Genomic DNA, 286,254 nt, shown 5'->3' with positions numbered 1-286,254 from the left:
GGACCTACAGACTTTTTATGATGACGTTTTGTTAAAAACCTTCCCTGGGGTGCCTCTGGCCCTGTCCTTCCCACTCAGCACAAGGCCTCCTGGGTGAGCTCATTCCCTCGTGTTTTCAAACACCATGCGAACGTGCCACCTCTTCCATGGATCTCTCCAGCCCGCACCCGTCCCCAAGGTCGCAGATCTGAACAGCCAGCTCCCAGCTAGGCAACTCCATTTTGGCCCATCTGGCCCCAAATTGGACTCACTGTCTCTCCCCAAACTCTTCACCCCCTCCTTTACCTCTAGCTCAGTGCATGACACCAGCTCCCCCCCATCTGTTTGAATCAGAGCCTCAGGACCATACCTTCCTCTTCCTTGTTCCCCCACATCCCGTTATTCATGAGGTTCGGCCACCTTCTCCTTTAGACATGTCTCAAGCAAATCCCACATCCGCTGATAACACGCTGAATGATGGCGGAATGAATGAATTCTAACCCGACCCATCAGGTGTTCAGCCTCTCTTTCGGGTACCACTTAAAAGGTCTCCAACGAAGTCTCCCAGCCTCCTCCCCGGCTTTTGCAATCTAGCCCCTACGCTGGGATCACAGCCATCCTGTAAAAGCGTAGATTCGACCATGTCCCTTCTGAGCTCAAATAATGCCAATGGCTCCTCACTACTTCCAGGCTAAGGTCCAGGCTGCTAGAGGTGGCCGTCGGGACTCCACGCTCTGCCCTCTGTCCGTTCTCCGACCTCAGCATGCCCTCCTCCCTGCCTGGAGCTTGAGTTCCAAGAGCACTGAATTACTTGCCCTTTTCCACTCACCTCTCTCTTTTGCTGATGTCATCCAACCTGGCTGGAATATCTTTCCTTCTTCCCTTTGTCCAGTTAATTCCAACACATTCCTAAGAATTTCCTGGAGTACCTATAATTCATCTTCTCTTACATGACAAATAGAGCTCATTCTCTTCCCCTTTCCTGTGGATGTCACACAGCCTAATACCCATCAGTGTTCGTGCTGGCATTTAAGCAGAGAAGCCACCATTGAACGAACCCTTTTGCTGTTATTATTTTGGCAGGTTGTTTTCCTTTTTGCTCTGTGATCAACGGTGCTGAATGTTTCCAGGTGTAAATATGCATGGCTTCACCCTTAGAGTTATTTCCTTGGGCTCGATCCTTGAGAGCAGGACTGTTGCGAATAAGCATGTCTCCGATCAGATATTTTGCCAAATTACTTTTCCAAACAGGCAGGCCCACCTGCGCTGTAAGCGAGTCTATGGTCGGTTCTAGCCTTCCACCTGGGTCTCCCTGGGGCGGAGAGAGAAGAGTGAAATGTGATGTTGGCGGCAGAACGGAATTGCTATTTGGAAATAACAAACCCGTTGGAAGGAGGAATTGGATCTCCAGTCGAAATGGTTTAAAAATGGAACCCGAGGAACACTGAGGCATTAAATGAGAAGGAAGATGTCTAAAGACCTCAGTGAGTGACTGCTTGAATCCATAATTATTGGGAAAATAAGATCGATTTCATTGCATGAAATGGATGCTTTAGGTGACAGCAGGAGACCTGATTTGTTGAGTGTCGAATTTCCTTCAGGTTCCTGGTTTGGGGTTACCAGCAGTCCCCGCCCCGCCACAGCTTCATATCATTTGAATTCACTTACCCAGAGCGCGATCCAGCTGAAAGTAAAAAGAGACTTTAAAAAGCTTATTTTTAAAATCCTCATAAGGTGTTTTGGACATCAAATACCTCTTAAAAACCACGGCAGTCCTTTCATGATTTAAGTGTAAATGATTCTGAAACATATGGATTACATTTCCCTCAAATTCCTCCTGGTTTTAAAAGTGAAAGGCAGAGGAAGGGGAGAAGTTGTAGATTACTTGGCCCCATTTGGAGATTTGATTCGTAGGCAAACACTGTGAACCGTGGGGCGGCTGGGAAGCAAACGTTGCCGGGTTTCTGAAGAGGGTAATGTTAGGAAGTGCTCAAAAAAAGGACTGTTCTGTTTAAATCCTCAAGTCAGCTTTGGTTTTGGGTTCCTGTCCAGGTATAACAAAGACCTAAAGAAGCCATTTCCAGGCTCTGATTAGTGGGTCAAAATTTCCTAAATAGCTAGTTGGAAATACAGATTCCAAGGCGACAACCCAGCCCTGCTGAATCAAGATTTCTACCCTGGGGACAACGGAATCTGTATTTTTAACAGCTTGCCCGCTCCCCGACCCCCACCCAACCATCAGGTTGTTGGGTTAATTGCTATTTTACAAGAGGGTTTCTCACCCTTGGCTCTCTTGGTATTTGGGGAGCACCTAACTTTTCATTGAAGGGGGCTGCCCTGTGCATAGGAGGATGCTGGTAGCATCCCTGGCCTCTACCCACTAGATGCCAGTAGCACTCCCCACCCAAGTCATCAGCCAAAAATATCTCCAGACATTGCCAAATGTCCCCTGGAGGGGTGGGGGGGGGGCGGGAGGGGAGGCAAAGTATCCCCGGTGCAGATGACTTTCAAGTGGCCAACCAATCAGAGGGAGTACAACCATTTGCTGGGGCGCGTGCCTGTGTGTGTGTGTTTCCATCGGGTGTGAGGTGTGGGGACTTCCCAGAGCCTGCGGAGTTAGGAAGGCAGGGGTAATGCCACGTGTTTTGTGTGTTTGCACCTCCCACCTCACCTAACAATTTCTTACTTGTTCTCCTATGGTACGTGTGCAGATTGGCTAATCCCCATTCTTCACTCCCTCAATACTATAGAATTGTACTTCCCCACCGTCCCCCTGGTGTCATGACGGTGGGATGAATGTCTTGACCATGTGACTTGCTTTGGCCAATGGGATGCTAGGGGATGTGGGCAGAGCAAAGGCTTCAGATGGGTCCTTTGGTTGGGTTCCTTTCCCTAGGCTCCACCATGAGAAGCCATGTGCCAAGTCACCGCTGCCCCTTCAGCGTGAGCCCGGGTAGAAAAACCCTGACCCCAACAAGAAGCCTTGAGCCCAGCCTGACCCAGCCAAGCCACAGCCAACCTACGGACCCACAAGTATGATGCTAAATGTTTGCTGTTGTGCACCCCTGGGATTTTGAGGTTGTTTACTACAAAGAAAAATACAACAACCCCGACTGATGCAATACGTGTAAACACTCCAGAGTTTACATTAGAAAGTTTGGTACAGCAACTAAGAGCTCAAGAACGGAAGCCGGAAAGACCACGTTTCAATTCAAGCCCCCGCCCTGCCCTGTTACTTGACCGCTATGTTACTGCCCTGTTACTTAACTGCTCAGAGCTCCATTCCCTCATCCTTTAAAAGAGCATACAAAATAACCCGCCAGTCTCAGCTTCCTCGTCTGTTAAATGGGCTGCTCTAATAGTCCGTGCTTGGTAGATTGGTGAGGATTAAATGTGATCTGTGGAAACTGTATAGCCGTCAGTGTCTGGCCCATGGGAAGCACATGATAAAAGTGAAATTTTATTTTGCTCAGGACATAGAATGTATGTGCATCGTTTTTCCTCCTTCCCTTCCTTCCTTTCTTCTCTCTTCCTTCTTGTCCTCCTTTTCTCCCTTCCCCTCCTTTCCTCCTTCTCTACCACAAATATTTACTGGATACCGGCTCCATACCAAACGCTGTGCTTGGTTGAGCCGGATCTAGAGTCCAGTGTGTGTGGAAACCAGGCACCTCTGCGCTGGGGCACGAGATCCTACAAAGAGTTAATCCCCAGGTAACCAGGAGCCAAATAAATTCTGCCCCGCCAAACATGCCCCAATCATCATTAGTCACGGCTTGTTGGACGCGAGGCTCCTCCCTGGCGCTTATCTCCCCGGCTTCTGTCCTCGGCCAGGCGGCCATATTTCACCTTCTGAAAACAGATGACCTCAGGGTCAGGGGAATGAAAGCCCCATTCAACAGGTCTGCCTGGGGCTCGGCGGGGAAGGAGGGCGAGGGCCAGTGCGGCAGCTCCATCCTTGCCAGGACAGGCCCAGAGCACGCGCTATAGGGGCCCGGGGCGTGAGTCTTGCTGTCCAGCGCCCTGGGGTCAGATCTGAGGGACAGGATCAGGGTGACAATGAGCCCAAGGCTTTGCCCCCCGCATAAAGCCGTCAGGCTGGGGGCGGGGCCTGGAGGCCATATTTGCATAGAGTCTCCCAGGATGCTTCACTGCAATCCTGTCCAAGGAGGGATTCCCATGGAGTCCAGTTCTGGTTCTGGGGGTGGGTGCTTGCCGCCGGGAGAGCAGCAGATGTGATTCCTGTCCTCATGAGGCTTACATCCCAGGGAGGGCAAACTTACCTACTAGGCATAATGTTTTAAATTCTTTACACTCAGAAGGAAAAAAAATAGGGTTATAGAAATGTTTTAATTTTTCTCCCCATATCAGAAAAAAATTTAAAAAAATAATTTTTTATTGAAGTATAGTTGACTTACAATGTTGTGTTAATTTCTGCTGTACAGCAAAATGATTCAGTTATACATACATATGCATTCTTTTTTAATATTCTTTTCCACTATGGTTTATCACAGGATAGTGAATATAGTTCCCTGTGCTGTACAGTAGGACCTTGTTGTTTATATGTAGAATCTAAAATAGGACACAAATGAACCTATCTATGAAACAGAAACAGACTCACACACATAGAGAACAGACTTGTGGTTGCCAAGGGGGAGGGTGGGTAGGAGAGGGACAGACTGGGAGTTTGGAGTTAGCAGATGTAGAAAAAAAAAATTTTTTTTTAGGCCAAGAAAATTGATTAAGTTTTGTCTACACAGAAAGAAAAATAAATTGTTTAGGTATCTAAAGTTACATCAAAGACAAATTTCAATGTTGATATTATTATGGTGGAAGGGAGAGGCCCACAAAGGCAAAAATGCATCAGGCCCAGGAAAGTGATGTTTCAGAAGCCCTGAGAGAGGGAGATAAGCCATCCACATGGGAACAAATGAATGGATGAGATACATTCAGATCCATAGGTGCTATGAAGGTGATCGAGAAGGGTGATACAGAATACAACAAAGGAGAGAAAAATAACTTGAGGGAAAAATTACTTTTGTGGGGGGCTGGGGAGATTAGAGGTAAATGATAATAATGATAAGACAATAGCAGCTACATTTATTGAATGCATAGTAAATGAGTTAAAATGTGTAGAAGGCCTGGGATTTAAGAAATACTCTCTAACTGTGAGCTATTACTGCTACTACTGCTACTGCTATTACTACTATTATTAGACATGCCAGGCATTGTGCTAAATAGTTTATACATGTCATTTATCTTAGTGTGTGTTTCCCCCAAGGCAAATCTTGACACAGGGACATAGGTGTAGATGGTTTACATGGGAGGTGATTCTGGGAAGCAGAAATGTAGGAGAGAAAAAAGCAGGGAGGAAGACAATTAGAGGTGTGTGGTGGACTGAATGTTTGTGCCCTCCCCAAGAATTCATAGGTTGAAACCCTAACCCCCGATATGATGGCATAGGAGGTGGGCCTTTGGGAGGTAGGCAGGTTTTGATGAGGTCATGAAGGGGGAGCTCTGCATGGTGGGATTATATGTGCAGACACTTCAAGAAGGCGGCCTCCTGCAAGTCAGGAAGAGAGCCCTCACCAGACACTGAATCTGCTGGCACCTTGATCTTGGACTTCCAGCCTCCAGAACTGTGAGAAATAAAAGTGTCTTATTTAAGCCACCCCATCTCTGGTATTCTGTTACAACAGGCTGAACAGACCAGACAGTATGTTAATGAGCAGGTCTCCTTGGAGTCCCTCTGAGGAGCCATGTAGAATGAAACTCCAAACTGCCCCAAAGAGGGCCAGGAACACAAACTGCCCCAAAGAGGGCCAGGGGTGCAACAACAACTGGGCGCACTGCAGTGGGGTGGGAGAATGCCCTTAGGCAGAAAAGAGGGATACCACCAGCAAGCCCAGGAATCCTGCACTGCAGCTGGGGGTGAACTGAGGGGTGGCTGAGGGCTTGTGGAGCAAGGAATCTGACTCTGCCTCATTCATGAAATCATGGTTACGAAACTATGTGGTAGATACTGTTAGGATTCCCCTTTTGCAGAGTGGAAACCATGGTACAGATAGGTCAAGTGCCTTGCCCAGGATCACACAGCTAGAATGAGAGCCAGAATCCAAGTCTCTCCATTTCCTACAGCCCGGACTTTGAGACACACTGCAGTGCAATGGCTAGAAGCACAGGTTTTGGAGCCGGACCCTCTGGATTCAAATCATGAATCTGCAGGTATAAGTAGTGTGACTTGACCTTTTTTTAAAGTTATTCATTTTAAATTATTTATTTAGTTATTTTTTTGGCCACACTGTGGGGCTTGCAGGATCTTAATTCCCTGACCAGGGATTGAACCTGCGCCCTATGCCGTGAAAGCGCAGAGTCCTAACCAGTGGACCGCCAGGGAATTCCCTTGAAGTCCTTTTCTTAGCCTCTCTGTACCTCAGTTTCCATGTTTAGTTGTTGTGATGTTTAAAAGATTTGATATTTGCAAACAGCTTAAAACAGTTTGGGGTATATAATAAATTCTCAATAAGTGCATGTTATTATTTCAACCCAGTGGTTTTCAGACTGTGGTCCCCAGACCAGCAGTATCAGCATCACTTGAAATTCACGTTCTCAAGGCCCTCCCCAGACCTGCGAGTCAGAAACACTGTGGGTGGGGCCCAGCAATCTGTGTTTTAATAACCCACTACCTGGGTGATTCTGCTGCACATCCAACTTTGTGAGACCCTCTTTTCACCACTCCACCAGCTCTTACTCCCCAGAATGTAGTCTGACGTTTTCTTGCAAGTGGCTTCAGCAACTCCTGCCCCTGAAGCATATTCTAAAGGTACCAGAAAAAGCTTCTGCCTATGGCTGTCTCTCCTGTAAAGCTTCACTTCTTTGTGTTAAGAGTTGGCTTCTGGTTCAAATGCAGAGATTCCCGAAAGGGGTAAAGAGGAAAGTCTTTTGTGGCTCACACTTTGGTAAAAATTAGCTAATGGGGTGACGTTTAGCTGAGAACAGGTTACATTTCAGGAGAAACTGGAAGAGCTTCAGAATTTAGGCACTATTGGAGAAGATGAGGCATTCAGGGGAGTGGAAGATGATGGTGGAAAAGAAGGTAGAAAAATGATAAACTTTATCTACATCATACTTTCCCCCCAGTTTTAATGAGATATAATGACATGTAACATTGTATTAGTTTAAGGTGTATAACATGATGATACAATGTATGTATATATTTACATTATAATTTTTAAAAATTGGGTTAATGAGACCATCCACACCAGTCAGGATCTGGCCAAGAAAAGAAAACGAAACAAAGCAAGACACCCTAGGATTTCCAAGAAAAGGGAATTTAATACAGGGACTTGGTTACGCCATAGATAGAGGAGTTGATAGAAGCCAAACAAGGAATGGTGACGTTACCTAGAGACTAGCAACACCAAGAAGCTGCGGCTGGTCCTAGGGCTGGAGAAACAGAAGGAGGAGGTGGTATTATCAGAACTCAGAACCATCTAGAATGAGCTGGAACCGCAGCCAGGGCTGCTTGGAAGGAGCTGGGACCGTGGAGGAGGAGATCTGATGCGAACTGGAGTCACAGAGGAGACCCAGTCACAGACCCTGGATTCTCCTTTCCTCCCGCCCTCTAATTTCCTGTTATGGCCTCCCATTGGCCATACCTACCCAGAAGAGCAAAGGAGCTTGGGAAATGTAGTTTTCTGAGACACAGAGCCAGCTAAGGAGGGTGAATGAAATCCTTCTTTCCTTCCTTTTCTTTTCTACATTCCTTCCTTTCTCCCTTCTTTCATTTTTCTCCCTCCCTCCCTCCTTCTTTTTCCTTCCATGTTGCCATCCACCATGGTAAACAAGAGAATACTGGTAAACAAAACGGCAAACCAGGAGGTTCATACACTATAGTCTGGATCTAAGGGGACAGCCTCTTTGAGCCATCAGAGAAACAGGACGTTTGAAAGGATGCCAATTGTCTGTGCTTCAGGCCCCAAAGATGAAGGGCTGGTTAAAAGGGCAGCCTGATTCTCGAGATGAGAGCTTCCCTCTGAGGTCCTGCAGAGCCCCCTTGCTCAGGCCAGCCTGGCTTTTCTCAAAGGACACAGGTTTCTCTGATCTCTAAAGACGAATGAAGCCAGTTGGGGATTGGCAAGATTTGTCCCACTTCAGACAGATTATTCCACGTGGGAGAAAGAGGCGGTTCAGGGTTCATCTCTAACAAGTTTCCCCACAAGCATCTCTTCTACTGTGTGAGTGTTTAGAATATGAAGTAATCATTAAAACCAGGACCTACTCTATAGCACAGGGAACTATACTCAATATCTGTAATAACCTATAATGGAAAAGAATCTGTAAAAGTATGTGTGTGTGTGTGTGTGTGTGTGTGTGTGTGTATAACTGAATCACTTTGCTGTACACTTGAAACTAATACAACATTGTAAGTTAACTATACTTCAATAAAAAAATAAATACATAAAAATAAAAAAGAATACAAAAGTAATCAATAAACTAGAAAACACAATTTCTGATACTTGGTTATTTATATTATTATTATTAGTATTACAGTCATAATAATTAGCATTGCATACAGTGAAAAAAAATCTGTGTGTACAGCATAGTAACACACAGTTGTGTGCCTGCGTGTGTGTGTTTTAATTGAGGACGCCTGACCTTTTTTGTTCGCGAGCTGCAGTTGCAAACAGCTGCTATAAATTATTTTGATTGTCCAGCAACTTGCTGACTTGAGTCTGGCTTACACGCTAAAACAGTGCTTCCCAGTGATGGCTAGCTCAGCTTTTGTGAGTTTGGACCAACCATTTATTCATTCTCTCAAACAAATATTTATTGAGCACCTACGTGGGGCACGGTCCGAAGCGCTGGACATAACAGCTGTGAACCAGGGAGCCCTGAACGCCTGCCCTCGTGTGCCACTGGGAGTTAAGGGCAGTTCTTTTCTTTCTGGTTTGCGGTGACAAAACACACTCGGAGCTGTGGGGAGAGATCTTGACTTCAGAAATCTCCACAGGACGAGTAACTCTATAACCGGGAGTCTGCAGCTCTGGAATCACTAGCGCGAGGAGATTTGTAATCTATTTTTGAAAACGCACTTGAAAACACGAAGAGCTAATGGCAGCAGAAGGGACTCAGTTCCTTCTTCGTGGTTCGTTAGACTATGTACGGCCCGTTGTCATCTGCTGTCTTCCTCCTGTGTGGAAGGATCTTGCCCCAGCACAGGATTTGTTCCCCTGCCCATCCTCCCGGGATCTCGCGCTGCTGTGCACGGACTCTCTGCTTTGTGCTTCCCCTCCTGAGTCTCTGTAAGTAGGCTGCCCTCACCTGCCAAAACCTTACTTTGCCTGAATTCAATTACTTTGGCTGAAGCGCTTGGGAACTTCCATCTCCAAGGGGGTGGGGGAGAGCAGTCCGGGGTGGGACCTGAGAGTCTGCATTTCAGCCCCCAGGGGATGCCGATGCTGTTGGTTTGGGGACCACGTTTTGAGTAGCAAGACTTTAAGCTTAGCCCAGGGTCCGCCCTCTAGCAGGTGCTCAATAATTATAGCCCCTGTTGTGATGGTTGTTATTGCTTTCTAACAAATTTTTAGCTGTAATTGCCCCTAAGTGACCGTTAGAGGCATGTCCCTGGCAGGGCGCAGGAAATAAGAATCACAAGGTGAGAATCAGGAAGGCAAGAGTGGACGACACCCACGCTGACCCGCATCTCCCGGTGGATGATACCAATAACCGATATTTGCTGAACACAATCTATGCTAGGCCTTCTGCTTTGTTTTATCTCTGTGAATCCTCCTATTAACCCTAGGAGGTAGGCAGTATCATTGATCTCATTTTACAGAGGTGGAGACAGAGGCCGAGAGGGGAGGCCATTTGACCGTCGTCCTCCAATAAGAAAAAGCAGAGTTGGGGTTTTGAACTCAGGCAGTCTGATGCATGAGTGCAGACACAGCCATTTCTTCGTGCTGCCAGGAAAGAGGTGCGACAAGGAGCAACGATTTAGAGCAGAGTCAGTGTGCTTGTGGTGCCCTAGGCAAGCCTGGCGCAGGCTCAGTAAGTATCTGAGGAACAAGTGAGTGAGTAATGCAGTAACCCTGCCGCAGGAATTCCTGGCGGCGCACTGTGGTCAGCCCCCCTTCTGCTGGTGCTCTGGGCTTCCCCGCTCATACCTTGGGCTGCAGGAGAAGAAATTCTGCTCGTCCATCCAGTTGCCTCTGGAGCATCCATGTCCCCCTCTCCCTAAGCCTGGATCTTACCTCTTTCCATCCAAGGGGAATGCTGCCTGCAGAGGAACCTCCAAGCTTAGGCAGAAAAGTTTCACCCTAGGCTAGGGCCGATCAGAGCCTCCTCCGGGTCCCAGCACCCAATGTACGTCTGAACTTCATTCCAGTCGCACACGTGCAGCGTGGACACTGGGCATTCGCGTTGGCTGCTCAGCCCCCAAATCTCCTTCCCGCGTCTAGGGAGCCCCCGACTTGATAAATCCCAGGGGAGGCAGAGACAACCCCCCCACCCCCCGCCGCCACCGCCTCTACAGAAGCAGAATGTCAGGTTCTTCCTTTCCACGATTCTCTCACCAGCAGGATGCTGACAGGTGACCCAGGTGTTACAATTCATGTTCCATGAGGCAAGAGGTCTTGTCCGTTGTGTTGGCTGACATAACCAGAGTTGCCAGAACAGTGTTTAACACACAGGATGCACTCAATCAATACCTGTGGAACCAACACACTCATTTCATCTCTCTTCACCTCAGTTTCTTTGCCAAGAATCCGTGATTTTAATCCTGACCTGCCAAAGTTGGTGTGAAAGTGAAGTCAAAGCCATGAAGAGTGTGAGCTTGGGCAAGCTACTTACTGTTGTTATTCCCATCTGTAAAATGGGGATAGTAGTGTCTGGCTCTTAGGGTTGTTGCAAGAAAATCAAGTGATTCAACACATGTTAAGAGGACATGGTACATGATCAGTGTTGGCCCTTTCTTCTCTCTCTCCCCCTTATTCATCATCACCATTACCACCACCACCGCCGATATCACGCCTATTCTGGTTTTGGGCAGTTCTTGGATATTCAGCCGGCATATTAAACCACCAGCTGACTCTGAATCTTATCAACAAAGAAATTGCCTCTTCCATCTTTCCCTCAAGAGAAACTGGGACCAATTGTCCAGGTGCATCCTGCAAGCTTTCCCTTAAGAACTGTCAAAAGTGTGCCCCAGTGACCCCAATATCTGGCTGGGTCCCTCAGGGCCAGGATTGAGGATTATGCTGTCGAACTCTGCCAGCTCTGACAGGTGGATGTGGGTTTGGATGGTGGGGAGCTGGAGAAAGAGAAAACTGGGGGGGGGGTGTCAAGAGACCCTCTCCCGGGCCCCCAACAGCTCTGTAAGCAGAGATGGAGTCTAGAAGGGAACTGGTAAGTGGCGAATCCTAAATACTGTTCTGCAAAGAACATGATGTAGCTGGGCTCAGCCCAGTAAATGTAGGTCTTGGGAGCCAGACTTTTTACAATGAGATACTTTGAGAGGTGGGACATAACCGGGCTGGTTCCAAATGTTCCCTCTGGGAGAATTCCGCTAGAAAACCGTCTTGCCCGGGGCTTGTTCGGCAAACCCTTATTTACGGTAACATGCATTACAGGAAATTTTTATATAAGGCATTAACGTTCAGGCAATTTAGGACATTTGATCGTCTTACCTCTCCCGCTTCCTAACACGCCCCCCCCCCCCCCCCCCGCCACCACGCAGCGTCCTCCATCATTCTTTCGTCTTTGAATTTCAGCTGGATGCGAAGGCTGATAATAGCTAAATAACATTGCAAACAGGTGCGGGCCTCTTCCGCTCTGGACAGCTGCCACGGTTATGTGATTCCTCAGCTGGGGGCGTGCTGTTTGCCTGGCCTGTAAGGTTGGGGGTGGAGCAGAGGGTACTTGTCTCCTCTATCTCTCAACCCCCTCGGCCCCCCTCACTCAAGCCTTGCTGGGCCCTCGGGAGGTGTATACGGATCTCTCCCCAGGCAGGCAGAATTCCCTCTGCTTTCTTTGTTCTGTGCTCCAATATGGGTATCTGTTTCACCCGTCCTGTTAGGGGGGCATCGGTTACTTGGGGTTGTTGGGCATGATACTAAGAATAACAGTAATAATGACATAAACAACCACCATCAACGCAGTCCCTGCTACTATTGGCTGAGTGTTTGCCAAGCTCCCCCTTCATCCATTTGCATCATCTCTGTAGTCATAGCTGTTAAAACCACCCCAGGGCTTGACAGTTCAAGTTCTGACTCGACCACTTAGCAGCTGTGAGACCTTGGGCAAATGCCGAGAGCGCTCTGTGCCTCAGTTTCATTGTCTGTAGAATGGAGATGATAAGATGTCCCTCTTCATGGGGTTGTGGGCATTTAGAATGGTACATATCACTATATTTATTTATTTTTAAAAATATTTATTTACTTATTTATTTGGCTGCGCCGGGTCTTAGTTGTGGCACGGGGGGGGTGTGTGTTTTTCTTTTTGTTTTTTGTTTTGTTTTTAGTTGCGGCATTCGGGATTTAGTTCCCTGACCGGGGATGGAACCCGGTCCCCCTGCACTGGGAGCAAGGAGTCTTAACCACTGTGCCTGCCACCAGGGAAGTCCCCCTATTGCTTTATTTTTATGTTTCTTTTATTCTTACAAAAACATGAAGGCTATTACAATGATCCCCATTTTACAGGTAAGGGAATCGCAGAGAGGGTTTGAGTCACAGGATAGAGAGTGGCTTTTATTCACTGGTTGATCTTGTGTACATCAAGGCTGTTCATTCACACATGCGACGATTTTCTTTTTCTTTTCTGAGTGCCATGTGTCAGGCACTGTGCTAGGGCTGGCCTGGAGTGGAGCAAGGGAAGTAGATGTGGGGCAGGTATGAGAGGGAAATGAAAGCAGGGAGTTCCATGGGAGGAACTCAGAGCCAGAGATGACTGTGAGAATGTCTCTTCCAAGTCTGCAGAGAAAGTCTGATCATGGCTTCCAAGTCCTCACTGCATCTGGGAACTCAGCTCCCATCGCTCTCCCCATCACTCATGGCCACAGCTGTCTCTTTGCTATACCTAGAACGCTAGCAAGACCTTTGCACTTGTAGTCTCCTCTATCTGCTGGAATTCCCTCCCTCCAGATAGCCTCTCTCTCTCTCTCTCTCTCTCTCTCTCTCTCTCTCTCCCTCCCTCCCTCATAAGCCTGCTTTTTCCTCCTCTCTTCTTTGTAGCATCAGTAAACACCTGACATATTTCTGTTTTGTTTTCTGTCTCCTACTTCTAGAATGCAAGCTCCACAAAAACAGAGACTTTGTCTCTACTGTTCCTTGCCATATGCCAATGCCCTGAGGAGTCCCTGGCATGTAGAAGGTACTCGATAGGTATCTATTGAATGGAGGAACATAGGAAAATCATTGTTTGAAATTTGGATTTCTCATAGACAAAGTTTGGGCTATGAAGGAAAATGAATAGGCAGGTTGGATTAGTTTAATCTCTTCCAAAGCATTCTCTGTGCAGGAGAACAGAGCCCTGCATGTGTTGGAAGGATGGACCCTGGGATTATCTATCAGGTAAGAATACTTACAGTGAGAGGTAGTGGCTTAAACCAAAAGAATATTTATTGTTAACTCAAATAAGACTCAAGGTATGGAGTCTAAGGTGGTTACAGCAGCTTATCAATAGCATTAAAGTCCTAGTCTCAGCCATTCTTATCCTATTGGCTTTCATTCACTGTGCTTTTCCTCTCACAGTCTCAAGGTGGCTGCTGCAGCTCCAGATATCACACAAGTATCCCAAAAGAGTAAGGATACAAAATGTTCCTTGAAAAGCTCTGTTTTCTTATCCTTCTCAGAAAGGGGTTACATAGTAATTCCCAGTTGCAAGGGAGGCCATGAAAGACAGTATCAGGCACACCAGAATGGGCTAGCAGTGATTTGCCTAGAGTGAGGACGTTTTGTCAACTGAGACTGGGATTATTGGTGCCCCAGGCCAAATCGCCATATTGTTAACAAGGATGATGGGACCATGGGTGTTGAGTAAACAATGCTTGCTACAGATGCATTTACAAGGGTGTTTGAAAGAGCTCCGACTTCATCTTCTACACATCAGACTCCCAGGACCTTAGTTAAAAAAAAAAAAAAAAAAAAGTTTGGCTCAGTTAACTGGTCAACCTGCTCTATACCAGCCTTGCCCCTTTTCACTTAAAAAGGAACTGGCTAAAAGCACAGGCTTGGAATTCAGACTAAGTTGAATCCCATTTGAGGCAAGTGACTTCATTCAAATACAGCCAGGATTGGAGGAGAGTGAATGTTACTACCAGGAAGTTCTGAGAGCATAATGGCCACTTGCCCTTTAAGTATTACAGTTTGTGATAAAAATTACTCTGATATGGTCAATATGACAAAACAGACCCCCGCCAATTTACTTATATGGCTGTGTCAGAACATCTTCTCCCTTTCCCAGCTCCTTCAGTAACGTTGAACCTCTAGGAAAATTCATTCTATTTAACACATGGTTCTAATTAAGTACCTGCTGTCAGACCCAAGGACCCCAGGGGTAAGAAAATTCACGTTGAAAATGAAAGACTTTCCATGTCTTTGCCAACTTCACTAAAAACAGGGATAATAAAACATATGTCACTGGGTTGGGTGGGGATGGATTGGAAGAGACCGTATGTATGACGTGCCAAGCATAGACTTTAAGGGGCAAAGAAAGGGAAGACACCCTTTTATTAGATACTTAGGTTAGTACCTCTCGAAGGACAAAGCCCCACTCTTCTTAGTTCTCTTTTAAATAAAGTTTAATGCCATTCTTAGCATATTTAATTCATACCTGATGGAATTTTTTGTTGTTTTTGTTTTTGTTTTTGTGGTACGCGGGCTTCTCACTGTTGTGGCCTCTCCCGTTGCGGAGCACAGGCTCCGGACATGCAGGCTCAGCGGCCATGGCTCATGGGCCCAGCCGCTCCGCGGCATGTGGGATCTTCCCGGACCGGGGCACAAACCCGTGTCCCCTGCATCGGCAGGCGGATTCTCAGCCACCGTGCCACCAGGGAAGCCCCCTGATGGAATTTTTTAAAGCAAATGTGTCAACTGCCTATTATGGGCTAAGAGTCTAGAAATTTTAAGGGAGCAAAGATCTCTGACCTTGAGGAACTCCTAGATGAGGTCAGGGGGATCTCTGACAAGCAACATCAACATCACCTGGAATCTTGTTAGAAAAACAAATTCTTGTCCTCATCCTGAGCAGTTGAATCAGAAATATGTGAAGGAAGGGCCCAGCACTCTGTGTTGAACAAGCCCTCCAGGGAAATCCGATGCAGGCTCAAGTTTGAGAACACTGGCCTAATGGGAGAGAGGCGAGTCAAAAGACAAGTACAGGGGGCTTTGTAGAGGTGTTAGAACATGAACTGAATCATAAAGGATAAATAATGAAAAGGTCCCCTTCCTGGAACCAGGAGGACGAATTTAATGATCTCCCAGTTTAATGATCTCTTAAGTTTAAGACAAGAAGAGTTATAGTGATTGGTGGGGAGAATGGGCATGAACATCTGGTCTACCCTAGGTTGAGTCATTATGAGGGTGTTTCATAGGGTCACCCCTATTGAGAGCCTTAGAAAAGTCCAGCTTAAAGGAGCAGGGCCTCATCCTCATAGACCATTTGGAGTCTTGGGTTTTGTAGGGAGGCCGTCTCAAGTGCCTGAGTTTTATTAAAGTTGTGACAGACTAGGGCTTCTCAGAGGGTTGAAGGTTTGGAAGCATCTAGAAGATAGTGTCCTAAGAGTGAGAATGTTGATGGTGTAAATGAACAGCTTTGCCTGTGCGTGTGGAGAGAGAAAATAAGGATTCAGGTCAGAGCAAGTTTTTTTAAAAAGGCTGTTGATTTCACATATTGAGAGAACACTTTCCAGTGGGAAAATGGGCTGGTAGACGGTCGGTTCTTATTTACAAGGGTTAGACACAGCCTGAAACATTCCTGGAGCAGCACGGTACTCTCTAGTTTCCAATGCACTATAAATCCAGGAGGGGGAGAAGAGTACCACATGCTGTCGAATCTAAGAGAAAGTGCAGTTCCTTTGTTAGCCTAAGACAAAAAGAAATAAGACCTCTGCCAATTAAACTATCATGCACCATTGATTGTAAGATACATCCTGATTTCAGAAATAAAAAGAAGTGAAAAATGTACACCTATGAGTAGATGAACTACAGTAATTGTGCTCCTAAAAGAGAGATCAGGCAAATATACCTTTTGGGTCTGACTTTGATCCCATTTTAGAATGATAGACTTTTGGAGTTGAAAAGAGGTTCAAGTGGTGTTTCTCAGTCTCGGGACAGTTGACACATGGGGCTGGATGGTTCTTCATGGTGGGCTCTGTCCTGTGCCTTGCAGGGTGGTTAGCGACATCCCTGGCCTCCACCCACTTGATGCCAACAGCACACCCCCCTCTCCCACTTGTAACAACCAAAAACACGTCTCTAAACGTTGACAAATATACTCTGGGGGGAAAAATCTGCCCCCTGGTGACAGCTACTTGATTAATGTTCTCCTAGATCAGCTCTCCCCAAACGCCCAGCTTCAACCTTGGTGATTTTATAGGTGGAGAAACTGAGGTCCAGATAGGCGTAGTAGATTGCCCTGAGGGACTTCTGGGAGCCCAACCAGACACCAAGGAGTTGTGTCCAGGTGAGGTTTTCTTTACATGCATGCATTCATGTATTCATTCATTCACTCCAGCAATATTTTTGTGGAGTGGCTTACTAGGCATTGGCATCGTGTTAGGTCCTAAGGAAAGGATGCTGTTTTAGTTTGAGTTTCCCCAGAAACCCAAGGGTTTGTGTACAAGTCAAGTACAAGCACCGGGGTTTGAGAGACATGCTTGAGGGCAAGTGGGCTGTACAGGAAGTGACGGAAGTATGCACAGGGAAAAGGGGAAGTGAGCTGAAGAAGGGAAGGCAGATGATCAAGAGTGGATTATTCAGGCGAGCTACCGCCATGGAAAAGTGGAGCTTAGTCCCACTGGGGCAATTCAGGGAACCAGCATCGGGCACGTACCCCGAAGTTACCCACCCCAAGGGGTCAGGAGGCTGGGTGTGCCTGTGTATGCCACCTCCCACCATTCACTGGTTGAGGCTGCTCCTGGTTAATTACCCAATACTCTGGCCTTCTGCATGGACAGATATAGACTTTAGGACCAGAGTAAACCCTGAGATACCTAAACCTAAGCCCTAAGAACCCTAAGCTAAAAACAATTCAGTGCCTGGCGGTAGGAAGTAGGTCTCCCTTGACTGGAGTGGTAAGGGGATTCGAGTGGGCACCAACGTCAAATCAGATATGGTCCCTGTTATGAAGCTCATCCTTCAGAGGGGTGACAGGTGTCAATCGCTCCATTAAATGTAAAGCCACGCGAATTTCAGCACGAAGAACAGCTGCGTGGTTCTACGTGTGTAAGTAACTGGGGAACTTGAATGAGTCCGTGTTGCCATAGGAGGTTGCCTTGGGGAAGTAACAGTTGAGCAGGAATTAAAGTCCAAGGGGAGAGGGCAGAGGGACGGCATGTGCAAAGTCCCTGTGGCAGTAGAGAGCACAGCATATTAGAGGAAATTTACAGAAGCCAGGTGGGGAGGGAGGAGAACAGGGGCTGTAAAGCCGGGGCAAGCGTGGCTGCAGCTGTGGTCGTGGCTGGAGAGGTCTGCAGTGGCCACACCTTGCATGCTGTGTTAAGAAGTCAAGAGCCATAGGGAGCCATTGAGGGTTTCAGGAAGGGGGGCGGGGATATGTTAGGATCTGCACTTTGAGATGAATACTTTGGCTATTATAAACAATGGATGGAGGCAGGGGCAATCAGGGATACCACCCAGGTGCCCCACATCCCAGGTGGGACCTGACAAAGGCAGCCAGCAGGTATTAAAAACGATCCTGGGCACTGAGAGCTTTACCCGGGATAATTCACGTCATTCTCACAAACTAAGAGGTTGGTGCTTTTTTTACTAACTAACCATTTCAAGGGGGGGGAATTGCAGTCTCAAAGTCACCTAGGAAGTGGTGGAGCCAAGACACAGCTGGCTCTGAATCCTGCACTCTGAAACCCTGGGCTGCTCTGTCTCTCTGGCTTGGATTAGGGCGGTGGTAAAGGGGATGGGAGGGAGGGAGTGCTTTGAGGATGACTTTCGTACAGCGCTTATTAGCTCATCTATTCCTTCACTCATTCAGCCTAAGCTTGTTCAATGCCAACCCCATGCCAGGCATTGGTCCCAAGGCTCGTGCTCACTGAAACACAGCTTACCCAATCTTCTGGACAATACTGTGAGGTGGGTCTTATTGTTGGCCCATTTTACAGAGGAGAAAACTGAGGCTCAGAGAGATGAAATCACCTGACCCCAGACACTTAACTAACAAGAGGGTAGAGTTGGGACTTGGACTCGGGTTGGTCTGATTTCAAAACTCTTATTCGTTCTTTGACCAAATCCATAGCCCCTGGAGACCCAGACCAGCCTCGGGAGTAACAGACTGTAGACCGAGGTAGGGACTGGGGAGGCTGGGGAGGCCTGGGAGCTCTCAAGCACTGACACAGAGCCTCTGACAGGTATGGTATATAGTTTTAATTAAGGCCATAGGGGTGAAATCAGAGAACTCGGGTATGGGTGGCGAGGGGCTTCCCCTCAGTGTGGGTCTTTTGGGTCGTGTCAGCCTTCCTGATGCATGTCCAAGGGACAAGTACCTGGCCAGGTCATAGAATGTTCCAGAATCAGGACTCCAAGCTAGGATCTGGCTTTTAAGAGTAGGTGAGTATGGATTCCATGAAACCAAGAGGGGAGACAGGGAGAGAGGAAAGGGGCCAATAGCTCATCCCACTGCTTCCTTCATTAAATATATTCTTTTGGGGTTGCATGTGAGTTTTCCAGGTGCAGGGTCATTAGTTCCCAGAGTGACGGCAAGACCTGGTTCTTAGGAACTGCCCTCGGATATCTGGACACCATCTGGGGACTCATTGAAAGAGCCCTGGGCTGAGGAACAGAGGCTGGACAGAAGCCCAACTTTGCCCCCAAGTGTCTTGGGGTGTCTTTGCCTAGTTCTTTCCCCTTTGCTCCTTCCGGGGCTTTCCACGCTGTTGTTTGGAAGGCACCTTGCCTCACCATTTGGGGCACCTGATTACTGAGTTTCCAGCACACCCCATCCCAGCCGCTGTCCTGGGATTCCCTACCCCCGATCCCTCCTACCTGTGCTCACGATTACCCCTGGGATTTGGGGGCGCAAGACTAGCACGGGGTAGAGGGGCTGGTCTGATGAGGGAGGGAGGAAGTGGGGAGGGGGTCCCAGAAGCCCTGGGAAGGGATGGCCACCGTTCCTGAAAGTGAAATACAGAGCCCCCAGCCACAGCCCACCCTTGCGTTTCCTGGGGACGTGAGTTAGATTGAGCGACTGCCCATTTTCCATCTGGGGTCTGTTTGTCAGACCTGACAGTCTGGACAAAGAAAAAGGAGATAGCGGTCAGAGATAGGAGCAAAACAGAAGAACAAGTGAAACACTGATGGGGCGCCGGACAACAGCATTTTAACAAAAATGTAGAGCTGAATTTGAAACTCGAAGAAACCCCCAGGTTCGGGGCCAGAGGTATAATTAGTGTAGCCCATTGAAAAATGAAATTGCAGCGTCCTTGTCTAAAAAGGAGGAGGAAAGTCCCAGTAAAGGTACTAGATTATAAAGCTTTTTCCTTTCTCCTGTGGTTTCTTTCTTAACCTGTCGTGGTGGTTTTTATTTGCCATTTAATGTGGTTCAAAGTTAAACATAAAATAGATAAAGATTTAAACCATGAGTATGAATTGTACCCTCCTTCATGTTGTGCAAGGCCAAATTTACATGCACATGTAAGAGCCTTTATCTCATATGTGGAACCCCTGAAACTGCACAATTTGTATCTTACAGCTTTCAGCATGGTGGCTGGCTTGGTGTTGGATTTCCCAGCCGCCAGAACTGTGAGAAATAAATTTTCTGTTACTTATTTAAAAAAAAAAAATAGTATGAGTAGCAAAAGATATAATAGGATTTCTTGATTGGCCTCATTTTAAATTGATGACCTCTGTAAAGCCCCTGTCTCTACACAAGGGCTCATATTCATAGAGACCAAAAGATAGGACTTCAACATAGGAATTGTGGAGTCGGGACACAATTCAGCCTATAACAAATAACATGATGCAATTTCTGAATACAAACAATGTTGTTTGTTGTTTTCTTTAGATATACATGCGTGTTCAAAGACCAATAAAACCTGGAAAGAGGCATAACTGTGAATAGTGTTTATTCCTGTGGTGAGATGGAGGAAACAGGGCTTGTTATTTTATTTTATTTTTTAAGCATATAGTTTTTTTATTTTTATTTGTTTTTACCTTTTTTTTTTTTTTTTTTGCCGCACTGCGTGGCATGCAGGATCTTAGTCTCCTGACCAGAGATTGAACCCAGGCCCCCTGCAGTGGAAGCACAGAGTCTTAACCACTGGACCGCCAGGGAAGTCCCCGGGCTTGTTATTAACATCATCTGTGACTTGAGTCTTGTCGGGAATGTTGCTGTGTTTCATGAGGATGATTTATTTGTATGTGGGTGTAGATGCCGTTGGTACCTGGTGTAGATTCTTCTACTGGGCTGGTGCACCCACCTCCCAGCTGCTGGGAGTGTTGCCTGCTAACAGCTCATAGCTACCCCGTTCCCTGAAGAATTGCCCTCCTGCTAATTACCCCCCGCCCTTGGGGCAGGCCACTTGAATGACTGACTAATACAGGGTACAAAAGGCCAGCATCCTGGCTTTGAGGGGGCAGGGAAACAGCTCTGTGATGCCGTCCGCGTCCCTGAGCTCCCCTCGGGATCAGGCTAAGGCCAGACTTCAGCTGAGCCACAAAATCCCGCGGCTTCTGAACCCGCCCTCCCCTGCTTCCCTCACCTCCTTCCTGGCTTTTCTCTGGAGAGTTCTTCCTCAATAACTCACTTGAACAAAAGTCTCCAGCCCAGTCTCCACCCCTAGGCAGCCTGCTTCAGTCTGAATGTTTGTGTCCCCTCCAAATTCGTACGATGAAATCCTAATGCCCAATGTGATGGTATCACAAGGTGGGGCTTTTGGGAGGTGAATGCGTATTTCCATGCACTAATCAAGAATGGGATTAGTGCTCTTATAAAAGAGACCCCAGAGAGATCCCTAGTCCCTTCTGACATGTGAGGACACAAGGAAAAGTCTGTGACCCCAGAAAGGGCCCTCACCTTACCATGGCGGCACCCTGAACTTGGACTTCCAGGATCCAGAATGATGAGAAATAAAATCTGTTGATTATAAGTCACCCAGTCTGTGGTATTTTGTTGTAGCAGCGCAAGGGGACTAAGCCAGAGCCCGATCAAAGATATATTACATGTAGAATTTTTCAAAACATTGATATGGCTAACGTGTATGAAATTTCTCATTCGATAAGGCTTAATTTGAATGTATTGTCATTTTAGGTGCCTTGGGCCACTGGCACCTGCAGGATATGGGGTCAGGGACAGTCTATTTGCCACTGCCAGACATAGGAGGCCAAGTTCCCTGGCTCCAAAGGCATCCTAGGACAGTCCTTAATGTCCAGAAGGGTCAGCGATGGCTGCACAGAGAGGGTAGCTCATTGGACAATTGAATTCCAATTGCCTTCAGAGGGAAGAGGGCAAACTTGTTTTGACGTTCCCTGGGGCAGATCAAAGGGGTTATTAGTGACCATTGTTAGGCTATGCTCCTAACCAAATCTTTTCCAATTAGGGAAAGTGAAATCTCTGCTCATTTGGTGAACCAAAGCAGAACGAGGGTCCCTAATGACTCCTTTGAAAGGCCACAGTGAGGCAATTAAATTGGTATAAACTACCTGAAATTTGGAATTTGCCCGTTCCAACAAGAGCCATAAAACTGTTGTATTGGATGAAAAAATTTGACAGCCATGAACTTATCCTAAGAAAATCATCAAGGATGTATGCACAGTTAGCATGTGAAAGATGTTCACGGTAGCATTATTTATAACGGTGTGAAGGAAAATAACTAATGTCTAATGTAAGGCATTGACTAACTCACGATACTTTATAAGATGAAGATAAAGCAGTTATTTAAAGATGTTGTAGAATGATAATGAATAGCCAACACATTTTAATGACGTTATTAAATCAAAAACAGGTTTCAAAATAGATTGGATTGTAATTTTTCTTAAAAGTATGATCACTTAGGAACATTATGGAGTTCTATACACCATGATGTTAAAACTTGTCCGCATTAAAGAGTTGATTATGTTTAATTTTGGCTTTCTGCCTTCCTTTATGCTTTTCTGCACTCGTAAAGAGTCTATGTGTTTCAAAGGAATAAGCCATCTGATTGCTTTCGTTGTAGTATGAAAATGACTAGATCTATCATCACAGCACTGCAAAAAATCCTTGTCTAGCATGAAGCACTTTTTTTGGAAAAATGTCTTCCTGTTTCATGAATGGGGGGACTTTTAAAACCAGAGGTATAATCTATTTTCCCCAAATCACACATCAAACCTACAAAAGGGAGGGGGAATTGGAAAATCCAGTCCATGCTCATAAAGTAGCAACTGCTACTATGATGTGGTGTATCATTCAGAATTGGTTTTTTCCAGTTAAAAACAAAATGAAGTTTAGATTTCTGTGACTCTAAGATTCTAATTTCATGGAAAACCATTCAGAAGATTTTTGCTTTTCTTCTCTTGCTCTCCATGTCTCCCCTTCTCTCTTTCCACCCTCACTTTGTTCCAAAAATATTTTAGGAAGCTTACCTTTTCTTTCTTGCAGTCCTTGGTGAAAAAAAAAAAGCACCTTGTCCAAGGTTAGCCGGCTAGAGAGAATCAAGGTTCATATTCTCTCTCTCTCTTCCCATCCTGTCCTTTTCTTTCCCACTGTCTCTTTCATTTTTATTTAGTTTTTTTGACAAATTATATTGTTCATATTCCAGAAAATAGAGAGTAAAAAGTTACCTCCTATTCTTGCCTTTTGTCTGCCCAATTCCCACCTCCACCCTCATAAGTCACCTCTGTTCTTAGTTAATTTCATATTCTTCTAAAGTTTCCTTATGCGTGTACAAGTAAATATGCATATAAACTCTGATTCCCCTCCTTTTACACAAAGGTAGTCAATTTTACATTCTTCTGCACACTGTTTTTTCCACTTAAATTATCTTGCATATCTTCCCACATCAGGACATAAAGAACTTCCCAGTTCTTTTTCGCAGCAGTACAGTATTCCATTTATGGCTATACCAGTGACCCATTGATGGACATTTGGGTTATTTCTAATCCCTGACACATACCACTTCATGTGTGTGCAAGTAAATCTTCAGGATAAATTTCTGATGGTGCAGTCACTGAGTCCACGGGTATATGCATTTGTAATATTGAGAAGTCATTCCAAATGGCCAGTGGGTGTATACACTGGTTCAAGCACTATGGAAGGACACATGAGTCTTTGGATTCTAGAATTCCACACACGATATAGTAAGATAACATGCAACAAAAAAGGGAAGAAAAGGTGGTACATTGGAAATAAGAGTGGGCAAAGGGCAAAAGTGAGGTTGAACAAGTGGAATACCTTTTTTTTTGTTTTTTTGTTTTTCTTTTTGCGGTACGTGGGCCTCTCACTGTTGTGGCCTCTCCCATTGCAGAGCACAGGCTCCAGACGCGCAGACTCAGCGGCCCAGCTGCTCCACGGCATGTGGGATCTTCCCGGACCAGGGCGCGAACCCATGTCCCCTGCATTGGCAGGCGGACTCTCAACCACTGCGCCACCAGGGAAGCCCCTGGAATACCTTTTGAGATCCACACATTTGGGACTGAGCATCTCTCCTGCAGCCCACAAAGAAGATATAATTAGAGGTGCAGTCTTAGAATTGTTTCTCAAGGGCGTAGTTCTGCTTTCCACGCCAGAGCAAAATGCCTCCCGTGGAAAGAGTGACCTCTTGCTGCGCTGAGCCGCAGCAGCAGTAGAATGGGGCTGGAGATGCCTTCTCTTCTATCTTGAGCCTTGAGGACATGGGACCCCGGGCCCCAGGTACGTACCTCCCTCTGCCATCTCAAGGCAGAAGCCTCAGGCTGCCCCCCCTGACAGCGCACAGGAGATTGGCTTTTGCTCAAATCAGGAGGAAATTCAAGTCCCCAACGTGGGTAGACTGCTGCGTCTCTGCTCCCTGAAGTGTGACAAATGAATGAATTCCGTTTCCGTGGAGACTGATATTTCCCTGGCATCTTTTAATTGGACCTTAAATCAATAACATATTAAATTAATTATAATTTTTGCATTTATGAGGGGCACCCTTACCTCCCTGCCCCTTCTCACTGTTGCTCCTATAAATGTATGGCTGTGAAAAGCACTCAGTGCTTCTGAGGATACCAGCAGAATCCCTCCGAAAACATTTTTTTAAACCAAATTTTAATTTGGGGATAGTATTAGATTTATAGAAAAGTTGCAAAGACAGCGAGGAGAGTCGCCATAGACCCCTCACCTGGTTTCAGTTTCCCCTAATGTTATCATCTTACATCTGACACTTGTCACAGCTAAGAATCCCGCATTGGTCTGTTACTATTAACCAAACTCCACACTTGATTCATCTTTCACCTGTTTCTCCACTAATGTCCCTCTTCTGTTCCAGCATCAAACCCAGAATCCCACAATGCACTTGGACATCATATCTCCTTCATCTCCTCCAACCTTCAACTATTCCTCAGTCCTTTCTCGTTTGTTGTTTCATGGCCTTGACTGGTTTGAGGAGTACTGATCCGCATTTTATCGAAATGCCCTTGAACTGGGGTTTGTCTGATGATTCTTATATTAGGCTGTATTATGGGTTTGGTGAAATGTCTTTGGTCACATCCTATCAGGGGATGCCTGCCATGGAAAGATTCTGAGCTGTCATCAAGCAGAATGTTTTTCTCAGCCTTCCTGCCAGACAGACCTGGATCCAAATCCCAAACCCAAGTAGATACGATTATAAAATAGTTAACATTCATCCACGTGTTGGACAACATGCCAAGTGCTTCCTGGATTATCTCATTTAAAACGGGGGCTCCTCTGAGGTAGGTGCTATTCTTGTTTCCATTTTACATATGAGAAAACGGAGGCTCAGAGAGGTCAGGTCACACAGCTGATTAGGTAGCAAAGCCGAGATTTAGATTCTGGGAAGTGTGACCCCCAGATCCACCGCACTGTGCCGCCTCTGCTTATAGGTATGTGAGGTGTTTGCACAGTGGCTGACACAGACTGAGAACTTAAAAAATAGTGGTGACAACGTCATTTCAGAATCTGACGTTTACCGTGTTATCGTAGGCGATATTGATCATTCTCTGGGCCAAAAGCAAACAATAGCCTACAATAGCCTGCCAAACCTGAAATATTTACTACACGGGCCTTTGCAGAGAACAAGCTGCAGATCCCTGGACTGCTTCGCTGAAGGTACAGAGTGAGGGTTATTTATGCTCTCTCTTCTTACTGCTGCGTTTGGTTTTGAACTTTTATTTATGTTTTCTTTTCTTACTGCTGTGTTCGGTTTCTAACTTTTCTTCCATCCTCCTCAAATACAGTGGATAGCAATGATATTTCCACACAGGAATAATCTGTATGGTTGCTGTACAGTGTGAATTCTGTATGGATTAAATTTCCCCCAAGTGAATTTCAGAGGACTGAAGAGCTTATGGTCAGGAGAAAGACCACTGATGACAGGTCAATTCCTACCAAATGAGAAATCTCTATGCAACAGATTCTTTGAATTTTCTGTGTTGCTCTGATTACATGATGAAAAACCCAGCCCTATTCTTTTATTAAGCTAAATAGATTTTCTTTAAGTATATTACAACAAAATAGGTGAAATTGTGTCCCTGGTATCTTAACAACCAGAAATTTTGAACAGCCAGAATTTGGATGTACTATACTTTAGCAGAGTGGTTAAAATTAGGTTTTGGAGTCAGTTCTCTTCAGGTTCAAATCCTGCCTTGGCCACTGGCTGGCTGTGTGGCCTTAGTCAGGTGACTTAACTTCTCTGGGCCTTGAGAGAAGTTAGAGATGAAAGCATCTCTAGATGAAAGCATCTACCTCATGAGGTAATCGTGAGAGTTGAGCAGATAATGTACATGGAACATTTAGCCCAGCGCCCCAGCCTTGGTAAGAACTCAGAAATCTTTGCTATTTATTATTATTGGCAGAAATTACGTATTCTGAGAAATAGCGTCCTGCCTCTTGCTGTGAGTTGATGCAAATATCAAACAGTCCAAGCCGGAGGGTGAGGGTGAGGGCTCTCTGTCCATGAGCTGTTTGTTGTAATGCACTCAGAGCAGTCTTTCTCTTAACTTTATGTGCCCGTGCCTGCCCCCAGGGCTGGGCCGGCACTTAGGAAACCCTCAGGAAGGCTTCTTGACCTGACCGAACCGGGGCACTGAGATCATTCAGACGAACGAGACATGACCAGACAGGGGCTAGAAACATCTCCCCGTCCCCGGCTTCTCCCCGATCATCCAGAAGGTCCGAGTGTGTGTAAATGGTTGCTCCCTGCTGAGCCCCGGCTGCATGACACCAGGGCCCTCCTGCCTGGACCCCGATACCTCCTGCTCGGGGAACACCTGCGTCAGGTCCCCCGGGAGCTGGCTTCTTGCCGGAGAGTCAGTGAATCTGCGTGTTTGTAGCCTGAAAATATTGATTTCAGGCCTCTGTTGAGCCACCCTTCCTTCCCACTCTCCTCCCTCTGTCATCCCCCCCTCATCATGGTACACTGAGCATTCTCTAGAAGGTTCAGACTTTTAATTTGGGCAGGAGCTGGGGCCCTCGGCGGTGGTGGGCGTGGGTGGCTGAATGGGGCGAAGAGGTGATGGAAGAAAATAAATTCCCCTTCACGGGACAATCAGAGGAAGACAGTCCAAAACAATGCCCAGACCATCGTCGCGGGTCATGATGACAGCCATTTCGGACTTATCACACCCCGCCACTATATTAAGGCCTGAGATTCCAGTGTGCTTCATTAGAGGAACATCTGTTGGAAATCAGCACGGAGCAGCCAGATATGATTGCTAAAAAAGCAGCCTCGGGGGAGGCGGGAGGGGGGGGAGACGACTTCCCTGCAGAGGGAAACAGCCAAGAGGCACCAGCTTTTTGGTTTTTAGGTGGTTCGCCTTCCTCCTCTGCCGTAAAACCAAGGATTCCAATCTAAGCAGGGTCAGGAGCGTGTGTCAGGAAGCAGGATGCATTTTCAAGATCCAGTAGTCGATCGCAGTAAGGCGAATAGGAAGAGTGCCCACCCATTAGTACCTCCTGCGCGCTAAGCACTGTGGTACATATTCCACGCGTGATATCCCATTTAATCCCCATGGCAACCCCATGAGGTACACAATATCGTTGGTTGTCCCATTTACAGCTCAGGGCACTCAGGCTCGGAGAAGTCGGGGGACTTGCACAATGAATGGATACGGTGAGCAACAGCCTGTTTTATCCAGAGGGCTTTCCTGGGATACAGGATTTTCAAAGCCAAACCTGGGATAGTCTCAGGCCAAGCAGGATGGAGCTAGAGTTTCAGTTCACATACGTCTGATGTCAAATCTTATGTTCTTCCCCATTCTGTTACACTGTTTCCTTCACTGTCTGCTCATTCGTTCAGTCACACATTCATCATCATGACAGAAGTGTTTCCTGAGCACCTATTATGTGCCAGGCATTGTTGTTGGCACCAGGGACACAGAGGTGAAGGAAATAGACAAAACCCCCTGCTGTCACGGAGCTGACATTGAAGTGGTTCCCTTGTTATAATTGTGTATCCTAATAGGCTTTATATTTTCCCAAGCCTGGTGGAATTTGTTTGATTATTATTAATAACAGCAATCGAATGATCCCTCTTTATGATTTTCTGTCCCACATCCTTCTTAAAAGGATCTGGAATACCCTCAAGTAAGGGTGCCTATGCAGAAGCCTCATTAACTGTGTCTCGTCACCTCTTCAGTCTAGAAATAGGATGGCTAAAGGGGCCTGATCAAAGTCCGCACAATCAGGAGGTTATAAATAGGGGAAAGCTGGACTTCAGCAAATTCCTGTGTGCCCAAACTAGGAGATGCCCTTGCAATGTGAGAGTTTTAATTCGAGCATAAATAAAACACACGCTCAGTGGTGTAGTTAGAGTGTGGGATTTGGAACCGGCTAGACCCAGATTCAAATCCAAACCTGCTGCTTTGGTTTTTTTTAATTGAAATATTTTTATATTTTACAATGTTTACAATGTTGTGTTAGTTTCAGGTGTACAGCAAAGTGATTCAGTTACACATATATATCTATTCTTTTTCAGATTCTTTTCCCTTACAGGTTATTACAAAATATTGAGTACAGTTCCCTGTGCTATACATTAGGTCATTGTTGGTTATCTATTTTATATATAGTAGTGTGTATCTGTCCGTCCCAAACTCCTAATTTACCCCTCTCCCGACCCCCACTATACACTTTGGTAACCATAAGTTTGTTTCCTAAGTCTGTGGGTCTATTTCTGTTTTGTGTATAAGTCCATTGTCTTTAGATTACACATATAAGCGATACCTTATGACATTTGTCTTTCTCTGTGTGGCTTACTTAGTATGATAATCTCTAGGTCCATCCATGTTTCTGCAGATGGCATTATTTCATTTTTTTTAATCACACCTGCCACTTTCTTATTAGGTAATCTTTTATTTTTGGCTGTGTTGGCTCTTCGTTGCTGCACGCCGCTTTCTCTAGTTGTGGCGAGCAGGGGTTACTCTTTGTTGCGGTGCGTGGGCTTCTCACTGCGGTGGCTTCTTTTGTTGCGGAGCACGGGCTCTAGGCACGCGGGCTTTAGTAGTTGTGGCTTGCGGGCTCTAGAGCGCAGACTCAGTAGTTGTGGCGCCCAGGCTTAGTTGCTCCGTGGCATGTGGGATCTTCCCGGACCAGGGCTCGAACCCGTGTCCCCTGCATTGGCAGGCGGATTCTTAACCGCTGCGCCACCAGGGAAGTTCCCTTATTAAGTAATCTTGAGAACATCTTTTAACCTCTCTATTTTTTTTTCTGCAAAGTGGGGCTGTGGCAACAGTAATTTCTCCAAGGTGTAGCGCTGGAAGTGAATTAAAGCACACCGTCAGTCAGCTCATAGAGAAACTTAAAAATCAGTTCTGTTTCTTTTCTCCTTCCTCTTATTCTTAATTAATAGACACTTTTATAGCACTTATTGTATCCCATGCTCTGTTCTGAAGACTTACAGATATTAACCCATTTCATCCTCATGACATCCCTAGGTTGTGAGGATCTAGCCCATTTTCAGAGGGGGAAATGGAGGCAAAGGAAGGAAAATGGACTCACCCAGGCTCCACAGCGAGTCGGTTGGCAGAGCCGGAATTTGGACTCAGGGTGGTATAGATTCAAGTATCAATACAAACAGTTTAAAGAGGACTTAAAGCCACAGATGAAGATCTCTCACCCAGCTCTCAAGAGAACATCTTAAATTCAAGGGACTGTCTAGCTAAGATGGGGGCTGGTTATGTTAGGCATCATCTGGCCAAGCTTTGGGAAGCTGAGTTCACAGCCACAGCTTATTCACAGGAGCTGGAGAAACCGCCATGATGCTTTCCTAACACCTCCTTCTCCCCTTGCCAATGGTTTTGTCCTTGACCATCACCTCCTGGTGGGAGAGACTTTCCGCAGGCTCAGGTTGGGACTAGAAGGACACACATCTTCCTTTAGAAAGAGAGTCCCTGGTTGTCAAAACAGGGAACACATTTGACAGTGGAAGGCAACACTGTTAATAATTACCCCAAGACGGTGGGCATAAACTGGGAGCTTCTGGTCACTCTCCTAATAAGCAGCACCTGGAATTAACTACGTCCAGGAGCTGCTCGTGGGCCCAGGTGAAAGGCATTTGGGAGGATAGCAACCAGCCAATGGGCAGTGAGGACGGCACCCCAGGAAGGGTTAAAAGGACCACCTCGGGCCCCTGTTCAAGGCTTTTCTCTGGGGTCTGCCATCTTGCTTTCCTTTTCGGGGGAGGGGCGGCGGTCAAAGGAGGGTCGGTCAGAAGGTGCTTTCTTTCATTCTAAGCTAAGGAAGCCTTTTTCGCCAGGGTGGGGTGCTGGTGAGTGCTAGCTAGGCTTTCTGTTTCTTAACGTGTTCTAGGTTTTAGGAAAATTCAGGAGTGGCCTCAAAGTTTTTTGACGTAGAGGAGGAGGAAAGAGCAGCGGTGCAGTTGCTTAGAGACGAGAAGAATGCTGGAACTGGGGCCTCCAGAGCTGTGGAGAGACCTGTCTTTCTGCCTCGAAGCTTTCTGCAGCTCTGGCTCCGCTGCGAGCCTTGCCTCTCCTCCAGGGGCTGCCAAGGGAGGCTGAAGAGGGAATTGAGGGAGGTAAGTCGAGCTGTCTGTCCGGGAGCCCCTTCAGCTATAGCCTTGTTCGTCTTCCTGGAAGCTTTCAAAAGTGAACTACTTTTCTGCCTCTTGGAGCTCTCTCTGAGGTCCTACCCACAGGCAGGACCCCAATCTCTGAGCTGTCTGTGGGTTCCACTTGGGGTGTGTCAACTATAACGGGGAGGGAAACGGGATGACAAAAACGGGGTTCCCATTAGCTGGGCTGTCTGGCCAAAAAGGTGGCGTGCTCTGTGACCCTGCAGGCACCCCAGCTCCCCCAGTGTGGTGCTCCAAGCTGGCTGCCATGTAACCTTGCAAGGACGCTGGGCTCTGAAAGCCTACCTTCCAAAGCGTGGAAGGAGCTAGGCAAGAATGCTAATGGCAGCTCAACTTTTGGGAGCAGCTCCTGGCATGGGCTAGAAGCTGTCTGGGTTTTTCCGTTGATGGGGGCGGGGGCCGGGGAAAGGCTTTGGTTACTATAGCCTCACAATGTTCGACTTCGTTAGGAATTTCTCAATTCCTTCTCCCAAATTCCTTTTACAACTGAGCGAGGAAGTGGCAGGAGGGTTGCACGGAGTAGGGCTGAAACCCACTGAGTTTTCTCACAGAGTCTGTGCAATGTGTGGGTGTTGGGAAGCCAGGCTGCCCCAGCTGGCATCTTAGCCCAGCTAGCTCCTGTGGACCTTGGGCAAGTCACTTAGCCTTTGTACTTCTGTTTCCTCACTGTTAAATTGGGGGGTATATTGTACGTCTTCATGGGGTGATACCAATTAAATGGGTACATCGTTCAAACGATCAGCTCTGTATTAGTACAAGGCACAGGTTAGAAAAAGCTGACAGTTAATCTGGGGAAAACAATTAGAGTTGAGCTTCCAATCAAAAAGTGGACTTCCCTGGTGGTGCAGTGGTTAGGAATCCGTCTGCTAATGCAGGGATACACAGGTTCGAGCCCTAGTTCGGGAAGATCCCACATGCCCGCCATAAGTACTGAGCCTGCACTCTAGAGAGAGCCCATGAGCTACAACTACTCAGCCTGCGTGCTGCGACTACTGAAGCAGGAGTGCCTAGAAGCCCGTGCAATAAGAGGAAACACCGCAATAAGAAGTCTGTGCACTGCCAGGAAGAGTAGCCCCCCGCACGCAGCAACAAAGACCCAGTGCGCCCAAAACTAAACTGCAAAAAAAAAAGTGGTTATTTCATCCCCTTCCAAACTTCTGCAAGCAGGAAGAGCTCCCTGGTAAGGCAGCCTCAGCTAGCTCAGGCGAGTGTCCCAAGCATCCCCACGGTCATATTTCCGCTGCCTCTTTTCTGAATTCAGCTCCTTACGTACCGGGAAGGGAGGAAGGGCGGGTTGCCTGGTGGCTCAGACCTCCTCAGAACCTGCTCTTCCCGAGGTTCCCTGCAGACCACGTGGACACCAAGAGAGCTTGTGCCATGTGGCGGGAGCCTCTTTACTGCTAAGGAAAAGGGCGAGTTTGAGAACACCCCTGAAAGGGACCAGCGTTCCCATCCCCTGGGCCCGCCTTTCTGCATAGCTGTGACTCGCTAAGTCCAGGCACCTGGGAGTAGAGCCGTGCCCCGTGGGTCCTCCTGCTTGATAACCTCAAGTGTGAGGCTCACCCTGTGCTCTTAAGGTCTCGGCTGCTTTGGGGGCGTTACATTCGCACCAGGGTGAGATCTTCATCAAGCCTCAACTAACTCCACCTGAAGTCGAGTTCTCAGTCCTACCCGAGCATTACTGGGCCCCCTCTCAGCTTATTCTCTCCTGTCCTCCTGTCTCACTCCCTGTCTGCACCCATTCCCCAAAGCCAAACACTCGGTAATACAGTATGAATTGGGTCCTTACCATTTGCCACTGCGTGTTATTAACACGTGGAGGCGGTGTGGTGCCCCGGCAACCTCCTGGCTTTCATCTGGGGCTCGTCCACGTTGCCGGGTGTGGGCATCCAGCTCATTGCGTCTATCTGCTGCGTGGGATTCCTAGTGGCGCCCGCCACACCTTACCTGTTCATCCCCCATTGACAGACAGTCTTCCTGCAACTGTGCTGCCAGGATGTGAAATGGAGGAAGAAGAGGGGCGTGGTCGCTGTAGACAAGCCCTTAGCTCAAGCTTTGAAGGGCGTGTGGGGCTGAGCTGGCCCCGGAAGGCTCAGTCGGGTTTGGGGTGATGGGAGGGGAGGCATGCCTTCCCCCCGGAGTTGCAGCGAAGGTCGGGTGGCTGAAAGGTACCCGTGAGCGGTGGGCACGGAGCATGGGTTTCTGCGGTCGTTCTCTCAACTTCATTCTCTTCAAAAATGAGTGAGTTGTCTTGAAGCTCTAGCCCTTATTTAACAAAAGACGAAGCTGAGGCAAAGGGAGGTGACTACGGTCCGGGGACTTGCTCGTGTTTTTATAAAAGGAGGCTGATTCTGAGTGAGGAATTCTTTGAGAGTGAGAGCTGGCTGGGATCCTCTAGAGACACTGTTTACAATGTAACCCCGTGATTATTGGAGGACGGTTTATTCCAATGGGTGCGTTGAGTCTCTTCTAATGTGCCCCCAGAATTGTGTCTGACACAGCATGGGTGCGACTTCTGACTGTCCTGATCTTAGATTTCTCTCCCCAATGCCAATGCTCTGAGCTCAGCAAGGTTGATCTCCTCCCTATGGGAGAATTTAGCCTATTAATCTTAATTAACAGGGTGCTACTTCCTAAGAGGAGATGCCCTAGCTTGCTAGTTAGAAAGTCTGTTCACACAGGAGGTCACCTGTGACCTCCCAAGCCGTGAGAAGTGTTCCTACAATGCAAAATCATGCTTGCCCTTGACTGGGGTTAAGGCTCTTTTTTTTTTTTTTTTTTTTTTTGCAGTACGCGGGCCTCCCACTGCCGTGGCCTCTCCCGTTGCAGAGCACAGGCTCCGGACGCGCAGGCTCAGCGGCCGTGGCTCACGGGCCCAGCCGCTCCGCGGCATGTGGGATCCTCCCAGACCGGGGCACGAACCCGCGTCCCCTGCATCGGCAGGCGGACTCTCAACCACTGCGCCACCAGGGAAGCCCATGGCTCTTTCTAAGGCTTTTCCTCTTTGCTTTGCAGGTACCCCGCTGATTTTTTCCCCCTGTTGATTCATTTTAATTTGGATTCCTTTGAAAGTAGTCTGAGCCCCCGAGGTGCTGAGGGACAGGAGAGGCTAGGATAGAAGGAAACAAGGCTTGAGAGCCACTGGGGCCACCTGAGAAGTGTACAAATGCCTTGGAGAATTTTCCAAGGTACGGGAGGCGGTCCCCATCTTCCAGTTAGGGGAGGATTGAATTTGGGCTCAGACTTGGCTACGCTTGTAAATTGCACGTGTGCATCCGTGGTGAGATGCACCCTTGAGCGGAAAGCAGGCTGTGCTTTTGAGGCAAGATGCTGTCCCTGCCGAGATGGGCAGTCCTAGGCCATAACTGAACGTGGAGGAAGCTAAGTGTAAGCACGGCGATCCCACGTGTCTGCTGTAGATGCTGACTTGGCCTCTCACGGTCCTTCTCCCGCACTAGACTGCGAGTTTCTTAAGAGTGGGGGCAGCCCTGCTAGTCGGGGTAAACTGTGCACGTGGCTGGCACTTGGAAGAAGTCATACCAGCCAAATGGCAGCCCTGAGGATGTTAAGTTTCAGGCCCCAAATCAGTGGTCAGTGACCATAAATGGGGAGTCAAAGCAAGGGTTTCAGTGCCTTTGCCCCTCTTCCTATGACAAAGCAGATCCAAACCTTTGTCCTGTCCTCTCTGGCCCTCAGGAGGGTCTCTACTCCTCTGCTTGTGATCCGTCAAGTGGTAACTCACCTAAGTACTCCCTAGACTCGGGGTTTGGCGCTCTAAGCCCTGGTGTATCTTGGCCCTGGTGGTGGTTTTAGATGTGCAATCGTTACCCAGCCCTGGCTTAAGGGCTGAGCTGGGGACCGTGGCGTGTCACATGCCCCTGGCCACAACCGACTGGACTGGTTTGGACTCGTGACCCGGAGACAGCTGAGGCCACGCTAACAGACGGCGTGGCTTGGTGTGGATAGAGTAACTTGGCTAAGTGGTTCCTTGTCTTTCCGCTCTGAACTGCAGATCACCTAGCATGAGTTCCACAACACATAAAGTTGAAAGATAACACTTAGAGCTGAAAGATCACGTAGACAGTAAAGCTGTGGTGGGCGCACTGGGCTGTACTTATGGGGGAACTCACTCCTTCTTGGAGAGGGAACAAATGCACACGCAGGAAACCAGATGGTACCCAGGAATGTGTGGCCCCTAAAACTGCATCAATCCCTGGACTCAACTCTAGACCACGTCGTCCTTAAAGGGGCTCTAACCTTGGAAATGAAAACTGACTCGTTCTGGGTTAAAATGGGCATAAAGCAGAGATGTGAGGACAGACGGGTGGCCTGGGCTCCCTTTGCCAGCCATCTCCTGAATCCTCTCTGATCGGACCCACCTGGATATAAGCTAGAGGGTGCACAGTTCATAGGACCCCGGTGGGTGTCAGCCCCAGTACATGAACTTTTCGGTGGTAACATAACAAGTACTTCGCGGCCCTGGGGTTTTTCCTCTCCCGGCTAGATTGCCAACAACAGCTACCACGTGTTGGGCACTTAGCACGTGCTAAGTACCGATCTGCCTCTGAACCGGCAGATTTACCCTAACGCGGACGCTTAAACTGGGCTCCGTACTCCAAATCCATAATCCTGTATCTTAGAGACTTCAAAACTAGCTCAGGCTCTACAAAGCCTAGATCTGCCCCATTAGGGGTACATTCTCAATGGATCCGCAAAACCCAACCAACTAGGTACTATCATCACCTTTGTCAAATGAGAAAGTTTGGGGATGAAACCACATGCACTGGGTCCCATGACTCGCAGAGTCTGAACTTAGTTCTGACGAATCCAACCAGCTGAGCTGAACCATCTCCTGGGCATCCTTTCAAATTCTGCATGTCCATCAATCTCTAGGCAAATGGTAGCGACCAACAGTTTGGCGTCCATCATGCCTCCACGATTCTGTATGTGGCGTAAGCACTGGTTCCTCTTGTGGACTCCTGACTGTGTCCCTAGAGATCCTGATGTGGGGATCGGCTGCCTCTATGTTCTTACCTACTCGGTTACCCGCTTCTCTCCCTACTTCCAATGCCCCGTTTCTCCCCCAGATAACGTCTCGGACTGAAGTCACCAGACCTTGTTCCACCCACTTCTCATGGGTGTGACCTTGTGCCCAGCGCCTTGTAACCAGGACAACTCCATGTTGTTGGGTTCCCAGCAGTTAATGGCTTTGATCGCCCTCCGAGACCCTACAGGAATAGGAGAGGTGGGCCAGTTTTGTGATGCTGTCACAGCCCTGAAGGCCGTTGCCCATCACTTCGTGCAGCAGATGGGGGCTCTGGGGAGAAAGTCAAGCAGTCATGGATGAGGGAACGTTGTGGGAAGTTGATGTGCCAGTGGTTTAGGAATGGTCGACTTTCACCGGCATCCTAGTGGGTGTCTAGGAAAGACTGGACACTTAACCTCTAAGTCTCTTCTAGAGCAAGGACTGGGCTGGAGGGACAGTAGACCTGATTTCTAAAGGCAATCGTTCTTGCCCTTAGATCTTAAGTGCTTTGCTTCTAAGCACGTCTCACCTGAGATCCAAGCCAAAAAAACCATTGGCATCTAGGGTCGAATAAAGGGACAGAAAGAAACTCTGAGCACTTGCTTACATGTCAGACACCAAACCAAGAGCGAGAATAAGGAATGATCTAGCTTTTCTGTAAACCTGGACTTAGATTCTGAGATCTATCTAGCCTCTGACATTTACATTTGACGTATGAAGACATTACCTTGTGAGGTGTGAAGACCAGAACTCATTTGGGGGGCCAACTCCATTTGATCTAATTTCAGTAATAAGACTAAATATCTAAGAGTGCTTCTATTAGGAAAAGCATCTAACTGTTCCTGAAATGTGCTCTCTGCCTAGGTTTGTTTCTTTTGAAAGATTCCGCAAAGGATCCCTCCCTAACTCAAGGCTGTCACCTGCCTGAGGCTTTCTTAATCCTTCTGGGATAAAGCACTTAAAATAAATTCAGAGAATTCCATACCCCAGGGCAGTCATACTTCAACTATCCGGTATAACTCAGGCCTCCTGTGCCGAATCCAGTACGGGGTTCACTGGCTAGTTTAGATTCAGTAACTAATTCAGAGTCCTCAGCTGAGAATTAATGGATGCGTGAGCTATTGAAGTCTGTGCAAAAACCTCAAACATCCAAAGTGGAACCGGCAGTGCAAAGGTCCTGAGGTAGGAATGAGTTTGGGATGAAGAACAAAAGGACAGTGACTGGAGCACGTTGAGCATATGGGGGTGGTGGCAGCAGCTAAAGAGGAGGGAACAGATGGGCAGGAGCCCTGTTGTGTGGGATCTCTTCGAACTTTATTCCAGAGATGATGTGAAGACATCCATCAAAACTTGAGCGTGTGGTCTGTCGATCACTGGCAGCTATCTAATTATAGGCAGCAAGAAATAGGGAGATACTCCAGTTATCCACGTGAGGTATGGGACTGGGACCCAAGCTGTGGCAATGTGAGTGGCAAGATGAAAATGGATTGGGGATTGAAGTGGTAATAGGACTTGACTTAAAAAAACACAAAACAAAACTGGCTTTTGGGTATGAAGGGGAGAGAACCATCAAGGTTAGAACTCCCAGTTGTGTGGGCTGAGTAGATAGTAGCAGCATTCCCTGAGACAGGGAAGCCCAGGGTGGGACATAAGCGATGTGAAGGGCAAGCTATGGGACGTCCAAGATGCTATGAGGCCTGAGCCCCTCACTGTACTCTAACTAGTTCTGATACAAGTTGGGGACCTCAAGAAATACACTCCTGCAGGGGGACCCTACACACCCAGTGTCTCCCTAGGTAGCATGAGGTTTCAATAGCACAGTGGTCCCTGGGAATAAGCAAGGGCCTCACCAGGGAAAAGCTGGAAAAAAGCGATGGCCGACAACCAGAGCCTCATCCCTTGAGTACAGACATTTCAGGCACAAAGACTTGTAACGGCAAAACTAAACCCAAATGTCTATTAGGCGTACAGTCATGGCTAGAGTCCAACTCATGGAAGCAAATCACCAGACCCATTAAACAGTTCTAAGAAGGTACAAAACCAAGCCCTTAAAACTTGGGGGAAATGTATTGCTAAATCCTCCCCATTCTCTACTTTCCAAACTGTCTTTATGAGCCAGGATTAGTTATAACATACTAAAAATGCGATCAACCCTTACCCTAGGCAGAAACATCTAAGAGGCCATGCCCATCATGGAAAGCATGAGCCAGACTCAGCTGCCCCTGGGTATGTGAGTCATCGTTTATGTTGTAAAAATAATGGCTTTTCCAAAACTCAACTTCTGAAGGCGCCTGGGCTAGTTAAACTAGTTTCAACTGCTTTGAACGTTTCTAGCTGGGCCTGGGAACAGTCCCGGGAAACTTCAAGTCTCTTCATTAAAAAGATGAGTGCTGGAAGTGTCCTAAGACGATTTAGCCTCGCTGCCCCTTTATACAGATGAGGAAAACTGAGGCCCATCTGGAGAAAGACTTGTTTAGGGTCTGAGCTAAGGCTGCAGCTTAGGGTTAACACTGGTTGCCCTGAATCTTCAGGCCCTTCCCTTCTCATCCTCCCTCCCCCGTTGAATCTGCCCCCTACCTATTGATTGAGGAAGGTCCTGATGACACATCTGCATGCATTGATTCATTGATGCCTTGAGTAACTCTACTCCCATTAGAGATAAATAATGTATGCCCCCGGCGCGGAGTTCTGGCTTGGCATTGATTGAGAACTGGGGGAGGATGGGGGCAGCTGTCAGTACAATGTGAAGTGAAGTCTAGGAATTGAGATGATGCTTCAATAGACAAGCCTAAAAGCACATGCACCTGGGTTGCGGCAAAGGCAATCTGCAGCAGCAGCAGGGTCCAACCCAACTTTGGGAGCCTCCACTCCCGGCCCTTCATCTGAGCCTTGCTCTAGAATCACTGTGGACTTCTGTAAAGTAGCACGTGTTCTCATATCCCTCAGAACTTCCCAAGCACATGCCACATGCCAGCTTCTGGGGTAGAGTCCAGCCTGATCTAATTGGGGGTAGGGGGTGGTTAGAGGGACAAACCTTTCAGGCCTCGGTGGATCCCTCTGGTGTGTGTGTGACCTCCTAGGCAGTCTCCTGCGGGCTCCCGCGTTGCACTAGCCCAATCCCTAAGAGTCCAGTGAGTTTGGAAGCCTGAGCTGAGGGAAGGGCCTTTGCACAGACCTGGGGGCCAGACGGAGCAGAGCCTGAGGTGAGGAAAAGCAGATGATGTGAGCTGGAGAAGACAGCAGGGAGCGGATTCCACAGGGTCTCGCAAAAGTGTTTAGGATGCTGTAGCTTACGTAGGATGACATCTCCCCTGCCTGCCTCACCAGGGACTAGACGTTGAGGTAGATCACACGCTGGCTTCGTGCACGTGGACTGAACGCTGAAAGCTGGTCTTGAATTCTCAGAATTGAGCACGGAGGAGGAACATGTGAATTGGAAGCAAGCACCAGGTCCTGAAGCGTTTCTCGAATAGAAAGGAGATGCTCAGAAGTACTGAGCCTTCAGGCAAGCCGAGACCATACCTCAGCTTCCCTGTAGAGATGGAAGGAATGCTCTCCGCTGGCATGGACCTTAAGGTCACATGCATCCGTGGTATTAGTTTTGGAGTCACTTTTGTATTAGTCCAAATCCAGTCTCAGCAGTGTCAGAGGAAGAAATTTTCCTCTGCCCGTCTAGGCTCTTCTGGCTGGTCTAAGAACTAAATTGACACGGGACAGATGACCAGGAGAAAAACAAAAGGTTAAGATGTATACATGGGAGCAGCCCAAGAAAACTAGGGGTAGCTCACCAAAATGGTCAAAGCCCTCACCTTTTTTACAGATCGCCCCCAGGTAGACGAAAGATGGTGTTGGACAGTTTGGGACTTCAAAGAGGAGGGAGGCGATTCACATGGAAATGGACATTCAAATGTCTGGTCACTGGGCCACGCAGAGACAATGGGGTCAGAGAGCGGACTCGGGTCTCTAGACCCTGCTGAGTCCCTGCAGCTGCACCTAGCCCATCTTCTCTGTAGACACCTCTGGTTGCTTTTTTGAGGGAAAAAAGTTCTTTCAGGCAGTTAAGGGAGAGGTAACAAAGCTTCCTGTGTCTTCTGCTTCCTAAAAATCAGCATGAATTAATCCTCATGGCAAACTTTGCTCCCATAGAGCAGGCTCAGCTGGTCTTAGAGTTTAGGCTCAAGATAGCCCTAGAAACATCAAACCAGGTTCGATACCGACTTGCCGATGACCTGTTCCATGCAGATGGTGTTGGTTTCTTTCCCAAAGGTACTTCCTGCCTCCGTGCTCAGCTTGGGAGGTCCATCTGCTTGTGTCCCACCCCCGACAAGAGGCCCTTCCAAGATTTAAGGGACCAAAGATGAGATGCGATGTGAAGCTTAACAGACCAAATTCCTTCCTTGGAATCTTTCCCCATCTTCGGAAAGAGCATACCCTTTCCAAGAAGTAGACGGACTCGAAGCTCCTGGCCTAGAGTAGGCACTCAAACGCAGATCCTCAGGGACTAGATTCTCTTCCCACGTTACCCTAGGAGACAGTCCCTTTTGGGGGGACCAGTTTTAAAGATGGAGGCTCGAGTTCACATTTAATGGGAGCAGCTGGCATCAGTGGGGTGAGCGGAGATATCAACTATTAATGTCTCCTAAGAAGCCCTCTACACGGTCCGAGCGGCTTAGGTCTTCATGAACAGATAACAGCAGAACAAAGTGGGTATTCCGGTTGGAGGCTGGTTGACGGAGGCCTTCTTAACAGAGGTCTGACCATTTCTGACGTCAGTTGAATGGACTCAACTCAACCCTGGTCTCGTGAGCGTCGTTAAGCATTTTAAGCCTCTGGTGATGGCCTGACCATCTTAATAGAGAACTGCGGAGACGGAGTCTGTGTATCATCCCTGGAGTACTACTTGAAAGGGGATGCCCCGAATCCCCACAGCTAAGCTGTTGTTCCCCTGGAATGCGCGTGTATCTATGCTTTTCCTTCAGAGCGCACGTGACAGTCGTGGCCACACAGGGAGTCTGTGTCAGCCTTCTATCGCTGCAGAGCAAAACCTCGGCAGCTTTAAAAATAAGTCCAGGGGCTTCCCTGGTGGCGCAGTGGTTGGGAGTCCGCCTGCCGATGCAGGGGACACGGGTTCGTGCCCTGGTCCGGGAAGATCCCACATGCCGCGGAGCGGCTGGGCCCGTGAGCCATGGCCGCTGAGCCTGCGCGTCCGGAGCCTGCGCTCCGCTCAGGGTGGCTGGGTTCTCTGCTCAGGTGTCCCAAGGCTAAAATCATGGTGTCAGCTGGGTTGAAGCCTCATCTGGAGACTAGGAGTTAAATCGGCTTCAAGCTCATTCTTGTTGGTCTGATTCAGCCTTGGCGTAAGGCTGCGGTCACTTGCTGGCCGGCAGCTGGAGGCCACTCAGCTCCTATAGGCCCTCCTCCCTCCCTTGCCGTGTGCCCGCCTCCATCTGCGAGCTGCCAACCACGTATTATGATTCTTTCTTGCGCTTTAATTTGCTGGCTTTCCAGGTCTGACTTCTAGACACACATTTAAAGGGCTCATGTCATTAGGCTCATCCAGAATATTGAGAATAACTCGACTTAAATGTCCCTTATAAGGGAACGCGCCAAGGGTTTTCCTCTCGCAACCGCCTTAGTACTTTCTCTCCCTAAGTTGGGTGAGTGCTGCCCCCTTTGGGTCACGGGGAGTAGTTCTTTTGCCGGCCTTGTGTTCACATCCGTGTAAAGTGTCAGGAAAGCCAAGTGCCAATACATCTCTCCCTTCGTTCCTCCCTCCTCAGGGGAGTCACTCAGAGGTTGTTGCTGCCTTAAAAGAAAAAAAAAAAAAAAAATTTGCTAGGCGCTACCTACTTTCCCGTTTATGTTCTTAGGGGATTAGTCTGAAGGCCCGGGGCAGTGCTGCATGAAAGGCAGGGGATTGGGCTCTAACTTTAGTCCTGAACCCTACTCTCCCTGTGTAAACGAGTTGCCAAGTGATGCACAACAACAGACCTGCCGCCCTTCCCCCCTGGGTCGCTGCTAATCCGTGACAGTGCTTGGTCCACAGTGAGCGACTGTATGGCTGTGAAATCCTCCTCGACACAGCATCCTACGGCAGTGCTGCAGGCTAGTGTCTGGTATTCCCTAAGCAGGCAAGAGTATGGCCTGTGATAAGCGTCAGTCCTCAATTCCCTGTCCAGGCATCATGGCTCTGCTGGGTCGGCCTGGGGGCCTCGTGTGCAATCTCCCTCTTGAAACCTCCGGTGGGAGTAAAAGGGGGCCAGGTTGTAACTTCCTATCCTCTTACCCAAGTCCAACGTGCATAAGAGCCTGGAGTGATCTCGGGACAAAGGCAGGGTTGTCTCAAGGTCATGGGTCAAGGTTTTGGGAAAGTCTAAGCTGTGCATCTGGCCTGAGGTTGAGGTCTTCCTAGTCCTCCAGAGCAATTGTGCTTTTGGGAGGAGACCTAGCCTGACCCTCAGACACGAGTTCCAGTCTGAGTTGTAACAGCTGTGTGTCTTGGCCTGAGTCACTTAACCTCCTAGGGCTTGCTTTCCAATAAAAAGGAGTGTCTACCTGCAGGCCTCTGGAGATCATTGTGGGTGGCAGTGGTTCTCTGCCAGGTAAATGGGCTGACCTAACTTTCTCCCCTTAAGGCCGAAGAGAGCCTTAATTTCTCCCATGAGGGCTCAGTCCTCTCCCTTGCAGTGTTGCCTATGCACGTGGGTCCTCCACTGCTCTTCTGATGCTCTGAAGGCCACCACGTCCCACTGGGAGGTGGTGACTCTGGGTGACCATGTAGATGCTTATGAGATGAGGGCGTCGAGGCACATGATCCCATGCTCCTTCAAGGCCTCCAGAGATCGTGAAAGCTGCCGCCAAGAACGATGACTCAGCCCAGTCCTTTGGGCACTGCGTGCTCAGGTCTTTGCTTCCAAAGTGTCTGTGCAGGATGCTCTGGGCCTTGCTCTTAGATCTAAGTTTGCATCTCAATCTGGGATTACATAGTCCCGGAAGTGGAAAATGACCAAACCAAGGTTGGCATCAAATCAACATCAGATGTACTGAAGCCTCACTTTTCTCTAAGCCTTTGAGATGTGAAATGCTATTTTGCTAAAGACAACGTTGTTACACAGCAGACTACAAAAGTGTGGTCCCAGATCTCCTTGAATGGAAGTCTGGGCGTGTTACAGTGGAGTCATCCCAGTAAAAAACGGAATGCCCGTTATACTCTGGGCACTACCATAGGTGCTGAATATTCAGTGGAGGAGAGAGTGCCTGCCTGCGTGGTATATTCTAGAATATTCTAGATGGATGTGCAGAATAAATTGAGTAGTGATAGGGTCTATGAAGAAACACTGACGCAGGAAAAAGAATAAGGAGCGTAGGTCTGTCCTGGGTCTGAGGCCACCAGGATCTTGGGTAAACAACTTACTCATGCCTATTCTCAACTTCTTGATCTGCAAAACAATCCCCAGTTTTGTCTTTCAGAGTAGAATCCTAGAACTGACCTCTTCCTGCAGCGTGATAACGGGTTCAGACCCCAAATGAGTTTGAGGGAATGCTGCACCTCAAGCTTCTCAGAGGTTCACATCCATGTGGGCATATTCAAAGCTCTGATAAGTTCTGCGAAGGAATGTTTAATGCTGCATAAACCCGCGTCTCCGACTTAGGAACCACAAACTTCTGGGGTAATGGTGGACCCAGGGTCCTGTGGACTAACTTGGGAGATGCTCACCTAACCTATGAAAGGAGAAAAGGTTAAGCACCCGGGATGAGGGAGGAATGCAAAGTTAACTCAGGTTCTGTATGGGTCCCTTGCCAACAGCAGTCTTCTTCCAGTCAAATGACTACGTTTAAAGATGTGCCCGACTCAGGACCACATGTGAAGATGAAGGAGCATCGTGTGTTCCAGTGACTTTTTTTATCCCTAAGCTGTTTCAGCTGACCACTTCCGAACAAGAAAGCACAATTCCCTTTAAAAGAAACTCAGGTGGTAGAACTGGCCAACTAATCCTACATGGAAGAATCATGGTACATGAAAGCCCAACTTAATAGGAAGTTCTTGCAAGACTGAACTAGAAGGTCATCCTCAGATCTCGGCAAAATGTGTTTCCTCCCTTGAGTAGGCTTCCTAGCAAGTCTCATTAAGAGAATGGAGAAATATTAAACGTGTCAAATGCAGATGGTGAATAAAGATTTAGGGAAAGCGGGATCTCTAGTGCTGGTTTCCCCCCCAGAAAAGTTTGGGGGAGCTGCCTCAGTAGGAGGACGAAACGTGGAGTTTAACTGACGCTTTGGAGGATTTTTTGCTTTGGGTTGAAGGAGGCTGTCCTACCGGGCTTCTAGTCTGAAATAAGCATGGTTGTCTGTCAGGCTGCACCTCACTAGGCCTGCAAACCTTGGAATTGCCCAGCCGCCAGACCAAAGAAAGAGCCTGGAGACAGCACCAGACATCGGTGACTTATTGGATAGGGAATCTTAGACGTCCGAAACCAAGTCCTGGAGCAGCAACCCATCGTGTACAACAGACAACAGGCAGGACACAGTAGCGGTCCTTTGTACTTGGAAGAGGTTACCAGTTAAAAGGAGGAATTGACTTTGGGTTGGCTCATCAGTTACTAAGGAAACCAGCAGGAACACATCCTATATTGTCTCTGGGGTTAAGGACCATCATAAGGGCAGATGTTTCCCTTTGATAAACTAGCAGGAAGGGCCATCCGGGTCTAAGGACTAGAACAGTTACTGGCTGGGGCAGGGAGCAAAGAACATAGGCAGCTACTGATGAAGAGGAAAGCTCGGTCCTGTGAGTTGGGTGTAGGTGAGGCAGGGACTGGTCGAGCAGGGGACGCAGAGAGCGAGAGAACGGCCATCTTGAGGGGGCTGACCGTACCTTGACTCTGGTTTTGTGGAAATGTTTCTGGACACAGGTTCACAGATCTGGAAGCAGAGGTTCCATCTGGCCTCAGCAATGCTTGTTGGGTTAATGCTTGATTTAGCTCCTGACACCGCTTGGTGTTTGGGGGCCATAACTCATGTCTGCTTGTTCATGGAATTTCCAGTCCTCAAGCAAGTCCTGCACGATGGATCCTGGGTCATAACTCGGAGACAAACAATCAGAACGTGAGAGTACGCAGACTATTTAAAAAATAAAAATGAAAGCAACGTGGAGTGCTCATAGAGTGTCTACGTGGAAAAGCTTAAAAAAACGTAAACCTGTGCAGGTTAACGAGGACAGATGGCCGGCACAGTGGATAGGAGAATAAGTCCGGTCCTTCCCTGAACTGCCTGGGACTCCGGGCTAACCTGAGTCTCCTGGCTGCTCTCCCCGCCCCCTCCCCGTTCTTTTCACCTCTGAGATGAGCTGGAGAGGAAATGGAACAGTTCTCAAACTGACAAGGAAGCTCACCTTGGCGGCCCAGCCCTGGGGTGGAGGGATGAGGTGCACAGGAGCGTCTTGGATAAAGGGAATTAGCAAATTACCAAAATAACTTTGCTGTGAGTCACTCTTGCTTTACAAAACCCAAACTTGCGGCTTCACAGGTCAAAATAGGTGGCTCCTGAAAGCACACCTTGATTTGCAGGTGCAATTGGCTTTAGGTGGAAGCATTGGATTTTGCTAGCAAGCTGTTTGCTTTTGGAGAAGCAGAAAGAGGAGGGGAATTGCCACACTTCAGCCTCAGTGTGCCCTTCCTTTGGAGCACCTGGTAGCAGAGCTGTCTAGACTGTTAACCCGGATCAGGAACAATAAGTAGCCTTTCAGCTGTAACGTGGTTCTCACACCTGGGAGATCCTAGCACCTCTTGCCTCTGGCCCTTGGACCACGTGGCACCGTGAAGCAGGTGTTTCTTTCAGAACCTTCTCTCCACCCATCCCCGGAGCAGAGAGTCTTTTCCTTCCAGTTAGGGCCTCGGTGCTCTGCGTGGAATCACTTCTCAACCTCTCCTTCCTTCCCGTGGGGAAATAGAGGCCAGCAAACAAGCCCACCGTAATCCCAGGTCTCAGTCCCCCTTTGAGATGGGATGCAGAGGGCTCCTGGAGTCGGGTGGGGCATCCTCCGTGCAGGGCTGAAGGCTTCATGGAGTAGAACTCTCACTTTCAAGTAGGCTAGGTTGATGGATTCAGGTTCAATAGCACGTGAACTTTGACCTGGGGGGTACTTGCACTTCCGTAACACCCTTCGTCTAAAAAAAAAAAAAAAAAGAAAAAGCTGTGCTTATCTTACGGGCGTGAGGTATAGAGACTAAATGCTGCCAATCACTGAGATAGAGGAGACTGGAGAGGGGAGTGGGGGAGGAACCAGCGTCCATTTGTGATGCTCTGAACCTCATTTGAAACTTACCTTTCAGTTGCAAAGGCACTAAGGGATGTTACGCACCATGAAAACGCTCCTCCGTGAACGTGGATGCTACAAACTGTAATCATTGCAGCCAGACGTGAAGACTGAGCTTGGTGTTACAGGGCCACTACGTAGGTGACGCTAGTTCCTTACCTAGGAAAGCCTCGTGTGTCCCAATGACTTAACAGTTGAATCTGTATGCGTGACTGCCTCTAACTAGACTGAGTTCTGCAAGGGTAGGGACTCCCGGCTGCTCCCCTGACCCCACGTGGACCAGCGGTTGGCACAGAGCAGGTGTTAGACATCGTTTGAAGTGACTAGATGGTGCATTCCTCCCCAGTTCTCCCTCCAAGGGGGAAATCTTAGGTTTGAGCCTTAAAGTTGTGCGAGGTCTTCTCAATCTTGAAAGCTCTGTTCTGGGGAACCCTCAGCTGAAATAACCTCGATTAATGCTCATAGAGGAAACAAACCTAACTCAGACCTCATAATTACTCCTGGAGCATGGGGCTCGCATTCACAAGTGTTGGAGGTCACTGTCAAAGTGTATCGGTGGCTTGGGATACAATCTCTAGCTACAGCATTGCTTAAAAAAAAAAAAAAAGACATCTTGCTCTTTAGATGGAAGTAAAGATGGACCCTGGATAACCAAGTGACTGAGAGGCTCTAGTTACAATAACCACCTTTTGAAGAAAGATTTATAAAAGTTCTCTAACCTAGTGTATAGAGGAAGAGGGTTTCCTAAACATACGAAGACTTCAAGTGTGGGGGACTTCCCTGGCGGTCCAGTGGTTAAGACTCTGCGCTTCCGCTCGCAGGGGGTGGGTTCGATCCCTGGTCAGGGGGCACTAGGATCCTGCATGCCATGCAGTGCGGCCCCAAAAAAAAAAAAAAAGCTTCACATATGGCTTAACGTTATAGGTGGGTATTCTATCAATACATACCTCAAATCTTAACATCTTTATTGGAGTATAATTGCTTTACAGTGTTGTGAGTTTCTGCTGTATAACAAAGTGAATCAGCTATATGTATACATATATCCCCATATCCCCTCCCTCTTGCGTCTCCTTCCCACCCTCCCTATCCCACCCCTCTAAGTGGTCGCAAAACACAGAGCTGATCTCCCTGTGCCGTGCAGCTGCTTCCCACTAGCTATTTTACATTTGGTAGTCATACCTCAAATCTTGATCATCCTGTTTTGCCCCAATGAGATGGAGTCTTTAGTCATCTGATTGTCTCTGAAGGGTCAAATCTGCAAATAACACTGACTCAGCAGAATATCCTGCTGCCCATACAAAGGTCATTCTTTGAGGCTTTTGTCCATCAAAGTCCCACTTTAAAAAGGGAGCTGCATAGTTTATCAGGTCACATTCCTGATACCCTATAGCTTCCTGGAACGTAACGCATGCTATAAATACCAACATTTATTACAGATTTCTCAAACCCAAGTGCACTCATAGGGACCAGACAGGTAAGGGACATGAAACTGGGAGAGCTGGGGCTTGGCCAGGAGTAAATCCGCCTTAGACCAGAGCTGGGCTCTCTAGAGAACTCTGAGGTCATGTGAGAATGCAGACCCAGTGAGGCCAGTTCATCCCTCATTTTCAAAGGGAGCTGGAAATCGATTTTGTGCACTCCAACTTTAAATGTCAAGTTAATTCCGGTCTCTGAAACCTTACAGATGCGTCTTCTGCAGGTTGGATGTGTTCCATTGGGCTTAGCTACCAGCACTCGCAGGACTATTGGGTGGTGTCCCTTATTTCTCCACAAGCAGGAGAAACAGGACGAGTTGTACAACTTAAATATAATTATGTGTGTGAATGGCCCATAGGATGGACACGCAGCGGGGCAACTAAAAGTACATACTTCCTTTGGGCCTAGGATTTGAGGGACCATCTTAAAGGTCAGTTTGTCTTAATTCATTGTGTGCTGCCCCATTTACTTTACAACTTCATTGGTTCATTGGCTTGACTTTCTGCCAATACATCCTTAAATGGGTGATCTCTAGACTGAAGTGGGTTGAAGACCCATCCATGCCCTGTAGAAGCAGACACTCGATTAGTATACATTTGAGCCCCTACATGCAGAGCGCCTTAGTGGTCATCGGTGGGGCACGCTGAGACAGGATGCTGCTTACACATAAGGAGCTGCTATGGCCTGTAGGGGAGCAGAAGAAGATAATGTGATAGCCTATAAACGGCCCAAGGTTTTATGGAAGTTCACATCATGAACTCTCAGATGTCTTGCGCTGTTAGGTACTTCATATGAATTCCCCATCTCCATAGCCCTAAGGTCTTAACTACATGCCCATTTTAAAGATGAAGAACTAAGGCTCAGAAGTTATGTAAGTGGAGTCACAAGTTACCCCATGCTTGTCTTAAAGCCAGTAAATGGCAGTGTCAGCACGAGGGAGGTGCTTAGTCTGGGGAGGTACTTAAGTTCTGTCCCAGTGTGGACTTCCAAATCACTGCAGAAACCCAACTTGTTTGCCCATTAATCACATGTGAGAGTCCTTCTCCATCCTCTTTGCCCTTACAACGTACAACACGCTTTGCTATGTCTTGGTCCACAGGGTAGAAGGCAGCTATATATTCTGTGCTTCCAACACGGTGGCATTCTAGGAGCCACCAGACCCTGGTCCTCAGTGGCTTACATGTAAGGGAAATAAATGCCTACTGACTTCAAAATGGCTACAGGGTGATTGAATCCAGCTGTCAACCCTGGATGTATGAACCCAGGAGTGTGTAGCGTTCCCTCCCCTTCTGTGGGCCTCCCTCAGGGAATCCCAGGCAGAAGGGGTTATGTGTTGCAAAGGCACAGGTGGGCATTTGGATTACAAAATACAGCGGCTTGAAGACCTGGCTTCCTGGAGCCTTCCAGGCTTCAAGTCTCACCTTGATTCTGTACCTAAACAACCTTTTGGCATCTGTCCCTCTTGCCGGCTGGCTTATTTCATCTTCGTTTCAAATGTGCCTACGGTTTAACCCAGCCCCTCCCTTTATACCTCGGTCCCAGGTCAGTAGCCAGCCAATAGGCAACCTGCTCCAGGGTCAGGTGGCTGCCTCAGGCCAATCAGCTGAGCCCCCCGGGAAAGCAAAGTCATGTGGTACAAAAAACATGGCCTCCTGGTTGGTGGGGGCTGGGATCTGAGCAGTTTCAGTTCTCAGGGGCTGTGGGTAGGCAGGGTGACTAATACCTGGTACCCCGTAAAAGGACGGTGTTGGGGGGAGGGTCTGGAAAAAGCTACTGTCTTTCTAGTACCTAACGAAAGAGTGAGTGACTCCAGAGCAGATCTCCAGCCTCCTAACGGGGAAAATCTGCCTGCCCCACTCCTCAAACTCAGGAGGCAATGGCTTGACCTTCTCATCTCTGACCCCTGACTTAGGTCTTTACATATGGAGAACCCAAAAGTGGAACACTTACAGATGCTCTACATGGACGTGCAATCCTGGGCCGGTGTGTCCTCTCTGATGGCTTATAGTGGAAGGTAGGCACCCACTTATTTTCATGTTCGTTATACATACAACCAAAAGAGCACATGCCCTACCATCGATGCGGGGGGATCTGTCTCTTCTCTGGGCCTGGCTTTCCCATAGCCTAGAATGTGGTCTATTTTGGTGAATTGTTCCATGTGAACTTGGAGGAAAGTATTAGTACTGTTGAACATTTATTTATAGAATACTTTTTCCTTTAGATGTGGTGGACTGGTGCTGGTTAGTTCAACTAGCTTTACTGACTTTCCTGCCCTGCTGGGCCTGTCAATCGCTGATAGAGGGCCGTTGAAGTCACCAACTAGAAAGAACTGCAAAAAGAAAATGGCTAAGTCGCTGTGCTTCACGTGTTGACATTATATGAATACACAGGTCGTTAGAGTCGACCCCTTAACTTTGTTGCGTTCTTCTTTATCCTTTAACTTGCTGAGAATCTTTCTCTTTGAAAGAGCTGCTCCACCTTTCTTAGTGTCAGCATGGTATAGCTTCATCCCATTACTTTTCATCTTAATCTGAAAAGTGAGTTTCTCGTAGACAACATGGTTGAGTGGCTTTCCTAATACATGTTTGAAAAATCTAAGTCCATGGACTGTGGCTCAGTCCCTTCAGCAGTGCCTAATAGGCCATAACTAACTCACCCATTCACCAAACTAGGGAGCTCCTTTCCTGCTCTGGAGGTCCCTAAATAATGCTGAATAAACATTGTCGCACGTCTGTCTTTGTGAACTGGTGCTTCACTTATTACGACGGGTTGGAATCCCAAAAGTGGGACTGCTAGAATGTGTTGTACATAAGTTAAGTCTTACTAGCTGTTGCCAAATTGCCTTCCAAAAAGGACAATATACACCCCACTGCAAATATACTCTCTTCATTGGAGCCAAGGGCAGACCAACCGGGCGGTTGTCCAGGAAGTTGGAATCCTTTTGATAATAAGGTATCTGGAACATTCAAACCAATACTGTCATCTTATGGCAAGCTCTTAAAATTTCACTTAATTGTTCCAGCACAATCCCTTCCGCCCTTCCCACTGATGCAGCCTAAGTCAGTGACTAAATTCTCCCTAAGTCACATACATGCGAATATGCCAAGTCTATTTCTAAGCAGAATTCCTTGCAAGATAATGTTTGGATGAGGCGTACTTTACGTTAGGAGAAAAAGTTGAATTTGGTTTACTATTTAGACTCCTTTTACCTGAGTAAGTTGGTTCAGGTGATGGTTAAAGGTTCTGTGAGTTCCACAAATGGTTAATCCTTGTTCCCTCTAGCTCATCCTATACCCTCTAAATAGATGGGCATCTAGAAACTGTAACCTAATAGGGAAGCTCTTTGGATGGGCTATAACCAGGGCGTTAAACCAAATTGCCTGTGGCTTTGGAATGTGGGGCAGGGTTTGCACAACGGCTTTATCTCTATCCCCTGCTCACCACTAATAGGTCATTAACTTATCTGTGCTATGAATGCATCCGCATCGCATATGTCTATCAAACCATAAACCCACAGCCAACCTGGCAGACTGCACACGCGGTGCTGCAGAGGCCTCTGTCTTGGGGCCAAGTGCTTTATATAACTCCACTGTGCTGGCCCCAACCAACTTGCTTTTCAACAGCTCTCTGTGTGGCACCGTTGCCTGTCTCTCAGTGACAAGCCAGGACCTTCTTCAGGCATTTTCTCAGCAGGTTAATCAAATGGCATCAGTGGGAATGTTTACAGCTTGCTGACACTTAGGGAACTTTATCAGAGCCCTTTTAATATCAGCCCCCAACTCAAGGCTGATAACAGAACAGGAGGGGGGCAGGGGATGGACAGCTTCAGGAGAGCCGGTGAAACCAAAAAACAAGATGTCAATCTAATCTGAAAGACCTCCCCTGGGGTCCTTGCTGTGGGGTAGCAGTTCGGTCTGGAAATTCTTTTCAGGGGGTGACATATCTCTAGTCCCAGACAGACACTTGGCATCTAGCACTGTTCTGTTCAACACGAGAACACCAACCACGTACCAGGCCGTGTTTCTATGGTGATAAGATGCTGCTTTTTCTCCACCTGTTCGTAAATGTTGAGCTAAGATTTAAGCCTGAGTACTACTATTCCTGTCTCTGTATGACTTTGAACAACTTCCTTTCTTGGCCGTCCCTGACCCCATTTGACAGGGGGTGTCTTCTGAATACTGTGTGTATTTAGGATGTATTGTGAAGGGCTGGAGAGCGGTTTGACTCTACCATCACAAGGAATTGTGATTGACCCAGACTTCTAATATATCTGAGCTTTACCAGACACCTATGGGAAGAATGGGATAAAAGCGTTAAAACAAGAAACATAAAGGCAAAGATACTTGAGGGGCTCCAGTGAAAGAAACAAAGAAGGGGGCCCCTTTCTGCAAGTCCACACTTACTGCACTCTCACTGAAAACTAGACACTTTGTACCTTTCAAAGGGTAACACCTACCCACTTATTATAGATATTCACCTACCAACTTATGGATATTCAATATCAAAGGCATTTTGTGCTACAATAGACAGCATGCAATTATCTGACTATGCTTGAACCACAGTTTTAATCCCAGGCAGATCTCCTGGCTTCACGTGCAGACTTCAGTATCGCTGGGGTGCGCCACCACCGTTGCGAAGTACCACACCACCTGGTACCTTAAGCAAACTCAACATTGTTGCCTTTGGCCCTCTAGAACTGCGTTGTGCATTGAAATTCAGCGAGTGTCCTGAAGTCTTGTGTTAGAGCATCTGTCAATGAGTCTATAGTCAGTGTCACATCTAGGCTAGACACACGTGAGGGTGAAACGCAAAAAGCATGTTAGTCGCTCAAGGTGGCAACTCTCACCCTGTGCACTTAAGTAATTTTCTGCAATGACCCACTGAATGTCCATGACGATCTCCAGGTGCTTACACTATGAGCTCATCTGCCTCAGTCTCCAGGTAGGTGGTGGAAATCCTCATGGTACAAATGAACTTCGCAAGGTCAACCCGCAAGTAGGAAAGTGAAATTCAAATTCAGGTGTATGAAGGCTGTGCTTCTACGTACAAGGTACCTCCAGCTCTCGTAGGCGGCATCTCTGGAGTCCAGATGGAGTGAAGAGCCGACAGTTAGATCGAGGAAGCAGGCTAACCAGGCGGTGGAGATTAAAGCATGACCTGGGAGAGGGTTCTGGGAGCACGGCGAGAGTCCCTCAGCTTAAGTTTGTAGCTCCTTGCTTCTGCATCGAGCTCCTCGCCGTGTCTTGAGTTCTAGCACCTGGCTGAAATCCATCTAGAGAATAGACTGCATCCTCATTGGGTACAGGTCTCTGTGGTGGAGGTAGAGGACTGAGTATATAGCTGAGTCGGGGACTATAGAGCAGTTATTCTGTCCCACCTTCCCAGGAGCGGGGGCTGCAGGCCCTACTGAGTGGATCAGTCCATCTCGTATGTCTCTTTGCACACACTAGTTTTGGCTTTCCCCACTCTTCAAGGTGGGTATGCCATTCCTACATCTCCTTTTCTGGAAATTTCCCATTCTCCACTGACTTGTTCATCCTTATGAGCCTAGTAATACCTCTTAGATTCTTTGGGGATTTGGGGAAGGAAAAGAGAAACAACCGAAAGGTTGGAGGGGATGGAGACGTGACAGTGAGATGCAACATGGTACCCTGGATTGGATCCTGGAGCCGTACAGGAACATTAGTGACGCATCGTGACAGTGGATCACGAGCCAGCTAGTTAGCTCTGAGGACGGTAGACAAGAGGTGCTCGTGCTGGAACATGAAGGGCTTTCCTTTAATAAGGAAAAGGATGAGGATGTTTCCAGTGTGACAGGAAGCAGCTTATAGAGGCCGAGCTAGGATAGCCCCAAGCAACCTTCTTGTCGAATACTCTGACTTCTGCAGCTGGAAGAACCAGGCTCCAAGGGCAAAAGCCCAGGTCAGAAGCACCAGCACCGCCACTTGGAGTCTCCCTTCCACACACCTGACTTTCTTCCTCCGGTCAGTGCCCTTTGGTCTCCCTAGTCATCCCACTGTACGAAGCTCTACCTTCTTTCGAGACGGGAGTCCTAAGGGCAGTCTTGCCCTTGGCTCGCCTTTAGTCAGCTCTCAAGCTCCTCTGCAGACATTCATCTCATGCCCAGCCCTCCCTCCTTGGCGATCGAAGCTTCGTGGGCTATGAAATCTCCCTGGGAAGAAGATCTTGGATTCCATCTTTCCCTGTGCAAGCCATTGGCATTCGCTCATTCTTTGCTCTCAAAATAGGGATCGGATCACAGACTGAATAAGAACAGTAGCCACTGTGGCCTAAAGTGAGTTTAAGGAAAATACCATTCAGTGTTCCAACTCAGCGTTGGATTTGTGTACTGAAGCTTTTGAGTCCTGGCCCTTCTTGTATTGCTTTGCCTTATATCACCTGTTCGGGGCACCTAGCTTCCTTTGAGCCCTTGTGGGAGGAGTGGGTAGGGTAGACGGCAGTAACTATTCCTGCGTCCCTGGTCTAATGGCATGAGATTTTGCATACCGCCATCTCAGACTCTTCAGAGTTAGGAAATTGAAGCCTAGGCATGAGAAACCCACCTGGAGCCCAAAGTTACATAGAAAGACACTCATTTCTATCACCCTACAGGGACTCTCCTGGTTTAAAACAAAAAGCTTAATGGCAGCCTTGAGACTACAAGTTGAATCTTCTGACATTTGCATAATAATCATTTGTTCAATTTGAGCATACTGTACGCTCACTGGGTCATGGGTATTTGCCTTCTCGGCATATTCATGGGAAACGGACAGATCCCAAGCTATAACTATGTCTGTGAAGGATAGGCCTGTAGTGCTAAGGGGCCTATGAGCAGGGGGTCTGACCTATGAGGATTCTCAGAACTATGGGAGGTACCCTTGAGCTGCCATGGAAGGATGCGGAGGGCTTAACCAGCAGATAGTGGGGAGGGAGGACTTTAGACAGAGCAGGCAGGGCTGGAAGGAGGCCCATCTGAAGTGGAGAGTGGGTGGGAGAGCCCACACGAAGAGGCCAGAAAAACAGACGACAGCGGTGGTGGTAGCAGCAGTGCGGTGTAGAAAGCAAACAGCCTCTGGGGGTGAGTCACGGAACCGACTCGGGGGCAGTGAAGTTCTCTGAAATCGACAGCTCCTCAAATAGGAAGGTCTGGCCAATGAGAACTTCTTGAGTGATGTCCAGATCTTAGGCTAAGGACTGGGGCATTGGCCACCCTCCCACTTCCACCCCACCCCTACTCAAGTTCCAAGTCAACCTGGCTCAAGAGTTTGGTCTGCGCTTTGAACTGTTCTTAATTCCCCGATGGATGGCTATGAACCCCCATGACAGGTAGGGATGTCTTAGTTAATACTTCACCTCTCCATGAATAAGGCTAATGGTTTGAACACACCACCTGACTTAATTCTAAGCACCACTGTGAGTTTCTGAAAGCAGCATAAGGGTTGGGAGAGGCTGATCAGGTGACCGGGGGCCCTGCCCACCGCCCCACACCCCCTGCTCCCAGGGCCCTGTTGAGCTTCCACGGTGTTCTCTAGGCTGCTCGTTTTAAAACAACTCCGACAATGTGGTTTCTATTTCTCTCCTAATAGAACATTTTCTGCAGTCTTTCGCATCTGTGTCTGAGATGTTTTTCCAGCTAATTTTCTTGTGTTAAATCTCTCCAGTCAAGTTGGGTAGACCAACCTTTTCCATTTGTGTTCCTTACTGGGAGCCCCTACCCAAGGGTCTGCTGGTATGGTTCTTGGTACAGACCGGACTGTCTCAGCTCTTAAAACGTTACCTCCTTTGAGATTCATGATAACCTTAGGCTGGGGTGTTCAGTGATAGTTTTAGAGATGTAAACATGCTCAGAAGCTAAGCCGCTCAACCGGAGACACGCATGACGGGAGTTCATCTCGTGTCTGTGGACTTCTGGTTGGATTCTCTATCTACCTACAGGCTCTGGAACGTAACCGGTTTGATAGTGTCAGCTCGGGATGGGCTGGATCTACTTTGCTAGTAACCAACGGTTCGACCAGACCTTCTGTCTGTTGAGCATTGGGTTTCCAAACATTCAGTATGTTTCCTTTCTTATAAATCCAAACTCAGATATATTTTTATGGCTTGTGAAACTAGCGAAGGCTATGAAAACACACACGCCAGGCTGTAACCAGTGACCAAACCTGTAGGGGATCGGGAATGGTGAAGTGTGGGAGATGGCCAGCTATTGCTTCAGACTTTGGCAAGCGCTTCCAATACATCGATGCACTGTTGCTCTGCTGGAAAAACATTCAAAATAAGTGTGTGGAGTAAAGGTAAAACACACTAATCTGGGGTACGTGAAGCATGCATAAATGCTCCTGTGACACCGTCAGCGAGGGCTACAAACTTGGTCCCAAGCTTCCTGTTGGCCAAAAGCAAAGCATAGTCTACAGAGACTGATAGTCGTTATAAGTTAAACTCAAGCCCACTCAGAAGGAGAAAGGCCATCCTGATGCCAGCAGCCAAGACCCACAGGTACCCCGATATTGGTAATAACCACTCCTATTACATGGTATGCATTGAGCTGGTGTCTTGTCTCTTGTCTCTGTAATCCAGAAGACATGAGGTGGGGTTTTTTTTTTGTTTGTTTTTTTGTTTTCGGTACGCAGGCCTCTCACTGCCGTGGCGTCTCCCGTTGCGGAGCACAGGCTCCGGACGCGCAGGCTCAGCGGCCATGGCTCACGGGCCCAGCCGCTCCGCGGCACGCGGGATCCTCCCGGACCGGGGCACGAACCCGCGTCCCCTGCATCGGCGGGCGGACTCTCAACCACGGCGCCACCGGGGAAGCCCAAGGTGGGTTTTAATATCTCCATTTTACAGTGGAGAAAACCAGCCTGTGCTCTTGAGCTCAGGGAGGAAATGGCAGAAGCAGCACGGAGTTCCAGGTCCACTGGATTCCAAGCCTGTGCTCTTGTGTGATGCTGCCTGCCTTGTGTTTGCTATGATTTGGGTTCTTGTAAGTGACATTAAGTGGTTTTCTCAACACAAGACCAAGAACTTCTGGAAAGAGTCCTCCTGGGAACTGAGTCCGAGGATGTAGCCCACTGGTCTAGAGTGAGCAGCTGGCCAAGCCCCAAACTTTAGGAAAGTGGGCGAGACTCCTCCAGGCAGCCCTTGAGTTTCTCGAGCACAGGCCTTGGACCACAAGGTAGAATGTAAGGTTGTGACCCCAAGTCTGAGACCTGAGTTTGTGACTGGCGTCTTAAAGGGTGGGGTTTCATTGTGCTTCCTTTAACAAAACAAAACAAAACAAAGCAAAAAAAAACCCCTTATTTGTACAACTCATGTATTCTAGACAGTTCAATTCATAACATGGAAAGTTGGTCTCAGAGAATCTTCATTCTTGAGACAACCACGGCTAAAAGCTAAAAATCCACAACGGCTTTCTACTTAGAGTTCCTGTTAGCATGAAGCAAAAAATGGGATTCTGCTATAACTAACGTGCAGCTTGTTCTTTGCAATTTTGATACATGTCAAGCTTACAGAAAGGCTGTAAGAACATAACAGAATTCACAGGTACCCTTTACCCTGATTCACAAACTGTTTATAGTTTGTCCCACTTGCTTTATATTCTCTGAAGTTTTTTCCTTGGAGCCATCAGAGGAAACTGGAGCCCTATATGTCCATTTACTCTAAAAAATCCTTGTGTGCAATTCCTAAAAATAAGTATGATCTCTTCTGCCACAATACAATGATCAAAATGAGGAAATTTAATCTACAATCTCTAATCAATTTCATAAACTCTATATCACGTTAACTAATCTCGTCAGAGTTCTCATCTGTTAAATGCTATAGCCACGGATGTACCATAACTGAGGGACATTTAGGAATATTCTGACTTTGTATCCAAGTACCAAGCATACTTCACTCACTCAACAGCCCCGCATCTTGGGTTTGGTTCGTAGCCACGTACGGTGTTCATCCGAGGTCCTGGGCTTCTGACGGTGACTAAAGGAGACTGAGGTGAAGAGCTAGAACAGGTAGGGGTGCTACAGATTCTTTTCTAGCTTTTCCTTATAAGTTACTGATCTTCTTACCTATGTGGTACATGTCTAGTAATGGGCCAGGATGCCTGCCCTTGAAATAGTCATTCTTCCATCTTTATCCTGACCCCTCTTTCCCCTTCTCTCAAGCCTCCAGGTCACAGGCAGCGTGAGCGCTCCTCCCTGTTGTGACTCACCCAGTTTTGACGGTCCACATCTCAGGCGAGCGGAGATGATCGGTCACCTACACACTGCTCACACCTGACTCTCATTGATGGCCGCCTTAGCCAAACGCCATCGTGCCTTTCCTAAATTCTTCCAGAGCGCTAGCATCCCACAAAAGTGGGAGCCAACATTGCTATTCCTAGCACGGCAATGAGTTATATTAAAAGTAAAGTCGAAGCACTTCTGCCGCTTTAGGCATGAACGCTATAGATCTGCGGACGCCATAAAGCCCAAACGAGAAGTCACCTGGTGCAAGAACACGTGAAACTAATGTTACATCAGTGCACTGAGGGGCCAACTAAGAGCAGGGAGTGGATGGAGTAATTGCTGACAGCAGGGACTTTAGGTGAACCCGTGTTTAAGTCTTAGCTCTGCCTTGACTAGCTATATGATGCAATGTGAATATCGCGACCTTTTGAGCAATGCCATACTCCTCCCTCACCCCCTTTTAAAAAGTAGGACTGATCTATCCTTCACAGAGCTGTTAGGAAAAGGATGAATCTATGCTTCGCAGAGCTGTTAGAAGTAAGTAGGTATGCGAGGAAGCTACTATGCTGCTTATACAAGTGGTAGCTATAGTAATAAGAATAGATGCGCTCTCCCTAGGACCTTTGGGAGTTGGAGAAGCCCAAGCTTGTGCGTTGCTAAGTAACACGTCTCCATCTTGAGGATCTTAGTTGCCAAGGGCTCTCGGAGCTGGACCAATCCAATGTCCCGCTGATAGAGGGCAGAAGCAGCTGCCTTGCAACTGGGCAGGGGCTGTGCAGAGAGGAAGTGGGGGGTGGGAGGCCTGGTGCCTGGAGCGGCAGCTGTGTGCCATTACCCACGGCACTTCTGGGTAAGAACAGGCCTAATGCTGGCCACTTGTCCATATAGTTTTATTGCTTTAATCCCACCATACTGGCCAAGGCCAGGTCATGATAATATATTTAAGTAATGAGGCATGACAGCCGGGGCCTGCTGTGATGATTAGAACACACCTAGCAGGGTGTGAGAAGGTCCAAAGGTGAGAGTCCTAATCCCTTGGAAATGGCTGCAACTGTGAGATGGCAAATGAACACAGGATGTTTAGACCCAGAGCAGGGCCAATAGCCGGTTGGAAACCCCACTCGAGCCCAGGTAAATGTGCGCATCCCAAAGCATGAGAGTGGAGGGCTCTTTCAGTGTCAGGCGGGTGATGGGTTCTGGTCGACTCTGGCCAGTATTAGACACTCGGCAATTACATACTTGGAAATATTTGAAGGTTGAATGGCCCAAACGCATCCTAGTATTTATTAGGAAAAAGTTTAATTCCTTAAACCCTGTCAAGGTAATAGCCATGCATGGTAAACTTCCCAAAGCAGTGTTGCATAATGAAATTCTTCTCCTAGCCTGCACTGCTGAGATAGAAATATCCTGAAATCTTCCTTGTACAGGAAGATCCCTTCCTACATATAAGTAGGAACAAGCTACAAATTCCAACTGCACATTGATCTCTTCACTTAGTTATTTTTGGTGATCATCCTGCATTGCTGCATAGATATATCTTGCTTCCTTCTAAGTGGAATCTTGTTTGGACTTTCAATAGCGGGCGTGGAGGAAAGATAGTCATTCAGGCTCTGATTTTTTAACATGCAATGAGATGCAATGTTTAACTACCCTTCTGGAACACAAGAGCTGGGAAAAACCACTCAACTTTAGATCTTTCTGGTTCAAACCCCTTGTCTCTGACCCTGAAACTTGGACCTTCTGTACAAGCTAAAAAAATCCACAGTTGCACCTGTGGCCATGAAAGATCTATGGAGATCCACCCACATCTCTACAGATGACCCAGTTTCGTTCCTTTTGATGGCTGAGTAATATTCCATCGTATATATTTACCACATCTTTATTCATCTGTCGATGGACATTTAGGTTGTTTCCATATCCTGGCTATTGTAAATAGTGCTGCAGTGGACATTGGGGTACATGTGTCCTTTTGAATTACACAGAGTGAAGTGGGTCAAAGAGAAAAACAAATATTGTACATTAACGCATATATGTGGAATCTAGAAAAATGGTACATATTAACCTATTTGCAGGGCAGGAATAGAGATGAGGACGTAGAGGATGGACATGTGGACATGGGGGGAAGGGGAGGATGGGACAAATTGGGAGTTAGGATTAACATGTATACACTACCATGTGTAAAATAGATAGCTGGTGGGAAGCTGCTGTATGGCACAGGGAGCTCAGCTCGGTGCTCTGTGATGACCTAGATGGGTGGGATGGAGGGGGGAGTGGGAGGGAGCTCCAAGAGGGAGAGGATATATGTATACATACAGCTGATTCACTTCATTGTACAGCAGAAACTAACAACATTGTAAAGCAACTATACTCCAATTAAAAAAAAAACATGGAGGCAGAAATCTGGGCTGTGTATTATTTTCTCTATGCACTGTTCCCTAGTTTCATAATAGGCGGGTGAATATAGGCTGATGGCCACCAAACAGATTCTTAATTAAGCATTTGCCTCACTGGGCAGGCTGGTTTCAGAACACACCTGAGAATCCAGTCAAAAAGTGAAGGGTGGGGCTTCCCTGGTGGCGCAGTGGTTGAGAGTCCTCCTGCCGATGCAGGGGACGCGGGTTCGTGCCCTGGTCCGGGAAGATCCCACATGCCGCGGAGCAGCTGGGCCTGTGAGCCATGGCCGCTGAGCCTGCGCGTCCGGAGCCGGTGCTCTGCAACGGGAGAGGCCACAACAGGAGAGGCCTGCGTACCGCAAAAAAAAAAAAAAAAAAAAAAAAAAAGTGAAGGGTGACCTTTGTAGGTGATTCCCTTGAGTTATGACTCTTGGTAAACGAAAGTGCCCTAAGTTCTAGAAGTTGACTTGCTAGTTTCCCAATGCCCAGGAGACTGAGAAATCTTGTCAGTTGTATTGTTATGGTGTTCGGTTTTAAGCAAAACTAAAGGACATTTTTCATTTTCACGAAGAACTTTATTGAACAACGAATTCACTAACTGAACGAACTTTTTGGCCAACCCAATAGCAAAGACTTCTGCCTGGAGGGTTTTGGGCAAAGTCAAAATTGCTTTGACTAGAACAACTAAAATCCATAGGCTCTAGAGTCTGAAACTCTAGGTTCAACTATCGTTTTGCTGTGTGACCTTGGGCAAACGCCTAACCTCTCTGAGCCTTTTACACCTCTTCTAAAACGGACATAAGTTCTTGTGTTAATCTAGGTCCTCTGAGAAAGAGACGCTAGTGCAGGATTAGACTTGCAAGGGATTTTTTTTTTTTAGGAGAGCCGCCTGTGAGGGGAAATGGGGAGAGCTGGGGGGACCTCAGATGTCGATAAGAGTCTGACCCTCAGGCCCGTCCCACCCCAGTGATAAAAGGGAGTGGAAATCAACTGCTGGGCAACCTAAGAGTTCAGCAAGGCCAGGGGGGAGTCCTTGAGCCATAGTCACCAGTGACTCTCCAGGAAAGGCTCACCTGAGTGTCCCTGCAGTGCAGTCACTGGCGGGAGCTGCAGGCCAGCTCACAGGGAGCCTGGTCTTGGTTCAAATGCGGTTATGGCTCTTTGACTTCAGCAGGTGTGGCCATCCGCCAGCTAAGTTTCCAGTAGATACAGATTTCAAAGTCATGGTTTCAAAGCTGCCACAATACTATCATCTGAGATGTGAAGATTAGAAGTGCATGAAATCCTGGCTCAAAGTGGCATGTAATTGCAGTTAAACACTCTTTTTTAAAAGATAATTTGCTATTTATTTTATTTTTGAACTTTTATTGGAATATAGTTGATTTACAATGTTGTATTAGTTTCAGGTGTACAGCGAAGTGAATCAGTTATACATATATCCACTCGTTTTTAGATTCTTTTCCCATAGGAAAAGAATGTAATGTAGGCCATTGGAGTATTGAGTAGAGTTCCCTGTGCTATACGGTAGGTCCTTATTAGTTATCTATCTTGTATATACTAGTGTGTATATGTCAGTCCCAATCTTCCAATTTATCCCTCCCCCCTTACCCCCTGGTAACCATAGGTTTTAAATAAACACTCTTATTGGGGATCCATTCAAAGGTCACGGCTCACTTCCACTGCCTGTGTGAACTTAGGTACACAGATGGGAAGTGATGTGCCTTGGTCTTCCCAGCTCTGAAATGCAGTTACCCATTTAGTTTAGACAAACTTGGAAGGCGTTTAAGTGTTCAGCATAGGACAGGGCAGATACTGAGCGAGAGCTCGCATCTTGGATTCTCCTCAGCTGTTGCTACCAACGTCTTCACGGCCAGTGACTTTGGCAGATCGTCCTCTTGTGACAGGAGCACAGCAGGATCTGCGTCTCCAGCCCCTCTTGAATTAGGAGCCCGCTGCTGGTGTTCCCCATGCTTGCTGTCCTACCTGGGCAAGTGGCATCCTCTTAGTCAAGGAGGGACAACTGCATGTCAAGTAGGGAAATCTGCCGAAAAGCCATGGTGGGGCCTTTAACCGTCCCTCACTGCAGCTTGTGTAGCCTGGGCGTGGCAGGGAAAATCCCTCCTGTTTAAGCAGATGAGTGCACACACCTTGGGAGCTCCAAAGCACCCAATGCTTAGAGCCCTGTCCTTTTATTAACACTTGATGTAGGAAGACTTGAAATTCTTTTTATATAAATTATTTATTTTTGGCTGCATTGGGTCTCCGTTGCTGTGCGCGGGCTTTCTCTAGTTGCGTCTAGCAGGGCTACTCTTTGTTGTGGTGCACAGGCTTCTCATTGTGGTGGCTTCTCTTGGTGTGGAGCACAGGCTCTAGGCGCACGGGCTTCAGTAGTTGTGGCTCGTGGGCTCTAGAGCGCAGGCTCAGTAGTTGTGGCGCACGGGCTTAGTTGCTCAGCGGCACGTGGGATCTTCCCGGACCAGGGCTCGAACCCGTGTCCCCTGCACTGGCAGGCGGATTCTTAACCACTGTGCCACCAGGGAAGTCCCCTGAAATTCTTAATGTTGGCACAAGAGGCCCACATGTTTGCTTTGCACCAGGCCGGGCAGATGATGTAGCCGGTCCTGAGTAGGTGTGTCACTTCGGATCCTGGCGAGAAGGAGCTGGTGTATCCAAAGGGTTTCGTTGAAGACAACTTAGTGAACAGATCACGTGGACGGGTGTGAGGGGAGATAAGGACGCTAACAAGGAAAGGTAGAGCACTCAGACTAACAGCGCGAGCTGCTGCTGCCCCCTGGGAGTCCTCCCCAGCCGCGGCTGTAACTGCAGAAGTGAGACAGCCCGGGACCTGGGACCCTTTGCTGCAGTGCTGCAATTCTTGCACCTGGACACACCTCTCCCTGAGCAACAAAATACAAAGAAACTGTATGGGACTAAAAATAACTGCGTGCGTGTGCAGTTGGGGCAAATTCTTGACCCAAGAGTTACGAAGAGACCAAAAAACCCAGCTGCCCCTTTTGAAGAGCCTGGAGCAAAAACAGGGTGTCAGGAGCAAAAGAAGGTGCTGAGCGTGCCCCCTGCACACAAGGCCACTTAACGGGTGGGCAAACCGCCTAAGCCAGCCCTCCGGCCAGACCCCTGGACACGCCCCTACCCTCACCCCATATAAGGAACAAGCTTGCCCCTGCCTCGGGGAGCGGGCAAGCCAGGGGACCTCTTTGTTCTCGCTCCCCCCCTGCCACAGCAGGGGCCCCGGTAAAGCCTCGCCTGAATTTCTCGGCTGGCCTCTGATCAATTTCTATTGACTGGGGAAGACCGACAACCCTGGTCAGTAACGTATCAGCCGCCCAACAGGCGCTGGGGGCTCAGAATTGGCTTCTCCTAAAACTGAGGGCTAGAAAGAGGAATTGGACAAATGAGTTCCAGATTTTGCTCTCTCTTCTGCCCATCTCCTTCAGATGCCTTGGATTTGTTGCTAAGACAAGCAGAGGGCTAGGAGCTTGGGAGAGGCGGCCACGAAAACTGCCCTCCTGGGACATGGTGTAACTCTTGGAAGGGTGGCGACTCCATCTGAAGGAGCAAAACCATGAGGTGGGCCAACATGACAGCTTCTACTGATGGCCACTTACTTAAAGAAATCTGAGTCTCTAGGGCCCAGCGGTCTAACCCCAAACTAAGTCGCCCGTAAATAGAATGTCAGATCTATACTTCCCCACGAGCAACGTCAGTGGAGCCCTGAGGATTCAGATCTGCTCTGTTGAGGGAGGAGAAATCTCGTTTATTAGCTAGAGGTTTGCTTCTAAAATACTCCTTTGCTAGCTAAAACGTTAAAGCTGTCTTAAATCAATTGACGTAACTGAATTTTTCAGACCGGTTTTACCTAAGCCTTAAGATTTAATGTTCAATATGCCGCTGGATAAACGGGGGGGGTGGGTAACATCACTGAAACAGATACATGAGTGTACTCGGAATCAGCTGTGAATGCAGGCCTGGAGACGTGAATTATGGACCTTATTTTTGTAAGTCGTCTTGCCAATGTCCTTATGAAAACTCATGTTTTGAGGATGATGCCTCCAGGGATGAGTACAAAAACGACTCTTCTAGGAGTGCTTCTTGGAGGTAGAAATGCTGCGGGAAACCTTCCAACAAGAACACTAACATCATTGACGGGAAGCGGTCTTGGGACCATCTTTTAGCTGTTAGATGCTCCACAGTTGCCCGATTCTTCACGGAGCAGAGTTCCCCATAAAGGAACACGGCTAATGGATGGATCTTATGATCTAGGACCCCCTCTAATTCCATTCTGCCTTCTAGTATCTGTATGCTTGGAGTGAGTTAACTTCTGGGTCTGGTTCACCTGTAAACAGGAAAACGACCTACCTCAACGTTGGCCAGGCTGAAATGCGGGCCTTTACAGTTCCTGGTAACCAGTGCTCACGTCAGCAATGGAGCAACCACCGTGCCGTTGCCACCACCAAGTGCAATCTACAGGGAGACGGATCAGTGTAAATAATCAAATGCTTTGAGGGTCAAGAACAGAGTGACATGGGAACCCGGAAGAGCTTCCTGGCCCCTGAAACTCAACGGCAGGATGACAGCAAGAGTTTCCTGGGGCAAAGCAATAACTAAACAAAACTTGCAGCGTGTAGGACTTGGACTGGAGAAGGAAAGGAGATTTTGAAAGGAGACCTATTGTCTGGGCCCCGTGGCAGCCGACTGGATCACTTCAAATGGCTTAAGCTGTTGGAAGCGTCACGGGACAGAAGAGTAAACTTTGGGATGAATTGCCCCCCCCATCCCGTCCCCCTCACCCCCTGCCCCTAACACCCTGTGAGATCCAACTTATGCAGGAGCGGAAGTGATAAAGGAAACAAACTTGGATGGTGTAGGATGTCCTAGCCAAGAGGTGTGCAATTATCCAGCTCTCCGCACACCCTCGGGGCAGAGGGACGGCTAAAAATTGGGTGGAGCTATCCCCCCTCCAGTGCACGCATCCAGCTCCCAGCCCTTCCCGCCCTGCTTTATAAAGCAGAGGGGCGCAGTGGAGGTCAACTAGACTTCCCCTCCACTTTCGTGCCCCCTCACTCCCCCTTTCATCATCCTCAGAAACCCTAGACAATGCTTAGCGTATCAGCTGGGTGTTCACATTCTCCCAGGTTTGCTGGTGGGGTCCCCGCGAAAGAACCAGCGCCGGAGTGCGGGGAGAGCACACGTGCATCCTCCCTGACAGCCGCGCGCAGGAAATACATTCATTTCCAACCTGTTGGCAACGCACTGACAGTCAGAGGAGCCACAGCTGTGGGTGTGGAAAGGCTGCTGGGGAGAAATAATTTCCCAGCCCCGAGCTGCTGTGGAAGGAGAAATTGAACACTTACTTGTAATTTCCCCCCGAGGCATGTCGCGGCCTAATCTAAGTAGGCGCTTGGGCTGAAAGGGCAGGCCCTGGAAGCCGAGACTTTTTCCAGTGGCCGTGTTCCAGCCCATCCCTCATGCCAGCACTCCCATAGCCCTATTTCTGAGGACGCTAAAGTCTTGAATACCTTCTGGGGGCTGAACCCCCTCTTCGATAGAGTTCTTCATTTTTTTTCTGAAAAGGCAAAGCTTGAATCTGGGTTTGACTTGCCACGTGACCTCGGGCAAGGTCTTAACTGCTTTAAACGTCAGTCTCCTATAGAACTGTTGCAAAGATAGAAAGAGAATGTATATGCAGGACACGGGCTAGACCTGGCATACGTCTCCCGATAGCTTGTGTACCTGTTCCTGCCTCTGTCACTTGGGGTTTGCAGTGTACCTTCCTCTTCCTGGGATGCCCTGGAGATGGGGAGGTAGCATCCATCCGAACTGGTTGCTCAAAGGCCTGACACAGCCAGGGGGGTGTGCGCCTGTGTTTTGGGACAGAGGTTGGGGGTTAGCCGCTAGAATTAGAAGTTGGTCTAAGTTCTGAGAGGGCTGGCAGGCCCACAAGTGGCTCCAGGGAAATGCTGACTTCATGACATAACCTATTTGACAGCACTTGGCATGGTATCTGATACACCCTTGACCTTCTGAGCTACGTGACCTTTTTAGTTTTGTCATTAGATTCAGACCATGGAGACGTGGAACCAGAAACTCCAGGAGCTTGACTTCTGACTTGGCTCTGTGTGTGTGTTTGTTTTAGCTACATCGCGTGGCTTGCGGGATGTTAGTTCCCCGACCAGGGATCGAACCCATGCCCCCTGCGGTGGAACCTCGGAGTCCTAACCACTGGACCTCCAGGGAATTCCCTTGGCTGTGTTCTTTGTAAAGCAGCGCTCTGCCCTATGTTGTCCCCCTAAGTGAAAGCTTACAGCCAAGAAAACTTCTGAGCCTCAATTTCACACCCTCTTTCCCAAAACCTTGCCTCCCTTGACAAAAGGACTTCCGAAAAAGCACACCCCAAAGTGTTGTTCCCATGTAGGACTCGGACACGTAGAGGGAAGGGACTTACCCACTGGAGACAAGAGAATGTTGTCGGTGACAGGGTGGCTGAGCCTGGGGCTGCTCTTAGCTACGCCTTTAGCCACAGGCTGTACCTTAGGGGTCAAGTGTAGTTGTTGAAAGCCTGGCTCTACCATGAGCTGGATGACCTTAGGCAAGGTGACAGCTTTCCCTGAGCCTCGGGTTCACCTGGAAGGAACACCTGCCTCACAGGACTTCTGTAAATCTAGACGAGATGGAAGTGCTTGACACCAAAGCTGTCTGTTTTTGAGCACGTTAAGGACTGTCAAGACCCCAACCAGCTTCTAAAAGGTATAAACACTCAGGAGTTGCGTCTGACCTTTTTTAACTTGGCAAGAGAGAGATTAAGCCATAACCTAAGCTTGATGGCTACACTGTTTCCTTTCAACTCCTTTCCACTGCTCAGAACTGTTGCCAAGATCCATTCGTGACCTCCTGCTGGAAGCCTCTCCACCAAGCATCATGGAAGGTGGCTGGCCAGGGGCACAAAGGAAACCTACCCACCAGGTACCCTTTGCTTTTTGCCGGTGCGTGTGAGAGGAAGGGGGTATGTTACTTTGTACCTGGTTCGTCTAGTAATGATTGCTAAACCTAAAAGAACAGTGGCTTAACCAAATTGGTTTTTCCTCTGTTAAAATCTAGAGGCAGCCCATCTAAGGGCTGGCATGATGTAGGGACCCGCCCTCCTTCAGTCTTATGACTCTGTTCAAGGCATATGTTCCTAGAGTCACCTCACATTACAAGGTGGCTGCTGGGGCGCCAGTCACTCTCGGGATTCCAGCCAGTAGGAAGGTGAAGGTGCCTCCTTTAAGAACATAGCCTAGAACCTGAGCTCACCAATTCCACCTATATCCCATTCGCTGGAACTTTAGTGACGTCGCCACACCTGGCTGCAAGAAGATCTTGCCCTGTTTGGGGTAATCATGTCTACACAACTAACAATGGGAAAGTCTCTTACTAGGAAAAGACAGGAACTGATGTTTGGGGCTAAATAGAAGTCTGTTTAGAATGCCAAAGCCCTTGACCAACCAGTACTGGCATCGGCCGTGTGCCCTCAGGCAAACTAGCATGCCCATTTTACAGATGCGAAGGTAGCTATCAACTTCATAGCTTTGAGGATTGACTTCCACAATAGGAGTGTTTCTCTAGTTCCCAGCACCCAGCTGCTACTAGGATCTTTCCCCTAGGAGTTGTGCATCCTGGCTTGCACATTCTAGTGCATATACCTTAGTGAAAAACCTAGTTCTCCAGAAAGTCTTCATGGAGAAATGCGAGTTGCATGTTGACATCTGGGCCTGATTTAGGAAGTCTTTGAGAGATGCACTGTTCTCTATGAGGCATCCCTTTTGTCAGAGGCCGCCAGCATTGCAAGGACACTTAACGGCTAAGTACAAACAGCTGTCCCACATCTGCAGGATCTATTTTCAACAACTGTTACAGTAGATCCTGCTGATAATGAACTTGGGTCCAGCAGGGCTCAGTTCATCGGGGGCACTGCTGAGGTTGCAAGGTGCAAATGACGATTCCAGATAGCGAGGAGGCCCCGAGAGGCTGTTCTGCCTTCAGCCTCTGTTTCTTAGCTGAGTAACGTGACACCTGGGGCTGTTTTTCTCCAGAATTTTCTTGGTTTGTAAAATAGGGCAGCACTGCGTGACGGCTGCCCAGTGAATTGGAAAGCAGCCCCTCCCTCGCCCCAAAGAACTTTGATACAACCAAGATTGCTATCGTGAAATGTTAGAGCCCAGAGAATCTATAAACCCACCTGATCTGTTGCTCTGTCTGGGCAGGAAGATGCTTTTAGAAGTTTGACAAATGTCCATCCATCTTGTGGAGGATCCCATTTTGGTATCTGTTCTTGTCCTATTTATGACCCCAATAATAGAAAGTGCTTCTTAAGGTCTCAGGTGACAGAGATGCTGGGTTGCTTCAAGGTTGAATCGAGGGCTTCTGGGAGCTGCTTTCGGCACCACCCCCTCCCCCAGGGCAGCCACGCCTACCGCAGCGATCTCTACTTAGAAAGTGAGCTCACCTTTCTCTTTCAAAGCTGCATAGAAGCTCCCCCTGCAAGCAAGGACGTATCCTCCTTATGGAGAACTTGCATGGTTGTCCATACAAGGGTAAATCGGAACCTTAGCTTTAAGAAACGCACTTAACATGAAAGGAATAAATCCATAGTGTTAAAATGATTTTCCAGTTGTTAAGCAATGAAGACTTCTGCATTTTGACACATATTGGCATTTATGACCTACTTGAAGATCCATGATAGAGGTGGTAGGATCAACTGTTGCAGTTAGACTGGGTCCAGACTGAGTGAGCATCCTGCTGGACCACTGACCTGCTGTGTGACTTTGGACAAGTTACTTAACACCTCTGTGCCTCAGTCACGTTAGGTGTAGACGAGATTTAAAAAAAAAAAAAAGCATAATTCCCTTAGTCCTCAAAACACCTTGAAGTACATATATATGGAATCTAAGAAAAAAAAAAAGGTCATGAAGAACCTAGGGGTAAGACGGGAATAAAGACACAGACCTACTAGAGCATGGACTTGAGGATATGGGGAGGGGGAGGGTAGGCTGTGACGAGGTGAGAGAGTGGCATGGACATATGTACACTACCAAGTGTAAAGTGGACAGCTAGTGGGAAGCAGCCGCGTAGCACAGGGAGATCAGCTAGGTGGTTTGTGACCACCTAGAGGGGTGGGATAGGGAGGGTGGGAGGGAGGGAGACGCAGGAGGGAAGAGATATGGGAACATGTGTATATGTATAACTGATTCACTTTGTTATAAAGCAGAAACTAACACACCATTGTAAAGCAATTATACTCCAATAAAGATGTTAAAAAAAAAAAAAACCTTGAAGTAAAAGTGCTTAGAGCCATGCCCAACATGCAGTAAGCTGAGTAGTTTTTAATATAATTTTTTTATACAAACTTGTTTATAAAAGCTGGGGCTGGGACTTCCCTGGCGGTCCAGTGGTTGAGACTCTGCACTTCCAATGCAGGGGGCACAGGTTCGATCCCTGAATGGGGCACTAAGATCCCACATGCCACGCGGCCAAAAAATCCCCAAGAAACCAAACTACCCGGTCTGCCCCATAAGGCATTGCTATGAGGAGTTAATTTTGAAGCCTACCTGCACAGATGATATGAACAGGGAGTTGTAGGGGTGCAACTTGTGACCCCAAAATGTCTCTTTGGTATAAGGATTATTTTAGGCTGGTAATTAAACAGCAGACATGGAAGAAATGGAAAACCGAGTAGAAATTACCCTTTGTAAAAGATACTTATTTGTAATCTTAGATTACACTGAGATTCGGAATTTCCCTCTGTAGGGCGTCTCCCTCCTGTACCAGGAAGAAAAGGATGACCTTGTTTCTAGAAATTCTTACCAAGGCAGAAGGCAAGAACTTAAATCTGCATAACAACTTTACTCTTATTTACTGCGCTTTTCCTGGTCACCTCCCATAACTGGCTCCCCTCCCCCAACGTCTTTTGTCTTTAGCTGAAGATGATCCCTAAGCTAGCGGCTCCCCCATCTCTCCCTCAGCTCTGCCCTCAAAGAAGAGGGCATGGACAGAATTCCCAGCGACAGTCCTGAATTTCCCTCTGGTTGGGGAACGCCAAGAGCTGATTGCTGATTACCTTGGGCCCATATTATGTGAACCCATCACTGGCTAAGAGGATGTGACTCCTCTGACTGGTCCAAGGCGATCGGGACGCATCTCTAGAGTTTATTGGTTTCCTCACCTACCTTCTCGGGTCCCCTTTCCTGGCCACTGTGCTACTGGGACCGCACCCTTTATTTTATTATTTTTATAAATTATTTATTTATTTTTGGCTGCGTTTGGGTCTTCATTGCTGCGCGCGGGCTTTCTCTAGTTGCAGCGAGCGGGGGCTACTCTTCGTTGCGATGCCCGGGCTTCCCATCACGGTGGCTTCTCTTGTTGCAGAGCATGGGCTCTAGACACGCGGGCTTCAGTAGTTGTGGCACATGGGCTCAGTAGTTGTGGCAGGCGGGCTCTAGAGCACAGGCTCAGTAGTTGTGGCGCACGGGCTTTGTTGCTCCGCAGCATGTGGGATCTTCCTGGATCAGGACTCGAACCCGTGTCGCCTGCATTGGCAGGTGGATTCTTAACCACTGCGCCAGGAGGGAAGTCCTGGGGCCACACCCCTTAAACACCAGTTTACTTTCAGCTAACAAAATATGTTAATATTTGGTCTTGACTAACCAGCTTATCTAAATGACCAGGCTAACTAGATGCTCAAACTTTTCCAAGCTAGTTGCAACTGCGTTGACCAGGCCATCTGCCTTGAACGGGTTCACGCCCAAAATGATGTATTTCAAGAGAAACCACTTTGGGGAAACTCAAACTTAGTTTTCCACGCCACTTCCTATTTTCATTCTTGTAGCGTCTCTGCATTCACCAAGATAGAGCCTCCAGACTCGGGATCAATTAGTTTCTGGGCCATGACAAGGGATTTGAACAAAGCTGGTTATAATTGCTCAGTGCAGGGGGACAATCAGTATCCCCTGGATCTGGTCTTAATGAGCCTGAATACTTGGGCCAGAGCGCCCCCTCCCACTCTGACCCCCTGTGGAGGTGATTACCCCATCGTTGCCATTTTAAGAATGGAAGCAAGGGCGATCGGCTCCTCTAATGAGAGCTGACAGTGGCTCCAGCCTCTGGCTTCGGGAATGAGGGGGAGGCCAGGGGCTCAGGAGCACGCCATCCCTTAAGTGTCTCCTCCCTGACCCGGGAGAGCAGAAGTCTGTTTCCCTGCTGCTCGGGGGGCACGGGTGGGCTCTCTATCTCTAAAGAAGAAAGCAAGCATGGTTTTTGTTTTGCATCAGCTTAGCAAAGGAGGGATTAAACGCAAATGCCAAAGCAATCAGACCTAGAGGAGGTGCAGAGATCAGGGCAGCATCCTCTCTGAGGCTGATCTGAGAAGACAGGTCGCCTGGAAGATTCCAAGCCTGCTCCCCACTCTCGGGGGACTGGCTACCTGAGGAACAGGTGCTGGTGGGAGTCATAGCACCCTTGCCTGGCACCTTCTCTCACCTTTTCCCATTTCACGTCAGGCATCTCAGTAGCCCTGGATACCCACAGTGGAAAAGGACACCCCCAGCGAGCAGCACGTGGCCCGCCAGTCGCTTCGTACTCTTCCCCGCAAACATGTACTTTGGGAGAGCGAAGGGCACTCAGGCTGTCTCTTTCCTTGCCTTCTGGTGCTTTATCTTCTTAGATACTGGAAAAGTTAAGGTTTCGCATGAGCTTCTTTTGACTTGCTTGGTTTTGACTTGGTTCTTTCTGCCCAGCTGGTGGGGCTGGTGAATTTGCTTCACTGTGAACCTCCACTCTGGAATCTTTTGCTTTTAGAGAACGAGCTTTAGTTCCTGTTCATATTTACCTCTAGATTTCTATCTGTTTCTGAAGCTTGATGCCCGTTCCGTCTATGGACTTATTTTTCTCCCAGATACGTAAGTTACAAGCTCTTCTGCATCGTCTTGTTCCCCTGCCGCGCTGTGTACCCATCCAATGTCAGCAGGAGGCATGTATGGACCTCTCCACTCAGAGACCCACTGGGTTCATTTTGTGGCTCCATCTCCTAGAACCTTGGGGTCCTCTGCTGGAGGAACAAAAGGGTGGGACCAGGGTGCTGCTTCTTTCTCATGAGCTCTAAGTGCCAACTGGCAGCTGAAACTTCTTACTGCCTAGAGCACACTTGGCTTTGAGGCAGAGCTCACCTCCCATTTAGAGGATGAAGTATCTTTAAGAGAAATGTACCCAGTGGCATAGTAGACCCATGAACAGCGTTCATGTTCCCCCACCTCACCTCAGTCTAGGACTAAGTCTTTGAGGCCAAAATGATTCTCTGATCAACTGTGGAGCTGAAGAATCCAAAGCTTCGGAACGTGCTAAAATATCTCCATTTGTGTCCCCTGCCCCGATTCATTCCCCATCCCTCCTTCCCCAGGCCGGGCCGCGTCGCCAAGAGGGTGACTCTCTGCTTTCTTGCTCAGAAACTTCTAGGCTGCTCTGGTTACTGGTGGAGTGTCTGGCCACTGCCGGCTACCATCCAGCCGGTGAGGAACGGGGGGAAATGCTTTCTCCTACGGAGAGAAGGGGCTGCGGCCCGTGTGCCCGCTGGGTGCTAGTAGCCATGACCTCTAAGTCTCCTCCAAGATAAGTGTAGTCCCAGAGCCACTGGCCCCTACTAGTTTGAGGACCCAAAAAGCTACCCATCCCGGGGCTTCCCTGGTGGCGCAATGGTTGAGAGTCCGCCTGCCGATGCAGGGGACGCGGGTCCGTGCCCCGGTCCGGGAAGATCCCGCATGCCGTGGAGCGGCTGGGCTCGTGAGCCATGGCCACTGAGCCTGCGCGTCCGGAGGCTGTGCTCCGCAACGGGAGAGGCCACAACAGTGAGAGGCCCGCGTACCGAAAAAACAAAAAAAAAAAAAAAAGAAAAGAAAAGCTACCCATCCCATGCTGACAGAGTTTTCTTAAAGGCTTTTCATAACTTCACACAAACAACTTACTTATGCTGATCTTGACTGAAGGTAGCAGCACCTTCTTTTCCTCCTGGAATCTTATTTTCCCCCAGATCTATGCCACGAACAAATATGGAGCCAGTTCTGTATGCCAGGGACTTTGAGGTCTTCACTAACGTTTGTGGTTTCAGACCATATAAAGCATCAGTGGAATAGCCCCCAGGTCTAGGGACAGGCTGGTGGGAGAAGTTTGTAAGGATTCCCTTCAGTACTATCTGTTCTGCAGAGCAAATATCAATACATAGCACTAGGAAGAAAAATAGAAAACTCTATTGCTGGAGGGCTTGATTGTTGAAAGGGACAATTTGGGGCGTGTAGCTCCATTTGGGGTGGAAAATCTGCAAAACAAGCTGGGCTTCCCCTGCCCTCACACCCTTCTCCAGAGACTCTCCTGCTAGACAGCCGATGCCCTGAGCTGCTCGCTCGTGGAGGGATGTGGTATCAACAGAGTGTCCTTGGCCAATCCTGGTGCCAATGGGGCGATGCATGTGAATGAGGACCTTAACGTTGCTGAGGCCAGGAGAGAGGAGCAGGTCGTGTGCACGCAGGGTCCTCAGGGCGAATCCTATGGTGGCTCTAAAGCAAGGGACACTGGGCAAATAGCAAGTGATCATGCAGAGGAAAGAGTCCCTGTTTTCCTGGTGCAAAGGGCCTCTGCACTGGGGGCCTCCCCTGCTTTTCTGCATTTTACTCTCAGGGAAAACAGAATGTGAAGGCCAAAGACGTGTTTGGCCCACCCCTCCCTCTGGAGCTTTCCTTGTAGCTAAACTGTACCTGGTCTAATGATCTTTCTCTTGATGGGTGCATATGTTTAATTCCATGGAAATTCCTGGGAGTAGGGTTCCCTTCCCAGAGAGGCTCAGAAATGGACTATCGTGAATGCCGAAACTCCAGAGCACTCAGACTTGGACCGCTTGACTTTCCCCCATGTGGCCTCTAGATGGCTGAACTTCCTTCATTTATTGTGGGGGAGGGGATCCTATCATGAGAGAGAGTTGCTAACTGCATTAATCAAAGATCTCCTTCTGGATGAAAACTCCTGAGGCAATCCGCAGTCAGCCCGCTGCCCTGGGTATCTTTAAGTGACGGGATCTGTCTGTTCATGTGCTTATGAAAACACCTGTATAGCTAACACTCCAGGCAGAACTGTAAACACTTGCGTGATGGCTTCAAGGTCCACCTGTTTCTCCCCCCAGCAGTCACTCAGAAAGCAGGATTCATTACTCCAGGAAGTCGATTAGGCAGTTTGTACTCACTGGTCAGGAATGGATGGTACTTCCAACTTTGCTGTGATTCTGGTAAAAGTGTTGATCAAGTGGTGTTTAGAACATTAAAGCCGACCCTTTGTGCTATAATATGGTAGCAGAGGTGTGACTGTTTCCTTAACGAATGTGATTTCCCAAGAGAGTTTGATAACCCATGTTGAGACGATTGATGTGACCCACTCTTTCCAGCATCTCCTGAACCCGTTCAATCTGATAGAGTACTATGTTCATGAATGCCGTTTATTTAGCCAGTCTCCGTGTCCTGGTATCAGCGGGGGTCTATATTAGCAACGAAGCTTACATGGAGGTAGGCCTTCTGAACTATGTAATTTGGGTGAGTACAGACCACGCTGCAGATTGCGGTAAATTAAATACAAAAATATGGATATACAACTGGAGGACATGGTTATTTTCAGGTCCAGAACTTGGACATAGAGATGAAATTTCCCTCTTACTGTGGTTTAGAAGGGGTTGAATAATATCTGCTTAAAAACAGGAGACTGTTTGCTACGGCATGTGTGCTAGGTAACCCTACTGTGAATAGGGGAAATCCTTCAGTGACTCCAAGCTTATTCGGTCGAGAGATGGTCAGTGGGTGCTTCTCTAGAAGAATGCCTTAGGTGACTCCGGATGCTCCTGGCAAGGTCATGTTAGAGCATCTTGATTCATCTTCTAAAACATGGCCAGCAATGATTTTTATCCCAGAGGTTGAGGTAGAACATAAAGGCTGAGGGAGAAGTGTCTTTGACTGGTTTTCTAGGCACATCTCCAGATGAGTATGCGAGTCAAAACATGGCTATGTGAGATCCTGCGACTTTTCTTAGCTCCTCTGGGAACAAGCCCTGCAGCCTTGAGTTCCAGCACTGGAGAGCGAGGTCTGCTCACCCCCTCAGCATTTGCTCTCAGGAAGAAGCAGGGACACCTTCTTCCCATGGTCTTGAGTCAAGCCCTCTGCTCCTGATCTCCGTGACTATATGTAGTAACTTGAGCTGAGATCTGAAGGACCGTGAGAAACCAGCTACTTGAACTTCTGGGTAAAACAGGGTTAGAGCTGGAATGAGGAAGCTGGAAAGGAAGGGACTGAATGAGGTGGTGACGGGTATCCAAGACGCTCTAGATATAGCTCCAGCCTGGTTTGCTTCATGGTGGCTGACACCTCACCAAGCAGAACTTAATGTTCCAGGAGCTATGCGGCAAGGTTGTTACCATTCCTTCCCAATTCCTTTGTGTGTGGGGTGGGGGGAGAGTGTGGCTCAAATGCTCTGGGACAAGTAGGTGATGGCCATGTCAACGGTGGCACACCTGTAGAATGCTATTAGCACCAGTATCCCAGCAGGCTGCTGAGAAGCTTGGGTAGCTGCCTTTGAGACAGCAGGACACAAGCTTCTAGAAGTAGCCCTGCTTACTGAACTGGGAAAACAACTCAAGAAAATCCATGGGGGATGTATGGCATCGTGAGGCTGACCCGCTTGCTCCCCTGCTTACAGTTGTGTGTAGATCTGATCTGCTTTGAATGTAACAGACACCACCTGGATGCACTGCAGCTCTGGCTTTCCGAGGTGTCCTGAGGCTGCTGCCTGGTACCTGCTCGGAGAAGTCTTTCACGGTAGAAGGTGCCAAGATCCTTGATTCTCCTGCCCAGCCTCTTAGATGCTGGCTTTGTCCTGAAGAGGCTCTCTCAAGTGGAGACCCTCATGCTTTCTTCCCTCTTATCTGTCTCGCCTGTCTTGCTGTCGAGAGTGTTCTTGGGATTCATCCCTGTGGAAGCCAAGAAGGAAACAGGATTGGGTAGGTAGAGGAGTGGAACTGTCCACCTCTCTTTTGGTCCAGCAAACGGTTTTAAAGAGGAAGATCCTTTAAAGCTGTCCCGAGTGGTGGCAAGAGCATCGGACCTCCCCATCCTGTATTGACTAGTCACTGGCAGGGGCAATGTCAGGAAATGGGCATGTAACCTAGGCGAAGGCAGTTCTTTGGCTGAAATAATCCCCCCAGGGAGCTGACTGCTAAGGGCTGTCTGCTAGCAAGTGAAGTCATCAAAATGAAGGGTGTCAGGGGAGCTGAGTGGCACGTCACAGCGTATCGCTCGGCAAGCATAAGTTTCCCAGGGACGGCATCTCTTCCTCACTCAGTTTGCTTTATCCCAGTCTCCCATGTTGCGAGTGATGGGATCAGCCATTTTTTCTACTTTTTTTTTTTTAGCAAGTGAAGCTTGTAAAACTAGAGATTGCAGCAAGGTAGGTGAAGCATGGTGATGGCCGAAGGGATGCTATCTCATTGCCGCTTCCATTCAAAGGAGTACCTTTGTCTTTGAAATCAAGGTCCACTTGGGCTTATTCCTGAGCTCAGAGCAGACAGTCAATCTAGCGAGGCTTGCGGGTAGTGCCAGGTTCTACCCAATTGGCTGGCGGGGTCTAGTTTTGTCACTTCTGGGTCACCAACCCTGAGTCAGTGGATGATGGAGCCATGGCAAGGGTGTCCCGTCTGCCCCATGGAGCCCTCAAATCCCAAACTGTCATTCAAGGGTTTCCTGCCGTACATTCTAAGGTTCAGACCCCTGTGGAACGGACAATGTCTGACTTCAACTGGAATTGTCCCTCTGGTCACCTCTGAGTATTTCTACCACACGTCCAGAAGGTCAGACCATAGAGAAGGTCTACACCGGGCCCCACTCGCTGTGAGCTTTCAGTCTCTGGATGGGCTCATCCAGAATGTCAGATAATCTGCAAGACAAATAACTTGGTCTCTTAAATGACAAGAAATAATTCACTTTAACCCTGATGATGGGATTCCTGCTGTTGGTTCCTTCTGGAGGTGGTGGGTATTTCTTCCGGCCTCATGTCTGGGAGGCACGTGCCAGGACGGCCCACCTTTAGGGATGCTGAGATTTCTCACTCAAACATCTTTTCATTGTAAAGGTTCCTCTCCCCACTTTGATTCATGTGTGAAAAATGTGAGATCCCTAAATGGTGTTGCATTTATTTTACTCAATTCCTGCCCTATCGAATGATGGTGCTTGTAAGCTCGCAATCTTCTAACCCTATCATTCAGTCTACACCTGTTCATGAACAATTATTATCAAAAAGCAAAACACAGCAATGCAAAAAGCACGTCCAGAGTTCTGCCCAAGGGAATATCTCATATAGAAAAAACTTATAGCTGCCACTCTAGTTCTTTGAACTAACCAATAGAAAGACCAAGTTCAGGGGTTATGGAAAAGATACAAATATTTTGGAGGGGCTTATGCAAAGACAGTAGCTCTACCCTCATGTCGTTATTCAAAAATTATCTCATGGTAAGTCTTATCTATAATCCATCCACTTCCTGTTCTGTATTCGGAAGCAAACATCATCTGTTTGTATGCATTTCTTAAAGAAAAAAAAAAAAAAAGACATGCAGAGGTGCCCTTCCAGCATGACAGCATAAAGAGTTCTGGGGTGGACCTGTTCCCTGGGGAAAATATTAACCATTTAAAGTCTCTGGAAATGGCCCAAAAGTCCTACAGCAAATGAATATACATTTAATCAAGAAAATCTACAATTTAGAACCGCAGAGTCTTTGGTTTTTGAACCAAGACCTGCAGACTCCCTTCTCCCATCTAGCTCAGTGATAGGTTAAACTTCGCTCCAGCATAGAACAGCCGAGGACCCAGGGCCCCCTTTCCCCTCAGCTCCCAGCTTTCTTTTCAGGGAGGTGCAGGACGTCAGCATTCCTCATCCTGTTCCAGCGACTTGTTGCTGAGACTAAGCCCTGTATGCGTACGGCTGAGATGCAAGGAACCCCCTCCTTCCACCGGACCACCACCCTTGGGACCGAGGTTCTACCTTGGGTTCTGTGCTGCTGAAAATACTGGGACTCATGGGGCAGGGGTTTCATGGTGAGAAGCAAGCCGAGGAGACCTGGAGTTGCTGGCCCCATCCGCCAAGGGCTCCCCTCCTAAAGTGAGGGTATAGGAGACGCTCACAATTTCCCCCACCAGTAGCACTGGAGCTGTGTCTCATATTCTGCTCTCTGGATTGAAAGCCGTAGAACAGAGCTCCAAATCTCTCGGCGTGGAACTGACTTCAAACACAAGAATATGGAGACCTCCAGGCCAGAGGGCTCTCTTAAACATGGTAGAAGTTAGGCTAAAAAGCAATTGGGACGTTGATAGCTTCATGGGAGATACAGGCTAAACTACAGGCTGGCTAGTTTACCAGTAAATGGGGGGAAGAGCACCTCAGCTGGGAGGGGCTCTTCTGGGGGCAAGACAAATCTTAAATGCTGCCCGTGGGCATCCGGAAGAGAGAGAATGACCTCCTTTGAGGTTGGATGGATCGGGGTACCTGATCAAGCTTCAGATAAGCCCAACCAGTTGAATCTCCAAGGAGACATGCACCATGTAACAGACACCTCGATTTAGAGATTTCTCAAGTCCAGAACTCAGAATGGGGTAGAACAAATGAGTCCGTTTGCCATTTTTTAACAGAATTACTCATGTTCTTTAAAGATCTAATTTGTCTTATTCAAAAAAGTTGTCTTCTGGAGGTGTCTTTAACAATAGATGAGGTATCTAGGTTGCAAGCTGAGATTAACGTGTTTGTCTCTCTAGGGGACACTGTGAAGAGATTGTTCTACCAAAGTGTGGTTATTTTTAATGGAAGCTATTAGGTCTTTGCAATACTGGAGTATCTCTCCTTTTATCAGTTCTGGGTCAAAACAGGCAGAAGCCAAGTGCATCGGGCCTCCTGTGACTATCTCAATGGGTGACAGTTCCTGAGTTCCAAAAGGGGTGGGTCTGAGGTTTAGAAAGACCAACAGTAATGCTTTTGGCCAAGGTATCTGGAGGGCCTGTACAAATTTTGCCAACCGAGTCTTCATGTCCTTAGTGTGTGCGACTAAACCAGAGGATTGAGAGTGGTAATGGCAGTGAAAGTGTTGTCACACCAGCTAAGTAGTGCAGACTTGAAGTACCTGACCTGTAAAATGGGCTGCTCAATCATTGAAATTCGAAAGGAGTTCCCCAGGTACGTACGGTCTTTTCCCAAAGGGACTTTAGCCATGGAAGAGGCAGTACCTGTCTGCAAGGGAAGGCTTTGGTGCAGTGTGAAAACATAGACCATGACTAAAATATATTTATATCCATGGGATCGAGGAAGTCGTATGAAATGCATTCGCCAATCTCAGATGGTCCATTAGGCAGTTTGAAATGTCTGGGAGCAGCACGAAAGGACTTCCCCGGGTTGTATTTTGCACAAGTGAGGTAGGCACTCTTTTTCAGTCTTGTTAACGTTTCCCCATCTCTATTCACGCATGTTGTCAGTAGCCAGTGGTTTAATACAGGCACAGTGGTGAGGGGTGGGAATTTGAGTGTCTGGCAGCTTGGGTTTGGACTAAACAACTCAGTTTTATCCCTTTTGCCAAATCCACCAGTGGAATGGTTGCGTTTCTGATCTCTTTTCCTTTCTGAGGTTGATGGTTGGGCTTCTCTAGCCAGTTTTTCTAACTTATCACTTGGGGAAATCTCCCTTTTGGACTGTGACAGAGGTTTGACTGCTGTTGGTTCCTTTTAAGGGTAGCATTCCTTGCGGAAACGTGAGCAAGGTGATTTCCCTTAGCTTCCAGAGAGTCAAGTTTAGAATGCTCCAGAATCTTACTCGCTAAAGCAGCAGGTAAAGTACTGCATCCAATAATTCCTAAACGTAGGGACCATTTAAAATTATTTCCACTGGAAGTAAGGACGTCACATTGCTTCCACGACATTCCAAAATCATGAGCTCTTCAGAAAGCACGTCTACTATCAGTGCCCTTGGCCAAAGTACAAGCCCATGCAAGAGAGTATAATTCAGCCTATTGGACAGACGTAGCCATAGGTAAAGGTGCTTTCTCAGCCTTAACCAAATGGGCAGTGGAAGTAATGGCTCTAAGGCAAGGGAGATCACCTGGGTCACAGGGTCCCCTTGCTGCCTATAATATCTTGTGGGTTGATGGTGGTCCTTGTCCTTTTTGATGAGTACTCCAAGGGCATTCCCTTTTCATATACAAAAAGGAAAAAAAGAATCTTGACAATTGGGATACCCAAGAGTCTGTGGGTTCATCAAAACTATGTCATCCAGCTCTTTCCCATAAAATTCTGTAGGGATGGTCATTCTTTAGTAAAACATAGAGGTTTGGCCATAAGAGAAGTTTGGAATACACTTCCAGCAATCACCAACTAACCCGAGAAAAACTTGCAGTTGACGCTTAGTTTTGGGTTTGGGAGAACTTAGATGCAGACAGACTTCATGGCATCCTAAGTGCAGCTCTTGTTCTGATATCCGGTGCCCTAAATGGAAAACTGCAATTCCAGTGAAACCGCCCCTGTTCCCAGAGGAATCAGGCTGAAGGCTGACGCAGTTCCAGTTGGAACACCGTGATTTCAAGAGTCAGGTCGAAGTGCTAAATGAGTACTTGGAGATACAGAAAGCCTTAACCAGAAAGGATGAAGCCTTAAAATAGATCCTGAATAAAAGCTGGAGAGCTTCAAAATGCAAAGAGGGTGGAAGCGTGGATCCAGGAGAAAGACCTACCCTCAAACCCCAGGGTCAGTGAGAAAAGCAGCGAGCATCGATTGGGTTATTATGGGAACTGCACCTGTTTGCTCACCTGCCTCCGCACCATCAAGGGTCTTCTCTGGATCCCTATATGGGCCATCAAAATGTTAACCTTAAATACACTGCCAGGTATCTCTCCAGAAAAATTGGGTCTACTCGGGATTGGCATAGGAGTGCCATTCGGGGTCTGCGTCCCTGGCAAGCCACATGTAAGTCCCGTGCAACAAGGACAGAACTCTTTTGTTGAGGGGAAAAGGAAGTTGGGAGGGCTATAGTAAACAGTCCATTGGAGGAATCGAGTGTGTTTTCATTGGCTAAGTTATGACAGTCTCTCATTGGCTGAGCTCTTGCCATACAAAAAGCGTTCTTCCTGTTGGGTTCGAGTATCACTGTAGGGCATGAGCTTCCTCTTCTGGCCTCCCAATTCTAATTGAGTTTTTTGTTGTTTTTGTTTTGTATTTACCAGTAGGAAGGGTCTAATTTTTCACATTAGGTCACCAGCTTGGAGAGTCTGCATGGTAGAGCTTTGCTTCTGGCCACCTGACAGAGCTCCTGCATTAAAACATCACCACTAAAGACCACACACCACCTGTGGGTTTGCCTCTCTCTATATGTTCTCACTGTCACCTCCACATGGAGGTGGTCTTTACCTTGGTCACCTCCAAGCACTCCATGTGTCTGGAAGGTAGGACGTAGAAGGTAGGACTTAGGTCTACGTCCAGCCCTTCTTACCATGGTTTTGTCAAGGTTATGACATTCTAATCCAGAATGTAAAGGGAAAAACTTGACCCTTCTACTCAGTACTCTACTACAATAAGGTGACCCTTGAATAATACGGATTTGAACTATGCAGGTCCACTTATGCTTTTTTAAATGGTAAATAAATTGATACTACATGATCAATGGTTGGTTGTATCTGCAGATACCAAACGCCTAATACGGAGGGGCCAAGTAGATGGAGAGCCAACTATAAGTTATACGTGGATTTTTTTTTTCAACTGCATGTAGGGTCAGTGCCCCTAACCCCTGAGTTGTTCAAGGGTCAGTTGTTCTACTTCACCCAGATGTGTGGTTTTTCCACACATAAAGCAATTCTGCATCACCGTCTGGGTGTTCTATCATTTAACTCAATTCTGACACCATCTACCTGGAGATGAGTATCAGATCCCCCATGGGTTCAGGTCTCAGTCCCACAGGACTGTTCACCTCCCACTTCAGACACCAATCACAATTCCAGGTTGTTACCTGTGCTTCTCATCAACTGGCTATTAATCGGTGGTTCCCATGACCTCCTCCTAAACTTGCTAGAGCAGCTCACAGAACCTAGAAAAACACTTACTAGCTGACTAATTTATTATAAAAGGATATAACTCAAATCTCCAGATGGAAGAGAGATATAGGGCAAGGTGTGTGGGGAAGGGGCAGAGAGCTTCCATGCCATCTCCAGGATCACCATCCTTCCAGAACATGCATGTGTTTACTGACACGGAAATTTCAGCCAGCCCTACCCATCACCTCCACCTCCAGGGAGGGGAAAGGGGCTGGAGATGGATTATATCATCGGTTATTAGTGATCAGGTCAATCATGCCTACATAACGAAGCCTCTATAAAAACCCAAAAGGATGGGGTTTGGAGACTTCCAACTCCCTAATCCTAAGGTTGGCTCCCCTGGCAACCAGCCCCCATCTTAAGGGCTCTCCGGAAAGTAACACCGTTAACATAACAGTGTGGTTGAAAGGGGCTTGTTATGAATAACAAGACACCCATTTTACCTCTGGAGCTCTAGAACTATTTCAGAAACTGGGAACAAAACTAAATACTGTAACAAGATGCTCCGACGGCTCTTGTAATTTCCTATAGAAGGGTTTCAGGAGCTATGTGCCAGGATGAGGCCTAAGACCAAATGCATATTTATATTACAATATCACAGGGCATAATCTGCAGGATAACCAATATAGACACTTCAGAAAGTCATCGGCTCTTCCTTGCACACAGGGTTCAGCCACAATCCTTATAAAGAGGGACCCACATATCAGAGGCTGCGATGCCCTGCTTTACATGCTAGGCTTTGTCTTGGAAGAGCTTCTTGTTTTTGCTGTTGCTACTTTGTCCTTTGCTGGCATCTCCCTCTTTCTCCAGCTCCTCTGGCTTCATGGAGAAGCCTGGAGAGACCTCAGGAGAAGACCCAAGGATTAGCTTTTTCAGGCCAAGTAGAGTAAAGCCTTCCCTTATGTTCATGGGAATCAGGATTGGGGGCATCTCAAGCTGGAAACCAGAGAAGATAAACTTGGTGATTCTCTCATGTCTGTAGTGCCGAGGACTTAGCGGTAGGATAAGGGACCAACTCTGAACGGGTGAGGATCTGTATGCCCTTCTGGCTATTTGTACCTGGTTCTCTCCTTTATATCATAGTTGTATCATGAAATCTGGTTTCTGAACACAAAGAATATGCTATACGGTCCTCTTAGTCTGAGGGTGGCGGATTGTATGTGGGTAACTTCTTCTAGAACAATCTATTTCCCTTGATGCTGGACTGGTGTAGTTACCTGATAATCGAGTTTTAGGTGAACTCAGCCGTTGGTGTCTTCTGCAAAGGTCTCATAACACATACCATCTTGGTCCAAATTCTTAAGTTAAAAACTCAGAAGGGGTAATAAAACTCACTGAGGCCACTGCTGTTAGGGTGTTTCAATCTTTCTCTTCTTAAAGACAATGTCTTCAACGACTTTGGATTAAAGGGTTCACCTCAACTCTAGAAGCCTGGTGGGAAGAAGGGCCCTAGTAAGAGCTTTTGTTTCTGTTCTAAGCCTTTCCAGAGGCATTGCCAAACTGCTCACCATTAAGGCTCTCCCCGAATGTGACTTTCTTGTTCACTGCTTATGTGGGAATCACTCTGGGGGAGAGATGAGTGTACAGTCTCCACATAACGTCTCTATTTGATTCTATTAATCAAACAAAATTTCAAACACCACTTCCCTATTTAACATCTAATGAGCTACTTAATGTGTAGATGTGGGCAGTACACAGCTGTGCAAGGGACTGAGTCCGTTATGAATTGTGACTTCCTTTTGCACTGCAATAAAAATACTGCAGATAAACAATGTGATAGTGCAAATAACACACATTTCAAAGTGAAACTATGGGCTTCATAGGAAGTAGACTGGAGTCTATCCTCAGGATTTCTGTGCAGGTAGGTGAAGAACAAATGAACAGTCCATGACCAAGAGTCAACCGTGCCTGAAGCCAAGGAACAGAGGGACAGTCCTGTGGCCCAGAAGCAGATGCATGTGACCTACCCTCTGAAGCCACAGATGTAGCCATAGGATGAAAAATTCAGATGCCCGTTTTGTCCTCTCTTTGCTTGCAGTTGAAAAGTTAAGAGACCCCACGTGCCCTTGCAAGTGAGTGACGATGACAAGAGCAGAGACGTGACATTCAACCTGCAATCACTTGGCAGTTTTTAAAGACTTGGCCTTGAGTATCTGGCCTCTTTAATAATGAGTGTCGAGTTGAGTGAGTTCCTCGCTGGCGATTTCTTGGCCGTCGCTGAGGTGACTAGAGTGAGTTAAGTGTTGAATAGTCGGCACCACCTGGAATTCTGCAGTCTTGGGAGCTCTTGTAGGGATGGCGGGATTTGCCAGAAGCAGAGGGACGGACCGCACTTAAAGAACGATAAGCTTTGAGGTCTTGTTTTAATGGAGGGGGTGGAGGAACCGAAGTGAGATAAACTCAGAAGGTACAAGGACTTCAGGTTCCGGCGGATCCCGCGTGAACGCAGTAGAGCAAGTTCTGCTGGAATATTCCGAGACCACAGACCCAAGTTCCCAGCAGTGGGGCCTTGCTCGGGATGCCCTTGACTTCAGAAGTGAGGTCAGGCTCCTCGGCAGAACCTAGGGAATCTCCTGTCCTATCCCGTGGGGTCCAGGATGGTCCTAAATGGGCCTGAAAATGGACTCTGCGCTACGTAAAGTACTCGTCTGGCTCTCTTCCTGGGGGCCTTCCCAGCGTGCATCGGGAGAATCAACTTGCCCTTGGAAAGGGACCTGAACTGGAACTCCTCACCAGAGAGTCACCTCCTCCTAAAGAGGAAAAGTCCCTTCTTAAGGGGATTCCTGCATTTCTTCACTGGACGGAATTCTTTCTCTTTGGGGAGCCTCAGATTTCTGAACAATGCTTCTGTGTACCAAAGCCTTCATCCTGATTAATCTGGAAGAAGGACCCTTTGAGTTCCAGTTTCTGCATGAAGTTATGCCCCTGCTCTTCATCAAAAAGTCTGCTGGTCTACGAGCTGACCCAGTCGTAGGAATCAGCTCACGTTGTGCGTGTCTCTTATCAGCCTGCACACTACATGCCTTGAATCCTGAAAACGAAATGCCCTTCTTCTCCATGAGTCCCAACCGGAGATAGAATCCGTGTCAGATGACTACTCATAGGCATGGGCTGGGTTGAGGGAACCAATGAGAGATGGCATCCCTCTGCTAGCGTCTCAAGGCTTCATCACACCACTTCCCCTCCCAGAACTGAAAAGGCAGGGGAAATATCCAGGGCTCACGGGGCCCGATTGTGAGCTGGAGCCGTGGAAGCTAAAGTCCGAAAGAAATGCGGCCACTGGTTGGAGGAAGGGGACTAAATACCCCGACCTCTCTCCTCTGGTGTATCATCTGCTGGCAACTCTCACTGGGTCCATCAACTGGTTCTTTTGCCCTCTGTCTTCCAGATGAATATAAACAAATGATCCTCCCTCTCAGAGCACAGAACCAGGGGCAGAATGCTAGAAAGAGTGGATCTCTGGAGGCAAACGAGATCAGGCTGACAGCAGGATCTGAGCGGATGTGCTATTTCCTGGTTTATACTCAACTGTGAGGATTGACAGTTTCTGGTATATAGAGCCATGTATGGTTCTCTGCCACTGGGGTCCTTTGCCCTGAACCGGCTCCTGTAGATCTGGAGCACTTTCACCTTTTTATTACAGTTCTCCTGCCTGACCCGGTCATAAGGAGATTCTCTCCAGGCTGCTCCCAATACACTGCCCTTTCTGCTCTATCGACCACTGTCGCCATCACAGCTACCATTCCTGCTTCCACTCGTGCTTCCCTCAGATTCCCTCTGACACAGATCTCACTGCTATGCCATCGGCTCCACACCTGCTGTCCCTGACAGCAATGCAGATTAGAAATCAAGTGCCTGGTACGTTTTGCAGCAAAATTATCCCTGGTTCTCAGTTTTCACCAGAACATCGTTCTTTGGCTGTGGTTCTCAGCACAACGAGAGCCACGTGTAAGGGGGTGGGACTAATCCGTGGCTCAGAAGGCTGGCAAGGGTACAGGGATCTGGACTCTCAGCCCCGAAATGGCCTCTTCATGAACCATAACAGGAATTATCTAGCATCTCGGAAATGTCTGCAGTCTCTGTGGCATGTCCTAGTGTTGGGGGGCAGGTAGAGGCCCCAGGCAGTCTCTCTCCTGGCATCTCTTTGCCATTTTCGTGCCCAGTGGCTCCTGAAGCACTTCTAACAGCCAACACTGGCATCTTAGAGGCCGGAACTCAAGGTGTGGTCAGTACAGACGTGAAGTATAAACACCTTATCCAATGACTGGTGGCTGCAGGGGTATAAATACTCCAGCTCCCTCACCGCCATGAGGCCAACTGGGGATGATTTATGTGGTCTCCGGAGCTCGCCCGTAGAACTGAACGCGTTACCCTCTGTGGAACCAGGCTTGATACTAAGGCTTCAATGCTTTCTTGCCTTCCTGGTCCTATTTCCTTGCTCCCTGACTGATGGGTCTGGAGGCCACTTCCTAATAAGGTCCCCTCTGAGATTCCGGCCAAAGCTCAGGCGGTAGGCTACCTAGGTTTCTCACGTGTTTTTTTTTTTGCTTGGAGTGTAGCACTTTGGAAATTGTCAGGAGTGGATGTAACTGTTAAACTCAGTTTCCTGAATTTTAATATGGGCCTAGCGCCTTTAAGACAGAGGCAGAGATGGGCTTTAAACTTGGAATTCCCTAGATCCTGGCATCAAACAGCAAGTGTGACGGGGTTGAGAGGAAAACGGAAGTGAAGACAGCAAGAGGAGATGGCAAAATTGCCGACTAGAATATCAAATAATCCTAATTGCAAGGGACCCCAGGCTGTGCCTGACTCTGCTTCCTTATGCTGGGGTCATCCCCCCACCAGGTAGCTAAAAAGCCTGTAAAGTAAGTTGAATAAACCAGGCGAGATTTTCTGCATGTAGGAAGGAAACCTACGGTAAATTCTACAGGAAAGCAGGTCTTTAAAAAGAACACTAAAGGGCTTCCCTGGTGGCGTAGTGGTTGAGAGTCCACCTGCCGATGCAGGGGACGCGGGTTCGTGCCCCGGTCCGGGAGGATCCCACATGCTGCAGAGCGGCTGGGCCCGTGAGCCATGGCCGCTGAGCCTGCGCGTCCGGAGCCTGTGCTCCGCCATGGGAGAGGCCACAACAGTGAGAGGCCCGCGTACCGCAAAAAAAAAAAAAAAAAAAAAAATACTGACTTGGGAATTCTGCCCACGATCCTATTGCTGCTAAAATGAAAAAAATAGGGTCCAGGATTCAATCATGGACAAAGGGGTAGGACCTCACATGCCTCCTTCTCATGCCACTGGCACATGCTTTGCCATGACTTTCCTTCTCTGTCCCCCTTTTCCAAGGTCAACCGACTTAGGGTAGAAATAAGGGGGATGCAGAAAAGACTTGTTTCTGCCTTAAATAGAGAGCTTGGCCTCTGTCCTTTCCCAGACACCAGCAAAGACTTCGACTTCGAAATCTCCTCCTTGATGACAAAGCCTGTGGTCCCCCGGCCACTGGGGGAGGCTGCCATTTCTTTCTCTTGAAGCACCCTCCTCCCTGGTAAGCAGACGCAGTGGCTGAGAACTAGCCGGGCATCTGTTCATGAGGCCATAAATCAGGAGGCCTCAGTTGGGGTCAGGCCTGGTCAGATTGCTGATGGCATTAGGGTAACGAATGGGGAGTGGGGTGTTTATATTAGTTTTGGCTCTCGAGTTGAGGGGAAAATGCCAACGTTTAGCTTCATGATAAACTCAGCCCCGACACATCCCGGGTCAGCAATTTATGTTTTAAAGATCCCTTGGGAGGATCCGGGGCGGAAGCTCCCTGGGAAATCATGGCCACCTGAGCAGGGCTGCCCTGATGTGGGAGGAGGACGAGACGAGACGCGGATGGAGGGAGGGGGGCTGGACCGGGGACTGGAGCGGAGACTGGGCAAAGGTGCTTGTAGGGAGGGTGGGGGATGCCTGTGTGAAATAAAGGGAGAAGAAGCAGAAACAGGCAGGGAGAGCCTCAGATCCCAGCGCAGATCTGATAAGGGCTCAACTCCATAGGGCCTCCCGAGAAAAAACTGCCCATCCGGGAAGCTCCACGGGGATAGCCATGGCCAGGCCCTTGGACCACCCCCCGCCCAACTCTACTCAACCATCAGCTGGGGTGACCTGGGAAGACCACGGAGACAGCATGGGTGCCGTGATGGGTTGCAGAAGCACTACTGCTATGTGCTCTCGTACGACTGAACAGCAAGTTCTTTCTTGAAGGGGGATGGACATCCGTGGCTGCCACACGGAGATCTCCTTACTCGCACTTCCCCTTCCAAGAATTCAAGGTCTTTGGAGGGTCTGGCTGATGCATGCAGAAAAAGTGCCCATTTTAATGTGACCCTTGTAGAACACGTGGTAGCTGTAGCTCTTTTACAACTATATCTGCAAGCCTAATGGCAGGTGTAATTTGAGAGGTACCTTAATCACCTCGAACGGCGGCAGCCCCCTTATAACTCTTTGAAAAGCCAAAAGTCAAAGGGGCTGAAGTTATGTATTTAGTAAACCTTAGTGTCTCCAAGTGCCCGCTTTGTCGACCCAAAAAGCATGAGAGGGGGGATGGGAAAGAGCCAGTAGGGTTACGTGTTGGTTGAGGTCGGCCTCAGAAGTGTCAGATCCCCAGTGCTGTCAGGCTAGTGCTGGGTGCTGGCTTAGCCCAAAGCCCAGCAAGGTGGAGAAAGGTAACAGGCAAAGAGGCAGAGACTCCAATGCTCATTGTGGCCAGCTGAAGTGAACCCAAGACAGAGTGACAGATTGCATTTTCCAAAGATGATCACAGTATTTCCGGTCCACTTTGCCAAGCCCACTCAGTAGCTGGGATCTGCATCCTCACCCCTGGATCCTAAACCAGGCTTTGCGGCTGCCTCGACTGATCAAATATGGCGGAAATGACCATGTGTCTTCCAAGACTACATCACAAAAGAGGACACGGCTTCCATCAGGCACTCTTTTAGGATGCTTGTTCTTGGAAACTGCAACCATGCTGTGAGGAAGCCCAAGTGTCCCTGAGGAGAGGCCCATCTGGTAAGGAACCAATAACCAGCGCCAACTCATCAGCCATTTGGGGTAGGGGGAAAGAATCCGCTTCCAAGAGTGCTCAGTCAATTTGTCCCAACTGATGACATGGGGAAATGTGGTCCCCACCCCCATCCCATGTCCCAGCAGATCCATGGACAAAATCAATGGCTTCTGTTTGGTTATGGCATTCAGTCTGGGCAAAAGATACAAAGAGCATCCCAGTTCTGAACACCAATTGTGAGGTCTGGGAAAAGAACCCCTAATTTTACAGATGAATAGAGGTTCAGAGAGGTGAAGTCATATGCCTGAAGACACAGGACTGGTAAGAGAACAAATAGTCAAGCCCAGATCTGCCTGACCCCAAACCCTGCACTTCCCTGTGCTACTAACTAACCTGATCATTGACTGTCCTCACAAGCTTTCCATACAGAGGTCAGTCAACCCCACATTCAGCACACACAGTCCTTTTTGGCCTCTCGAAATCAAGGATTCTTAGGACATACAAGATATGAAAGACACTCTCCCTCTCTGCAGACTTCACGGTACGGAGCAACTTCTCTAGTTGCTGAGTCTCAGAGTTAGACACGGGGTTGCTGAGAAAAGCATGTGTGTTTCATAGCACTGGAAATCGGGCACTTACTCTTCATGACAGAAGATAAGCAATGCCTGCCCATCTCCTAGCTGAGCCTCCGTTTTCTTGGCTGTAAAATGGGGATGAGGAACTTGCCCAAGTCTACGCATCCTGGAAGGACTAGTGGTTCAAATCCTGACCCCCTAATCCGTTGCTCTCCCTACTACATCCGAGCTACCCCCAACGCCAAGTAGAAAGGATATGCCAACGATCTGAAACTTATTTCTACCCTGAGCCCCAAAAGATCTCAGCCTATAGCTTGCTAGCAAAGCTAGCCCGCACGAATGCTGTGTGATGGTGAACAAGACACACTCCTTCTCTGGGATCCTGTAGTCTTTACAGATGAAGGTGTGTTCGTTCATCAAGGGGCAGGACCTTTGCTGGTAACAGACGGTGGTTATGGGCTCTGCACTGGGAAGCACGGAAAGGAAACATAATCCACAAGCCAGGAAAACTCATAAGGATGGGACATGGGCTGGTACCAAGGAAACTAGGTAATGGCTGATGACACGCTGGTAGTGTCCGTCCCAGGCTCACAGGTACCTTGGAGAGAAGCAGACCCAACTCTTGGGGGCCATGTAAGTGGGAGGCCAGGTCAGTGACCCATCCTGGGATCAGGAATGAGACAGAGATAGGCCAGCCAAGAAATAGGGAGCTGTGTTGATTAGTGCCTGAGGCCACAGGTTTGGTGTCAGACCCTAGCTTGCCTCTTATCTGCTAGGAAACCTTGGGTGAGCTACTTGAGTCCTTTTCCCCCCAATCTATAAAATGGGGATAAGGTTACCCAACTCTGAGCACTTGATGACAATCTATGTAATCACACCCAGTCCTTATTAGTGCCTAGCACGCTGAATGCTGAATAAACTCTTTTAATGAGACTGCAACTGTCTGCTTGTTCCTGGCTGCTACTACAGTGGGCTGTGACAAGGGCCACTGGAAGGTCACAGGCTGAGTTTCCTAGGAAATGGACTGAAGTGAAGTTTAGAGGGTGACCTTGGGATCAACCCCTAGGGAAGCGGGGAGAATTGATCTCCAGTGTGAACCCAACGACAGTGTTGGCCAATCCCATGGGAGCCCTGGAATGACCCTTCTGAGGTATCCTGGGATGGTCTGGCCAGGCCTTTTTATACCCCTGCACAGGCATGTCACTGTTTGTGGGCTACACAGGGAAGAGCATGACCTTGGGTTAAGCAGCTCTCTGCAGCTGATGTGATCTATGAAAGGGGATCTGTGTGGTACCTCCCAGATATTTGGAGGTGAGGTGGAGCAGGGAAGGCTTCCTGGAGGAGGTGGCATCTGAGCTGAGCTCTTAAAGGTTCTGTGAATAGGAGTTGGCCAGGTGAAAAGTCTTGGAGGGAGAGTATAGACAAAGACATCACAAGTGAAGAGTAGAGGGAAGGTGGGGGAAGAAAGCAGATACCAGTCCCACTGATGTCCTTGGACATACAAAGCGTGTTCCTATTTCAAGCCTCTGCCCTGGGAACACACTTCTCCTAGACACCTGCGTGGCTCACTTCCTGTCCACATACAGGAAGGCTTCCTAAGGAGGCTGATGGCTCCGTAAAACGGCCCCTGCTTCACTCCAAGCCTTACCCTGTGGACTTCCCAGCTCTCATTGTTCCCTGATAGGGAGGTAGTTCTGTCTTCTGTGATGCTCGTTTCTCCCCCCAGAATAGGAAACTTCCCAGGGACACTGCCTCGGGCACCCACTTTGTGTTTTCAGCATCCCCAGCACACACACTTGGCTGTAGTCAAGGGCTTTGCCCGAGTGAGGGAAGAGATCGGAGAAAAGCAGGGGCCAGGTGGTAAGACGAGATGAAGCGTGTGCGGGGAACTGGGTGTGGAGGAGCTTGTGTAGAAAACACAGTTCAATATGATGCGTGGCCGGGTGCCTTGACAACTGGAATGGATGTCCTGGGGAGGACAGAGTGGCCTTCCTCCCGGAGTCCTGGAGAGACAGGGACTTGCGCTGCAGCTGACGAGGTCCATGTGCCTGTCTCCGGGCCAGATGACACCTTAAGCCATCCCAGGTGTGGACCGTGCCGGACTCCCCAGAGAAGGCCCTTTCAGAGGTCTCTCATCAGCTTGCCTTGAAGTCTCACACCTTCCTGGGCAGGATGTTCCTTTATTGCAAACTCCCCAACTGATTGTTCTTAGGACCAAGCCCTTTGATGGTTTTATTGTCCCTAAATTCACACCAGGCCCCAATAACTTCAGAGCAGGTAGAGAATGCAGAACAGGGAGGGTGCGGGAAGTGAATGGCCCAGGGTCAAGGCAGGAGATTGCAACCTATAAATCTGTGGGCACAGACTCGCCTCTGAAGGCTTCCACGTGTGGGGCGGGGCAGCTCCTGCAGTCTCCGGCCCAGGATGCCAGGGCTAAGTGGATCAAGGTGGTCCTCCACCATCCAGGGCTCCTGCGCGCACCTGCTTCGGCTGCATGGGAAACGGTTGATCCACGCAGCCGACGGCTGCCCAGCAAGGACCAGCTCTAGAACCAGGTGTCGTTGGAGACTTGAATCGGCGAGGCTTCCTATTGGGTCCCACACATCCAGCTCGTGCTGGGACCAGCTTAGCCGACTTGCTGACTCAGGGTCTGTCTGAGGGATCCCAGACTGAGAGCAGAATTTGGGTACAATCGCGTTTGCTAATTTTCCTCCCTTCTCTGTCACATTTCCGCACTCCGTTGTGCTTTCTGGGGTGACCGCCCATTAAAGGGGCCTGTTGATAATGTGACCACCTTTGACATTAAGATTTATCCTATTGGGAGCCTCTCAAGAAACTGCTTAGACCGAACCTCAGGATTGTTCTCTAAGAAGGAAGCTGGGGGTATTTAACCGCTAACCCCGGTGGTCTTTCACCGGCTGGGAGGATCTCTCTGGGCGTTAACTGATCAGCACTTCTGGATCGTTCATGATTATTGTGGCCAGAGAAAGCCCTCAGGCAGAGGTGCTGGGGCTTCAGAAGTTGGGGGGCAGGCAGCATGAAGGCCACAGGATGAGAGCGGTCCACTGATGCTGTAGGTAAATTTCAGGGTGGGCCAAGGGAACGTGTGCTACATTCAGAAACTTGGGTTGCGTAGGGTTCCAGCTCCATGAACTCCAGCTTGGGCTTGGAGTTTAGCAGCCTTCATTTATTCAGCCAACAGATATTGAAGTAACTGCTGTGTTCCAGCACTGTTCAAGGTACTGAGATTGTGGACCTAGAGAATATAGGTGCTATCTCCTATCTCCGAGAAATAGCCCTAATTTTCCTCACCCAATAGTATATAGTCACGCTTCATCATATCGCCCTACTTGGCCTCCACGGATACTCAGACAAACGAGGAAATATCAAAGGTGACCTGCAGCTGATTAGGCTGAGATCTGAAGAAGAGGAAGCCAGATAAGCCAACAGCAGGAGTGAAGAGAATTCCAGGTCAAGGGACCAAAGAGGAAGGGAGGGTACGATGCGACTGGGTTTGGCATCAAACTGCAGGAGAGCCAAATCTGGCTGGTGGAGGGTGGGTGGGAGATGCCTTTGGAAAGGACAAAGGGAGTTGGATTGCGCAGGACTTTGTAGGTTAGTTAGAGAAGGGGGTTTGGCTTTTATTTTTAGGCCAGTGGGAAACTAGTAGAAGCATTAAGATGAGATTTTAAAATGTTATCACCATAGGTGAAGCCACCTGGTCTTCCTCCATTCTCTCTAGAATAGTCAGCAGGAAGGAAGTGGGCAGATTCAGGGTATATTTGAGAGTCTGTGACTTGCAGATGGATGGGATATGGGAAGAGACCTTTGTAAGCTAGAATTCTCAAATCTGTTAGTTTGGTCTTTCAGAAAGTAAGGGAGAGACGGAGTTAGAAGGGAAAGTGTCTTATTTAGGGCAATTCCCAGTGCTAAGCTGGGGCTGGCATCGCTTCTCAACTCTACGTTCAGTGATACCCAGTGGATAGGCTGAAACTGGTTGGGGGGTGGAAGTATTTACACCAGAGAATTTGGCAAACGCCGTCAATCAGGGCCAGTTGTTAACCACTTTCCACAACACCACTGATATGCCTCTGAAAGACGAGGGTGGGAAGAAGAATTGGCAGGGAGGGCCTCAGCCTCCGAAGCAGAGCTGACGAAGTATTAGGTAACCCAATAGGGAGCTCGAGCAAAGATTGTGAGACCCTCCTAGTAGGCAGAAAGCGCGAGACCCCAGTCCGCCTGCCTTTGCTCCGACACTGCCAATGAGCGGCCCAGGAAGAGCACGATCTCAGCTTGAAAGCTGAGGCTGATCTCAAGTCTGTCAGCTAAACCACGTTTCTGCAGCTGAACAAAAATCTCTTTTTTTTTTTAAAGAGATCTGGGAGGTCCATCTCCATGGCAGGTCTGCTCTGCATATGTGGGAGGGGGAATCGGTTTTTGTCAAGTGAGACGCGCACGTACACAGACCTACTCACTAGGTCCTGCTATTAGACAAATGGGTATCAATTCCCACTTCCGTATCTCCACGTCCTATCTGGACCAGACCTACGTCATTTCCTTCCTGTGCCAGTTACACTCTGTTCTTTTGCATCCTATGGAGTCCAGCCAGTGGACGCAGGAGCAGATCAGAATGTGACAGAGGTGGGGTCATGGACGGATTCCAACAGCAGAACTTTCGTACCTGCTATTCCCTCTGCGGAGGTGTTTGCCCCAGATACTAGCGTGGTTTATGCTTACTTCAAGTCTTTACGCGTGAGAACTTTCCTAGCGTATTTTAAATTGCCACCCTACCCGCATGCCCCTGCGCCGTCTCCACCCATGTTCCTGCTTTATTTTTCTTCATAGCTCTTATCACCAACTGAAGTTGCATATGTTTGGCTTACTTGTCTCCCCCAGTATGGGGAGTACGAGCTTGGAAGTTGAGCGCTGAAAGGATGAGATTTCATTGTGTTCGCTGCTGCGTCCCCGGCACCCAGAGCGATACCTGACCGCAGAGCTCTGGCACTGAATAGGTCAAAGTAGGCACTATGTGAGAGGTGCCCTGGATGTGTGCCTTGTATACCTGAATGGCCCAATAGGGTGTCCCCATCAGCAAGGTCCCAGGCGGGGGGGAAATGCCAGGGAATTTAATACAGAGAATCCCTTTCAAAGCCCCTAAATTGTTGCTGGAGCGCACAGGGTAAGGTGGGACAACCAGGGATGAGCAATAGCTGGGCGCCCCTGCTGCGGAGGATGGAGGGCAGAAGAGGTGGCCTTAACCTCTTGCTTTGGCTGGAGCCATTGGGCTGAGTCTGGAAAGGCACTGGATTTCCCCAGCTGTGGCTGGTGACCAGGGAGGGATGGAGGTGGCGTCAGGACCTGGAAATAAGAACAAGGCAGCACCTGAGGAAGAGAGGAAGGGGTAGAAATAGCCTGGTTCTCCTGCTCTCCTCCGCTCCCATTGGATGGACCCAAACCGAAGCCAGCTGCCTAGGAGCCTGGGGAAGTCTGCAGCTGTCTTCACAAGCTGAGCAGAGGGAAGGGTGAGAAATTGATGGAAAGGCAAACAGGTAATGACCAGCAAAGCAGTGCTGGCCTCGCACACAGTAGGTATTCAGGTATTTGAAGACTGGCATTTTCTATCCTCTCAAGGAGGAACAGAATGGAGCAGACCTCTAGGCATGGAGGGGAGAGGCCATGAGGGCACAGGGAGATGGAAAGTAACCTCTGTTACTGACAGTCTTCTGACTCCTAGCCTGCCCAGACATCTCATTTCTTGTCCCTAGATTTTGAGATCCACACCCTTTAAAAAAAAACAAACAACAAAAAAACAAAAACAAAAAAAACCCCACCTCTCTCCCCTCTACTTTTAAAAACTGTGAGCTGGCTTGAGTGAATGTTTCTAGTGCCCAAAAAAGTCTTGATTGGAACAGTTTCTGATTCCAGAAAGGCAGCGCTTGGGAAGGGATACCCCCCTGCTCAATAACCTTCTATGGCTCACTACTACCTTCAGCATCAAGTCCATTCTTTTCTCTGAAAGGCGTCCAACATGGCCTGTAGAGGTTCAGCTCAGTGGGCTAAGGTAAGCGTGTATGATTGCTACTGGGATTCGTCTAGGTGTGTATTTTGGTGTCAGCTGGGCTCGCTCACGCATCTCTCATCAGCTGGGTTTGCGTGGGCAGCTCTGGGCTTTCTCGTGTTTTTGAGGGTCAACCGGCTCTAGGTTGACCTTGGCTGGGACAGCTGGCCCTCATGGCCACTGTCTAGCGTTAGGTTCATTCACGTGGTGGTAACATGTCTACTCCTTAGACTCCAGCTGAAGTCGTAGATACCTTAGTGTGCTACTCAGATCACCTCCCTCAGGACTGAAACAATCCCCCCAGGGGCTGCTAATGGCTCACAGATCAATTGTCCTCTGGGAACTGGCTTCTGGCCCTAGAGAGCCGCTTCCCCCCAACACCTGCTACCTTCTCAGGGGCAACCTACCTTCAATGCCTAGTCTGTGAAGGGCACAAAGCTGATATCTTCTCTGCTTTGAAACTGGAATGGCCTTTCAGACTTGTCCCAAGGCGCCCCACGGGGCCCACGGAGGCCTCTGCAGCAGCATGTCAGTTCCGTTTCTCCCAGAAGAAGCCCAACCCTTCTTCCCTGGCTTCCACAGGTGCTACTGCTAAGGGTCCTCCCCAGGAAACCCACCTGCATGCAAATCCCAGGAAACTCAACCTACAGCACGTGACCTTCTTACTAACAGGTCGAAGAGTTTGACACCTGTCCTTAACACTGACCAGACTACCACTAGTTACGTGTTAACAACCACCTCTCCAGGGGGAAAAGTTCTGATTTGCCAATTTCCAATTTCCAGGGTGTAAATACTCCCACCATGCCCACCTTCAAATTATCATCTTGAAGTCACCGAATGTGGAATTGGGACGAGAGGGGCAAGATGGGCTTATAGGTCCATAGGGAGTCAGCCCCAGGACGCTGCATCCCCACACACGTGTGCGTATGTAATTAAACAAGTATCTTGGAGCAATACCTGCCTTTGCTATACGGAGTGTTGATGATTTTTCTATCCTTTCACTTTTTATTTTAAAGTGCGTCTCACATATATACACTACCAAACGTAAGGTAGATAGCTAGTGGGAAGCAGCCGCATAGCACAGGGAGATCAGCTCCGTGCTTTGTGACCGCCTGGAGGGGTGGGATAGGGAAGGTGGGAGGGAGGGAGACGCAAGAGGGAAGAGATATGGGAACATATGTATATGTATAACTGATTCACTTTGTTATAAAGCAGAAACTAACGCACCATTGTAAAGCAATTATACCCCAATAAAGATGTTAAAAAAAATAAAATAAAGTGCGTCTCAAGTCACGGATTTAAGGCCTCTAATGGGTCCTGACCGTGGTCTGAAATGCATGCGTCAGGAGCATGTCCTGCTTAGCAGAGCCAGCAGCAGCTGAAGGCTGGAGGGAGGGAGTGTCTGGGGACGGGAATCTTCCTGCCCCTCCAGGGTGATCCGAGAGTTCTTAATTCAGGAGGTGAGGAGGGTAGGATGAGTGGAGAGTTGGTTCGTTTTGTTTTGTTTTCAAACATTGAAACGCTTGCAAAGCGTCCTTACTTTTCTTGGTATAAGCCCCCCTACAGAACTGGTTCCCGCTGGACAACCTAATTCTCCCCACTTGCAAACACACTTCTCAGGGCTTGATGAGACTGAAATGCAGATTTAGTTCCCAAAAAGTACTCAAGACTCTCTCTCATCCAGTACCTCCCCCTCTCCCAGCTTCAGAGAACCATTGGGTTCTTCCAACACCACGGGTTAGGCCATCAAGCCAGGAGCTTGTTGGATAAATAAAGCCATATTCCGCCATGAATACCCTGGCGTTGATTGAAGTCACCTCCCTCAAGATGGTGTAAGGCTTTCGGTACCTCCAACAACTGGCCAGCTGGCTATAGCAGGGCTCAGTTCAGCTGGAGGCGTGTCAACTGGCTTGTGCAAACTGGAGAAATTGGACGCAAACCTGGAGATGGGCTTCCTGTGAGCAAAGTCTGGCAAGACTGGGTCTGTGCTCTTGCCTGGCCACAACCTAATGGCCTTAAACTGGAACTCTCTGCCCTGAAAACCAGGGTCCCAAGAGGGGGCAAGAGTTTGAGACCCCCAAAAAACAGGGGTGAACATTTGGGCATGACAGCCCTGGGGTAGATTGGAAACCAGCGCCCTTCCACGGCCTGTGGCTGGATCTGAGCGCAACACCCGAGGGGCAGTAGCTGACCTGAGCTAGGTAGGAATATAACTCGTTCCCAGCCCAAGGCAGTCCACCAACTACAGCCCTCACTTTAGCTGTTTGCAGTTGCTTAGAAATGGTGCCGTCCCGGGGAAGTTTCTCTCTTCCCGGGCAGCTGAGCCTCTTCTGTCTCTTTGAAGATTATGGGGCTTTAGGCTGCCTTTAAAGTGAATTTTTCCCCCTGTGTTTTATTATAATTAATGACCAGAAAACTCTTCTCTCTTTTCCCCCTCCTTTATCTCTTAAATATGTTGCTTTCCTCTTTAAAAACGCAATATTTCTTTTAACCCAAGATATGGATGAGTCTGTCCCTAGCAGGGCAGGCCAGGCTTCATCTGTCAACCTGATTACGCAAAGCCTCTGTCTTCAGCCGGCATCTGAGGTGGATTTCAAAGCCATGACTCACGTGCGCTTCCAGGCTTAGGACTGGAGAGCGACCTCCACCATGAGCTCTCCGCACAGGTTTCCCTTCTTGAGAGGTTTCCTCCGAGGCCCCGGGTGGCTAAATGATTCCGAAGACTCTTGGAGTACACACGTGTGTAGACACACAGCCACGCAGCGTGCGGTTCTGCCGGCCTGAGCTGCTTTTCTGTTAGTGGTGTTTCAGAGCCATCTTTCTTGGCTACGAGAGCCACATCTGCAACAGCTCAGACGACTCGGGGATTCAGTGGATAAATGTGCAAAGATGTAGGTAATAAGCACTAGATTATTTCCAGTTTTCTAAAATGCTCTATGGGACGTGCGTTCATCAGAACAATAGACAGATGTCCTCAATATTAAGTGCAAAATTGCAGAAGAGTAACAACATGCATGCCCGCGTTTATGTGCACAGAATAGATCTAAAACAAAGTTTCTCAGTCTCAACAGTAGAGGTATTGGGGGCTGGGTAAGTCTCTTTGGGGTGCTGTCCTGTATGTACAGGGTAGGATATTTCACAGCATCCCTGACCACTATCCGCTGACGTCAGTAGCAACCTTCAGGTGTATCTGCAGGCGTTGCTGAATGTAGGCTAGAATAGTGGTTCTCAGCGGGGGGGGGGGGGGGGGGGGGGGTGATTTTTGCCCTGGAGACAAAGATACATACCAAGATGTCAATAGTGAATTCTTCCCGGTAGCGGAATTGGAGGAGGAGGCTATTTTACTAATTGACTTTTTAAAGTTGTCTTCCTTTGGTTTGGGGAGGGGGGAGATGCTGAGACAAACTTTACATACCCAATGTAATAAATATAATTTAAAAACTAAAGGCCAGGTATTTGAAATTCAGAAAGCCCGTGTACTTAACGGTTCTTGCTGCCACTGTTAGCACCCAAGTGTATATATTACTTAGATTTAGGAACATGATTTACATACTGAGCCCTGTGCGTAGATAGGGCCCGTGAAGTTTTTCCTTAGGGCGTGAGTGTTCCGAACGTGAGGCAAAGTGAGTGTGCACATCCTTCGTTAGTCATACTGCGCACTTGACAAAAGCTTAATTTGGGTGGACGAGCTTTTGCAAAGTTGAATCTTTTATGTACTCTCTACAAAGTACCATCATTTCATCGTCACTGTTTGTTCCGGAGGTGGGAGGCCGTTTCCCATCAATACAGTGAAGAAAGTGACGTGTTTGCTGTGTCTCCAGCAGGACCCCTGAGTGCGAGGAGTGGTACGGGAATAACACCAGGCAGAGGCCCGGTCCACACAGCACACCCAAGGTATCTTTAAGGAGGCCTCCCTTCCCAAACCACTCCTTGAAAAGATTCCTGTAATCTCGGGAAATATATCCAGGATCGTGCCTCCAACTGGCTTTGATCCACCATTTGAGAGATTGTAAAAGTCCAGAGGCCTGAGCCCCACTGCCGGGGACGATGATTTCACTGGGTCTGGAGCGGGGCCCAGGCCTCTGGACGCTTTGAAAGCATCCCGGGGGATTCTAATGTAACCATACCCGATTTCTTGTGGACCATTTTCTGCCCGAGCCCGTGGTTAGAGGCCCTGTGTGATAAATGAGGGGTGGAATTGAAACCACAATAAAATATTCTTCCACTATGACAGGCCACGTTGAGGATGCCCGGGTTGGACGTTTTACAGGTGGGCCCCATGGCCTTTGGCCATCTCGGAAGATGGATCTAGGTTGAGGGGCCGACCCACGCGTGCTGTGCAGTCAGCAACAGCAAACGTGCTTCTGGAGGGTTTGCAGACCCCGTGTCTGAGCCATGTGGATGAATTGCCACCTGAATTTGATCAGAAGCACAGAGATCTAGAGGTCCAAAGCCTCCAGGCCCAGGGTTTCTCAGTTATTGAGTACTGAGTCTCTCTGGGCCTAAAATTGTACTCCCTGGGAGGGAGGGCTGTGACAGATGGAGACACAGGAGGTCTCCGCTCAAAGCCAGTGATGGATCCCATGCCCTGCCCCCCACCATCCTGCCCATTCCTTAAGGCCCAATTCCAATCTCATCATTAGAATTAATGATGAGCACATTACGAGCGCATTGTTGCATCAGCCGTTGAGAGCGCAAATGCAAGATCACTCAGCAAGGTCATAGCGCCGTCTGGCTTTGGACAGGCCTGGGTTGGTGACCAGAGTTCCCTGAGCCTCCTTCTTACACATCCTTTGTAAAATGGAGCAAATACCTACAGACAGGAGTCTGATCCGTGGTAGGCAGCGACAAGGACAAGGGGGGAAACACTGCCGAAATCCAAATAGTCAGGGTTTCAGTTAGTGGTAATAGACCAGTGCTAACGTCTAGCTTTTATAAGTGCCCTGGGGACGTAAGACATTAATACTAGGGGAGGCTGGGTGAAGGGTATATGTATTTCTGTGCTATTTTTGCATGCCCGGTCACAGGGGAGGCACAGGTGGCTGGCATGGGTTAGGACCACGGGTTCCATGTGGGGTTCATGTCCCAGCTCTGCCACTGACAGCTGGGATTTTCTTTTTGCAGAAACAGAACGAGGAGGTTCCCTAACCCTTCACCTCAGTTTCTCCATCTGTAAAATGGTGATGATAGAACGTACCTAGTGGAATCGCTTTGGATTAAATGGCATCACGTAAAGGGTTTGCACACTGCTGCCACACAACTGCATTTTTAGAACTAACTACTGCTATTTCTTACCATGTAATTGGTATTTGCCAATCAAACCATGTAATTCAGACCCTCAGATACTGGTCGGACGCCGTTTTCTAGTCTGGGTATCACAGTGCTTTACCTGTGAGTGGTCAGATGGTGTCTCTGGCTCACGCCTCTCAACAGTGGCCTGAGATACATCTGACCTCTGGGCAGCCCCTGGCATCCTGCCCACACTGAGGCATGACTGAGTTTCTCTCCTGTGTCCATCTCACTGAAGGGTCATTGCCTGAAACACAGTTCTGATGGTACAGAACTCTTCTGGGGGAGTATCTCTTATTAGCTAAGGTCACTCTACTCCGAATTAAGTCAATTTAGAGTGCTCTTAGAAAGAATACGGGATGTTCCTTGTAGTCTTTGTTGCAATAGGTTCCCAATTTCCTCCTAAGTGCCCACGAAGAGGAGATGACTTATATGATGGTAACCCTCACTATGGGCCCCCATTTGCTGCCACAAAGATGAGGCAGATTAAATGTATACACTACTGTATATAAAACAGATAACCAACAAGGACCTACCGTACAGCACGGGGAACTCTATCAATATCTTGTAATAAGCGATAATGGAAAGGAATCTAAAAAAGAATAGATATATATGTATAACTGAATCACTTTGCTGTACACCTGAAACTAACACAGCATTGTAGATCAACTATATTTCAATAAAATAAATTTTAAAATGTACTGATGTGGAGCGACGGCTAAAACACATTAGGTAAAAATGTGATGTGCTATGCAGCCTACAATCGTTATGTCAAAAATTAAAGGCACGTATTTAAGCATATATTTGTAGGAAAACACATAGAAAAAGATCCAGGACAGCGCTATATGACAGAACTTTAGGTGAGAATAGAAATCTATATATACCTCTGCTGCCTGGTACCATAGCCACTAGTAACACACACTGTTGAGCACTTGAAATGTGGCCAGTGTGGCTGAGGAATTAAGTAGAATTAACACTGAAATGGAAATGGCCTCATTGGCTACTGGGTACCATGCTGGATGGCAGAGGTCTAGAAGGTAGAGAGCAAACTTAATAATGGCATTGGGGCGGGAGAATAGGAGTCACAGGGCTTTCCCTCTTTTTATTTGGCTTCTTTAGGAAATATACTACAGCACTGTATTACATAAATGAACATTCTTCTACATGCAGTGTGGTGCCCTGGATTGGATCCTGGGACAAAAACAGGACAGCAGTGGAAACACTGAAAATTTGGATAAAGCCTGGAGTGAGTTCCTATTAACGGACTCTTTTTTTAGTTCTGACGAATGTTCCATTGTGACGTAGAGCATTAGGGGAAGCTAGGGGAAGCGTGTATGGACACGATCCTCTGGACTACTTTGTAACATTTTTGTAATCCTAAAACTATCCCCAAATAAAGCTTATTTTAAATAATACTGATAAGTTTGGTGCTCAGTCTTTCCTAGATGTTAAAAAATCAGACCCTTGCAACTTCTCTGATCAAGGAAAAGAACACACACTTGAACCCTTGTTGGTTCTGGGCTCAGGAAGCTTTGGAACCCTCGGCTAAGAGGGGGTAAGCTGTTCAGCCACTCAGGAGCACGATGGGAAGTGTGATAGCTGCCTCTGCCTGGTGGCTGGTCTTACGCCCCTACAGTGGCTACCCAGAGATGAGGCTGAGAACCCAAGACACATCTGTCCTGATGGCCACACCTCCATGAAAAGGTGTCACCAATGCTGGTGCTACTTTGAGGTCCCTTTCAGCTCGTTCTGAATGTACCTCAAATTACGAAAAAGCCTTGGACGTAGCACTCCACATTCATCACCTGTGCTGTTGACAGAGCCACCTACTGGTAGATGCAAAGCACTTTCACTGTTTCCATTTTAATGAAGAAATTGAAGTGAACTCCCATCACCTCTCTGAGCTTCCAGATCCCAGGCCTGAGCTCTCCTGGGCCCGACACTGTTCTACAGTGCAGGAGACAGGCAAGGTCCCTGCCCTCCTGGAGTTACAGAATCAAGAACTGTTGGATGCCAGGATGCACCCTCCGCAGGGATGTAAAGATTTGGGGTGAACCTGCCTCATGAGCTTCTAGGAGCCTCCGTTTTCTCGTATAATATGAACGACGACGCTCACGGCCACTGGGATAAGAACTTACTGTGCTTGAAATTAAAGCATCAGTTTTAAAGACCTGATACATCATGACAGCTACCATTTCCGACATCCACCATATTCCCCTAAGTGGAAGGAGACTTGAACCACATACTCTTCTGGAAAGTTCCCTGGTTGAGCTGGGAATAGGGGAGGGAAAAGGCTGTAACTCTTGATGACTTAATTTCTGGCTCGATCCTCAATAACGTAGCAATAATAAACCCAAAGATGGAAAAGTCTGGAATCTGTTTTAGTTTTGTCTTTGGTAAAAAGGTCCATGAGCATTCTGAGTGGGCTCTCCAGTCTGAAAGGCTAGGGATCAGCATTTTCCTGAGAGGAATAACGACATCTTGAGATAAGCGTCTGTTTCAGTAGGGGCGTCACAGGGATTTCATGAGGCCTTCCAGCCATGTCGGGATCATCGCACAAAGTGGAGGCAACATAAGGGCATCGTGACTTTCTGGGTTGGCAGGGCTGCCGGCTCCCAACCCAGCCTGTGGGTCACGTGACATCTGCCTTCCCCAGCGTTGTGTCTGACGTGAGTAAATGATGATTGTTTAATCAAAACCAGACCCTGCCTCTCACCCGGCGAGCACCTCACCGGCACCAGCCTTCCCCCTCCGCCTGTGAGCTTTTGTGCCGAGGGTCTGTGTCCTTCAGGGAGTTGCTTCTCTCTCCTTTCCTCTTAGCACAAGCCAGCCGGGCTGAGGGCAAGACCAGGGAGGCAAGTTCTTGAGGGTCATCTGCCCGTCCCCGTTTCACGAAGTGAGCTACTGGCCACCTCTGGCCCTGCTTCTTCTGCAAGGATGATCCCAAGGCTGGGTTGGATGATACAGGATGTGAGCAAGGACGTTTGAGATGCATTTGCTCCCACGCCTCGTGGAATACCCTTAATGGCAGAGGAGATCGAAGGCATACCCTTCTGTTCAAAAATAATATCATTGACTGCATGATGCTAAAATCGGATGCCAATGGGCCATGTTGTCCTGTTATTGGTGGCAGGGCTTGTAGGGGCAGCCGGGATGGTGTGAAGCAGGTCCCAACTCCAGGCCACTCAAACCAGAAATTCCAGCAACCCCTCGAGCTCTGGGAAACCCCTTGCCCAGGAGGTCCTGTAGAGTCTCTGGGAGCTGCTGGACCACTTTCCCTGCTGCCCGCGAGAGCCAAGAGCCCAGCACTAGACTTGCTTCTCCCCCAAAGGGGCAGCGTGGCCGCGCCTGTGTGTTCCCAGGGGAGCCCTACTTTCTCCTGGCTCTCGTGGGCCCCTGAGGTCCAACAGCTAGAATCTAGCTGGTCCACAGCCCTTGCAGCGGGACTTTGGTCCCTGCCGCTGCAGGAGAGGTGAAGTGGAGAGCCTGGGTCACCTCTTCGCCGAGACTTGAGAATTTCCACCCCTCACCTCCCTGTCTGCAGTCTCCGGCCGAGGGCCTTGGCATCCTCCTACACCTCTTTCAGAAGAGTCGTCTCTCTGCCTGTTTGTGTGCCAAAGTGCCCTGTCCAAGGGGTTAAAGCATGAAGCAGCCCACGTATTGCAATTCTGAACCATTCTTGAAGACACGAACGTGAGAAATCTTAAGTGTCCAACCTCTGCGTGCGCCCCTCTTGTGTGTCCTTGGTGGTGTTATTCTGTGTAACCTTATTCGTTTCTGAGCCTCAATTTCCTCACTTGTAAAATGAGGATAATAGCGCCCATCTCAGAGGCTTGTTCTTTTTTTTTAATTAATTTTTATTGGAGTATAGTTGCTTTACTATGTTGTGTTAGTGTCTACTGTACACAGCAAAACGAATCAGCTGTGCATGTACATATATCCCCCTTTTTGGGATTTCCTTCCCATGTAGGTCACCACAGTGCATTAAGTAGAGTCGCCCGTGCTATACAGTAGGTTCTCATTAGTTATCTATTTTATACGTAGTGTCCATACCGTATATGTGTCAGTCCCAATCTCCCAATTCCTCCCACCCGCCATTTCCCCCTTGGTGTCCATACATTTGTTCTCTACGTCTGTGTCTCTATTTCTGACAAAGCTCATCTAGACCAGAGGCTTTTTCTAAGGATTAAATAAGCAAATATTTTATCAAGCAGCAAGGACAGTGCCTGGCACATCATGTTATATAAATGTTATTTAATAAAGAAAACCCCCGAGTCTTCACAGAAACCTCACGGGGGAAGGGACGAGGGTCTCCCTCTTACCAATGAGGAAAGCGTTAGCTGGGGTCTCTGTGCCTCCCAGGCCCCACAGCCGGCCCACGGCAGCCTCCGAATTTTGAAGCTCGGCGTTCTGACTCTAGTCTTTGCCTCAACCCCCAGCTTCACGTTGCAGTTAACTGATTGGGTGACCTGGCGCCAGACGGTTTTTCTCCTTGAACGTGGGCATCTCGCATTCTGTAGCCTCAGCGTCCATCCGCCTCAACACGATCCGTTCAAACTACTGACTTTTAAGCAACTTCTCAGACTATTGTCCTATTAACACAGATTATGAAATCGTGTCTTCAGCCGTCTACCAGTTAACTAAAACATGGGGGGCATCGGCGTGGAGAGAGCTGATGTTTAAGGGGGCCACAGTAACCCCGTGTAGCCCTTAGCCAACTGCTGGTTTGCAAATAACGTTTATATTGGCCTTACTAGGTACTGAGCATTCATCTAAGTTCTCTGCATATGTTAACTTCTTTGAAGCGCAGTTTCTCCATCCGTAATGTGGGGAAGGAGAGTTGCTTTGAGGATTAGGTGAGTTCACTTGCCCGTGATGGTTGCAAAAGCTAGTAAGAGAACTAGCATTGGAAGCCCGTGGTTCTGGTCCTGGTCTGTGTTCGTAACCAGCCCTCTTGAAAATGAGGGGGCCAAGAGGAGGCTCAGCTGGGCCCAAGGCTTCTCTGAAAGCCAAGTGCACCACGGGGCCCGGGCGAGATGGGCGTGCCTGGCCGTGGGCGGCGTGTGTGTTATTCCTGCCCCACGTTGTGGAACGAGGCCATTTGGTCTGTAGAGGACGTTGAGTAATAACCAGAGAAAGGGCCACTCTGGTTCCCAAATAAACAGCCTCATGAATGATGAGGGGACCCCCTCCCCACCCCTAACCCCCCGTCCCCCCACCCCTCCCCCGCCAGGGCAGCTGCCGCCGCCAGCACTGTGCACACGTTTCCTACACGAAGGCGAGTAAACACCACCAGGATCCACTTCAAAAGGCTCCGTGGGCAGCCGCGGCTGATGGAACCGACGTGCCTTTGGGGGGCTGGGGTGGCCTCCAGTAACAGACGGCCCCAAGATGTCCAAATACATCAGCGTGGAGGCCTCAAAGGCCCAGAGCCTGAGAGCAGAAAAATAAATAATTTCGTTATCTCTGATGAATTTTTGCCTTTGATCTCACACCCCCCTCACCTCCTTCCATCTCTCTTTCTCCCCACCCCCTCCCCTGATTTTTCTCTCCCCACTACCTTTTTTTTTTTTTTTAAAAAAAAAAAAACCTCTCCTCCTCGTGGTTTGATTTATGCCCCAAACAGCTCTGAGAGGCTGACGTCCCCTGATGAATCGATGGGGTTGTTCTGTTCCGAGACCCCTAGCAGGAGGCTGGGAGGGGGCAGGGGAAGAGTTGGAGGGTTCGTTTCAAACAGGGAAAGACCCGGCTCCAGTGAGGGGGTTGCTGTGTAGACACACGTGGACACGCGTGTAGACCCATGTTCCGTGGCACATCCGGGTACCTCGAGCTGAGGCAGTCTCTGCTCCCCCTTGTCTGCTGGGTTTGAGCCAACCTAGGGGTGGGGAGAAGGGTGCCTTCCTGCCTTCCCTTCCTCACTTGAGGGCTATTCATTCAGAAACCATTAAGTGCTTACTGCATGCAAAGCCCTAGGAACCGAGGGCTCAAGCAGGGCAAGACGGTGCCCAGATCTCAGGCTCTGGAGCCAGACTGCCAGGTTCAAGTTCTCGCTCTGCAATTCACTAGCTGAGTGACATTAAGAAAACGACTCCACCTCTCTGTGCCCCAGTTTCCTCACATGTGAAATAAGTAATAGGGTCCACATCATAGGATTAAACGAGTTAATACTGAAACCACTGAACAGCAGCTACTGGGTGCCGAGCACGTTTCTATGCCCTATTAGTGGGGGAAGCAGCAGAAAAAGCGGACGAGGCCGACCTGGTTTCCAAAGCAGTCTGGACACTCCTGCTCACCGTTCATGAGAGCCGCTGACCCACACCTCTGCCGATGCTCATCTGCTTGGAAGCGACCCGTTCCTCTATCTCAGCAGGTCCTACGCGTTTGATACCCCTCCCGCATACCCCTGTACCTACCTTCCTTTCATGGACTTCATTTTATCCCCAAACCCATCCTCTAACGGAGGACTTAGTAGAATCCCTGTGTCAAGAGCAAGCAAACTGAGGGGGAACCCAGGTCACACTGATGGGAAGGAGGCAGATCCAGATCTCATTTCCACCTCACACTTAGTAACAATCATGACCTTCAAGAAATCACAGTCCCTCAACCGTATAAGGGCATCCTCTGTACCCCCTGGAGTGTATAGCTCAACGGTCCCTTCCCCAGATAGGCAATAACTTGCAGGGTAGGAGTTTAACTCCATTCTAAAAGCTTGTGGTGGCATGGTGTTGTGGCTTCGGTGATTCCAGACCATCACAAGGCTAGTCCCACACTTCGGGCTATTGGGCGGGCATCCAGAGGCTGTGAGAAGCTCACCCTTTCGAATGAGACTGGGTGGGTAAGTGCTGTCTTCCATTAGTGAGAGCCGCGTGACCTTGGGCCAGTCCCTCAGCTTTGCTGAGCCTCCCATCTCCATCCGAAAATGGATACAGCACCTGGCTGCTAGAGCCACGGTGCAGATCAGATACAACCTTGGTACATTTGCAGATGTCAGACATCTCACTTAGGACCTTGGGAACACGCAGTATACGCAACCACCACTTTAAAGAAAAGAGGAAAAGAAAAAAAAGAGGTTACTTTGAGAAAGTAACCTAGTTCCAGCAGTGAAAGTATAAATGCTGAGGAAGTTGTCTTCTTGATAACGCAGATCCCACAGCATTTTGAAGTGTGTGTGTGTGTTTGCTGAGTTACTAAGAGCTGCTGGAAGGGGCGGCGGAAGGGCCACCTTGATTAGAGTGTGGACTCTCCTTGCAGCGGTCACCTTATATCCACACTTCCTGCCTGCTACTCCGTCAACTAAGAATACAATTCTAAATGGATAACATTCCAAACAAAGGATAAAATCAACCCAATTAAAGAGGCGGATAAAAGTAGAAGAGGTTAGAATAACAGAATTAGTGTAAAATAACTCCCTTGAGTAGGTTAAGACCCCTAGCTGTCGGTCCTCAAAGCACGCGCACTCCCCTGGCTAGAACGTCTCACAGTCATAAAGGACATATATTTGCTGACTACCCACACCCAGAAGAATGCCCGGGAGAGGGGAAACGTAGGGACAGTGGCTGCCGCCTTCAACGTTGTATCCCACACACGTAGATTCTCACTAGGCATTTCCCCCTTTTTCCTGCCTGCAGTTTTATTCAGTGAGGCCCCCCGGACCCAAAAATCTGCAATGAAAGGATAAGATAAAGCTTAGAAACTGACATAAGGCGTAAGCTAAGATGATAAATGATGTAATCATGGTCTGAAATGAGAAAATAGGTGAAACAATTCTAAAGTCCAGTTAAGAAGCCAAGAACTTCATCGGCTAAAAGGAAGCGTGGTGTCAGTCCTGAGCTTTTTCCTTTGTGTGTTTAAGCTCCCAGGGGACCCTCTAGGTTCAGATGCCTGGATGTCTTCAGACCGAGGTAGCTCGACTCCAGAAGGGAGACACTTTTACTCACCTGTGTTCCCAGGGTTGGACTTGTCAGCAAGAGGCCATGGAAGCGCTGTCTCCTAAGTTCCGGCTGAGCAGGACCCTACGCCACTCTCACCTCGTGCCCCGGCGTGAGCCTGGGTGTCAAACTCTCAGGCTTGGCTTCTCCTGGCAAATCTCCCTCCATCAAAAAAAATGAAAAAAACAGGTGTGTGCCCGTAATTCCCAAGCATGGCTTCCTTCCTGCAGCTTCCCTTCTAGAACATCTCTTGCCCTCCCTTCCTGACTTAGGTGGTGTAACCCGCCACAGTGATTCCCTCTTTAAGGGATGTTTTCCCACTCAAACCAGTTTGCACCGGCCTCAAAATGTCCCTGTGGTTTCTAGGGGCATGTGTAGGGGTGTCTGGACGGGTCAGAGCAGAAAGGAAAAGGAAGGTAAGTTGCCATGTGATTCCATAGGGTCTGCTGCAGCTGGACATCCAGAATTGTTCATCCGTGAGCACCAGGTGACCCCACTGGAGAAAGACCTTGATGTTGGGGGCCTGCTGGCCAGGGTCTGCATAGGAAGGAGAAGAGTGTAACAGTCGCGGATGACATAGGCTTACCGTGTCCGGTGGCTGTGATCTCAACCTGCTTTCACCACCCACCAGCAGTTTGCTGTTGGACACACTTTACATACCTGAGTCTTCTTTTTCTCTCCTAAATACAATATTATTGTTATTTATTGTTATAAATAACGATAATAGTACCATGAAATAGTATTTCTTTTTTAAAAAAATTATTTATTTTATTTGTATTTATTTTTGGCTGCATTGGGTCGTCGTTGCTGCGCCTGGGCTTTCTCTAGTTGCAGCGAGCGGGGGCTACTCTTCGTTGCGGTGCGCGGGCTTCTCATTGCGGTGGCTTCTCTTGTTGCGGAGCACGGGCTCCAGGCCCGTGGGCTTCAGTAGTTGCCGCACGCGGGCTCAGTAGTTGTGACTCAGGGGCTCTAGAGCACAGGCTCAGTAGTTGTGGTGCACGGGCTTAGTTGCCCTGCGGCATGTGGGATCTTCCCAGACCAGGACTTGAACCCGTGTCCCCTACATTGGCAGGCGGGTTCTTAACCACTGCGCCACCAGGGAAGTCCATGAAATAGTATTTCATGTGGCTGTTGGAATTAAATAAATCCATAGGTAGTAAAGGGTTTTGAACCGCCCTGTGCCAGACACTGTTTAGTGTTGTTATATTATTATTCCCCCTGTGCTTGACATTTGCTGACTGTGTGACTTGAAAAATGAAAGTCACATCCTGAAAATCATATAAAATGGGGGAGGGTCCATTCCTTCCCTGAGGTTACCGTGAGGATGAGGTGAAGTTTACTCAGACCTGCCTCATGCACAGACCTCGGAGTCTGTGGCGCTGTGTTTGGACCCTGGACCCTCCACACTACCTGTAGCTTTGGGCAATGACTCTGCCTCTGTTTCCTCACCTGTAAAATGGGGATAACAGGACCCCAACGTGCGGCAGTAAGGATTAGCGGAGACAGCACTTGGTGCGTGAGAAAAGCTCTTCAAACGTAAGCTACAGTTAAGTGCCGGGAAGACCTTTTTCTGAAAGTGCAGTAATGAAAGTTTCCATGATGATGCGTCCAGCATTATAATCATTCAGTGTGTGTTTGGCTTTTTCCTCTCTTCTCTAAGGAGCTCTCCGCCCCATCCTATCCTATCATTGTCTTTCCTTTCTCTCCATTCCTTTCCGTTGAGAAAAAAAGGACACCGTCTGAGAAGCTCTCAGCCCATCTGTTTCAAAACTCAGGGAAAGATGCCAAGCAGTCTTCCCAGCTGGGGACCGGCTCGCCTCTGATAAGGATGGAGAGAGGTGAATTCTGAAAATTAAACAAATCCTGGTGTCTTTGAAAGGTCACCCGGCTCTGAGGTTGACCATCCTGTCGGTGACAGACTGCAGGGCCGGCCAGCCGGAAGTGGGGGGCCTCGGGAGCAGATGAAACCAAAGTCTGGGGCGGCCACAGAGAGAGGAGGTCCCAGGATGTCACTCTCCGTAGGTGAGCCGCCCAGAGGATGGAGGGACCTTCCACGAAGCTGGACGTTTGCCAGCGCGTGTGGAGCGCCTACATCCAGGCACCGAGAGTGCAGGAATGACTCCATCCCCACCCCGCCCCCCTCCTGGAAGGACTCACTTTCTGGCAGAAAGGCAGTGCTTTTCCGATGCCCGGTGGCAGACAAGAGTGCCGCGTCCAGAGGTGGGCTTCAGATCTCTCAACAGCAACACAGAGGATGGTGCGGGGGCTTCCACTGAGCCTGCTGTGGCTGCCCCTTTTCCCATCACGATGCCCATTGCTTCCCTGGCATTGGACGTGGCAGTGGGGATGTGTTACGTTTCCCAGCAGCCTTGCCCCTGGGCACAGGATAGAGGGTCGGCTCTGAGGGACATGCTGTGCTCAGGGGGTGAGAATGGAGGACGGGCACCACACGGGCAGAGGAGGGAGCCCAGCTCTTGGCTACTAAATATTGAAAACCTCCCATAGCCATAAGGAGGTGGCTAGAACCACACATTTCCTTCAAGAACTTTTCCTGTGTAGTCACAACTTGGCCAACTGTCAGGCCAAAAGCTAGGCATCTTGTGCCCGTCTCAGCTTTGGACATGCCCTTCCTCACTAAGTTAATCGTTCCTTGCTTTCGATTTAAAGTGAGAGACGTGCAACTCTTCCTTTCACTTGAACACGTAGAGGTCACTGTATTAATTGGCCTAATTTCAATATTGTTGTGTCTCAGGGAATAGGGAGGTCCAAGGAGGGGGAGAGACTGGGAATGGCCGGTCGGTAGAGCAGTCAGAACACACACAACGTTTATCGATTAAGTTCCCTGTCTTATATGGGCACGGATCGTGGTGCCCCAAAACAAGTAGAGTAGGAACATCAAAGACCACTGATCCCAGATCACCATAACAAATAGAATAATAATATAAAAGTTTGAGATATTGTGAGGATTACCAAACTGTGACGCAGAGACAGGAAAATGAGTAGGAGCCGTTGGAAAAATGGTGCTGGTGGGCTTTCTTGATATAGAGTTGCCACAAACCTTCAATTTGTAAAAAATGCACTCGTCTGTGAAGTGCAGTAAAACAAGGTATGTGTGTCATATACATGTGTATGTTATGTGTGTGTGTGTATATATGTTATAGTCATGTATGCATATAATATTTTACACAATACAATATAAAATATATGTGAATGTATATCCACACACATACATTCATATAGATGCACATGTATATATGAAAACATGTATCGATTCACTTATGTGTATTGTACATATGAACACATGTATCTATTCACTTGTGTGTATTGTACATATGAACACATGTATTCATACATATATGTATATGTGAACACATGTATCGATTCACTTATGTGTATGTTGTACATATGAGCACATGTATCTATTCACTTATGTGCATGTTGTACATATGAACACATGTATCTATTCATTTATGTGTATATTGTACATATGAACACACGTATTCATACATATATGTATATATGAACACATGTATCGGTTCACGTGTGTGCATCTTGTACATATGATCACATGTATCTATTCACTTATGTGTATATTGTACATGTGAACACATGTATCGATTCATGCATGTGTATAGTGTACATATGACACATGTATCGATTCATGCATGTGTATGTTGTACATATGAACACATGTATTCATACATATATGTATATATATGAATGGATGAACGAGTGATACGGATTGTGTTCATCACATAGGATGCCATGAAGTTTTCTATCTTCCAGTGGTTCCTGGATCAGTGTAATAGTACCTTGTACAAGGTAAAGACATAACATGTGGTTTTGCCATCAGGAAATATTCGGTGGAGCTGGGGAGATAAAGTTATACAAGTGTTTTATACACCTCTGCGGCCCACCGTCTTATTTTCGTGTTTGTATTTAATAGGAAAGATGGCAAATAAATGATACTGTGTATCACCTGCTGTTTCTATCACGGGGGGCTCACGGGGCCAAGGAGAACAGGACATCACTGGGGGAAGGGCCTGGGTCATCCCAGGGTTAGAATCCCAACTTGGCCATGGTGTGACCTTGGATAAATCACTTCACTTCCCTCAGCGTCTCTAAAAGGATCCTGAGGATAATGGCCATGTCACAGGTTGTCCTGAAGTTTTGAGACAAGGTACTTAGCAGGCGGACGGTCAGCTTTTATATTGTCTGCCGTGTGGCGTGGTGGTGAGACGGGGACTGCAAGAGCTGGGTGGGCAGGGCACCAACTCAGTTCTGCCACTTGCTAGCTGTGGAGGACAGAGAAGTGAAGGGGCCTTCCCAAGGTCAGTGTCATCAACAATAAAGATGGATTACAGGGTCTACTTCACGGGATGGCTGCGAGGTTTCAATTCGTTGGACCGCAGAACAGTGCCTGGTACTGGTACATAACAAGTGTTGGCAGGCAATTCTTCATAGGCATCTCATGGTTCTACCTGTCTTGTGCGTGAGGCACTCACTGCCCTTTCATTCTGGGCTAACTTTTCAAGGATGTTTATAAAGCACACTGCCTTGGAAGAGAGAAATCGTGTCTCGCTCCACAGCAGGGAATAGTTTTGTTTGGTGTCCAATGCAATAAAGGTAATGTTTCATCTGGGGCAATTTCAGGCAGGTTTGCTTGCAGCCTGTTATAAAAGAGTCAGGCTCCCTAAGCTCGGGGCTTCTCAACTGGGATGCAAACTCACTGAGTGTGCAGTGTTCACCTGGGTCACTCCTTGAGGGACGACGGGGACACCATGATAGTGTTGCTTGCAGCGCTGTGACCCAGGAGTCTCATGACCTCTTGACAGTGAGTGTTCAAAGTATAGCTTTAAAATAGCCACTATAATAACTATCATTTGCTTCCCATTGCAGATAAGGCCAACCGGGGATAATTTTCATCCATAGAGATGGACAGGTGAAGTTTAATTCATCCATCCCTTGTGGATTTCCTCTGTCTCAAAGGATGTTTTGAACCTACATGCTTTCTAATTATCTATCATCTGCCAAGAATCAAACTTATTCCTGTAAAATGGTGGCAAAGGGATCATGTTAAGGTGGGGACAAAATTCTGTCCCTCTAGCTACTTGGGTCAATTGGTGGAAAAGGAAGACTTCAACAATTAAGTCATACATCTGCATCTGGAATATTAACACAAAAATGGCTGTGAAGTCATGCCCGGTTACCAAACCCTAGCCCCACAGCTAACTAGCTCTGTAACCTAAGTCATTTCACCTCCCTCAGCCTCAGTTTCCTCATGTGTATCATGGTTATAACACTTACATCATTTAATACTTGAAGCTAAACAATCATATAAACTTAGATATGTATCATCATAAAATATCCTTCCTACCACCACCTAAAAGTATACCCATACCTCAGCTGTGAGCAGCATTTCACTCATCCTCCAGACTGTTTTCTCTCTTTACTGTGTTTAATATTCATGGCTGAGTGTATCACTATCTGAAGTTACGTATCGGGAAAGATAGTCTCCAAAATTGGTCACCAACAACTCCGTCTCCCCCTGGCACCGATGTATGCACCTGCCACTCCTCATAGTAAGAGGAGGAGTTCTTTTCTCCTCTTCTTGAGTGTGGACTGGCCTTGGGACTTGCTTTAATCAGTAGAGAATGGTGGAAGTGATGTTCTGGGACTTCTGAGATTTTAAGAGGACTTGAGCTGCTGCTTTCCCTTCTTGAAGCCCAGCTTCCATGTTGTGAGGAAGTACAAGCTGGACCACTCAGTGATGAGAGGCCCCACGCAGAGAGACCTTGGAGGATGAGAGGTCATCTTGGCTTCCCATCCGAACCACCAGGTAAATGCAAACACACAGATGACTCCAGCTGACATCACCTAGGGCAGAAGAATCACCCAACTGAGCCCTGCCCAAATGCCAGACCCACAAAATAATGAGCAATCAGTGTTTTTTGAAGCTACGAAGTTTGGGGATGTTTGTTACTCAGCAATCATGATTCCCCGCACCAAGATGTGAGCCCAAATGCTAGGATTTTGTCTTGTTTTACTGTATCCCTGAGTCTAGTGTGGTACTTGGTACTGGATAATTACTCAAGTGTTTTAATAGGTGGTTAAAGCCCTTCAAGTAGGTGCAGTGTCTTGTTCACCACTGTATTTCCAGTTCCTGGGCAAAAAAGGTTCCTGCCCTCTTATTGATTAGAGATGACTTGTGTACATTCTTTATCTGGAGTTACCTATTCCTGTTTAGTAAGGGCAGACAGACCATAGTGGTATAAGGTAGACCCATGAGGCAGGACAATCTGGGAGTATCTTCACATTTAACCCAGGCTGCCAGTGCCTCACATGTCCACTTTCCAAAGGGTATACTTCTCCCTAACATCTGATCCCAATTCTTTTAGCTGGCGAACTGCACCCCCTTTCTTCCTCTACCTTATAACAGAAAGGGACCCTTCTGCTTCCAATCCATGCCGAGGAGGTGTGCCCTCCTTCTCAGCTCCCATGGTACTGGTTTTCACCAGAGAGAGGGTGTATGAGTCTGTATTTCTCACTGGTTCATCACCTCCGGGTCCTAAGAATAAGAAGATCTGAAGAGAGGTGGTTTCTGCTCACCCTGCCCCTCATCTTCCAGCCCATGAGTGCTTTGGAGGAAGGCTGTGGACAAGAGGTGAGCAAGGGAAAGAGATGCCCAGCTTTACTGTGGCAGCTGCCTCTCCCTTATCTGTCCCCCAGCATCTGATCACTGCTTCAGCTCCCCGAGCTGAGTCTGACAAGCTTGTACATTAGCACATCTCAAAAGCAGCGTCCACTTTGGGAACCGTGCTGGTGCCCAAGAGCAGTCACTTCCTTTGACAAATGCCAGTGCTGACAGCTGGACTGTGTTTTACATACCCTGGACCCCTGCTGCTCCCCGGGTGGTGCCGGGTAGAACAGGAAGGAGCTCAGAGGCAAGTCATTCACCAAGGGCAGTGACACTTGAAAGGACATCCACTTGGTGGAAATATGTGCACACAGAGGAGGGGCAGTTAGCTCTGATGCCTGACAGTCCTCAGGCTGCCAGTTTCCTAGAGGTGTCCCTTGGGCAAATTAGCTCACGTCTCTGAACCTTACTGTCCTCACCTGTAAGACAGAGGCAGTTATCTTGCTGTGTAGTTATCTATTGCTGCTTACCAGATTATATCAAACCCAGCTTAAAATAGCACATGTTTATTCTCTCAGTTTCTGTGGGTAATTGGTACACTGCTTGGCTGTCTTCTGAGGCAGGGTCTCTAGTGAGACGACAAAACAAAGCGTCAGCCAAGGCTGGGGTCTCAGCTGAAGGCTCAACTGGGGAAGGATTGGCGCCCAAGCTCCTATGTTGTTGGCAGGACCCCGTTTCTTGCAGGTTGTAGGATTGATGGCCTCCGTCCCTTGCTGGTTACTGGCGGGAGGCTGCCCTTGGTTCTTTGCCACGTGGGCCTTCCCAGCGTGGCCATTTGTTTCATCAGAGCCAGCAAAGGAGAAAGTCTGCTAGCAAGATGGAAGTTACAATCCATGTAACATATCACAGATGTGGCATCTCATCCCCTTTGCCATGTGCTGTTGCTTAGAAACAAGTCCCAGGTCTTATTTACACTCAAGGGGGTCGGGATGGTAGTTTTACAAGGGCATAAATACCATGAGGTAGGGATCATTGGGGACCATCTTAGAGCATGTCTGCCAGGCTTACCTCACTCACAGCGGGGGAGTGAAAGAGCTGATGTATGTGAAGAACTTAGTGTAGGGCCTGGATTGTCTTTTTAATAAATTCTCCTAGCATTCAGGGTCCCAGCAGGACATGGATGGCACATTCAAATGATTCAACTTTCCCCCAAAGGGATGGCAAGGGAGCATAGAAAAAAAAAGTGGGGAATGTGAAGTACCCTGGGGCTAGTAACAGCAGACACTGTTAATGCCCCTATACCTGAAGAGTATATACTTGTAGACTGAATATTTATATCCCCCCCCCAAATTCATGTGTTGAAACCTAACCCCCAAGGTGATCGTATTAGGAAGTGGGCCCTTTGGGAAGTGATTAGGCCATGAAGTGGAGCCCTCGTGAATGGGATTAGTGCCCTTATAAAAGGGACCCCAGAGAGCTCCCTCACCCCCTCTGTCATGTGAGGACACAGTGAGCAGATGGTAGCCGTGAACCAGGAAGGGGCTGGTTCCTGACACTGAAACTGCCAGAACCTTGATCTTGGACTTCCAGCTTCCAGAACAGTGAGAAACAAATATCTGTTGTCTAAGCCCCCAGTCTGTGGTATTTTTGTTATAGCAACCAGAACTGTTTAGGAAGGAGGGTGCAGTTCCTGGAACTGGAAGAAAAGAGCCGTACGGAGAAGGCTGCCTGATGAGAGCTGTAGCCCTTGGTGAGGTAGCAGTGGATGGGAGGGAGTGGCCCAGCACTCCAGTGGCCCGGCAGGGAGGGAGCCAGGCGGAAATACGCTGCACTCTCTCCTCCTCTCCCTGATACCCTGCTTCACCTTCCAAAGCAGAGCCCCACTGGAAGTCAGAGGGCAAGTGAGCCCAGGTGATCAGTGCCCCCTGGTCAGCCTCTCCATAGAGGTGCAGGGAGGATCTGGGGGTCAACAGAACATCCTTTGCAGTCGTTCACACCAGCCCATTTCCTAGGCAACTAGCAAACGGAAGGAGAATGCGTGTTTCCTGTTTCCAAAGATTGGAACATCTGCTTGGTTTGAGGATCACGGAGATCCAAAGACCAGTACAGCATAGTTCATGATCTAGTGCAAGGTCAGCATACTACACCTTGTGGTCCAAATCTGGCCCACCGTGTGTTTCTGTAAATAAAGTTTTATTGGAACCCAGCCGTGCTCATTCATTAACGTACAATGGCAGCACTGAGTAGTTGTAATAGAGAATGTACGGCCCTCAAAGTCTAAAATATTTACCGTCTCGCCCTTCACAGAAGAAAAATTGCCAACCTCTGGTCTAGTGGAAAAAACATATTATGGTTAGTAAAATAAGTTTAAGTTGTTTAGAGGACAGGGTAGGAAGAAGTTAAACGTAATCCCTGTTTTTAAATGTAGGTATGTGGTTGGCGATTAATAGCGTCTGGTTTCTGAATCAGCCGCGACACATCATGAAAGCCTCCAAGTGACACTGCCTTTTATGGGAAAGAGTTCACATGCATTGCAGAGGTTTCTATTTTATATTTTTCTTTTATGGCCGTGCGTCGCAGCTTCCAGGATCCTAGTTCCCTGACCAGGGATTGCACCCGGGCCCCGGCAGTGAAAGCGCAGAGTCCTAACCACTGGACCGCCAGGGAATTCTGCGATTTCTATTTTAAAAGGTAAACATGAAATGGCTTCCTTCAAGGCACACTGAATCCTGGCATGTAGGTGGCACATGTGTACATATAGCCCTGCGTGATCAGCGACAAACATGGGAGACCCAGCAAAATCCATGAAAGCCTCCTGAATTTGCCGTGAACTTGATTTTACAAAAGCCACACGTTTCTATTACCCAAGCTTCCTTGAATAGAGTCCCCATCTTGTCTTAGCAAACTCATTCTTATCGATCATTAAAATGGGAAAGAAAATAGTCCACAGTTTACGTACTCAACAAATATCTCAGCATCTTTGATATGGCAGGTACAAAGACAGGTGCTGGGGAGGTTTGGAAGCTACAGTCATTCGTTCCTCTCGGAGCCCTTGATCTCAGAGATGATCCCCCCCACCTCCCCATGTCCCCTCAGTCCTGTTCCTTTCTTTTCCAGCCCACCTTCATGGCTGGTGGGTCAGAATGTTCCACAGCAGAGTCATGATGGTCTCCTGGTCTCCCTGACTCTACTGAGTGTGCCATTGGCTTACTAGGTGTGAGATCCAGGCTCAGTGATTCACCCCAGGCCTCAGTTTCCTCATCTCTACAATGGGACTACCATTTCCTGCTGCATCTGGTTCAGAAGGCAGTCGTGAAGATGGAAGGAGATCCTGGAAGACAGATGCTGTGTGATTCCACTCATATGAGTTTCCTAGAGGGTCAAACTCAGGGACAAAAAGTAGAATGGTGGTTGCCGGGGGCTGGGGAGAGGGGAGAATGGGGAGTCATTGTTTCCTGGGTACGGAGTTCCGGCTTTGCAAGATGAAAAAGCTCTGGAGGTGGATGGTGGTCATGGTTGCACTACAGTGGGAAGGTATTGGATGCCACCCAACCGTACACTTAAAAAAATTTTTTTAAGAGAGATAATGGCGTAGTTAAGCTTTTGTGAACACTGCTGCAGGAAGAGTAGCGCCTACGCTCTCGTGGCTGTGGGGCTTTGCTGCCACCCACAGTGGACTCTTGAACCCTGAGCCCTTTGCTCCTTGCAGCTGTCAAGCAGCCTTCCCCACCCCAGCCCATCCATCACTGGGTCCCTGCTCTCATCTGTCTCCTCAAGGCCATCCCAGACACCACACGCTCATCTATCAGCGATGCTGATACCATCCGCCTCTCGCCCACCTTCCCCAGCCCGCCAGCCCTCCTCCAACCTCAGGCTTGTCCCCGCTCCACCTGGCTCTCCCGCCTTACCTCCGTGACCCTCACTTCTGCCCTTCCTAATCGTCCTCCCGCTGAGCAAGATGCAGCCCGAACTACAGCAGGTGCGGCATTGATAGAGATGGGACCACCCCCTGCTTGGAGTTGATCTCCCTGCCCCGTTTCCGGAGACCCTGGGATCCTAAGACAGCACTTCTCAAATGATGGACCTGTGCCCCAGTCACCTTGGGAGTGACTTGTTAAAATGCAGAGTCTGAATCAGGCAGTGTTGGTGGGGCCTGAGTCTCTGCATGTCTGACCAGCTCCCGGGTGCTGCTGGCGATGCTGGGCCAGGGGCCACAGTAGGAGAAGCCACATCTAAGATGCTACCCAATTCCCCTGCTGATGCCTGACCCCGGGAGGCTTTCAGAGAACTCTGAGAAGGAGCTCAGGGGATATTGGGGATCTTGCTTGAGAACTTTTGGGGAAATTCCAATCGATCAAATTGAATGAAATTGGAGTGCGGGGTGGAGATCTTCAATTCATCAAGCATGCTGTTATCCGTCTTGGAGAAAGATAGGTATTCTAGTGGAATTTGAGAAATTCTCTTTTTACAGAAGTGATTGATGGGGGAAGCGGGACAAATCCTCATCACAGGAGAAACCAAAGAGTAATAAGTAAACGCCTCCCTGTCCAAGAGGCGGGGCTTAACCCCTTCCCCTCGTCCCCCCACCCCCCACAAATAAGAGCATGTGGAAAGGAGGAAAATGCTAGCTTTACAGTGAAGAAACCGGCAGACATCACCTTGACCACGTGGTCAAGGTCACCACCACCCGTGAGGGCAGGTGAGCAATGGTGTTCGCACGTCTGTGGTCTTCTTTCCAGTAACCCATCACCCAGTCTCATCATGAGAACAGCATCAGTGAAACCCCAGTTCAGGAACATTCTACAAAACGCCTGACCAGCAGTATTCCTCAAATCAGTCAACGCCACAAACAACGAGAAAAGCCTGAGGAATTGCCAGAGATCGGAGGAAACAAGATGAGTCATTACAATGTGGGATACTGGATGAGACGTTGGAACAAAGAAAAAGAAATACGACTGTGTAAAATGTGGTGAAATCTGAATAAAGTCTGAATAACATTTAGATAATTGTTATGTACTGAAGTTGGTTTCTCACTTTTTAAAAAAAAAATAATTTTAATTTTTTTTTCAGCCGCGCGGCATGTGGGATCTTATTTCCCTGACCAGGGATCGAACCCGCACCCCCTGCAGTGGAAGTGCGGAGCGTAAACCACTGGACTGCCAGGGCAGTCCAAGGTTTCTCAGTTTCGATGAATGTTCCATGATGTTGGAAGATGCCAGCACAAGGAGCGAGGGGATACGGGAATTTTCTGTATTATCTGTGCAGTTGTGACATCAATCTAAAATTATTCCAACACTTTTAAAGTTGTTTTTAAAGAATGTAATTAACCTCTTACATTGTAGGCAGAAATATAACTTGGAACCAGTCTCGTACTGGGAGGGGTGGTATGTGCAACAGCAGAAAGGAATTATTTTTATCGTTGGTATTGTTTTAAATTTTACTGGCTCCTGCCAATTCTCCAAAATACTTCTGCGCCAATCACTGGAACACTGTGGGGAGCTTAAGGGAGGGGCACAGTGAAGTGGCTGCCCCGGGCAATAAGAAGACACATTCATCTGTAAAGAAAAACAACAATAAAATGGACTAACAGTTGGTCTGCTTTTTATTATTGCTTGCTATATGCTGGCGGTTCTAAGCAGTCATACTTTTGACCCCAAAATTCACCTTGCAGGCATTGAAAAATTGAAACCAACATCAATTTCTGTTCCTGTGTGAAACAACGCTGAGGCCAAGCAGAAACCAGCTGCTGGTTTTAGGACATACTTGCCCCTTGAAGACAAGACTAGACAACTTATCAAGACCATTTGCTCATCAAGATTCACCCTAAAGCCTAGCCTCACTGTGTCCACCTATCCAGAGCCATCATGCCATAAGCTCTGCCAACTTTGAAACCATTCCCTGCCCTGCAAGACCCACTTTAGAATCATCCAGCCCAACTTTTAAAACCCTGTCAATACTCTGCCCTACTTGCCTTTTGAGACACGGCTAATACTGTTCCTTACTGCAGTCAGTCTAATAATCTTAGCCTTCTTGGTTGTCTATTTTAAACCAACAAGGACCTACTGTAGAGCACGAAACAAAAACACAGACCTAGAGAACAAACTCATGGTTACCAGGAGGAAAGGGGGGCGGGGATAGATTGGGAGTTTGGGAATGACATGTACACACTGCTATATTTAAAATAGATAACCAACAAGGACCTACTGTAGAGCACAGGGAACTCTGGTCAATATTCCGTAATAACCTAAGTGGGAAAAGAATTTGAAAAAGAATAGATACATGTATATGTATAACTGAATCACTTTGCTGTACACCCGAAACTAACACAACATTGTTAATCAACTATACTCCAATGTAAAATAAAAATTAAAAAAAAAAAACCGTAACCTTCTTGACCTACGGTTTTCTCTGCGGGGTCTTTAGGGGGGGGGTCAACAGATGTATCATATAGAAATACTACCACAGGTGCACAAAGATGAACAAGCCCAAGATGTTCGTGTGCAGAATGACTTCCAAAGGAAAAAGTAGGTAGTCACCTAGGTGTTCATCAAAGGGGGAACGTTAAATGAATGCTAACTACCGAGTGGTATGTCATAGGACAACATGCTAACGGAGCCGTAGATATTGATGCTGAAATGTTCTACCCCATTCTGAGATGCATTACATAAAAATCACTAACTTGCAAAACAGGTAGAATACGATCCTCTTTTTCAAAAAACATACTTTCCAGACTCTCTAGATGTACATTTATATTTGAAATATAAAAAAATGCATTGAAAGAAAAACTGGAGAGCTCCCCAAACTAGTTGCAGTGGTAACATCTGGGAAGGGTCAACAGAGGCTTTTGTTTTCCTATATTTATTTGTTTGGCTTTCTTTTCTCTTTCATGAAAACTCTGCTGAGTTTTTTCATAGATTGTCTGTTTTTCTCTCCTGGTCCTACATCTGGTATGTCACTAGGTGGCCCTCCTGTGCCCAGGTGATCATAAGTATGAGTTATGACAGAGCTGGGAACTTAACTCCATCAAGGCCATGGTCATGACCTTGCACTTAATGGTCATGACAGTCCTAATGAGAGAAGTAGTTGTTTCTAGTCATAGAGGGGAAAACTGAGACTCAGATGTTATCACGTGGAGAGTGAGTGGTGGGGTAACCATCTGACCCCACGTTTTCTTTCTGCTGAAACAAGCACTGTAGAGACAAGCGTGAACCCCCAGCCCAGACTACAGCTGAGTGCAAAACTGGGAAAGCCCCAAGGTCATTCCAAGGTTACCCCAGTCATATCCCCCACCCAGACTCTTCCGACATAGACCCCGTCTGACCAGTTACGACTCCAGCGTCTCGTAGATTCGTTAGAAATGCAGTAAAACATCTCCTGGAACCCAGACGGCGATCTCAGTCGCACTCAGCCTCTGACATTATAGTTGCTCAGGGCCAGGCGAGGGGGCTGCCGAGTTCTAGCGGACTGCTGAGCAGAGGTCCTGACCAGGGCTCTAGGGATGACATGACCTGCTCCAGGACCCACTTCAAACATGACTTGAAGGGGCAGCCTAGGAGGGCTTGGCTTTAAGCCAGCCAACAAGATCTCAGGTGAAAATCTAGTTCCAGCTCTAGAATGATCCAGGCCTAGGAGAGAGGGTCTGAGTCTAATAACTTCTCCCCCAGGGCCCGCCACGGCTGTCTCCTGTGTCAGCTGAGCTGACCGTGAAGCGCTGCAACTTGGCCAGGTGTGTTCCAGACCCTGAGCCCCAAAGCCCTTGTGGGTTCCATTCAGGGGCTCCTAGCGGCAAGCTTGGAGGCTCAGACCTGGAGCCGAAGGCCTTTCCAGTGTCCTGGGCTAGGTCATCACTTCCCCAAGATTCAGATCACATAGTTCATCGACTTCAGAATCAGAGACTTGGTCCCAGGCCCCGGTATTTTCATCCCCACGGTCATTAGTCCAGCACGTGGATGAGTAAGGTTTTATGGATTGGAGGACCAGTGCCTTCTATAGTATGTGCTCCCAAAATGAATGTTTTAAAGCTATCAGTGTCATTAATGATTAAGAGCATGGACTCTAGAGCCAGTCTTCCAGGGTTCAAATCCCAGATCTGCCTCTTGCCAGCTGGGCGACCTGGAGCAAGTTGCTGAACCTCTCTGTGCCTCCTCTTCCCCTCTTTGAAATGAGGCTGATGACAGTAGTTACCTCACAGAGTTGTTGCAAAGATGAAATGATTGAATATTTCTAAAAACTTAGAACACTTACCATGGGCCGGGCCCTGTGTCATCACCTGGGTAACCCCTGCTGACACTGTGTTTTTACACTTTCTGATGGTCTTTTTATTTTTTAAGACTGTCAGTACAAAAGGGAAGGAAATCCAAATGAAAAGTCCTCCCTATCTAACCACCGCCACCCACCTCTCCTGTTTCCCCAAAATAACCAATGCTAAGAGTCCTTTATATTCTTCCAGGAAAAAAAAATTCTACTTAATAATATGTCCTCATATTATTATGATAGCATTTAATAAGTTTATTAATCCCTGAGCTTGAGAAACATAAATGCCCACCATGCTGTGAGCAGGAGATACAACAGCGTTTATTGAGCATTTACTCATTACTCAGGCCCTGGGATGTAAGCGATGAAATGCATTATCTTATTTAATTCTCACCGGCTCATGATAATAGGCACTATTACTATTCCATTTCACTGATGAGGAAACTGAGGGTTATAGAGAATGAGCAAATTGTACAAGGTTACCCAGTTGGCACATGGTGGACTGAGTGACAGCTCTTTTTTCAGGCTGCATTCTTGGATGTAGAATGACGGGTGCAAGAAGGATACAGTCTTGAGGCTTCCCGGTTCACACGGCCAGACTCGCTTTGGGAGGCTGACTTTACCTGTTCTGCAGCAGCGTGTGGGAGTTTGACGTCTGGAGTTTGGATGACGGCTGAATGAAGACAGTGCTCCCAACAGAGGGCTTCGCAGTATTGCCAGTGTTCCGGTGCCTCAGGTCTGCACAGCCCGAGACAAGACTTGTGTATAAGGTATTTATTAATGGGTTTGTCCCCAGGAGAAACTTGTAAGGCAGAGGGAGAGGCAGGAGAGAGGGCCCAGCAAGGATGCGATTTCAGGCAAAGTCTCAACCTGATCCCACAGGGCACTCTGGAGTGTAAACTGTACCTTTGAATTTGTCCCAACTCAGGCGAGGGACCTGGGCTTCTCTACCACCCACCAATCCATCACAGCCTAAGGACCGCCCCGGCAAAACATGGAGTCCTAGATTCTTCAATCCGCCTGGCAACGAGGGCAGAGCAACTCCAGTGCCCCGGGGGCCATCTCCCCGAGTGAGGTCTAGATTCGGGCCAATAGAAGCACAAGGGCACAGACGCCGGCGGTGATGGGGACTCAGGCAGAGTAAATGGCACCCCAGGGACCTGGGCGGCAAGCCAGTGGAGGCTTCTCCACCTGAAGATTCTCCTTCCATCCTGAGCACTTCATCCCGCCCTTTGGATCGTCAAGTTGACGGCAACGTGCACCTGAGTCCCCACCTCCACCCCCATCCCAGGCGGCGTCCCTTCTTCTGGACACCACTGTCCTAGTCGCAGGGCCAAGCCATTCCCTTTCAGATCGCAATCTCCTTTGTGAAACAAGGCTGTAGTGGGACTAGAATACTATGATTTTTATTTTCTTCTCCCTTTAAAAATGGCAGAAGAACATTTGCTTTCAAAGGCATATGACATAAAAGTCTTAAATATAATTTTGTTTTCAGTTTTCATCTACCAGATTCATTGATCCTCTCTCTCTCTCTCTCTCTCTCTCTCTCTCATACACACACACACACACACACACACACACACACACACACACACACACACAGATAACACTCAGGCTGTATAGAAACAAACACTTCAGCGGACAAAGTGTAAATTGTCAGAGCCCTTTTGGCAAGCAGTCTGATAAAAATCGACTACAATTCAAAAATTCTGTGTTCTCTGATGCACCTCTGGAACTCTAGAAGCAGCAGTAATGGCTGAAGGAACACGGGCAAGGGTTTTGATCGTAGCACGTTTTATAACGTGAAAAAAAGCTGGCGTGACCTTCCTGTCCATCAGCAGGGAAATGGCTGAGTGATGACCCAGCCATAGTGTGGAATATTACGCAACGCCTAAAAGAGAACAAGGCAGACCCATGAATTTTAACTTGAAAAGTGTCCGGGACCTATCAGTGAAACAGGCATGCCACAGAGTAACAGTTTGATGTGATCTACTTTTTGCAAAAGGGGGGAAATCCTATGTGTCTATATGTTTCTTATCTGGAGGAGGAAGAAGTTTGGGAAGGTCACACGTCCAGCAGTTCTTGTTGTCTAGCTCAGGGTGATAGGATGATACACCCCTCTGCATTTCGCATTTTTCCTTAAAGAGAGATCATAAGCGCTATTCACAGTTACAAAATGAAGGACTAAAACCTTGAAGAGCGGCTGGTCGAAGAGGGAGCATTGGGGAGGGGCAGCATCGGCCTTCCGCCTGCCCCTCTGTCCTCAGTCTACTGTCCCAGGCTGGAGGGTGGATTGCAGGGCATGGTCCCCCCACCTCTCTGCCACCCCCTGGGCCCTCCCCAGAGGTCCTCCTGGGATGTCTCACGTTGACAGGCTCCATGCTGCCCAGCCCTCCAGCCCTCAGCAGGCCTGCTGCCCCGGCCCTGACCCCAGCCCTCCCAGAGGTTGAAAGGCCACAGTGAGATAACCCAGCTCCACGCCCCCACCCCGCAGAAGGTCAGTTAAAAAGCATCAGCCTGGAGGAACCCCCTCGGCTGCCTCTCTGGGCTCTTCAGAGCCTCCTAGGAAAACAGCCACCAGGCGCTGAGCCCTTTAATGCTTGGTGCCAGGCACTGCACGGACCCCTTGAATGCTTTACCGTGTCACAGCCTCCTCAGCAGAGGGCACAGTTAAGAGCATGGACTCTGAAGACAGACACCTGATATCTCCGGGACTTTGTTTGCTCATCTGTGAAATGGGGATGAGGATAATAGTACCTTCCGCAGCGGGTTGTTGAGAGGATCAAAAGATTGTGTTTGTGGGTGTAAGACTATATGTGTGGATCAGAAGATTGTGTGTGTGGGTATAAGATTATATGTGTACATGTACGTATTCATATATTCTTTCATCTAACCTCTTAGCTATATCCTCATAGATATAGATATATATTTATATATATTCTCTTATCTATAGTTATGTACATATATATGTTTTATACATTTTATATATTATAACATATAATATTGGCTCTGTTCTTACTATAGATAAGAACAGAGCCAATATTTATTAAGTGCTTACTCTTTCCAGTAACTTCTCTTTCAAATAGTATTTAAGAGCTCTGGTGTCGAACTCAGACTGGACCTGGTTTCAAACCCCGGCTCCATAGATAACTAAGTCTCCCCAGATGATTGCCAGGGAGAGGCTGGGAAAGCATCCCCCTATTGCTGCCCCTTGGAGAGTTGGTGTCAGGTGGGAAGTGTCCCTGCAAAATGAGGGACCACTTGGATGAATTTCCCCAACGAGAGAACACGGTGTGGGCAGGACTGTTGAAGGGGCCTCTGTGCTGCAGGGTGAATACTTGGTCTTCTGGGGAGACGGGCAAGGAGCTGGGTCATTTTGCTACACAGCTGCGGGGGAGGGTGCCACTTATACTTCACGCTGGGGGGCCTCTCTGTGACCTTGGGGCAGCTGCTGCTCTTGGGGCAGCCAACACGGCAGTACTATCAGGACATTTTTAGTAGATGCCACTGGGCAGTGAGCAGAGGATGAGGGGAGGAAGGGGGATCAACTCCTAGGCCCCCAGAAAGCTCACTGCCCCTTCTGACCTCCTGTCAAAGGCTCCTTTCTTCTTCTGTAAATGGGGACAGCAGCAGACAAGGACCTTACAGTAATAAAAACCACAAAATTATTTATTAACGGTTAAAAAGTTAACAATTCAATCAACTGAAACTCCTGGCTTGGCACATTACGTGTACTATCTCATTTAATCCTGCCCATGACCCCCATGATCTGGGGACTCTTCTAATTCCCATTTTCCAGGAATTGGGCAGCAGAACTGAGCACATTATAAGGAGCTGTCACTTACCCAGTACCCGCCGTGCACCGGGCACCACGCCCAACGCTTTCCTTTCAAGGTGGCTATGATGCTTAGATAATGTGGTTCAAGGGAGTGCTCTCCCCAGTCCTCAGACAGGAAAACTGAGATGCATAGAGGTCGAATCCCTTGTCCAAAGCCTCGGAGAGAGTGAGTGTCAGAGCTGAGCTGCAAACCAGAGTTTCTCAGGCACTAAATCCCTTTCTACTCCGAACAAAGGGTTGCTTCCGCCTAAAGAGTATGAAGGACCCCTTGTGGCAAAATTCTGCCTCACTTGAAAACAACTCCAACAGAAAAGGGCACGATTGATGGGGAAGAGGAGAGAGGGGTAGGAGGGATTGTTTCTCCCCCTGTGCGGAGAGAAGAGAGAGGCTCCCACGAATGCGACTCAGCTATTCCATCCCAGCATCTATAAGAAGGTGAAAAATTAAAACAACACAAATGTGCTACAACAAGAGATTGGTTCAATTGATTCATTTATCTGATGCAATTCAAGAGGCCATTCAGGGCTTCCCTGGTGGCGCAGTGGTTGAGAGTCTGCCTGCCGATGCAGGGGACACAGGTTCGTGCCCCGGTGCTGGAAGATCCCACATGCTGAGGAGCGGCTCGGCCCGTGAGCCATGGCCGCTGAGCCTGCGCGTCCGGAGCCTGTGCTCCGCAACGGGAGAGGCCACAACGGTGAGAGGCCCGCATACCGGAAAAAAAAAAAAAGAGGCCATTCAACCTGATGTCACAGCTCTTTGAAGGATTTGGAAAGAGTCCGTTGAAAAGGTTCTTGAAAAATTGGGCGGGAAACAATCATGTACGGCTGATCCATCTTTAATAGACACAATCTACATGTTACGTCCTTTGAGTCATATATTAAATCAATGTTGCGTGGTTATACCTGAATGGTAAGATTAATTATAGGCAATTTTTAATATCCTTCTTATTTGCATTTTCCACATTTGATAAGCCTAAATGCTTTATTTTTCCTCTGGAGAAAAACACTGTCCTACAAAAAGATTAAAAATTCTTTTTATCATACTATTACAGAAGAAAGCCTCCCATGGGGGGCCTCAGTCCACCCAACCTATAAAATGAGGTTGGACTAGATGAGCTTCAAAGGACTCAGTTGTGTCCAACAGAAGGCGAGTCACTGCACTCTGGTTCCTCAAAGTCCCTTCATGACCTGCAGCTAAAAATCCTTCCAGTGGGGACTTTGCAGCCCCCGCTGGAAGTGGAAGGGCAAGATCGTCTGGGGACACCTTTCCGGGGGTTGGGTCAGTTCTCTGATCTGGGCCAGTGGCTGCCGGCGTGACAAGGGTTTCAATCTTGTGGACACAACACGCCTCAATGTTGCTTCTGTTAAATGGGACAACAACTTGCCTCTTGAACCCTGCCCACTGGAGGTGAAGGGAACAGGCAAAAATCACACTGTATGTGGCTCATCCAGGGACCTGTCCTTCCTCTAAGCCTGTCCTCAGCATTGGTGTGGAACGTGGTAAGGGTAAAATCTGGAGAAGGGGTGGGAAGTTTGAAAGCCCCTAGGGGAAACACCCGTATGCATTTTAGAATGTCCCCCACATGGGATGCTGTCACACCCACTGCCTGACACTTGGTAGGTGCCCTGAAGGTGTTTCAAGAAATCCAGCCCTGCCTCACACTCCGTCAGCAGCTCCATCCTCAGGCAAGCGGCTAGCCACTTGCTCTAGCCAGCAAGCCCTGCCCACTGTGGCATCTTCTTCCTTCCAGACCATTAGGTAGGCTTTCTACTAATCTAGCCTGCCACCTCTTCCTGCAGGAGCATTTTTAAACCCATCCAACAATCAACTGACTGGTATTTCATAGGACAGTAGGAACCTACCTACAGACCTGGTAAAAGTTGTGCGTGGGTGTTAGAAGGCTGCCCTTGCTATTTGTGAGACCTTGGGCACTTCCTTTCCCCTCTCTTACCAGGGAAGACACTGAGGTTCAGAGAGAGGCAGTAATTCCACCAAAGTTCACACAGCTGCTAAGCGGAGGACTGAGGGTTTGAAGCCAGATCTGTCTGGATTCAAAGCCTGCTCTCCTCCCGTTCTGCCACCTCTGCCCTGCATCCTAACACAGGACCACACCTTCAATGGAAAAAGAGGGCATTCCGGGTTAGAATAGGCCATCTGGGCGGCAGGACCCTGGCATAATAATTTGAGAAACACAGGGGTGTCCTGGTCCTACCGCCTCCCCAGTCTCTCTGCCAACAGTCACCCACTGGAAGCTAGTCCTGGATTTGAGATGCTGCCCCAGCCCTTGGTCGCAAAGGCTGGCGTGTGGACCACGGGGCAGAGTCCCTGGTCTCAGTCCAGCCCTCCTGAATCCAAATCCTGATGAGAACAAGATACCAGGGGATCTTGTGTGCTGCCCTAGACACCCCGTGAAATGCAGGTGTAATTATTTTTACCCCCGCACCCCACTGATGTTTTTATAAGCCCCTTGACTTCTCCATGGAGGAGGGAGGGGGTACCATGAGGCATCCTAAAGTTAAACGAGGCGTTACTTTTTGAGCCAAGCACTCACCTTATTTATTGAGCACTTACTACATAGTACGAGGCACTGTGCTTGAGGCGCCACGTCAAACTCTCCAGCCTGATAACGGAAGAGAGGCACAGTTAGCTGAATAGCTCTCCCGAAATCCACGCCGTAATTGGCAAAGCCGGGACTCAAACTCCCACACTTTTTCTAGAGTCTATTCCCCTGGGGTTGTTGTGCGCCTTCTGTGAACACTTGGGCCCCTGAGCCCACATGCCCCCAGTCATGGGCCCTAGACGCCCCTTCCAAGGAAGAAAGATAAATTGAACCACTTTTGCCCACACTTAGCCAAAAAGCAACAAGTTCTTCCCAATCAGTGTCTATCTGTCTCTGTCTCTTAGATAGGTAGACGATGGATGGACGGATGGGCAGGTGGATAGATGGATAGATGGCTATGTCTTCTCTCCCTCTCCCTATCTTTCCCTTTCTCTCTCTCTCCCTCCCTTCCTCCCTCCCCCATCCATCCATCTCTCTCTCTCTCCATGCTTCCCACATACACATAAATCTTAGCCTTCAATTCTTCAACTGTACAGTGGAGGTACTAAAACTCCATACCTCATAGGTGTGTTATGAGGATTAAAGGAGTTGATACAAGTAAAGCACTTAGAAGGCATTCATCCATCATCATAAACACTTAAAGCCCCTCATCACCATCATTATTATCCTTAAGCACTCAACAGTGATGCTGGCAGACTAAGCCAGAGCCGGTCCTCAAACCCAAGCCCTCTGATCCCACGCATAATGCCCCTCCTGTCACTGGATTCCCTGATGCTTTACGACTTCGTTTCTGATGGAGGGGCATCAGCACAGAGGTGGGCTAGCATGCTGGAGAGATTTGGGAGGGGGATGAAAAGAGTTTCCCAGAGGCCTCGGGGAGATGACCACAGCCCCCTGCCCTCAGCACCCTCCGGCTTCTGTGTACTCATCTCCGTCCTTTCCCGGCGGCTGAAGGTTTCTGCTTCCCTGATTCCGGGGTCCTGTTTCTGCCTGAGCAGCCCAGCTCTCTATGCTTGCACTCCTGGCTGCCTGAGAGAGGACCAGGTGGGCATAGAGGGCTTTTACTTCTGAGAATAACTCAGAAGTGACAGCAAGGGCAAGAGGAAAAGGAGGAGGCTTCCAGTAGGACCTGATGCCCAGCTCCCACTCTGTTCTCCCAAGACTCCTAAGAAGGATTCTCGTCATCAGGAAAAGATGGGGGAGGGAGGAGAGCTCAGCCTGCTCTCTGCCTAGCCGGCCAGAGGTTTAAACCATAACTCCACCCACCAGGGGTTTGCTACCTAAATGGGGGCTACACCGAGGACACCCATGTGCAAGGCTGAATTTAAATGCTACGAGATTCATGGAACACAGAGACGTGGAATACAGAGTGTGAGCTCAGGACGGACTTAGAGAACATGACACCTGTGTGATGGTTTAAGGATGGCTGCTCCATGGAGAGATGGAGTCTTATATTCCTCGCCTCGAATCTGGGCTGGCCTTAGGGACTAATTTGATCAGGATAGTCAAAGCTATCCTAAGAGGTCATAAGAGGCCTTGCACCTGCCCCCTGTGTCTCCAGAACACTTGCTACAAGTCGCTGCCTCCATGCTGTGAGGAAGCCCAAGCTACACGGGGAGGCCCTGGGAAATAAGACAGCACGTGGAGAGTGGGGCAGGCCACAGAGCTCTGAGGCTCCAGATAGGAACAAAGAGCCATCCTGCTGTCCCAGCCACCCCAGCAGACCCAAGTGAATCAAAGAGAAAATGCCCAGCTCACCCCTTCCTGAATCTCTGACCCACAAAACCGTGAGCAAAAGAAAATGGTGTTCTAAGCTACCAACTTTGGGAGTAGACTGTTACACAGCTGTAGATAAAACAGACTGTCATTTGTCTACCATTTTAAGAATTGTGTCACACCAAATTATTTACGTATGATTTTCCTCCTTTAAATGGACTGACCTTTATTTTTTAAATTTTTTTGCCATGCCACGTGGCATGTGGGATCTTATTTTCCCGACAAGGGATTGAACCCATGCCCCTTGCATTGGAAGCGCAGAGCCTTAACCGCTGGACCACCAGAGAAGTCCCTACTTTATTTTTTATTTTTATTTTTTTGTGGTATGTGGGCCTCTCACTGATGTGGCCTCTCCCATTGCGGAGCACAGGCTCCGGATGCACAGGCTCAGTGGCCATGGCTCACGGGCCCAGCCGCTCCGCGGCACGTGGGATCTTCCTGGACCGGGGCACGAACCCGTGTCCCCTGCATTGGCAGGCGGACTCCCAACCACTGCGCCACCAGGGAAGCCCTTTATTTTTTAAATACTTAATTTTGGAAATTCCCTGGCAGTCCAAAGGTTAGGACTCTGTGCTTTCACTGCCGAGGACACAGGTTCAATCCCTGGTCAGGGAACCAAGATCCTGCAAGCCATGCTGTGCAGCCACAAAAATAATAATAATAAATAATAAATACTTAATTTTTTATCAGTACAATAAAATGGAAAACCAGTATTATTAGTCACAAACAGAAGGTAAAAATGAAACCTTTTTCCTTTGTTGTATTTTTATTATGCCTCCAGTGGTAAGTATACCACACATTGGGAAAAACTATGTATTCTCATCTCTCCCTTGGGCTGTCTGGGAGATCTGAAAATCATAATTACACACGTGATAGCCCCTGTGTCTGCACTGTCCCTTCTCTTCTTTGTCCCTGAGTATTTTGCATTTGTCCTCCAAGATTTATCTTCAATGTCACCACCTCTGTGAAGCCTTCCAAGGTTCCCCTTTCCAAACATCTGGCAATGGCTTCTGTCTCCAAGCCCCCATACTATGTTGTACCAATTTCTTCTTTACACTCAGAACCCTGTCATACAATAGCATTTCAGCACCCTGGTCCAGGAGATGTGTCCCCACATGGAACTGTGTCTAATCCAACTCAGAATCTATTCCTTGTGCACTAATTCATTCAACTGCCGCTCTGTCTACAAAAACAGGTCTGACTCCTTGATTCTTTTGTTCACAGGCAAATAAACATTCCCTGATGTGCAGCCCACCAGAGAGTTTAGGGGAAAAGGATTTTTTTCCTAATTAAATGGTGCACAAAATGGGGTCCATTTGCCCCAACGGGTGGAATCTTGACCCAGAGGTGGTTGGTGGGGATGGGAGCCACTGGGCATCATGTAACTACAAGCTTCCATGGCAGATGGCCCCATGCTACATATGCACACGTTACATAGTCTATACAGGTGTGTGAGTCTCGTGTAAATCCCAACAGCACACTTGAACATAATCAGGTGTAAGAACAATTTCCTGTAGAGACTCAATGTCAAAATGCTTTCCATCAATGAACTCACTTGAACATCACAACAACACGGTGAGGTTTATCCCATCCAAACTCCATCATTGTCTTTTTCCTATTTCATCTTATTATATGCACACAACCATTATTATTAATTGTCACTAGAAAGGTATGTGATGATAGTTAGACTTTTATTCAATAGTACACCAGATTATCTCTGATTTGATTGTGAAAAAAAAAAAGAAAAATGTCTTTGCAAAAAGTGTTGGATTTAATCACGGTCCTGCCCATGTATATATCGGGTCTCTCTCCCGAGCTGGGATCGAAGTCCAGGTGCCCCTCCCCTCAGCTTCCACAACATTGCATAGGATTCCCCGTTGTTCCAGGTTATCCCTCCCACCAGGCACCTGGGAAGAGTTTGCGCATGCTCTTCTTCTAGAACAGAAGTTCTTAACCTGAGCCTGTGGACTCCAAGGGGCTTCCCTGAACCCCCTGAAACTGAATGCAAAGTGTACATGTGTACACATGCCTGTGAGATGCTAATCTGGGCAGAAGCTTCTAACTTTCATTCAATTCCCAATGGGACCTCCGACTCCCTCCAGCCCCAACCGATGTTTACAATCCCTAAACTTCTCAGCTTTGAAACTATGGACATTTGGGGCTGGAATAGTTCTCTCTTTTTTTTTTGCCAGGTGATCATTCATGAATTCATTTATTCACTTGTTCTGCAAGCATTTATTTATCGCACACTGTGTATTGAAAGAAAACTAACCATCACTGAATATTTACCACGTGTCAAGTAATTGACTAGGTCATTTGGGAAACATCACCACATTCAATACTCACCCTAGCCCTCTGTGGAATACGTTATTCCCGTTTTCAATTGAGAAAACCGTGGTTTAGTGGGCATGAATAATGTGTGCACTGTCCAGAAACTAATAGCTGAGCCAGTGGCTGAGATGGGCTTTGAGTCCAGGACTGAACGACTCCAGCAGCAGGACTGTAACGTGTGGGGCGGGGGGTTGATCCAGGCACTGGGGAAGGGGACAGCAGTCCCAGGAAAGGGTACAACAGAGTTTGGGACCACAGAGAGCTTTACTATCTGGTTAAAGAGATATGAAAACAAGTATCGATCTCATAGTAAAGAGAATGTTGTACACATCATAATTGAGATGCAGGATCTAGGTCTTCAAAGGAGGGAGAGATTACTTCCAGCTATGATAATTAAAGAAAGTTTCTGGGAGAAAAAAAGTTAAGTAAAGATCTGAAGAATACCATGTAAACTAAAACCCATGATCATGTGTTCATACAAAAGGGCCTGGATGAGTCTTGGTGATGGGGGCTGTCCCAGGCATGGGAGGACGTGTGGCAGCATCCCGGGCCTCTCTGGATGCCAGTCATGTTCAGTTTCTATTGCTGCTATTGCACCATCCACACAGCAGCTTAAACCACACACATTTATTATCTCACAGTTGTTTAGATCAGATGTCCGACAAGGGTCTGACTGGGTGAAGGTCAAGGTGTCAGCGGGGCTGCATTCCTTTCTGGAAGCTCACGCGGAGCGTCCATTGTCTTGCCTCTTCCTGCTCTGAGAGGCCACCCACATTCCCTGGCTCCGTCTTCAAACCAGCGACAGCACGTGTCTCTGATTTCTGGCCCATGGTCACATTTCCTCTGCCTCTCTTCTGCTGCCTTTCTTCCCCGCTTAAGGACACTCTCTCTCTTTTAAGGTCAGCCAACAGGCAACCTTAATGGCATGTGGAACCCTTCGTTCCCCTTTGCCTTGTAACATATTCACAGGTTTCTAGGGATTAATAGACGGACATCTTTGGGGCAGGGCGGAGGGGCATTATTCTGCCTACCACCCTTGTAGCTACCCCACCCCGAGTTGTGACAACCAAATACGGCTCCAGACGTTGTCAGATGTCCCCAGGTCACCAGGGGCAGGGGCGGTGGTGGATCACCCCAAGTTGAGAACCACTGATTCCAAAGATTCTCAAACATCTTAAAGCCCAGCTTCTGAGAGTCATCGTACTCTTTTTTAGCGAGCTCATAAGAATTGCAGAGTCCGAGGGAGAAAAGCACGTGTCCAGCAAATAGTGAGTCTCAAATCGTGGAAACTTCCCAAGACCCCCGTGAAGTCACTGACACCAGATGAGCAAGTGACTTAACCCTTCTGAACCGTCACTTCTTCATCTGTACTGAGGGGAAAATAAGAATTACCTTAGGATCATGGAGAAAACGAAAGGCTCCCACAGTGCCTGAGAACAGAAAGCCTCATGGGTCAGATGCTGAGGAAGACTGTGAAATAGATGAACAGTGTTAACTTTCTTACTGGAGGTACCCTCAAGTCAGAGCCCAAGATGAAGGTTATTTTGGGAAGTGATCCCAGGCAGCTGGAGCAGTGGGTGGTCTGGGGAGGGACCGGATGGGTGAAATAGGGATGAGGAAAAGCCAACTCAAAGGTGCATTATTGAGCTGGGTGCCCTAAAGACACCTGGGCTCAGTCCCACCCGGGCCCCCTCTGAGGAACCACGTAGAACACACCTCAAATATTTCCACCCAAGTCACAGGAGGAGGGTATGGGGAGTATTAATCCACCAGCTTTTGACCCCGTGAGTCAAGGGTTTTCCCGGAGAATGTTAACTCCTGGATTTTCCAAGCATGTGTAGGTGTCCACATGGTAGAAGGATTTCTTGCTGTGGGCAGAGAAGCCCAGAGAAGAAAGCAAAAGATGAGAAAGACGGATGAGGTGAGGTTCTGTCTGGCTATGGCTGCATGCAGCTGGTTTCCATGGCAATGGGATGCTGGAGCAGAAAGGGAGATGGAAAGGAAAAGAGATGGGGCTGAGAAGTTGCATTCTGCACTGCAGAGGTTACTGAGTCACCGTGCCATAGGAAGCCCTGGGTTCAAACCGCAGCTTCGCCTCTGGGTGGCCATGTCACCTTGAGTAAGACACATCACCTCTTTCTGCCTCATCTGTTAAATGGGGATGTTGATGGTGTCAATTTCGTGACGTTGTTGCAAAGATGAGATGGCATCGTGTATATTAAGTGCCTAGCAGCTTGCGTTTAATGGAAGGAAGTTCATGATATGGAAGCAACTCGAATACGCACGTTGAACCCAGTATCTGGAAGAGGACCTTCACTTGCTCTTCTTTCTGGAAATATCTGCAGAATGGATCTGAGTCTCCTTCTCTGTAAAATGGAAATAATAATAAAACTTAGCCTCTAGGGTTATAGTGAGGGGCAAGTGAGATAAAGCACGGACACATTCAAATGGATACCCAGCACATAACAAGTGCCAGGCCTTGGCACTAGTTAATTACACTAAGGGGCAGCTTCAGGGAGCTAAGGTACTGGGGCTGGGTTTTGTGTGTGAACCCAAAATAAGCCAAAAGCAGAGAAAGTTTCTGCCCCGGACTCTGAGGTGATGGGGACATGTTGGAAGGGGCCAGCGCAGAGCTGATGCCCTCTCATCTCACATCTCTAGGGGAAGCTGGAAACCCAGGCAGTACCTATAGTAGGGTTCAGCTGCATATAGAAAGGAAATATGGGGGACCCACAGGGATGCCTCTGTCACTGAAAGACCAGAGTCCCAGTCCCCGCTCTTCCCTGCCCTCGTCGTGTGACCTTGGGCGAGTCCCTTCCCCTCTCTGGTTCAGCATTCCCATCTGAACAGTGAGACTGCAGAAGAGCCCAGGATTCTCCAACCAGACACTTCAGGACCTGTTTTCCTCTCTCTCTTCCCTGCCGTCCATCTCTCCTTCCGTGGATGCTAGCCGGGTCCTGGGTGGTCTCGGACACCGGGAACCTCTGGACTATCAGGTCCCTGGCAGGGTTTGCCCGTTCTGTGATTGTCAGCTGGCCACCTCGTCTTCTCCAGCTGTCTGTCTGATAGGATGTGGTGCTCCTTGGTCATCTGTGTCTCCCTGCTCTTCATTTCCTTCCTTCCCCTTTCCCCAGCCCTTGGCTGGTTCTGGTCTCTGGGGAACAAGTGCCACCTGGGGACATTAGCAACTCCATGACCACTTTTACGATAGGTGGAATTTAACCAGACCTCCACCTGGCCTGGGGGTGGGGGGAGGTCACCCTGCCTTCCCTGTCCCTCTCTGCAAGGTTGCTGCGAGGCAGGTGTATTAATCACATTTTTTCATTTGCTATATTTTCTGATGTTTTGATGTTGGGAAGCCATACTTATTCGGGAGAGACCGTCCCGCCCAGGGCTAGCTGATTCCTAGAGACAGCAAAGGACTTGCCTGCAAGTGTATCTGTGCAAACCAACCAGTCCAGAGCCCACACGCCAACCTTCTCCTTTACGGGGCTCTCACACTCCAGGTGACCATCCCCCTGCCCTAATCACCCCCAGGGCCAGGTACCAGGCAACTAGGGACAGTCCCTATGCCCCAGAACCTGCTGAAATTACTCAAAGTAGCCAATCTTGAGCCTGCTTACTGTGCCTTGTTTTGCCCTGCCTTTCCCGATGAAATCACAGGAAAAGCTCTTGCCCACGTTTTCCGCTCACTGACTCTGCCTCCTGACAGACCCATGGCCCCACAGTGCCATGCCATGCCTCCTGCTTCTCGGAAGTTCTGAGTATAAATGCTTTCCTTCATGGTAGTCAATGGCTGTGTCTGCGTGTCTTACGAGACCTGATTAAACCAAAACCCAGGTACATTTTAAACTCTATGTGCATCGTCTCCCACGGGGGATTCAGGAAGGGATCTATTGCATGGGCACAGCATCAAATAACATTGGGAGAGTCGATTCCACGTTCACTAACTCATTCGTTTATTCCCATTCCATCTTTTGGATTACCTGGACGGGAGAGTCTCAGCTTGGTGCTGGTGTGCCACGAACACCTCTTGATCACCTGTTCATCTCTGGTTAAACACACAAATAAGCTTCAAGACTTTGGCTGAAGAGCGTACGGTTAAAAACATATCACATTATTTTCATGGCTTTCATGAAGGAGGAAACTACAGTCATCCCAAGACAACCTCCCAGGGAGGGAGCCACACAAGTCAATACCCCGATTTCATTCTCCCTTTTCTTTTCTCCTGGCAAGGCTCCATTATGGCCAGAATCAGCCAGAAGCCAAGTGTAGGGGGACCCCTTGATGGTTCATATAGGTCAGCCTTGCAGGACACAGAACAGAATGGAGAAGGATGGCAAGAAGGTGTGGAGAGGTGGAGAGTAGGGGCAACAGAGAGATCATATAGAGAAGCAGAGGGAGGGGGCAATGGGACCAACTTACATGTAAACCACATTACTGCTGGTGCCTGAGTAGAGGGCAAAGAATCCCTCCCCACCCTGGGAATAAAACCCCCAAAATCCCTTAAGGAAGAGTCATTTGCATTATATATGAATGATCACAGAGTCTCTTTATGACGGGAGCCTTCTCAAATCTTTGACTTTGAACCACAAAGTATTATTGGGGGACATATTAGCCTAAAAAAGGTGTTTCTCAAGCTTTGACAGTACACTGGAATCACCTGGGAAACTTTGAAAAATTCTGATGCCCAGGTCCCACCTGCAGGGAATCTGATGTAATTGGTCAGGGGTGGAGCCTGGGCACCGGGATTATTCAGAGCTCCTCCCATGACGCTTATGTGCACCTGAGTCTGAGAGCTATGGATTTATGACAATCTCAGTCCCTGCAGACGATGCTCGTGGAAGCCACCTGGCATTTGTTCCTCCTCCTTCACCTAAACCCCTAATTCCAACAGGGATTCAGTAACTATTCACAGGATGATGGCCTCAGCATGGCATATGCTGGATGTCACAGGCCAGAAGTCTCTTTTTTAAAATTTTTTTATTGGAGTATAGTTGATTTGCAATGTTGTGTTACTTTTTGCTGTACAGCAAAGTGAATCAGTTATACATATATCCACTCTTTTTTCAATTCTTTTCCCGTATAGGTCATTACAGAGTATTGAGAAGAGTTCCCTGTGCTCTACAGTAGGTCAAGTCTCTTAATGAAATACAGTAAATGGCTGCATTGTAGAGGATAAATACACCCCCAGGGATGAACTGGAAACTCAACCATCCTAATATTGGGTAAAAGGGTTCCTACGGTTTGCATTCCACTTGCTAGTGTCAACATCTGTTATGGGTGGAATTGTGTCCCCTAGAAATTTATATGTTAAGCTCCCAACCCCCAGGACCTCAGAATGCTCTGGCATTTGGAGACAGGGCCTTTAAAGAGGTAATTAAGTAAAAGGAGGTCATTAGGGTGGGCTCTAATCCAACATGACTGGTGTCCTCATAAGAAAAGGAAATTTAGACAGACATACACAGAAGGCAGCTGATATGAAGACACAAAGAGAAGACGGCCGTCTGCAAGCCAAGGAGAGAGGCCTCAGAGGAATCCAACCTGTCGAGACCTTGATCTTAGACTTCCAGAACTGTGAGAAAATTCATCTCTGTTTAAGGACTTTGTTATGGCAGCTGGAGCGAACTAACAATGTCATACACGTATTCAAACAACGCTGCATTTCAGACAACTTAGTTTTGTTTTTAAGCACAGGGCTGCCCAGTCACCAAACCGACGCTTTTCCCGCTGGGAAAGGAGAGTGAGAGACAGGGATTCTGGATCCTCAGGCCCGATTCCATCTCTGACCCGTTGCATCTCAGTGCCTTCCCCTCTGCCCAGGGCTTCCTGGCATCACCTCCCAAACATACTTGCACTTGATTCCTTGGCTCAGAGTCCGCTTCTGGGGGCATCCAGCCCAAGACACCTCCTAGCCCAGGAATTTGAGTCTTTGATCTGTCCTGACCGGGGGCTGAGGTCACTTTTATGTGTGTGATGCACTTGGCCAGGTTGCCTCAGCCACGGCAGCTAATATCAGGAGAGGATGGTTTCCCAGGTGGCATTCGGAGCTGCTCCATTTCACCACTTTCCTCTGCAGCAGAAGGCAGCCTCCCCTGCTCCTGTCTCATCTCACACAGGCAAAGCGCCTGCAGTTCTGGACATCACAGACTCAGGTACAGGCTCTCAGCCTTCACGCCTCACCCATCCTCAACATGCTACATTTGCTGTGACAGGTTCACTACGCAAATTCCATTCCAAAGGGAGGGACCATGAGCCGACAGAGTCTTACGGAGGAGAGGGGATAAACTGGGATATTCCCAGGATCTACAGACCTGGAGATCACTAAAGTGACGGAGAAAGACAAATATCATATGATATCGCTTATATGTGGAATCTTAAAAAAAATGATACAAGTGAACTCATTTACAAAACAGAAACAGACTCAAAGACATAGAAGACAGACTTATGGTTACCAAAGGGGAAGGGGAAGGGGAGGGATAAATTAGGAGTTTGGGATAAACAGATACTACTATATATAAAGTAGATAACCAACAAGGACCTACTGTATAGCACAGGGAACTATATTCAATTATCTTGTAATAATCCATAACAGAAAAGAATCTGAAAACAAATAGATTTATATATATGTATGTATGTAAAACTGAATCACTTTGCTGTAAACCTGAAACTAACACAACGTTGTAAATCAACTATACTTTAATGAAAGAAAGAAAGGAGAAATAAAAACTTCCCTAAAAGTTGAGAACGGAAAACCAAGTTGCTGTCAACTTTCTCAAAACACTAGGCAGAGGGGACTATAACATTTAGAATGGATAAACAGCAAGGTCTTACTGTATAGCACAGGGAACTATATCTAATCTCCTGGGATAAACCATAACGGAAAATAATATTTTTAAAAAAGAATGTATATATGTGTAAAACAGAGTCACTTTTCTGTACAGCAGAGATTGACACAACATTGTAAATCAACTACACTTCAATTAGAAAAAAAAAAAAGGGAGAAAAAAATCTCTCATCAGCTTGCCCAAACATGGGCACTCCCCAACCGAGATGCATTTCCTTTGGCTGTGAGAGTGTTTTAGTAGGCTCTTTTTGGAAAAAAAGTCAAATAAGGTTTTTGAAAATTGTCATCATGTGCTTCCAAGAAAACTCAGAACTCTGACCAGAGTGGGAGGTGTGTGGCCTCTCCTGGGCAGGAGCCACCCAGGAGCCTGGGAGAGTCGGGCCAGCTTTGGCTGGAGCTAGCTGAGCCCAGGGCAGAGGAGGTCATGCTCTTGGACATGCCAATGGACGACTCCAGGCAGGGCTGCCCTGTAGGACTCACAAGTGGCTCATTCTCTCCGAGACAGCTGGGCACCAGGCTCGGGAGGAGAGGTGGTGACTGTGTATCTTGGCAAAGCAGGGAAGAGGGTCTGGGAGATAGTTCACAAGACGGGCATTTGCATCTCCTGTCTATGTAGAAGGAGCTGATTCAAGGCTGGAGCCACTGGTGGAGCAGAAATTTGAAACCTTCAGGATCTAAGTCGGTCAGTCTCTCTTTTTAGAGAGAGAGAGAGAGAGATTCTGGGGTAAAAAAAAAAAAAGGGATATGTGGGAAATCTGAATTCCAGGATCCCTCTAACTTCCAGACTGCAGTTAGAGAGCAGATGCATGAGGAGGGGTCTTTCACTCATGGGCCATGTGACTTGGGCACTGGAGACCTTAGGACTTCGTAAATATCTCCCCACCTTCAAAACAGGGGCTTGAATTAACCACCACCAAACTACCATCTTCTGATGTCTTTAGGAGGAAATTTAGGTCATGTCTGGAAAATGCTTCCCGCTGGTCGGTTTATCACCACATAAATACTAGAAATAGACTTTGTAAAGGCGTGCCACCTGCATGCAGCCTGTAGGCAAAGCATATTTTATTATAATTCTGTGTAATATGTGCCTTGTCACTTTTCACTAACAGGGTGACTACTGCCTGGGACTCTCCTGGTTAGCACTGAAAGTCCTACAACCTGGGAAACCCCTCAGTCTTGGGAAAAGCACTTGGGTTGGTTAGGCAACCCAAACACACACACTCCAAGGCCACCCCTGATCTTTTCAAGGATTTTGGCGGTTCACTTGCAAAAACTAGTCCCACACCCCGTTGGACCTGTTAGGCACCACATGGAGCCCTATGTCCATTCCATAACCGTGATAGATGGAGCTGAAGCCCCGCCCACATCCCCTTTATCCCTGACGCACCTGCCCCTGAGCTTCTCCGAGTGCTTCAGGAGGCTCACAACCATGCAACCTTCCCTGGGAAATTGACCTGGACTGAATCAAGCCACTTCGCCCAGAGGTGGACACCCCTGGGAGGCTGTGCCCCACCTACTGGGAGCAGCTGATAATTGACTGACCTGGGGGGCAACTCTGTAATGCAAGTTATGCTCCAGAGTCCCCCGAGGGTGAGGTCGAGGCCAGACTTCACCTGAGGCCACACCGTGACTGGGCTCCCATCCCTGTCCCTTCCTGCTTGCCTCACTCCCTCTCCCTGACCCAGCGGTCTCCAGCAATCAATCAAGTTCTCCCGAATCCCTACCTCAGACTCTGCTTCTAGAAATCCTGACCTAGGGCAATGCACACGGCCGGGTGCACTCCCTTCGGTGTCACCTTTCCCGCATCTCTTGAAGCTCTTGAAGCTCTACCCTTCTTTCTATGGCCACCAGCAGCACTGAGGCCACCAGCACCCCTCACGGCCCGCTCCCTGGCCTCCCTGCCTCCACTCCGGCCTCCTGCAGGCCACTCTCCTCTAAACGGCCAGTGGAGGCTTTTCAAAGTAAAGGTCAGCTCAAGGCAACTCCTCTGCAAATCCTTCTGGAATCGAACACTTTTGTGAGGAAAAAGAAAAAAGCAAACTTCCTCAACCTGATTACAAGAAATCCTCAGCAAGCAACAGGCTTAACGATGAAAGACTAATTAAAAGCATTCCCCACTCTCCCTAAGATCAGGAGAAAGACAAGGATGGTCACTCCTGCTGTGTTTATTCAACACTGTACTGGAGGTTGCAGCCAGGGAAATAGGCAAAAAAGAAAGAAGGAAGGAAGGAAGGGAGGGAGGGAGGGAAAAAGAAAAGAAAAGAAAAGAAAAGGCAACCAGATTAGAAAGGAAGACGTAAAACTGTTTCTGGTTGCAGATAACATGATCCCATGGGGCACATGGTGGGGGAAGTCCTGATTTGCAATATTTACTGATTTCTGTGGCTGATTTCAAAACATCAGTATGGCGTTCCTGAGTCTGGAGCTGGGAATGACCATTTCATATACGGAGGTGACCTCACCACTCATTGTGATTCTTCCTCTGAAAGCCCTCCTCTGACTTTCACTTACATGGTATCTGGCATGGAGTAGACATTCAATAATTACACGTCGAATTAGGGGGGAAACACTTCTGCGGCTTTCCATTGCTTTTAAGTTAAAATCTGAAGTCTTTGCCGCTCAAGCCCCTGCGCGATCTGGCCCCTGACCCCCTTCCCAGCTTCCCCTTGGACCATCTCCCCGCTCACTCACTGCTTTTAGCCACACTAACCTCCCTTCTCTTCTTCCAATGATCCGAGTTCTTCCCACCTCAGGGACTTCGCACAGGCTGTTTCCTCTGCGTAGGACGCTGCTTCCATTGACCTAAGTCTCACTCGGCGCTCAGGTCTCGGTTTAATGCAGTGGTTCTCAGCTGGAGGGCATCTGCCAATGTTTGGTGGTCACAACTGGTCAATATCCTCCCATGCCCGGGACAGCCCCTGCCACAAAGGATCACCCAAGCCCAAATGGTAATAGTGCCAAGATGGAGAAACTCTGGCTTATTGCCAGACCTCTTGCTTTGATCACCTTAGAATGGAAGGAAGTTTTCCCTAATACTAAAAGTTTTCTCATAATAATATCTCCTGCTATTCTTTCTCCTCTTATCACTTAAACACAATCTGGGTCAGGCCCACAGGAGACAGTCCAGGATATTTGAGAAGATATTTGGGATCCTCTGAACGGACTAAACCATCCCACTTATGTCAGACTCGCAGAAGCAGGAACGGACACTAGGAGTCTTCTGCATGTGATTTATTAAGGAAATGCTCCAGGAGGAAGCAATAGGTGATGGGGGAAGCAGAAGGGGGACAGGGAAGAAGCCAAGCCGGGGTGAGGTTTCCACGAAGCCTCAGATTAGCCTGATCCTGTGGGGAGCTTGGGAGCATAAATTATACCTCAGAGCTCCTCTTAACTCATCGAGGCAAAGAAGCCGAGCCTTCATGCTCCTGGACCAGTCTGTCATCAGCTAAGGGTGGTGCCCGGGGTGTAGTCTATCTCCTGGCACCTCAGCCTTCTGGGTTTGCAAGCAGGGCAGCCAGTAGCCTGGGAGCAGACCTCCAAAGACAGTTCCAGGTGCAGATGCCAGGAGCGAAAGGTCACGGAAGCTAGAGGATGATCGCACAGATATGCCAAAAAATAAAATAGTGGGGGTGCGGGGGGAGGGAATCTGGATGGAGCAGTGATGGTGCATATCTGCTGAAAATCTGGGTAATCTGGTTAAAATGAACAGCTCAATGTAACTTTTTCTGGTCTGCAAGTTCCATATCCTGCTTATATGTCTCCCTTTCCTGGGGGCCAGCAGAAAGGGACCAGCATTGGTGGGCCCCTCCTGGGAGCCGGAAGCTGTGACATGACTCAAGGGGCATTATTTGTGCCAACCCCTTACCCACAGTTCTTGCCATTCACACTCCTTCCATCATGAAAGGTTTTGGGCTTCTCTCCCTTCTCATGATTTATATTTCAACAAAGGTTGTTCATACAAAGAACATCTGTATATCAAATCCACTTGACTTAATCAGCTCAGAGATGCTTCCTCATGTCTGCCTGAAACTGCTCTGAGCAGTTACATGTCTCCAGAATGTCTTTTAAGACATGGATGGGTTTGAGGATATTTGAGGACTGCCCAAAGTTGTTTCCAAAATCCTACGTGCACATGAGATCTTTGTAGAGAGGGTCTGCTGTTTTATTTAATGATGCGGCTGGCCCATGACCCCAAACACACCTGAAGAGAAGCTCCTCTCCTTGGCAGCGCTCAATTTTTCTATTTTAGGATGTTTACTAGTTTGCTAAGGCCGCTGTAACCAAGGACCACAAACGGGGTGGCTGACATAATAGAAATTTATTCTCACGGTTCTGGAGGCTGGAAGTCCAAGATCAAGCTGTTGGCAAGGGTGGTCCCTTCTGAGGCTCTGAGGGAGGATCCATTTGTTCTTTGCCTCTCCCCTAGCTCCTGGTGGGTTGATTGGCAATCTTCAACATTCCCTGGCTTGTGCATGTTTCAGCTGGATCGCTACCTTCATCTTCGTGTGGTGTTCGCCCTGTGTGCATGTCTGTGTCAAAAGTTACCCTCTGTAGAAGGAAAACAGTCATGTTGGATTGGGGGCCCACGCTACCTCAGCATGACCTCATCTTAACGAATTATATCTGCAATGACCCTGTTTCCAAATAAGGTCACATTCTGAGGCACTAGGGGTTAGAACTTCAACATGAGAATATTTGGGATACACAATTTAAGGATGTCCTAAGGTCAGGCAGGTGCCGTCTTGTGCTGTCAGAGGCAGTATGGAGGGGGTATGTTCACTAGAGTAGAGGATGGGAGGAGGAAGGACTGATACGGGTGGGGTTGACCAGTTGGCTATGGAGGGCATGAGCCAGCCCCAGCCCATGGACTCTGAGAAGAGTGGCATCCAGGATTCCAGGCCTTCTGTGCACCTCTTATATCTACTCAACCTTCCCTCTTGCCCCTGCCACTGATGTGGGGACCAGTTCACCAATGTGCAACCTAGAAGTGGGTGGCAGTTAAGAGTCATGAGGTCACTTCGACCCATGGGGGATAGGAGCCAATGGAGAAACGCTTCCCTTCTTTATGCCACGGGCAGATGCTTCTGAGATGCATTTCATGAGGCTTCCTAGGTCCTGCAGAAGCCACACCAGTTGCCTGTAGCCATGGCCAAATCAGTAACACATGCCCACACTGGCTCTCCTTCCTTCCCTGTCCCTCATTCCTGCTCCTTGGGATCAATTCCCAAGTCAAATGCCTGCACATGAACCCTTGCCTCAAGCTCTGCTTTCAGACCCAGGCTAAGGTATTCTGTAGGCTAAAACCACAGGGAAAGGGGAGTGGGCTTCTCCCTGGTGCATCTGCATGTCCCCTCTATGAACTGATGGAGCTCTTGGAGGAAAAAATTGGTGAGAGGAGAGAGGTCCAGGGGCTGCATCCAGTCCCTCAGAGCAGGCCACTGGCCACGGCTTACTGGGAACTCAGGAGCAACCCTAAAAGCCCACAGGGCCACTGAACAGCTCTATTTCCTAAAAGCCCTGATGCATCCCACAACTATTGTATGTAAGCTTGCTTCTTCCCTAACACCCCCTCTCCTCCAAAAATTAAAAACGCTCTCCCTACTGACCCACTTCCAAGAGGCATCATCCCTGTAACAGCAAGAGCTCACAGTCCTGCAGCCACGGCTTAAAGCTTTGAAGCCTCACTGACCGGTTGTGTGACCTTGGGCGATTTTGTTAGACTCTTTGTGCCTCTGTCTTCTCATCTGTAAAATAGGGATCTTTAACAGGGCTGGCCTCAGAGTGCTGTTGCAAGGTTTAGATGAGGCCAGTGCCTGCCAGGCCACTTCCTGTCCCTCCTAGTTCCTGGTGAGCATGCAATACGTAAAACAAACTTGAGAAGTTTCCATGGAGAGGGTAGTGACCGGAAGGGCTCACGAGGGAGTTTTGGGAGTTGGGGAAGGGGGCAGCTGGGAACATTCTGCTTCTCCATTTGGCCGTTGGTTCCATGGGTGTGTTTGGTTTGGGACAATTCAGTGTGGTGATATGTGCATTCCCCTGTGTGTATGTTATACTTTAATAAGAAATCAAAAGCCTAAAATAAAATAAAATAAAATTATAACCTGCTGCTCTTGGTAGTAATGTTATTGAACCCAGCCTGTAGGAGATAATGGGAGAATTCTTGGCTTGAGCAAAAAAAACCAGTGACTCAGCATTGGGCCCACCAAGCAGCAGCCCAACCCTCCAGTTAGGGCCAGCTCCCAGGTGGTGAAACACTGAGCTGGTTCCTGGTTGCATGACTTCCCATCTTGAGACCTCGGTTTCTCCATGACTCAAATGGAAAGCAGTAATCCTTACTGAATTCCACCATCTTGTGTGGTTCTCCATTTTACTGATGGGGAAACTGAGGCTCAAAATAGATCATTACAAATGAGTAGGCACTACAGCTTTGGGGACTACGCAGACTCTATCGTTCCCTCCCAGACCCGGCTCTAGGAATAAGAAGAGCCCTAATAGCACGGCCACAACAGCTGGCATTTATGAGCTCAAACTGGGATCCAGGCTTCTGTTCTAAGTACTCTTTCTTTTTTGAACTCATTTTGTCCTCACGTTATTATCCCCATTTTGCAGAGGAGGAAACTGAGGCACCGCGAGTCAAGGTCAAGAAGCAAAGCCCATGCTCCTAACTGCCCCCCCCCCCGCGCCGCCGCCAAGCCCCTGCAGTTGGGTGGGTTGCTCCTCGCTCCCGCCCCCCAACTCCCTCTGTCCTTCCTTCCCCTCCCCCACCAGTGCATTTAGCCGGGCTGGGTCCTTGCCAAGTCTCCGCTGTCACAGCGTTCCCATCTTTGATCACCAGTCAGCGTTCTTGAAGTGCCGAGTCTCCCAGATGTTGGGCTGATCAAAGGCAGCTGCTGCCCGGACCCTCCCCAGAGCACAAGATTATAGACGCACGTAGGGTAGAGGCTGGAGGGTGGGAGGGACGCACACGTGACCGATGGAGCAGGGCAGTCCTGGGGGCGGGGCTCGGCGGGGCGATGGGGGACTCCGGCCCCCCGCCCCCCGGCCGGGGTGCTGGTCCTGTCAGTGCAGGTCTCAGAAGGACCGGGGTCCACCGGCGCTGCGCAGAGAAGCTGATGCGGGGGCAGATATGCAATGAGCTTAACTTTGAAAACGCAGAAGCTTCAGGGGCCCAAACCTCAAAAGGAGATCAGAGGCAAAATCTCAGAGATTAATGTAGAGGTTGCCAGTAGCTTTTATAATGACAATAATTCCCTGCAGTTAACATGATTCGCCCCATTGACTCCATCTTTTCTTGCAGGTCGTCAAGAGCTGAATTTTATGTTTACAATTAATTAAATAAAAAGCAGAGCATGAAACAGCATATACAAGATAATCGTGGGAGTTTTGGTTTTGGGTATTTTTGTGTGTGTGTTTGTTTGTTTTTAATACAGTTATGGGAACAGAGTAGAGGCGTGTACACCAGAAAACCTACAGTACTCGTATCTGGGCTGAGAGAAAACATTTACTTTTCATCTTCTTTCATCAAGGCAACAAAATGTATGGCCATGTTCTCCAATAATAGTACCTAAGTTTAGTAAATGTTTGCTGGATTCCAGAACTGGCTTATCTCTACTTTGCACTTAGTATATGCCATTTTTGTAATAAGAATTTTGAAATTTAGGCAAAATATAAAATTTAGGCAAAAGTAGATACTTGGATACCAATTTTCTAGAAGATGATATAACTATCATCATCAGGTAGATGGATGATAGATACATAGATAGATATATGTATAGATAGACATATATAGATACATAGATAGACAGACAAAATATAAGGGTGGAAAAATTGAGCTGAAGTACACAGGGAGCCCCCAGCACCCGTCATCTGACTGGCAGTAGCAAACCCATCTCCCTGCCTTACTCCAGTTTCTGTTTCCCATGGGAGAAATGGAAACGTATGGTGTGCTGGAAAAGCTGTGTTCCCATCCTCAGAAACCCCAAGGCCACAAACTCTAACTGAACCTCAGATAATGACAGCTCCCATTTCTGAGTGTCTGTTCTGTGCCTCGCCCTGTGCATACATTTTCTCTAACCCTCACAACTACTGTCATCAGTGGTATCATCCTGGTTTTACCAGCTGCGGAAACTAACGCACAGAAGGGCCACTGACAGGGGTGCGCTGGAGCTGGCCACACGCACTCTTGAGAGCTGATTGTTCAATTTTCAGGAACTTTGGTGCGTTGTTAAACACGGCCATCATTTAAATTAAATTATAGAAAGTTACAATTAAATAAACTATGTTACAAACAAAGGCAATTACTCCAAACTCCTTCCTAATTGTCTTATGATGTTTTGCCATTATCTTTGTTCTTGTGGTTACTTCTGGCTGGTAGAAATTTTATACAGTGGGGCGTTACTGTGTATCTCTTCCCAACTCCACATTCAGTGACATGGGTAGATCAGCTACAACAGAAGTTACACTATGGTAACTGACAAATGCTACATGTCGGGATTTTGTTTTTTCCAGAGAACCATTATGGAATATTTACCAGCACATACTATAGGCAGTGGTAGAGTCAGGATTTGAAATATCAGTATATAAGCACAGAACCTGTGCTCTTAATGCCTGCACTATATTGCAGTCACCCCAGCCCCGATCAGAGTTCCACACTGTCCTCTAAGCCTGGCCTCAGAGCCACCAGGATGCCTCGTCTTCCAGGTACCTAAAGAAATAAAATGCAAGTTTCATGTAAGCAGAGAGAAATCATTCTATGGGGAATAAAAAGTACATGATTTGAATCCTGTTCTATTGATGCTACAAGCTTTAAACGAAGGTCTCAGCCCCGACGCCAGCCCTGACGGGGGGGGATGGATGGTGACCTCACTGGGCAGACGGCTGAGAACTACCCAATGTTGATGAGAATCACGGCTCGCTTTATTGAGCGCTGACTGTATGCCAGGGTGTGTGCAGAGCCCTTTAAGGGAATTATCTCATAGATTCTCCAGGACGCACGTTTTTCCATTCAAATATGTTTAGGAAAACCCAGCCGCTTCATTTTTCTTTCCCCTGATCAAGGTCCAAACAACACATGAATCCTGAGCCTTGGCACTAGAAGGGCGAGCTGAAGCACACACCCTAATTGCGATTCCTCACTAGGTGCTGTATCTGCCTACAGTCCCCAGATATTTCCTAAGACGCAAGAGTAGCGGTAGAGAAGTCATTGCTGTATAGTTTGGAACCCGAGAACCGCGTCCTGGCACAAGGATCTGACTTCACGTGGTCCTGGGAACTGTACACGGTCAAGGGGGTTGAAATTCCTCCCCTGCCTCAAATTTTGATGGGGTAACCCAGAGCTCTTTGGTGAATGTCCAAACGCCCTAGCAAGGTCAAGGTCCACTCTGGACCTGCATCTATGTGTCCAGTGTGATCTTTCAAGCACACCAAGCATCTCAGGCCCTCGAATGCCTCCTTCATCCACACCTCTGCTCTGTACACACGGGTTGTTCACCCTCCCTCGAGGTTTATCTTCACTGAGCAGCTTGGAGAGGTAAGGGCTTCCTCTGTGCCCTCCAACCATTCATAGAAACCACCAAGAATGAGTGATATTCGAAATATCTAACCAACTGGTTAGAATGGCCATCACCAGTCCACAAATAACAAATGCTGGAGAGAGTATGGAGAAGAGGGAACCCTCCTCCACTGTTGGTAGGAGTGTAAATTGGTCCAACCACTATGGAAAACAGTATGGAGGTTCCTCAAAAAACTAAAAATAGGGCTTCCCTGGTGGCGCAGTGGTTAAGAATCTGCCTGCCAATGCAGGCAACACGGGTTCGAGCCCTGGTCCGGGAAGATCCCACATGCGGCAGAGCAACTAAGCCCATGCGCCTCAACTACTGAGGCTGCGCTCTAGAGCCCGCAAGCCACAGCTACTGAAGCCTGTGCACCTAGAGCCCATGCTCCACACCAAGAGAAGCCACCGCAATGAGAAGCCCATGCACCGCAACGAAGAGTAGCCCCTGCTCACCACAACTAGAGAAAGCCCGCTCACAGCAACAAAGACCCAACACAGCCAAAAATAAATAAATTAAAAAAAAAAAAACTAAACTAAAAATAGAACTACCATATGATCCTGCAGCCCCACTCCTGGGCATATATCTGGAGAAAACTCTGCATGCACCCCAATGTTCATAGCAGCACTATTTACAATAGCCAAGACATGGAAGCAACCTAAATGTTCATCAACAGATGAATGGATAAAGAAGATGTGATACGCACACACACACACACACACACACACACACACACACACACACACACAAAATGGGATACTACTCAGCTGTAAAAAAGAATGAAATAATGCCATTTGCAGCAACACGGATGGACCTAGAGATTATCATATGAAGTGAAGTAAGTCAGATAAAGACAGATATCATATTACTTATATGTGTAATCTAAAAAAATGATACAAATGAACTTCTTTACCAAACTGAAATAGACTCACGAACATAGAAAACAAACCTATGGTTACCAAAGGGGAAAGGGGACGGGAGAGATAAATTTGGAATTTGGGATTAACAGATATACACTATAAAACAGATAAACAACTAGGACCTACTGTGTAGCACAGGGAACTATATTCCATATCTTGTGATAATCTGTAATGGAAAAGAGTCTGAAAAAGAATAGATATATATATATATGTATAACGGAATCACTTTGCTGTACACCTGAAACATTTTAAATCAACAATACTTCATAAAAAATTAAAATTAAAAAAAAAATCTAACCAGTAAGCCTGGGATAAAAACCCATTAAAACTGACTTTGACTCAATCAGAAGGGAGGATTTCTAGTATAAACAACTGGTCTACCCATACTGCACGTCTAGTAGGGTACCCATACTACCCTAGCCCTGTCTTAATACTCCTCACGCTGGATCCCAGGGTCTCTTCTTCTTTCTGTCGCCCCCTGAGGAATGTGAACAACTGGAGGACAGGAACTGTGTCCCACAATCTTGCTCAATCAATATTTGCTGAGTGCTAAGTGGCATCCAGCCTCACTGGTTAAGAGCTCTGTGCTCTTAGCCTCGTCTGTAAAATGGGCCAATAAAGGTACCTGCCTTGTGATTTGGCTTCAATGCATTTAAAGTGCTTAGCATGATGAGCATAATCCATCAGTAACTGGTAGCTTTTCATTATTATTTTGTGAGTGTTGGTCTCATGGGCTTGTCGGCTGAAAGGGGAGTTTTCTAGAGGCTGGAGAAGGTGTGACGGTACCGGCTTGGTAGCCCACTGCTCTGCCTCGATGCCCCAGAGCGGGAGTCTGCCCACCCCTCCATCCTGGCCCCTGAGAGCATGAGACCCAAGAGGGAGCTGATCAATCAACAGGACTTGAAAGGCCAGTCGGCTTTCATACACTGTGTCCTCCCAGTGTTTCTCTTAGCTACATGCTAACACCCGTTTGTTTAGAACTCGCAGCAAATACATCTCGGAGAGGACTTTGATCCCTGGCAGCTGTGTGAGTGAGGCTGGGTTCCAGGGGCAGACAGAGTCTGGAAAGGAGGCAGGCTGGACTTGCCTCTCTCATGCCCTCTGGGCTTGGCACTTAATTCCCAAGCCCTGCCCCAGTGTGCTGTCCTTGTAGACAGAATCAAAAGCAAAAGCCCGAGCTCCAAAGTCAGAGGGTCTCCGGTTCACATTCTACCACTTTCCAGCTGCATGGCTGTGGGAAAGTCACTCTACCTCTCTGGGCATGACTTGCTTCATGTGTAAAATGGGCATAAGAATAGTTCTTGAAGCCAGTAGTTCGCACAGCAATAAGTAAGATCGCACATGGAAAGCACTTGGGATGAGCTAGGAACTTAACAAGTATTTGAATGGGCAAATACTTTGCCTCTGCTTGTGAGAAAGGCAGTACAACATTGTAATTAAAAGCACAGGATCCGTGCTCCCCTGGTGGCGCAGTGGTTGAGAGTTCGCCTGCCGAGGCAGGGGACACGGGTTCGTGCCCCGGTCTGGGAAGATCCCACATGCCGCGGAGCGGCTAGGCCCGTGAGCCATGGCCGCTGAGCCTGCGTGTCCAGAGCCTGTGCTCTGCAACGGGAGAGGCCACAACAGTGAGAGGCCCCCGTACCGCAAAAAAAAAAACTTCCTAAAATAAGCTCCAAGAAATGCAACTGTTGTGAAAAAGTCTCCTGTGTGGTTTTCAAACCATGATCCCCCCAAAATGTAACAATTTCGCACACCTTTTTTCAGAATATTACAGAATGTCCATTTCCCAACACCATCACCGATACTGATTATTATATTCTTTTTTTTATTTTTACCAAATCAGAAATGATAAGTTAATCATTAAAGATAACTTCAAGAAAGTGTTCCAGAAGCGTCGCACTGTGAGGTATATATGTTGTCCTGTGAAAGAAAGGAAAATCCATCAAAATATGGGGTTGTCCTGGGAGTGGGAGATCTTCGCTGCGAGCACAGAGCTGGCGCACTGGTTAGGGTCCATTGACCCCCCAGGCCCTACCCTTATCCATCCTTCACCCGCCTGTTGGGCTCAGCCAATGGGAGGCATCATCAGGCAATCGGAGGCGGGAGAAAAGGCAGTTCGGTCCCGCCCACGCCCAGCTTGGACCGTGTCCTGAGACAGTGTCTGAGTCTCACTGTGCCCAGAGCTCCTCTCTAAGTAGCCCCCGGTCGCCCCCCTCCCTCTCTCTACCTCTTCAGTCCTGGAGTAGCAATGTCTCTGTATTAGTGTCTTGTGACTGCTGTTAACAGATCACCACAAACTTGAGGGTTTAAAACAGTACGCACTTATTCTCTCAGTTCTGGAGGCCGGAAATCCGGTTCACTGGGCAGACACCGAGGTGTCAGTGCGGCCAAGCTGCCTCTGGAGGCTCTGGGGAGACTCCATCCCTTCCCTCCTCCAGCCTCGCGTGTCTGCCAACATTCTCTGGCTTGTGGCTGCATCGCATCCACCTTCAAGGCTGCGCCTTGAAGTCTCCCTCTTCCCCATCTCGCATCGCTCATCTTCTCTGTGGGACTCAGATCTCCGTCTGCCTCCCTCTTCTAGGTACACACAGAAATCTCAAAATAATCACATCTGCAAAGACACTTCTTTTTCCTGTTCTTTTTCTTTCTTTCTTTTCTTTTCTTTTTGCCACATAAGGTAGTATTCTCAGTTTGCAGGGATTAGGACGTGGCTATCTCGTGGGGGGACCATTTCTCAGCCTGTCGCATGCATATCCGTTGCCTTTGATCCTTGGATCTCCTAACCCTGCCCATGACTCTGTAGATGGTCCCTACCTCAAACTATCTTCCAGACCTCCATGGTCTTTTCCCTGCTTGCTACCCTGACCAGCAGTGTCCTTGCCTTCCATCCCAGATAGAACTCTCCCTCTTGCTTTCTGCAGTTAGACAGCTTTCTTGCACTTCCTCTGGGTTCAAATCCACTTGTTTATCCAGAAATATTTACTGACAAACTCTAGCCAGGCGCTCCGTTGAGCAGGGTTCTGCTGGCAAGGATGCAGGGTTCTGTCTCCCTAACGGGGTGAAATCGGGAATAAGCCCCACCCATTGTGACCAGGTTAGGCCCGTCTGTCTGGGGGCCCGGTGGACAGTGTCCTTGAAACCTTCCGCCCTGCGGATTCAGGTTCACAAGGATTTTTCCCCTTGTTTCCTCTGCTCTGAACGTGTTTATACATGATCCTCTGGCGTTATCTGCTGGTCAATCTCTAGAACTGCAGACAGGCTTTCTAAATGGGCAGCGCGAAGACCCATGAGTAAAGAAGCCTCTTACCCTATAAGGAAAAGCAGGAAAAGGATGGGCGGGGTGGGGGTGGGACATGATGGACATTAACAAGAGCACTGATCTTGGGAACAGGTAGCACCTGGGAAGGGAAGGAAGCAGGAGTGCGCAGAAGGGGAAGTCAGGCTGTGCTGCGGTGTCACAGGAGGCTTCAGCTAACCTTCCAGAGAATTCTGAAGATGGGCTGAGACTTCAGGGTTGCCCCTAGTTGGACAAGGAAGCTGGGCTTCTATAACCGCTCCCCCACACACATCACTCAGTCACTGGACCAGGGCCACGCAGGACGGGGTGAGGCAGCCTCCTGCCGCGGAGGAGGAGTCCTACAAACCATCCTGAATTCATGGAAGGGGAGCTGGGCGGCCCTTCACATCACCCACCCGAGCGAGCAGAGGCAGATGCAGCCCCCGCCCAGCGAGGCTTCCGTCTGGGGGCAACAGTCATTAAAAATGTGGACAAGAGGGCTTCCCTGGTGGCGCAGTGGTTGAGAGTCCGCCTGCCGATGCAGGGGACACAGGTTTGTGCCCCGGTCCGGGAGGATCCCACATGCCGCGGAGCAGCTGGGCCCGTGAGCCGTGGCCGCTGAGCCTGCGCGTCCGGAGCCTGTGCTCCGCAACGGGAGAGGCCACAACAGTGAGAGGCCCGCATACCGTAAAAAAAAAAAAAAAATGTGGACAAGCGAATATCTATGGGATGACAAATGGCTGAGGGAGGTGGAGGGTGCTTTCAGAGGCCAAATCAGCGTGGCCCTAACGTAGATTGTGGTGTCCTCTCTGAGGATGGGGCATCTAAGCTGAGGCCCCGGGGATGAGCTGGACTTGGGCAGCTGAAGAGTTGAAGGGGGAGCCCAGGATATGCAAAGGCCCTGGGGTGAGGTGTCTGTCTCCGAGGGCTGCTGTAACACATCACCACAATCTGGGTGGCTTAGAACAACAGAAATGTATCCTCTCGCAGTTCTGGAGACTACAAGTCTGAAATCAAGGTGTGGGCAGGGCCATGCTCCCGCTGAAGGCTCTGAGGGAGAATCTATGCCTGGCCTCTTCTACTCTGATGGTTGCTGGCAATTCTCATCTTGTGGCTGTATGACCCAGGTTCTGCCTCTGTCACCATGCAGAACTCTCCCTGTGTTTCCACGTGGCCTCCTCGTAAGGACACCGGCCATTGGAATGAGGGCCCACCCTAAATCTAAAATGACCTCATCTCCAGATCCTTCACTTAATGACATCTACAAAGACCCCATTTCCAAATAAGGTCACATTTACAGGTTCCAAGGACTTTGGGGGTGGTGGGACACGATTCAACCCATGGCAGGTGAGAACAAGGTTTGCACATCTGAGAAGCAGAAAGTGGCTGGTATGGCCAGAGCTGAGTGGAAGGGGAGCAGAGGTCAGCAGATGGACCTCGTAGGACCATGAGGCTGAAGTCAAGAAATGAACTGTCTTTTCAAACCAGATCCTCTCTGGTAATCGGGTAGCTGTCACCGGGGGCAGTGGGGTGATGAGGCCATGTGTCTCTCTGGGTGTGTGGGGCTCCCAGAGAGCGTGGTAGCACACGGGCCCCACGTCTTCAAGGCTCAGATGTGGTACCGCTGCTTCTGCCTCATTCTGTTGCTTAGTACCACTCTCCCAGCAGGTCCTGATGCAAGAAGAGGAAACAGGCTCTCTCCCAATGGGAAGAATTCTGAGGCTCCACGCCGAGGATGTGGAGAAAGGGAGGGAACAACGGAGGTCATCCTAGCACTCGCTCCATCAGAGCTGGATTGGAATCGTGGCTGTATGACTTCTGAGCTGTGACATTTACATTTCCCTTTACTCCTCTCAACAAACAAACGTGGGTAATAGCTAGTTTACAACACTGTTGCCACGTGGATCAGGGACCACGTCCAACAAAATGTGGAGTCCCAACTCTTCCTCCCCAACTTAATCACATCATTGCCTTAAGCCCCTTCTCCGCATAACCCTCCAAACAAGTCAATTGCCAGCTTTCAAGGCTCACCGCCTCCAGGAAGCCTTCCCTGATAGCACGCTGACCCACCATGACCAGAGCGCTACCTTTGGAAAGCCTTTCTAAACAGTCAAATAAGTGATGCCTAAAATGCTTTGGGGCATTACCTTTTCTACTTAAAATGTCTCAAGGCCCCGACCCATGTGCCTGAAAGAGCCCAGCTTCTGCATTTGGTAAATGAATTCGATTTTTTAAAACATAGATCAAACACTCACCCCTTCCGCCAGCCATCCTGTTTGCCTTCCTAGAGAAAATCACTGTTACCAATTTCTCGTCTATTCCCCCAGAGATAGCCAAGCACGGGATCAGCAAACATTTTCTATAAAGAGACAGGTAGTCAATAGATTCGGTTTTGCAGGCATATGGCCTTGGTCACAACGACTCACCTCTGCTGTCTCCAAAAGCAGCCACAGACAAGACATAAGTGAACATGTGTGACTTGGTTGCAATAAAATTTTATTGATGGACAGGGAAATGAGAATTTCATATCATTTTCATGAGTCATGCAACGTGATTCTTCTTTTGATATTTTTTTCAACCACTTAAAAATGTGCAAACCCTTCTTAGCTGTGAGGCCATGACAAAAAACGGCAACAGGCCACATCCGGCCCAGGACACGGTTTGCTGCCCCGCGTACAGAAGCAGGCGTGCAGAGAGACCCCCGCGCCTTTCTTTTCTACACCAACGGGAATATCCCTGTGCACCATGCTTTTCGCCCTTTTATAATATGCCTTGGCAATTATTCCACCTCTGTAAACACTGACCTCCTTCATCCTTCTCTTTTAATCTTCAAAATGTCTTTTTAAAGAGATAGTTAATAAACTCTTTATTTTAGAATTGCTTTCAATGTACAGAAAAGTTGTGAGGATACTCGAGTTCCCACGCACCCTGCAGCCAGTTGCTCCTACTGTGAACATTGCTGTGGTACGTTTGTCACGAGGAACGAACCCATATGGATGTGTTATTACTAATGGAAGTCCGCGCTGTGTTTGGATTTCCTCAGCTTTCCCCTGATGTCCTTTTTCTTTTCCAGAATCTCACCTGGGACCCCACATTCCACTGGGTCATCCTGCATCCTGGGGCTGTTCCCGGTTGTGTCAATTTCCCAGACGTCCCTGGTTTTGGAAGACCTCCACAATTTTGAAGAGTTCCGGTCAGGGATTTTTGTAGGATGTCTCCCCTCCCAACCTATTGGAGTTTGTCTGACATTTTTTCATAATTAGACGCCTCATGTGGAGGCAATCAAGGGTCCAACTTTCTCTCCTCTCTCCATCCTCCAACCCTTCCAAGATCTCTCCCCACGCCTGGCCTTTCCCTGGTGGGACATCAATTACTGCAGAGCCTAGACAGACTTCTCATTGCCTGAGTACATTTGTGAAGGCAGCCGTGATGGATTGGAGCTAGTTTAGATTTTAGATTTACCTGCTTTTTTTTTTTTTTTTAAATCCCCATGTCTAATCAGAGAGCCCAGCCTGGTGGGGGCCAGGTGCCCCTGGATAATATTTGGTGGGAGAGAAAAGGAGGCCGGAGACAAAACGGGAAGGCAGGAAAGCAGGAAGGCTAATAATAATGTTACAACCTAGCTGTTTATTAAAAGCCCAGGGATATACAGCCCAGGAACGGTTCTTCCTTTCCCCGACATGTGGGGACCACATTTTCTTGGCCGAGAGTTGGGTGGTGCGATTAGCCGAGAGCATTCCATTTTCTTTTAATACCTTTGAAAGGCCTTCTGATTTGTGAATTTCTTTAGGGAGGGCTACGTTTGGTTGCACATTTTAATAAAGGCAGTTCCTGAAAATAATAAAAGAAAAGTACGTGAAACCAGGCCTGGCTCGGCAACCCACACTTGCCCTCTCATAAAAGGCTAAGATCTCAGCACTGCCTCGTAAAGCTTGCTCCAGCCTGTTCTGACCAGGCTTGCGGTGTGCAGAAAACAGCCCCCTAATTGTCATTTAATTAAAGAGCCTTTCATACGTATCAATAAATAGCTGTTGAATAAAAAATGACTTGGAAACACAGTGACCCCTTGTCACCTACTCTAGGCTTGAGGGTACATTTTTACATGGGTGTGTGTGTGTTTTCTTTGAATAGACAGTCTACTGTAAGAGGTGGACAGGGCGAAGCCTGACCTTCAGAGTAACCTATTAGCAAGCAAGTAAATCCTCAAGTAATAGGTTGAAGAGACACGCCCACATCCTTCCCCTGGAACCTGTGAACATGACCTTACTTGGAAAAAGGTCTTTAGAGACATCAAGCTAAGGATCTTGAGATGAGACCATCCTGGGTTTAAGATGGGCCCTACACCCAATAGCAGGTGTCCTAATGAGAGAACAGAGGGGGAGATGGATTGATTCAGACACCAGAGGAGAGAAGACCACATGAAGACGGAGGCAGAGGCTGGCGTGATGCAGCCACAGAGCCAAGGCTCCCCTGGAGCCCCCAGAAGCTAGGAGGAAGGGTCCTCCCTCAGAGACTCCGGGCGCAGCTCAGCCCTGCTGACACTTTGATTTTGGATTTCTGGCCTCCAGAACTGTGAGAGAACACATTTCTGTTGTTTTAAGCCACTAAGTCTCTGGAAACTTGGAGTAGGTGGTAGGGAACCAATACACCCCATAATCCTACGTCGACTGCAAACAAAAAATGCACAATCTAAAAATTGAGAATTGTGTTTTATTCGGCAGACTTACTGAGGACTTAAGCCCAGGAAGATACAGCTTCTCAGATAGCTCTGAGGGACTGTTCCAAAGAGGTAAAGGAGATGACAGGATATATGACTTTTTCCACTGGGGGGGGAAAAATGTAGTTGAATATCAAAAGATTACTGCTTGGGCTTCCCTGGTGGCGCAGGGGTTGAGAGTCCGCCTGCCGATGCAGGGGACACAGGTTCGTGCCCCGGTCCGGGAAGATCCCACATGCCGCGGAGCGGCTGGGCCCGTGAGCCGTGGCCGCTGAGCCTGCGCGTCAGGAGCCTGTGCTCCACAACTGGAGAGGCCCCGGAGAGGCCGCGGCAGTGAGAGGCGTACCGCAAAAAAAAAAAAAAAAAAGATTACTGCTAATCACAGAAACAGACATCTCGAGTTAATGATTTTAGCACTTTTAGTGTGGGAAGATGCAAGAGCCTAGGCTCATTGAAATTATTCCTTTGATTGCATTTTAACTATCTTGGGCCAGGATCCTGTTTAAATACAGGAAGCGGCTAAAACGATTTCCGAGCCCAAGCAGAGCTAAAACGCTGTTCTGCCTACGGGCAATCCCCCGCCAATATTAGGTACCAGCGGCCCCTGGCGGCCTGGCCACTACGTTGGTCTCTCCAAGCGCCTCCAAACAGCCTGTGCCTGCGCAGAACGCAAGCGCTCAGGCCCACCCCTTGGAGGGTGTAACTTCCTTGGGTTGATCTCCTTGGCCACGCCTACTTCCGGGGCGGGCTACGCCTGGAGCACGTGACTTGGTTCCGGCTTGCGGAAGATGGCGGCGCCCAGAGCCGTAGCGTGAAACTTGGTGGTGGTAGTCGCCGGCCATTCGTGCTGGAATCACAACAGTGGGACCGTGCGCCATGTCGCGACTGATCGTGAAGAACCTCCCAGATGGGGTGAGTGCAGAGCCTGGACTTGAGAATCTGAAATTGGGACCAGCTAGGAGCTGGAGGGTGGGAGGGAGGTGCCTGGGGAGAACTGAGGGGCTTTCGATCTCGGGAAGGATTCCCGGAGGATTTAGAGCCCGAAAGGGGCTTCTCGGCAGATTCCCTGTTGACATTTGGGAGAGGGGGAGAGTTCCTGCTCAGGATTTCACAGCCGGCCCGATGGTACGTGATCCCAGCCAGACACCTCCTTCCCTGGGACATGCCAGCCCCCACGCTGTGTCGAATGCCTTGCTCCCACAGCCCTCTTGTCAGTCGCTTTTTTGCGTTGACTCGTGACTGGGTCAGACACTGCGCCTGTATCCCTCTCCCACTCGGCACACTGTCTGGGAGGAAAGTGGGGAGCAATAGACTGAGGACCTGCGTTCCAGTTCCCACTCCCGCCTTTAGAGAAGGTAGGAGTAAATAGTCTAAGAAAACTGAGTGAGTGTGCAGGGCTTTAAACAACTTATCCAGTAAGTGGGGAGGGGTGCCCCAGTCGTACTTGTCTCCGCCTAGAGTCCGCACAGAACTTGGCACGTGGTAGGTATCCAGTAAATACATGCTGAATAAAAGAGTGAAGAAATAGCTGAATGTGTGGTGTCAGACGGTTAGTGCATTGTGCCCAAGTGAATCATCCGTACCTATTTCACTATGACTTTTCTTGGATAGAGAGCCCCTACACGACTGGCGTGGCCAGTATACTCATTCCCAGAATACAAAATGTGCCGTTTGGATGGCATGAGAGATCTTGTGTACTCTAGAAAGAGTGAGAACATAAAACCATTTCTGTTTCATTGTTGTGGTTTTTTAACTTTACCTTTTTCCCCCCCCTGGCGGATGGGGGGGACCTATCATACGATTTTTAAAATTCAGTATAAAACGAGAAGCACAGTCTTTTGTTCCATCCTATCCTCCATCTCTCTCCAGGAGTAACCATCTTTACGGCTTGCATCTCTTGACAAGTTCCTCATTTCAAAACCCTTAATGTAATTACATGGTAAGCTCTCAAAGCGTTAGCTACTACTACTACTGTTATTAACGCTTTCATTCATCAAACAAGACGTGTAATGGTAAGAGACACAGCCATACTGAGAAGCAAAATGAGATGGTAGTGGAGAGGGGAAGGAAGAGTAGCCATGCTAAAATCCTCATCCATCAGAGTGAGGCATCAGGAGACGCTATCTAAAGCTGACGGATGGATCAATACTAGGTATTTTTTAAGTGTACTATTTAGAATAAATGATGGAAGAATTAAAAACAATAAATAACAGGCTGGAGGGAAGGGACAGTTAGGGAGTTTAGGGTTGACATATACACACTGCTATATTTAAAACAGATGACCAACAAGGACCTACCGTATAGCCCCGGGAGCTCTGCTTAGTGTTATGTGGCAGCCTGGATGGGAGGGGAGTTTGGGGGAGAATGGATACATGCATATGTATGGCTGAGTCACTGTGCTGTGCACCTGAAACTATCACAACATTGATAATCGGCTATACTCTAATATAAAATAAAAAGTTTTAAGAAGCCACTAAATAACAGAGACTAGAAGGGAGAAATAGATGACGTAGGTTTCTTATTTTTCATAGTGGGAGTCAGCAGGTAGTCATTGGGTAAATAAGCCAAGAAATGAAAGTGAGAGCTCGGTATAGGGACATAGAGCCATGCTTATGAGGAGTCCTAAAACCAAGCTATAAAGATAGCTTGAGAGATCTTGTGTACTCCTTGTGGTAGAAAGGATACTCCTTTCTACCACAATTAGCAGGCACTGTGTAGTTTACCATTTCCTTAGTTCACACATCATTGTGACAGGCATTTATTAGGTGTCTACTATGCAGCAGCCAGGATGCTGGGCTGCTTGTACGATAGGTCTCAGCCTCCTAGCAGCCCACAGGATAGAAAGATTTCAGTGCAGTCATTCTGAGTCTTGATTTCCTTATCAATGAAGTGGGGAAGGGCCTTGCTCAAGGTCACACAGCGAGTAAGTGTTGGAGCCAGAACTGGAACCGGGTCCAGCTGCAACGCATGCTCTGCAACCGCCCCTTCTAAGGTCACCTCCGGGGAATCCCAGGGCCTCAGGTTTCCAGCCCTTTTTGTCCCCTTGGCTCTGAGGGCTCCCCGGCTCCCCCCCCTCATCGTCCCCCTTCCACCCTAGATGAAGGAGGAGCGTTTCCGGCAGCTGTTCACCGCCTTCGGCACACTGACAGACTGCAGCCTCAAGTTCACCAAAGGCGGCAAGTTCCGCAGGTTCGGCTTCATCGGCTTCAAGTCCGAGGAAGAGGCCCAAACAGCGCTGAACCATTTCAACAAGAGTTTTATCGACATGTCCCGGATCACGGTGAGTGGGTGTGAATCTCGCCCTCTCCTGCCTGTCATCAGTGACCCACTGGCTCTTTCTCTCCACGCTCAAGTCCAAAGCCTGTCCCCTCCAGACCGTGGCATCTTTGGTGTTCCTCACAGTTCTCAAGCTGCCATGCTTGTGAATCCCCTGCAGTGTTTGCGGAAACAGTTTCCCCAGAGTTTCTGATTCTGTACGCTGGGGGAGGGAATCCAAGAATTTGCACGTCTCACGGGCTTACAGGTGCTGGTGATGCTGCTGGTCCCAGGATGAGAAGCGCTGGTCTAATTATTCATCCACTCGCCCAGTCAGTGGCTGAATTGCCTGTGCCGGGCGTGGTGGCAGGTGTCATCATCCCCCTCTCTGTCCCTCGCAGGTAGAGTTCTGCAAGTCGTTTGGGGACCCGACAAAGCCCCGAGCCTGGAGCAAGCATGCCCAGAAAACAAGCCAGTCCAAGCCCCCTCCGAAAGACAAAGACTCCATCTCCCCAGAAACTAAGAAGGTGCGTGGATGGGCACTCCTGGCTGCATCCGGGTGTCAGCAGGGTGGTCACCCCGGGAAGGCAGGGGAGAGGGAGGGACCTGAGAATCCCTCTCGGATGGTTCCCGAAAGCAGCCCTCCCAGGGCAGTGTGTTTCCATCTCCTTTCATCGTGACCCTCACCACCTGTGCCTTCTGTTTTTAGGATGACAAGAAGAAAAAGGTAGCAGGTGAACTGGAGAAGGTGAGTCTGTCCTGGTGACAAACGGAAGGCGGGCGGCGAGGGCGGGCCCGGCAGTCAGTGCCTTGCCATGGCTGTGGCTCCTTGGTCTTTCTGTCTGATGAAGAGTCCACGCCACCCTCCCTGGGACTGACCCAGCTGGCCCCAGAGGTCCTCTAGAAACTGGGGGAAATGGCCTCGGAAGATGTGTTTACCCTCTGAAGAGTTAGCAAGGGTGAGCCCTGCCTGAACCTTCTCTGCCTGTTCTCCCTCCTTCCTGCTTCCCTGCCACCCGGCACCTGCAGCTGAGGGAAGATAACGAGTTCCAGGAGTTCCTGTCAGTTCACCAGAAGCGGACGCAGGTGGCCACCTGGGCGAATGATGCCCTGGACGTTGAGCCCTCGAAAGGGAAGAACAACTTGGCCGAAGACTACCTGAACTTCGACTCCGACTCGGGGCAGGAGAGTGAGGAGGAGGGAGCCGGAGAGGCCCCGGAAGGTAAGGGTGTGGCCCCTACCTGAGTGCGCGCCCTGCAGCGCCCGGGCCTGTGCACACGTGACCTGGGGCCCCTCTGCGCCGGGCCCAGGAGACTGCGAGTCAGACGCTGCCCCGTGGAGCAGTGATTATCCCGCCTGCGGGTACGTCGGCTTCGACCGATCCTGGTTCCTTATTCAGTCAGTTGATTACTCACTCAGATATTGATTGAGCACCAACTGTATGCCATGTGCTATTTCAGGCATTGGGGATATAGGAGTGAGCAAAAGACAGGGAATCCTGCCCCCGTGGAGCTGTCGCCCTGGTTGGGGAGAGAAACAATAAAGACATTGGTTTCCTATTTAGTATATGATGTGAATACTGGTGCTGCAGGGAGAAAGCAGGAAAGGGAGGAATGTAGGAAAGGGGGACGGGAGAGTTACCGGGGAAGGCCTCCGAGGAGGTGGCCCTTGAGCACAGGACTGAGGGAGTGAACCTCTGTCCTCAGAAGGGGGTCACAGTGTCATGGGGGGGCGTATGGACCTGTGAGCGACTGTGGCTCAGCGTGGTGACTGCCGTGGTCGTGGGGTGGGAATCGACTTTGGTTAAAAGATGAGGGAATGAATTTAACGTGAGTTTTATGGCTGGTAAAGTCTCTGCAGAGCTGGGATCCAAAGGACTCACTGGGAGTTGATGCGACTCAGAAGGGATGGGGTGAGAGAAGGGGTTCCAGGCAGAGGGAACGGCATGGCAAAGGCACAGAGGGAAGGAAAAACAGGAACTTGGAGGGGGGTTCCACATGGCTCAGGGTGGCTGTAGCAGTGGGAGCCGGTGAGAAGCCAGTGAGCTCACCGGGCCCGACGAGGAGTTTGGGTTTCACCCTGAGAGCATCTGGGAGCCCCTGGTGTGTTTTGATCGAGGAGTGAGAGTCCTCTCTGTAGGCTCAAAAAAGTCACGCAGCCTCGCAGTTGGCGAGGCTGGTGAGGGAACCCCGAAGTTCTCAGTGTGTAGCACGGAAACTGTCAAAACTCCATCAGTTTCTCCCCACTTGACGGTATTTATTCAAGGACCTACTGGGGACTGGCTGCTTGGCACGGGGCCCCTGGTCACCTCAGGCTTGGCACCTTACGTGCCACCCACCGGTCACACCCCCATGCTGTCTGCCCTCCAGCCCTCTCGTTTGCTCACAACCGTCACCGGCTCCCAACCTCTCCGTTTTTCCAGAGGAGGACAGCAGCCTCGAACCCAAGGCAGCCACACGGAAGGAGCTGTCGGACATGGATTACCTGAAATCCAAGGTGGTGGAGGCCGAGTCACCATCCTCAGAGGAGAGTGAAGATGAAGCCGTGAACTGCGAGGAAGGGAGCGAGGCCGAGGAAGAGGGTTCTTGCACCCCCGCCGCCCAGCAGGACAGGGAGGCGGCCCGAGCCGAGGTGCGTGTGCATCGGGGTGAGCTTGGGAGCCTGGGGAGGGAGGAGGTCTGCTTGGCCCTCGCCCACGTTCCCTGCAGCCCCTTTGTCGGGGCTGTAACATCGGGGAAAGACAGCTCAGCGGCCCAGAGACCTGTCTTCAGGTCTCGGTACTGCTGCTTGCTTGCTGTGTGACCCTGGGCAAGCATCTTCCCTCTCTGAATTTATTTCCTGTCGCTAACACAGAGGCTGCCTGCCCCTCTTGACTGGGGGGGGAGGGGGGCGTAAATGAGCGGAAAAAGTATCCCAAGCATATTGTACTTTGCAGTTACTAGCAAAGTAGACGGGTGTGAGCCCGTGATCAACAATAATGGATGAAATTAATTGAGCACTTACTGCATGTGAGGTTCAGTACCTGGCATGTCATTTGTCGTTGAATCTCATGGGAATCTTGGGGGATGGGGATTCTTGTCCCCTTTTACAGGTGAGGAAACTGAGGCCCAGAGAAAGGAAGTGACTCGCTCAAGGTTTCGGCTGGGAAGCGGTGGGGTCAGCACCCAGACCCAGGTCTGCTGGGCTCTGGAGTCTAGGTCATAAACGTGGGTGCTTCCTCTGGGGATGGCCGCCCCGTCTTCCACCCGGGGGTCCGCTCTGCTTAGGGCAGCTTCACACATCCTCTGGGTCTTCATTCCTTCATCTCCCTCCTCCTCTTTCTCCTTCCGCCTCTCCCTCCATTCATTCTCTTTCCCTTCTAATTGCCACCTCCTGTCCTTTTATCCTAGAAATTCTAAAGAGGTAGTCGAGTGTGGCTAAGTCAGGGAGCCGTGGGTTCACGTCCCAGCCCTGATGTGGAGTGGCCGTGGGATGGGGTGAGGCGCTTCTTTCTGGGCCTCTGACCTGATGTGGAGTGGCCGTGGGATGGGGTGAGGCGCTTCTCTCTGGGCCTCTGACCTGATGTGGAGTGGCCGTGGGATGGGGTGAGGCGCTTCTCTCTGGGCCTCTGACCTGATGTGGAGTGGCCGTGGGATGGGGTGAGGCGCTTCTCCTTGGGCCTCTGACCTGATGTGGAGTGGCCGTGGGATGGGGTGAGGCGCTTCTCTCTGGGCCTCTGACCTGATGTGGAGTGGCCGTGGGATGGGGTGAGGCGCTTCTCTCTGGGCCTCTGACCTGATGTGGAGTGGCCGTGGGATGGGGTGAGGCGCTTCTCTCTGGGCCTCTGACCTGATGTGGAGTGGCCGTGGGATGGGGTGAGGCGCTTCTCTCTGGGCCTCTGACCTGATGTGGAGTGGCCGTGGGATGGGGTGAGGCGCTTCTCTCTGGGCCTCTGACCTGATGTGGAGTGGCCGTGGGATGGGGTGAGGCGCTTCTCTCTGGGCCTCTGACCTGATGTGGAGTGGCCGTGGGATGGGGTGAGGCGCTTCTCTCTGGGCCTCTGACCTGATGTGGAGTGGCCGTGGGATGGGGTGAGGCGCTTCTCTCTGGGCCTCTGACCTGATGTGGAGTGGCCGTGGGATGGGGTGAGGCGCTTCTCTCTGGGCCTCTGACCTGATGTGGAGTGGCCGTGGGATGGGGTGAGGCGCTTCTCTCTGGGCCTCTGATCTTCGTCATGTGAGGTGATGCTCGGCAGAGCGCTGGTCTCTGTGTCCAGTTTCCAAAACCCCTGCACCTGGGTGTGCAGTGGAAATCAGAAGCTCCAGGTTTCAGGGAGATACCCCATAACTTACACGGGTCCATAAAAGCACAGGACTGTTTCTGCAGTGAAGCTAGAAATGATCGCTCATCTACTTGGGGTAGACGTAAACCCTAAATTGTGACGTAACAGCTCAGAGTGGGCTTTGCCGGCAAATGAGTCTAAGTCAGGGCAGGTTTTGTTGCCAAACAAATTAACCAAAAGATTAGGTTTCTCAGAGCTGTTTCGATTCTAAAACTACAGAAGACGTCCCAAACCCTGTAAGATTGTTTTAAAGATTCAGGAGGACAGCTGCGTCTGCAAAGTGCACAACATCTGGCACAGAATACGCCCTACATAAGTGGTAGCAAATGTCACCGTACCTCAGGGCTCCTTCCCAGGCTCTGCCCCTCCGTGTGCCTGGCGCCCCTGTGAGCAGACCCCCAGCGAGCCGGCCTGTGGTTCTGGCCCTCATCTCAGGGGCACGTGGAGGCTTGGCACCTCCTACCGCAGGCTCTGGCCAGACTCTGCCTCCTTGGCAGGCACGATGCTTCCGGCATTGCCAGCTGGCCCCGGCACCAGGGGCCTTGCAGCGTTCACTGCGACGCCCGGGTCGGCACCTCCTGCGGCTGCACCAGGGAGCTCACTGTGGCCGTTTCTGTTCTTTGCCATCACTCAGACCGAGACACCAGCCAACCAGAAGGAACGCACCACCACCCACACCGTGAAGCTGCGGGGAGCCCCGTTCAATGTCACAGAGGTACGCGCCAGTAACGGGGCGGGGTGAGGAGCCCCGGGGAGCAGGAGACGAGGGTGAGGGTCCCAGGAGCCTCTGCTGCACGGGAGCTTCGGGATCAGCTGAGGACTTCAGCTGGAGGGAACTGGGGGCCAGAAAGACTGACACACAGGATCTCGGGCATTGTCACGGTCGGGAAACAGGGCCGCCTATATGAGACCAAGAAGGACTGGTCTCAGTCACCAGTCACCTATGCTAGGGGCGGGCATACTTCTGCTGAAAAATTAGAAAGGACCAGCTAGTGAATACTCAGGGCTTTGTGATCAGTATGGTCTGTGTTACGACTACTCAATCCTGCTGTCGTAGCACAGAGGCAGCCCGAGGGGATAGGTGGCCAAATAGGCCTGGCTGTGTGCCAATAAAACTTTATTTACAGAAGCAGGCAGTGGGCCACGTTTGGCCTGCGTACTGTAGTTTGCTAACTCTGGGTCTACACAGGAGAGAACACTGTCAATTTCCCTCCTCGTGAAAGTAGTAGAAGTTCAGCCTAGGAAATGTTTTTTAATGTAGCTAAAGAACAAGAAGTAAAAATTACCTATCACTCTATAAATTGCCAACCAAACTGTGTTGAGAGAGAAGTGCTAACCAGATGGGGTACCAGGATGCAGAGCTAATTACCTACAGGTCTGATTACTATAGGAGTAAAGACTGTCCCAGGCAAACTGGAGCAAGCCCCCCTCAATCTCCCCCGTCTATATCCCATACGCTGACAACCAGTAATAAATTCTGAGTATATCTTCTTAGACATCTTTTTCTTTGTATAGAAACGTTGACCTGTGTTTTTCTTTTTTTAAAAAAATTAATTAATTAAATTATCTTTGGTTGCGTTGGGTCTTCATTACTGCGCCTGGGCTTTCTCTAGTTGCGATGAGAGGGGGCTACTCTTCGTGGCGGTGCACGGGCTTCTAATTGCGGTGGCTTCTCTTGTTGTGGAGCATGGGCTCTAGGCACGTGGACTTCAGTAGTTGTGGCACGCGGGCTCAGTAGTCATGACTCGCGGGCTCTAGAGTGCAGGCTCAGTAGTTGTAGCGCACGGGCTTAGTTGCTCCGCGGCATGTGGGATCTTCCCGGACCAGGGCTTGACCTGTGTCCCCTACGTTGGCAGGCAGATTCTTAACCACTGCACCACCAGGGAAGTCCTGTGTCTTTTCTTTTTAAAAAGCAATCCTACAGTAGGAACTACTTTGAAACTCTTTTCCTCCCTCATCACATTATGTCATAAATATCTCTGAATAGTGAATATTCTGCTACAGCATCATTTTTCACGTTGCATGCTATTCTTTACTCTGGGCACACTGTGTTACGCTCACCCAACCTCCTAAATTGAGACATGGGGATTGTTTCCAATCTTCTGCTGATTTGAATAATAATGCAGTCAGCACATTTCTTGAGATCAGAGGTCAACAGATGTTTTTCTATCAACATCATTTAGTGCATATTTTAGGCTTTGTGAGCTATATGGGCTATTGCACTTTTGTTTTTTTTTTTGATAATCCTTGGAAAATGTAAAAACTATTAGCTTGCAGGCCGTGGGCAATATTTGGCCTGTGGGCTATCGTTTGCCAACCCTTGCTCCAGATAAGTACTGTATTAAGCACATCCATGTATTCAGTACATTTTTAAGTCTTTGATACAGAGTGCCAGTTGCACTCTGGAAGCCTGGCCAGTTTATACTCCCTTAGCAGAGAATGAGAGTGCACATTTTTGTGAACCCTGGGTATTAATCTTTATCAATGTGACAGGTCAAAATGGTATCTCATTTTGATTTATATTTTCAATTATTAATGAGGTCAATCATTCTTTCACGTTTGTGTATCATGTGTGCATCCTCTTTTGGAAAGTGCCTGATTATATTTTATGCTCTTTTTTTCTCAAAGTACTCACCTTTTTTGAGTCTGTATATTTGCTAATTATTTTTTTAAATAAAACTTAATCGGATTTCGGAGTAACAAGCATTTGGGTTCTACTGGACTACCTGAATTGTCTGCTAATTTAGAGTCAGAGTTCTGTCAGTACCAACCATGCAGAAAATCATGTGCTTCAGTGGGGACGGGGGACATTAGATGGACTTTTGCAATACATGAAAAATGATCACTTTTTTCCACAAACGGTAACAGAAAATGTAATGGAAAAACAAATTACTTTTATGAAAGAGAAAGAAAAAAAGGAAGGAAGGAAGGGAAGGAAGAAACGAAAAGACAGTCTATTTCTAGATATTCTAATGAAAATTATGTATTGGGGACTTTATAGGTATTCTAATAAAAGTTTTATAGGTTCTATATAAAGAAAATGTTCAGTTCCACTGAGGGATTTAAACGAATGCTAACATAAATGTAAAGCCATACATTCTTAGAAAGTAAAAATGCCAGTTCCTCCCTAATTAGCGAATAAATGAGTAAATTCAGTGGGATCACAGAGTTTCGTCAGGATTGGGGGAGTGGGGGTGGGATCCCGGAGAACAGCTGGGAACATCCTGTGGGAATAGACCCTTCCCCTGCAAGATGTTGAAACATGTTTTAAAGCTACAGTAATTAAAACAGTTTGGTTCAGGCGAAGCTGTTCACAGGTTAATTCAATAGAATTGAATTCAAAAATAGACTCACATATGTATAAGCATCTAATTTAGGATAGGGTGTCTCATATCAATGAAGAGAAGAGAGATTTTTCTATAAATAGTAATGGGACAACCAGTTAACTTTTGTGAAGAAAAAAAAAGGTGGAGCCCCGCCTTACTCCTCATAGCAAGCTAAATTTCAGATGCATCAAGGATTTAAGATAAAAAACTGAGACAATAAAAGTTCTAGGAGAAAGCATTGAATTCACTTGTAATCTTGGAATGAAGAATGCTTTTCTGTATTCCGTATCCTGTAATAAACCGTAATGGAAAAGAATATGAAAAAGTGTATGTATACATACACATATATACACGTATGTACACACACATATGCGTATACACATATATATATATATACACACACATAACCGAATTGCTTTTCTGTACACCAGAAACTAACACAACATTGTAAATCAACTATACTTCAATTAAAAAAAAAAAAGAATGCCTTTCTAAGCAGTTTGCAGAACTTGGTAGTCATAAGAAAAAGATGGATTAATTGACTAGATAACATTTAAAACTTCTCTAAGGCAACTTTTTGTCATAAAGTCAAAAGACAAACAACAGACATGTATAACACAAACAACAGACAAAAACCTGCTTCTTTCATTTACAAATAGGTAAGTAGATATTGGGACCTACGTATGACCCAATAGAAAAGTGGACGAAAGATAGGAGGTCTTCTAAGAGAAAGAATTCAAATGGCTGGGAAATATGCCTGAGTTCACTCATAATTAAAGAAATACAGATCAAAACAGGAAGGTTACATTTTTGCAGAAATTTTTTATATTCAGTAATAAATTGTTTCATGCACTGTTGGGGGAAGTTTGCGGTGAAGCCTTTTGGAAGGCAATCTGGAAGCATCAGTCAGAATTTAAAATATACGTACGTACCTTTGACCTAGCAGTTACCTTGCTGGGAATTTGCACTACAGGCGAATCAGCCAGGAACACCAAGAGGTCAGTGCAAGAATGTTCATTGCCGCATTTTCTCTTATTTTATTTATAAATTAATGTATTAATTTGTGTCATTTTATTTATAAAAACAAAAAACTGGAAACAACCTCTATGCTATATCACTAGAGAAGTGGTTAAATTAGTGGGTCTCAGCGGGGGAAAGCCCCCCCCCCCCCCCATCAGGGAACACTTGGCCCCGTCTGGAGTGCCAACAAGGTGATCTGGGCCTTGCAGTTAGGACCATTTTTGTTTTCTTCTTGGGGCTTTTCACTATTTGCTAAATTTTTTACTCTCTGTGTTTGTGCATTTTTTAAAAAGAGTTTAAATCACCCTCACGTCCAAATAATAGAGAAGTAGTTAAGAAAATTGGGAACCATCTACAACAGTACTCTATGTGTATCATCCCTGTGAAGTAACATGGACAAATAATCGTGCTTTGATGAGACGTGAAGAAAGCTGGGTTTAACCCCAATTAAGTAAAAGGTAGTTGGGAAAAAAGATCAGAAGCAGTACCTTAAAATACCAATGGTGCCATTACTATTCTGTATTTACATTCCTTGTTTCTTCTCCAACTTAAAAAAAAATTTCTTTTCCAAGGCGGTTTTAATTTACGATGGAGAAAATGTGTATAATTTAGAGGAAAGAGAGAGCCTACAAAAGATGAAACACTTTGGTGTCCTTTCTGAATTCAGAAATTTGACCCATGTTTCTTTATTCGGTTTGCACTTTTGGGAAAAAACTTTTCTTCTCCTCACAGAAAAATGTCATGGAATTCCTGGCACCCCTGAAACCGGTGGCCATTCGAATAGTGAGAAATGCCCATGGAAACAAAACAGGTAAGGTCTGGGCTGTCTCGAGGGGGCGGGAGAGGCAGATGCTAGAGCTGGAAGGTTGGGGCAGTGGAACTGTGGAGGTGTTCGGAGGGCAGCTACTTTCTTTCCTATTTGTGGTCCCCACTTCTGTGGATGTGGTGAAAGTGCTCAGGACAGGGGTCTGCCTCTTGTCCCCTGCAGCTGGCAGCCTAGTGTGAGATTTTCACCTGTGCAGGCAGGGCCCAGCCCCCAGGCCTGGGGGCTCAGTAATGACTGCGGCCTTCAGCCCAGATGCAGAGGCCCACCGGGGGCTCAAAGCAAGGGGAGGCCGTGATCAGATTCAGGATGGCCCCCTGGCTGGTGGGGGAAGGGTCCAGGGGCAGGGCCCAAGGACAGGTGGGCTGGGTGGGGGCTTTTGCAGCCCCCCAGGGGAGGGTCTTGTGATAGAGACCAAAACCCACAGGCTTTGGCGCAGGTTACGGCGCTGCCACGCGTTAGCTGTGTGTCCGTGCGCACGTCACTTAACTCCTAGAAGAGTGGGGAGGCGAGGTCTCTCGTGTTTAGGGAAGACTCCACGTGCTCGTCTGTGCAAGTCAGGGCCGCGGGCACTGACGGGCAGTCACTGTGGAGGTGGCCCCTTGGTGCCAAGCTGGGTTGCAGCACCGCACCCACAGGCATTTGTCCAGAGAAGGTCAAAGAGCAGGCACTGGTCAGGACAGGGTGAGGCTGGGAGGCAGGCCAAGTCTCTCCCGTTTCCGAAGGCTTCCTACAGAGGGAAATTTGCCTGGGGGGCATCAGGAAGTGTCTGTATTTTGGAGATTGGGCGAAAAGTACAGGTTCCCCCCACCCTTTCTGCTCAGATTCCCCCAAACACCTAGCACAGTATGGGTGTTCCTCCGTGACTCCCACGATCGTCTGCAGGGCCTGCAGCCCTTACCTTTGTCGTGGTCCTTTCACAGGGTACGTCTTTGTGGATTTCAGCAGTGAAGAGGAAGTGAGGAAAGCTCTGAAATGCAACAGGGAATACATGGGTAAGGATGCTGGGCGGCCCCACGCCACGTGGTGGCAGGGGTTCGATCATTCAGTTGCTCTGTAAGGTTATATTGAGGGCCTGCTGTGTGCCTGCCGGGCACTGCCCTGGGCACAGAGGATACAGCCATGAGCAGAACAGACCAAAGCCCCCGCCCTCCTGGGGCAGAGATTAGGCTAAGTTTCCTGTAGAGGAAACTGAGATCGAGAGGGGAGAGACAGGCGGTAACCAGAGGGGCCGTGCTGTGGACAGATGCAGGAGAGGGCCGGGATGGGAGGAGGTGCATTTTAAACGGGATCATGTCAGCTTGGGCCACACTAAGCCGGTGACACTGGAACAAAAGCCAGAGGGGTAAAGGGAGCCAGCTCTGGCTTTGTGGAGCGGGGCCGTTCCAGTACAGGGAACAGCAAGTACAGGGAACAGCAAGTACAGGGTCTGGAGCTGGGAGGTCACCTGAACAAGATATCCAAGGACATGCTCTTTGGCCTGTCCCTGGTATGGACAGGTGATTCAGGTCCAGCCATTGACCCCTTGTGAAGACACAAGTTCTGTTAGGGAAGAGGAGAAACCTAAGCGGTCTTGCTAGCAAGTCAGGGGGTAGGTGTTTATTGAGCACCTGCTGTGTGCATGTGGAGGTGATGGTGGTGGTCGTGGTCTAATCAGGAGCCCGGGGCAATGCATGGACGCAGTTCAGCAGCAGCACAAGGTGGCTCTTCAGGGTTGGGCTGTCACGTGAGATGATTCCCAGGGCAGTGCCAGGGGCCGTGCCCTGGAATTGGGAGGATGCAGCCCCATGGGCCAGGCGGCCCAGGCAGGCTCCCCCCTGAGCTAAAGCCGAGCTCGCAGGATAAGTGAGATTGAGGCCTGGCTTTGGCTGGGGCCGCCACCCTGGTTAACAGAGCCTGGTGTCTGGCGCTGTCACCAGCCACCTTCACCATGGCTTCCGGAAGGCAGCAACAGCGTCTGGAAGCTGGCAGGTTCCGGGCATCCCCCGGGGCCCTGACTGCCTCTCCTTGTGCAGGTGGACGCTACATCGAGGTGTTTAGGGAAAAGAACGTCCCCGCAGCCAAGGTGCCCCCAGAGAATAGCGCCAAACCCTGGCAAGGCCGGACACTCGGGGAGCATGAAGAGGAAGAGGACCTGGCCGACTCTGGGAGGCTTTTTGTGCGAAACCTGCCCTACACCAGCTCTGAGGAAGACCTGGAGAAGCTCTTCTCCAAATATGGTAGGGACGTGGCCTCCAGCTCACCACAGGCACCTGCAGCGGGTGGTCCGAGTCCCCATGTGCCTCCTGCAGCTCTTGACCTTGGGCTAATGATGGCCCCCTCTGGCCTCAGTTTTCTCATCCATAAAATGGGCCTCACCATCTCTGAGCTGCTGTGAAGATTCAAACAGTATGTAGACAGCAGAACTCGAAGTCCTAGATGGCATCACAGGCACCTTTCGTGGTCTGAACCCAGACTCCCTTAGCTTTCATCACTAAACTCAGAACTGACGGGGTTTGGGTACAGTTTTCTGAGATGTCCCTGGTATCTGAACCCTTGCTTTGCTCTTGGAAGCCCACTCACTGTGTGTGTTGATATGAAGTGCTCCCCAGTCTGAACTCTGCTGTCTAAATAGTCTTGCTCTCCAGACCGGGCATCCGGATGCGTTTGCTAGTGAGGGCTATTTTCATTGTTGTCGCGGTTGCTGGCTTTATTCTGCAGGACACAGACTTGAAGGCCTGTAGTTCACCTTGGCACATGGAGCTGTGCTTGTTTGTAAGGTCGTGGTTGTTGAAGGGAAGGAAGTTAGGGCTCAGAAAGGCAGGGCGAGATCCCCTGGAGCGTCTCCCCGCTTCTCTTCGGAGACCAGTTGTGGGTTGCAGGGGATCCGAGCTCAGTCGAGCGCTTGTCTTCTGGACAAGGAGGCCCTGAGTAGGATTCTGCGGTCAGGCAAATTGGTGTCACCTCCTGGCCTGTGTCCTGCTGTCCTGTCGCCAGATCTTCCCGCACAGGCTGGTGCCCTGGTTTACGTGGCAGGGCCGGGCACTGGAGAGGGGGTCATCAGTAGACTCGAAGTATCCATCCGGGAAGATAAAACCCGGGAAGGAGGACTTGGTCACACCCTGGTGTTCAGAGTGGAAGGTGTGTACTTTAATGCGAGCATCATAATGATATCCCAGCAGACACTTCTGTGGCCCCACGTCACCAGCAGGCACTGTTTAGTACATGACAAGTATTAGTGCGTTTAACCCTCCCCGCCGTCCTCCGAGCTGGGTATTCTTAACGATACCATTTTACAGATGAGAAGCCTGAGGCCCGTAAAGCCCTGTGGCTTGCCCGAGGCCACACGTATAGTATGTGATGCAGGAGGGTCCAGGCCAGACACCTCTGCTCTCAGAATAGACACACGAAGGGTTGTGGAAGGACACCCTGACCCATGAGGGGGTCTCACGGCAGCCCCTTGCCACCTTCTGTCCTGGGCCAAGCGACGGCAGCAGCTCCACGCTCTCCCTGCTTAAAACCCATAGCTTGACTAGTGCCCAGAGTTTTCTCACCCAGCTGTGGCCTGCAGGACACTGACGCCCTTCCTACCCTCAGGTCCCCTGTCTGAGCTGCATTACCCCATCGACAGCCTGACCAAGAAGCCCAAGGGCTTTGCCTTCGTCACCTTCATGTTCCCGGAGCATGCCGTGAAGGCCTACGCGGAGGTGGATGGGCAGGTGTTCCAGGTGATGGCCCGTGGGATGGCGGGCGGCTGTGGGGCCCAGGTGATGGGGAGAGGCTGTGGGCGTGTGCGCATGCCCGCAGGCACGAAACCACACCCACGCTTCTAGGGAAGCACACCTGATGCACGTGAAGCTGCCTCCTGATCTGAGCTGCCTCCAGGGGCAGGGTCTGCTCTGTCCTGTTCACGGGTCTATCGTTAGCCCCTAGAGGAGTACCTGGCCCATAGTGGGCCCTTAAAAAGTGTCTGTGGATTAAATGAACATGCTCTCAAAATACCACTTGGAAGAGGAAGGAGTAAGGAAAGAAAGAGTTTTGACCCAGTCATTGAAATGGCTACAGTAGAATGTAAGAAACGCTGCTTTCTTCCAAATACCGTGCTTAGCACACAAGCTGAAGCCCCAGGCTGCCTCGCCTCCCTTTCCTGTTCCTGTTCGTTCGTTCATTCATTCATGATTTATTGATCCCCTGTGACTGCAGGCTGAACCTGGCTCCTCCCATGTGGAGCTCACACCCTCACAGGGACAGAGTCGGGTGGGGAGCCCTGCAGGTGTCACTTACAAATTGATCAGCGTCCTCTGTGAAGCTTTGTCAGGTGTCCCCCGTCACAAAGTCAGGCCCCTGTGCCACATGGCCAGGCCCCCGTTCTGGGTTCAGGGCGGCCTCGTGGGCATCCTGCCCGAGGCCCCCCCGTCTTGCGACAAGGGTCTCAGTGCTGGGTCCAGCCCCGTCATGGAGAGGCCGACATACCCGGGGCAGGATGTAGAAGCGCCTGCCCCCTTCCTGTCTTTACCCCCTTCCCCTCGTCCTCCTTCAGGGCAGGATGCTCCACGTGTTACCATCCACCATCAAGAAGGAGGCCAGCGAGGACGCAGACGCCCCAGGATCATCGTCTTACAAGAAGAAGAAAGAGTCAAAAGACAAAGCCAACAGCTCCAGGTCCATACCTGCCTCTGACCCAGGCTTTGGCTGCCCTCGCCCCTCCTTGCCTAGCTGCCAGGGTACCCTGACTCCTCGTGGTGGCTTTAGCCCCTCATCCATAACTTTGCTGAGCCTCAGTTTCCTCATCTGCAAAATGGGAAGAATCAGTGGTGCCTCACTTTTGTGGTGTCATAAGGATTGAGTCAATGTAAGCAAAGTGCTTGGTCCCTGGTGCTGAGTACGCGCTTGACAGACGTTAGGGCTTATTAATATCATCGTGGCTTTTGTTGTCTTCAGGCCCTGGTACTTGGCCCATGCCAAGTAAGATGGGGGAGAGGAGGCTTCGGGGACTTAGGAAGGCAGGCCCACAAGCGCGTTTCTTACAGGCTTTGCATCTGAAAACAGTTGCCCCCATTCAGCCACGGTCTGACCTCTCTGTTCTGCCTCTGACTCAGCTCTCACAACTGGAACACGCTGTTCATGGGCCCGAATGCAGTGGCCGACGCCATCGCCCAGAAGTACAGTGCCACCAAGAGCCAAGTGTTTGACCATGTGAGTGGGCGCCCTGTCTGAGGTGCCCCCGGCTCTGGGCAGGGGAGGGGGTGGGGTCGGGCTGGGGTTGTCCACCAGCTTGTCCTCTGGGGCCTCCCCCATGGAAGCGTCCACCCTGCCCTGGCTTCTCATGGGCGAGTGTGGAGCCACGTGCAGAAAGGAACTGACGATGAGCACTTAGCGTGCGGTGCTCCTCTCGCCCCACTTCCCAGACGAAGAACTGGAGGCCCAGGGACACAAAGGCACTTGCCCAGGGTCACACGCCTGGAAACAGGCAGAGGTGGGGTGACCCAGGTCAACCCGAATCCACTGCCCTGGCTCTGAACCGCTCCCCAGAGGTCGTCCCACCCACTTCTGGGCCCAGCCAGCCCAGGTCTTTGAGATGAGCACGGGGTAGGTCGTAGGTCTCTGACCGTCCCCTTCTTCCAAGTCTGACCTTGTTCCTCCCGACCTTCCCCTCCGTCCATTTGGCTTCTCCAGATCACATACCTTCCTTTAAATGCTGTGTCTCCAGTTAGGCCATGGCCAAGTTCATCTTTGGCAAAACCTGGGAGTGTGTTTTTCAGCCAGCAGGCAAAGGATATCCATAGATTTGGTCCATAAACTCGCTGGCCATCGCCATTTACTGCCCCTGCCCCATGCTGAAGGTCAGCGCTGTCCCCCAGAAATAGAATGCGAGCCCCACACAGAATTGTAAATGTCCAAGGGGCCACATTTTTTATTTTTATTTTTATTTTTTTTTAATTTTTTTATTTATTTTTTTTTGGGGGCCACATTTTTAAAAAGCAAAAAGGAACAGGCAAAGTTAATTTTCAAAGTTAATTTTTCAGAATAGAATCTATTCTATTAATTCGATACGGCCAAGATATTATTAGTTCATCATCCGCAATATAAAAAAGTGACAAGCAGTCTTGCACTGCTTTCTTTCCCCTCACTGAGTGTTTAAAATTCAGTGCGTGTCTTACACTGGGTTCGGACGCGCCGCGTTTCAGGTGCCCAGTGGCTGAGCTCGTGGGCACTGTGTTGGCCACACAGCTCTGGACCTCAGCCAGTCAGGAGGGGCTGCAGCTGGTTCAGATCCCACCAGTGCTCTGAGCACTGGGAAGAGAGCAGGGCCCTAAAGGGAAACAGTCCTGCTCCTCTAGAGCCTTCCAGCAGAGGAAGACACTAGCTCGTTAACAAAGGTGCCGCATGTTGGCGTGATGGCTTGAAGAAGGCTTAAGCTGAGTAAGGGGAGAGGGTGTGAGAGCGAGGCAGGCTGCTCAGGGGTGCGACATTCTAGCAGAAATTGAATGGAGGGCAGAGGTGAGCGCACAGAAGCCCTCAGGTGGGAATGAACTTGGCATGAGACCCTTACATACGACTGGAGGGGAGGGAGCAGGCGGGAGATGGGGGAGGGGAAGCTGGAGGGGAGGCGTGGGGTTCTTGATTCACCCTGACAGATGTGGAACCCAGAGCCATCAAGCCAGAGTGGGTATCCCCGGGGGGAGCATCCGCGGGGGCCATCCGCGGGGTCCGGCTCTGTGCAAGCCTCCTCCTCAGGCTGTTGGGAGATGGGACAGCCGACCTGTCACCTGCCCGACAGCCAACAGGGCATCTTCCCTTTCCCTCCCACAGGAGACCAAGGGCAGCGTGGCCGTGCGCGTGGCCCTGGGAGAGACCCAGCTCGTCCAAGAGGTGCGGCGCTTCCTCCTCGACAATGGGGTCAGTCTGGACTCCTTCAGCCAGGTGAGTGCCCGCTGCCCAGCCCAGCGAGCTGCTCAGGGCTCGCCCCCCCTCCCCACCCCGGGCTGGGGGCGGAGTCTCACATCTGCAGACGTGTGGATGGGTGGGAGGGTCAGGCCTTTCAAAGATGATTAGCATTAACTTTGCAACTGTCGCTTAAGAAAGAAAGAAAGATCACCAGCTCAGACTCATGGCCCAGTGGCCCATCAGACCTGGATGGTGTCCCTCGGGGGCCGTAAGCAAGAGTTTATCCACACAGGTGGGGGGGGCCCTAAGCATCCTGTTCCCCGACCTAGCACCTTACTAAGAGCACCTGTTATCTGTTTCGGGATCGAGACCTTTCTTGAATCACATAGGGGAAGGTTCCTCCACGTGCTTATTCCTTAGCAGGTAGAAGTTTTTAGGTGTCTGGATGATGAAGTCTTGGAGGGCCCGCTGAGAACACCTGACATCCTCCCCTTTGTCTTACAGACTGGGAACCTGAGGCCCAGAGAGTGGGGAGGGGACTTAGATCAGACAGTGAGTCTGTGACAGAGGCCTGGACTCAATCTCAGGGCTTCTGACCCCCAAACTGCTGTTTCCTCAGCCTCACCAAACCTTAAGAGTTTCACCTTAAAAGGACGGTTAGGATGCATGCACCCCAATGTTCATTGCAGCACTATTTACAATAGCCAAGACACAGAAGCAACCTAAGTGTCCATTGACAGAGGAAGGGATAAAGAAGATGTGGTACATATTAACAATGGAATATTACTCGCCATAAAAAGGAATGAAATAATGCCATTTGCAGCAATATGGATGGACCTAGAGATTGTCATACTAAGTGAAGTAAGTCAGACAGAGAAAGACAAATATCATATGATATCACTTATATGTGGAATCTGAAAAAGAAAAACCTTATTTCCAAAACAGAAATAGACTCACAGACTTTGAAAACAAAATTATGGTTACCAAAGGTTAAAAGTGAGAGAGAGGGATAAATTAGGAGTTTGGGATTAACAAATGCACATCACTATATATAAAATAGATAATCAACAAGGACCTACTGTATAGCACAGGGAACCCCACTCAATATTCTGTAATAATCTATGTGGGAAAAGAACGTGAAAAAGAATGGATATATGTATATGTATAAATGAATCACTGCTGAACACCTGAAACTAACACAACACTGTAAATTAACTATACTGCAACGTAAAATAAAATTAAAAAAAAAAAAAAAAAGAAAACTGAGGCCCAGAGGGAAGAAAAGCACTTGACCCAAGGTTTCAAATTAGATTGGTGGCCAGGTGGAGACTCATACCCAGATGTGCCCTATGTCTGGAATCCTTCCGTTAATTTTTTTTGGCTCTTTTATTCTCCATTCAGCATGCTTTAATAATAAAATAATTGCTAATGTTAGCCATTGCTAAGCAGCGTGCTTACGTCAACGCTTTTGATTGACTCCTTTCCTGGGACGACCCATGAAATAGGTGCTGTGTGCTCATGTCAGGGGAGGGGCTGAATACATTTCAAGTGCATTTCTCAAGGCCGCACATCTGGTGTCTTGGTTTGGGTCCTTCCGAAAGCCGACTGTGACGAAGACTCAAGCGCAAGTAGTTCACTGGACGGAAAACACTGGCGAGAAGGGACGGGGCGGGGGGACCAGCAAAGGGCATGCTCGTCCCAGCGCCACTGGTAGAACAGTGGGCTGGCACCTTCCCCGGGGGACACCGCCCAACTCGGAGTTGTCCCACCCAAAGGACAGGTGACACGCCAACTCCTGAGAGCCACGGGCAGCTCCCACAGGGTGTTAACTTCTCACGTGTGGCGTCAGGCGTTCTGCAGATCCGGGAAAAGACCCCTAGCACAGAGATGCAGATCCCGGCCCTGGGCTGGAGTGTCCTGGAAGGTCCAGCGAGGGCTGTGGTTGGGCGCTGTCAGAATTTGCCTCGGCTCAGTAGTGGAGGGGCCGGGATCTGACCTGGGGGGTCCAGTTCCAGAGCCCTCTCCCTCATCCACTCCTCGGGGCCGCCTCTCATCCATAGGGTGGCGCACACGAGAGGGTGGGGTCTCCTGGACCTGCTTCCTGAGGGCCTGGTACCCGAGGTCCCACGTGGCCGCCTGGTCCAGAGTCACCCACCGATCAGTACTGGCGTCGGGGGTCAGTGACCCTCCTTTCCATCGTCCCACGTGAGCTGTCCCCTCCCTGCAGGCCGCCGCTGAGCGAAGCAAGACCGTGATCCTGGTGAAGAACCTCCCGGCCGGCACCCTGGCGGCCGAGCTGCAGGAGACCTTTGGCCGCTTCGGCAGCCTGGGTCGCGTGCTGCTGCCAGAGGGCGGCATCACGGCCATCGTGGAGTTCCTGGAGCCGCTGGAGGCCCGCAAGGCCTTCCGACACCTGGCCTACTCCAAGGTAGGGCCGCCCGAGCCCCGCTTCAGGGAGAGGACGGAGGGAGCTGACGGGCGGACAGTCTTGGCATAGACCTGGCACGTGCGAGCACTTGCTGGAAACCAGCCATGTCTGTCGGGATTGTGAATGTCATCCCGCCCCTGGAAGCACCTCTGGACGGGGCAGTGTGAGGGGCGGGCTCAAAACATCCTCCGGAAAGCCTGCCTCGGTTCCCTGCCGATTCTGGCTTTCCTCAGCTTTCTATTCCCCCATGACTTTGACCCATCATCCTCGGCGCTTTGGATATCTTATACCTACAATTAGTTGAAAGTCAATTCTGTAGGTGGGCTACCTCCTGATTTTTGGTCATAAGGAAGAAAAAGTTACATGTGTCAGTGTATTCCTTTCTGTGGCTGCCATAACAAGTTACTACCAATTTAGTGGCTTAAAAGAAGAGAAATGTATTCTCTCACAGTTCTGGGGGGTCTGAAGTCTAAAATCAAGGTGCCCAAGGGCCATTCTCCCTTCGAAGGCTCTTGTGGGTGGGGGGAGGGATCTTTCCTTGTCTCTTCCGGTGCCTGGTGACTCCAGGTGTCCCTTGGCTTGTGGCCGCATCACTCCAGTCTCTGCCTCTGTCCACATGGCCTTTTCTCCATCTCAAATCTTCCCTCTGCTTTTCTCTTACATGGGCGCTTGTCACTGGATTTAGGGCCCACCCAGATAATCCAGAATGATCTCATCTCAGGATCTTTTATTTAATGACATTTGCAGAGGCCTTTTTTCCAAATAAGGCCACATTCATAGCTTCTGGGAGTTGGGATGTGGACATATCATTTGAAGGGCCACTATTCAGCCCACTGCAAGTAGCTTCTCTTTATCAAGGACTTTAATGCTTTGCTGACTGTCAGTGTCTTGTTTATCCTTCTTTTAAAAAAAACTTCTCTGCATGTACGTATGTGTATACTCACTGCCTGTGAGTGTACGTATGTGGAGGGAGAGAAAGGATGGTTGGTGTCCGGCGGCCCTGTTGCACTTCCTCCAGGAGGGCTGCCCTGTATCAGTGATTCTGCTCCCCTGTCCCACTCCCTGTTCACACTCTTGATTAGAGAAAGCACCGGGGGATGCAGACGTATTCAATGACAGCAGCTGCTCCAGCCTCTCACCTGAACCCTGAGCTGCAGCAAGGGGATCAGGCAGCACATAGAGTTCTATACTCTGAGCCTCAGGCTCTTTGTCTGTGTCGTGGACTGAGTCCCTCCCCCGCCCCGTCTCTGCAGTTCCACCACGTCCCCCTGTATCTGGAGTGGGCTCCGGTGGGCATCTTTTCCAGCCCAGCCCCACAGAAGAAAGAACTCCAAGATGCACCAGCAGAGCCGGCCGGAAAGGACAGGATGGAGCCAGAAACAGGTAAGAGCTGGGCCTGAGATCAGGATGTCCTGGGGCAGCAGGCAGGGGAAGGACAGAGGGCTAGGGGGCAGCACTAAATTGTTTATCAGGTATTTCTTTTAAAGTTCTGTATTCATCCTGAGACTGGTGGGTCCCCATCTCTGGAATTTTATAGGCACATAAAATGTCCTTAAAAAAAATAGAGCATAAAAATTCTGGATACAACATAAGGTAGCCAACTATCTTGGCTTATCAAATATAGGTTGTGAAAGGAAAAATTTAAAAACCCACTAGAATCTGTTAACAGGGATTCGGAACAGAGCAAGAGAAAATAGCCTTCTGGGTCGTATTGATGCATCTGCCGGCATGGATGAGCAGGGCTGTTGGAGATGTTTATTCTCCGGGGTCCCTGGGATGGTATGGCGCCCTCTGGTGCCCAGTGGCTGCAAAGGCAGGAAAAGGAAGGGAGGCGGGGACCCAACCCTCAGCTGATGCTTCACACTCGGGTGAGGAGGGGGCGCTCCTGGCACTCAGGGCAGCGCAGTTCTTCCCTGTCGGGACTGTTCTGCGAATTGTAAGACATTTTGCTGACCCTGCCCACTGAATGTCAGATCTGCCCCTGTAATTGTGACGATCTAAGATACCCCTTCCCTGTATGCCAGATGCTCTCTAGGGGGCAGTGCAGCCCTCAACTGAGAACCACTTAGGGGACCACGACTCCATCCTAGAAGCAAAGACCTTTAGAAAAGCTTTGAAGAACACCCTTACCCAGACATTAAGATCTTGCCCATCGGTAATATCCCTCCTCCGTACCTCCATCTTAACGTAGGGTTGCCGGCTGATTAAAATAAAGATTAAAAGAAATACATCTCCTGTATACCCTCTCCATTGTCCTCATAAAAGAATGGGGGTGGGGATGGGAATTCTCAGATTAAAGAAGAGTCCTTTAACTGAATAGACCTCCCTGTCCATAAACCTCCCTAGGCTGTCTGCACTTCCCAGTTCATCTTGGATCGGTAAAACCGCCTCAGGACCGGCCCAAGCCACTACAAGGCATTTGGGACCCCCTGGTCTAGAAGCCTCATTTCAGTCAGGAAGGAAAATTCTTCAGTCTCTGCTTTCTGAGGCCCCCGAAAGCATCCCTTAGCCATTGGGGTTACCTACTGACCACTGATATAAATCTTTCAAAAGCCCCTCACTAGCCCCTGTTGAGTTATTTTTGGCCACAGATTGGATTAGCGTTCTCTTCCACCGTGCTTATGCTTCCATCAAGAAGAATTCTCTTTATATAGTCACAGTTTCTTCTTAACTAGCCATCACCCCCAAATTATCAGCGACCTTGGTTTCAACTTCAGTCACTAAACTTGGACATGACTAATGTTTTTCGGCCAAAAGCAAGTCCTCCTTTAAAGCACAGATTTGCCAGGAGCGAGGGCCCTGGAAGCAGATCCAGCAGAGGCCTCTCCTAGCTTTGGCGGGACCACTAAGTATGGTGCCTCCCCGGGGGGCCGCTGCCCTGTGGCCACACTCTTTTGCAGGTGTCCCGGTGCTTCCCTCCCTTCTCTCTGTTGTTTTCTTCTGTGACACTCGTCACAGTTTGTGTTTATCCTGTTTATTCATTTGTTTTACTTGTTTAACATCCCTTGCTGGTGAGCCACGCGAGGGCAGGGAGTGGCTGTCTCGCTCACTGCTGGGTGCAAGCATCCCGTAGGGCCCCGGGCGTGGGGTAGCTCAGGAACGTGAGTTGAGGGAGTGAAGGAATGCAGGAAGAAGGGTTTCTGTGCCTCTCTGTCTCTCTTCACCTGTGAAGAGTAGGGCTGGGCCATCCTCGTCCTTGTGTCCCAAGCCCCGGCACATAGTAGAGCTTGGTGACGTCGGCACGTTTGTTCTGCATCGTTGTTTAAGCATCAGAATGTGGCGCCACCCATCGCGTAACCGTGGCTCCCTTCATGGCGCTGATTTATCCCCCCACCCCCACCCTTAAACTTTGTTTTAAAGGCTTACTGCTTCCCAGAAGTGTGTCATTATGGGTTCCCTTCTTCAGTGTCTGTCTGACTCCCTCACTAGACGCCCATCCCGCAGGGCGGGTACCTCGTCTGCTTGTGCACTGCTGTGCCCCGGCACCCAGGAAGGTGCCCGGCGTCTGGTGGGAGAGCAGTCAGTAGGTGCTGAGCGAATCCACAGGCAAAAGCAGCATTTCCTCCATGCCCGGCCCTGCACTAAGCACTTTGGGTCCTCCGTACGTGAGGCTTACAGCTCCCGGGGAAGTCACTGTCTTCCTTGTCCCCGCCTAGCCCAGTGACTGGGCAAAGCCACCAGCCTCCGAGGCTGTTCCTGCATCTGTAAAATGGGCAGAAGGCCTTTGTGAGAGTTCAGTGAGAAGCCGCCCGAGTCACCGTTTCTCTGACCCTCGTCCTAATTCAGCAGCGTAAGGTGAAGTGGATGGTCTCTAACTCAGCCCTGAGCACCAGCTGGATTCCAGCCACTGAGCTGGGGCGACCAAGATGGGCCCAACACATACCGCTTCCCCAGAAGCTCCCGGGCTGCTAGGAGGACGGGTGGGGCTGTTCGGGGGTAGCTGAGATGTCACAGTAATAGAAGTGGGCCCTGGGTGCAGAATGTTCTGGAGCACAGCGAGGGGAGGCTTTGCAGAGATAGCGTGCCCTGGTCGGAAGGTGGAGGGCTGCCCCTGCCTGCCCCCAGCATCCCCTGGGTGCCCGGGCCTAGGTTCCGGTGTTGAGAGCATCCCAGACAGACTGTCCCCAACAGGCCCTGCCTCTTAGGGGGCTGCTGTCCAGGGTCCTGCCGCCCCTCACACAAAGCAGGCCTCGGAGCTAGGAGGAGGGAGCCAGTAGTTGCAGCAAATAGATCGGATGGGGACCAAGAAGCTGTGCACGCCTGAGCTGATTTCACGCCCCGCTGAGTCCTGTGTCGTCAGGCGGATCCCCGCAGGACTCATCTCCCGAGCCTCCTTTTGCCCTTTTTTGTTCCTTTTCTTACCTGTATCACATACACGGTCCCCTCCCCGGTCCTCGAGCTGTTCCTTTTCACCTGCTGCTCCCCCACGGCCGCCCCTCTGCACATGGTTCCTGAAGCTTCCCCATTTCCCCATCCCCACTGCTGGGGACCAGCCGGCCCCCAAGCCCTGGATTTTCTCAGGCTCCGCAGGAAGGCAGCAGGAGGGGAGTGGACAGAGAGGGTTGTTTTGTTCACCAGCGCCCCCCACCCCCGACACCTTTCTTTTCGGCGAAGCCCTCCATTCCCTGTACCGTTCTCGAGGGAGGGGGACAGTGTGTTTTATCTCCCCACAACCAAGACCCTCACCTCCAGATAAAGGGCTCCAAGTCGGGGGAGGTCCTGAAAAGCTGCTTGCAACTGATAACAGTCTCTGCTGTCAGCCTTCCGTGCAGAGAGCCGGAAGGGGGAGGGAGCGACCGTAAATTCTGCGGCCTGATTATAATAAAGCCCCATGTGGTGATGCGTGACTGGATTTTATTGTGCCAACTACAGATGGACGGTATTCCCCCCGCCTCTCCCAGCCCCCTCCAGCCCACCTTGCTTTCCGAGCCTTCCTCGCACCCTCACCCCGCCCCCGCCTCCGCCCCCATCCCCATCCCCATCCTGCGGTTCTTCCCACTTTTCCTGGTTCCTGGTGAGGTCGTTGGCAAACATCTGTTCGTTTTGTGATACCTCCTTTTTCCTTGCTAGTCTTCCTGTTGTCACCCCACTTGAGGCCAGGGGCAGAAGCGCTTTTCTTTCTCTTTTTTTTTTAAATTTATTTATTTTCTTTAGTTTATTTTTGGCTGTGTTGGGTCTTCGTTGCTGCGCGCGGGCTTTCTATAGTTGCGGCGAGCGGGGCCTACTCTTCGTTGCAGTGCGCGGGCTTCTCATTGCGGTGGCTTCTCTTGTTGCGGAGCACGGGCTCTAGGCGCACAGGCTTCAGTAGTTGTGGCACGTGGGCTCAGTAGTTGTGGCTCGCGGGCTCTAGAGCGCAAGCTCAGTAGTCCTGGCTCACGGGCTTAGTTGCTCCACAGCACGTGGGATCTTCCCAGACCAGGGCTCGAACCCATGTCCCATGCATTGACAGGTGGATTCTTAACCACTGTGCCACCAGGGGAGCCTGGCAGAAAAGCACTTTTAACAGTGACCTTTGGCTTCGTCCCTGGCCCTTGGCCGTTTCCACACCTCTCTGGACATGGGCATGGGTCGTAGCAGGGCCTGACCACTTGAGCGGGGCAGAAGCTCTTCCCAGGGATGTGGCCGACAGAGACACAGTCCCCTGCACTCAGACCTGCGGCGCTGGCTGTTCTTCTCAAAAGCCTGCAGCCGACTGGCCTGCCTCTTCCGGCAATGGGCCTGCGAAGGTAGGGATTCCTGACATTTTCCCCTGGCCCAGACACTGTTTTATCTGGGTTTCTGTGTGTTAATTCTCATAATTGTCTTGCAAGTGGACCCTGTGATTGTCTTTCTCCTGTTTTGAATGGAAAGAAGGAAGCATAGGGAGGTTGAGTGACTTATGCAGAGTCACACATCTGGAAAGAGCTGGGCTGTGCCCAGAGCCACCAGCTCCCAGGTCTGTGCTCCTAGCTGTGACCCCACAGCTCCTGTCGGTCACACTAAGTGCCATTTGTGTAGCAGATCATCATCCACCGATATTTTTGGAGCATCTGCTCTGGGCCCGGTGCTGGGGGTGCAGAGGTTACTGAGTCAGATGTGGTCTCGTCCTCAGAGAGCTTTCCTTGTAGTTGGGGACACAGAGAAGTGAACCGATAAGGTGATTTCAGAAAGGGGTAAGGCCTCTGAAGGAGAGGTACCCAGGGGACTCTGATGGCAAGTGGCCAGGCCTGTGCTGGGGACAACTGCACAGGAGGAGCTCTGAGGGGAGGACGTTTGAGCTGAGACCTGACAAGAAGCCAGGCCTGGGAAAATGGGATGAGCAGAACAGGCAGAGGAGACAGATGGCAAGTGCAAAGGCCCTGTGGCAGGGATGGGTCTTGGCAGGCTCAGAGATCAGAATAGAGGCTGGTGCAGCTGGAATGGAGAAGGCGAGGAGACAGAATGGGAGAAGCTGGCAGGCCGGGGACAGGTGCCGACGGGAGACCAGTGAGGAGAACACCCGGTCATCCACACAAGAGGCAACGGTGCCCTGGACCGGGGACCCAGCGTGCGTATGGAGTCGCAGACATTCGAATTTCCAAAGAAGCCAGCAGAGAAAAGGGGAGAGAGAGAGAGAGAGAGAGAGAGAGAGAGAGACTCCATTTTCCAGGTGGCGGTGCTAAGGCAGTGTGGGTAAGCCAGTCACCCAGGGCACACAGCTAGTGAGTGGCATCACGGGGACCCTGACCCAGACCACTCTCACTTCGAAGGCCGTGCGCTTTCACAGCTCTGCGCTGCCTCCTGACTGCGGTCTCTGGGCCCCCTTCTCGTGTTCTTCAGGCCCCCTTTTTTCAGCAGATCTCGAGACTGGGATGCCCTTGTCTTGTTAGCTCTTCCAGCATCCCAGGGGGAGTTGGAGATTGGGGGAGGTGGTGGCTGGGTACACAGAGGTTTGGAGAAACAACGGACACCTCTGTGCTGTTGGAGCAAAGCCAGGCTGCATTTAATCATGTCTTTTATTTCAAGCTGGATGTTCTCCCGGATGTTGGGGGTCAGGGGCGTTGGCTGACTTAGTAGAAGTGGGAGGAGCCAGGCCAGCTGCACACCCGGGTAGGTGATAGGTCCTAGCCGTCCTCGCAGTCCCCTCTTGTTCCCCCTGGGCTGGGACTGAGGGCAGCTCACCCTCCGGGGAAGGGATCTGTCTGTTCCTGGGGTGCCAACCCTGACTGCAAGCTCATCTCAGCTCTGTCACAAAATCCAAACATCACACTTCCTGGGCAGGGGCCTGTGACCTTTGAAATAAGTGCTTTGAAGCAGACCAGCCCTTGCTCCTGGGGCAGGGATGCAGGAAGGCGTGGACTCTGGCCCTGCTCACAGCCACTGGGCTACCCAGAGCTGTTGTCCTTGTGAGGCTTCAGATCCCTGGAATGCCACGCTGGGAACTGGCTGGATTCCAGGCCCTTGGGAGAGGCAGAGGGACGGGTCATTGGGCTTTGCCAGGCTGGAAGTGGGGAGCAGGGCACGAAGGCCCATAAGCTGGTTTAAATCAGTCTGTTGACCACTGCCTAGTACAGAAGCCACATGCCTCTGCGTTAGTTGCCAAGAGTTTTAAAACGTGGGTTTTCCCATGAAAAGCTGGATTTTCAGCTTCTCGTGAAAGCTCTGAACACCTGGCCACACTTGGGTTGATCTGTCCTCGTGACAGCAATTGGCCAGTGCCGCGAACGGGCTGCCCCTTAAACTGGCACGGTGCTCTCTCAGTCACCATCATCCCCCCCATTCTTTTCTCTACAAAAAAAATTTTTTCAGTCTCGCATGAACCTCTCTCCCAACCTGAAGATGCCTGAGGTTTAGAGTTCAGATGCAGCGAACTCCAGAACTTTCCATGGACCACTGGTTTACCGTGATGCAGTGCTATGGTCTGCGGTGAGATAGCATCCTCGCAGGCCTAGCCCAGCCCCCGCACGCAGTGGGGCATCTGATTGGCACCCCTTCCTCTCTCCTTTTATCTCCAAGACACGTCAGACGTGAGGCGAGCCAGTGGGGTGGGTGTCCTTCGCAGCTGAGGGGCGTGGTCTTCCTTTCCATTGAAGTTCTCATTCACAACCTGGAATCTTAGCCTGTCTGCTTAGCTTTGCTTCCCCATCACTAGTAATACTTCTTCTACCCTGCTTTGGTTTGGAAGTTGGGTTTTGAGGACAAATGGCCACACCACGGAGTCCCGGTGGGTAAATAGCATTAGTCGCTTGGGTGGGGAGGAGCCTTTATGTACATTTCTCCTTTTTTGTCCTGGAGCGAGAGTCTGGATTCTGGGTTCACTCCGAGGGAGTGTGAAGGGAGAAGGCTGCCCGTTCAGCTGATGTGAAATGGGCAACATCCTCACTGTCGCTCTTTCCATTAGGGCTTGAAAGGGTTGTTTTATGACAAAGCGGTTGAAGTTCAGTTAGGACTGGCCAGCAGTAGGCTTGCATCAGAAAGGGCCGGGGGCGACGGAGAGGGCTGTCGTGCTCGGCGTGAGAGCGTGGGGGACGGGTTGGAAGCCCCGGAAGCTCCCTTGGCCTTGAACTACTTGCGTGCAAGTGGGCACGAGAGAATGAGTGTCCCCGTCCGCTGCAGGTTGGCACGTGCAGGGCTCAGACCTGAGGGGAGGGTCGGGGCCACATGCTCAGAACCATGAGGTGGGAGCGGGCGGGCATCTTGGAGAATGCCTGAGATGGGGTTTGATTTCCCCGGGGGCTGCGGGAGGAGCTTCTGGAGCTTGACCGTGGGGGAAAAGATGATTGTCCCCAGGCCCCGATCATGTGAAAAACTGGGGAGGTTGACCCAAACGGAACACATTTTTCCAGCAGCGGAACTTCTCAAGAGGTCACGACGCCACCTCCAACCTCGTGAGGCTTCCGGCACCCTCGGGTGACATCCACGTTCTCCACCAGGGCTCCATCCTGAGCTGCAGCCACACGCCCGCCCTGCTAACTCACAGCCTCACGCTTGCCCTTCCCTCCTCCTGCAAGCTGTTCCTTCAGAGTAGGCGTGTCACAGGGATGGGAGTGACAGGATGGAGCGCTTCGTAATCACAGTCTCCAGAAATAACCGGGAGTGCGTTATTTTCTCTTCTTGCGTACGTGTCTCGTAAGCTCTGGATACAGAACGTGATTGGGGTCGCGTCGTGTGTTGTTTTGCACCTTCATTTTTCTCTTAATTTTTCTGTCACGAGCATCGTTCCACGTCTTTAAACATTCTTCGGAAACGTCATCTTAACATGTTAGTGTAGCCTTTGGTGGCAGTATAACTCTCCAGATCTCTTGTTTATGAATATAGTGGATTTTTGTCTTTTTTCAGTTTTTTGCTGTTATGTGTAGCTCTGAATTGAATATATTTTGTGTAGATGAAAACATACTCTTACGTGTATGCTTCCTGAAGTTATGTATATTGGGGATTTTAAATGAACGTAACATCCCTTAGGTTCAAGGGGTATTTAGGACGTTCTGAGTTTTGCTCCCATTCTGTAATTTTTGCAGTTTTAAGTTGCGTTTTATTTTGAAAGTTCGCCAAGTGCTGGTTTTTGAGGAAAAAGACCACGTCGCTTACATTTGCAGCTCACAGTAATTTATTTTGAGGTTCAGATTATATGCGTGATATGATGTGGGTCAGTCTAAGTTAGGGCTCCTGGGTTTTGGTCTGTGCTTCACACTCTTTTCTCTTTAGAACAGAGGCAGGAAGCATGGCGGTCTCTCCCCTCCCTCAGCCCACCCCCCAGCAGTTGCTGAAACCCAGCACAAGCTGTCCCTTCCTGACGCTGCCCACTCAGAGACAGAACCCCCGGGTCTGGCAGGTTCTGTGCTTTAGGTCCCGGGGCTTAGGCAGATAAGGCATCATTTAACAGATTTGTTTTGGTGGCGGGGTGGGGGGGGCCCATGCAGACGGCGAGACCCCAGAAGGTGAAAAGCTGACAGAGGGAGCAGCACACGACACTTCAGCAGAGGTGGAGGAGGAAGAGAATGAGGAGAGCCTTCCCGGGTGCACGCTGTTTATCAAAAATCTCCACTTCGACACGACCGAGGAGACGCTGAAGGGGGTGAGTGACCGCTCGGCCCGGAGGGAGTGGGTGGGGGTGGGCGGGGCGGGAGACCCAGTCTGCTGATGTGGTCACTGTATTTATCCTGCCTGGACGAGTGACTCGTGGCAGCGTGTAGATTAACAGCCAACAGCCACCGCATTGATACCTCCACCGAGCTGTCCAGTAGACATGTCACCCGGAGATCAGAGCCCTGGCCAGAGCAGTCTGGGGGCTGGCAGGGGCGCCTGCATGCACTTGAAGGGGACCTGTTGGGGTGCGGTATGAGAGCTGTAGTCAGAAAACAAAGCCCCTCCCCAGATGGTGTCTGCGAGGGTAACCACCCAAAAGTAAACGTCAACACACCCTCCTGGCCTGGTGGGAACACGCAGAAGACACAGCACTGAGTGAAGCTGGAGGAGGGGCAGTCCTGCCTGGAGTCCCTGATGGGCTGAGAGTTTTGCATTCATAGGAAGGGGGTGGAGGGGAAAAGGATGGGGAACTCCAAGTACGCATTGGGAAAATGCCAAATGATAGGCGCTGGGGGGCTTCTAGAAGGAATTGGGCCAGAGATCTGGAAGTGGGGATTCTAGTGCCAAAGGACTGGGGTCTGCGAGCTCCCCCACTGGACTGAGAACTGTCCACGGGGAGAGTCTCCGCTTCTGTGAACTGGGTTTGGCACAGAATAAATGCTCGATGCCTTTTTTTCTTTTAATGCATGAATTGGTGACTAGCAGCCTGACAGCCGTGAACTGCTTCTGGAAAGGAAGAAGGCCGTGAGGATTGAGCTGATTGGTTTCTGCAAATTCTTTTGAGCTCTGAAATCCTAGAGCTGGATTCAGGAGGGGAGACGGGGTCCACTGAGTCCTAGAGGCAGGAAGGTGGTGGATGGGTGGAAAGGAGTCCAGCCTGCATTGGGCGGGAAAGCCCAGGGTGTCAAGGTGAAGCAGGAGATCAGAGCCTGCACGCTGGGACCCTCTGGCTAAATCTCCAATGTGACTGTCACTTGCCAGTTAGAAAAGCCACCACGGCAGCAGAGGTGCCTGGCAAAAGCAGCAGCATTTTAAGCACAGAGGTTCACCCTCTGGGGCAATGGGAAACCCACCCTTGGACTTTTCCTGGGCTACTTCCCGAATCCGTTTTGGTCTGGTTTGAGTTTACTTTTACAAACAGGCACACGCTAGTAGTGTCCAAAGGCTAGATAGCTTTGAAGAGGTCAAACCAGCTTGTGGAGGGTTTGTTTTTTATTTCTGCTGTGCTGGCCCCCCTGGATCTGGTATGGGGATGTCGTCAACGGGAACCATTTTTTTCCTGGAAGATGTGCCCAAGCTTCAGCCTAAGAGCATCCTTGGAATTAAAGAACTCTGGAGCTGGAAGGTACAGCCAAAATGATCTAGTCCAGGTTCTTCATATTACAGATGTGGAGACTGAGGTTCAGAGAGGTCAGTTCACTGACTTAGGGTCGCACAGCCCATTCGAGGCACTGTGGGGAGCAGCGTCCAGCTCACAGGGCTCCTGTTAACAGCATCCTGAGTGGAGAGTTGTGCTTAAGGGTCAGTCTGCCTGGACTTGGGTCCCAGCCTCACTCCTTACTAACAGTGTGACCCTGGGCTGGTCCTTTGGCCTTTCTGTGCCTCAGTTTCCCCATTTGTAAAAAGGGGGTGTTAATAGAATCTTCTGCGGAGCTGTTTGGAAGATCTGATTAGAATGAATGAGATAATTCAAGTAAAGTGTTTGACAGTCGGAATAAGAGAGTCAGTGAATCTCAGCTGCGTGCGGTTCTTGTTTGCTGGTCAGGATCCCCCCTCCCCTCTGCTTCCCCTTCACTCAGTCGGTGAACAGTGACCCGCACCTGCCTCTCCCTGGGCCCTGTGTGTGCTGTGGAAGACACCGCAGTGAACCAGAAGGACAGGAATTCGCACTGGCCAGTTCTCAAATTCTAGCAAGAGAGACAAAAAAAGTAAAGGGAAAAATAGAGCAAAATGTGATTTTTGAAAGTTTTAAACATTAGTTGGTGTTAGGTGCAGGGGCAGTGAGAGGGTCAGGACTGGAGTCAGTGGACTCCAAGCTTCTAAATGTAGGCCCAGCCTCCCCACTGCATGGCCCTCGGTGATTCCTTGGACTGTTCAGTGTCCCAGGTCCTTCTTGGACACTGGGATCCAGGACCCAGCCCAGCGGCCCTTACGGGGAACCCTAAGGGAGCGTCCAAGCTACTTAAAGTAGGCCATGATCCAGTGCCTCCAGATATTTTGGGGACCCCCGGGATGATATTAGGGCAAATTTGGGGAGCCTGGTGTCTGACCAGGACCTCCACCTGCACGGCGTTTAGAACCTGGGCTCTGGCGCCTGGATCCAGCTATCAGCTCCGGGGCTTCCCAGCTGTGACGCAGGGTGCGCCTCTAACCCCTTGGAGCCTCAGTTTTGTCATCTGCAAAACGTGGGTAGTCACACCTACCTGGTAGCATCACTGCAAGGGCTGGATGAGTTCATGCAGGCAGAGGCCTCGGGCCAGGGCCTGGCCACGGAAGCGCATCCAGGGGTTAACTCTTCTCTTACTCTCGCCCTCTCCATGCCTGCAGTTGCCTGGTCCCCTGTGTCTTTGGAGACACGCCTACACCAGGTTGCAGGATTAGCACAGAAATTCTGATAACACCTGTCGACATTCTCTTCCAGGTGTTTTCCAAAGTGGGTGTGGTGAAGAGCTGCTCCATTTCCAAGAAGAAGAACAAAGCAGGTATTTCACAGGAGATCTCAGTTAGAAAGGAACGATTCTGAAAGAAACAGTGTCGCTCTGGGTGGGGGTAAGGGTACCTCTCTCTTGCTTATTCTGAGGGTGGTCTTTCATTCTGAAGCATTGGCAGCCCCACGCTCTCTCGCTTGGCTCGTCTAAAATGGTCCTCCTTCCTGGGTCCCTGGAGACTCCTGGTTTCCGGTGGGAGCAGCCATGCATGTCAGATTCTTCTGAATCTAGGCCCTTTGCCACCCCGGACTGTCGGGTGTTTTCAGAGCAGTGCGATTAGAGGGCTGGCAGGGTTGACACTGTTCGGTGGCAGAAGCCTCTCCCTGCTCCCAGCATCTGTGTGCTCTGGAAATCTCCAGGGGAGAGCGAGAACAGACCCGTCTCGGGCTTTCCCTCTTCCCTTCCAAGAGAAGTGACCCAGATGTAGAACATCCGGCACACTCCACTGAGTCACCAGCCACGCACCTCACTGGCCCCTGTGTGCCTGGGCCACGCAGACCCCACCCTCATCTCTCCTGTCAGCCTCAGGCGTTGCCACGAGTCCCTTGGCGTCTCTCTGTTCCTCCTCCGGCCCTGGCTTCCTGCAGGTGGTAGACGGGCCATTGCTCCTGGCTTTCTCACAGCTGTGCGCTCCCCATCCCTTCAATTTGCCGGGATTTGTAGGCATGCCACGTGGGCTGTCCCATGGCTGTGTCCTGAGAGACTAAGGAGCTAGTGGTTACAGCACACAGCAACAAGGGGTCTGGGGGAGGGGGCCCTGGCTGGACAGGAGCCCAGGCCAGGGGTCTCCACGTCGGACCGCGACCTGGAGGGTAGGGAGGCAGCGCAGTCAGCTGGTGGGGGCGGGGGGTGGGTGGCGGAGGCGGGAGAGGGCGTAGTAGCAGGTCGGGAGTGTACTGAAGAGGCAGAAGACGCACCTAGAAAGGTGGGCTGATTCCAGGTCACAGAAGGGCTTGCTGCCAGGCAGAGGAGCCTTGGAGGGGCTGAAGCAGACGGGGGGCATAGAATTTGGGGAGTTCCTTGTATTAGTTTGCTAGGGGTGCAAAAAGCACCACAAACTAGGTGGCTTCCACCACAGAACTTTATTACCCCACAGTTCTGGGAGCCAGAAGTCCAGGATCAAGGTGTGGGCAGGGTTGGCTCGTTCTGAGTGCTTGTGAGGGAAGGATCTGTTCCAGCCTCTCTCCTTGGCTTATAAGTGATTGTCTTCATGTTCACATGGCATTCTCCTGTGTGCACCTGTCCTGTGTTCAGAGTTCACCACCACCCCTTTTTTTTTTTGCGGTACGTGGGCCTCTCACTGTTGCGGCCTCTCCCGCTGCGGAGCACAGGCTCCGGACGCGCAGGCTCAGCGGCCATGGCTCACGGGCCCAGCCACTCCGCGGCACGTGGGATCTTCCTGGACCGGGGCACGAACCTTTTCTTTTTTATAAGGATACCGATCATATTGGATTAGCACTTAGCCTCGGGCCCTCATTTTTGCCGTGATTACCTCTGTAAAGGATCTATCTCCAAATACGGTCACATTCTGAGATGTGAGGGTTAGGACTTTAACGCATACTGGGGAGCTGGGCACAGTTCAAACCATAACATCCCTGTTCACCAGGAACCGCAGATGTAGTTTGGGCTACAGGGAAAGGCAGCTAAGCACCGAGTGAACGACATGAAGGCTCAGTTTGGGGGGGTCTGGGGACGGAGTTCAGGAAAAGAGGTGACCCCTGAAGTCTGGGGGGTGAGACAGGCTGGCAGAGGGGTCGCCAGCTCCATCCAGGGCTGTCCCTGCAGGCTGTAGTGTCACCGTGCCCCCCTCTGCAGTCAGACGCTGTGGAGCCGGCCCCTTGGCCCTCGGGAGCGCTCGTCAGCGTGCTTTAGAACAGTTGTCTGATCTTTCAGTGTCATGAGCAGCTCTTGAAAGCTACACTGTCTTCTTTAAGAGCCTGTATGTGAGAGCCCTACTCTCTGGGCTCATCCGTCACAGCTTGGGGGGAATCTAGATGGTGTCTGTTCTCAGCGAGGGTCTCAGCAGGAGCCAGAAAGCATGCTCAGCTGGGGTTGTCAAGGAGATGTTTGTAGTGAAGGGGCCGAGTGCCCGGGTCTGGGCTGGGCTGAGGGGACCCACGGGAATGTCGAGGCAGTGGATCCTGTGGGAGAACGCCCCTCCCCTGCAGAGCCCAGAGGCCGTGGGGAGGGAGTGGTGTGGCCAGAGCCACAGAAGGGCCACCAGCAGAGCCAAAGGTGTGGGTTGGACACTGGCGCTGCCAGAACCACGCCAAAGCGGGGAGGCGATGGGGTGCGTGGAAAGAACGGGGGCCCCAACTCTACCTCCTCCACCCGCCTATGTCAAATCGGAGCTTTCCATTGGGTAAACCGAACAGGAAACCAGAAGGCCGGGGGGCCCAAGTCGTGCTCCCTATGGACATCAGCGTTCCAGGGCAGGAGAAGGGCAGAATGGATCTGCACAGCGTCAGTGAATCGGCAATGAACTTGACTCTCAGTAGTTGCCTTTAACACCATCTTAATGAGCTTTTTAAATATCCTACGGGCACAGACCCTCCGGCCTTGGCCCTCAGAACAGTGTTTTCACGTATCCACTGGAAAACGAATACTGAAAGTCACCACGGGGTGGCGCTACCCATCAGCCATCAGTTCTTTCTGAACCTCCTTCCTGTCGCCCGCAGAACCATGTCTGGGCTGTTTGTGGAATTTCTTCCTGCTTTGGGCCCTCGTTTTATAACATGTAGTTGTGAGTAGAAATGCAGACAAGCAGGGGCACAGCCTCACAAACAGTACAGACAAAGATGAGGACTGCTGGGTCAACCGTGGTGAACCCTGAGCCTCGTTTGGGCCCATCAGCCTTGAGCCGACCCTCTTTGAGTTCAACTGTGAAAAAATAGTGAAGTTAGTAAATCAGCATGAACCGCGGGGGCGGAGGCATGTGTCACATTTTGTGTCAAAGAGCAAGGTGTAATTGGAGACCTTATTCTTGTGTGCCCCCAGTTATGCATATTTACATTCAGGAAGCAGAGTTCTCGATAAATTTTGGAGACACCCCTGGCTATCTGAACTCTTGCTACTCACGACCCAGCAATAGGGAACCAGAGGAGTTCTAACGAGGTGGTCACAGCCTCCCTGTCCCAGCCTTATGTCTGAAACCCAGGAACCAGGTGTAACCGGGTGGTCAGAAATACTTTGTAAAGAGTAAGCCTTTGGCGTGCTTGACTTGATGCATGTGTTCGTATTATGCATTATGTATGGAAGCAGGGGACTGCCCGGGGAGAGCTTTTGCCGCTTGTCGTGGCGATGGTCACCCCTCCCTCCCAAAGGCGGAATTCTATTATGAAGTTAATTATCACGTCCATCATCTGTTAATTAATAGTCAGCTGGGCCTCAGGTGGCGGCTGTGTAACCTCGTTGGCTGATTCTTCAAGACGACTGGTAATAAATGGCGAGCCGGGAGCTGGGATCTTGGGGAACAAAGAGGGGCATGAAGAAATGAGAATGTCGAGGGGCCGTCCAGGGGCCCCTTGGAGCCCTTGAACTTGGTCTGGTGCACCTTCTTTGTTTTCCTCCCTGCCTGGCGCCCCCGTACGATTCCCACCTCTCTCTCTCTCAGGCGCGCTGCTGTCCATGGGGTTTGGATTCGTGGAATACAGGAAACCGGAGCAGGCCCAGAAAGCTCTCAAGCAGCTCCAGGTAAGCGGGCGTTCTCAGCCGAGGTCCGCGGGGGCACAGGCAGGTGGTGCGGTATCCCGTCAGTCTTCGGAAATTGAGTGGGAATGCCGAGCAGCCCACATCTTCCCAGGCCCGTTGCTTTCTCCAGTTCCCTAGGGGACTGTGGCCCACGGCCTTGAACTTCCTCAGCCCCCCACAGTCACCACAAGGCATTCCTTCAGTCTGCAACTCTTGATCAAGAGCCCGGTTTGTGCCAGACCTCAGGGAGCTGGGTGAAGCAGACCTCTGAAGAAACACACCACGACCAGGTCATGAGAAGTGCTCGGGTGCAGATAAAGCAGACACTGTGGTGAGGGGAAGGCTGCTTTAGATCGCGTGGTCAGGAGAGGCCCTCTCAGAGGACGTGACAGTTGAGCTGACACCTAATTGACAAGAAGGAGTCAGCTACACGGAGATCTCGGAACAGCACGTGCAAAGGGCCTGGGGCAGGGACTCTGAGGCAGGAGTGAGCTGACTATGTCTGAGGAGCAGAAAGAGGCCAGTGTGGCAGGGACAGGGTACAGGGTGGGAGGTATGTGGAGCTGGATCTTGCAGACCTTTTATGGACTGTGGAATTCAACATAGAGGCAGTGCGATCCCATCAGAGGGCTTGGAGCACTTTGGGGAAGGATCTGATTTCTGCTGCAGAACAATGTCGCCAGCTGCTGTGTGGAGGGTGCATCATAGGAGGGCAGGTTGGAGACCGTTGAGTCCTCCAGGCACAGGTCAGGGTGGACGCAGTGACAGTGGGGAGAAGGGGGCTGAACGCAGAGGTGTTTGGGACACAGACTTATGTCCTGCTGAGAAAGGAGCCATGCCCTCCTGCTGGGTCGAAGTGCAGGGACAGATCAGGGCCCTGGATGGCAGGAAGGGAGCTGAGGTTACAGGGAGCAGAACAGAGCCCCAAAGTGGGCCAGGCCTCAGCTTAAGACAGTGTCCTCAGGGCTTCCCTGGTGCGCAGTGGTTGAGAGCCCGCCTGCCGATGCAGGGGACACGGGTTCGTGCCCCGGTCCGGGAAGATCCCACATGCAGCGGAGCGGCTGGGCCCGTGAGCCATGGCCGCTGAGCCTGCGCGTCCGGAGCCTGTGCTCCGCAACGGGAGAGGCCCCAACAGTGAGGGGCCCGCGTACCGCCAAAAAAAAAAGACAGTGTCCTCAGCACCTTCCCTGACACCCCACGTCCCCAGGCCCTTCGGTGGCAGGAAGGGGACAAGGAACAGTGCTTTCTCACGAGCCTCTTTCTTTCTGGAGGCCCACTTGCTCCAGGGGGTCCAGGATCCCTTTTAAACCCTATTCAGAATGTCACGTGTCTGTATAGGCCATCCAGGCAGCGGCAACATAAGATGGAGTTGACCAGGGCCAAGTTGACAAGCGAGCGTGTAGCAAGCCGCATGCCCTCCCAGCTCCCATTCTCTCTGAGACGTGTGCTTGGGCCTGCACAGCTGGGCTGGATACTGGGTGAAAAGGGCACCCATACCGGCCCACCTCCCTGTGAAGCCTGGCTTTATAGGGACCCTCCAGGTGATGGAGTCTGTCCCAGTAGAGCTTGCTAGTCAAGCGAAAGGCCTTGGGGATTATAGGAAATGTAACTGGGCACTTAGCCAATATGATCGTTTTTGTAGAATTTTGATGACCCTCCCCTTGGCCCAAAGCAACTCCAGGGAGGGCTGAATTGGGTTTGGGTGCGGTGGTGGGGAGGGATGGCCTCTGGGGCCTCTGCTCTCACTTGGAAAGTCTCTCTGCTCTCCACCTCACGTGCCCATGGGGCCACTAGCTGTAAACTAGCGACGGGGCCAGCACCACCCAGAACAGAGCCTGGGCACCTGCACCCCTTCTACCGGGGCAGCCACTTCTTGGCCTCAGCCAGGTACTGCCTGACGGGCAGGTGGGCCCCAGCCATACCAGATCTTCTCTGGTTTTTTGTTTTGTTTGTTGTTTTTTCAAGAGACACTAGAAATCCAACTCTGTCATTAGATGCTGTGCACTCATTTAACTGGATTTCAGCTCTGCACGCCCAGCGGTCTGTCTTTCTCTTCCATGTAATTCAGGAGCCTGTCAGAGTCTACCTTGCACACATTAGAGTTATGTTCTGTGCCTCGCTGTGTGCTACATACAGGCATATTGCCGCAAAGAGCTGTTTATACGAAGCTACGTGTGCTGTATTTTATGGGCGACTTTAAAGGATTTTCAAGGGTAATTTTGCTAATACACCAGTTTTGCCTTAAGGGGCCCATGTTAAGAGCCTAGCTTTAGACGCATCTCTGCTGTGATTTAGATTTTTTTTTTTTAACGGCATACAATCCAAACCAAACTCTCTCTGCAAGCCAGACCAAGGGGGCTTACTTTGCCTGGAAATGCTTATAAACAATGGAAAATTCTGTGCCCCTTGAATGGCTTAAAGGTCAAGGCCCACTCGTGGCTCCAGAGGACTTGGAGGGCTGGGTCTCCGTAACCACCAGCTGCTGCCCGGGCTCAGCGGGAACCACTTCCAGGAAAAGCCCTTCTCTGTCCTTGACTCCAGCGGGCTTGTCTCCTGGGAATAGTCAGTGCCCCCCTCGAAGTTCTCTCTCCCCTCACTCAGCCGAAGCCCACTCCGGTGAAGGACAGGGCTACGGGTGAGTGCTTCTAAGAGGACAGAGGGACAGGCTGTGTTGTCTCATCTCTCAGGGTCACGTCGTGGACGGCCACAAGCTGGAAGTCAGGATCTCAGAACGAGCCACCAAGTGAGTCTCCCCTGCCCCCTCTTCCTTGGATTGAGTCCGTCCCTTTTGTGTTGATGCCGGTGCCCTGGAGGGTGTCTCATGGTCTTTGAACATCCTCCCCGACCCAACCCCCCTCACCCTGGGACCCCTTCCTAATTAAGGAGGTGTCCTGCATGCCAGCTCCGATACCCATTTCCCTGGTAAACTGGGACCATGCCAGCCCCTGGAGTAAACGTGTTAGTACACATCTCTTATAACAAAAGGAACACAGGCAGGAGACGCAAGCAAAACCCACTTATCTTGGCCCTATAAATAAACCCGGGGAGACTTGCAAGTTGCTGGAGCCTTGGACGAACCAGAGGCAGTGAGAAAACCTAGACGCCTCGCATTATGGGACTCTCTTTCTTGGAGCTGGACAGCGGCGCCCAGAGACGGCCTCCGCTTAATTTGAAAGAGATTCAGTAGATGTTAAGAGATGGAGACAGACCACTGGACCCAATGACCAGTTTCCTAAAGTAGTGGAGGTCTCTTGGGAGTTTTAGTTTTGCCCCTACATCCTCACCCTTGCAAGTCCTAATTGAACTAATACACTGGAGGTGCTTTGAACAGTGCCCGGCATGTAACGCATACCTGGGGTCAGCCGTTACCATTGTTGTCATTGTCAGTCCCATCTGTCCGCCTCAGGTGATGAAGTGACTGCCTCTTACAATCCTTGGGCTGGTTTAAGGTATTTATTTGCTGTTTTTCAGGAAGTCGGTCATTTGTTGTGGTCGTTGAGCAGGTTAGCCGCCAGCGAGCTGGCCTGAAGCTGCCGCTGTCTCTTCCTTCTCTCTCTGTTTTTTAATGCTCCCTGTGAAGCCAGCCTCGGCCACCTCTGGTGGCGTCCACCCATCCCAGTCCATCCCATGCTGAGCATCCTTAGCCAGAAGAAGGCTTGGTGTGGGAGCCCCCAGAAGCTAACGGGGGTTCTTGAGCCATGAATTAAGAGTGGGCGGGGGGTCCAAGCTTTGTGCCCTGCAGCTTTGGGTTCTAATCCAAAGGCTGTGTGACCTTGGGCGGGTGATTTTGCCCGTAAAGTAAAACGTGAGAACTGGAGGTTGTGCATGAAGCGTCTAGCACGTGGCCAGCATGCGATCACTCAGCCAGTGGCGCCGGTCTCTCTTCTCAGTCCCCCGACTCCAGGGAGTCAGGCTGAAGTCACCTTGCAGGCTCTCAGTTCCTAGGCAGTGTTCATTTAGTCTGTCTTTTATTCAACAAAAAATTACAGAAAGCCTCCTGGGCACCAGACACTCTTCCCAGGAGCTGGGGAGGGAGATTCCTCATGGGGTTTACATTCTAGGGCAGTGCTATTTGATAGAAGTTTCTGTGATAATGAAAACATCCTATAATGTTCTACATCTGTACTGCCCAGTGTGGTAGTCACTTGCCACACATGGCATTTGAGCTCTTGAAACGTGGCAACTACCACTGTGTTAATTATCTATCGCTACATAACCAAGTATCCCAAAACTTAACAGCTTAAAACAGCAGACGTTTATTATCTCACAGTTCCTGAGGGTCAGGAATTCAGGAGCAGCTTAGCTGGGAAGTTCCGTCTTGGCATCTCTTATGAGGTTGCAGTCAAGACGTTGGCCGGGGCTGCAGTCTCATCTGAAGGCTCACCTGGGGTTGGTGGCTTCACTTGCAAAATGGCACATTCACATGGCTGTTGGCAGGAGGCCACAGTTCCTCACCATGTTGGCCTCTCCCTAGGCTTGCACAAGTGTCCTTACAGCCTGGCAGCTGGTTTCCCCCAGAGCGAGTGATCCAAGAGAGAATAGGGAGGAAGCGGCAGTGTCTTTTATGACCTAGGCTCAGAGCAGGAGAGGAGTACACAAGGGGCATGAATACCAAGAGGCAGAGACCATTGGGAACCATCTTGGAGGCTGGCTAGCCCAGCAACCGAGGAGTTGAATTTTTAATTTTGTGTCATTTTAATATCGATTTAACTGTTAGCCACGTGCAGCTGGTGGCTGCCGTGTTGGACAGCATAGCCCTAGAGGACAGACCGTGAAGAGAAACATGACTGAATATGTAATGTGCTCTTCGATAGTGATGAGTGCCAGGAACATCGAGCCGGGGTGGGAGTGGGAGTGGGCTGCTATTTTAGTGGAGACAGTTAGGGAGGAGGTGACCTGGAGCAGACTTAAAGGAAGTGAGTCATAACCGTCCTCATAATCACAGCTACTGTTTATGGAACGCTTACCCTGTGCTAGGCACAGTGCAGAGTGTTTTGACGTGTCCTTCATTAAATCCTCAAACAATCCGATGAGGTTGGCACTATTATTAGGCCTGTTTTACAGTTGAGAGGCCAAGTAATAACTTGTCCAAGATCACACAGATCCTTAGTGGCCAACGGGGCATTCACACCCAGATTGTCAACTCATGGCTGTGCTCGTGACCCTTCCCTGCGTCCGTGGAGTGGAGGGTTTCCCTGGAAGAGCAGGGTGACAGGTTCGGGATGGCCTTGAACCTCAGGTGGAGAGAGTTCCGTCTCACAGCCCTGACCCACCTCCATGGTTAGAAACTGCTCCAGGCCCCTGGATTCTGCACTTCAGGTTCGTGAGGAAATGTCTCCAACAAGACCTTGGGACCAGCCGGCGTCTTTCTGGGCACCTGCAAAGAAAGAGACAGAGGAGACTGGGTTTAGGGAGAGGCTGCCCCCACCCCCGCATCGGAGTTCTTTCCTCAAGTCCCTGCTAGTCCCTGAGTGTCTCAGATGAAGGGCAGCAGACACCCCAGGGTAGGATGTGCCGACTGGACATCCACAGCTGCTGGGGGGAGAAGATAATTAGGCTGCGTGCCACCCAGGGGAGCCCGCCTCCTTCCCCTTTCCTCTCAGCCGCGTCCACGCAGAGTCCTCGAGTCCCTCACCTGAGCAGAGGACAGGAGCGTCGGTGCTGGTGGGGGGAGGGGCGGTGGAGTCAGCAGAGGGCAGCAGCTGCTGAGGCCCCGAATGACCTGAAGCCTTTCCGCCGACCCTCCAGGCCAGCCCTGACGTCCGCTCGGAGGAAACAGGAGCCCAGAAAGCAGACAACCTCCAAGATCCTGGTGCGGAACATCCCCTTCCAGGCTGACAGCCGTGAGATCCGCGAGCTCTTCAGGTGAGAGGCGCTGGTCCGATCCGCGGGGCCGTCGTGTCGGGGGGAGCTGCTGAGCCTTCGGGTCCTCGATGGTCTGCCTAAGGCCAGCGCGGTGGCCTCTCAGAGGTCATCTTCTGGCTGCCTTTGATGTATCTCCCTTAATCTCAGACATTGCTCTCCAGACCGCTGGGCAGAAACATGTCCAAACAGGGCAGTCAGTCTTCTTCATCCCCACCAGCGACCTGCAGGAGGGGCAGGGAGCCAGGCGGCTGACGCCCAGCTCTGCCCATGATCTGCCTGAAATCCTGCCGCCCAAGTCATCCTTTGCTTTAAGCCAGTGGCCCACTACCTTCTCTGCACCTTTGAATCACCTGGTGACTTCTATAAATACACCTTTGCTCAGGCTCCGCCCCCAGAAAGTTGCATTCAGTTGATCAGGGGTGGAGCCCAGATGTTGGTATTCGGGTCAGAGCGCCCCAGGGGATTCTGGTATCCAGCCAGGGTTGGGCAGCACACTGGTCTGCACTGCTGTCTATGGAAAGCCCGCTTTGAAATGAGGGGGGACCACCTGCCTAAATAATGCAGTCCACCAGCAGATGCTACAGCACAGGAGTCAAAACTCAGATCTCTTGGGGGCCAGGCAGCAAACAGCCTGGCAGAGCAGACTGGGTGGGAACTGACGGACTGGAGGGCCAGCGGTGATGCTGGGCAGGGACGCAGATGTCATAGGACCAGTTCTTCCCGCGTTTTGAAAGAGAAACTGGCAATCTGGATTCTTGAGTTGGCAACTAATTCACTTTCTAAAAACACTGTGTGGGACAACGTCTACCTGAGGGCCGGCTATAACCCAGGGCCACGAGTTTGCAACCTCTGTGCCAGTACATTACACTGTTGGGTTTTTCAGATAAGTTAGGTATCACCCAGCACCAAGCCTTGGATGAAACGTCTTTAGAGAGAGGGCATAAGGGGGAAACGTTTATAAAGCCAGGGCACTGTCCAGGCGTGTGCTGTGTGGCACAGAGAACAGACCCTTCTAGCTGTCAGAACCTAAGGCAGATGACATCGGCCCCAACCAAGCAGATCACGGAAGGTCGGCTGCAATCTGAGAGTATTCTGGGGACCTACAGCTCTGCGGCCTGCATAGGGGTGAACACTCAGGATTCTGTGTACTAGACCTTGTTTGTTAACCTGCATTTGTCCAGTTCTGGCGTGAAGGTCAGGAAAGCTAAATCCCGATTAGGATTTTACCAATTAGCTTCTTGCCAGGTCAGCTGTGGTTGCAAAATGTAAGTCCTAGATTTTGGAGACTGGAAAGTATGTATTATCTTTGTGTGAAATCTACCCTCTTTGCTCCTACTCCATGGTGTAAAGAATGGGGAACCCCTTGAAGGGTCTGCTTTAAAAATCCCTGTCGTCTTCCCCCCCATTCTAAATCATACACTGGCGCACAGTTCATTAACAGACATTAGCCCAGTGCTGATGCAAAGACGGGGACCCTGTCGATTTCTTAGTAGCGGGTCTTATCTATGATCCCAGGGTCCCCTGCGTGGTAGTAACAGCCTGGTAAGGTGGGGTCACCATCTGCAGGAGGCTGTTTTCCATCTCCCAGCATCTGGGGGGACGAGTCAAGAGGAGCGGGTCGCCCTCACGAGAAGGTATGTATCCCGAACCTCGCACGGCCGCTGGTTTCAACCACGCTCCTGCCTTTTAAGGAGTCCAGTTTAAGAACTGCCAGATCAAAATGGGATGGCTCTGAGCAGCACGCGTTGATCAGGGAACAGCATCCTGCCGAAATGACAGTTTCGCTTGTTCTGCAGCCTGTTGAGGATGACACTTATCCAGGGAAACAAAAGCCCGCAAGGGGAAGGGAAACGCGCTTTGTCTGATCTCACGTTTTATGTTTATTTTGAGAAGACAGGGAATTAGTGTTCCCCGAACATCATTACATGTGGTGTCTCCTCCTGCCATTGTTCTGGTGGTAGTTTTCATCAACCCCTGGAAATCCAGAGCCTGCTTGGAGCCTGGCTTTGTTGTGTGTTCTGGCCGGGGGTTTGAGGCCGCTCCGAGCGCGGGCAGCAGGGGTCGCTGTGAACCTTCTCTGGGAGACGAGCTCTGCCAGGAAAGCACACAGACCCAGTTTCAGACAAAGCCAGTGGCCAGCGAAGGTCAGAGCCAGGGGAAGATGTCAGGGTTTAGGGGAACCAGTCCGGTCCATTTTGCCAGGCAGTTTTCATGGAGTTATCCTACCAGGCATAATCAAAATCACCAGCTCACTGTGTGTTGGGCTCTGCTACATGCCTTCCTATGCTGTATCTTTTATTAAGCAGCAGAGCAGCGCTGCGGAGGAGGGATGCTGTTATCCCTCAGTGGAACCACCATCCCGCACGTGTGTCGTTTGTACCAGGCACTGTGCTAGGCGCCCGGCACGTAGCCATTTCAGGAGAGACAGGCTCCTCTCTCAAGGAATTCACTGTTTGTGAAGGACCAGGAAGGAAAGTGACAGTGACAGTCGCACAGTGACACACCCGGGGTGTGAGGGCATGAGTGCAGCGCCGTGGGAGGGCATGGTCTGGTTCTTGAGGCAGCCCGCTGGGGTACAGCAGCTCACCCGCCCTCCGCAGCCGCTGGGGGCCCTGCCCGAGCGCTGGGGGCAGCTGTTTCTCAGTCGAGGCAGTGTTTGCCTGGGCCTTTCCTGGGGGCCGCCAGCCTTCCACCCGGGCCTCACTGCACCACACCCCAACCCCTTAAACCCAGCCCGACGGGTGCCAAGAGGCCCTGCAGATCCATGCCTCTGCGGGATCGTCCTCTGGGACAGTTCGAGGCTCGCCCTTTAGAAGAGTCAGAGAGTAGACACAGCAGTAAATTAGGAGACAGCAGTTCTCTCTCTGCTGCCCCTTTCTGGGCCTCAGTTTCCCCTGGCATAAAATAGTAGCCATAATACTGGTGATGACGTGTGCTGCGAATTTCAGTAACGAGGCTAGTGTTTGTCATTATCAGTGAAGTAGATTTTTTGAGCGCGACCTCCGTGCCAGGCACTGTGGGCTGAAGCGCTTCGCCTGATTACAGCCCCGCGGAGCGGTTGTCAACGGCTCCATTGCCCAGTGAAGAGACCAGCTCCAGAGCCCGAATTCCTGCCCATTGGGTTGTCAGATGACTCGGGCTGCCACCCGGCTCCCGCACCATGCGGCTGCCTCCAGGGCTGTTAAAAGGATTAAGTGAGATTATGCATGTGGGGCACTTAATACAGCACCTGGTGTGGAGTGGGTAGTTACCTAGCATTAGCTGTGGTTATCAAACAGCACAAAGCCAGCGGCTCCAGGCTTTGAACCCAGGGCAGGTCTGACTCTAGACAGAGCCCGTGTCGCAGTAGTGCTGACTCCTTGGAAGTTCTTTGCAGCATATCCTTTTTTTTTTTTCCTCTTTTCCCTAACTATCTCCCTCCCTCCCAGCTACCCGCGCCCTCCACTGTAGTGCTGTCACCCTGCAGCTAGGTTCTGGGGCAGAGAGGGTCAGTAAGGAATGTGAGACCCAGGGCGAGGCCGAGCTGCTCCTCCTGAAGCCCTGAAAGGACATGTGGAGGACAAACCGGGGTTCCCCAGACTGCGTGGGGCACACACGGATGCAGGGAGCCAACTCCTCAACCCACAACCAGAGCAAGGATGGGATGGTCCTCGGCTCACCCAGCAGGTGCCCACAGCCTTAAGTCAGTATCGATTCCAGAAGATGTAAAGTGGGCATCCCCCTGCTCTCTGGTTGACTGTGGGTCAGGTGTGCGCATTTGCATGCCTGTGCTAAGTTGTTTTGCTCAGTTGTTTTTTGTTTCACATCTTTTCTTTTTTTTTTTTTTTTCGCGGTACGTGGGCCTCTCACTGTTGTGGCCTCTCCCGTTGCGGAGCACAGGCTCCGGACGTGCAGGCTCAGCGGCCTTGGCTCACAGGCACAGCCGCTCCGCGGCATGTGGGATCTTCCCGGACCGGGGCACGAACCCGTGCCCCCTGCATCGGCAGGCGGACTCTCAACCACTGCGCCACCAGGGAAGCCCTATGTTTCACATCTTTATTGGAGAATAATTGCTGTACGACGTTGTGTGAGTTTCTGCTGTATAACAAAGTGAATCAGCTATATGTATACATATATCCCCATATTCCCTCCCTCTTGCGCCTCCCTCCCACCCTCCCTAAGCTGTTTTTTCATTCTTTTCCCGCCTCCATCCGAAAGGCTGCGTTTGAAAGACCCCAGGGCAGAAATGTGGTTCAGAGAACAGACCCGCGGACGCTTACATGGAGCCTCAGTCCGTTCGCTCAGTGGAAGCCTCTACACTCAGGGCCTCCCGTCCTGACGCACGAGCGCGTGTGTGCAGAGCCAAAGCATTTGATGGAAGGGTCTCATTCCCACCCACATTTCAAGTGATGGCCCTGAGATAGCAAAGACCCCCTGGGAAGCAGGTGGCTAGTGCCCGCGAGCACTTAGGAGGCCTCGGACACTGAGCTGGCCACATCCTGGGCACTCATGGTATCAGTGTATCTTCAGAACAGCCCAGCCTAGTGGAACTATTGTTGTGTTCATTTTCTAGATGAGGAAACTGAGGCACAGAGAGGTCAAGGGGCTATTGCTAGAAGGACCCTCAGCTTGCCCATTTCTTTTATACTCCAGGGGCAGCCTTGATTTGAGGCACCTGGTTTCTGGAAGGCAGTGATCTTCCAAGAAAGAAGTTCTCCAGACAGGGCCAGCCTCGTGAACATCTGACCTGCATAGTCCCACAAGGCCTCACACTTGGTTTCATGCTCTCCTGTCGCCATCCCGCAATTGTTAATTTTCCAACAAGGGGCCCTCAATTCTCATTTTACACTGGGCCCAGCAGACTATGTAGCCAGTCCTGCCTGCAAACCAATGGAAAGATCAGATTCGGAGCAGAGTACAGTTTGGCAGTCAGCCAGCCTCAGTTTCCTCATCTGCAGGAGGGGATTGACAGTCATGCCCACTTATCCTCCCTCCCCAGGCAGTGAAAGGCTCACCTGAGAAGCAGGTGCTGCTGTTGATTCAGCGCCTCTCTCCTTATAGCAGAGGTTGCAAACTAGCAGGGCAGATGCGGCCCTGGTGTGGCTTACTTGGGCCCACACAGTGTCGGGGACAGGGTGGTGGGGACGAGTTGGTGTCCCATATTTGCAAAGCGTGGGCTTTCACATGCAGGCCTGGTTTCTGGCCTGGGAGGAAACATGGGGAGGCCTGGGTCCGTCAGGCCGGGTTCCTCTGTGGCCTTGACTGTTGCCCTGTGTAGCGGCTGCCCACGCCTGCCCTTGAGCTTCCCACCCGGCCCACTTCACTCTTTCTTACCCGCCGGCCTGCTAGACACAGAGTTTGTGATTCCTGGCTGAGCGTCACAGCGGATATGGGGACTAGACAGCCCCTCTCTGGCCCCTCCCCCTCCTCCGACTTCACTTACAAGTGCCCCGAGTAATGAATGTATCGCATTCAGCGATCCTGCCCCTTAAAGGCTGGCCTCGATTTGAAAAATGTCCACAGCACAGAGGCATCCTTCTTAGGTGATGATTATGGTATAGCTTAAGTCTACAGTGCAATCAGATAAGGACATGCAGCTTGGGTCCAGCCCGCCTGGGTTCACGTCCCACCTCCACCACTTCCTAGCTGTGTGACCTTGGGCAAGTCACTTACCCTCTCTGTGTCTCTGTTTCTTCATCTGGAAAATGGGCACAGACCTCCAAATGACATATAACCTCAGCAGGCAGTTATAAAGATTGGTTTTGGGAGCAGTTCCTGGCACAGAGCAAGCAGAGTTAGCTAGAATTCTTGCTGTTGAAAATGAGGCCTTCAGCTTACCCTTCCACTGGCTCACTCCCGACCCCCCAGCCAGGGTAGCTTGGCCTGTCCTCTTTTCCCGCAGCCCCCATTCCCATTCCACCCAGCCCGCCTCACAGCTCCCCTTGGAGTGCTATCCATGTGGCTGTTTCATGTGCTTCACCCCCCACCCCCAGACACGCTGTCTGGTTTGCTGCAGTGGCCACAGGCCCCTGGTACGTAGATGGTTCTCAGTAAATGTTTGCTGATCACATAGATTTAACTGTGCAAAGCCTTGACCTGTGGAATCTGATAAAGATAGGGCGTGTGAGACACAGAGAGGTTAAGGAGTTTGCCCAGGGTCACACAGCTCTGAAGCGGCACAGCCAGCTCTTTCTCACTCTGGAGCCCCCTCACCCCCACCCCTGGGGTACTGTCCCTGGAGGTCACGCCGCCATCGCCATCGCTGGCAGGCTAGGCCTTCGGCTGCAGGCTACAGATGGAGAGCTTTTCACCTGAGCCTTTTTTCCCCCCTTCCTCAGAGGTGTGAACCACCTGCCAGGGGTGTGAATGGGTGAGCTCACAACAGGTGTCTGGAGGCCTTAATTACTGGGTTTGCATCTCCTTTCCCCGGTGCACCTGTTGTGCCCACTTTGTGGGCAGCGTCCGTCCGTCCCAGGCCTCCTTTCCTCCTCATTTCCTCTCGCAGTGACCGTGACCGTGGAGGAAGGGCTGAAGACAGCTTGCCTGCCGAGTTGCTCTCACGCGCTCCCCCCTTGTCCCCCGACCAGTGGCAGGGTCACTGCCCGTTTAACTCCTGGTTGTCAGCAGCACTTTTCCAAAAGCTGCAAAGCCCTGTAACCTGCATGGGGCCACTTCCCGTTCATTAGGGAGAAGCTCTGCAAAAAACAGGCTCGGGCAGTTCACAAGAGCCAGCCTGGACCATTCCAGAAGGGGGGGTTGGGGTGGGGGGTGGCGGAGAAAACCCTCAGGTTCTGAAAGGGGGCTGGGGTAAGGAGGGCACAGCTGTCCCCAGGTGCCTCCCCACCCCCGCTCATCTCCCGCCAGGTGTACCCCCGCAGAGCGACCCTAAGAAGAAGGCAGTGCATCTACTGATCAGACCCAGCCACGCTCACTCATTGTGATCAGACCCAGCCACGCTCACTCATTGTGATCAGACCCAGCCACGCTCACTCACTGTCCTGCTGTCCCTGGCTGCTTTTAGGCTGCAGCAGCAGAGCTGGGTAGTTGTGACAAAGACCAGAGGACCCACAAGGTTATAAAATACTATCTGGCCCTTTATGGGGGAAAGTTTGCTGACCCCTGGACTAAATGAAACCCAGGCAGCGCCTGCAGGGAGATGGGACATGCCCTAGGGGTTTCGGTTCTGTCTTCTAGTTTTAATTACACACGTAAGGTATTTTTTTCTTCCCCTTTTTATGAAACATACAGACATTACAGGTAAAGCTATAGCCCCACTGACCCTGCTGAAGATAAGGTCTCAGCTCAGAGAATTTCTGTGTTCCTTTCTGCAAACCGCGTCCCCACTCTGACTCGTTTTTCTCATCAGAGGTATCCCTGCTCCTCTGACTTTGCTGGGGTTGTTTTTGGTTTGTTTTGTTGTAGGACTGTTTTTTTTTACAAGCAGTTTTAGGTTTACAGCAAAATTGAGAGGAAGGTATAGAGATTTCCTACGTGCCTCCTTGCCCCCGTGTGTACGTAGCCTCCCTGACTATCAATCAGCATCCCCCCCAGAGTGGGACATTTGGACTCAGTGAATGTGTAGTTTGCAGCATTTTGTCTTTTTTGAATAACATATGCTCCTGGGAACATTCTTATGTATGTCTGTTGGTGGCCATGTGCATGCTTTTCTATAGGGTGTACCTGTAGGAGTGGAATTGCTGGGTCATGGGGTGTGCGTATTTCAGCTTCAGTAAATATTGCCAAGCAGGTTTCCAAAGTAGTTGTATCAGTTTGCCCTTCCTCCATGAGTGTTCTGGTTGCCCCCTGTCCTCACCAGCACTTGGTAGTGTATGTCTTTCTCTTTCTAGGCATGTCTGGTGAGTATACAATGGCATCATCATGTAATATTAATTTGTGCTTCCCTGATGGCTAAGGAAATCAAATGCTTTTGCATACATTTATCATGATTTGGCTATACTCTTGCAGAATGCCTATTCAAGTCTTTTGCCCATATTTTAAAATTGGATTGTCTTTTTTTCTTATTAATTTTCTTAATTACTTTTTGTATAATTTTATATATTCTGGGTTCAAGTCCTTTGGTGGATATATGATTGCATCCCCTCCCTCTCCCATTCTGTGGGTAGCTTAGTGGTGTCCTTGGATGAACCAAGTCTCTTAATTTTAAATATTGTCAAGTTGTCATTTTTTCGCTTCCTGGTTAGAACCTTTTGTGTGCTATTTGAGAAATCTTTGCCTCCTCCAGGCTCATGAAGACAGTCTCCTATGTTTTCCTCTAAAATCTTTGACCTTTCACAGGTAGGTATGTAATCCATCTGGAATTGATTTCTGTGTACGGCGTGAGGTAGAGATCAAGGGACATTTTTTTTCCCCACATGGAGATTCAGTTGGTCCAACATCATTTATTGCAAAGACCATTCTTTCCCCTCTGCTCTGCAGTATTGATTTTGTCGTAAATCAGGTGACGGTGTATGTGAGGGTCTGTTTCCGGACTCTCTAATCTGTTCCACGGGTCTGCTTGTCTACCCTTGTGCTAATACGCGCTGTCTTAATTACTGTGGCTTTGTAATAACTTGCTCTGTGGTGTCTTTGTTCTTCAAGACTGCCTCGGCTGTTCTCGGCCCTGTGCTCATCAGGTCTTTGGGTTTTATTCCTCAGCAGCTGGAGGTTCTGAGCAGAGGGAGTGGTGGGATCTGACTTCCCTCTGTGAAATACCTCGTGAGGAGACCCGAAGGGAGGTTTTTGCAGTCCCCTGGGCCAGAGGTGATCGTGGCTTGGACCAGGTGTCAGCCGTGGAAGTGGGATGCCAGATCGGTGCCGGGGGGGTGCGTTTTCAGAATCCTGCTGATAGCTTTAATGAGGACCGTGATGCAAACAGGAGTCAAGAATGACCCCTATATTTAGGTCCTAACCAACGAGCTGGATGGTCTGGGGTCAGGGCAGTCCGGGGAGGCGTCGGCTCCACTCTGCACGCCCACCCTTTCCGCACCCTCGATGCATCACACATAACAGGGGCCACAGCGTGGTGCCAGAGTTGCACTTCTCAGTTGATCTGCCCACGTGTGTGCATGTGTTTGGGGGTTCGGCAACACCTCCGGTTCAGGGCCGCCCGTTAGCTGCGTGGATGTCAGCCGTAGCAGCGGCGTCGCTCTGTCAGTATCCCGCATGGGCGTGTTCTCTGCCGTTAGGGGGAGGACTGTTGACAGTACTCCGGATGTTTGCACAGCCCTTACCAGCGGGCCCTGCCGGGGCCTGAAGTGCCTTTGTGCTCATGATTTCATTTGTTTCTTCCCCCACAAGCCTGGGGAACAGCCGCTGATGAGGCAGATGGCTGCACAGCCATAAAACCCCGAGCAAGTGGCAGAGTCGGATTCATGCTCCCAGTCACTCCCTTTCTCTGCTGCTGTTCCCGTGGCAGATTCAAGGGATAGAGACGTGCCTTTTCTCACGTATCCATGTAGCTCATCTCTATTAAGTCCTTGGAATATGCCTGTGATTTTCCATGTCTATGATGCTTCTCAAGACCGATCTTTAAATACGTAACATACGCTCACTGTGAGCTAAGTACTGTGCCCATTTCAAAGTGCCCGCTTCTGCCTCTGGGATCACTACATTCTAAGAAAATGAGGGGCCCACCTGGGAAGATGATTATAGTTACAAGGCAGAAACAAAACAATGCGGAGGAATCAGTTCTTCCATTAAGGGACTGTCCCAAAGACAGAATGCAGGCGTCCTTGCCTAACCTCTTTTTATTTGGGAAAAAGATCTGGGGTTCTGAATGGACTCCAGGGTTCCCACGAGCCAGCTGTAGAATGCAGCTCAAAGGACTTACATGGTCCAAATCCCAGAGGTCCCATCCCCACCCTGTGGTGTGACCACATCTTGGATCCAGCTTTTAATGTGGGGGTCCCTTGGTTTAGAGGGGAGAGGTGGGAACTAACCAGGCTATGGCAGATTAGAGGAGCCTGCAGGGCGGAGACGCACAGCAGATGTTACTGGGAATCAGATTTCTGCTCAGAGGAAAAGCATGGCAGATACACACTCCTGTCAGAATAGCTAAAAGAAAAAAACAAGAGTAACACAAAATGCCGGCGAGGATGCAGAGAAACTGGATCCCTCGCGCATTGCTGGTGGGAATGTAAAATGGTACAGCTACCCTGGAAAAGAGTGTGGGCAGTTTCGGACAAACGAGACAGGCACTTAGCACGTGACCCAGCGGTTGCCCTCTTGGGCATCTATTCCAGAGAAATGGAAATTTGTGTTCATACAGAAACCGATACACGGGAATTCCCTGGCAGTCCAGTGGTGAGGATTCCACGCTTTCGCTGCCCAAGGGCCCGAGTTCAGTGCCTGGTTGGGGAACTGAAATCCCAAAAGCCGCGCAGTGTGGCCAAAAAAAACCCCTATGCACATGTCCAACCACTGATGAGTGGGTAAACCAAATGTGGTCTGTCCATACACTGCAATGTTATTCTGCCATAAATAGGAATGAAGTCCTGATAGCTGCTGCACCGTGGATGGACCTCGAAGACGTTACGTGAAAGAAGCCAGATACAAAAGACCACATACTATATGATTTTATTTATGTGCAACATCCGGAATAGACAAATATAGAGAGAAAGAAAGTAAATTAGTGGTTGTTTAGGGATGGGGAAGGGGGTGGGGGTGACGGCTAAAGGATACGAAGGCTGATGAAATTTTATAAAATGGCTATGGTGATGACTGTACAACTCTGTGAATACACTAAAAGCTGTGGAATTGTACACTTTGGGCAAATTGTATGGTATATGAATTGCATCTCAGTAAAGCTGTTGGAAGGCAGGAAGCGGCACACAAATGTTCATAGCAGCTTTATTCATAATGTCCTTACGTGGGCGTGTCGTTAAACTGTGATGCATCCATACGATGGAATATGACTCAGCAGTAAAGAGGAACAAACCACTGATGCGTGCAGCAACGCAGATAGACCTCTAGAGAATTATGCTGAGTGGACAGAGCTAATCCCCAGAGGTTGCATACCGCATGATTCCATCTATACAGCATTCTTCAGATGACAGAATTACAGAGATGGAGAGCAGATTAGTGGCTGCCTGGGATTAGGTAGGCAAGAAGGGAGGGAGGTGTGGCCATAAAAGTGTAGCACAAGGGATCCTGCGATGAAACCATTCTGTGTCTTGACTGTCATGGTCACACGAGTGTACATGTGATAAAATTGCATAAACTAAATACACACACACATGAATACATGCAAAACTGGTGACATCTGAGTAAGGTCAGTGATGGTATTACTGTCGGTTTTCTGGTTGTGATCTGTGCTATGGTTTTACAAGATATTACCATTAGGGGAAACTGGGTGAAGCGTGTATAGGATCTCTCTGGTTATTTCTTACAACTGCATGTGAGTCTGTAATTATCTTAAAATAAAAAGTGTTCTGAAAACGAGTATCCCAATCCAAAACGGATAAAAAAAGGTCACTTCTTGAATGAGTGAATTGCCCGTTACAAGGCGTAAGCAAAGGAAGGCTGAGGTGACTGTTAAGGATGCTATGAAAGGGATTTCTGATGGAATGGGAGGCCAGGCTCACTCCCTGTCAGTGTAGACACTTCCACCCTTAAGTATGTCAGCAGTAGAGTCCGTTCTGCCAGAGAAAGGAAAATCCTCTGGGCTGCGGTGTCTGCGGAAGGTGGTCTGATTCTGTGGTCAGAAGGAAATGAACACTCAGTGGCCTCACAGTTAACAGCCAGGGTGGAAGGGAAATGGGGGAAGAGAAATTATCCCAACTTGTATAAAGATTTTATCCTCCTTATGACTTAAATCTAGGCTAATTGAACTCCCGGAAACGAAAAGACTGGTCTAGTCAGTATATTTCACCTCCTAGGATCTATTCTCATTTCGTAGGTTTAGGCACGAACCTGGCTATAGGAAAATATTAAGCTTCAATTGTCTGCCATGTGAGGCTGAAGTGTTTCTGCACCCTTTTCAGAGAGCCAGGGGAACCCAGGTAGCCCCCCAGGCTCTTGTCTGTCTGGGCGCCTCCAGGTTCTCTGTCCTGCAGGCTGGGCACAGAGCCCTGTCTCTCAGAGCAGGCCTCCCCCCATTTAAGATCCTGGGAACGTAGCCCCGGGGAATCTGGTAGAGATGTGTTCTGGGTGATACTTCCTTCGTTTCGGAAGCCTACTTTGCAGAAAACCGCACGCCAAACTCTTCGCTTCCCTCTTTGAGTGGTCCTGCTCCCTGCCTACCAGGATGTCCACCCAGGGCTGGCCAGAGGATGTAAAAGTGACTGCAGCTCAAAGCAGGACAAAGCAGCGCTTGCCCAGGTGAGGTACTCGGGTTACCTGAGTTCTCCTTTTCCATGCTGTCTTGTCCCCCGGTCATCAGAAGTCGGCTGTCAGCTTGGAAAGCAGCCAGTGTGGTTTTCCAAGTGTGACCACCTGGCCAGGGAGTCAGGAGACCTGAATTCTGGCCCAGCTCTGCCTGGCACCCGCTACATAACCTTGGGCGCTTGGTGACTTCTCAGAGCCTCTGCTTGTTGAGTGAATCAGTGACGGGGTTGGGCGAGGCCAGCCAGAGCAGATAGCTTCGCCCTCGCAAGCCGGTGCAAACCCGTTGGTCATGGCTGCTAGAGTTCTGTCTTGGAGAATTGTGAGGCTGCCTGGGCTCCGCAGGAAATGGCACTGTAATTGATTAGCGATGTCTGCCAGGGACCCGGGCGCAGCGTCTGTGATAGGCAAGCAGCTGCAGGTATTCGCTGAAGATTCTGGTATTTATCGCATGTCGCTAGAGCTTTTACGTTTCTGTCTGCCAGACTGACTGGTAGAGCAGTCCCAAACCACAGCCCATGTGGAAGTGGACTTAGCTTTCCTCTTTAAAAAAAATAAAAATACACTGAAAGTTGAGAGGATATTTCTTTTTGTTGTTTTCTTCTTCCTTTGCAATTCCATAGATATGGTCTTCCATCACAGCTGACATTTCCTTTCGCCCCACGCCTAGACTGATTGCAGCGTAGTTGACAAAGCCCAGACGGTGGAAAGGGGCACCCTGGGGAGAACGTGCGGTTCCCAGGGGAGGGTGGGTGGGTGAACGGGAAGGGCGCCTTGTGCCTGATTCCCACCACAGCTGCCTGCTCTCACTTCCTCTCTCTGCGCTCAGTGCCTTTTCAGTTACAAGGTCTCCGCGCTTTGTCTAGGCTTGTTGGGAGGGCGGCAGTCAGCTCATTGTAGCCACCCATAATTGTGCTGAGTGTCACCAGCACCCTGGTGTTGAAAGGCAGCGGGGAGGGAGCCCCAGGAAATCTTGGGAGGCTTCTGAGTAAGAACAGATTCTGAATCCTCTCCTGTCTCAGAGCTTTCCATGGAAAAGGGGTCTTGCCACACTGCTTTTTAGTTAAGAAATAACCCGTGGTTTAGCAAATATTTACGAAGCATCTCTAATGAGGCAGGGGCTTTGCCAGGTGCTGGGTTACAGAAACAAACGTGAACTCCCAGAAGGGAAGGGACTGTCTTGGTTTAAGGAGAAGTGGATACAAGGTTCACTCCATTGAAACCCTCACAGCAGAGGCCAGGTCATACACGTCGTTGGTCTGGTGACAACTTCTCCAGGACTCAGTGTTCGTCTTTGTAGAATGGCGAGATTAACAGCTGTATCCAGTTTGCCATAATGACAAGGTCAACGGTATTGGTAAAGCGCTTGGCCCTTCTCCACTCCAGAGGATGTTGTATCTGGTACCCAGAACTCCTAGACTACCCTAGGAGGGCACCGCTTACTCCCAGCCCTGCTACTAACTAGCCGAATGCTTAGGAAGCTTACCTTATCTTTCTGGTCCTCCCCAAGGACACTCTGAAGTGGTGGAGCTTCACAACAGGAAGGTCTCTGGAAGGGTTTTATTTTCAAGGAGCATTTCATAAAATCATGGGCCATGACCGTATTTCTCAAACTTGAGAAATGTATAAAGAGCCTCCATTTAAAGAAAAAGAAAAATCTCGTGGTCCTTCCCCGCACAGCGATGATGTAAATATTTTTATTATTATGTTACTTAACTATGTACAAATGTAAAACCCAGAATAAACCGACAGCTTATGCTTATGGTTCTATTAGGACCATAAAACCAAAACACATTTTCAAGTTAAATACAGACAAAATTTAAAATCAATAAAATTCAAATTAACAACATTATTTTAGTGTGACGGATGATGTTGTTTTGCGGAAACCAAATTCAGAATGTGGGTTTTAATATTAGAACGTCGTAGCCTCAGGTCCAGATCTATAGTCGGTTTCGCTACTTTTACGTCAGTTGTCCTAATGCAGAGGATGCTTATTTGCATGAGTCAGTACGTGCAGGACGGGAACACGGGTTTGAAGCCTTTATCTGCCAGTTCAGCGTCATCAGACCTCTCACTTGTCTAAATCTCAGCCAGTCATCAGACACCCCTTTTCAGGCAGTGTCGCTGAGTGGTTCTGTAAAGCCATCTTGATCACTTAAAAATAAAAGTTAGCATTATAGTGTCATTGAAAATATCAGTGAATGGATAACCAATATCTTTTAGACTTGAGGACAGAAAAGTGTTTCATCATTCATTCTGGCTAATCGATCTCTTGTTGCAGGTCAGTACATGTAAAGATAAGTTCCGCACGGTACAGCATCTGCTCTCACCCTGAGTGCTGTCTACTCCAGTTACAGGTCTTTTGAGGTCAGCGTGCTTGTACCAAGACTCTTCACAGCCCTGTTACAATACACATATATATATGCACATATATTAAAAATTACATTATCTAAATACAAACAGAAAATTTTAAGATTATCTTACAGAAGTAGCTAATCCTCTCCACATCCCTGCCCCTACCCTCATATACGTACCCAAATCGATCTGAGAGGCAGCAGACCTTAGGATGAGAAACTCTGTTCTATTAAGTAGGCTCTTACCATAGTACAAGTTTTGAGTCTGGGGTACTTGTGGGGTCCACTTAGACCTGTGGATCTCTTTCCCTGCCAAGCCTACTTAGGGTTCAAATGCCACTGGTTTTTATGCAGTTCATGCTTGTAGGAGTCACTCATTTGGCTCCTTGGTCACCCAAAGTTAAATGAAGCTTTTGGAGCTCTTTAGCTTGCCCTCCCCATTTGCTGGGGAAAGGATGGGGGCCGAGGTGATCATAGAAGGCAAAGCAAAAGGCTTCTCAGTGTGGGGGCTTTGTGCTAAATCCAGCACCACCCGTTAGCTTCAGGATTCAGAGCACCAGCACTGTAGTCTGTGACACCCTCCAGAATTGTGCAGTGTTCAACCTGTACAGCTGAATGTGGTGGCCCTGGGAGTCCATCAGATCGGTGTTTCAATGTTGGCTCCTCCATCACCCGCTATCAGACTTGGACAAGTCATTTAAATACCCCGCGTCTCAGTATTTGCGTCTGTAAAATGGGGACCATAGTACATACCTGTCAGGGTTATCGGGAGAATTCAATGAGGGGATGAAAGTAAAGCAGTTAGCCCAGTGAAGCGGTTCCCAAACCGTGCACCAAGGCACCTTGGGGTGCCCCAGTGAACACACAGGTGCACTGTGGGCTATTTTAGATTTTCAAGAAAGACACAGCAACATCATCAGCCATAGTGCCAACCACTGTTGTTTAGTTGTTTGGACCTATTAATGGTTTAGACTATCAAGCTGTTATAACCAAACTGTTAGGTGTTCTTTTGGCCTAGAAATGCCGTGAGAAAATTACTGAGGCATCAGGGCACAGTGCGTGAACCAAGAGAGTTTGGGAACCTGTGGCCTCGTGTTTGGTACAAATCACAGCTCGATAAAGAGTAGGGATTGTTTTATAATAATATAACCAGAAAGGCTGTGCTGGCTGCAAGATTCCGTTTCAGCTCTTGAGACTTTGCACTTGTGGGATTGGTACCCAAGATGACTAGGCTGCGCCTCCTGCCTCCCCTCGTTTCACTCCTGTTCGCTGGTAGAATGCATTTCACAACATTGATTTCCCAGCTCAGATTTTGAAACAACCCCAGGCTGCCCGCAGTCATCTCAGAGGGGTGTCGTGAAGCATCCAAAACATAAAAGTCTTAGAAGGAAATTAATTCACTTGAGTATCCATGCCTCACAGAGTTCCTGGCAAGGGCCAGCACCCGCAGTCTGGACCCCGGCGTGGCGGAGGGGGGCGGCCTTGACCGCCCTAAGCCTTTGAAGTGTACACGGCCCCCAGCTGAGAAATCCCTCTGAGCTCTCACAAGGTCATATGTGATGGGCTGCGGGCCCTGGAGGATTTGCCCGGCTTTCCCTGCACTGGCGAACAAAGCACATTGCAGGGAAGATATGTGAGCCCAGGGCCCAGGGTTTTATGTGTGTGGTTTGGTGTGGTTTGTTTTAATTCCCTTCCTCCTCCTAGCTGCCTCTGGCCGTCTGGCGGGATTGGGGGGTACGCCTTAGCCTGCAGATATTAGGTTAAACTGTATGAACATGCCAGTATGTGGTCAGCTTTGACCTGCAAAACACTTTTATTTAGTTCAGCCTAATGGTAATTCTTCACCCTTAATTGAATCCCTTCCATGCAGCCATCAGTTCCTCATGTGCGCACTCTCTTTTTATTAATCTTTTTCTTTAAAAAAAAAATAAAATTTAGTTGCACAACTAAAACGGGAATATGTTTTTCTTGTTGAAAGAAAGATTGAAGGCCAAAACCCTTGTTCATCAACTGCTACCCCTGGTCGGTGCCACCCTCCTCCCCAGAGAAACTTACATTATCCGTTTGGCAACCCTCCTTCTAGATCCTTCCTTGTGCATTCCATATACATGTGAACCTGAAGACACCACACACAATTGCGTTGGGTCCATTTAGACCAAAATGGTGCCATGTTTCATGCATCGTTAAGCGTTTTCCCTCTGAAATGTGTCTTGGTGATCTTTCCAATTTAGTCCCTGTGGCTCTACCTGGTTCTTAATGTCCTGCGTTATCTCTTTGCTCTGAGGGAATCATGCAGCCCATTTCACAGATGAGGGAAGTGGAGTTCAGAGTGGGGAAAGTCACAGAGCTGGGAGGCGGCAAAGCCGCTTCTGAGTCCCAGCCCAGGCTGAATTTTCTCCCCCCAGCAGCCTTCCCCTGTTCCCGAGCCTCCGGCAGCCTGCTCCGTCATCCTTTACAGACTGACGTATTATAACGCCCTCCAACCCAACCCAAACCAAGGTGAGGGATGGGGCTTCCTGGCAGACCCACCATTCAGGTTAATGGAGAGTTACCATCGATACCATGGATGGCCAATCTAATTTCCAAGGAATTAGAATAGAGTAGAATCTACTTAACGTTGGAACTCAGTGGAGTGTAATTGAATGTTTGACGATCAGGGCCTGCAGGGCCCCGGGTCATCATTACAAATATCAGTTACCACTGCGCAAGCCGGGCAGAAGCCTTGGTTAATGGGGCGTCCTGGCTGCTGGCCTGAGCGACTCTCATTGCGTATGGCGTCCCCTGCGACGGGCCTTGTCCTCTGGCCAGAAAAGCAGGCTTAGAGAAAGGGGCAGCCCTTATCCAGTATCGGAAAGCTCAGGGACATCTGGGGGTGCATCACGTGACTTTAGCATCGTCCCACTAGGTGCATCCCACTTGAGCTTCTGCAAAACACCTTTGGCCAGAGTTTGGACTCTGCAGTCAGGCAGCAGTGGCCTGAGTCATAGCCCGGACCTTCCCTTGTTTGAAGGAATAGGTGTACAGTTTCTTCCCTTTTCAGGAAAAGGAACCTCTGAGAGCTGAAGGAACTTCAAGGTGCCAGCAACTTGCCTAGGAATCTGTATAGGAACCTTGTCTTTTTACCTCTACTTGCAAGTAGATTCTCCACCTACTTTCGGAAGGAACAAGACCTCAATTCAGTCAGTATAGAAGTTTAAGAAAAATGTCAGTTGGAAGAAAATTATGTTACAACTCCCAGGCTGAGGAGTCCTTCAGTAAAGCAGTACTTAAGTCTGAGCTCCCTAGCAACCAAAGCAAGAAGGGGAAAAAAGCACCAGCACCTGCTAATTGTTAAGCTACCACCCAGCCCTCTAAAGAGATTCTGCTCCCATGGAGGGCTCCAAGGGGACTGACAGGATGAATTTTTTTTTTAATGTTTTTGCACAAATTTACAGCCCTATTGTGGAATAGAATGCAAAGGTTACACGAAATGTTAAAATGAGTACAAGATAAGTTTGCCTTACACTCACTGAGTCTTTAGAAGTGGGCATTTATTCTCATCTGCCCTTTGGGATAAGGTGCATCTCTGAGAAGTTTTGAGAAGTCTTAAGTCATAAGTGGAGAGAAGAGAATAGAAAGAGGGAATGAAAGAAGGAAGATGGGGCCAGGTCAGGAGAAGGTGGAAGGCCCAGTGCAGGTCACGAGTGCCAAGCTTGTGTCATGGCGCTAGCCCCCGCTGTGAGTGTGTAGTGCATGCCAAGGGCACACGGTCCTGTAGAACTCTCTGCAACAGTGGAAGTGTGTCCAGTGTGGCAGCCATTAACCTGTGTGGCCATTGAGCACTTGCAGCATGGCTTGTGCAGCTGAGGAACTGAATTTCAGTGCTGTTTAATTGAACCTTAAATAGCAAGTGCAGTGTTTTTCCTTTTAATTTGAAACAGTCACGCATAGTGGTAGCTGCCATATTGGACAGCACTGTATGACAGTGTTCATACCTTTTGATCTAGTGATTCTGTCTCTAGAGTTTTACCCTAAAGATATGACTGGACGTATCAACAAGCTTGCTGTGCGGGGATCTTCCGTGAAGGGTTGTTTATGGCAGGGAAAAATTGGAAATGTTACTATTCAGCAGTGAGAGAGGATGGGTTAAGTGAATTATGAATGGAATGCCAGAAATAAGACATCAACAGCGTTCGTAAAGAGCGTCGCTGAGAGGGGAAATGCTTTTGTCCGGCAATTAGGTGAAGGAAGCAGGAAGTCCAAATAGGGCACCATGCGATCTCCGAGTAAACACGCGTAGAAAAAAGACTGGAAGGAAATGCGCCAAAATAACAGTCGCTGTTGGTAAATTCCACGGCGCTTCTTCCTTCCTTCTCTGTATTACTGTGCATTTGGCAGATCGCCTACGTGAGCATGAAGATTGCTTTAGATTCAGAAGGAAAAGTACTTCTTCAAAATAAGACAGCTGTCTGTTGCTCTGTCACGGTTTCAGGGGCCAGGGGGTAGTGGTGCGTGGAGGGTGTTTCCTGAAATACTCTGGTCAAACTCCAGACCCAGTTCACTTGTAAGAAACCCTCTGAGTGGTTCTTGGCTTTCTCTCTTCCCCATCTCTGTTCCACATTGCCCTTGAACTCCAAAGCCAACCCGTTAAAAAAATCTACTTGCATTGAACGGAGACAGGACAATATACCACTTTAGTGGGGTTCTTTTGCTCAGCACTTTATAGAATTTCAAAACTCTGTCACATACAGAACTCTCTTGAATCTTTCTTTGTTATTAGCAAGGCAGAGTTTTACTCTTTTTCAAATTCTCTCTTCCGATTAGAAAAGTAACCTCATTCCAGAGTCTTTGGGAAGTTGAACATAAGCCGGAGAAAACCGCCCATCTCCCCGCCACGGGACACAGCAATCCCCTTTGTGGGTGCCTTCCCTCATCCTCTTTCATATGCCTCTGCAGGCAGGGCAGGTATTAATATCACCATTTCACAGATGAGGAGACAGCGGGTCAGAGAGGTTAAGTGCCTCGCCTGAGGTCTCGTGGCTGGTTAAGTGGCAGAACCGAGGCCCGAGCCTGAGTTCTAGTCTGCGTTCTTTCCCCAGCTTTATAGGTGAGGTTTGACGTGACCCCCAAATAGCCTCCTCACCTATTCATGGGATGCTGAGAGCCTCTTGTCCTTCCGAGTGTAGCACTTAAAAGCCTTCTATAATGGCTCAGCTCACAGAGTAAGTTACACTGGGCTGATCCTTTCTTTATGGGAGTTTACTCTTTAAAGTAGGCACGGGTGACACAGGCGGGGTTATTCAAGATGTGCATTGTCGCACACAAAACGGAGTAAGCTAAATGTTTACCCGACACGTGGACGGAGGAATAAAGGCTTTCTGCAGGGAAATGAGTGGGAAGAAAGAGTCATGTGGAAGAGGTTTTAATCCAGGCAGCATGATTGCACTTCCCTGGGACAATTATCCTCTGCCTACCTTGAATTTAAATAAAGTCCCTTGAATGGCTTGTTCCGCAAAAGCGTTCTTTTTGACCGGAGCCTAAGCCATCACCTCGGCTTCTCTGAATATAGCCGAGCTCAACCCAGAAGGGTTTTAAAAAAAAACCACAAAACAGTGGATCTCTACTCAGGGCCTCCTGAGTATGGCATGTACTCTGGAATTTTCAGAGGCATTCTGTATCCTCAAGTAAGTGAATGTTACAGCCCCTGCCTCCTCTCCCACCTGGGTGATCCTAGCCTGCCTTAGATCCCAGGCAAGGGCTGGCCCTGGCAAAACGAGAAGAAAGTTTCAGATCCGCCTGCCCCTCTGCTGCCCCAAGCCCCCTCCATCCTAGGAAACACGGAGAAGTGCTGACCACATGCTTTGTATTCCCTGGGGCTTACTTGTGCTTTTCTAAACAAGTTGTGCTAATGTTGGCCTCCCCAGGGGAGTAACAGCCCAAGTTTGAAGGAAAAAGTTGGCTTGATAATAAAAACACGGCCCAGAGGCCTGGCTGTGGACTGCGGGGAAAGGGGGTAGGGCGGGGAGTGAGGCATCCTGGGAAGGAGCCCGCGGTTCTCTCCCTGGGGCTCCTGATACAGCCTCCCTGGATGGGTGGACAGAAAAGACCCCCGCGGGTTGTTTCCACTCAAAAGATTCCATCAGCACATCCAGCTGCATCTCGGAGTGTGTAGCATCCCTTCAGGGAAGGATGTCTGTCGGACCCATTTTAAAGGCCTGTGGGATCCCCTTTAAGGGGAATGGAATGGGGACAGTCTTCCATGTCTAGCTGGCTTGGGGTTTTGTTCCTAACCCATCTCTCCTCCACCGTGGCCAGTGCTCGGAAGCCAGTGGGGTGGGGGAGGACGGTGGCTCCTCCCCGCTCACGAAGTCACTCATTTGTCTCTCATTTTCGAGTTATTATCGAGCCGCCGGTCGTGAAGGTGTTTTGACAGCAGCTGTCAGCAAGGTGCAGGCAGCTGCCATCGCCTCCGATTGGCTGAAGACACCTAAGGCAGCGTGTTGAGTAACATCCCATCCTGCCCCGCCCCCTCCCTGGCCAGGAGCAGGGGGGACCAGGGCACCAAGGGAGAAAAAGCAAACAGAAGAGCGGAGAAGGCAGACCTCCCCAGCTACTCCAGGCCCCAAGGCAGCCCGGCTCAGCCCCGCCGCCTCCGGAATCCTTAGCATTTTTCCGACTCCCGCTAGAGAAGGCGGCCGTAAAAGACTCAGATTGTGTCTTGTGTTTTGTTTATTTTATTTGAGGTTTGGGGCAGCGAGGGAGGGGGAACGAGAGAGGATGCATCCCCCTAAACAACTATTTAGGTGTGTCAGAGTTCATTTATTGAATTAACGAGGTTACCACTCCTGGGCTCCCAGCTGCCAGCCAGCAAAGCGGGGGTGGATGCAGCCCCTGAGCCGGTGGGGGGCGGGGGTGCGGTGCTAAGCAGAGAACCAGGCGCTCTAAGCTCTGATCAATTATGGTTACTTTTTTTCTCCCTCTGCTTGACTGAAGTGCAGAGGAATGCGTGTGTTTTCCGTTCTCCCTTGAAGAGTCTCCTCTCTTCATAATATCAGTCACTCCACGTGTTCCTTTCTAAGCGCTGTGCATCCAGGCAGAGGAGTAAATAATACTTTGTATTCACTGCCTTCTACCTAAGCCGTTTAAAATTCATTCTTTTCTCTTCCTTTTTTTTTTTTTTTCTTTTAAAGTATGGGGGAAAAAAAGTCAGTGACACCGGAAAGCAGATGTTTTGTGATCAGGAAGCGAGCACACTTCTGCCTTAAATTGAAGGCCTGCGGGGCTAATCTCAAAGGCACAGTGACTGCAAGAGAATGTAATCTTTGTGTACCCGACAAGGGAGACCATGTGTCATTCTTGTTTCCTACCCATAAAATTCCCAAATCAACTCAGACTTCCACAATGGGGGTCTCTCACTTTGGGTTTCGGCTGCTGCAGTCAGACTTGGGGCTAAGATGGTTTGGGGGTTATAGGCGTGCACCCACCTCATCCCTACTGATTTCCCTTGCCCGTTGGTACCAGAGAGCTGAAAAGAGCTACACCCTCATGATGCATCTATTTATCTATAGCAGGAGTGTTCAACCAGGGGCACCTGTGCCCATCAGGGGACACTCGGCAACGTGTCTGGAGTCACTTTTGGTTGTCACAACGTGGAGGGTGCTAGTGGCCTCTAGTGGGTAGGCACCAGGGATGCTGCCACACATCCTACAGGGCACAGCAGCAAATTCTCCCACCCAGGATGTCAGTGGTGCAGAGGTGGAGAAACCCTGGACTGTAGGGAAAGGGACCTTTTGCAGAGGAGCTGTGAGTGTCCCAGTGTTTCTAAACAGGGGTGCTGTTGGCATGCGAAGGGGGGTGGCTATCTCATGCCTAAAGAGTATTTCACCTGTATAGCTGCCACTTGGTCAATGCCAGTGAAATCCCCCTTCATTGTGACAACCAAAAGCAGCCCCCACAGATCCCTCGGGGGGGAAGGTGCCTCTTCCCTTAAAAATCCCTTCCTTTAATTTTGTTTTTAGTGATGACCACGTGCCCAGTGCCAACGTAAGTTCTCACACATCCCTTTTCATACTTAATCTTCACAGCAGTCCCAGGAGGTCAATGTTTTTACCTCCATTTTAAAGATAAGGAAGAGAACTGAAGCTTAGAGAGGTGACATCCCTTACTTGCAGCTAAGAACCAGGGAAGACAAGAGTTAAGACCCAGACCTGTCAGAGGCCAAACCACTCAACCACTCTGCTCACTGATCCTCTTAGAGCCTCAGTTTCCTAATCTGTTAAATGGGGGGAAATGATAACTGTCCTCCCACCTCAGATGTTTTTCTTGGGACTCTTAAGAGAGAATGCACGTAAAGGACCTTTGAAAAAGTACAGAATACAAGTGTAAGGAAATTTCAGCGATTGTCGTACCTGCCAAGAATCTAAAACCACGTGAATAGTGAAAAGCGTTCTTCATGAACCCGCGTCGTCAGCTGAGTCAGTGACCATTGGAACGTGGACTTAGAAGGTCAGGTTTAAAGCCAGACTAGGTTGGGGCCAAAATGTGCAAAGTGGCTGCAAAGCAAATACCCTTTGGGTGATGTGCTGTTGGTTTCTTGAGGATTGTCTGCATGCTGTGTCATTACACAGACTGGTTATATAATGGCATTTCAAAGGGAATGTTTTTAAAGCATTGAGTTTTTACAAAAAGCATCACAGGCCTAGTGGTAAAGTCCCCTAGCTCAGAATCTCAATAGAGCAACATTCTGTGCCGTCTCTCTCTCCCCAGCTTGGATGGATGACCGGGATTGGGGGGGGTGCTGCAAGTCGGGGGGACCAACCGCAGGTCTGGCTGCACATCCAGATCACCTTGGAAGCTGTAGGAAAGCCTGAGCCCCACCCCAGACCAATTAAAGCGGAACCTCTGGGTACTGGCTTTTTATTTTTTAAACACCTAAATGTTTAATAGTGTATTTCTTCAAAAACAAGATTCTTTTTATCATTGTGGTGCAGTTCTCAAAATCAGGAAATTAACTTAGATACAGCCATCTTATCTAAGCTGCAGACCTTATTCAGATTTTTTCAATTGTCCTAATAATGTCCTTTGTAGAAAAAAAAGTCTGATTCAAGATCCAACCCCGGATCACGTGTTGCATTTCGTTTTCACGTGTCTTTAGTTTCCTCTAATTTTGGAAGCATTACCTGGCATTTCTTTTGTCCTTCATGCCCCTGACAATATCGAAGTCTACTGGCCAGTTGTTTTGGCTTGGGTCCCCCAGTTGGGTTTGTGGGATTAGATTGGATTAGATTAGATTGGATTGCGGCTCTTGGGTGGTGACACCGCGGAAGTGGCGTCCTCCACAGTGCCTAGTGTCAGGAGGCACATCCGATGTCCCACTGCTGGCGATGTTATCTTTGATCACTTGGATAAAGTAGTTTCTGCCAGCTTTCTCCACCGTTAACCTGTTTCTGTTCCCTTTGCAGTTAATAAATATCTCGGGGGGTGCTTCGGGGCTCTATAAATATCCTGTGTCTGGGCTCACTGTACTGCTTTTAGCATCCACTGACGGGTGTGTGCCTGAATTATTCATTACCAAGCTGGCTACCAAATGGTGATTTTGTAATTCATTCATTCCTCACGTTTATTCGTTGATATTCTCCTCCTGGGAAGGGCTTTTCTACCCGTTCCCCCCTCCCTATATTTATTTATTTAATTTTTATCAGTGTGGACTCGGGTTATTCAATGAGTCCTAACCCATGATTATCGTTATTTATTGCGTTATTGAAATTGTCCCCAGTTAGACCAGTGGGAACCCCTTCAAGCATGGTTGTATCCTTTTGACATGTCCCTGTCTTCTTTTCGTTTTCTTTTTTTGAGTACTTCCTTATTTTCTGGCCTAGCAAGATATTGCAGACTCATCTTGTACTTCTCAGCTCCAGCCCTGGAACCAGCCATTTCTCCAAGGAGCGCTATTTCTTCTCAGGGGGTGGTGGTATTTAGACACCAAGGTCTGGGTGCCAGGTGTGCTCAGGGGTCTCATGGCCGCTGGGCCAGGGTTTCAGCACATTTGGGGCTGGATAATTTTTTTGTGATAGAGGCTGTCCTGCACATTGTGGGAACTCCAGCAGCATCCCTGCCCTTTACCTGCTGGATGTCTGAATCTTAGCGTCTGGAAGCAGTGGGGGCTCCAGAATTTCTTCAGTGGGGGAGGTAGGGTGGGAGCTGCATTCACACGGTAATGGAGCACATGTCTTACTTAGAGAATGGGTGGTTGACCGGTGGAAGTCCTGAAGACTAAGGTACCCCCGGGCCACTCCTTGGAGCCATCCCTGGTCTTGGTCCTCCTCCCCTTCCCATAACTCTCTGAGCCCTCCCTCCCCCTCTGGCTAGAGCTCTCATTTAAAATTCACCCCAGCTCCAGAACCTTCTCTCATTCCTCCTGGTACTAAGTAGGCTTTGTCTCGCAACTCTTTTTAGTAGGACCTTAGAGCGCTTTTAAAGTAAAATTTACTGGTCCTTTACCCCGGAGTGGGGAGAGTATTGCTAGAACACAGAATTACGGCGGACTGGGATAAAGCTTTACAGCTTGCAGAGCCCTTCCGTGAACCCCTGTGGAGGTGACCCAGCCTTTGAGGCCCGTTCACACATGGGGTCAGTGACTTGTTCCAGGTCCCAGAGCCCCATGGGCCAGGTTGCCGATGTCTCTAAACGACTGGTTAAAACGCAGAGAACCAGGAAGCCTGTTAATCTGTCCATTCCAATATGAGTGAGGTTTTCTTTTCACCTCGAGCCAGGGGACCCAGCAGTGCCTCTCCTCCTGTATTACTGCCATTCAGTGTCTGGCACCCCGACTTCCAGCATTTTCTCACCTGAGAGGGGAAGACACATCCGCAGACAGGTCCAAGCTGGACCTCGCAGAGAACAGAGGCCGCCAGGACCCTGCCTGCTAATGGGGCCCGGAGGTTTCATGGCGGATTTTTGAGTATGAGAGGGTCAGCGACCCCGGGTGCCGGCCGGGTGCACAGTCAGTAAGGTGCAGTCCTGGACACACCCCCGGGGGGTGCAGGGTGTGTGCATCACCTGTGTGTTGGGGTGGGGTTGGCTTCCATCCAGAGGGGTAATTGGCCACCTGCAGAGTCATTCCTCGTCCCCTGTTATCTCAAGAGTCAGCGGTGTAAGGAAGCAGCAGTGGCTTGTAGAATGAGGGGTTTTCTCCAGCTCCTAGAAGCCACCTCCGCTCAAGTCAGGGACACAGGAGGTCACGGGGCCACAAACGTGGCTCCATTTCTTGTCCACACCTACCGTCCAAACTGCTACTTAGCACAGCATCTTGCCATCCTGTCCTCTCCCGTTCCCAGCTCCTCTTCCTCCATGCCGCAGGCCCCTGAAGGAGGCAGGAAGCCACTCAGACGCTTTGACAAGCAGTGGCTTTAAAGAAAGACCCTCCAGGCTCTGGTTATAAAAGGAACGTAACTGGCGGCCAGAGGAAGGCACAGTTGGGAATAGATGTCCCTACGATTTTTCTAATTCACTAGTTTCTCTCCTGCAAAGATAGATAGGTAAGGCATGCCCACCTGGGTCCTTGTAAGAAATGTTCTCACCCTCCCATCTTTCCACCCGGGGACCTTCTCTGGCTGTGGGAACTTCGATTATTTTTTGGAGGTGGGGACGTCAGGCCACACGACACTCATCCTCCTTCCTCCCTTCCCATGACAGATCGTTAAATTATTCCAAGGGAGCCAGAGCTCAGGCTAAATGAGGCTAAACGACTGTATTATGGCAACTGTACCTGCCTCTGGTTCTTTCACTTTCTTTCACCGAGAAACTTGGTCGAGAAAAGTCATTATCAGGGCCAGGCAGAGAATCCAAGACAATAAGTGTTTGAAAGCTCCCTCCCATGTCCACACACCCATTAGGTTGCCTGTGTAACAAAGCAAATTGGGGGCATGGGGCATTTGAGGGGTGACTCGTAGGTGTCTAAGTTGACAGGCCAAAAACTAAAGGGCATTTGCATTTGCAGGCTAAGTGAAATTTGATGACAGCAGTGTTTTCAGGAAGAGGGGGAGGCAGAGAGGGTCCCTTTCCTTTTGCAGTTCTGATTTTTACTCTCATTCATTGGTTTCTCGAAATATGGAGTGCATGGTAGGGCCCAGGGGGGTACGTAGGTGGCCAAGACCAGTGAGATCCCCGCCCTGGCGGAGCTGATGGACACGTGGGGAAATGGACAACAAACAGGGGACAGCAGGCAGTGATACACGCAAGGCTGACTCGTTTTGCGGTGACGGGGTTGGTCGTGCCTGGGAGCATAGCTCATGTGGTCGAGGAAGGCTTCCTTGAAGAGGTGACTGTGACCTGAGACTCGAAGGATGAGAAAAACCTAACCTTACAGAGACGGAGGCAGGAGAGCTCCAAGCCTGAGTCAGTGCAGCTCTAACTCAGAGTCTAACCAGGCGTGGCAGCTACATCATCCTGCACCCAAGGAATTTGAAGCCACTTGAAAGAGGACCCTCGTTCGGACAAGGCTAACAGAACAAGAGGCTTCTTATCTGCCAGGGTGCCAACTGGGAACGGAACTCACGCCTCTGCTTTAAATACTCCAGTGAACACATTCCTTGCAGGTGTGGGCAGGATTCTGGAACCCACAAGGAACCGGTGGGGGGTGAGGGAGGAGGCACCCAAAGGTCAGCAGCAGAAATCTGTCGCACAGGGGTGTCCGAGGTAGCAAGTGAAAGTACAGGATGCCCGGTGTCATTTGAGTGTCAGATTTAAAAAATGTTTTTAATAAGGTGGATCTTTTAAGTGTAAGTATGTTGCATGCAGTATTGGGGACATACTTATCCCGAACAGTTATTTGTTCTTTATCTGAAATTCTTGTTTAACCGAGTGTCCAGTGTTTTATCTGGCAGTCCTCATCACTACCCCTGGGGCCAGAGTGACAGCATGGGGAGCCAGTCTGTGGTCCAGCGTGGAGGAGGGGCTGCCTGGGGGCACTGTTGTTGTAGCAGAACTGCTGCCAGAGAAGGGCCTGCAAAGCACAAGGACGCTGGGAAGAAATACTGTAACCCCTCCCTCCAACCTGCCCACAGGGGAGTTAGGTGATGCCCTCCATAGCGCATCTGAGAGGGGCAAATGGAGGAGTCTGTGCAACTGAGGGCAGTATTGGGGCCAGAAAACCTTGGCCTCTGGAGGGTTCGTGCAGTGGAATGTTGGATGTAGCCTGAGCTCCCTGGCAGCCTAGGGAATAAGGGAAACAAGTGGTCCCACTGGGCTTCTTGAGTACGTGGATCAAAGGGAGAACGTTATTTTCTTAGCACTAAACTCTCAAGAGGAAGAAATGAAGTAGCAATCCAAGTATGGTTGAAGGGATCAGTATTTGAGATGTCAGTGGGTCTCCTTTCTCCCCTTTAGAAAAATATATACAGGGAATTCCCTGGCAGTCCAGTGGTTAGGACTCCGCGCTTCCACTGCAAGGGGCGCAGGTTCAACCCCTGGTCAGGGAACTAAGATTCACAAGCCACGTGACGTGGCCCAAACTATATATACATGTGTATATATACACATACGTATGAATGTATGTATATATATTTGTGTGTATACACAAATTGTATACATGTATATATAATTGTATATATTGGATGTATTACATATACACATAGTATATATAAATATGTATTATATTTATACATATGTATGATTATTTTTATAGAACGTGCACATAGTATAACAGCTATAAAAAGGGATAGAATAAATGGCAAGTATATATCTTCATTTGGTTCTCCCCACGCCAGAAGCTTGGAGAAGGATTTAGGTACAGAGAGTGTATTGGCAGGTGACCCGGGGAGCAGTGAGGGGAGGTCGGGGAGGAAGCAGCCGTACACAGGGATGTGACCGAGGCCACTGCGCTGAGTACCAGGACCTGATCCCACGGAGACTCCTGAGAACAGAACAGAAGGCCTTTCCAGAACAGTCCGCCTGAGAGCCTGTGTCCTGCTAGCTGAGCACTGGCCCCCGGGGCGGGGGCTGCCCTGCACTTGCGATCGAGCAAGTGCCTGGGGCAGGTTGGGGGCCGCTGGGGGTGGGACACTGGCAGGTAGGGGGAATCTGAGCGCTCATGAGGACCGGCCACCATCGCTTCAGCCAGACGCCAGCATGGTGCAGGGGAGGGGACACAGGGCCTGGTCCCCACAGGCAGCCGCTGCAGCTGACGTCTTCTCTTTCTCTCCAGAAATAATACTGTGTGCACATGCGCACACCTGTGTGCTGCCTTCTTCCCGCCGCTTTTCGTTTTAACTCTCTGGCACCTGTTGTTTTTTTGTTTTGTCTTGTTTTGTTTTGTTTTCCACTGGATCACCTATCTTGGCAAGGATCTAGTTTGGGGAGCAGTTTTCTAACATTAGAAATAGATGGCCGCAGACTGCCTTCCTACCGCCTGGGAGGTCACTGTCCGTGGTGTGCTGGCTGGGTGAAGGTCAGGCTGAGGGTGTTTGCGTGGTGGGGAGGTCGGGGAAGCACCCTGTTCTTCCGAGCACCGCATCTCGTCGCTCCCGGGGCAGAGTGACCGGCCGGGTCTTCCCTTCTCCTGGTCCTGTGGAGAAAAGCTGGGTGCGGGGCTGCTGGGGTGACACCAGGCCTAGCCGTCTGCGATGGCAGGCTCCCGGGAAACCGTCCCTCATGAGGCCCCCTTGGGCAAATGATGCCTTGGGAGGGCCCGGTGGAGAGGCCTAGGGATGCTTTCTGCAAACCTCACTAATTACCAGCTGCCTTGGATTTTCTCACTGCCTCTAACAGTGCCCCATGAGCATACAGGCAGACCTCGGAGATATTGCGGGTTGGGTTCCAGACCACCTTAATAAACAGTATCACAGTAAAGCGAGTCACACACATTTTTTGCTTTCCCAGCGCATGTAAAAGTTATGCTTTCACTCTGTTGTAGTCGGTTAAGTGTGCAATGGCACTGTGTCTAAAACAACAATGTACCTACCTTAATTAAAGAGTACTATTGGGACTTCCCTGGTGGTCCAGTGGTTAGGGCTCGGCATGTTCACTGCCGAGGGCCCGGGTTCAACCCCTGGTTGGGGAACTAAGATCCCACAAGCCCTGCGGTGTGACCTAAATAAATAAAGCAATAAATGAAAGGTGCCGTATTGCTTAAGATGGTTACAATCATCACATCAAAGGCCGCGCTGATCACAGATCACCGTGACGAGTGTAACAATGACGCAGAAGTCTGAGATATGGCGAGAATTACCAAAACGTGACACAGACACAAAGTGAGCAAATACTGCTGGAAAAATGGTGCCGACACTTGCTCAATGCAGGGTTGCCACAAACCGTCAATTTGCTAAAAAAAAAAGCGCTACCTGCAAAGCGTAGGAAAACGAGGTCTGCCTGTAGATACCTGATCGGGTAAACACCATCGGCTCCCCTAGTTCTCAGACCCTTGGACTTGGACCGGAACTCGCTTTCCTGGGCCCCCAGCTTGCAGGTTGCAGACTGTGGGGCTTCTCAGCTTCCATAATCGTGTGAGCCAGTCCCTCTTAGGAAATCTCTTTCTGTATATCTATATGTAATGTATTGGTTCTGTTTCTCTGGAGAACCCTGATACAGAGCCAGAGAGCAAATATTTTCAGCTTTGTGGGCTGTGTGGTCTCCGTCACAGGTACTCAGCTCTGTGCAGCTCGGAAGCACCCCTAGATAAGATGTAAGCAAATGGGCATAGCTGTGCTCCAGCGCAACCTATTGACCCAAACAGGTAACACGGCAGATTTGGCTCCTGAGCCATAGATTGCCAACCCCTGGTTTAAAAGAACCAGTCACTTTTTCCTCATTGTCACTGAAAATCGGAATAGCCGTGGATACCGGAGAGCAAGTGACGTCTCTGCCACAGTAACTGACCTCCCCCCCACCCATCCACCTTCAGTCAGTGACCCTGGAACACAGCAGTGGTGCTGGTGGAGAGGAGGGGGTTCTCCCCACAAAGGAAATCGCTCCCCCGGAATCGTGAAGTGCAAACCATACCTTCACGGAGCTTCCCTGTTTCGAGTTGGAGAGGATGAGACGGAGCATCCCCATGGCCCCAGGGCAGCCCATTGGGTGAATAGGGCATCAGTCTGTGGGTTCCAGTCCCATCTCTGCCACTTGGCCTTTTAAAGGGAGGCAGGGCCAGGGGCCTTCCCCTTTCCTCATCTGTGAAGTGGGAGTCCAGTTCTGGCCCAGGACCCCTCGCCGCTGGCTCAGGACAGGAGAGAACACAAATACCAGAACACTTCCCAGGGAGGACTATCCTTACCGACCTCACTCGATCTCCATTATTGACTCTGTCATTCACCCCTGCATTTGTTCCTTCTGCTTCTTAGTGAGCGCGCACTAGGAGCCCGGCTCTGTGGGAAACGCTTCAGATAAATTGTCTCCTCTAAGCCCTACCACAGCTCTGTTGGGTGCGGGGGTGGGGGGGGGTTATCCCCATTTTACAGATGAGCAACCCAAGGTAGAGAGTGGGGGAGGCAGCTTGGCCCCCAGGCTCGTGCTCGTAACCCCTGTGTATCCCTTGTAGCACCATCTATGCCTTCTGACCTCTGACCTCTCCCGGTTTGAGTGGGCGCCGTCCCAAATATGGGGTGCTTTATCTCCCGGCTGCCTCTCGGTGCGCAGGAGAGGGGCTGGGGGTGTGAATCTCGGCTGTGCCTCCCTCACCTCCCCCGCTCCCCCGGAAGACGGGGAAATGTGGCTGCAGCTTCTTCTGAGGCAGCAGGCCTGTGGCAAACACACAAAGCCAGAGACAGGATAACTTACCCTTCCCTCCTCTTGAACTTTGCAAATGATGCCCTTTAACTCGCTGGTGAGATAAACAGTGCTTGTTGCAGAGGGGACCTTTCCCTACTGACTGCTGACGTTTCCCCTTTCTCCTCACCTCTGCCTGGGCCTCCTTGGTTTTCTTACACCCCAAATCCTGTCTGGCCCTGATTGGGTTTCTTATCATGGAAAGAGCCCCCCCACACACACCTGCGCACACCAAGATAGGCCCCGCAGTGGGACCCATCATGGCTCTCACGTCCACACACCTCAGACTCATTCCCTCTCCTCCCGGGGCCGCTGGAACCAGCCCTCCGGAGCCCATTTCTCTCTGTCCCAGACTCCAGACCAGGCAGAGCCCAAGTCAGGCCCCTTCGGCTCTTGGCCCCTGATGTCCCATCAGATTCTCTTTTTTCTTTAAACATCTTTATTGGAGTACAATTGCTTTACAATGGTGTGTTAGTTTCTGCTTTATAACAAAATGAATCAGCTATACGTGTGCATATATCCCTGTATCCCCTCCCTCTTGCGTCTCCCTCCCACCCTCCCTATCCCACCCCTCCAGGTGGTCACAAAGCACCGAGCTATCTGGCCCATCTTCCTCTTCTCAACTAAATTCCTCTTCTCTCCTGTAATTGAATCGAGCTCCATATTGGTTTAGTTGGCCCCTAACAAATGGTTCTCCCTCACAAATCCATTTTCCACCCCTCCCTGTCTCTGAAAACTCGCCAGCCAGCCTGAGCTCAGGTTGTTTTATTGTTGTTTTCTTTCCCAGGCTTTTAAAAATCATATCTGTCCCAGCCGGAGTGAGTGCCTCCCCTCCCCTTGGCGCTGGCAGGCTCACCAGCGTGAATCACCGTCCTCCACTCCGTCTCCCACAGGCCCCTGGAAGGGCCTCCAGGGCCTTCCATCGAAGGCCCACGCTGTGGGTTTACCTCTCGCATCTTCTGCAAGGGTGTGTCAGCTGTCATCCCCTGGTGACGACAGGCTGGCTTTCTTCGCAAGCTCCGATGCTGAGCCTGGTTATCTGAGGCACACTCCAGTCTGAGCCCCGCTGGACCAGAAAAGCGGTGCCCTCCCAGCTGTGACTTGTCGGTCTGGGGCCTCCTGGGGAGACACGGTGACTGCACTCCCTGCTCTTTCCAGCCATGAGCAGGGCTAGAGGGATGCTCGGGACTCTTGCCAAGGGGGAGGAGAGCTTTCTAATCTGTGGGGGTCTGGAGTGTTCTTCCTAACGGCAGGTGTCAGAAGCTTCTAGAATGCTGAGCTCTTCGGAAGCTGCCTTCCATATCTGTCAACATCTCCTTGGCCTCTTTTTCTGTTTCCTCCGTCATTTGCCTGACGGCTTCCCAGTGGCTGGCGGGCTCCAGCGAGAACCTGAGGAGTAGGCTGGCAGGCAGAAGTTACTCCGTGTGGCATGGGGACATAGCACAGCAAAGGAGGAAGTCGGGGAACTCCACATTCATGGTCGGACAGCCCTGGACGCAGCCCTTTGAGCTCAGACAGACGCCCCCTCGGTGTCACATGCACCCTGGGAGCGCGGCCGCCCCGGGCCTTGCTCTGAGCAGTGAGTTAGAGCATCGGACAAGGCATCAGGTACCTGGTCCCCTCCCCACTCTCTGTTTCCTGTTCCTGAAATTGAGGACCTGGGTCATAAGAGGGACCACATGCGGTTTGTGCTGAGCACCTACTGCGCGCCAGGCACTGTTAGCCCCATCCTGGGCGCTGGCCACTCAGCAGCCCAACGAGGAAGAAGGACCACACGCAGAGAACAAAATGCACAGCAGGACGTAAGTCGATGACACCCAGGGGGTGGAGTGAGTCAGGTGATGGCAATGCAAGGCCGGTGCAGGTCGGCAGACCAGGTGGGAAGCCTTCAGCATCCTCCAGCCCGGCAGTCTGTCCCTCTGCCCCTTTGCGGGGCAGCGACCAGGCTTATGGGTCTGTGTGTTTGCCTCAGTGATGCTGAGCCCGGGCCGCACCACTCGGGGCAGATCGGGGCTGTGTAGGTGCGTCTGCTGTTTGGCCTGCACCTGGTAGCCCCGGGCTGCTGTGCTTGTCCAGTTATTTTAATAGCACGTTTTGGTTTTTTGGACTAGGGTAGGGGTCAGCAAACTAAGGCTCACACGCCAGCCCCGTCTCTGTAAATGACGTTCCATTGGCAGCCGTGCCTGCTCGTTCGCGTGTTGTCTGCGGCTGCTTGCGCGCTGCAGTGGCAGAGCTGAGTAGCTGCAAAGCCAAAAATATTTACTATCTGACCCTTTACAGAGGAGGTGCGCGTGGCCCTGGTCTAATCTGTGACCGTCAGCCGTCCCTTCTTGAGGCCTTTTAGGAACCTGCCCCTATTAACCCCTTTGCCCTTCTCAGCTGCTCTGGGACAAGAAATTAAACACGTTTGTAAAGTAAAAGTTAGATAGGCTTTCAGTGGGAGGGGGCAGGGTCAAGGGCTTTCCCATGGGTGACAGGCAGAAGCTTAGCGCGTGGGCTTCTTGGCGTCGTTCTGTTTTGCCCGGGGGTTCTTTTCTTCCTTCTGGATTCTCTGTAGAACGAGTGCGCGCAGCATCTCCTCGTTCAGGTCGCAGGAGCTGCATGGCATTGCTGACGTGTGACTTGCTGTGCTCTGAGCCCCCTGCTCCCCGACTCTCTGTCCTTGGCCCCTAAGTGGTGGCATTGGCTCGCATCCCATGCGTGCTCTGGTTCCTGAACCCATACAGGGGGCTGCTGCCACCATCCCGCCCCTTTTCCTAGAGATGCTGCCGGGACACCAGAGACTTGTCTGGATGTTGAGTTGCCTCCTTGTGCTTCTCCAGAGAGATGGGAAGAGACGGGGCCCTGTGGCCGTGATGCAGGCATGTGCGTTGCTGCACCCTGACAGCCCCGAGCTGCTCTGTGGTCCATCTCCAATCTCCCTGGGATGGCTTCCTCCTGATGAATCAGGAGTGGAAGGCAGTGTTGGTGGCTGTGGGCTGCCGCTTGGCACTTATAATAGGGGGACCATCAGTGGAGAGTTTCTAAACCCCCGGCGACCAGAACTTTCTGCCTATCCACATGTGCCCCTTAAGATCCCTTCAGAACCTTACAAGCTCAACGGAAGTTCTCCCCATATTTGAAAGACCTGGCTTCTCCTTTTGCCTTCACGTCCTCCTTATGCCCGTCCACCTGCCCTCCACAGTCTCCAGTTAGGGCCACTTAGATCGCTGAAAGACTTGTGCCCGTAGCTCGAGATGTTAGAATAGGCCACGTTAGTTTGGGAGAATGGTGTGGCCTGATGAGAATCAACCGGAGATACTCTGGGTTCATGACATGCAGTCGTCCTTAGAGTTCTGAGCGGTAAAATGGATCCAAAAGAAATGACACTGAGGGACTTCCCTGGCGAGCCAGTGGTTAAGACTCGGCGCTTCCAATGCAGGGGACGCGGGTTCGATCCCTGGTTGGGAAACTAAGATCCCACATGCCATGCGGCATGGCAAAAAAAAAAAAAAAAAATGACACTGAAGGGGCCCTTTCTGTGTATGCGTAGATGTGGCAGAGGAGGGGGCAGCCACTGAGTGGAGGTGGTGAGGGCTGAGAAGTAGAGGGGCCACCCTTCATTCAGCCTTCTCAGTAGGCCTGGCCGTGACCTGGCAGCGGGCGGCATGAGGGGTGTGGACCAGTGGCGAGGGGCACTGCCCAGCACCCCATGCCCACCCTGGACAGAGGGTCTAGCTACCTGCCCCGTTTTGCATGGGAGCTAACCCCACCCTCTCCTGCCTCATAGAGACCTCAGGGATGTACAATCTAAGCCAGTATCAGAGGGCCCCGAGTGTGGTGCTTAAGTGGAGGCCCAGGAGTGGCCCTTCTCTGAGTGGCGGCAGCATTGGGCAGAGCAAAAGGTATCAAGTTATAGACAAGTTTAACCCTGCCTGCGGACTTCCTGGATTCTCTCCACCTCCACTCATATTTCCTGGAGTTACTATGGCGATATTGGGTACCACGGAGATAATTGCAAGAAGCAAGATATGTGGCAGATTAATTCTTTAATCAGATTTAAGCCCACCAGAAAGAGGCTGGGTTTGGGAGAGTTTTGTTGGTTTTTTTTTTTTTCTTTCTAATTTTTTTTCCTTCCTCTCAAACATTTCCTGTAATGAGAATAACACCAAAGGCTGTTAAATTCGTTCTGAAGGTCCACCTCTGGCTGGCCACATTCTTGTAACGATTTCATTAGCCTGAATTATCCACTTTATTTTCTCGTAACGGGATTAGCTGTACTTGAGACCAGAGAGGGAAAAGGTGGCGGAGAGCATCCGCTGTGTATTCTATTAACTTACCCTGGCAGAGGCGTGGAGCCAACCAGAATGCACGCCCCAGGCCAGAGGTTGCGTCTTCCCGAAAGGAAGAGGTAACACGAGCTGTTCCACTGGGCTCGCTCGGCCCGAGGGAAGACACAGGGGCCTGGGTCTGGCTGACCGAGGCCTCCTTGGGGATGATTTCTTCTAATTATCTTGCAACACTAGTAGGACACATGGATAAGATGGAGAACTGCTGCTTTTCTCAGGGCTCCAAGAATCACAAAATCACGTCTGGCCCTCTTACCAGATCTCTTTGCTGGAAACCCCCGGGGTGCCCCCAGGAGAGGCAGCCCAACCCAACCCGCTCCTTGTCAGCTTCGACTTGACACATCGTAGGGCTCGGAAGGTGTCACTCGCTTGGCGCCAGTACAGATCCGCGTAAAGGACAAGGGCATTCCTGATAACAGCTTCCCTTTCTTCTTTCCCGGTACCTGCCAGGAACCATGGCATCAGCAGCCTTGTACGGTGGGCTGATTGTCCCCATTTTACAGGTGACAGAACTGAGCCTCAGAAAGGGGACGTCAGGTGCAGGGCTGGGATCTGAACTCACATCTGACTCCAAACTTAGGTTCTTTCAGTAATGTGTGACTTGACCCCTCACTGTCAAAACTAGACTCCTGCAGCATTTCCCCAGTTTGTGTGGTCCCTGGCGAATTCGAGGTTTCACCTGAGCGTTCAAGGCAAAGGCCTTTCACCTTGGGGTGTGTGACTGTCTTCTTTTTCTCTTCCAGATTGTATTTTCCAACTGTGTTCCGTGGAATAACAGTGTCTTAGGAGGTGCTGATAGGTTTTCTTGTTTGAGGGGAGAAGGGGTTCAATGGCTGGATGAGTTTGAGAAACGCTGTGTCTTCTCTCTTGCTGTTCCAGATAAATCCTCCTTGCATCAAATATCTTAAAGGGACTGACAAGGTCTGCAGCGGAGAAGCTTACTGAAGTCTGTTTAGGCAGGCCTTTCCCAAATTTATTTAATTTCAGAATGCTTTTTACACAGAATACCAAATAGCATCTTTCAGGACAAGTTTGAGAAATGTTGTTTTTTAAAAGTTACCTCTGATTTCAAAAGTTTTTTTTCTGACATGATCTGCCGGAGGAGTATACTCAGATTCAGCAGGCAGTGTTCAGCCTTCAGTTCTTCTGCAGCCCTGCAACCGTGCACAGATGGCCCCCTTCTAGTGCAGAGGCTTTAGAATTTCTTCAGGCCTAGGTTTGAGTTCTGGCCAATCCCTTAAGCAGCTGGAGCCTCAGTTTCCCCATATGTAAATGGGTGCGTGATCCATGCCTCACAGGACTGCTGAGGACGGCATGACGTTACACATGAAATATACTTGGGACAACGCCTGACCCATTGTGTGTGGTGGGACTCTAAGAAGTGCCTCTGACTGTCAGCTGGGGAAGCCGTAGGAACTCATTACAATTTCCGTTTCTGTTTTATCTCATTCTTTTAAATGTTTTAAATAAGGATGAACATATACAGTGAAACAGCAGTACGTATGCACGTCACTTACAAATTAAAAGTGTGCATATACTGGAGATGAATGCTCAAAACTGTTTTACTGAGGATGTGCACCAGCCCTAGGGGGTTGAAAAACGAAAACCACTGGCTTATAATCCACAAGAAAGAGGCTGTGCCCCGTGGAGGCCCGGGCGCGTCTGGCCTGCCGTTCTTTCCCAGCACAGAGCGCGGCGCCCACACCTGGGACCTGGTCAGGAAATACTCGCCGAGTGAAGGCAGGACCCATAATACCCGAATGACAAGGCGCGTTGGCTGTTCAGGCTGGGCCTGAGGGGTCCCTGCCTGCTCTGGTGGAACAGTGGTCCTCAACCTGGGGCAGGATCACCCTCACCTGTTACAGGTGAGCTTGTTACCACCTGGACTGCTGGGTCTCCCCCAGAGCTTCCGATTCAGAAAGAGGGGAGTGGGCTGAGACTTCGCATTTCTGACAAGCTCCTGGAGGACACTGATGCTACAGGTCCAAGAATCACCCAGAGCTGGGGGCATTTCTGCCAATTTGGGGCCAGCTCTCTTGGTTCCCTCCTATCATCTGTCTGGCCCCAGAGGTCTTTACTTGGGGACTGTTCCCTGCATTATCCTGGCTCTGGCACGTCTCAAGATGTTTTGATACAGCTTTCTCCTCTCTTATCCTCTCTCTCTTATCAGTCCAGCCTGGAAATGACTCAGCCAGGGTCACACGGCAGGTGAGGGCAGAGCCACTACAGGAAGCCTCTGTTTTCCAGTGCCAGGTCCCCTCCACCAGAGTCTCTCAGGCAGTTCTGGGCTCTACCTGGAACTCGGGCCCAGACTCTGATTCAGAGATAACACTGAACCGCTTATCCTCGGGACTCCTCATCTAGAAAACAAGAGGGTTACGCTTGCCTGCAGAGGACCCTATGAAAGGCTATTGAGAAAAGCTAAGCGCTGTCCTCCACACCTCCTCTCTCCCTTTCGTGGAAATCAGGCCATTCTTCAGCCTCCAAGAGGCAAAAATGAAAGGAATAGTGCACCAGTGGTGATAAGGTAACCTTTCTACATCCAGTTCTCACCGTGATGAGCAGTGCGTAATTGGAAAAGTTCAATCTAATCGGTACTCTTTAAAAGAGAGAGAACAAAAGAGGAAGAAACTCTGAGCTTAAATACACCTCCATGAAACGGCTCCCAAAGCCACTGCCCCCTCCCCACGCCCCCTGGGTGGAGTAGAGGTGCGATCCGGGGTCAATACACAGCTCACTTGCGTAACCTTCTGGGGGAGCAGCTGCCACAGGTGGAGCCTCGCTGAGACTCCCCACTCCTGTCTGCAGCTCAGCCAGGGCTGTCTGGAGGGAACGATGTCTTTTCTCTCCTACGCAGCAGGGCAGGATTCTGAACCCCGTTGTCTCGGCGCTAGCTCCTTGGTGAGTAATCCAGCCGGCCCCCTTTTTGCTGGCTCACTGCCTGCAATTGAAGGAATCGATGCAGGTACTTTGGAAGGAGCCCCTGGGGGCCAAACACTCCTTGTAATAGCGTGTGGTTGTAGAAGATGAGAGAGTGTCCTGAGGACAGAAGGACCGGGTGTTCCGGCCCCGGGCGTGCCGGTGCCATCGCAGTAGCGTATGCATCGTGTGAGATGATTCGGGTGAAGGACGCAGACCTGGCGCTTAGGGAGGACTCGGTCAATGTCAAGTGCGTGTTTTCATGAATGTTTATAGAGTGTTTTCTGTGGGCTAGGCGCAGGCTAGGTTCTGCAGACACAACAGAGACTGGACTCTGCCATCTTAGAGTGTTCTTTGTGTCTCTAGAAGGGGGAGGGAAAGACAAATAAGTAAACAAGCCATCCCAGACGGTGCTCAGATGTGACAGCGTGGCTGGTGGCGCGGGGAAGCGACGTTAAATAAGGTGGCAGTGGAAGGCCTCCTTGAGAAGGTGGCATTCGAGCTGAGATTGAATGACAGGAGGGTCTGTGGTGGGAACGGCTAGGCGTGGAGAGTTCTGGGTTATGGGAAGAGCAAGGTCATAGGTCCTGGCCTAAGTTCGGTGGCTTCACGCACAGGAGGAAAGCCAGTGTGGTTGGGTTAGCCTCCGTTTCCCCGTTTGTGAGGCTGGAGGATCGGACGAGCAGCTTTGACCAGAGCTTTCGCTCTGTATACATTCCAGGAGCGGGAGGTTTGGATGATGGGTCCTGTGGCCCAGCCTCCCTCCGCTGCAGAAACCACCTGTCGTCGACGGAGGGGTGGGTTTGTCCCTAGGTGTCCATTCAGCCTGTCTGTCCCTCCACCCTGCTTCAGCTCGGGCCCGTAGCCACACGGCGACTCAGTAAGGAAAGGGGAACACGAGACGGGATACCGGGCAGAGCGGCTGCCAACCTGCCGCGTTCATTCACCCCGTGGGAACTACCCCGTGAGTTCATGGTGGATGTGGGCGTGGAAGAGAGAGCAGTGAGCGGGAACCAGAAGCCCCCAGCTGTGGACCCTAAGCAGCTGAGACGCGGGGGTTGACCCCAGAGTCCTCTTTTGTCTGTGGGGCAGCAGGGGGCTCACTGCCTGCCTGTAGCTCTTCCCTACTACCAGCCAAGGGTCCCTAAAGACAAAGCTGATGTCTGGCCCACCGTTGCCTCCCCCAGGCACCTTGCACACAGATCCCTTTGGCCAATTATTAATAGACAAGACAGACCACACAGACTTCCAGTGAGCAAAGCACAAGTTCAGGGACAAACTGCCCACTTGGAGTCCAGCTTGGCTCATTGCCACCCGTGGGGCCTTGGACAAGTCACTTCATCCCCGTCGTAGGTAATGACTCGCGGTGACCTTGGAGAAATCACATAACTTCTTTGAGCCTCAGTTTTCTCCATCTATAAAATGGGAATAGCAGTGCCTAGGTCATAAGGCTGTTGTAAGATCATGTATAGCCAATATTTAACACACCGCGGGGCACATGGCACTGAGAAGGACGGGGGGAATAATGGATATTACGTGTGTGTGTGTGTGTGTGTGTGTGTGTGTGTGTGTGTGTGTGTGTGTGTTAGAAAATTGGTGGTGGTATATTGGAAAGGCTTTTTGATGCCAAGAGATTTAGCCCTTTTTTCTTACTCCAGAAGGAACAGAAAGAAGCCTGCAGTTTATTCTTAGCACAGAACCACCCCTTTATCTCATTGTTGTTCACACCACACTGTTGGGGCAGATGATTTTTTTTTTTTCCCCTCAGCAGTGCCTTGAGTGCAGGTGTAGAGAAGTCAGGCCAGCAGACTTCCCCACGTGACTCAGCACTTCTGCTGGGACTCTGGTTCCTCCAGCGGATCCAAAGAGGAGAGTGATAAGAACTTGTATCCAGGGAGCAGGGGGGCCTAGGCTCCTGGGGGTGTGCCCGACCCCTACTTGGTGTCGCGTGCGGGCTAGAAGGTTGGGCCGCCCTCCCAGCCTGCCCATTAAACCCCCGAACCCAGGCATCAGCACAGCTGCAAAATCATCAGGTTCGGCATCTCTGGAGGGCTCTCTCTGTCCCCCACACTTCCTTGTCCCCACTGCACCCCACCCCATCCCATCCCTTCAGTCAAGGAGGAGAGAGAGGATGGTTCATCCCTTTCGGTAGCAGAGCCAACCCCCACCCCCGCCACCGAGCCGCTGCCATCCAGGGCTGTGGCAGGTCCAGTCAGAGGGCGCCAGGGGAGGGGGTCCCCTCACGCACGCAAGACACACACACACACACACACGCACACGCACACGCACACGCACACGCACACACTCTCTCTCTCTCTCTGTCTCTCTCTGTCTCTCTCTCTCTCTCTCTCTGTGTCTGCGATCAGGCCTGTGTGCCAGCGCGATTTGCGTGCCTGGACTTGTTTACCAGGCCCAGGCATAATTGGCTCGCCTCGCTCCACACCTTGGTGCGCCCTCCCCACCTCCTCCTTCTCTTCCCCCTCCCACCCCCACTGCACCTCGAAAGAAATTAAAAATGTGACAACAAACTCCAGTTGTCAAACACCCACGGATCCCCGCCAGTCACGTGCTCCTGGCGCGGCGGAGCGGGGCGGGGCTGCGGCGTGGAGGAGTAATTGGTGAACCCGAGGTGAATGAAATAATTGGAAAAGTGAGGTGTGAGTTTGTTACTGAAGTGTGAGCATGGTGGGGGAGGGAAGGAGGGCCACGTTTAAAAGCCCCGTATGTCCTCTTTATTCACAGCTTCTGATACAGTAATTGCTATTTTGTGGTTTCTATTATCTGCACAGTGGGGAGCATCCGTGTCTCCTTCCCAAGTGGTAGAGTCTGGGCTGGCGGGGGTTGGGGGGGTTGGTTCCTGGGTGCCCTGTCATCTGCCTCCCTCTCCGGTCCCTGGCGGCCCTGCCCAGCCATGCCCAGGCCTCTTCTCCCAAGAGGCGCGCAGAACTTCCTGCAAAAGCCACTCTTGAAAATGGCTCTGTGGGCTTTGCTGTCAGCTGAGAACTTTAATAATGGCTGGTATTTATATATCGCTTATCTCCAAGGAGCTAAAGGTACTTCATCGATTCCCCCGCCCCAGCCTGTTTTACCTTTTTTTTTCTTTTTAATTCTCTTTTGATATCTCTCTGAGAGCATTAGTATTGGCTTTATTTTTTCCCACACAGTAGTTACACAAGCAACTGAAGCCATCCTTCCTGAGCTGGGAGGGAAAGCTCACCTGAGTTTTGAATCCCAGGCCGTGGGGCTTGGGCAGGTCACTTGGCCTCTTCAGCCCTTGGTTTTCTCATCTGTAAAAATAGGAGGCAGTGACTCTTACCCCACAATCGTTGTACCTAGAAACGGTGTATTTAAAAGGCCTAGCACTCCACAGGCACTCTGTCATTGGCCACTGGGGTGACAGCTGCAGTGACGGTCTTGAAGCTCCAGCCCTTCACTCCGGGGCTTCACGGGAATCGGGAAGTTCGTTCTAAGATCTAACCCTAATCTTCCAGCTGCTCTGGAAGCCCTCACTCTTTCGTGTCGTGAGGAATGGTGGGATTTTTTAAGCTCCTAGGGTCTTGGGACACAGCATTTCCTTGGCCATGCAGATGTCTGTCTGGACACCCCAGACGGGCAGTGACCTCCCCCACGGCCCCCCAGCTCCCTGGTCCCCACCCTCACTCCCTCGTGGATCGAGGATGCCCCTCCGTCCTGGCTTTTCCCTGCCAAGCTCCCAAATGCCACTTCTCCAGGCCACGTAAGCATGGCTCCTTTAGCTTCTCTCATCAGCTTTTTTTCTCCACCTTTTAATTATTTTCCTCGCCTTTCTCCGGACCCTCAGCTGCTTACCATGCATACAGCGTCCACAGCTTGCAGTGCGCTGGAGAGAGGGAGGAATTAACCTCACCAGTCTCTCCCTCTCTCGGTCTCTCTTGCGTACACATACGGGTGAGGTCCCCAGAAATGAGCCACGGCTAAGAACTGGGCAGCATCAAGGGACGGGAAGTTAGAGCCCCCGTGGGCAGAGGCAGGGGGTTTGCACCCAGTGCAGGCAAGAGGGACTGGGTCTGAGTCAGCCTCCCTTGCCCTGGGATCTCGGGCAAGTCACTGGACCCCTCGGAGCCTGCCCAGCGCAATCCTAGCCGTCCCCGTACACGGCCTTGCTTCTTCATTGCCAGACAGGGCCAAGCCTCAGAATGAAAGCCCCGCTCCGGAAAGTGGCTGGTCCCCTCCAGATAACTGAAGCGGGTGAAACATCGCGCAGCACAGAGAGCTCCTCCGGCTTCGCATCAGACACTCCCAGGTTCACACTCTGGCCCTGCCACCTACTCGCAAGAACCGCTACCTCCCTGAGCCTCAGTTTCCTCATCTGAAAATGGGGTCGGTGAGACCAATAGTAATTAACATTTGTGCTCTTCATATGTACCCCGTGGCCTGGTTCGCGGAATCCTCATCACCACCCTCGGAGCGCAGGTGCGACATCCCAATGGTCGTGTCCGCCTTCCAGGGCTGCTGTTTCTTCGGTCCAAAACTACCTCCAGGCGTCCACTGTGAGCCAGGCCTGGGGCACCTTGCTGCGGATCCCATGATGGGCAAGATAGATGTGGTTTCCACTCTCGCAGAGCTGAATTCCAGCCCCAGGGGAAGGCAGAGCATTACCCAGGCATCCACACCGCAGCGCCCTGAAGCACGGTGGGCCCTGACTGCTGGGGGCACATCCGCCCCCACCCAGAGCAGGTCAGCCAAGGCTGCTCACGGAAGCCGAGGCCTGAGAGCCTGGAGGCTGGGCCAGGGGTGGAGAGTCAGGCAGAGAGACCGGCCCACCCCATAAGTTGTCTGTGGCCGTGTCTGTCCAGCGCCCAGCATGACCCAGACACACAGCGGGTGCTCGGCAAGGCCTCCCTGTGCCCTTCAGCCTCCTGAGACCAGGTCTGAATCCGTCAGGTACACTGTCCCCACAGTCCCCGTGACTCTCTGAAGAACTTGGTGCCAAAGCGCCATTTATGTTTACCCAGGAGCCTGCCAGAAAGTATGTGCGTCCCCTGCCCTCCGTGTCCAAGGCCAGCGGGGCTTCGCTGGAAAAAGGCAGCGTGTCTGTCGTGGGGCGTGTCGGCCTTTAGGTGGCAGAATAAAGCAGGGTTTGTGGGCAGGACTCCGCTGGGTTCTCCCACCTCACCTTCGTGTTGGTCCCCACCTGCCCAGCCTCTGGGCCGCTCCAGGTGGGCCACGAGCCTCAGCCGGGGGCTGGGATGACTGACAGGCCTCCACTGCCCATCCTCTGCAGCCCCTCCCCTCCCGGGAGGCTGGCCGTGGAGCCAGCAGCCCAGTTTCCGTGGCCTCTGCTCGGAGAGGCGCCAGGAGAGGGAGCGGAGCTGCCGGGGAGAGTGCCGGGGAGACGTGCAGATTCATTTTGAGGCTTCATAATGCCGCATTTACACACCGTCCTGCCTCCAGAAATTGGGCGGGCAGATGCCTGGTCATGCCGGCAGGGCTGCGGGTTAACTCCACAGATTTAGCTTAGATCATTTCACGAGAGCTTACGGCCTTTACTGTGCCTTTTGCCCAGTCGGTCTCTGGCCCCGAGGCATCCTGCACCATTGTGTGTAGGTGCGTGTGCCCGGGTGCCCACAAGTGTGTGTAGATTTTCAAATAAAATAATACCTCTTTGCAGATGCCGCGCACATTAAATATTTATTGGCAACAATTTGTGCGTATATGTTTGATAAATGGACCTGAGGATGGGCTGGGGGCGGGGGAGTGAGAGGAAAGCAAGGGAGGCCCGATCCTTTTGTCCGGGAATTTCTCAAAGGTTTATCCAGGGGGAGAGGGGGCACTGGGGAGATGGTTGGAGGCCGTGTTTACCTGTTTGATCCCTGCTGGATGCGGGGGGGCGGTGGGGAACACCTGACTTTTCTCCTCCAGAGTCAGCTTTGCCTGACTTTGGCTTCGCAGATATCAAAACCCTGAGGCAGGAGTGGGGTTTAGAGGGTGTGGCTGTGTGGCATTCAAGTGCCAAGCGCTGAAGAACCATCCCAGGTCCCGGATCTGGGAGAAGGGACTCACCCTGCTTACTCAGTCAGATTCGTGGGGGTCCGTGGGGAGTCCGTGCTAACCCCGAGTCCGGGGCCCTGGCCTGGCCAGTGCCTCCCCAGCCCAGCCATGCGTGCACGGGGCTGCATCCCCCTTGCTGAATATTCATTCCCCCCACCCCCTCACCCCCAGGAGGAACCGCATCCCCAGTCTGATGGTTCCCTCCCTGCTGGCGTGATGGCCAGGCCGGAGGGAGAAGGCCACCCAGGCCCCCAGGACACGTGCTGGCCGGTGGGGAGCTGACACTGACACGCGTGTTCGTGCACGTGGCTGTGCACACGTACCCGCCTCGTGCATCTGCGGGCACTCCTCTCTTCTAACTGGAAAGGGTTAGCGGGTGAGAATCGGTCCTGCCTCCCCCCGCCCCCTTTGCAGGCCTCGATTCTGAAACGCCCGTGTTTTTATTCCCAGCACCTTCGGGGAGCTGAAGACAGTCCGCTTGCCGAAGAAGATGACGGGGATGGGCTCGCACAGAGGGTTCGGCTTCGTCGACTTCCTCACCAAGCAGGACGCGAAGGTGAGACCAGGGCCCCTCCCTCCCGGCCTCTCCTTTCTGGGTCCTTTGTGGGAGAAGCAGCAAGGCCTCATCACAGACGTGGGCGCGGCCCCCACTCCCCATTCGGATTTTCTCTCCCCTCCTCTCCCCAGCCCTGCTAATTTACACAATGTCCTTGGAAGAAAAGACCATGGGCCTTGTGTTTGGAGGAAGGGGCAGTTCTGTGTCCCCGGCCGCTCCAGGTCAGACAGAAAGCGTGGGAGATGCTGTGCAGAGTGTGGAGAGGAACCAGGGGCCAGCGCTCGGAGAATAGGCCGCCAGGCACCCCAGTGGGAACCCGCGGGGACAGCTCTTTCCCCTCTTCTGCTGGTGCCTGGGGCTTGTGTTTTGTGCTGATTTCAGGTGCACTCAGGCCAGGCAAGTGCTGCTGTGTGTAAGCACGTGTACGGCATTCCTTGGAGACAGAACCACCTTTTATTTTTGAAGCAAGGCAGCCCCTCTGGGTGTGGGCTTGGTGCAGTAGGTCCTGGGTCCTCGTCCTCCGCGGCAGCAGACCAGGGGCAGAGGCTGTGTGACCGGGGTTCTGGCTGCGTCCGCGGTTGCTGCTCTCACAGTCCCAGGTCAGGATCCTGGGGGGAGGGGGCCATGGCGCTGTCTTCGTGGGCTCCCTCCAAGAGCCTGTGCCACAGGCAGCCTTCCCCCGTCCTGGCCTGTCTTCCCTTGAGGGTGCAGTAAAGCAAGGGGCACGTGTCACTAATGGCTGGGATCCCCTCCGCCTCTGAGGAGGCATCTTCAGAAAAGCAGAGTATTTGTTGGAATCACACTCTTGGCCAGCAGCAAATTGGCGTTGCCAGAGGCCCTGTGGGTGGAGCTGAAGGTGTCATCTCAGGGACACAGCTGCGGCCTTTGTGGGCCCTGGGAACACGCACAGGCAGAGAGGGTGCCCCAGGACTTCGGCAGGCCTGCCAGCCACCTTTGTCTCAGCGTCTTGAACTCAAGTGCACGCTTTGTTGACACGTGGCCATGTTTGTCCAGACATCTGCGCCTCTTTCTTCTCGGCTGGCAGTCTTCCCCTCTCCTCCTGTCGTGACAGGAGGGACCGCAACCCCTGCGTGCAGCCGGTCCACGGCCTTGACGCTCACCAGCAAGGCAGGCACCTGCGGGGTCCCCCCGCCACTGGCTCAGAGAGAAGCCAGGGAACAGCCGTCCAGAGCACTGCACTTACTGCTGGCTGCTTGGCTTCCCCAGCCCTGCCCTGTGCCTCAGTCTCCTCATCTGTAAAATGGGAATGATGACAGGTCCCACACCCACAGGGTGAAGGCAGATGGTGACACGGGTCCTGGCACACCGTGCTCGAGATGAGTGAGCTGTTTCCTCCTCGTTCCCACCAGCCCAGGTCCCTTCAGAGCCACCAGCCCTCCATCTGTGGACAGGGAAGAGAGGGGTGCAGGCAGCGCTTTCTCCACTGCGTCCGTCTAGCCCTGAGCTTCTGTGAGTGTGTAGGACCATTGTCATCTGTTTTATGTCAGGGTTCCTGTGTGAGACTGCGATTACGGGAGAAATGAAGGGGGGTTCACTCCCAGCCCCAAGAAAAATCTCTTATTAAGGACCAGTGCGAGGGCTAGCTGTTAGAGCACAGACTCTGCTGCCAGAATCCTAGCACTTACCTGCTCTGTGACCTTGGGCAGGTGACTTACTTTCTACGTGCCTCAGTTTCCCCCCTTATAAAACGGTAATAGAATTTCCCTCACCGAATCGTTGCGAGGCTGGGATGAGATGATAGTCTTAGGACGGGATCTGGCCTCCGTGAGCTCCGTCTGTTAGCTGTGATGAGGCGGATGGTGATGGTGGTGATCTAAGAAGAAGGGAAGGAGCAGAGAGAAAAGTTGTCCACGCCCTCCAACTAGAAGCTTCTTCCACGCGGCAGCCTCCCTCCAGAGCTTGAAGTCAGAATTAACGTGGCTCTCGCAACCCAGAGGGCTAGACCAGGCATGGACTGCCAGCCTTGAAATTCCACGCTCCCATCGCCAGGATGCAGTCAATATAGCTTTGTTCCCTGGGGTCATGGGAACGGGGCGTGGGGGGGAGATGCTCAGGTAGCCGGGCAGTGCCAGTGCCCGCTTGGCTAGCGCCTGGCGCCGGAGGCCAGGCTGCAAATGTTCTTTGCAGAGCCTAGCACAGCCTTCTGCTGACTTATGGAGGTGGCTCCTCCCCCTCTGTCCCTTCCAACCTGGGCTCCAGGAAGAGAAAGGGCAGCCGAGGACGGCGAGGGCTCAACCCACACCCCCTCCGGGACGGGCTCTTGCGGCCCCTCACCTCCGACAGGCGGCAGCCTGGCTCCGGAGCTGTCGCGGCCCCGCCATTCCCGCCTCTCACCGCACCAGGACGGGCCCTCTGTGCCGCCGCTGAGCGGGCTGGTCTCCCATGCAGTCTGAGCCCACCGGGAACGCACCTCTCCCGCAAAGATTCCTTTGCTCTTTTTGCTTCCCAGAGAAGCTGCCGTGACTTTTCCTTCTCCTTCTCCCTGTCTGTCTGAAGAACTTTATTGTCCCCCGAGTGGAACATTTAGCGCTCTCCACTGAGCCATAGAGCGTGCGCGCTGCATGTTGGTGAATAGAATTCTGAATATTGTAAATATCTGGTTAGCTCGAGGGCAGGCGTGAGTTTGAAGAGGGAAAGCAATGCTGGAAGGAGACATTGAGTTAGAAACCCCCAGAGACCCTATTTTCATTTCGAAAGAAGGAACTCGTGGGAATCCCAGGGCTGGTAGGGGAACCTCCAGGACCCCCAGTTTCTCAGGACAAGCGCCGCCCACCACCCCACCACCACCCCCAGCGGTTCTCCCTTTGAAGCGCTTCAGGGAAGAAGACCTGCTTTAGAAATCCTTCCCGGGGCTTGACTGAACCCTGACCACTCGGCTTCCTCACCAAGGGCTTCACCCCTGCTTCCTGCCGTGGGGCGTCCTCCAGGAAGATAGTGGTCAGTAACTCTTGTGGCGTCAGAGCACTGGAACCTGGAGGTGTAAGCCTCCTGTGCCCCGGGGCGCCAGGCGGTCCTCAGAGGGGAAAAGAGGAGACAGGGAGGAAAAGATGAGGGGAGCGGACACATTAGGGGGAGGAGGCAGGGAGGGAGTAGAGACCGATTGTAGAACCTTGGGTCTGGAAAGCAGTGGAGAAACTAGCAGTTTCCAGGCTGGGCTGTGAACCCGGGGATGTGACTCACAGCACAGTACTCTTTCCTGGGCACCAACCAGTCCACTTTGCCAGCTGGCTGAGGAGAGAATTAGGCACCCTGGTTGGTCCCTGGAGGCGTCCACTCAGCACCCCCATCTCTCTTTGGGCCCCAAGCACGGGTCATCTGTGTCCTCCCCGCCCCCAGGGACCCTGAGTCTTCCGACCTTGCTCCATGACCCCGTGTTCCACCCCGCACATCCTCGGGAACTCCGTCATGCGTCAGGCCCCTCTGGGTCAAGCACACGCCCCAAACAGGGAAGAGAATCCTAGCGCAAGCCTCCACGAAGAGCTCAGGGTAACCAGGCAACTGATGACAATAGCCAGAGGCGCCCACGACCGGCCGAGCTGGCTTTGTGTGTGACATGTACACCGTACACGCATTGTCTCGTCCCAACCTGCAGCAGCCCCGGACTCAGCTGGAGATTTGCATAACTCCCTCCCCGGTTTCTCCAGGCGCTTGTTAAGCTCCATGTGTGCAGGGTCCTGGGAACCAATGGGAAGCCGGGACCTGGCTCTGTTGCTGAGATGCTAAACCAGGGGTGGGACCTGGCCGTCAGCCCCTGTCACAGGCTCCGTGAGCTGGCATGTTCTCCCAACCTAGGGCATTTCATCAGCCCCCGATGTCCCAGGCATGAACGTCAGTCCCTCTGAAAGGGCTGCTGTTATTATTATCTAAACCTCCAAGTGTGATGAGCCCACATTTCTCAAAGAACCTTCTCCCACGTGCTGGAGGGAAGCAGGGACAAAGGTCGATGAGGGCAGACAGGAAGTCCCAAATAAGGTGGTCTTCCCCAGTGGCCTGGGCCTGCGCTTGTGTGTAGGGATGTTTGTAGTGTCTCAGGTGCCACGTGTTTCTCTGGGTCCTGATGATGTTTCTGGAAGGGCAGCCTCTTGGCATCAGTAAAAAACCATCAACTTCTAAAAGCCCATCTTTGGCAGGGATGGCGCTGGGCATTTGGCGCGTCAGCGGGAGGAAGCCATTTGACAGATGGGTAAACTGAGGTTCGAAGGGTTGGCGCCACGTGCCAGAGCTGGGAAACCCCGCGTGTCGATCTGATTCCAGAGTCCACGGATTAGCTCTTCCTCCCTTCATTCACTTAAATTGAGTGCCAGCTGCGGCCAAACCGTGCGCCAGCCCCCTCCTCTCTACACCACACCCCTCACCTCTCACCCATCCCCAGCAACTCACCAGTTAGACATTTGGAGGAAGGCCAAGAGGTTGGCCCTTAAAACATCTCTTGGGAACAAGCCCAGGATGAAATCAGCTCCTCCGGGGCCCCCAGAGGAGGAGTGGGCATTCCTTTAGGGGCCTCCAGAGCCGCACACTGTCTCCTGCCAACCCTCCCAAGCCTTGGAGACAGCAGCTTTCTACCTGGGCAGGTGACCTGGGATTCCCCACCAGCTGTGCCCGTGCCCATTGGCCAAGAGGCCACCAACAGTCACTGGGATTCCGTTGAGAAGCCACCACCTCCTCTGCCTTTACTTGGCCTGGCTGGTCGCGGAGGAAGAAGGGAAAGAAGGCAAAGAGCAGACTTGCAGCCTGGAGACCAGAACATTCTCCCCATGCACACGCCTTTAATTGCCCCCTTCCCGGAGCCCACCGGGCCTTTGTACTTTTGCAGTTGCAGCTGTTTTCATTGGCCACCGCTGCTGTTGTTTTAAAAGGTCTGTTTTCACATGGAATGTTATCCAATTAGCAGAGCAATGTGTTGGCTTAAATAAACACTTGGGGGGAGCCGGCAGTAGGGAGATGGGATGGCGGTCGGCGTTGGCAGGCAGCGCTCTTCTCTTCTCACTGGTAAACAACCGCAGCTTTAACTGGGGAGTCGTGCCAGTTAACGTCTCCGTTCTCACGTCTCACTTTTGTATGGTGCCGGGGGAGAGGGGGGCGTGGACACAGCCCCAGGCCCACCCCAGTTGGGGTAATGCTGAGAGAGTTTCGTAGGGGGGTCCCATCAGGCCTCTCCGCACCCATGGCCTTCGCCTTGCAGATTCCGCTGAAACAAGACCAGTGGTGGGAAGAGGTGACGGTGAGCAAGACAGAGCTTCTTAAGGCAGGGACAGCCACCTCCTCGCTGGTGCCCAGCCGCGGTGCAGGCGCCGTAAACGGCGATCGCCATCAGACGAGCGGTGGATGGTGTGCGCTCCACACACAGACACACACACACCTTTGCTCATCTGAGTGCAAGGAGTGCATAGAGTACCGCCTCCTCAGGGGCCCCGAGGGTGTGCAGCCAGGGTCTGAAGGGGACATGGCCCCATGGAAATGAAGGCTCCGTGGGCTGTGTCCTACCTAGACAGCCCATGTTCTAGAAAGGCAGGGCGGTACAGTGGTTAGCAGCGTGGCCCGTGGAGTCCGAGCTGCCTCCTTCCATCTCCGTGAACGTGGGCAAGGGGCTTCATGTCCCCACACCGCAGGCTGTTCATGTCCACAACCGGAAATGATCTGCACCTTGAGGCAGCCATGAAGATTAAGTGGAAAGCCGCGTGCCAAGCACTCACCACAGGCCGCGGCGCAGGGCACCAAAGGAGCAGAGGCAGCGGAGTGTCCCGGGCCCCACGGGGCAGAGGTGCTGTGCTTTGAAGCCGAGGTATCAGTTGCTTTTTGTCTCCTGAAATGTTAACTGGCCACAAATCCAGGAATTGGGGTGCTATCCCCACTTGTCTGTGTTAGGTGTGTGCGCTCGTGCTTGTGTTTTTTTGTGGGTTTTTTGGGGGTTTTTTTTGCAGTACGCGGGCCTCTCACTGTTGTGGCCTCTACCGTTGCGGAGCACAGGCTCCGGACGCGCAGGCTCAGCGGCCATGGCTCACAGGCCCAGCTGCTTCGCGGCATGTGGGATCTTCCCGGAGCGACCGGGGCACGAACCCACGTCCCCTGCATCGGCAGGCGGTCTCTCAACCACTGCGCCACCAGGGAAGCCCATGCTTGTGTTTTAAGTTCAGGTTTTCCCTAGTTCCTATCATCAGGGCCCAGGGATAAAGGAAAACGTGTTTGAATCCTGAGCCTTGCATTTCAAGGCATGGATTTGCCCTCAGCTCCACGGCATTGTAAGTCGGAGAGGCCCAAGGTGCTGAGTGGAGGCCCACAGTTGAAGTTACCAGTATTGTGCAAAGAGCCCCACTTTTTCTGGGGACCAGCTCTTCCCCAGTGGAGGCCAGAGGTAGCTGGAAGATTTGCTGGGAGCTCACTTACAGGAGTCGGGGAGCATTGGTACAGGGACAAAAGTGATCTCCCCCTTAGAGCTCAGCATGCTGTCCACAAGGAGCCGATACAGAACGTCCCAGGGCAGCAGACTGTCCTCCCAGAATCACAGGCCCCTGTTTTTCACCCCCCTCGGCAGAGAAGGGGCTGAGCCCCCGGCAGAGAAGGGGCTGAGCCCCCGGCAGGCCCAGCTGGGCCGCGGCTCCCTTTCCCCGGGCTTGGCTGCTGTGCTCTGAGCCACGTGGTCGTTCTTGGCCACACTTCCTCCAGGATTCAGGGGCACAGATGGTTTAGGGCAGGTTGGCGGCGTCCGTGTTCAGGTGGATTTGGCATCCGCCGAGAGATGCGGCCCTCCCACTCGGCGAGAGACAGCAGAGGGGCTGAGAGATGACCTGGACGTCTCAGGACAGGAGGCCTGGCCTCAGCCCAGCCCGGGAGCCATGGCCCTTGGGACGGGAGTCCTGCCAAGGGCATCACATGGGCTTTTGTTGCCAGGAGGCAGAAGCCCGTCTTCCAGAGAGAGCCGCAGAAAGGTCAGGCCTGGCACTGAGCTGGCAGCCTTCCGGTGCCTTCCCTGTTCTGGAAAGGTGGCTGCCAGGCCTGGGCACAGTCTAGCCGGCACTGGAGGCCAGGGCTCTTGGCGCCCACAGTTGGTGGCTTAGGTCAGAGGAGATGAAAGAGGTGTGTTTCCAAGATAGCTGAGGCGGAGAACCGGGTGATGGGGCAGCTCCAGGCTCCGGCTAGACCTGCTCAGAGTAGCCCTTGTCGGGCCTCACGTTGTGTAAGACCTGCTCTCTGAAGGGGGCAGTCCATCTGCCCCGGGTCGAGGCAGAGGGACTCCAGGCGACCATCTGTGCCAGCAAACAGAACCTAACCCCAGATGGTTCAAGTGAAGAGAGATTCATGGAGGGGTAAGAAGGGCTCGGGGGGGCTCGCCAGGGATGTGACCCACCCCCACCAGGGCCAGTGGCAGTGGGAGCTGTCGCCACCTTAGGCTAAGGGACCTTGAAGGGACAGGTGAGAGCCTGAGCTGTCAAGGAGGGGCCACCGGCAGGAGCTGTGGTCCTGGAGGGAGGGGTCCAGGGAGAAAGTCTCCCGGCCTCTCTGCCCCTCCCTCCAGCCTCTCACCGCCGCCTCCCATTTGCTCATCCTAAATGGTACCCGAGGCCAGCGAGCCCTGGTCATGCCCTCCAGGGGAGGCAGCTCTGAAAGCCCGGAGAGGGGGTGCAGGGGAAGGTCAGGAATAACCAGCACGGGCCCATCGGGTGATGAAGGAAGTGGCCCCGAGGTGGCCGGGGGGCGGGGGGGACCTCATCATCTACAGCATCCTCCTCTTTGCCAAACCAGTGCACCCTTGGAGTTCCATTCTAGACCTTCAGGCTTCGGCAGTGACCCAGCTGGGCGATCGGGTGTTAGTGGCACAGGAGACTCTTCCCATCCCAGGGTCCCAAAGTCACGCATGTTGGGAGCGGGGCCTCCTGTCCGTCTCTGTGCCGCACCCAGGACTGTGTATGTGTCAGCTCTTGTCCTAACCAAAGGCAGAGCCTCCCACTTGTACAGGACAGGACAGTCGTGGGCGAGACGTGCTCCTTTCCCTGCTGCCCTCGTGGGCTGAATCTCAGGGGTTGGAGGAGCCAGGGCAGTACATCTAAACCAGCCCTCCGTCTCCAGCCGGGACCAACCTCAGCGTCCCTCCCAGTCTGGAGACGTGATTTCACGACCCTCGGTGAAGCTCTCGCTCCATGGTTCGCCCGGCAGAAATTTACCGAGCACGCTCTGTCCTGAGCTCTGTGCCAAGGGTAGCCAGGATAGAGGCCTCCCTCCGAGGTTCAAGGTCGAGCCAGGGAGCCCGGCACACAAGCAGGCATTAAGGGGGCAGGTGTTCCTAAGGAGGCTGGGGGCGCAGGGCACACAGGGCACCTGGCTGCAGTCTGTACGAAGGGAGCCCTTCCGAGGCTGAGAGGGATGTTACGAAGGCCCAGGGACGGAACACATAGAGGCTGAAAGGAAAAGTAAGGAGGAACTTGACCTGCATACCAACCTTGGCCTCAGCTTTCCTTTCCTTGAAATGGGAGAATGATGTCTGTTCTCATGAGTAGGTTGAGGTCAAGTGCTTAGAGTTCTCTGGAACCCAGGACATCTCTAATCCGTGGTATGAAGGCCCTTGGATGGCAAGGGAGGAACACAGGCAGCAGAAGCAGGATTCGGAGAGAAGCAAAGGGCTGGGAACAGCTAACTTTCCACTTCCTCCATTGCAGCGCCCGGCACTCCGTGGAACCCCGGGCACCCCGAGACGACCACAGCCCTAGAGCTGAGGTTCGGGAAGTCTCTGTCTGGGGAGAAGGTGGTGTGGGTTTCGGTGGAGTCTAGTGTAGACACAGACTTGGGAGGAAGCTGCTACAGGAGGGCAGGCCAGAGAGGCCGGGACTGTGCCTGGAACCTTCCCCTGCACTGGCCCGAAAGCCCCAAGGCCCTGGGGCTGTGTCTCCCCGTCACCCTCCCCGGGTCTCACATGTAACAGGCTCTTTGCGTGAAGCACCACTACTCGGAATTATCCAAGGCCAGTTTTAGCCAGGAATCACTGGCTTCCTGCCTGCGGTAGTTTGGGGCTACCGCATTCCAGCCACTAGGGCTGGAAACACAACCTGAGGGGACTAGAACCGGGAAGGGTAATTCTGCTATTTTTGGAGATTCACACATTGTGCTCTAACCTCAAATACAAAAGAGCTTTTGTACCCTACTTACCATTCTCCCTGCTCTTCAGCGTGATAATGGGAAGTTGAGGGCATACATCATAATAATAACAACAGCCAACATTTAGGTGAGAATTATCACGTGCCAGGCAGTGTGGCGTCAGACTTAATAGTTCATTGAATCTGCGCATCCATTCTTTGCTGCTGCCTCTCATTTTACACGTGGGGAATCTCAAGCTCAGAGAGGTTAAGCAGCTTGCCCGAGATCACACAGCTTGTAAGGGATGAAGCAGGGATTTGAACCACAGTAGCCCAGGTCCAGAGCCCCCAGTCTTAGTTGCTGTGCCCCCTCACCTCTTAGAGTGAAAAGCCCTTCCAAAGAGGAGATGAGAATTTGCAAGCGGTGATGTCAGAGAGAGGCTGGGAGAGGGGATTTTTAGCAACTCCTGTAATGAACAGAGACCGCTCCAGGCTTTGTGTGCCACAGGGTTGGAGAGTGGGTTTCCAAGGGTAAGAAACACAGATATGACGGCTGGAGTTGGGGCATCTCGCCTGGACTCACCTGCCAGGCTCCAGTACCCCCTTGTTCAGACTCTGGCTTAGTTCCTACCAGATGCCACCTCTTGGCCGCCCCCATCCGACCGTGTCCCCAGAACCGCAGCTCCTCAGGGACCCTGGCACCAGGATGGAGTACCCGCCATGCCAGACTCCCGACCAGTTTCACTCCCCGCTCTTAAAACCCCAGCTCCCCCAGTCAGGCTGTTTCTCTGCCTCACCAGCTGAGAATGCATGTGTTTTAAAGCTCTGAATGGGCCATTCCGGCTTGGAGTCCAGATGCATTTTTATATCCGCATGGAAAAAACAAAAATGCAGAGGCTCTGCTGGCAGTCAGAAAGAGTTTTTTAAATTAACTTTAAAAAAAAAACAAAAGAAAAAGTTTCCTGCACCTGGCCCTTCTCAGAAAAGCACGAAGGAGAACAAAAGCATTTCTTTAATTTGGGCCCATGTCTAATTTTTAAAAGACGCATGTCCCACCCACCTCGCACCGGTGCTTTTCAGATGCAGCCATCTATCAGATACCTACTCTCTGCCACCCTCGGGGCTGATGGTATGTAAGTCTCACAGTTAGCCCCATTTGACAGGTGAGGAAACTGAAGCTCATGTGGGGGCAGTTGGCTTACCCAAGGCCACTGTTGCCTTCCTAGGCTGCTGTAAGAGACTGGGTGGCTTAAAACAACAGAAATATCTTCTCTCGCAGTTCTAGAGGCCGAAAGTCCAAGGTCAGCTTGTCAGCAGTATTGGTTCTTCTCAGGGAAAATCTATTCCATGCCTCTCCCCTAGCGTCCGGTGACAGCCTGCATTCCCTGCTGTGGATATCACTCCAGCCTCCTTTGTCACGTGCATTCACCCTGTGTCTTCACATGGCCATCTCTTGTAAGGACACCAGTCACACTAGATCAGGGGCCCATCGTACTCCAGGATGTCCTCGTCTTAATTTAACTGCATCTGCAAAGACCCTGTTTGAGATAAGGTCACAACCTGGGGTGCCAGGTTAGGATTTCCACATCTCTTCTTTTGGGGGACCCAGTCCAACCTCTAACAGTCACAGTGCAGATGAGGCCAGAGAGGGACTGGTTCCAATCCAGACCCCTGGTTATACACTGCCTCTTCACAGCATCAAAGAAGCAAGAGGGACAACCCCATGGCGCCTCTTCTCATAGCAGGTGGCGCTGCCTGCAACCCAGAAGCAGAGACCAAGACGCCACCACTGGCCACTGCTGCTCCCTGGTGCTGACAGCGCCTGGGAGCCCACGCCTTCAACCTAGCACTAACCCGAGGCCTCTGTGCCGAGAGAAATTGCAAATGTCTGTGGTGGCAACACCACCTTCACAAGAAGTAGCATCTATTGAGCACTTACTGTGCACCCCCAGAGTGTTCTGGGCACTTTGCATGTTAAGTCTTTGTCTTCTTCTGTAGAACCCTAGAGGATAGTGCCGTTAACATTCCCATTTTACAGATGAGGAAACTGAGGCCAGGGAGATTCATTTAACTTGCCCAAGGCCTTGAAGCTAGGAAGTGCAGGACCTGCCCTGCCCAGGCAGGGTGGCCTCAGAGCCCAACCTCCTGGCTACCAAGTGCAGTGACCTCTGTGTACCTCAGGGGTGTTTTGGGAAGAGCCCCAGCACAGAGCCAGTCTAGCTCTAGACCTGGTGATGTTTAAGAGGGAACTCACTGGTGCCATATGAATCCATTTGTAGGAAGTGTCCAGAACAGGCAAATCCACAGAGACAGAAAGTAGACTGGCGCTTGCTGGGGGGCAGGGGGAATAGGGAGTGGCTGCAAATGGGTAGAGGGTTTCTTTTGCAGTGATGATGATGAAAATGTTCTAAAATAGGTATGGTGGTGGTCACACGACTATGAATAGACTAAAAGCCATTGAATTGTAGACGGGTGGCTTCTGTGATAGTGACTTGTATGTATGGTGAGTTATATCCCAAGAAAGCTGTTACAAAACAAAAATCAAAAAGAGGGAAGTAGGCAGAGTGCGGGGGGGGGGGGGGGCGGGGTCAGGAAGAGTGAAGAGCGGGAGGCAAGAGCATGCGCAGGTCCCAGGCCGCTGAGCCCGGGGCGGAAGCCAGTGGCTGGGGGACCACGGCAGTGCGGTGGCCAAGGGAGCCTCAGCGGAGGCCAGCAGAGAGAGATGGGGGTCAGAATCCCCAGCACCCGCGGAGGACGGTGCCGCCCAGTGACAATGAAGGGCCCCTGTGGTTGTCCTCGAGGGGCCGGATGGGCTCGGCTTCCTCAGAGGCACTGCCCCTGGCAGCCGGGTGGGAGGCCAGCCGCCTAACGGGGTCGCCGTCCCCAGATGGGATGGAACACGGGAGGGAAGCCGGCTGCCCGGCCCAGGCACCAGTCACAGCCCAGAGAGCGGACGTATTGAGCACACGGCCACTTGCAGCACTGTCCCTGGGCCTCGTACCCACTAATGGAATGGAAGTGCCCATCAGCTCCCTACACCCGCCCCGGGAAGCAGGTGTCACGGGGCCAGAGCTGGCCTAGGTTTGCGGTGCTGGCGGGTGGGAGACCAGGCTGTGGCGTCTTCCGGTGGGTCTTGGCTCACGCGCTGTGTTTCGTTCCAGAGGGCCTTCAACGCCCTGTGTCACAGCACCCACCTGTACGGCCGGAGGCTGGTGCTGGAGTGGGCTGACTCCGAGGTGAGCCTGCAGGCCCTGCGGCGGAAGACGGCCGAGCGCTTCCACGGTAAGAGAACTGCCGTCCGCCGGCCGGGCTGGGGGCCCAGGTTCCTGGACCTCCCTCCGTCTCCTTCACATCTACCCTTCGCCATCCATACGCTTCTCTGTGCCAGTGGGAGGTGCTGACCCAAGTGGGTGGCATTGGTGGCCTCCATGCCCTTTTGGTTTCCCAGTCAAGTCAGGTCATTGGGAGGCCTGGCAGGATATCGGGGAGAGGAACAGCCTGGGTGAGGGTGGTTATCCCCCCGCCCCCCCTCACTTCCTGCCTGGTTGCTGCCGGCTGGCTGTCATTGCCCCCAGAGGCCACAGCTCACATGCAGTGGCTCTCTGCACCCAGCACTCTCTGTCCAGGGTCCAGTGGCTGACCCAGGGACCCCTTGCCCCGATTTCCCTGCGCCTGCTACCTGTTTACTGGACCCTCCTCAGTTATCCAGTTTGAGCGCCTTCCGCTTCCTGCCCGGGCCCCAGTGGTCACAGGACCCAGCCCCACCTCTTATACACCTTGGTGGCCTCACACAGCCTCGCCCGTAATGCAGTCCATCTCCAGAAAATACTTAGCCCCTGCCGTGTCCCAGTACGAGGAGTGCCGCGGTGACCTCGGGGGGCTTTGGGTCCAGAAGGGCCTCCCCGCAGAGGTGGCGTTTGTGCCCACAGGAGGGTTGCCCGGGGTTGGCATGAGCGTGACACATCGAGAAACGGGGCGGCCAGTGTGTCTGGGGAGGGCAGCCAGAGGCCTCACACAGGCCTCGCCTTCTCTAGCACGTTGTCTAGAAACAGCGTGGAAGCCCTTTGACTCTAGCTCCACCTGCCAAACCCTTCAGAACACACCCCCGTGCCCACCCCAGCGGCCTTTCCTGCCTAATCCTTCCCCACCACACCTCCCGTCCAAACGCCAGGCAGGACTCTGTGTCTTTGCATATGCCGTTCCCTGTGCTTAGAATGCCTTGCCTCTCAGTTTTGTTTTTCTCTTTTTTTCCAACCTGGCAAGTGACTATCCAGCCTTTAAGGCCCAGCTCAAATGACACCTCCTCCAAGAAACCTTCCCTTTCCCCACCCTCCACCCCCAGGTATCAGTAATGGCTCCGTCCTCTGCTCTCCCACCTGTGTTTCTAAACCTCCTTGCCACGTCGTCATGTATTTCTTTTTTTTTTTTTTAATTCTATTTATTTATTTGGTTGCACCGGGTCTTAGTTGTGGCAGGCGGGCTCCTTAGTTGCAGCGTGCACGTGGGATCTAGTTCCCTGACCAGAAATCGAAACTGGGTCCCCTGTATTGGGAGCGTGGAGTCTGAACCACTGCTCCACCAGGGAAGTCCCCATCCTGTATTTCTTAACGATTCTTCTCCTCGCTGGACTGGCGCCTCCCGCAGTGTGGAGAGCGTGCTGTCGTGTGCCGTCATGTCACCTCTGTCACTGTGATTGGTTCATCTCCGGGCCCCCGTGCCAGCCTGGACCAGTCCGAGGCTGGGGAATACATAAGCAAAGGCGAACGAGAAAGCAGAGCCGTCAGGGCTAAGTACACAGTCGCAAGCACACAACTCAATAAGCCCCCAAATCCTGCTGTGCAGGAGGAGAGCCTGTCCTTATCGACAGCCATTGACCAGCCTAAATGCACCCATCGGCAAATGTTTGTGTAAGGGACTCTCCCGGCCCCCTGCCCCCCACCCACCCACCCCGCGGGGGAGTGCAGACTCAGCAGTCCTGCCCTGCATTGGAGAGTAGCCTCCTTCAGTAAACTGAGCTCCAAAGACAGCATTTACTGCCTTACCCCAGCAGAAAGCCTTGGCTGGAGGCGTTTCTGTGGGATTGGCTGTCTCCCCCTATCAGCTGCAGGCCGAGGCCCAGACAGGGGCAGATACAATAATAATATCAAGAAAGACAGCAGGTTGTTTGCATACATCTTCCCATTAATGCCCCAACAGCCCCATGAGGTGGGCCTGATTAGCCCCGTTTTGCGGATGACAAAACTGAGACCAGCCGAGCACTAAAGGGACTCGTGAAAGCTACTGTTTATTAAAGGCTTTCTCTGTGCCGGGCCGTCCTCTGTATGTGACACGCGTTGTCTCTTTCATCCTCACGGCAACCCTTCCAGCCATGGGCACGGCTGTCTACATTTAACAGACAGAGAAAGAGGTTCAGCCGTGTGCCCAAGACATGAGAAAGCCTGGAGAGTGCACAGCTGACATTTGAACTCGAGGGCAGCTCTAGAGCCCTCTGCCCCGCCCTGCCACAACCCCACGCATGGCACTATAGTAGCAGATGCCACTTGTAAAAGCCTTGGGCCTCCGTTAGATCTAGGGTGTGTGTGTTTACCGCACGGCTTCCTTCCTCCTGAATCATCCAGACCCTGAACCCAGAATGTACAGGGTCCCTTCCCGAAATGGAGGGGATGAATACCAAATCGCAGTGAGAAACATAGCTGGCGCTTTAGAATTGACACCCTGCGATGTGCGTGTTACCTTGTCCCCATTTACAGATGAGGAAACCGAGGTGCAGAGGTGAGAAAAGGCCCCACCAAGGCCAGCGCTGGGTGTCAGAGCCCAGCCATGTGTTTGCACTTTTTTTTTTTTTTTTTTTTTTTTTTGCGGTACGCAGGCTTCTCACTGTTGTGGCCTCTCCCGTTGCGGAGCACAGACTCCGGAAGCACAGGCTCAGCGGCGAGCCTGCCATGGCTCACGGGCCCAGCCGCTCCACGGCATGTGGGATCTTCCCAGACCAGGGCACGAACCCGTGTCCCCTGCATCAGCAGGCGGACTCCCAACCACTGCGCCACCAGGGAAGCCCCTGCACTTCTTTTGAGTCCCCTTGAGGGGACATTCCCCCCTCCCCCAAGTTCTGGAAGGGGCCCCTGGCTCTGAGCTAACCAAGTGCGCAGAAAGGGAGCCCTGAGAGACCCTCCCCGGCACCGCGGGTGGATGTCAGGGTCCCAGCAGGGAACAGAACTTACCCCAGGCCTGCCATGCAGAGGTGGGGGCAGGGGGCAGAGGTGAAGGGGCAGCAGGAGGAAGTGATGCCCCTGGGCTCCAGGGAGAGCAGGGGCCTTGGGGATGGCCAGCTGGTCCCCAGGTTTGGAGGGATGCAGCCAGTACCAGGGCCCTGAACCAAAGCAGGGAGGGAGCCAGGCAAGATATGCCTGCATCCCCCTCGCCCCCCTCTCTGCTCTGCTCTCCTCCCAGGTCTCGCGTTGGCCCATCCGTCAGCCAGAGGGCCAGGCTCCCCAGTGACGGCTCCTTCCAGGGGATGGAGTAGGACAGGGGAGGGATTGGCAGCTCCAAACAGAATATCCAGCGTCTGTGGTGACCCACGAAGGTCAGGGCATAGGGCGGAGGTCGGGGGGTGTTTTCTGGGGGGCGGGACCAGCAGTGTCTGGCTTGGCGGGGATGTGTTCCATCCAGAAGGGTCACTGGCAAACATGGCCAAGTGTCAGACCTCTAGCTGGCCTCACCTGTCTGGGGCGTGAAAAGGCAGCAAAGAGGTAGCCTGAAAGTTTGGGGCCCGAAGAGTCTGAAACAATTACCTATCATACTTACACAGCACTCTTTCCAAACCAATATATAATCCTTAGAAAAAAAAGGACACTATCCAGAGCACAGCGAGATATGAGACAGGGATTTTTAACCCAGAATCCATGAAACCTTGTCTTCATGGGCCCTAGTCTCGGGCTGGCCTCAGAGGGGCTGTGAACACCCAGAAACCTTATCATCTGGTACGTGTGTGCACGTGTGTGTTTACCTCTCTGGCAAGGGGATCTTTGTTGTCATCAGATTTTCTATCAGGTCATGGTCCCCAAAAAGTTAGTTTTAGGAGGAAGAGCGTCAACTTTGGAATCATCAAGTCCTGGATTCTGTGGCCTCCCAGCTGAGTGTCCCAGGACAAGTCACTGTGCCCCTGGGGCTTCCGCTTCCCATTTTACAAATGGGGATACGAGGGTACTGCCTTATGGGGTACTGGTGAAGATGGTCAGGGCAATAACGAGCAGCACGAGCTGCCCTTTTTTTTTTTTTTTTTACCCACACAACACCCCTAGGAGGTAGATGCCCTTAATCACCCCATTTTACAGCTGAAGGGACTGAGGCACGCAGAGATGAAGTAGCTTACCCAGGACCACACAGTCAGTAAGTGCTAGAAGCAGGGGTTGAACTCGGACAGTCTGGCTACAGCGTTGCATCCTTGGGGTGACTGCGCCCTACATCCTTCCCAAGTAAGCAGGACACCACGGGGGGAAACAGGGTAGACGAGTCGGCCGAGAACAGGTGCTCTGCAAATGTCAGCCCTCTTACCCACCCGCCCCATTGTCTGCTTGATGTCTTTGGAAACAGGGTACCCACGGCAGCCCTCGATACTCAGAATAGGGCTGCTGGGCTCCTGCCCTCCTGACTGGACCCTTTTCCCCGCTCTGCCCCTTCCCTGTGGTGAAAAATGCCCAGCTTGTTTGTGTTGAAATCCTCATTGTTCAGAGCATCCAGGGCCCTGGCAGACTCCGAGGGCAGGTGGGATCCATGCCCAGTTCCCTCCCCCGGCCCTGATCTGTGCCAGGAAGGCACTCAGGACTCAGGTGGAGGCCCCGAGCCCCATTTGCCCAGCCTGAGCACCGAGGCCACGACAAAGGGCTCCCTGGGGAAGGTGGGCCTACGGCAGGCGTCTTAACCATTGGGCGGGAACCAGCAGGAAGCTTGCTGGGGACACCGTGGCCTCTGAGCTGCCCTCGGGGACAGGGGGGGGGGTGGCCAGAGAAATAGAGAAGAGCTTTGGCCTTACTGTGGCCGGTACAATCAGAGTTCACCTCTGCCTCTGAGCTCCAGCTCCCCTGGGGGAGGCTGTGGGGATGGGGTGCTGGTGGGCCGAGAGCTGCCCAGGCCCTGTGACCAGCCCTTCTCTCCTGCATTGGTCCCTGACAAACCTAGGTCAAGCCACACAGCTCCATGTGCAGTTCAGGCCACGTAATACTAATTACTATTATTATTACCATGACAAGTTTCATCTGTTGAGCCTCACTCCACGCCAGGTACTATCTATGGGGCTTTCACAGGTATTAATCCTGCGGAATCCTGGGAGGTAAATACCGTCATTATCCAGACGAGAAAATTGAGGCACAGAGAGGGCAGATGATTTCCCCAGGGGCGCCCAGCTACTAGTGGCCGAGTCAGGAGTCAGACCTGGGCTTTTAGCCATCCTGCTGGCTTCATATGAGCAGCTATGCACCGCTACCCCTTAACGTTCCACCCTAGTGTGTGTCCTCATGTCCGTTCTGTTACCTCAGGTAAGTCACTCGGCCTCAGCTTTGTCATCTGTACAGCGGGACTAGGGTGCCTACCTCATAGGGGAATTGGGGGGCTTACGGGAGATGAGGTCTCTAAAGCTCTCGGCGCACAGTGAGGAAGCAGCCAGTATTACTTATCCGCCCCTCCCCTGCAAGGCGCGAATGCTTCTTCCTTCTCTGGGCCACCAAGAACACCCCCTGTTTTCCTTGCATTCCGGTGGAGCCAGGCCGAGGGAGGATGCTCTCTGGGTGGAGGAATGAGACATAAAGAAGAACCGCAGTTTTTAGAAGCCCGGACAATAAGGAACATGTGAGAGAGGGAGGGAGGGAGAATGAATGAGAATGAATAGCCCGTCACCTGGGCAGCGCTCGGGACGGTGCGTTTGCATCTGCAGATGCCACCTGTCCCCAGGCCTGGCACGTGGTGGGCTCTTAATTAGTACACAGTAACAGCAAGGGGGAGGAAGGGGATTCCTCGCGGGTAAAAGGGCGTGATGTCTTGCTTTCCGAGGCAGCTGTGGGAACTAAACACTCAGCACCCAGTCTGGACGTCGCCACTTCTGTAGGCTCCCTGTCCGCGGCCAAAACTCTTTTCAAAGCCCCCCTCCCGGCACCCGCTCCCCAAGCAGGAGGGCCTTCATTTCACCCACTGTCCCGGTATCACGGGTCCTCAGATATTCCCTTGCGAGTTGATGCTTACGAAATACCCATCAAATGAAACAACCGAGGGCAGCTCTTTGAAAGTTGTTCAAAAAGCTGCCCTGGATAGGCAAAGCCCTTGACCCCAGACAGCGGAGCTTGGGCCGAGGGAAGGGCAAGATGGCCCTCTTCCACAGAACCCTCCGCTCTCCCCGTCCTCTCCCTGCCTTCCTTCCGGGCCCCCGGAATCAGCCTTCTCAGCTGCCGCTCGGCAGCCCCCGGCAGGTGAAGTGCTGTACTTCAGTGCCTCGGTGCGGGCGGGTGAAAAGAGAGAGCGCAGAGGAAGAAAGAGGAAAGTCGGCCACTGGCTGTGTCCTTTTCTTCCCGAGCGTGTTACAAACCAGCAGGGTCGCGGCATCGAGAAGCTTTCAGGGCCCTGGCAGGCCGCAGTACCTGCGAGCGCCGCTGACAGAGTATAATGGTACGGAAGCAACCCGCCCGCACAGCCCTCTGTTTTCCAGCGGGCACCGCCAGGGAGGCCTGGGCAAACAGGCTTTTATTGGGCCGGGAGCATGGCTCTGCTTCCCGGCATTGTCTTATTCCAGCTGGGAGGACTGATGGGCTGTGGTTAGCGGCTGCACCTTTCACCTCCGGAGCTGGGAGCGCAGACATGACCGGCATGGCAAGTGGCTGGCAGCGCCGCCGTCGCCCGCCTGCCCGCCCGCTCCCACCCTCGGCCAAACCAGGCCAGGCTGGGATGCGAGATCTGCCATCTTCAGGCCCAGACGATGGGCACCTGTCCCATCGGTCACTGGCCTCCAGCACGGTGGCCCTCCTAGCCAGGAAGGAGGGAGCCCGACTCCTGGGGCCCTTGCCCTGTCAGCCTGGCCTCCAGCCCCCCATGATTCAGATCTCAGCCAAAGTGTCAGAGATTCTACTTTTCCCCGAAAGTTCCCTTGTGGCACCGCGTACCTCGTCTCCCTTGAACTTTGTGTTCACGTGTGTGGGGGTTTCACCTCCCTGCTCCCCGAGAGGCTTTATCCTCCAGGGGACAAGGCCCTCTCCACGCCCACTGCCTTGGCCCTGCATCTAGCGCAGAGTAGGTGCTCAGTAACAATCGGTGGGGTGAGTAAACGAACAGATAAAAGTCCTGATCGTCAGAAGGGCCCGTTCTAGTGGAGCGTCAGCTATGTACTGGGCACTGCAAGAGGGGCCCTGCATGGTGTGCAGCCAGGTGGCGCTAACCTTGACCCTCGAAACACCACTAGTCTGGAAGAGGCAGTTGTGTGCCTTCTTTTTAAAGGTGAAGTCAGGAGAAAAAGAAAACAGGGGAGAGCTCGGTCGAGGACATACTGCGTGCAGGGGACATTGCCATGTGGTTTCATGCACTCTCATTTTAGCCTTGCAGCTCCTTAGAAGAGGTGCTGTTCCCATTTTTCTGAGGTGCAAACTGAGCCCCAGAGGGGTCTAGTAACTTGCCTGAGGGCACACAGCTTTGCACACTACAGAACAGCTCACCGTATTTAGCCACTCCCTAGATCCCCAGCAGTTCCTAAATTTCAAATTATCCCCCCTTTTATTGGATCTGGGCTCCACAGTCCAGGTAGGGCCGTGGTTACAAACTACAGCCCCACAGCCAGATTCAGCCTGCAGCCTCCTTTTGTAAATAAAGCTTTTGGGGGGGAACACAGCCATGCCCGTTTTTCACGTAGCGTCTCTAGCTGTGTCTTCGCCCTGTGAGGACAGAGTTGAGTAGTTGTGACAGAGACAGTGTGGCCTGCAAAGCCCTAAAACATTTACTATCTCCCCTTTTACAGAAAAACTTTACAGCCCCTAGGGCTTGTGAGATGGCTGCCCTTCTTTTGTCTAAAGCCACGGGTGGCTAATTCCTCCCACATAACCCCCCTTTCTCAGAGAACGTACAATTCTAGAGGCATCATAACCCCACCCGCATCCTCCCAGCTAGAGTCCTCTGCTTAAAAATCCCCAGCTCGGGCTTCCCTGGTGGCGCAGTGGTTAAGAATCCGCCTGCCAATGCAGGGGACACGGGTTCAAGCCCCGGTCCGGGAAGATCCCACATGCTGCGGAGCAAGTAGGCCCGTGCGCCACAACTACTGAGCCTGCGCTCTAGAGCCCGCGAGCCACAAGTACTGAGCCCGCGTGCCACAACTACTGGAGCCCATGCGCCTAGAGCCCGTGCTCCACAACAAGAGAAGCCACCACAACGAGAAGCCCATGCACCGCAACAAAGAGTAGCCCCCGCTCGCCGCAACTAGAGAAAGCCCATGTGCAGCAACGAAGACCCAATGCAGCCAAAAATAAATAAATACATTTATTTAAAAAAAAGAATCCCCAGCTCTTCCTGGAACAGAAGCCGCAGTGCCTTGCTTCCCACTTCATTCATTCACTCACTCAATTCTCCATTGATCGTCTAATTATCCAGCCTTACTCAGTACTGAGGACAAAGCGGCAAGCAGAAGAGAAGGTGCCTGCCTTCGTGGAGCTAGTATTTGAGTGGGAGAGACGAATGATTTAAAAAAAAACGGTAATAATGAGAAAGTTATGATGATCGCAAGCCCTGTGGAGGAAATGCAAAAAGATAACATCATACACTCAGGGGTGTGAAGAGGGAGGAGAGATTCCAAATGTGGTGGTTGGAAAAAGTCTTTCCGAGGAGTCAGTGTGTTTGTGTGATTCAAAGAAGCCAGCCAGCCCAGGATCTGGGAGGAAATCATTCCGAGCCCTGGGAGCCGCAGGTGCAAAGGCCCTGGGGCAGAAGCATGCTCATCGCAGGCCATTGTGACTAGAGAATGAGTCCAGGGTGGAGAGTGGTTGGAAACAAAGCTGCAGAGGCCAGAAGGGCTCCCTGGTGGGGTCTTGTGGGGTGGGGCAGGGAGCCTGGCGTTTATTCAAGATACAGTGGGAATCCCTCGAAGATTTAGAAAGAGGAGCGCCATGGCCCGGTTTACACTCCATCCCTCATCCTCGCTGCTGCACGGGGCATGCATTGTAGAGGAGTAAGAGTATGGAATAGGAGGCCCACTATGGTCGTCCCAGCAAGCCACGGCGGTCGTCTGAGCAGGGACGGAGACAGGAAGGGTGGAAAGAAGCCAGTGGATTGAGCATATGTGGTAAAAGTAGAGCTGGCCAGACTTCTGGGAGGCAGGAGGGAAATTAAGCCAGTACAGAGATTTTTGCTCAGAGCGAGCCACTCACAGGGTGGTGGTGCTGCGTGATGATGAGGCCCTGGAAGCTGGGAAGAGTGGGTGGGGGCGGGAGTGATCCGGCCGCATGGGGTTTGAGACTCCTATTAGGACTCCCCGTGGGATGTCAAGCAGATAGATCTATGAGTTGGGAGCTCAGGAGCGAAGTCTGGGCTGAGATATAAATTTGGAAGTCATCAGCATACAGATGATATTTAAAGCCTGCAACAGTTCACCAACCCCCCCCCCCCCGCCCATAACTTAATCATTCACAGGACGGCACACTTTCAAAAGACTGGGGACCAGGAGAGCCCATGATCCCCATGCCAGCCCTTGCAAATATGCCTCACTGATCATGGCCCTGAAAACATAATCATCGGGCTTTAAAAATCACACTCAGGAAAGTTCAAGCAAGTATGTGAAGTCACAGAGATTATTATTCAAAATATCCCTCTGCCATGGATCTTTCCAGCTACCTGGAGACAGAAGGTTCCTATAGGCTCCCCTCGCCTCGTTTTTATTCCTCCATTTGGGTGCCTTGCATTCCCTCCGTGAGGCTTTGCTGTGGCAGCCCTTCCTCCAGAGCTGTCAGAGGCTCCAGCAGAAGACAGGTGAGGGAGGGCTGTCCCGGATTGCCACAAAGGGTCCTGACAGAGGAAAGGTCACTGTGGGCACCTGGGGCCACCCAGGAGGTGTTGCACCCCTGCTCCCTTGGAAGCGGGTGCCCGCCCCTGTCCAGGGTGCTGAATCTGTTCTTCCTTCTGCTCCCAGCCCTGTCGGTGGGTAGCAGCAGGAGAGAGGTTGAAACTGGCCAGGAGACCCACTCTTTGTCACATGCCCCAGGCCACCCCAGCTGATGCAGGCAGAATCGAGAGAAGAAAAGTCAAGAAGCCGGAGTCAAGGTGGCTCCTCGGTGGCAACTGCTAGCAATGGTGCAAATGGCTGAGCTGTGGCCAGGGAGCCAGGTTCAGAGAGCCGAATGCCTCTCCCTGCAGAGGTGCTAGGGAGGCTGGGGGGGCCTGGAGCAAGGTGGAGCAGGTGTCCTTGTCCTCCAGGTCACCCCCTCCCACTCCTCCCTCCTTCCACCCCCGACTCCCCGAGCCTCTTGGAGTGGTGTTTTGGAAATACTTCCAAGCGCTTCGGCAACATCCTGCACACTCTCTCCCCCTTCCCCCGGGAGCGGCTGTCCGTGCGGGGAAGGTACGTGCTCCCAATCCCGCTAAATTGTTATTGACTTGTGTTCTCTGCGTTCTGCAAACATTTCACTCGGCTGTCGCCAGTGAGGCCAGGAATCCCTGCTAGGGCTAACGGGGAAGCCAGCTGTGCCGGGCCATTTCTCCTGCTCTTCCTCATTGATCATGGAATTAAACTGACAGAAGGAGAATTTCAGAGCAACTTGGGAGGGGAAGGGGCTGGGCCCGGATTGGATGAGGGTTCGGGGACCTGGGGACCGGAGTGCTGGAAATAGGGTCAGGAGGAGGGTGGACTTGCCTCCAGGGTTGTGGCTGGTGACAGAGGGTGGCCGGGTTTGTTTCTGAACTGTAGGCTGGCCCAGGCCTGAGAAACCCAAGGAAAACACACAGACGAGGAAGTTGTTATTGCTGCTTCATGACCACAAGTGAAACTAGTGGGGTTCTGTAGACAGAGAGTAGAGAAAAAGTAAACCAGAGGCTGCACTGGTGAGCTGTCGGCTGAGATCACAGATCTTTATTTTGCATAGAAGATAAGGGGGAGAAAAAGTGTTTTGTTTTTGTTTTAATTAATTGTCCCTATTTTGCTATCAGAGGACTTGACCTGAAAGTCAAGATTATGCCCTCTCTTGAAAAATCAGGTCTGACCACCCTAGGTCCTACATTCACATAGAGTAGCTGGGGTCGAGTTACATGGGCTTTTTTTTCTTCTTCTTCTTCTTTTGCCGCAGTCCGCAGCCCTCCCTATAGTCACCCACCCAGACCGTTTAACTCCATCACATCCGCACTTACAGATCCTAGCGCAGACAGCATCCCTCCTTGGCCCCTCGAGACGATGTTACTGATTCTTTCTTTTTAGCCTCTACTCCCAACCCAGGGCCTTTGCCAAGAGGAAAGGGACAGGTAGTTAATGTCGACCAAGCCCCTAGAAATGGGGAGATCCCTCCGGGCCCGAGACAGGAGAGTGGGGCGGGGAGCGGTGGGGGGCGCCTTCCAGCCTCTCCTGGTTTCCTTTTCTTTTGTCCTCTGCAATGAGTCACCTTCTCCTGGACACTCCCCTGCCTCCCCGGCCCACACAGGCCACTCCAGCATCTGTAACTAATGCAGACGCATGCAGCACCAAGCCCCAGAGCCCCCAGGCTTAGTGGCCCCACGGCCCTACCAGGGCTGAACCCACGATAATCCAGGCCGGGCACCTTCAGCAGCCCTGGTGGATGGAGAGCTGCCAGCCCGGCCGCCTGGAACTCCAGTGTGCTCTGGATGCCCAGGGCACAAAGCAAGATGAACCCGCCGGGCTGCCCCGGGGCTTCCTGCTTCCCAGGAGCCAGAGTCCTTAGCACGGTGATTCATAACGGCTGTAGTCACGGCTGTCTCAATAGCCAGTGTCCACCCCAGGCCATTTGCATCAGAACCTCTGGGGGTAGGGTCCAGGTATCTGAGGTTTCCCAGACGATTCTATCAGGCCGTGGGTTGGGAACCAATAGCTTCTTGAAAAGATGGCTGATGCAGGCACTGGGCCGCTGCCACGCGGCCTGAGTCTGCTTCACGCCTTCCCTGTTGAGAAGTTCCTTCTGAGGAGTCTGGGCTGGCGTCCCCCCCGCAGGGCGAGCAGCTGAGCCACGGGACCACAGGCATCGCCGTGGGGTGACGGGAAGACCCTGGGACCAGCCTGATCTGTGCTCAAGGCCCCATTCGGGGAAGTCTTCCCCAAGCCCTAGAACAGCTGCTTATGCATCTGGAAGATGGGGCAGTAATGTCACCTGGCTCGTGGGAGACCTGTGAGTGTGAGTCCACACCCAGCCCATGCCTGGAGCCCAAAGAGGCTGGACTTAAAGCCCGGGGATGCTGGCTTCTCTGCCTTCGTGTACGGTCAGCCCCGGCTCAGCCTGCTAGGTTCCCAGTTTCCTGAGTACCGCCCGCTCCCTGGGTGTCCTTGAACGACACCTGCGTTGTTACTTTTAACATGACTCAACACCTTTGTGTGCACCCAAGCCTTATCTGTTGACTCTTCTTGCGGGCACTACTGCCACGCGCTTTCTACAGAGAGCAACTCGATCAGATGGCCTGGGACCAGTGAGTGACAGAGCTCAGAGCCCAGCTCTGCCCGCCCTGGAACCCCAGCATGGCCTCCGTGGCTGCTGGCTCAGTTTCTCCTTTGGCGGCAGTATCCCTGGCACCAGGCCTGGCACATGGTGTATATTCAATGACTGTTTGCTGTGAATGACTGAGGGCTGGAACCCTCAAGGCCTGAGGTCAGGAGAGCAGATACTGTTCCCAGTTAACAAACAGGAACACCGAGGAAAGGAGTTAAGAGGCTCCCTTAAATCCTTGAGGTGCAGAGGTGGGCCTGGGGCCCAGTCTCCCGTCTGCCAGCCCCGAGCAGGGGCTTTCGGATCACGCCTGCTTCTTGGGGGACCAGCTGTGTTCTGCAAAGGCACATCCATGAAACACCTCCTGGTACCGAGAAAGGGCCACTCGTTTGGTCTTAGGAGCCAGGCTGATCCTCTCTAAAGAGTGCCCTTTATTCTGTGATCATCTAGTGTGTGCCTGCTGTGAACAGAGCCCTGGGAGGCAGACCCATCGGGGTATCTGAGGGTTTTGCCCATGGGGGCTGCCAGCCTGGAGCCTGGGAGGCAGGGGGACCCAGGAGCAGGCAGCCTCACACGCCAGGCCAGCCCTCAGGGTGCCGGCCCCTCGCAAGACCCGCATCCTGTGTCTCCAGCGCCGTAATGTCCCCAAGGGTGGGGACTGCAGGTTGCTTGTGCCCCCCGATGGCCTGGGGCAGCAGGCCACTGAGTCCGAAGGCTGTGGTGCCTTGTCCCAGCCTGGAATCCCGCCCTCCACTCTCAACCCTAACCTCCTTCCTCTCCTCCCCTCGAGGGACAGACCGGAGAGAGGGGCGCACCTGCTCCCCCTCCCCCCTCCCCCCCAGCCTGTTGGAGTCGCCTCAGGTACGGTTTTACCAGGGGAAACCTGCTACACGGGCCTGCACTTTACGGTTTGCCAAGGCCTCGCCTGCCCTTTGTCTCGGGGAGTAGCAAGCTCGGGACCTCCAGGAACAGCTAGAAAACACCCAAATAAACGAGACCTCCCATCTCCAGGGGCAACTGGCACACACCCCGTCGGCTATCCTTAGGTGGGGACATGGGCCCAGCGTGGCCAGATCAGCCAGTTTCGAGAGAAACTAGAAGTGGAGATTCTTGTGTCCCCTCTCTTGTGTTTACATATTAGTAACTAAGGGTTTTTTGAACGTTCCGTGATGTCAGCAAATCCAGATGCCCTTCAGTGGGCCTGCCGGATGAGGCCTGCTTCATTCCAATTGGTCACCTGTAGACAATGGTGTCTTAGTTTGGGTTCCCTGGAAGCAGCCCCTGACCAGCTAGGAGGGGAGCCAGTTTGGGGGATGCAGTGAGCAGCCCCACCATACAGGCCACAGGGACCCCTGGGAGCCGTGTGGCAGCTGCCCCAGGAACTGTCCCCTGGAGTCGAGGGAGCTGGGACATTTCTCCAGGGGGCTTAAATCTCCAACACTTCCAGCCTACCCTGTGCCAGGGCCACGTGTGCCCCTGTGGCCAGAGAAAGCTCCTGGCCCTCCAGGCGGGGAGCTATGAATACGCCCCAGAGCTGCCCGCTAACGCCGTACGTGACCGTCAGGAGGGGGGCACCCACCGCGGCCGCCGCATCTGTCGAGGGCCGGTACTGCCATCCCCATTTTATGGAGGAGGGAAGTGACCTGCCCACGCGCTCTCAGTAACAGTACCCATTAACGACAGTAGGGGCGTCACCTTTCCCCCGCGGCTCCTGCGTGCCGGGCGCTGTTGTAAAGGCCTTCATCTGTGCCCTTCTAACGCCCTTTGGGACCCCAGGAGCTGGGTGCTGTTCAGTAACTGCCGAGACTGAGCACAGAGAGGGGAGGCCTCGGCCCCAGGTGGCTCAGCCGGGGGGCGGCAGGCTTGCCTCCGGGCCGGGCAGCCTGGCTACAGCCGGCAACGCCATCAACTCCGAGCCCGGCCGCCCCGGCCGGTCACAGCTGCCTCCTCTCAGGGTTCCTTTCAGGATCCCCTCCTCCCCGACCAGCCCTGAAGCTTTGCCCTGTCCTCCCGACAGCCCCCCGCCCGCCTGCCTGCCCGTGCCTTGTGCACAGGGCGCCGGCGCCAGCCAGGGACGGGAGAGAGATGCGGGCTGGCGTTCCGTCAAGGAATTAATTGAAAAATAAAATCATTAGATGGGAACTCCAGAAATGCAAAACGGTGGCTGGAGAGTGGGGAGGGGGACGGGGGCAGGACTGGGGGGTTGCTGGGGGACGGCTGAGCTTTTTGTCAAGTTAATTTCTTGGGTGTTGATGTTTGGTGACATTCACTTGTTGTTTATCTCCGGGTGCAGCTGTGATACTGAAAGAGAACGCACAGCTTGTTTTGTTTATTTATTTTACACCTTTCTCTGGTTCTGCATTATGTTTGTTCGGTGAAAACCCACTGAGGCTTTTGATGTCGGGGAGATGGGATTTCAGCAGCTGTTCCCGGCAAGCAGGGCGCTCCGCGTGCGGATGGGGCCTGTGAGGGGGTGGTTGCTGGGTGTTGTCTGGTGGGGACTCGGGGCGCGACGTGTCCTCTGGGGGGCGGGGCGGTGCTGGGGGCCCCGGCCTGAGCCAGATACACCAGGCCCCAGGGTACCAAGCCCTTGGGGCGCCAGGCTCCGTGAGTGAACTCACTGATCCTTGCCGCCGCCCCGGGAGGTCGCGTCTCCACCCCCAATGTACAGACAGGCAGCCGAGACCCCGAGAATACAAGTGACCTGCCCAAGGTCACCGAGCGTTAAGTGGCAGAGCTGGGACCTCAGACTGTCTGACTTCTGGGTGTCATGGAGGCAGCCGGTCGCTAACGACTTGCCTGCCACTCACCCCACAGCCGTCAGTGGAGACCCCTGTGCCTCTGGTTTCCAGCTGGAGGAGGGGGAACCATACCTGCTTTGGCCTTGACCAGCCAAATCACTTCATTCACTTACTGGACAACTATTTATTGCTCACCTACTGTGTACCAACCTTCCTGTGACAGCCCCTGCCCTGCTGGCACTCCCTGGCCTAATGGCAGAGGGACACATTAAATCAACACCTCTGACATGAGCAGTAGCAACAAAGATGGTGGTCGCAGCACCGCCATGGAGCCTGACCAGGTGCTGGCATTGCTCTTTTCTCTCCTCAGTGCTCACCACAGCCCCAGGAGGTAGGCATTCCTAGTGGCCCCATATTACAGATGAGGAAACTGAGGCCCAGAAGGGCTAAGTCTGCTGCTCACAGCCTCACAGCCAGTCCATGCCTGGGCTGTGGGGTCAGTGCCCACTGTTCCTGAGCACAGTTACCATAGGTGCTGGGGACAAGTCAGGGGGCTCTGAAGGGCTTTTGCAGGAAGAAGGAGCCCTCACCTCCCGGGGAGTCAGGACGGCAGCAGAAGGCAGCCACAGAGAAGGGAGGGGTGGCGGAACAGCCCCGTCCCCCCACGTTATACATGAGGGGTTGAATCTCGGACGGGGCCCATGCCCTGCCCAAGGTCACCCAGCTCTGGAATGGTCAAAGCCAGACGCAGTGGCCACACGCCCTGTCACCACAGGGTCCTGCGTGATCTTGGCCCCGCCCCCAGGCAGGGCCCCTCGGGAGATGCCACAGAGCACAGCACAGAGCATGCGTGGTTGCAAACTGGACCATCTGAGGCGGAATCCAGGGGCTGCCACGTGTTAGCTGGGGGCGGGGGGGCGCCTCCGGTGTGTCTGCTCCTCTGCACCTCCGTTTTCCCACCCATGAAATGGGGGTGATGACACCAGCCTCCGGAGGGTTTATGAAACTAAGGTGAGACACCACTTCTTAAGTGCCCGTCCTGTGTGTTTCCTCTTCCAGCTATGTCGCCCCTCCCTCTGGGCCTCAGTTTCCCCAGTCGTGGTGCCTCTCTTCCCGCCACTCCGTTTGTTTGTTTGCTGTCCCGACAACTGCAGTTTTACTTTTTAAAAGTTACCCACATTGGTGCCCCTTTTTATTCATTCACTCAATCATTCATTCATCCATTTTTATGTTCAACAAATGATGACAGAGCACTTACTGTGTGCTGAGCCCTGGGACGGTCTCTCGCAGTCTGGCTCACAGTGTGGTGGAGCCAGGCCTCGGGATGTGCCGGTGACAGAGAGGCCCTCGGAGCTGGCCAGGCCCCTGGTGACCCTGGGCCGTGCTTCTCTGAAAGGTCCCCGAGGTGGGCTGGTGCCCGAGGGGTGCCCTGTGCTGGCCACTGGGGGCACCTGGAGTTCACGCCCCAGTCACCGCCTGCGCGGTGCTCCTGGGCCAGCTGGGTAAGAGCCACCCGTGTGCCTGGCACCTGCCCCCTTGCCAGTCTCAGAGTCATGCTCAAGCCGTGGGAAAGAACAAAAATTCTGCCAAGGTGAAAGCGGTAGCTGCTACCATCATGGCTGCTGCTCCACTGGCCGCCCCCTCGTGCCCCAGGCCAGCCCAGGAGAGCAGGGGCCAGCCGTCCAGGAGCTCAAACCTATCCCATCGTTAGCCTCTGGGAGTGGGGGGGGGGGGGGGCGTCAGTGACAGGCCCGCAGGTCCTTCTGTTTCCCGGCTCCTACTACCTGCCCAAAGGTCCAAGTTCCAGAGACCGTTGCACACTTCCGGCAATTATTTGGAAACCCAGAGGGGGCGGCGGGGGCAAAGGAAGCAGGTGTCCGCCCCAGCTCCTCCTGTCCCCCTCCCTCCTCATGACTAACAACAGGGTGATGATGGCCTGAGGCTCCGGCCGGGCGGGCCTCCCACCCCTTCCTCACCCTCCCCGAGGGGCCAGCCCCTCCGCGTCCCCCCTTTCTGCCCCATTCGCTCATCCCCTCGTTCAACAGCTGCTCACAGGCACCCACTAGGTGCCAGGTAATGCGCTGAGGCAGGAGACACGGCCATGAACGGGGTAGCTCTGTCCCCAGACGAAGAAGCACCCGCCGGGTGGTGAGAAGTGCTATGGGGCGAGGCGGGCTTGGAGAGCAGGGCCTGTCGACAGCGGCCAGGGGAGTCCTCTCTGAGGAGGGGACGTGGGAGCAGGGGTCTCCGGGTGGGAGCGCACTTCGCGGGCCTGGGAGGGCCCGGCCCAGGCAGTGCCTTGAGATGACCATGGAGAGCTCCCGGAGCGGAGCAGGAGAGCCTGTCCTGGAAGGATCCCTCGGGCTGCTGTTGGCGGGGGAATAGGTGGCCCTGAGGGCGAGGGCGGAAGCAGAGTCCGCTGAGAAGGTGCGAGTGCTCGGGTCAGGCAGTTAGCCGCGGAGAAGAGGAGAAGGGTCAGCGTCCGGGTCAGGTTCTTAGGAATGAGATGGAGAAATAGCCTCAAAGAGGTCAAGTCACTTGTCCAAGACCACCTGGAAGAGACCCAAGATGCTGCATCTCGAGGGCGAGCGTTGGGCTAGGCTCTGGGGAGACCCGCTGCCTGCAGGAGCCCCAGACCCAGTGGGGAGGTGGCAGCTAAGGATCGCAGTGGCAGTTTGGCCCACCCGGAGGACTTCACAGAGGAGGTGTTGTTTGAAGCAGGGAAAGAGAGGCTATTGGGACGGCATCCGACAGCTGCCTCAAAACAAGCCCAGCGTTATCTGGGGGTGAGGCTGACCATGAATGACTGGTTAGACAGCAGAGGGACTGACAGAGTCAATCTAAGCCCAGAGCCTTCCCCCTCCCACCCCCACCCCATTCCCTTCCTGGAGGGCCGAGAGGACCAGCACACCTCCCCCCTCCACCCTTTGTCTCCCTGGCAGTCTCTGGGCAGCACCTGAGACTTTTATGAAAAGAGGAAAGACGGTGGGCTTTGGTGTGTCTTGGGTCCTGGTTTCACCACTTCCTAGCTGAGTGACCTTAGACTTACCTGTCTTTGCTTCAGTGCTCTCACCTGTGAGAGGTAATAATACCTCCCCATGGGATTGTTGAGAAGATAAGAGCCATAGTACAGAGCAGATGATCAATAGTGTTTGGCACCCTGGGGACATGTATTTTGCCGAGCCCACCATGCCCTTTCACACTGTGCATGTACCTCCCCTTCCCCGTCTCCTCACAGAGAACTCCTCTGCATTCTTCAAAGCCCAGGTCAAATAGCCCCTCTTCTCTAAAGCCATCTCTAATTGTTTTTCCCTCCATGCCTCATCTGGAGTCCTTGAGCATCCAGTCACCCAGCATTTACTAAACACCTACTGTATGTCAGCCACCTACTATACCATTAAGAGTCTGCGACTCCAAGAGAACAGGAACTTGTTTCCCAACCCCTGCCCTCGCTTGACTTGGCCTCTCTGGAGGTTCTGGCTCCCCCTACATCAGGCAGAGACTCGCTAACCTCTGACCTGCCGGGAAGGGCCTTCCTCCCTTCTTTCCTCGGTGGGTGGAAGATGGGCAGGGGTGGCCGACAGGGCTGGGAGAGAGGCTGCCCCCTGGTGAAGTAGAGACTAAGCCTCCGTGTTTCTCTGTCTCCCGCTCTGTGCTCTCTTCCCCTTTCTCATACCTCCTTTGATGCTCCTTCCCCCTCTTCTTGTCTTTGCTTATTTCTTCTGTCTCGTCTCCCCACCCCCACCCCGGGTCTGTACCTGCTCTCCTACCTCCCACCCCTTCCCTCTGTCCCTTCCTGAATCCCCTCCCCCTGCTCCCTGTTTGCTCTCCCCTTCCCTCTCCCTCTCTGTCGTCTCTCTCGTCCTGACTCCCAACCCTCTCGGCTGTTCTTTTCTCCTCTTTTGCCATCTGGGCTCCCGCAGAACCCCCGAAGAAAAAGCGGTCTGTGGTGTTGGACGAGATCCTGGAGCAGCTGGAAGACAGTGAGGACGGCGGTGACGAGCAGACCCTTCAGCCGTGAGCTGGCGCCGAGGGTACGTGGCTCCAGAGCCCTGGGGACGGGGCACAGCCGCTCCGGCTCTGCAGCCCCAACCACGGGGGCCGGGCGGGCCGCACCGCCCGGTGGGGCCGCAGCAGCAGGCAGCCCCGCCCTCCACTGGTCCAAGGTCGGAGGGGACGATGGCCTCAGCCCACTGCCCGGGCATCCCGGGCCCCAGGCACTGACTGCGCCTGCTCTGTGCCCAGCACTGCAGGGCCAGAGAACAGGCGCAGGATGCCACCGCGCCGGGCAGTCCCTCGTGGCAGCACGAGGATCTGGAAGTGGCAGAAACCACCGAGCCCTGCGTCCAGCCCAGCCATTGGCGGTTCCCGCACAAGTTCCCCCTCTTGCTTCTCCTCCCAGCAACCCTGAGATGCAGACAGGGCCTCACCGTGCTGGCGCCAAGGCCAGGGTGCAGGGGGACTTCAGGGCTTGCCCCGGGGTGCGCAGCTACATGGGCACAAGGACCCTCGGGCCCCACTGCCCACGAGCCCGGAACGCTCACCAGGCTGAAGGCAGCTCTCTGGAGTTGGGCGCTTTGGGCATGAAGCCCCGCTCCACCCAGCACAGACTGGGGACCCTGCCAAGTCAGCTCAGCTCCCTGGGCCCAGCCTCCTCAATAACTGGTTCCCACCTCAGAGGGCTTTAGCGAGAAAGAAATGTAATAATCGTGAAGAACGCCAGGAACAGTGCTGCGCGTGTGAGGCGGGCCCCAGAAGCTTCTGTTCTCGCTCCCCCTCCAGGGCTGCTAAGCTGGCGTTCCCGCCTCCGTCTCTCCAAGGGACTGCTCACAGCCTGGGACGTGGCCTCTGTCCTGCCCCTTCCTCGCCACCTGGGACCACGGGCCCTGGTTCAGTCACAAGAGCGTCTTCCGTCCGTGCTGACCATGGGGCCACTCACGAAGCACTAAGCTCCAAACCCAGACACGGGCTCGTTGGTTGAGCCCGGCTGTGTGGCTAACGGCAGACGCCTCTACTCACAGGCTGGGGGCGCCGTGAAATGCAAACAGGTCCCCAGCCCTGGCAAGCAGCGTCCCAAGGCTCATCCCAGACCTGGGGTGCCCACACCCACTCCCGCCTGGAGATTCACACCCAGCACACACCAGGAGGGGGATGGTAGAGAGGAAAGAGCTAGAACCCGTCTGCCCTGGGTCTGAACCCCAGCTGTGTGACTTTGGACCGGCGCGGTCCCCTCTGACCCTCAGCTTCTCTTTCTATAAAATGGGGGTGATCTAGTACCTACCTCAGAGATGGTGCTCGGACTACATCAGCCAGTCCAAGTAAAGCCCAGAGCAAGCACTCATCAGCGTTTTTGTTTCCTCCTTCATTTGGGGCAGCTGGGGGCCCCGAGTGAGAGCCCAGGGATCTTCTGACTTGCTGTGTAAAATTTGGTCTGTGTATTTTCCTGGGAGGAGGTTTCAGTCCACACCACGCAGTTTTCGGAGTGGCCTGGAATCCAAGCAAGACCACACAGCGCTGACAGTCCTGCAAGGCTGAGCGTGTCCCCAGTTCCCTGGGGGGCAGGTGCTTCCTAATCCATCCTAGGTTATCCCTGGGACACAATGGAAGCAAAAGACACAGACCCGGAGTGGCTCATATCCCAGCTTTTATAGTGAGGTGTCTCCCGACATCAGACCATAGAGCCTGCGTGGGGTCCCTCGGGTGACCAGGCTCCCAAGTTTCCGTGGGTCCCAGGGATGACAGGGCTGGGGTCCACCCCCTCCCTCCCCACTGCTTGTCCCGTTAAGGGCCACGTGGATTCTTCTGGTTAAAGAAGATTGCAGACCCGTGGGCCTGGCACGGGAGGAGGCGACATTGGTACCGGCTTCACTGAAGGTACTAGAATGTCCCCAGATCGGAATTCACCACCTCCTGGTGTTGCCATGCCAGCTCGGGCTCTGCATTCAGACCATTCTGGGTTCCTGGTAACATCCACCACTCGCCAGCCTTGTGAGTGTGGGCCAGTGACTTAACCTTCGATTCCTCAGTCTTCTCATCTTTAAAATGGGATGGTGCTAACAGCACCTCCATATACCGGGGGTATTGTGAAGCCCAGAGAGCTTCAGGCACCTGCAAGAGGTGAATCTGACCCCAGGGCCTCGGGTCTTTCTTGACCTTCATGCTTTACTATCTTCCCTGTGTCCAGAAGAAAAAGCAAGCAAGCCCGGGCCAGAGCCCAGAGAAAGCTCAGGACCAGCAGAGGAGCGAGGGGGCCGCGAAGCCCATGGCCTGAGGGCGCAGCAGGCGGGAAAGCCACCAGCCGCTCAGCCAGCTGCACGCAGGGAGACTGTGGCCCCTTCCCTCCTGCCTGCCCGTCCCATCCTGGCGTCTGTACCCCCAACCCTGGGGGCTTACTGTCTGGGGCGGAAGGGCTCCCCCATAAGCAAATAGAAGCAGTCACTTCAACTCCCCTAGAGATCTCGGGGGGGGTACCCATCACCCCACCTTCGTGCCACACCTGGCCCTCACCAACGCCCATAGCAGCCTCCACGCTGCCCCAGGAGCACTGCAGTCTCCACATGCAGCCCTGAGCTGGATCACGGGGAATGTAGTGTAAAGCCCTTCGGCCCTGCCCCCGCGTGCACACGTGGCGTAAAACCACACTCTTCACCGCGATGAGCAAGAAGGCCCCGCCTGCGCTGCCCCTGCCGCTCACCTACTGCTCTGCGACCTGGAAGCACAGTCCCGCCCCAGGGCCTTTGCACTTGCTCTTTACTCTGCCTGGGACACCCTTCCTCCACTTCCTGTTTCCTTCCCCCATCTCCACCAGCCACTCTGAGATCTTCATTTAGGCTTCCCTCCCTTCCTCAGAGAGACAGCCCCGACCACCTTATGGAAAGTAGCCACGCTCCGTTCCTCTCCATGCCCAGCCCCTGCCCCCATGTCGTCCTCAGCCGATCCTGTCCCTGTTCCTTTCAGTCACAGCACCTGGCGCCTGGAGGCTGAACAAGTGTCTCAGTAACCCTGAGCCCTGTCCCCCACCCCTTTGAAAGTAACTCTTTAAATAGGAACTACTAAAGCTCTCGTCATTTTTATTATCATAATCATCATCGGCATTATTATTGGTATTCTGGAATAAAAAGTATAGCTAGGGAATAATAAAATAAAGCCAGGTCTTTAGCCTGGCCCAGAGGAGGGCCCACCTTTTCCCCTTTGAGGGAGAGGGACTGCGTGAAAGCATTTCAGAAGAAAAGCCTCCACCCAGTGTGTGCCGGGTGAACTGGGGAGACTCCGGGCCTTGGAGCCAAGGCCCTGGGGAGATTGACGGTCCCTGTAGCCACCAGAGCAGTGGGGCACGGGGGGAGCTTTCAGGGAGGGGGCTTCAGGTGAGTTCGAATGATGATGGGACATCAGAGGTCCCAAACCACCAGAAGACGTAGGAGAGAAATTCCAGAAATAAAGCACAGAGGTCGCACCTGAGGAAGCACGAGCATTCTGAGGTGGGTCGTGGTGGAAAGGAGCCCGTGTATCCAGGAAGGCAGCCTGGAGGGAGTGACCTCTGCCCAGCAGCCCCCGAGCAGGCCAAGCAGAGACGTGGTTTACCCAGTTGCTCCTCATACGAAGCCAAAGCCAGACTCAGGATGGGCCCACGGTTGCCGTGGTGCAGTCGGGAAATAAGTGAGCCCCTCCCCCAGAAACGGCCGGTGTCGCTGTGCTTATTCCTAACCTTTTCCATCCTGGGGTTACCCGTGGGCACCGATGCCATTGCCACAGTAGACTGGAAGCCAGGCTCGGGCCCTTGTGTCAGCGCTTGTAGGTCATTCCACAGACCCTCAGCCGTGGGGTGATCCCAGGGTGTGAGGTCTGCCCCCTTCCTCCCCGGGAAACGCGAGCTGGCATCCTCCAGCCGGTTTGCACGCTCTGCAGGGGCTGGTGTGGAAGATCACAGGACTGGAGTAAGCCCAGGTCCCAGCGGAAGCACCTTGACCCTGGGAGGGCGCCAGGCATTTTGCAGTGTCTCAGAAAGGAAAGGGTGGGGGGGGGGGGGGGGACGGCACAGGCCAGAGGCAGAGAGAGGGTGGTGGAGTTAAGTCCTCAAACCAACGGCTAATCCTCACCCCCAATAATTCATTCATTCATCCATCGAACACTAGGCATCCCTCTGCACTTGGCACTGTGCTGGGTGCCAGGAATACAGGGACAGAAACACTGGATCCACACGGGAGTTTGTCTCCTGGGCTTGAAGACCCGAGAATCAGGCGGAAGACAATTCCCAGCGGCCTTTGCCCCCGTGTTTGTCCTCCTTTCCTTTTGCCGCCGCCTTGGGCTCTTTTGTCTTCTGTGGCGGGGCCCGTCCCTCCCAGCGCCTGTCTGTGCTCTGCAGTATCTAGGAAAGGATTAGTGCAAGCCGAGCATGGAGGCGTTGGTGAACAGAGCCGAGTTTGGTTTCAACATCTAATTCAATTTGTTCTGCCGAGATTGAAATATGAAATGGTTGCCAGTCAAACGTTCAAAGGACGGCGAAGGGAGAGTGAGCGCCTGCTGAAATTTGAATTTTAATGAAAATGACTTTAACCCTTTGGTACGTCTTGCAGAAATGAAACGCGCTCCCCTCCCACGAAAAAGCCTCTCTGGTTCTCTTTGCTGAGCTTCGCTAATGACATGCGATCATTTTTTTCAGCAGTATTAATAATAACAGATTAATAGAATCCTGGCTTAATAATAAATTTGTTCTCCCATCTTGCCCCAGCCACTGAAATAGGCACCTTCCCCTAGCTGACTTTTCCAAACCCCACGCCAGACAAGCCAGGCCCCCGTGTTGCATGCCCTCGTAACACCTAAGCGCCTCCCTGGCCCCTGTCACAGCTGTAAATGGTTGTCTGTGTCGTGGTTTCGTGTCTGTCCTCCCTCCTGGGGTTGTCAGCCCCAGGAGGGCAGGGTCCATGCCTGTTCCCTGTGCACCGCATCTCCTGTGCCTCTCGGGCAGGAAGTGTTTGGTAAATATGTGATGAAGGAACGAACGCCAACTTTGTCCTCCCAGCAGCTGTGGGAGGTAAGTTTACGAGATTGTACAGAAGTGGAGCCTCCAAGGGGGAGGCGACATTCCCAGGTGGCACGGCACAAGGGGCTGGCCCCGGGACTCGCGCCCAGCTCCAGGTAGCGGGAAGCCCGAGTTCCAACCTGCCTCGAGCTCTCCTGCCCCGGGCGGCGGGGCAGCACGTGCTCGCAGGAGAGCCTGGCCCCACTCGGGGCCTTAATGCACACCCTCCTCTCGTCACCCCTGCACCGCGGGCTGCGCTGCTGTCCCATTTTACAGATGTGCTCGAGGCTCAGGAAGGAAGACCGGCGTGTGCCGGAAATCAAAAATCTGACGTCAGGGCGGCTTGCATGAAAGGCATCCAGTCATTTTTCCCCTGACAGGTCTCTTCCTGCTCAGCGCCTACTTACCATGAGCTCCTAACATGCTGTTTGATTTTGTTTTTAATACCATCGAATGCCGTCCATCCCCAGTGCACGGGCACATGTCGGGGCTCAGTGGGGCTGTGGAGGGCACCAGGGTAGAGCATGAGGGTGATGGGGTACCACCGAGACCCCCGGAGGACGGTCACCTCCCGAAGG

At 50.9% G+C, this 286,254-nt stretch overlaps 1 protein-coding gene across 1 annotated transcript; it reads left to right on the top strand.

Moving 5' to 3' along the window:
• The first annotated feature begins 160,402 nt into the window (after positions 1 to 160,402).
• RBM19 (RNA binding motif protein 19) lies at positions 160,403 to 281,569 on the top strand. The gene is made up of 25 exons (XM_082853569.1): positions 160,403 to 160,515; positions 162,701 to 162,883; positions 163,260 to 163,385; positions 163,568 to 163,606; positions 163,888 to 164,080; positions 165,281 to 165,489; positions 167,814 to 167,894; positions 172,258 to 172,336; positions 173,272 to 173,343; positions 174,364 to 174,567; positions 175,925 to 176,055; positions 176,868 to 176,989; positions 177,427 to 177,523; positions 179,141 to 179,251; positions 181,443 to 181,643; positions 182,897 to 183,026; positions 191,522 to 191,676; positions 194,329 to 194,389; positions 198,009 to 198,088; positions 200,773 to 200,828; positions 203,834 to 203,950; positions 249,069 to 249,174; positions 261,422 to 261,542; positions 280,581 to 280,691; positions 281,440 to 281,569. Exons 1-24 carry the CDS (start codon positions 160,480 to 160,482, stop codon positions 280,676 to 280,678), a joined length of 2,808 nt encoding a protein of 935 aa, XP_082709695.1. The 5' UTR covers positions 160,403 to 160,479; the 3' UTR covers positions 280,679 to 280,691; positions 281,440 to 281,569.
• The last annotated feature ends 4,685 nt before the right edge of the window (positions 281,570 to 286,254 follow it).

The sequence above is a fragment of the Leucopleurus acutus genome, assembly GCF_964270905.1.
Source record: "Leucopleurus acutus genome assembly, chromosome: 13".
Lineage (NCBI taxonomy): Eukaryota > Metazoa > Chordata > Mammalia > Artiodactyla > Delphinidae > Leucopleurus > Leucopleurus acutus.
The sequence above is the reverse complement of the archived record's forward strand: the minus strand, read 5'-3'. Positions and strand labels throughout refer to the sequence as shown.

Excerpts from the sequence above, each read along its gene's own strand:
- RBM19 (XM_082853569.1), top strand. The coding sequence starts at position 160,480 with ATGTCGCGACTGATCGTGAAGAACCTCCCAGATGGG. Across the intron at positions 176,056-176,867 it reads TGGATGGGCAGGTGTTCCAG|GGCAGGATGCTCCACGTGTT; the intron begins GTGATGGCCCGT and ends GTCCTCCTTCAG. Across the intron at positions 183,027-191,521 it reads CAGGATGGAGCCAGAAACAG|ACGGCGAGACCCCAGAAGGT; the intron begins GTAAGAGCTGGG and ends GGGCCCATGCAG.